This window comes from Urocitellus parryii, chromosome 1 (genome assembly GCF_045843805.1).
Source record: "Urocitellus parryii isolate mUroPar1 chromosome 1, mUroPar1.hap1, whole genome shotgun sequence".
Classification (NCBI taxonomy): domain Eukaryota; kingdom Metazoa; phylum Chordata; class Mammalia; order Rodentia; family Sciuridae; genus Urocitellus; species Urocitellus parryii.
This window is the reverse complement of record NC_135531.1, coordinates 217,304,730-217,514,729: the sequence shown is the minus strand read 5'-3', so window position 1 is coordinate 217,514,729 and position 210,000 is coordinate 217,304,730. Positions and strand designations below refer to the sequence as shown.

Genomic DNA, 210,000 nt, shown 5'->3' with positions numbered 1-210,000 from the left:
CCTCATAATGCATATCACATCAAATAAAGTACACAGAAAGTTATAGCCTTGGTAGTGGGGAAAAATTAGCCCTAGTTCAAGCTTGCTTTGGTCCCACCTACAAAATTCAAAAGCCAGCCTTGTCAAAATCAACCTGTTTCCAAGTAACTTAAAAGATGTCCTGAACAAAGGTCTAAAGCATTTGCAGCAATAAAAATATATCTAGACACAAACAAAGTGAAATCCATTATTCAATCAAAAATGACCTGGCATACAAAGACACAGTGGGGAGAAAAATCAGTCAATAAAAAAAGATCCAGAAAGACAAAATGATACAATTCACATAGGAGATCATTAAAACAGCCATTATAAAAATATGTATTCAAGGGCTGGGGATGTGGCTCAAGCAGTAGCGAGCTCGCCTGGCATGCGTGCGGCCCGGGTTCGATCCTCAGCACCACATACAAACAAAGATGTTGTGCCCGCCGAAAACTAAAAAATAAATATTAAAAAATTCTCTCTATCTATCTATCTCTATCTCTCTCACTCTCTCTTTAAAAAAAAATATGTATTCAAGAAGTTAGAGGAAAGACAATGTAAAGTAGAAGCATTAATGATACCAAATACATAAATAAAATTTCTAGAGATTGAAAATTACAGTTCCTGACCAAAATTTAATTATAATTAACAACAGATTAGACATTGCAGAAGAAAAGTATAGCAAACTTAACAACATAGCATTAGAAACTACTCAATATTAAAAAAGGTAAATACTGGGGGAAAATGAACAGAGATTAGTCTATGGGACAACGTCAAGCAGCTAATACAAATCTTACTGAAGTCACTGAAAGGAAACAGTTGATAAAATATTGGAAGAAATAATGGCCAATATTTTTTTCCAATTTCAATGAAACTAAGGAAATAGTTATTGGCTAGTCATCGACTGAAGACTTTCTCTTGCTTATTCAACACTCTCTGCAATGCTTTCTGGATTTCCCACTTCATGACCATACAAGGAGTCCACACCACTGGCTAAAATATCTCACTTGCTTTACAGTGTTAGCCAGCAGGTACACTTGTCTAGAATCCTAACAACTGAGTTTCTTTCAAAGTGCATTATAACCCCTCAGCATCAGCCACACCAAATCACCCTGCCCTCCAAGGACACTTTGCAGCACCCCATGTTCTTGGTAAAAAAAAAAAAAAAAAAAGAAAAAAGAAAAAGAAAAAATAAATTTAGTTATATACAAATTAAACTCAGGTTTCCTGGAATTATCAGTACTATGTGACAGGCCACTGAACTAACCTTCCTTCCTTTAGGTTGCTCTTCATAGTAGGCTAGTAAGGGAAGGACTGGAGTTAGAATAAACTCCAAATGATCTGCTTAATTGTCCTCCTTTTGGTGACTTTTCTATATATGATAGATGATCTCTATTTAGGAGTGTTGAGGGGTCAAGTCTGAATCGACAGCATTTGATGGAGGGATGGAAGAACAATGGAGAGAGGTCAAGAACTTCATTTGCTAAAAGGAGGACCATAATTTTCTACATTGCAATGGCTATCTCATTGCTTCTTCCTAACAGTAACTTAGTTTTGACCAATTAACCATGATCTTTTTTTTGCCACGTTCTGGGAAACCTGGACCCATGTATAGCCGGAGGGTATCATCTAGGTGGGTCCTGATGCTTTTATTCTTCTTAACAGGTACCAGTTCAGACAAGAATACTGAGCCCAAGTTTGGCCAGAAACTTGAGGGGGAATTTATATGGGATGTAGGGAAGAGGATGTATTTCATTCTCAAAAAATGCAAAGCAGCAATGTCCCTCTTATTCTACTAGCATTGAGCATGATATCTATGCCTGGAAGGGAAAAACTAAGAGAATTTGGAGGAAATGGAACCAAGATTTTTACTTATCTTGCTGAAATAATGCTCTGATTATGAACTTCATTTTTTTATACTAAGAGGCCTTAGTTCTTGGGCCATTGAAGAGGACTTTTCTGATACTTGCAGCAGAAATTTATATTGTGAAAGTGTAAAAACATGTAATAACAAATCCTATCATTATGTACAACTATAAACACTAGTAAAACATTTGTGAAAATAAAGAAATGTTCCTATTTGATTAATCTTTGCAGGCTGTTTATTTCACAAAGAAAGGAAATAAATCCAATATGTAAATGACATAACTAAAGTCGTAAAGCTAATTAACAGAAAAACCAGCACTAGACTAGCATTCCAGTGTGTACTAAGTAATTGTATTCTAAAAATAAAAGTTAGTATTGAAAAAACAAATTTCGATTCATTCACATATCTATGACTAATATATGACTCATCCATGACTAATAATCATTTTTGCCCAAAGAAATTAATATTACCACTACTTCCTGAGTCATTTATTTTAACTTATTTTCTAAGGCTTCTTGAAAATTCACACAATCTTTTTAATATGTGTCTCCATGGATGATATTCAAAATGTTCAGTAACTGAGATGATTAAAAAAAAAAAAAACCTCTGATCCAATCAGAATAGACACTGGCTGTATTGCTAGGATAGGTTCTGGAGACCCTTGTTAGCTAGGCCCTTGCCTATTCAACAGCTAGAATAAGAGAATGTCCTAGATTCCCAAAGAAGAGGTCAGGGAAACATGATTAAGGAGGAAAGTTGCTCAATACATATTTAAAACACACATGCACAAGCGAGAGTGGGCACACGTGCGCGTGAACACACACACACACACACACACACACACACACACACAACTAGTTTTGGGCCACTGCATAATGGTTGGCTCTCAGTGCTGTGCTCCGTATAACATTTTTCTTATCCCCTTCTCCATATAAACTACAAATTCTTTGAGAACAAAGATAATCTAACATTTGTGAGACTTGTTCTGTGTTACCAAAAATACTTAGTGCCTAAGGGTTCAATAATTAATGAATAATCTTTTCCCAAAATGCTAAAATATGATTAAAAAATCCCTTTCTCTAATTTCATTCATTCAGCCTACAAATTTTGAGTGAGTTCTATAATGTCCCAGCCACAGAATGGATGCTTGATCAAGGAAGAAAAGAGTGATGCTACCTCATGAAAACCAGATTTGTTTTTAAAAATATGCAGATATGCCAACTTAAGGTTCAAAAAAGAGAGAGAAAGAGAGAGAGGGGGAGAGAGAGAGAGAGAGAGAGAGAGAGAGAGAGAGAGAGAGAGAGAATGAGAGAGAGAGAGAGATCTGGTATACAGGAGAGCAAAGACCCAGAAACACAAAGAAGTACCTTTGAAAATTGTGCGTTTTTAGGAAATAAGAGGGCTCATAAATAGTGCTTTCTCTCTTCAAGGCCAATAAACTTCACATCAAGGAATTCTAATTTTTCATTCCTAAGAATCCTCGTTGTTCTTGCTTTCATTTGGTTTCCAATATTCACTGCTATTTCTCCAAGGCTAGTTCGTACACCCATTCCCCAATCCCAGGCTCACCCTCAGTCTTCCCAACCCACTTCTCATGGCAACACCACCTTCAAGTCATCTTATTTGACACTGGTAATCACCCTCTTCTTGATATTATTTCTTTCTGCATTTTTAACTATTTTACTGATCCTTTCATTGGCTCTTCTTTCCTTCCTGAGCCCTGAAAAATTTGTTTTGTGGTATTTCAATGAGTCCCTTTATCTATGCTTTCTCGCTTTTGGTGACCCACCCATTACTTTAGCAGCAATTAACTGAGATTGCAATTGGCTCCCAAACCTAGAGCCTATCCATAGCCTCAGTCTTTCTTCTCAGCTTCAGACCTTCAGTGCCCTTTCAACACTGGCTAGTTTACATATCCATTCACCAACTCCAAGCTAACCTACTGTCTGACTGACCCACTTCTGATCATGCCACCACCACCTTCAAGTCATCCTGTTTTGTTGCCTTGAATCATCTTATTCCCTCCTTTGTCACTTACCAACATAGCAAAGTAGAACATAACTGAGATCTGGAGTCAAGGAATCCTATAATAACCAGGTGAGTATGTACATCAAACCAGTAGCCTCAGTTACATCAATAAAGAGACATATCCCAAGTATAGAAATTAAATGACAGCATGGTTATAAAATGCTTGATACATAACAGGTTTTTTTCCCCCTTAAACTCATTCAAAAAATCAATTTGTATTTTTTTCTTTTCTTTTCCCTGTGTGTGTATGTTTATGGTACTGGAGATTAAATAAAGGAGAGTTCTGCCACTGAGATACATTCCATGCCTGTTTGTACATTATGTTTTTATTTTGAGACTGGTTCTCACTCAAAATTCTCCTCTAATTTGTGATCCTTTTCTCTGAGCCTCTCAAGTCACTGAGATTACAGACTTGAGTCATGGCCCCCAGCCTTCCATTGCTATTCTTAAATTCTGTCTATATCCTTAAAATCTTCATTAAGCATTTGTTTTAAATTTTTCTTGTAAGATATTTCAGTTCCATGAACCTTAACAGGTTTTTTTTTGTACTTATCTAGTAGCATTAGCATGATTTTGAAATCATTGCTATTTACCTCACAATCCGTTTTCCAGATTTGCTTTATTCATGTGGTAGCTATTTAAATTGAAGTTTGTGGCTACTCAAATGTTAATATAAACCAACTAACATTACATATTATCATAAGCTAAATTATTCAGTTATCTGGCCACATTTCAAGTACTGCATTAACTACATGAAGCTAGTGGCTACCAGAGTACAGTACTCTCCTTAAGTTAGAGAACATTGCCCTCACCTAGATTTCTAGCTACTACTTTGATGGTAGAAATTCTATCTCTGCATTTTATTCACTTTTGTTTCCTTGGTAATTCCTTGTACATGGTAGGCACTTTAAAAACTACATATTATGAAAATACATACATGAATAAATAACCAAGCATGATTCTTTGAATCTCTGATATTGATTACTATTGATTATGTATTGATAATTGTTTGTTTTGGGTTTAAGCTTCTTCTAAAGAGAACGATAGCATGGTCTCCTCCATATCTTACCCACCAGCCTTTCCAAGGCACATTCAACCTACTCAGACTGACTTTAGAATGGGAAGAAAGGAGTAAATACAACATCAATATGTGTAAAAGTAAATGGAGGACTTTCAGAGGGCAGTGTTTAGAAGCTTGCTCAAATATATGAGGGTAGTCAATTTAAAAACTGAAGATTCTAACAAGTATTTCTATGTTTTATATGCCACCATTTTTGTGTAGAATAAATAGAAGTAAAGACTAAAGATATTGGAATTATACTTCGTATTTTTAAAAAATATATATTGTTCTAAAATTGAAACTGTAAGGATCATGATTTTGTAAGCTTTGTAATCACAAACTAACATGTTATAACATTTTTTCTTGGTTTGCATAGACTTTTTACTATATTAATTTTATTTTACATAATATTACATGTTTATATTCACAGTAAAATTTTATAGTCATAAAATAAATCTGGAATAATATTAGGTAAAAATGCATGACCTTTCACACCATGCTAGATCACAGACCAACCTAAGATCTAAGCTAAAGTCATATAAATATCCACAATATGCAATTGGTTAACATTGACTTTCAGAATTTCCAGAATAGGAATGGACTCCTCTCACAGCAGGCTGACACAGGTGCACTCTCTAAGAGGGGCATGAGGGATATAGCCCCTTGACTCCTTCTGACATTAATGGGCATCCCACAGCCAGATCTCTGTGCTCTGCCTTGAGAATTTATCCAACTGTAAAATTACATTCTACATAGTTTCATGTGAGAAGATGACGCATGTCACTCCTGGAAACCATCACATGTTCCCTATAAATTACATTGCTAAATAGCTTTTGCCATGAATAGTCAGTTTAGGCCTTATTTTATTTTATCATCACCTCAGCTGCCTAAGAATGGCACAGAATGGTATTTTAACTATTCTAATATATACATAATATATAGGTCAAGCAAACAATGAATTACTATTGTCTTAAGATCTTTTTTTCTTGTTGTTAGTAAGAGAATTGACATATTATTCTACCTGATACAAAGTCAATCATAGCAAACACATTGACAGCTTCTTACTGAACAGATTTCTGGGCTGGATATTCTAAATGTTCTATGTAACAACTTAAATGTTTTACATGACTAATTCCTCCTAATCTGGCCTTTAGGTTTAGGATGACGTTGCTCAATGGTAATGTTTTAACAAAATCAGTGTCCAATTAATGAAATATGGATCCAATTAAAGAACAAAATACTTACACACTGTGCTCAGACAGTTCGAGTTGCTGTGAATACCCTCTCTGTTTTAATTAAATCTACTCAGAGTAAATTTCCAGTTTATTGCTACTTTATAAAAGTTTCATTCTATAGTCATTGTGCCAGGAAAACTGAGTTCTTTCCACCAAGCTATTATTGTCAGTAACTGTTGTATGATTCAGTTAGCTTTTCTGATATACATTTCCACAGCTACAAAATAATGTATTATTAAATGCACCATAAGAATTTAATGAGATAATACATGAGAAAAAAAACTTAATGTCTGATCTGATAATGTAGGCATTCATTAAGTTTAATTCATGGATTTGTCAATATATATGAAGAAAATCCATCAAAGTCATCTGACTCCTTCAACTCAGTACCTCTCTTGAACTTCACATTAGCCCTCAATAAATAAGCTTCTGCTGTTTCGTCATTTCTTTTTTTTTTAATTGCTTTGGTTTTATATTCATTATCATTTCAGCACACAACAGGTAGAATTTCAAAGGAAAACAGTAAACACAAAAGCCAAGATATGATATCTTATCAGGTTTTAGAAGAACTGTGACCGTTCATTTAACTGTTATGGTATCTCCATGTCCACAATGAGGGAAATGAAGGGAGGTCTGGCCAAAGGCCAGAACACTGAACTCAGGTAAATGCAAAGCCATATCACTCCCCAAAGCAAGAGTAGCTCCACAAAAGCCAGAGTAGCTTGGATTTGTTTTTAAAGAGTCAAATTTATTTTGGTTTTATTGTAAGAAGTACTTGTTTCTAAATTGACTAGTTGTTGTTTCCTTAAATATTAATGGAAATGCAAAATCTGACTCCATCTCCTATAACACATAATACTGATTATCTGTAAAGGATACTTATCGAGGAAACATCAAGACCTCATGGAATACATACTTTAGCACATACAGATGGCTCAATAAACATGTGATAAAAATGAAGAGGCAAAAAAAAAAACAAGTTACATTTTATTTTTCTTATCACATAGCACACAGCGAAACACGGAACACAAAAGAGGCACCTCATAAACATGTGCTGAATTGAATATTGTGTTAATCAGCTGTCCACCACTGTGACCAAATTTCTGAGGAAAACAACTTAAAAGATTTATTTGGGTTCATGGTTCCATCACTTAGTCAATGACTCCATTGTTTCTGGACCCCTGGTGCAGTGGTACAGCATGTGGAGGGGCAGAGCAGAGCACAGCTCTTTACCTCAAGGTGGCCAGAAAGTAGAGAGAGGAGAGCCAGTGGGCAAGGACAAGATATCCCTTTTCAGCACACTCCAATGACCTACTTCCTCCAACTGGGCCCCACCCCCTACAGTCTCCTTAATCTCCCAATTATGCCAGCAAGTTAATCCACTGATGGAATCAGAACCCTCATGATCCAGTCTTCTTCCTGAAGTCACCACCTCTAAAACACTGCTGCACTGGGGACCAACCTTCAGACACATGAGCCTTTAGTGGACATTTTATGTCCAAACCATAACAAATATAATAGTTTCTTTGAGCAAATCTTATTCCTTGGGTTATTCTTGAACTCTGAGGCTGGATCCTTAAGTCAACTCCATTAATGTAGGACTGAGATCCTACATTCAAGAATTGTCCAGAGCTTTGGGGATAAAAAGTGCTGAGAAAGCCCTATTAATTGACTTATAACAGTTTGCCCTCTTGAAACTGAAGCCCAATTGTAAGCCATAAGGACACAAACTTTGGGTCCTTATCAAGCACCTAACAGAAACTTCCATTTACCTAATCCATATCCTGAGGCACAGGGTTTGGCCAAAATTAATTCTAGGCGATAGGGTGAGTTAAAATCTTGATGGTGAATACTTGAAGAAACATGGCAGTGAGAAGGGAATGAGCTGCCCTGCAAGCCACACCCTGCAGATCTCACCTAGTCATAATACTGCATCTCTGAGAGTGTTAGAGGACCCCTGTGCAGCTGCTCCCAGCAGAATTACCAGCGCTGGGACCCCCACAAGGGACTCCAGGCCTCAATGTTTGAGTAGGACACCCGGCTTTGGAGCAGGACCAAAAGCCCGAAGTTCTAGTCCAGCAAGACTCTGTGAGCGCCTAGCAGAATCACCTGTCAACACATCTGCAGATCGCCATGACTTCTCCATGCTCCCATGCAAGTCACTCAGCTGCTACCTACCCACAATGCAACGCAATTGCTCAGCTCCCCCCACTTCACCAGGATCCCCCACCTCACCAGACACCTTGGCGCTGAAATCAGTCAGCCACCATCTTGACTCAACATTCTCACCTTATTAGCTGGGGGCAGTTCCCAGATCAGATCTCCAGTGGCTGGGTGTACAGGTTTCCAACCTTCCTCACTCCCCAGCAGTGGTTGCCCAACATAGGTGTGCAGGGCGACCAGGAAGCTATGCCAGGGAGTCGGCGGCGGGGGGGGGGGAGTTTCCTCAATTGGGAACTGTTAGGAGAGTGGGAGACAGGGCTGAAGTCTGGAGCCTAACAGAGAGACCAGGAACTGGGAAATCTCCAGGCAAGAGAGAGAGATGGTACCGGGCACTCAAGTCATATGAGCCATCCCAAAAAGAGACCCATGTGGTGCAGTCTTTCTTTAGGGACTGTTGGGTGCCACTCCCCACATCCAGGTGCCAGGACCAGTCTTCCCACCCTGGTTACCCCAACCATCCGGAGGGCAGAAACACCAGTTTACAACATAAGACCCCACCTACTGGATGAGAAAAGAAGCAGGAAAGATACAGATCTCTAAAGCTAGCTACAACCCTGGTTTGTTTGTTTGTTTGTTTGTTTCTCTTCTAATGCTCTATCCTTCGGCCCTCACATCCCCAAGATATGTGAAACCAAGAACTTTGCATGAAATAAGACTTTGAGGACTGAGTCACCTGAATAATGTAATATAGAGGTGTTGTATATGCCCTATTTTTTCTTTTCCTTTTTCTTCTTTTATTTTTCTTTCCCCTTCCAAATTTTAACATCTGTATTTTTTAAAATACATATGTGTGTTTGTTTTTATACTCTACTGTCATCCCACATACTTGCCTAACCTAAATTACTTCCTGTCTATTCTCTTGCTACTAGCCCTCTTCATTAGATTTCTCCTTCACACTTCCTAAGATATATTAACTCTATATCCTCACATCCTACCTCCTCAGCACATCATCCTAAGACCCACCTCCAGGGTATTGTCCACCTTAGAAACTGTAACATTTTTACAAAACTATTGATTATATTTTACATAATAATTGAATCCAACATTTCTGTTCATCAAGATTAATCTGTAAACGCCTTAATAACAACAAATTGTTCATAGGTGGTATATGGTTGATATTGGGATCTGTCAACATTGTCCTTTCCCACAAAGGAGAGATCTTGGAACCCTACAAGTGTACTTCAAACCTAAAGAGTAAAAACAATAACAGTCTAGATCCACAGAGCTGGAAAGGAAGACACATGAGCAACATGAAAAGACAAGGGAAGAAAGTGCCCCAAACAAATGAAGACACCACATCATTAGAATCATTGGCAGCAACAGAAGAAGAAATGACAGAGAAGGAGTTTAAGATATACATGGTTAAAATGTTCTGTGAACTCAAGGAAGATATAAGAGAGCAAATACAGGCAGTGAAAGATCACTTCAACAGGAGCTACATAAACAAATACAGGAAGCAAAAGATCACCTCAACAGGGAGATAGAGGTTCTTAAAAACAAAACAAAACAAACAAAAAAACCCATAAATCCTTGAAATGAAAGAAATAATAAACCAAATTAAAACCTCAAATGAAAACATCACCAACAGAGAAGACCATTTGGAAGTAGGACATCAGTCAATGAAGATAAAATATATTATCTTGAAAATAACATAGACCACACAGTGATAATGATAAGAAATCATGCAGAACATTCAAGAAATATGGGATAGCATAAAAAGACCAAAATTGAGAGTTATTGAGATAGATAAAGTATAGAATTCCAAATCAAAGGAATGAACAATCTATTCAATGAAATAATATCAGAAAACTTTCCAAACATGAAGAATGAATTAGAAATCCAAATTCAAGAAGCCTACAGGATGCTGAATGTACAAAATCACAACAGTTCCACACCAAGGCACATTATAATGAAAATGCCCAACATACAGAACAAGGAGAGAATTTTAAAAACCATGAGAGAAATAGATCAGATTACATATAGCAGAAAACCAATTAGGATAACAGCAGATTTTTCAACATAGACCCTGAAAGTTAGAAGATCCTGGAACAACATATATCAAGCTCTGAAAAAAAATGTGTGCCAACCAAGAATCTTATATCCATCAAAATCAAGCTTTAGATATGAAGATGAAATAAAAACCTTTCATGATAAACAAAAGTTTAAAAGAATTTATAGCTAGAAAACTGACACTATAGAACATCCTTGGAAAAAATATTTCATGAAGAGGAAACAAAAAACAACAATGAAAATCAGCAGAGGGACTTAGTACCCTAAAGGAAAAACTAATCAAAGAAGAAAATCAAGTCAAGTTAAATAACAAAAATAAACAAATATGGCTGGGAATACAAATCATGTCTCAATAGTAACCCTAAATTTTAATGGCTTAAACTCACCAATCAAAAGACATTGGCTAGCAGATTGGATTAAAAAAGTACCCAATAATATGCTGCCTCCAGGAGACTCATATGTTAGGAAAAGACATACACTGACTGAAGGTGAAAGGTTGGGACAAATCATGTCACTCACATGGACTGTGGAAGCAAGCAGGTGTTTTAATCCTCATATCAAATAAAGTAAACTTCAAGCCAAAGTTAATCAGAAGGGGAAAAAAATGGATATTACATACTGCTCAAGGGAGCCATACATCAAAAAGACATAATAATCACAAATATATATATGCCCCAAACAATGGGACAGCTATGTTCATCAAACAAATTCTTCTCAAGTTCAAGAGTCAAACTAATAACAACACAATAATCTTGGGGACTTTAACACACCTCTCTCACCACTGGATTGATCTTTGAAACAAAAGTTGAATAAAGAATCTATAGAACTCAATAATACAATCAATAACTTAGACTTAACTGACATATATAGAATATTTCAACCTGCATCAAGTGGATAGACTTTCTTCTCAGCAGCACATGGATCCTTCTCTAAAATAGACCATATGCTATGTCACAAAGCAACTCTTAGCAAATACAAAAAAAAGTAGAAATACTACCATGTATTTTATCAGATCATAATGGAATGAATTGGAAATCAATGACAAAATAAAAAATAAAAATTACTCCAACACCTGGAGACTAAACAATATGCTACTGAATGAACAATGGGTTGTAGAATACAACAAAGAGAAGATTTAAAAATTCATAAAGGCAAATGAGAACATAGACACAACATATTGAAATATCTGGGACACTAAGAAAGCAGTTCTAAGAGGAAAGTTCATTGCATGGAGTTCATTTCTTAAAAGAAGAAAATGTCAACAAATAAATGACCTCACTTTACATCTCAAAGTACTAGAAAAAGAAGAACAAATCAACAGCAAAAGCAGTAGAAGGCAAGAAATAATTAAAGTTAGAGCTGAAATCAATGAAATCAAAACAAAAGAAATAATTGACAAAACAAAAGTTTGGTTCTTTGAAAGAATAAATAAAATTGACAGACCCTTAGCTATGCTAATGAAGAGAAGGAGAGACTCTAATGAAGAGAAGGAGAGAGAGAACTCAAATTAACAGCAAACATGATAAGAAAGGTAATATCACAACAGACAATACAGAAATTCAGAGGATGATTAGAAATCATTTTGAAAAAATTATACTCGAATAAAATCAAAGATATTGAAGGCATTGACAAATTCCTTAAGTCATACAACTTGCCCAGATTGAATCAGGAAGATATACACAATTTAAATAGATGAATATCAAGTGATGAAATAGAAGATGCCATCAGAAACCTACCAACCAAGAAAAGCCCAGGACCGGATGGTTACACAGCGGAGTTCTACAAGACCTTTAAAGAAGAACTAATACCAATACTCTTCAATTTATTTCAGGAAATAGAAAAAGAGGCAGCACTTCCAAACTCATTCTATGAGGCCAATATCACCCTGATTCCAAAACCAGGCAAAGACATATTAAAGAAAGAAAACTTTAGACCAATATCTCTAATGAACATAGATGCAAAAATTATCAATAAAATTTTGACAGACTGAATACAAAAACACATCAAGTCAGATTCATCCCAGGGATGCAAGGTTGGTTCAACATAAGGTAATCAATAAACATAATTCATCACATCAATAGACTCAAAGATAAGAATTATATGATCATCTCAATAGATGCAGAAAAAGTATTTGACAAAATACAGCATCCCTTCATGTTCAAAACACTAGAAAAACTAGGGATAACGGGAACATATCTCAACATCATAAAGGCTATCTATGCTAAACCCCAGGCCAACATCACTCTAAAGGGAGAAAAATTGAAAGCATTTCCTCTAAAAACTGGAGTAAGACAGGGATGCCCTCTTTCACAATTTCTATTTAACATAGTCCTTAAAACACTGGCCAGAGCAATTAGACAGATGAAAGAAATTAAAGGGATATATATATATATATATACATATATATATATATATACTTAAATTAGCACTATTTGCTGATGATATGATTCTATACCTAGAAGATCCAAAAAGCTCCATGAGAAAACTTCTAGAACTAGTAAATGAATTCAGCAAATTAGCAGGTCATAAAATCAACAACCAAAAATCAAAGGCATTTCTATATATCAGTGACAAATCCTCTGAAAGGGAAATGGGGAAAACTATCCCATTTACAATAGCCTTAAAAAATAAAATAAAATACTTGGGAATCAACTTAATGAAAGAGGTGAAAGTTCTATATAATAAGAACTACAGAACCCTAAAGAAAGAAATCAAAGAAGACTTTAGAAGATGGAAAGATCTACCTTGTTCTTTGATAGGCAGAATTAATATTATCAAAATGACTATACTTCAAAAAGCACTATACAGATTTAATGAAATTTCAATCAAAATCCCAATGGCCTTCCTCATAGAAATAGAAAAAGCAATCATGAAATTCATCTGGAAAAATAAGAGACTCAGAACACCTAAAGCCATCCTTAACAGGAAGAGCAAAGCAGGTAGCATCACTATAGCAGACCTTAAACTATACTACAGAGCAATAGTAACAAAAACAGTATGGTATTGACATCAAAACAGACTGGTAGATCAATGGTACAGAATACAGGACACAGAGACTAACCCACAAAATTACAGTTATCTTATATTAGACAAAGGCACCAAAAACATGCATTGGAGAAAAGATAGCCTCTTCAACAAATGGTGCTGAGAAAACTGGAAATCCACATGCAACAAAATAAAATTAAATTCCTATTGCTCCCCATGCACAAAATTCAACTCAAAATGGATCAAGGACCTAGGAATTAAACCAGAGACTCTCTGTCTAATAGAAGAAAAAATAGGCCCTAATCTTCATCATGTGGAATTAGGCCCCAACTTCCTTAATAAAACTCATATAGCACAAGAATTAAAACCAAGAATCAATAAATGGAATGAACTCAAACTAAAAAATTTCTTCTCAGCAAAAGAAACAATCTGTGAGGTGAATAGAGAGTCTACATCTTGGGAGCAAATTTTTACCCCTCTCACATCAGACAGTGCACTAATCTTTAGGGTATATAAAAAACTCAAAAAGTTAAAGACCAAAAAAACAAATAAATAAATGGGCCCAATCAATAAATGGGCCAAGGACATGAACAGACACTTCTCAGAAGAGGATATTCAATCAATCAACAAATATATTAAAAAATATTTATCATCTCTAGAAATTAGAGAAATGCAAATCAAAACTACTCTAAGATACCATATCTCTCCAGTCAGAATGGCAGCTATTATGAAGACAAACAACAATAAGTGTTGGCAAGGATATGGGGGAAAGGCACACTCATACATTGCTGGAGGGACTGCAAATTAGTGCAACCAATATGGAAAGCAGTATGGAGATTCCTTAGAAAACTTGGAATGGAATCACCATTTGACCCAGCTATCCCTCTCCTCAGTCTATACCCAAAGGACTTAAAAACAGCATGCTACAGGGACACAGCCACATCAATGCTTATAGCAGCACAATTCACAATAGCTAAACTGTGGAACCAACCTAGATGCCCTTCAGTAGATGAATGGATTAAAAAAATGTGGCATATATACACAAATGGAATTTTACTCAGCGATAAAAGAGAATAAAATCGTGGCATTTTCAGGTAAATGGATGCAGTTGGAGAAGATAATGCTAAGTGAAGTTAGCCAATCTCCAAAAAACAAATGGCAAATCTTTTCTCTGATATAAGGTGACTGACTCATAGTGGGGTAGGGAGAGGGAGCATGGAAAGAATTGATGAACTCTAGATAGGGCAGAGGGGTAGAAGGGGAAAGGAGGGACAGGAGGTTAGCAATGATGGAGGAATGTGATGGACATCATTATCCAAAGTACATATAAAAAGATATGAATTGGTATGAACATACTTTATATACAGAGATATGAAAAATTGTATTCTATATGCATAATAAGAATTGTGTTGCACTCTGCTGTCATGTATCTAAAAAATAAAAGCAATTAAAAACAATCTTGATGGTGAGTCAAACTTTTGAAATCTTGATGGTCAGCTTAGATTAAAAAATCCTTAACAATTTGACTTCTCCTTTTCAGTCCAGGCTTACCACCATGTGTAACTTGCAGTTTTTTAAAAGTCAGATTCCTCTCTTGTGCCCCAATATGCAAATCTCTTTAACAACTTCTGTTATTCATGTCTCACAGTTTGATATAATCTCCTTCTACAATCTTCCATTTCAGGAAGACAAGTGCTCATCTTCCATGTCGACTCCCATGATACCCTCCCTTCTTCACAAGGTAGGCCTTTATGCATCTTCCTCTATGTCTACTACTCATACCACTTCAGAACATTCTGTCCAGGGCAAGCCTACTTTCTATTTATTTAAAGTTCTCTGAAGACAAAGAATATATCAGGTATTTCCTTTGCTTTTGCATAACTCCTGTAATACCTGTCAGCATGTCTTGCATTTTGAGGTCACAATGGATACCTGAGAGTTTGAATAGACAAAACAGGATTGAGTGGCAAGATTATTTAATTATGTGGGTACTATGCTAAATGTATGCATTGTAATTAAAAATGCTAAACGCAGGGGGTGGGAGAAGTGCCCAATTTTGAAGAGGATTTTTTTTTCTCTCTCTCTCTCCATATATATAGAGACAGATGGAGATAGATAGATAGATATGTAGATATAGATAGATAGATCTTTGTGTATATCTATAGATATTTATAGATAGATATTTGTGTATACCTATCTGCCTATATATATATATATGATTTGTTTATTGACATCTTTTTTTTAATCACATAATGTAACTTCCACAGGCAGATGTTGTCACTTTTCCCCCATTGTTATATCCATAATGCTAAGAACAATGCCTACTTTACAGTTGGTGCTCAATGTAGATTTGTTGGATGAATTCATAAATGAATGGATTTTGAAAAATGTTGAAAAAAAGGGTTTGCTTTACCTAGTATTCATTTTTTTATCAGAATAAAATTATTCAAAGCACATCTCATCCGAACTCATTAGCTTTTCTGCCTCCCAAGAACTCTCTGGGTGCAAAAGAATAGAAGAAAATTCTAAAAAATAGAACAGAATATGTTTTTTATTCTCAAAAATAATTTTAAGTGGAAAAAAGGAACGTAATTTTAAGGTTGGTTTTCATTTTCCCAATGCTTTCAAAAGTATTTTTTATTAATTTATTTTATTTTACAGAGCTCTGTCAACACAGTTTATAGAGGTAAGTTATGAGCACTGTAGGTCCCCTACAATGCTATTTTCAGTCATTGCTGAGGACTAGTGCCTCTCTAACAAGAGAGAGAAGATATAACAAGCAGGTAAAAGATATAACAACGCTTTTAGCAGTAAACAAAACTATATGCAAAAGACAAGAAAGAAAATGCAGTAACATATCTTTTTTTTCTTTATAATTTTTTAATATTTGTAGATGGACAGCATGCCTTTATCTTATTTGCTTATTTTTATGTGGTGCCGAGGATCAAAACTGGTGCCTTACACATGCAAGGCAAGCGATCTGCCACTGAGCCCAAGCCCTAGCCCCAGCCCAGTAATATATCTTTGAGTGTCAAATCTCTTTAATGAGCAGTTTTGTTATTCAGATGATGTAAAGCAGTTCTCAGGCTCCTAGATACCCATAGCACTGTATTAGAAACAGACCCAATTGTATATGTAAACAGAGAGGGAGAGATTTATTTTAAACACTGGGCTCATGCCATTATGGAAGCCAACAAGATTCAAGACTAGCAGTTGGTAAGCAGGAGTCCCTAGAGAGGTGTGTTGTAGGTCCAGAGCCTGAGGATCAGGAATGCTGATGGCGTAGATCCAGTCTGAAGGATAACAGGCTCAAGACCCAAGAAGTACTACTTTGTACCAGTTCAAGTACAAAGGCAGAAAAGAAAAGAAAAAAAAGTCCCACTTTTAAGGCAGTCACAAAGGACAGATTCCCTTCTTGGTCAAGAGAATCTGAGAATTTTTGTTCTACATAGACTTCTGACAAATTAGATGAGGTCCACTAGCACTACATAACACAATTCTATTTACTCAGACTACTGACTCGGGTGTTAACCTAATCCCCAAACAGCTGAGTATAAAACACAGAGTATTACTTGGCCAAATATCTGGACATCCCATGTTCTAGTTACCATTATTCATAAAATGAACCACACAGCCATCATTATCTTTCACTTTTGGAAAAAGTGACTGATCACATAAAAATGTCCAATCACCATTTGATGAGTCATATAAAGACACCTAATGTATTTTTTTTATTCCACAGACCCCATTAACCAAATATAATATTCAAAAATGAATCATTAGACTACTTAGAAATTTTTCATTACAGCAGCAAGTTTTTCTCCTCTCATCCTCTCTCTCTTTTTTCAATCTGACAAATTAGACTCCTTGCAGAGGAATGGTGCATAAAAAAAGAAAAAGAAAACAAATCAGAGTCTTATTCAGGGATTATGTTATTATTTATAGTCACTTTAAAATTTTATCTATTAATTTCATATCTATATCTTTTTCCATACTTCTCCCCTAGTATAGAATACTCTGAATCATAGGTATATTTGTATTATTTGAGAGAATCTAGAAATGTTACTTTGGGTTATTTTGAAAGCACATCAGCTAAAACTGAAAAAAAAGCAAAAATGTTAATATATTTCATGTGTCAAAATATTTACTATAATGAATTTTACTTTAATTTAAGCCATAGTAGGTTTTCATTTTCTTCTTACAAGCTAACATGAATATCTGAAGAGTCATAAAAATTGATTTTTCCAAAAATAGGTTATTATTTTTATATGCTTTACAGTTAGTTACATGTGTGATGTTTCCTTTTCTTCAAAGAAACAGGATCTTTAAAACAGTGAAATTTAACTCAATATCTTAATCACTTTTCATATTCCATGAATAAAATATGAATATTTCATATTTTAAGCTCCTATCATATTTTTAATTTGTTTTCCTTTTTTTATTAGATACTCTATAAACTCTCTGTCACCATGAACCAACATTTTCACACTCAAAAGAGGTAAAATGTGGGGTTGGTGTTATCCTAACCTCTCATACAGGACCGAAACATTACAGAGGTCATTTCCTCTGGTCTCTCATCTAATGCTTAAAACATCTCCAAATATCTCTAAAACAGAATTAAGTGGACACATTCACACTGATGACATGCTCATCCCCCTGGTAGTACACTCTACCACTGAGTAACTCTGTTCACTAGAAAGTTCTTTCCTATGTGACTGGAAAATTCTTACATTCTCTCTTTTGGTTTTGTGTTTATTATTTTGTTATTGCTTACATTTATTTTCTTTATCCTTTCTCTTTCAAGGAAATAGCTCTATATTTATATGGATTTGAGGAAAGGATATGGCAAAGTAAATTTTAGAAATCTTTATGGCTCTTTTTTTAGAAGTCTAAAGTTTTTTTAAATTTAAGTTAAGGTCTTGGAAAACATGACACTAAATAATATTTTTCAGAATCTGGAGAGAATAAGAGAAAAAAGACAATACTATGGCCCCAAGATGGGAGGCGTCCTGTCTCTACTTTCCACAAACGCCAATTTGTAAGGCAGTCACATTCAATCAGAGATTGGGAGATAAGCCAAGAGTCAGCTTCATTCCTCCTTTCTTTACCCAAAGTTGATGAAGAAGAAACAGAATATAGTTATGCTGATAAGGTACCTGTACATAATGACCTTTGCATCAATGGGTTGTGGGACTGAAAACCAGGTCACTCCACTCTCAATACAAGGGTGAGACTTCAGGATTGAGTAATAACTTGGAGAGGGAGAGGTGTCCTTAGTTAGACTGAATTATTTCCACCAACCCAGGGTAAGAGATTAAATGCCAGAAACCACATTACTACAGATGATAAAGAAAATACAATTTTTGCACACCTGAGTTGTGAGTTGAGTTTCATAACAACTCTAAACTTTGGCAAACACACTGGTGATGGATTTATAATCATCATCAAGGTGAAATTTATGAATATATATATTCCAAACAACTCTCTTGTTCTGGTCTTTAAGGTAGCCAATTAGCTTTTCTTGGGAAGTCACTTCACATTGATAATCAAAACCATAGAGAAATAAATTCACAGTTTTTTTCATTCATATCACCATTTAAAACTAGCTTCTCAGCTAGATTTGTACCATTATCTGGGGCTTGTACACAGTAAATTTATTTTTCTCTTTTTCTGTCTTTTTTTTCCCTTTGGGCTTCATGTACAAAATGTTGTGATGTTCCTACACTAACATTCCTGGCATGTTGTCATCACTCTGCAATGTTGCTCTTTTGGTTTAGTTTATTGTATTAATTTTCCTTTGTCCCTGGATTCCTACTCTCCTGCTTTTATATAGGTACTCCCTCAAATTTACTGGATATAAAATTTTTAATACGTAGGTATCCTGGACACATACAGTTGTTTGTGAATAGGTATACTTGAGATATTTAATGTTTGTATATTTACCAAATGTGGTATCATGCAAATTTGTGAGTGTATTACATTAGACCTATATTTAAGAATTTCTTGATTTGGTGTGAAGTATATTTGCTATCCCACTCTACAGCATCTGAAAATCTGGCAAAACAATATCATGATGTACCAAAACATTTTTTCAAAAGTTATTGTCAACCACTTCATCCACATTATTTGAATTTGAGCATCTTATGACTTACAAGTCCAACTAAATATACCATCACTCACTCCATCTGGTATATGATGCTCTTTGCTTCTAGGCATTTGTAAGATGGTCAGTTTCGTCTATGTGGGGATTGCAGAACATGCATGAAATGGACAGATTTATAGGAAAAGACCTACCTTCCCAAATGATTACTTCAGGTATCACACAAACAAGGAAACCCATTAATGTGAGCATCTTGAACATTTTTTTTTTCCAATGGACACATGGTCTGCATGAGATGGGATCCACGGTGCAAGCACATATGCAGAAATAAAAGGAACTTCCTGGGATTTCCCTGTCTGTACCAAGAAACAGCCTGCTAAGGTGACTCGATAATACTAGTTTAATCAGTGCTTTCTCTTCTTTGTTCTAGGAATCTACATTTGATCAATTCCATTTCTTTGCTTTTTCTTGCACTATAATTGGCCAAAAGATAAATTACTGAACTCAAGGTTTTCCTGATTAACCTGACCACAAGTATATGCTCACATGTACACAAACAAACACCAACACTAACAGTATATCTTTAGTGAGATCTTTTCACTTCTGCTCATCAAATTTTCCAGCATTATTCTATAGACTACATAGATATTTCTACTTCTATCCAAAGGGACAAATCTTACTTAACACTGCACTAGGGGAAAGAAGAGAGATATTTCTTTTGTTGTTATTGTTGTTGAAGGGAAGAGTAAAGGGAGTAGGATTATTTAAGTGAGATAGAACTCCCACTGTGCAGGAGGGAGCCTGAAAGCAGAAAAAACCCATTTTGGAAGAGAGATATTTCAATGACATTTTAGAACCTCATGTCCCCATGGAGAGTTATGGAAACTGCTAACTATATCTTACTTCCAAGAGAAAAAGAGACTTTTTGTGCTGCCCCACATCATCTATATCCTGATTTTGATGGAAAAATATTGCTTATAAAGGTAACATTAGCTTAATGGAAGGTGATGGGTACAAAGATGCTTACATGGACTATGTAAGATGTTTTATAAATGGGTTTCTTTGTTTGCAGAATACATGAAGTAATCTTTTGGGAACATAGAAAAAAAATTGCTCCTGCAGTTAAAAATGCTTATACCCTGCAAGCTCCATTTTTTAACCCTTAGAGTATTTTCTATGAACTGGTCCATTTCTCATATGTTCTAATATTTCCACAGAGACAGAACTGATGGTCTCACAAATGCCTAGAAGCCAATAGCGCCATATATAAGATGGACTGGATGATGGTAATTGAGGTGTCATGACTATGTATTGCTGATTTTAACTGAGCAAAAGTATTTTATACTGTGATTTCAAAGAGCATTTCTCTATAAGTTAGCACATTCCCTGAAGTATGTTTTAGTCTCCTTAGGGATACCTCATCTCAAAATTACTAAAATGGTTATAAATATAATTAGACCTTGAATGAGGAAATATCACTTGTGTTATTCTGTTGCTAGTGTGTATATCCGAGTTTTCATTGTTGACCCTTAACCTAGCTGAAGCCCTTTGAGCTTGACCTGTAAGCCCAGGATCTTGCATATGGCCACTGTCCCAGTTCATGCTCTGCTCTTCCCTTGGGCTTCCTGGCTTCAAACCCCAACTTTGCCCTGTCTTTGCCCTTAAGGTCTTTTGGTATTCCTAGTCTGATTCTGGAAAAAGTCCAGGATTTCCTCGTTCTCTGGAACACTTTGCCTACGACATATTGACATACTCTTTTTTTTTCCAGCTGCTATATAGTCTTTTTTAGAATTCCATGAAGTAATTCCGTTTCTCTCTTCCTATTTAATTTCTGAGAATGAAAAAGTCATTTATCTACTCAATCAAGCAAATATTTATTGAGCAAATTGAATAGCTACAGCACTATTAGTCACATGTGCAGAATATGCCTTAACAGAACATATGGATTTTTCCAAATTAGCTATTTAAAAACTAAAAATTGAATTTAAGTTCATTTAAAAATAGTTTTTATGCACAATTCTAAGAGTAAAAAATCTTTTAGCAACTTCTTTTATCCCTTTTCCACAGTTCATTCCCCAGTAATAAAAATTAATAACGTTAAGAAATGTATATAGACCTTACCTTTCAGTGAGACAGTGTTTTTGTATATGTATTTTTGTTTTTAATTGACACATAGTCATTGTATATATTTTGGTGTATAGGGTGGCATTTCAATACATGTATACAATGTATAATAATCAGTTCGGAGAAATTGGAATAACTATCATGTTAGACCTCTTAGTTGTGGTCATATTGATAAAATTCTCTCTACTAACTATAATTTGCAATTATTATTGTCAAATATAGTTGTCCCACTATGCTACAGAACATTAGTTGTTAATTCTCCTATCCAATTGCATCTGTACCCATTAACCATCTTCTCTATATTTCTCCCTCCTCCATTCCCTTCATAGGCTGTAGTAAGCACATGTTTATTCTCTACTTCTTTGAAATCAACATTTTAGTTTCCACATATGAAAACCTGTGATATTTTTATTTTTGTGCCTGGCTTATTATTTCACTTAATATTATGTACTCCCGTTCCATCCATGCTGCTGCAAATGACAAAATTTATTCTTTCCTATAGAAGAATAAAAATAATATTCCACTGAGTGTACAGACCACATTTGCTTTATCTACACATCCATCAGTGGATACCCAGGTTGACTTGGTATCCTTACTATTGTGAATAGCACCACAATAAAACATGCAAGTGCAATATCTCTTTGACATACTGGTTTCCATTCCTTTGGCTATATATCTAGTAATAAGTTCAATGGATCATATGACAGATGTGTTTCTAGGTTTTCAAGAAACTTCCATGCATGTACCAATTTACCTTCCCACCAAGTTTGTAGGAGAAACCAGTGTTTGTTTTCTACTTCTTAATTTTGTTATTTGTTTTGTTCTTTTTGATAATAATCATGAACACTGATTATAATAATGATATAATAATAATGATATGATAATAATCATATCACTGGGGTGATATGATAATTCATCATGATTTTTAATTTCATTTTCTGATGACTAGTGATACAGAGCATTTTTTCACATTGCTGGCCAATTCATATCCTCCTTCAAAAAAATGTCTTTTCAGGTCATTCACTGATTTTTATTTGGATATTTGGTATTTTGCTGTTGAGTTGTTTGAGCTTTTTGTGTATTTTGGAAATTACTCCCTTGTAGAATGACTAATTTGCAGATGTGTCATTTCATTTTATGTCTCTTCACTTTTCAGTTTCTTATACTGTGGAGCAGCTTTTCAGTTTGACATAATTCCATTTGCCTATCTTCCTTTTTGTTTTCCATTTTTGTAGGGTCATACTAAAAAATCTGTGCCTAGATCAATGTCCTAAAGCATTTTCCCTATATTTTCTTCTGATAGTTTTATAGTTTTTAATGTTATACTTCATTGTAATCCATTGTGAGTTATTTTTGTATGTGATAAGAGATTGGTGTCTGCTTTCTTTCAGAATATGGTTATCAAAATTCCCAGCATCATTTATTGAAGAGACCTTCTTTTCTTCAATGCACATTGTTGCTGCATCAGTTATAACCAATCAATTGGTTGAAAGCATATGGGATTTTTTCAGGTTATTCCATTCTGTTCCATTGGTCCATGCACTGATTTTAGGCCAGTACTATGTTTTGGTTATAATCACTTGGTACTATTTTGAAGTCAAGTTGTATAATAAGGCCTCCTGTTTTATTCTTTTGTTCCAGGATTGCTTTGGCTACTTGGGGTCTTTTGTAGTTCTATACAAACTGTAGGTGTTTCCTCCCCCACCCCCGGCCCCGCCATTGGTATTCTGATAGAAATTATATTGAATTTAGAAATTATATTGAATTTATAGATTGCCTTGTGGAGAATGAAAATTTTCACAACATTAACTCTTCTAATCTATGAACATGGATGAGCATAATGTTTTATTTTTTGGTGACTTCCTTAATTTCTTCTTAGTGTTTTGTAATTTATATTGCAGGCATTATGAACTTAGTTAGTTAAATTTCTCCCTAAATATTTTGTTTCATTTTTGTACTGTAGCTATTATAAATGAGATTACCAATTTTGTTATTGGTTTAAAATACACAAATTTTGTTATTGGTGTATAAAATCTACTAATAATTATGTGGATTTTGTGTCCAGTAAAAGTGTTGAATTCACTTATTAGTTCTTTGGTGGCATCATTAAGTTTATCTATACATAAAATTATGCTGTACTCCTGTTACTCTGCTAATTTTTTTCTATTCTGTACACCCTTTGTTCCTTTCTTCTTCTTTTGTTCATCTTTATGTTTGGCAATTATTTGTATTGATACTGATTGCTTCTCTTCAGTTTCTCTTTTGAATATCCAATCTGTTATTGAGTTTTGTGATTTTGCATGTTTTTATGATGGTGATTATCATCCTTTCCCTTCTAGTATAGGACTCTCTGAAGAATTCTTCTATGACTGGTCTGCTGGCAATGAATTTCCTCAGGTTTTACTTGTCTTGGGAGGTGTTTATTTCTCATTAACTTCTTAAGAATACATTTTTGGGTATAGTATTCTTGGTTGGAATTTTTCTTTTCTTGTAGATTTTGAATATATAATCTGTTTTACTCCTGGACTATAAATTTTCTATTTAGACATCTGTTTTTAGTCTAATGGGGAATCCTTTGTAAGTGACTTGGTGCTTTTCTTTTGCTGATCTTAAAAATCTTTTTCTCTTATACTTTTTAACAGTTTGACTATAATATGCCTCCTAAAGGATTTTTTGGGGGTGGGGGGTTCAATCTATTAGGAATACTACAAACTTCCTAAAAATGAAAATATCTTTCCCAAGCTTTGTAGAGTTTTCAAAATCATTTCAATGAATAGGGTTTTTATACCTTTTTTCTGTACAACTATTTCTAGAACCTAATCCCCCATGTAAATTTTTGCTCACTTAATGGTGCTCAATAAGTTTTGAATTATTTCATTTTTAATTTTTTTCTTTATTCTTTAAAACCTGGTTGTCTTAGTTCATAAGACATCTCTCTCTAAGCTCAGAAATTTTCTTCTGCCTTTTCAGTTATTTTGTTGAGGTTGTGTTTTTTCTCCCAAGATTTTTGATCAGTAAACTTTCTTTTTCTCTCTTTTCAGAATATCTCATTCATATCATGCCTTTTTTTTCTTTTTTTTATTGGTTGTTCACAATATTACAGAGCTCATGACATATCATATTTCATACATTAGATTGAAGTGGGTTATGAACTCCCAATTTTACCCCAAATGCAGATTGCAGAATCACGTCGGTTACACATCCACAATTTTACATAATGCCCAATTAGTAATTGTTGTATTCTGCTACCTTTCCTATCCCCTACTATCCCCCCTCCCCTTCTCTCCCATCTTCTCTCTCTACCCCATCTATTGTAATTCATTTCTCTCCTTGTTAATTTTCCCATTCCCCTCACAACCTCTTATATGTAATATTGTATAGCAATGAGGGTCTCCCTTCATTTCCATGCAATTTCCCTTTTCTCTCCCTTTCCCTCCCATCTCATGTCTCTGTTTAATGTTAATCTTTTCTTCCTGCTCTTCCTCCCTGCTCTGTTCATAGTTGCTCTCATTATATCAAAGAAGACATTTGGTATTTGTTTTTTAGGGATTGACTAGCTTCACTAAGCATAATCTGCTCTAGTGCCATCCATTTCCCTGCAAATTCTATGATTTTGTCATTTTTTATTGCTGCATAGTACTCCATTGTGTATAGATGCCACATTTTTTTTATCCATTCATCTATTGAAGGGCATCTGGGTTGGTTCCACAGTCTAGCTATTGTGAATTGTGCTGCTATGAACATTGATGTGGTAGCATACCTGTAGCATGCTCTTTTAAGGTCTTCAGGGAATAGTCCGAGAAGGGCAATAGCAGGGTCAAATGGTGGTTCCATTCCCAGCTTTCCCAGGAATCTCCAAACTGCTTTCCAAATTGGCCGCACCAATTTGCAGTCCCACCAGCAATGTACAAGAGTACCCTTTTCTCCACATCCTCGCCAGCACTTGTTGTGGTTTGACTTCATAGTGGCTGCCAATCTTACTGGAGTGAGATGGTATCTTAGGGTGGTTTTGATTTGCATTTCTCTGACTGCTAGAGATGGTGAGCATTTTTTCATGTACTTGTTGATTGATTGTATATCCTCCTCTGAGAAGTGTCTGTTCAGGTCCTTGGCCCATTTGTTGATTGGGTTATTTGCTTCTTATTGTCTAATTTTTTGAGTTCTTTGTATATTCTGGATATTAGGGCTCTATCTGAAGTGTGAGGAGTAAAAATTTGTTCCCAGGATGTAGGCTCCCTATTTACCACTCTTATTGTTTCTCTTGCTGAGAAAAAACTTTTTAGTTTAAGTAAGTCCCATTTGTTGATTCTTGTTATTAACTCTTGTGCTATGGGTGTCCTATTAAGGAATTTGGAGCCCGACCCCACAATATGTAAATCATAGCCAACTTTTTCTTCTATCAGGCAAAGAGTCTCTGATTTGATATTAAGCTCCTTGATCCATTTTGAGTTAACTTTTGTGCATGGCGAGAGAAAGGGATTCAGTTTCATTTTGTTGCATATGGATTTCCAGTTTTCCCAACACCATTTGTTGAAGATGCTATCCTTCCTCCATTGCATGCTTTTAGCCCCTTTATCAAATATAAGATAGTTGTAACTTTGTGGATTAGTCTCTGTGTCCTCTATTCTATACCATTGGTCCACCCGCCTGTTTTGGTACCAGTACCATGCTGTTTTGGTCACTATTGCTCTGTAATATAGTTTGAAATCTGGTATCGCTATACCGCCTGATTCACACTTCCTGCTTAGAATTGCTTTTGCTATTCTGGGTCTTTTATTTTTCCATATGAATTTCATGATTGCTTTATCTATTTCTTCAAGAAATGCCTTTGGGATTTTGATTGGCATTGCATTAAACCTATAGAGAACTTTTGGTAATATCGCCATTTTGATAATGTTGGTTCGGCCTATCCATGAACAGGGTATATTTTTCCATCTTCTAAGGTCTTCTTCTACTTCTCTCTTTAGGGTTCTGTAGTTTTCATTGTATAAATCTTTCACCTCTTTTGTTAGGTTGATTCCCAAGTATTTTATTTTTTTTGAGGATATTGTGAATGGAGTGTTTTTCCTCATTTCCGTTTCAGAAGTTTTGTCGCTGATATACAGAAATGCCTTTGATTTGTGCGTGTTGATTTTATATCCTGCCACTTTGCTGAATTCATTTATTAGTTCTAGTAGTTTCTTTGTAGATCCTTTTGGGTCTTCTAGGTATAGAATCATGTCATCTGCAAATAGTGATAATTTAAGTTCTTCTTTTCCTATTGTTATGCCTTTAATTTCCTTAGTCTGTCTAATTGCTCTGGCCAGTGTTTCGAGAACTATATTGAATAGAAGTGGTGATAGAGGGCATCCCTGTCTTTTTCCAGATTTTAGAGGGAATGCCTTTAACTTTTGTCCATTCAGAATGATGCTAGCCTGAGGCTTAGCATAGATAGCTTTTACAATGTCAAGGTAAGTTCCTGTTATCCCTAGTTTTTCTAATGTTTTGAACATAAAGGGGTGCTGTACTTTGTCGAATGCTTTCTCTGCGTCTATCGAGATGATCATATGGTTCTTATCTTTAAGTCTATTGATGTGGTGAATAATATTTATTGATTTACGTATATTGAACCATCCTTGCATCCCAGGGATGAATCCTACTTGATCATGGTGCACAATTTTTTTGATGTGTTTTTGTATTCGATTTGCCAGAATTTTATTGAGGATTTTTGCATCTAGGTTCATTAGAGATATTGGTCTGTAGTTTTCTTTCTTTGAGGTGTCTTTGTCTGGTTTCGGAATCAGGGTGATGTTGGCCTCATAGAATGAATTTGGAAGAGCTCCCTCTTTTTCTATTTCCTGAAATAACTTGAAAAGTATTGGTATTAATTCTTCTTTAAAGGTTTTGTAAAACTCCGCTGTATACCCATCTGGTCCTGGGCTTTTCTTGGTTGGTAGTCTTTTGATGGCTTCTTCAATTTCATCCATTGATATTGGTCTGTTCAAATTGTGTGTATTCTCCTGACTCAGTCTGGGCAAATCATATGACTTAAGAAATTTATCGATGTCTTCACTATCTTCTATTTTATTGGAATATAGGTTTTCAAAATAATTTCTAATTGTCTTCTGTATTTCTGTAGCATCTGTTGTGATATTGCCTTTTTCATCCCGTATGTTAGTAATTTGAGTTTTCGCTCTTCTTCTCTTCGTTAGCATGGCTAAAGGTCTGTCGATCTTATTTATTTTTTCGAAGAACCAACTTTTAGTTTTGTTAATTTTTTCAATAGTTTCTTTTGTTTCAATTTCATTGATTTCCGCTCTGATTTTAATTATTTCTTGCCTTCTGCTACATTTGCTGTTGTTTTGCTCTTCCTTTTCTAGGGCTTTGAGATGAAGTGTGAGCTCATTTATTTGTTGGTTTTTTCTTTTTTTGAGGAATGACCACCAGGCGATGAATTTTCCTCTTAAAACTGCTTTCATTGTGTCCCATAGATTCCGATATGTTGTGTCTGTATTTTCATTTATCTCTAAGAATTTTTTTATTTCCTCCTTTATGTCTTCTGTAACCCATTGATCATTCAGTAACATATTGTTCATTTTCCATGTGATGCAGGATTTTTCCTTCCTTCTTTTATCATTGATTTCCAGTTTCATTCCATTATGATCAGATAAAATGCATGGTATTATCTCCACCCCTTTATATTTACTGAGGGTTGCCCTATGGCATAATATATGGTCTATTTTTGAGAAGGATCCATGTGCTGCTGAGAAAAAAGTATATTCATTTGATGATGGTTGATATATTCTATATATGTCAGTTAAGTCTAGGTTATTGATTGTGGTATTGAGTTCTATAGTTTCTTTATTCAACTTTTGTTTGGAGGATCTGTCCAATGGTGAGAGAGGTGTGTTGAAGTCACCCATAATTATTGTGTTTTCGTCTATTTGATTCCTGAACTTGAGGAGAATTTGTTTTATGAATATCGCAGCGCCATTATTTGGTGCATAAATATTGATAATTGTTATGTCTTGTTGGTGAATGGTTCCTTTTAACAGTATATAGTGTCCTTCTTTATCCCTTTTGATTAACTTAGTCTTGAAGTCGATTTTATTCGATATGATGATGGCCACCCCTGCTTGCTTACGAGGACCGTGTGCGTGGTATATTTTTTCCCATCCTTTCACCTTCAGCCTGTGTATATCTTTTCCAATCAGATGTGTCTCCTGGAGGCAGCATATTGTTGGATTTGTTTTTTTAATCCATGATACCAGCCTATGTCGCTTTATTGGAGAGTTTAAGCCATTAACATTCAGAGTTACTATTGATATATGGTTTGTACTTCCATCCATGTTTGATTATTTATCATTTTTTAAAAAAATTTAGTTTGTTTCTCCATGATTATCTTTCCCCTCACCCTCTGTCTTTACCGAGGCACTTCCCTCTGATGGTTTTGGTTATTGTTTTTCATTTCTTCCTCGTGTAGTGTTTTGCTCAAAATGCTTTGCAATGCTGGTTTTCTGGCTGCAAATTCCTTTAACTTTTGTTTATCATGAAAGATTTTTATTTCGTTGTCATACCTGAAGCTTAATTTTGCTGGATACAGAATTCTTGGTTGGCATCCATTGTCTTTCAGTGTTTGAAATACATTGTTCCATGACCTTCTTGCTTTCAGCGTCTGTGATGAAAAATCTGTTGTTAATCTTATTGGTTTACCCCTGAATGTAATCTGTCTCTTTTCTCTTGTAGCTTTTAATATTTTCTCTTTGTTCTGTATATTGGATATCTTCATAACAATGTGTCTTGGCGTTGGTCTACTGTGATTTTGTGTGCTCGGTGTCCTGAATGCATCTTCAATTTGTATATCTGTTTCCTTTTTTATTTCTGGAAAGTTTTCTGTAATTATTTCATTCAGCAGGTTACTCATTCCCTTGGTTTGAATCTCTGTACCTTCTTCTATCCCGATGACTCGTAAATTTGGTTTTTTTATGTTATCCCATAACTCTTGGATGTTTTTCTCGTGATTTTTTTACCAGCCTTTCTGAGTTGGCTAGACTCTTTTCAAGATGATATATTTTGTCTTCAGTATCTGACGTTCTGGCTTCTACTTGCTCCACTCTGTTAGTGATACTCTCAATTGAGTTTTTAATTTGGTTTATCGTTTCCTTCATTTCTAGAATTATTGTTTGATTATTTTTTATAATCTCTATCTCCTGATAAAGATGCTTAACTTCTTCTTTTATCTGTTTATGTAACTCATTCTCAATGTGTTCTTTTGCTGCTTGAATTTGCTGTCTCGTATCCTCTTTAAGGTTCCATTCCATCTGTCTAAGGTGTTCCTTGAGTTCTTTATATGAACATTTTTCCGATGACTCTAGGTCCTCCTGAATATTTAGGCTGTCCTGCATTGTTTGTACTCCTTTTCTTCCTTGCTTTTTGAAGCTGCTCATGTTACTTCTTGTTCTGTTTGACTGCTGAGTTACTGTTTACTCCTATAAATTTATTTGATGCTTGGGAGGAAAGGTATTAGAAGGGAAGGGAAGAAGTCACTGTAGCCGCAGGATTCAATGAAGTTATCTCCTCCGCCGCAGTCTGATGACGTCAGTTCTCTGCCATGGTGGTATCTCTTGCAAATGGCGACAGTTCGTTTCCCTTTGCCGGGTGACCAATGCAACGGGTGGGTCCTTACTGTCTCTCCCAAGCCCCGTTTGAAACCTGTGGCCACTACCTATGAAGGCTCGGTTGCCATTATCTCCGTAGGATCAGAAGGGCTGACCAGTTGTTTCAGCCGGATGGATTAGTGCTGAGTCGCAGCTGTTTGTCATATCCGGCACTCGGGGTGGATGACAGGGCGACTGGGGACGGGCAGGGCCTCCAAGGCCTGCCAGGTGGAAGAACGGATTCCAATATCTCATATCATGCCTTTATCTTCCTAATTCATAAAGTCTTGTTCTCTTGGATTTCATTGTTTTCTTAAAAGCATGCTTTCACCTTCCCTGTCAGGCAATTTATCAGTTTCCTTTTATTTGGGATCTACCAATAAAGAGTAATTGAGTTCCTTTGGAGGCATCATGTTTGCTTGGATTTCCATCTTCTTGTTTTCCTATGTTGTTTTTATTTCTGCATATGATGAGTCATTTGCCTCTACCAATTCTAAAAGGCTGCTTTCATAGTCAGACTTTCTGCTGGTGACTGCCCTAGGATGTTGGTTGGATATTCTATACTGTCTTTGGTTCCAGTGGGCACCTTAGTGTAGTATTTGTGTAACATCTTCAGCTATAATCAATGTGGACTATGTCTGTGGGTGTCTCAGTGACTAGGTTGTAAGGGTTGTAGGACTGCATCCCTAGCAAGGAGGTAGCCCCATTTGGTGAGGTAGGTTTGCCTGCAGCTCTGGTCACAGTGCACCACAGGGTATACAGCACTTGTCAGTTACCATGGATTGTGTGAGGGCAGGGTCAACCTGGTGGGACCAGGTGGGTGTGACACAGCATGCCTGGTAGTGAGTTAGGGTGCTTGCACTGCATAAGATCTACATGGGGGCCAGACATCGCCAGGTCACTTGTCAGTGTCTGAGGGGCTGCACAAGTGATTTTTTAAGGCCTATGAGGGCTAGTGCTTAGAGAGATCAGCCCAGATGCTTCCTAAGGCCAAGCAAGGGTGAGGGATCTTAAATCTGCTTCCCAAAGCCTGAATGTGGTGAGCTTCTGTGCAATTCTTTACAGAGACTACGGTTTAGCATTTATGAAGTGACATAACTCATACAAAACAAAAAAAAAATAAATTATATCATTTTATTTTAATTAACATGATCTCCTTTCTTCTCACTTGATTCCAAACCTAATCTATAGTACCAAAGCTGTTCTTCCCACTTGACAGAAGTGAGATCAGGAGACAGTTAAATGGAAAAGACTCCAATGCTCAATTCTTTGAGCCATTGAAAACAGATAAGAGCATTTATGTCTATTTACTTCACAGATGCTTATGCATGTGATTTCTCTCATGTAAAGTGCTTTTAGATTGCATAAATACCAACTAGAGAAAGCCACAAAAATATGTATGGACTGGAAGAAATTTATGTGTGACAACAGTAATCATTCTCCCCATGGAGCAACACATGTCAGATCTATGTACCAATAAGTTCTTAAGCCTTCTAAATATGTTTCTGCTTTGTTGAGGTATGAATGAAAAATTAGAAGTTTTATATATTTGAAGTGTACTATCTAATGCTTTGATTAAAAGTATATGCTGTGAAAAAAAAAATCCCCACAACCAAACTACTTAGTATATCATCACCTAATAAAGTAACATTTTTTTTTTTTTTACTGGTGAGAACACTTAAAGTGGAATCTCCTAGTACATTTCAAGTATACAATGCTTTATTACTAGCTATAGTTATCATGCTGTATCTTAGATCTCTAGATCTAACGTAGTCATCTTATAAATGAAAGTTTGGATCCTACGATCAGCATCTTCCCTCGTCTCCCACCCTCCAGCCCCTAGAAAACCACCATTCTACTCTGTTTCTCAAATTGTGGCTTTTTTATTCCAAATATAAGTGATATTGTGCAATATTTTTCTTTGTTTGCTTAGCTTTCACTTAGCATAGTATCTTCTGAGTTCATTCACATTGTTCCAAATGGAAGGATTTTCCTTTTTTAAATTTTTTATTCTAATTAGGATTTTCCTTTTTAAGAGCTGAACAACATTCCATTGAATATCTTACATGCTAATAATATTTATACATAGTATTTATTAATAATACTTACATTTCATTATTGTGATATATATCACAATTTCTTCACCAATTCATCCACTGATCCACTGAGGTACAGATGTTGTTTCTATATGTTGGCTATTGTGAATAATTCTGAAATGAACACAGGAGCAAGCTATCTCATCAATATGCTGATTTCATTTTCTTTGGATTTATACCCAGAAGTGGGATTTCTGGATCATATGGTAGATGTATTTTTTTATATATTTTTTGCCAACATCTTTTACTTTAGCACAACATTGGTTTTTGTTCAAGTGCATTACTTGATAGGAACAAGTTCATTTGCCAATACATGACTGACTGACTCAGATTAAATTTGTCCTTAACTTTTCACACTAACAAGGCTTATTAGAATATTAGATTTCTTTTTTTTCTTATTTTCCTAGCACACTACTTTGAACTCAATGTGTATATCCCTATGAGTAATGTGTGTTGAAATATATCTATATTTATTTGCTTAATAAATATCTATTTACCACTAACAGAGTATCAGGCTCCATCCCAGGTGCTAGAGAAAGCTCATTCAACAAGACAGATAAATATTATAGCATTTCATGGAGCTCACATTTTACTAGGGAGGAGATTAAAAATATAAATACATTAAAGTTCAATGAAGGAGGTAAAGGCAGGAAAGGGGTAAAAATTCACAATTATAAATAACATGATCCAAAAAGACCTTATAAAGGTGGTCACATCTGAGCGATAAGAGACAAGGAAGTGAGTCATACTAGAGTCTGGGGAAAGAATGATTCAAGCAAAGGAAATAGGTGAAGGAAAGGCCACAGGTTGGAATGTGTCTGGTTTGTTGTAAGAACAGCAAGGAGACCCTGTGGTTAGGGTTGTGAGGGAGCTGACTGGGTAGGGATCTCTAGACTCTTGTGAGAACTTTAGATTTACCTCTGAGGGAGATGGGATGGTTCTGAGAACTTTTGAGCAGAAAAGTTGTTACATTTTAATTGATCACTCTGCTCACAATATTGAACATAGATTCAAGAATAGGAAATTATTTCTAAAGTCCTTTCTAACAATATAATTCTGTAATCTGTACCTTTTTTTAAATCTTTTTTTTTTTTTGACCAAGGATTGAACCCAGGATGCTTAACCACTAAGCCACATCCCCCGCCCTTTTTAATATTTTTAATTTTGAGGTGTAATCTGTATTTTAAGTGATATCTCAAGCATCTGTACCTAGTACAACATGAAAAATATATAGAACAGTGATAGTTTCAGCACTCTAGGTGTAACCGGACAGAGTACAAAGAGTTCTTAAGAGATGGAACTTCTCTTGGAACCATCCAGGTTCATGATTGTTTTGCAGAAAGAATTTTAGGACAAGCAAATCAATTAACAAGGCATATTATATATATATAATTATAATTTCCAAAGTCACATCACATTCCTGATATCAGATAATGATGTAGGACAGCAAAGAAATTCATATTCAGATGGAATGTGGGAGGGACTCATCTCAGAGAATACAAGTTACACAACCAAGTTTCAGTTCTGTGGTTATACATATGATTAGGGGAAGGAGGGCATGTGTGGTATACTAAGAAGGTGAGCCATTATTATGTTTTGTTAATTCAAACTTTCTTGGAGATCAAGTCTCACAGTGATCCCACTGTCATGACGCCAAGTCCCATGGGGACCACCATACATTTTGACCAAAATGTTCCTTTTTAGTCAAACAATCTAGCCACTAATCACTTATGGGTGCATTGTATAAGTTCCCAAGGTGAGTGACATTTTTATCAAAAATATGTCTGATCTCTTATGAGCATACAATGAATGTTCTTTTTATATTTGACTAAAGCAGCATGCTCAAGATAATCTGTCATGATTTCAGGGCTCTCCTTTTACTAAGGGTCCATCCCCATGGGCCCATTTTAGTTTATCTTTCTCACACACAACAACAATGGATGACAACCTGTCAAATACAAGTAATTATAAACATTAAAATATATTTTAATTTTTTTAATAATTAATTTAACTAATATACACTTTAATTAATATGTACAACAATATGTACCTACTAGTGACATAATCTTTGCCTCTTCTCTGTTTTGTTTGTTTGATTTTAAATTTTCTACTAAAGTACCTTGGTTTCATACATTGAAACATGACACCTAGAAAAATCAGTTTAGTTTAAATTGAATTGGCTGCTATTTCAAGAGTTGTAGGATCCTTGTGAGATGTACCAATAAGTCATTATTTCCAGGAGTGACACTTACGATGTTATGGCACATCCCACCCTCTTGGTTACAAAAAGAGGATAGTACAAACGGAAAAGGTAAACAGAAGCCTTGCAGTCAGCAGTAAATCAAAGTGAAAAATAAACAAAATACGTGAGAAAGGGAAAATACATCTCTTATCTGTTTTCTAGTTCTTCATGACTTGATATACTCCTCAATAATACAAAATAACAGAAATAATACAAAATAGCACATAAATATTAGTATTCTCTGGTAGAAAATGTTATGAACAGTTAACATGTTGTCAGATGAATACAAAGCACTTTCATGTGAGAAAGTTGTTGAATGAGAAGGAAATTATATGTATCAGAGAACCTACTGGACTTAAAATATTATCCCATGAGTGAACAAAGACTATTTTGTTGTTTAGCTCTTCTCTTAGGCAAGTTCCTCAAAAGTGCACACTGAATGCATCCTCCAATTGACTAATTTTCAGACTAGATGGCAAATGTGTGGGAGAACCAAAAAAAAAGATAAGATGCCTTTTGATTAGATTAGTGAGTGGAGGAGTCTGATTCATCCATAAAATGATAGGAGCTATATTGGTTCTAATGAGGCATCTAAGATTGCATTTCCAGTTGCTTGATTTTAGATGATACTTTTGGAACTTCCATCTAGAAAAATAAATAAAATTCCTTAGCTGAAATGGTCTTCTTTCTGACCTAAAACTTGAAATCAAGAAAATTCTTGAACTAGGATATTCTTCAACTAGGTATTGATTGGGATGTGGCGGGGAGAAGTTTTTGAAAGCAAAAGGTCACAAACAATGTATGACATGCCCAGGGAAATGGGGACAGCTAGGGAGACGTTGTGTGAGATTATAGGGTTTGAAAGGGAACAATGAAACATGGTATTCCATACATGGTCATTTGAGAGATCCACTGATGCACATTATCCAGGCCCAACTCATTTTTCTTCCTTGCACCTTTATATATGTTCTTAGCTCAGTGTGACCTGTTGAAGGTTTCCTAATACCTAAAGGTGTTACTGTACTTTCTGGTCTAATATGCTCTTTTACTTCTCTTCCTTTGCCCTTGAAATAATATCCAGCCCAGTCATTTTTGTCATATTTACTGAGAGTTATCAACAGGATATGAATTTAAGAATATTTTAAATTTATAACATGAAAGATAATTATAATTTCCAAAGTCACATCACATTCCTGATATCAATATTTTGGCAGTGTTAATAAAATGGCAACTGGGGCAACATAAGAATGCCACTTGAGACTGTGATGATTTTCCTTTGTACTATTGACTCTTCAGGACTTTATGTAAATTTTTCAAATATTGTATATCTTACCTCCAAAGATGATTGATATTAATGATATGAAAGTAAAACTCAGTTAAATTTAACATTAATTAAGATTTATTACAGCTGCATTTTCCCACAATAGTTCATACTGTAGTGGCTTGTCTGGCATTTGTCAAGATATTTAGGTCCTGACAGGGGGAATACATGGTATGACGAGTTTTTTCAATTAAGTGAGGAATGTTAGACAGCTATGAAATCCTTCTGTAAAATGGAATTTTTTATTTTACTTTAGCATGTAATATTTCTTATTTTGGTGCTAATGGATATCATATAGAGATTATGTCTACATGTTACCAAATGTTAAAAACAGAATGTGAAAAAAATCTGGGCGTGTTGAAACATCTGGGTTATTTTAGCTTTCACTTTTCTTAGAAATTTTGTCCATAATAAACAATGCTAATATAAATTGTAGTGAATTTGTTCTAAATATTTGTATATTTCAGATAATTTAATAAGTGAGTCAAGTTGTGTCATGGTGATCTAATTGACCAGTGACACTAGACAGGGAAATTGAATGCCCTGTGGGACTCCTTTGTGGTAGATGTGGTCAAGGGAAGGACCTAGGAAAGGAAGGAGAAACTACAAGAGGAAACAAGCTGTTAAAGCATTCTCTTCCCTGTAGTGCAGCAAAACAAATAAACTAACCAAACTCAGGAATGAACACTCACTCAAAAAAAAAAAAACAAAAAACAACTTGCAAATTTCTGAACTTCATTGAGACTCCTTCTCTCACCCATAAATGTTGATAATAATGCCCAATTCATTGTTGTGAGAATTAACTGAGATAATATAAAGCATTTAGCTGAGAGTTTGAAAGTGTAAGGATTTACCAAATGTTACTTTCTGTTTACTTTCTCTTATTCTAAAGAAACAAAGTCCAATTTTTATCAAAGCCTTGACTCTTGTTAAATATCGACTTTCTATTAATGATTAAATCTCAGATGATCTTTTATGTTATGTGTTTGTGTTAACTGAATAGTGATTCAAGATGTCCACATGTCATTAAAGTTGATACTATAATTTAATGTAGGCTCTGTCCACCTAAGGAATGATTTTTTTCCCCAAAAGCCACATAGCTAATTCACTATAAAAAATTCAAAATACTTATTTCCATAGAAACAATGCTTACATAATCTATCATTTACCTGATGCATTATATAAGGAGTAGTGAAGAACCTGACCACTTTCAATGATAGTCTATGAAAAATGCATTCAAAATTCCAAGTTGCGATTTTGGTAATGTATGCCTACCCCAAGTGGTGAAAATAGATTGTTTCTTAGCATTAAACTACTGTGTGATCTTCTGTAGGTTTATATAGTAAACTTTGCTCAAGAAGAGTTATTGTAGCTCCAAAAGCTTGACACCAATAATACTAGTAATAACCCAATCAATAAATGGGCAAATGACCTAAATATATACTTCTCAAAAGAAGAAATACAAATGACCAACAATTACAAGAAAAAAAAATGTTTCATATCTGAAGCCATCAAGGAAATGCAAATCAAAACTACACTGAGATTTCATCTCACTGCAGTTAGAATGGCAATCATAAAGAATATGGGTAGTAATAAATGCTGACAAGGATGTAACGGAAGGGGTGATTCTTACACCTGGTTGGTGGGAATGTGCAACAGTACTGCCACTATGGAAATTAGGATGGAGGTTTCTCAAAAGACTAGGAATGGAAACAACATACCAGTTAGACCACTCGTCAGTATTTATATGACAGAATGAAAGTCAGCATACTATAGGGATACATGTGTATCTATATTCATAGCAGCACAATTAAAAATAGCCAAGTTATAGAATCAACCTAGGTATCTTTCAACAGATGAGTGGATACAGAAAATGTGGCATATATACACAGTTTCATTCAGCCATAAAGAAAAATGAAATCATGTCATTTTTAGTAAAGTGGATGAAAATAAACCAGACTCAGAAAATCAGGGATCATATGTTTTCTCTCATATATGAAAGTTAGAGAGGAAAGGGGGAGGGAATGGGAGAGCCTCTTATAAAAATTGAAGGGAGACCAGTGGATAAAGGGGACAATGAGGAGGGAAAGAAAAGGGGAGTGACGGGGAATCAAACTGATCAAATCTTCTTATATGTTTGTATAAATATGCCACAATGAGTTCCACTATTCTATATAATTATTGATCACCAATTGAAAGATTTTTTAAAAAAAACTTCCTGTCACTTCTGTTGCCATTTTTTTCTCAGTCATCATTAGTATCTTATTTTCAGTCTCATTCCTTTGTTCTTCCTGTGCGCGCGCGCGCACACACACACACACACACACACACGCACACACAGAGTTTTCTCTTTTCCTTAAGAAGAACTATCTCCTCGCTGTTGCTACCACTCCTGACCACACCATTTTAAAATAATTTTTTAATGTCTCCTCTAACCATATCTCCTGTTTGATTCATTTTCTTTTTTATTATGTATATTTTGCTAGTGTGTTACAATAATGCAGAACAGTGGGGTTCATTGTGACACATTCACACATACACAAACATAATTCACTCCATTTCATTCCTCAGTATTACCATTTTCTTTCGCCTCCTCCTTCCCCTTGATCCTCTTTCTCTACTCTGTTGGTCTGTCTTCTATTTATTTTTTTTAATTGGTGCATTATAATTATACATAAAATGGTATTCATTGTGATATATTTATGCATGCACATAGCATAGTTTCTTTGATTTTATTTCCAAGTATTTCCCCCTTCCTTTCCTTCCTCACTACTCATCAATCCCCTTTCTCTGCTGTGAAAACTAGAAAGAACAGAGAGGGAAAATAAGGAGGAGGGGGAGGGTCTGTCTCCTGACCACTCTTCTCCTCCCTGACAACCGCAAAACTTAATGTAAATTCATGACCTTATATTAATCCTCTGCGTTTCTAAAATAAGCACATAATCTTGCTGGTTTTGAGGAGAGAAGGAGGGGTTAATCAGAGTTTATAGCCAGGAAGTTCATGGAAACTTAGTATCGGTGGTTATCTTGTCCTATGTGTTTCACTCATGTTCTCAGCCCATCATATTTCTCTCCTTTCTCTATGTCTCTCTCCTCTCTCTCTCTCTCCCTCCCTCCCTCTGTCTCCCTGTCCTTTTTCTTATTTGTTTTGTTTTGTTTAGGATTTCACTGTGCTGCCCAGTTTCATCTTGAACTCCTGGGCTTCTCAGCCTCAGAATAGCTGGGAATACATTGGCAACTGGTGCACACCACCATACCAGGCTTCATTTCTTGTGTTTTTATTTAGGCTTTGAGGAAAATTAAAGTAGATATGATTTGTATCTAATTTATTTGGGGCAAATCAAATGTTTCAAATACAGGAACATTTTTTAATACCCAATAATATGTTAGTATATAGTTGGTACTTATTAAGTGTCTGTTAAGCACAGGAATGTTATATAAGGTATAATGCTAGGAGAAGTAAACACTGACAGCACAAAAGAAATACAAACAATTACAAAAGAGGAAAAGTAGATGAAGGTGGATGAGAAGTTGTTTCCTTCATTAACTCACAGCCTTTGTGATTCTCAAATACAGTAAGATTGTCACCCCTTCCAGAAAGATTTAATGTAAATTATAATGAGGTTAAATATTATGAAGCATTTATCACTTTTGCAGGGTGTACTATTAAGTGTCATGCATAATTAAAATGATAATTTGGAATGATTCATTTGTAAAACAAATGGATCAAGTCTATAAAGAGATTTAAGACTCTTGATTGTTATTTGGAGCCTTCCTTTCAAATTTGCAACATTTAAACTTATTGAGGTCACTCTTCTAACAAAACAGGTGTCTCACTACAAAATCAGTATCTAAATATTTGTATTATTTATATGTTATATTAATAGAAAATATTGCTATTGGATCTATGCTCATTTGGTTCTGATATTCTATTGAAATCTACTTTCCTGTTTGAAAGGAGTTTCCAGATTAGAATTACAAATGAGGAAAACAAATCATATTGGCCGCTCTGCTTACACCATCTTTGCTTTGACTACAGTGGTTTACATTTTCGACAGTCTCCAGAAACTAATAATCACTTTCTTTTATAAGAAACCAAAACATGTTGTTGAAACATGTAAAATGAGAAAATGGAGCAGGCAATCAATTTTTGAATTGAAAAATTTATGTGTTTAAATTCTGACAAACCTACCACCAAATCTTTCTCTACCATTAAAAATAACTACTCTCTGGTATAAAAAATAAAGCTCATTTCATTGAAGTGTATCAGAGCTCAGTCTAACTCGCTTGAAAGCTGTGTGACTAAAAGTCTGAGGTTTGAAATATTTTAATTTAGCTCCATGTCACAGAACTCCAAATACCTCTTTGATTAGATATTGATGTTTTAAAGGAAATTTATTATGTGTTGTTTATGTACATGAATATTTGGGACACATTCTCCATATTCCATCATGAAAATATTTTACATAATTTTTGAATAATAAATGATGAACTATGATCCTCTTCATGCATAGTAAATGTTAAATGCTGCATTGTTTGCAGACATTAAGCCATAAGTGTTATTTGAGATCTTACAAAATCCTGACCCCTTTAAAAGCCAAACAGCACTAAGGCAGGCTTTCCCTAGCAACTGTATTCATAATGGCAATCTCCAACAGTCAGTCAAACTAAATAAACCATCAAGAATTCCAAGCTAGAAATGAGTTGTTGAGGGCTCCCGTTATCATGTCGGGACTGAGGTCATGGAGGAAACCGGAATGTTATTTTCACTAGTGCTGGCCTGCCAGTTAGTGCTGGAATTAGATTTTAGTGAAGGTGAACTTCACCATTGCTGATACTGGCAGAAATGCACTCAAAATCCTTGTAAGGGCATCAGAAAGGTTTGTGGATTACAGAGAGGTGAATTCACCCCCTCTCCTCTTTCTCTGTTCCTTGTCTTGAGTGTCTATTGTTGATCTAGAAAACCATTGCTGTATACGAAGGTTTATGATCCCCAATTTGTCTGCCAATGCTGGGATTCAAACTGAAACTTCTGAGCACAGAGTGTCATGCTCGAAGGGCATAAGCCGTGGTGCATACTGGTCAAACGTTATAGCAAGGCAATCTTTAAAACAGGATGCTCAAAAAATGATGCTCTTTGCTTTTAGAATGTAGTTGTTTTAATGGGAATCTTTATAAAACATTACTGCCTCATCCCACCTTGGGTCAATAAAGCATCTTAGCAGGTGAAAAGGGCATGCAGTAAAGGTTCTGACCTTCTTCCCAACTACATGATTCCTGCTCCTCAGACCTTTCTCAAAGTGGCTTAGGAGAAGCGGATAGACAAGTGGAGAGTGTAAAGGGGCCATGCATCTAGGATTGTATTGTATTTGCTTTCCTGACAATATAAACTGACTCAGATATTCTGATTTTGTCAGTTGTTTAACAAAATCGAGGCTCAAAGGAAATGATAAAAATCTACACTTGTAAAATGTCTTTTTGTGGCAACAACAATGTGTAATGAAGATTGCTATTAGGCTATGTAACTTTAAATAATGTTTTTTAAAATATGAACAGAATATGTGCCTACAGGATAACGTAGCTCATATAGATACTTTTTTTCTTCTGCCAAGGAAAAGAATACAGAAATATTATTTAAAGTCTCTATAAAGTGCGTAAGAAAGGTTTTGCATTTCACATCTACGAGACCATTTGTGAAGATAAGATTATTTATACAGAAATAAATCCTCACAGTAGATCCTATGTCTTCAGATTACAATGCTCTTTTCTTGTAGCTAGATTAGCTTTCCTAGTGTTTCCATGTAAATAGTTTCAATATATTATCAGGAATACATTACTTATCATGATTTCAGATATTGCAAATGCAGTTGGCAAGGCAGAGAACCTTTATTGGCATATTGATGAAGCAGAGAGAATTAGTACAATTAAGTTACATTAACATGAAATACAAGTTTTTTAAATAATGAACCTGATGAGCGAGGCTTAGTAGGAAAGGATCTTGCCAAGCTGAAATGCCAGGGCAGAGGCAAGAATCTTTGTTATACCTACTGGGTTGGCAAAAATAAGCCAATGTAGACTTGAAGTCTTGACAACTTCCAGTATTTCATATTCTTATTTTAAAACAATCTTTCAGAATTATTTATTACTTTCTATTGAGCTTAGTGGAAATAACCTTTGTCCTGGATTTTGAGCACTAACAGGCATTTTCATATCAGTCTAACATCAACATTTGAAATACACCCAAAACTAAATATTCTCAAGATTAGAAATAGAGCAGCCTATTACATCATTTCCTCAAAAAATTATAGTCTTAGATGCAAAGGGTCTTTTATAACTGATTTTTGAAGGTTATAATTTTTAAAAAAGGAACCCAGAGAAACCACATGTTCTTTGTGGTAAAGGTCATTCTCTCTCTTGCACACACCCTCACTCGCTCTTTCTTGCTCTCTCAGTCTACAGTGGTCAACAGTTCACACAGAAGTTCTGATTCTCACAGTCAATGCATTGGTAGATTGATTGCTTATTTTGTGCATAATGTTGAATGCTGTGAGAGAAGCAGACTACCAATGTCTCTTCCTCTTCACCTCCAAGTAATGGCCAATTGAGTCTGGACATAAGAACTCAATCAAATGGTACCAGATGCAGATTAGCTGAACTGTGTTGTCAAGTGTAGAGATCTGCCTAGTAAAGCTGCACTAAAGGAGAGGCAGAATACCCTTCCTGTCAAGGGCAGAACATCCAACATAGAAAGAAAGATTGACTAGCTTCACTTAGCATAATCTGCTCTAATGCCATCCATTTCCCTCCAAATTCTATGATTTTGTCATTTTTTAATGCAGAGTAATACTCCATTGTGTATAAATGCCACATTTTTTTATCCATTCATCTATTGAAGGCCATCTAGGCTGATTCCACAATCTTGCTATCGTGAATTGTGCTGCTATGAACATCGATGTAGCAGTGTCCCTGTAGCATGCTCTTATTAGGTCTTTAGGGAATAGACCGAGAAGGGGAATAGATGGGTCAAATGGTGGTTCCATTCCCAGCTTTCCAAGAAATCTCCATACTGCTTTCCAAATTGGCTGCACCAATTTGCAGTCCCACCAGCAATGAACAAGAGTGCCCTTTTCCCCGCCATACCAAATGACCCCTTTGATATAAGGGGATTAAACAAGGACAGGGTAGGGACGAAGAGCTTGAGAAGAAGATGTACATTAAACAGGGATGAGAGGTGGGAGGGAAAGGGAGTGAGAAGGGAAATCGCATAGAAATGGAAGGCGATCCTCAGGGTTATACATAAGGACATATAAGAGGAAAGGAGGGGTAAGACAAGATAATACAAATCGAAGAAGTGATTTACAGTAGAAGGGGTAGAGAGAGAAAAGGGGAGGGGAGGGGAGAGGAGGGGAGGGGGGATAGTAGAGAATAGGACAGACAGCAGAATACATCAGACACTAGAAAGGCAATTTGTCAATCAATGGAAGGGTAACTGATGTGATTCAGCAATCTGTATACAGGGTATAATTGGGAGTTCATAACCCACTTGAATCAAATTGTAAAATATGATGTATTAAGAACTATGTAATGTTTTGAACGACCAACAATAAAAAAGAAAGAAAGAAAGAAAGAGAAAGAGCCAAATGGACAACAGAAAAAAAAATATGGTCTGTTTCCAGATTTGGGCACCAGTGTAAGCTGACCCAGTAGAAACTAGTGGGACAGAATTAGAGAAGGTACTCTTCCTTCTGTGGAAGATGGAGAAAGAAGCCAAAGCCTTTTCCCTAACACTTATGAAAGGACATAGTGGGATGTTGATAGGCATTTGCTCCCTTTATGAAAACTCAAGAGCAACTATTATGCTTTTTGTTTCCCCAGAGCTATAAATTGAACCTAGGGCCTTGAACATGCTAGGCAAATACTCTACCACTGAGCTAAATCTTCAACCCAGCATATGCTTTTAACATAAATAAACTCTTTACACATTCAAAAGCTGTATAAACTCTGCATGATTCTGCTCTCTGAATTGCCCAATTTAATATAGAGTTGCATAAGAGGAAAGGCTCCTAATTTAATGTTTTCCAGTGCATGTTCATTGGCAGATTAGTTTTATTTGAGGGGAGTGAAGAGTTTTATAACCAACTAAGAGTAGTAAATATTGAATTATTTTCTTCAATTAAAGACTTCTCAGAGCTTTTAATATGTGAAAGTATATTGTGAACAGTTGAGAGCGATATAGTATATACTATTTATCAAAATTATTTGATCACCTATTAAAGCTGCATTAGAGGAAAAGATATTCTCTACGAATATCAGACAGTATCAGTGTTCTTAAAAGTGTCTTCTAGAAAATATTATCCTAGTGATATTCTGACACTTCTTACCTCCAGAACACCAAGGCCATCGCATCAAGATAAATCTAAGGGAAGGATGGCATATAGAAGCCATAAAAAGCCAAGGCTGTGAGAGGGATGTGTTTGTGCTAGATGCCAAAGCTGTGAATCGGAAGCTCTAGATCTAAGTTGGTCTCGGGTTAGATGATTCAACAAACATAGATTATTAAGAAATTATGAAATCTGGTGCTTTTAGAAGTACACATTGTTTGGCAATTGTCTCCATATAAGATCCACATGATACCCTTGATTCATTTGTATCACTGGGTAGATCCCTTATGGCATTTAAGTTTATAATGCCTCTGTTAGAAATGCTAAAATCTTACCAAGAGTAAAGCTGCATTGCTAGTCTGAAACATGCAGGGCTCTGACATGTACAATACCAGCTGTAACAATGAACTTACCTTATAGGATATCTTTAATGGAAAAGGTGGAAGAGTCTATGTCACTGGATTCATATAACTCAAAAGTATAATAAATCCAGTTTTATTTCCAACTGCTAAGGAAGGGTTGGATTCTCCCAGTCACTAGTATTTTTACATTATCTATGACTGTTCCAGCCCAGCATTTTTATATCTCCACTTTGAAATGCTAGACATCTCTGTGCCACTCATTTACACTTAAGTCAAGCCTGCCTAGAATGATCATAAACTGTATCATTGCATATTATTAGGTTTTGTAAATAGCTTGAGTTTTATTATTTGATACTTTAAATAATTTTGGAAAAAAATCTCTAAAATTTTTCTTTTGTTTTGATGAACAGAATATATTGATCAGAATCTAAGTGTTTTTCAATACCTTAAGATTATTACATTGAAGGAAGACTATTATATTGTACAATCATGCCTAAGTTTTCATACAGCTTGACAACACATTTGGCATTGTCTCTACAATAAATGATTCAGGATGGCAACTTGTTTTCTGTTCTCATATTTTTCCTTTCATCTCTATACTCTTGTTGTCAGATTTTTTTATTTCATTTTATTTTTATTTTTAGACAGGGTCTTTCTAAGTTGCTGATGCTGGTCTTGCATTTGCAAGTCTTGTGCCTCAGCCTCAGTTTATAATCCTCCAGGATTATAAGCATTTACCACCATACCTAGCTATTGTCAAATTTTTTATCGTCATTCTCACCGTACTCAGTATGCCTGACTAAGCTCTGGAAGACTGAAAATTAAGTGGATAGCATTGCTAGAATTATATGTTATATAGGAATTAATAGGCTAGTATTGAACTACTTTCTATAAAGTAAATGCATGCATTTAGTTCTTAAACTTTGAAATTTCATTTTGAACTGACCAGGTGAATTTTTGTTTAATTCTGAATTGCTCACTGTTTTAAGGTGAGAAAATATTTCTCTACTTGTTTATAAATAGGTATAACATCCTATATCCTTCAATTAAATTGTGAACCCTGTGAAAATAGATCATCTGATGGTTAGATAGTAGACACATTAAATGACCAATAAATATCTGTTGATATTATTTCTTTCCTCCTTACCTGTACTTGATAACATTGTCAAATTTTTTCTGACTGTCTGGAATTACTGGAAAAATTTCATATTGGAGTAAGCATTATAATATATTATGGATTGAATTGCATCACCCCAAAACTTTTTTCAGGTCCTAACCTCTAGTACCTCAGAATATGACTTTTTTTGAAATAGGGTCTTTGCAGATGTAATTAGTTACAGTGAGGTCATGCTAGAATACCATTGATGCTTAATCCAATGCGATCATGTCCTTATGAATAGGAGGAAAGATAGACAGGAAGTAGACAGCTTAGTGATTGACAGAAGCAGATAGATGCAGACACCTGCATCTACAAGTTAAATAACACTGAAGAGACTGATAAACACCAGTAGTTAGGAAGAAGCAAGCAAGAATTCTTTCTGTGATTTGAAGCAATCCACTTTGCAGTACTGTTTCACAGCAGGCCTGGAAGGGAATCTAGTATTTTTTTTTCTTTACTTTTCAGGTTTGAGAAGAAATGACAATGAAGTCTGACAAGCTCCCTCTGTTGTCACATGGGAGTAAGCAGGGATCCAGGTAATATTCTCCTTAAGGCAATCGCTCCCTCCAACTGTTATCACGACAGTAATAGGATCTCAACTAATACAGCTGCAGTGAAGTGAAAACTAGTAGTAAACTATGGGGCCACAATGTGGATTAGGATAAACATTGGTGGTTGTAGAGATGGAAAGTTGAAGTTGATACAAAATCCAAAGTTCTCCAAAAACGTATCTTTAAAATTATTCATCAACATATTTAGTGATAGCACTCAATATTATTAAGGAATGATCTTATAAGAACATTATAATAATAGAGGCATTTCATAATGGCATTCCCCTGAAATATTTTCTTTTATATTTGGGAGGAAAGTAAAAAGAAAAGAAGGTAAAAAGGGAGGAAAGAAGGAAGGAAATACCACCAAAAATATCAATGTTTATGTTTTTGTATATCAGTTCAAAAATTTTAATTAAAAAATTACTGTGACAATCATGAATGATAACAGCTACACTTTAGTAATTGCTATGTGCCTTCACTAAACTGAACACTTTAAAAGTTTTATTAAGTTTAATTTATATAAAAGTGCTGTGATATAGGTATGATTTTCCCCCGTTTTACAGATGAAGAAACTGAGTACGAAAGCTATTAGTTGCATTAAGCCCAGTAACACACTGTAAGGAGCTATATTCAAGCCCAAGTCTATCTGACTGTAAGACTTGTGCTCTTACAGACTGTGGCTCCATGTTCACAGTTAACCTATTGCAGGCTCTAGGAATCACGGTCCCATTGCTTTTTAAAAAAGATATAAAGATGTAAAAACAGAAAAATTGTCATATTAGCAGATACTGAGTGTTTTAATCTAGGCACTATGTTGGATCCTATCCAATACTCAGGAAAGTATTTGACTACTCTTTTGATGGCAAAAGTAATAATAGTATAAGACTCTACTTGATGCAGATAGTATTCTCCTCGTTGAAAAAAACATTGAATTTTGCATGTATGTTCAGTGTGTTCCTTGACAACACTTCCATATCTCACTTTTTACTTTTTTTTTAATTAGGCTTGTGGGTTTTCTGTCCAAACTCTAATATGTCCAAAAGTTCAACAGTAGGAGCAATGCTTCACTTGTATATAGAAATTTTATATAGATTTTTAAAACATTTTTTACTAGTATAATTAGAATTATCTAACTTTAAAGATCTGCTTATTATTTTACCCATTTACCATCAGAATCTTCTAATATAAGTGTGGAAGGAATCATAATCACAATTTTATAAATGAGGGAATTAATACTAAGAAATGAATCTGGTTCCTCTTAAGGGAACATCCATCAACAGAAAGTTGAATTAGGGATCCTAAAATAATCAAAGCTCTCCTGAAGGAGAATTTCTTCTACTCCCATTTGCTTTCTAATATCAAACCCTTTCCTTGAAATTTTTCTCTTGCTTCATTTTAGGGTATGTTTAAAGTCCCCTAGTATAAGAAGTAATACTGAGCCATGTTGCTTTACAAAAAGCAATCAAGTCAAAAGTCTTGCACAAAAGAAAAGTCCTGCACATTTCAGAGAAGCTATAAATAAATATATTATAGATTGAACTACAACAACTCAATTATATTTTTTTGGTTAAGACAACATTTTTTTTCTCCTTAGAACTTGGTCAATACAAAAGAAAAAAAAAGAAGATTTTTCTGGGTGTCTCTGCCTGTGAGTTAGAGAAAATACACATGCCTGAGAAAGAGCTGGGAAATGGTTGGGTGGCTCACTCAGGGTTTTTACCCCCTTCACATTTTGCCTGGAATTAATAACTGTGCCTTCTGTCTTCTAATGTGATTGGCTGCAACAGTTCCAGTAATTTAAAATACAAATAGTGCTGAGAAAGCATGGTAAGGATTGGCGTGTTGTAGTTCTGGAAATACTGAACCTTATGAATGATGTAGCGGTAAAAGGAAAGAAATATTGCCAGAAAATATTGATAGTGGATTGAATCTAAATTCACAAGAGAGGGGTTGCCTGGTAGAAACAGGCAGTCCCCTACCCTTTAACACTGCAGTTCTTAACTACTCATTTTCTCTTGGAGGAAAAAAAAGAAGAAGAAGCAAAAAAAAACTTTTTGCTGTTAATTCCTCCCATCCTTTTTCACTTTTTATAAACTAATGCTGGCATGCACAGATATTGAAGCTCTGTAAATCAAAGCAAGAGTTCAGGGACAGATATAATTGGATGGACTCTCCACTCTTCCTCTCACCTGGGCTTCTTACATTAAACCTCAGTTTCTACACCTGTCAACTGGGTAAATGTCAATACTTCCCCCATGCAGAGGTCATGAGGAATAAAGAAATAGTTTATTTCAAAAACCTAATAAAGCAGCTAGTACTCTCAATACCCTTAGTGAATGGTGGTTGGTATTAATTTTTTATTATATTTACTGAGTCTGGGTGCACTTAGGAACCCTATGAACCTAAAACTGTATCTCAAAATACAGCTGAAAATTCCCTTAGTTTTAGCCATGAGATACTGATTAGTAGGGGGCTCTACATATTAGGAAAGCTAGTTCAAAGGCAGGAGAGCCATGTAGAATTAACAGCACTGCAATAATTTCTCTTCTTTTTTATATTTTGCTAGAAAAGAACTTATAAGAAAAGTCAATTATGCAAACCAGGATTTTTTTAATTCATAGAAAAATGAATTCCCTTTATCCCTTTATCCACAGTAAGGAAAACTAAAAGGCATCACAAACAAGACAGGGATTTTGGATACATGAGAACTGACCTCAACAGTTTGTAGAAGAGACATAATGTATGTAATATAAGGTAGATTCATTGTGAGAACTCACAAGGAAGGAAAGAGGAAGAGGAACTACTTTGTAGATGTGCTTTTTAATTTTTCCATGCTTTCTCTATGCTTTATCTTCTCCACTTTGCAGAACCAATTCAAATCTAACCCTGGAGTAGGATGAGAATGAATGATTTGATTTAGGAATTAGAAGGAACCAAGTATCGGAACATCTCCCTTCAAATTTAGTTATTGACATTAATGAAGTTATTAAAATAAGAAGGTAAACCTTAGATACATCTAAAAATACAAAATAAAAATAATGTATGTTGATTACCTTTATCCATTAAGAATAATACCATGTTATTAAATCAACAGCTGTTTCTTTTCTTTTTTCTAGGAAAACTGGAATTCCTAAAAGATTATGATTGCTTTTAAACCAATTAAGCAAACAAAATCCATTCCAATTTTAGATTTCCTGTCTTGGCTATAAACACATTAAATATAAGGCATAAAATGTGCTGCGGTGCAACTCAGAGGTAGAGAGCACTTGCCTACCATGTATGAGGCCCTGGGATTGATTTCCAGAATTGGAGAAAAAAAAAGAGAATAGAGTGTGTGTGTATAATTAGACCATAAATATGTTTAATAAGTTAATAGGGAAAGGAGCGTACTTGGAACAAAGATAACACTGACATTTGTAAAGCAGCACCCCTTACTTCATTCATAGGTTATTCTGCTTAATGAGATTATATGAGTGCTATTAACCAAATTGTCAGCTTTTTATGTTGTTCTTTCAGAGAATTACATTTTATTCATGTTCAGAGGTGTAGCTTTTCAGCATTTTTTAGGTAGAAAGGGTTGGGCACACTAGCCACTTTCTCCTTATTCTACATCTAGGCCCCAGGAATGGAGATAAACCCACCGTAGTCAGAGGACTATGGGAAAAGGAATAGTATGTCAGAGATGAGGGCAGGACTCTTTTGAAAAATCTGAACACACACAAAAAAATTATCTGTATGCCAGAATTCCACAGGTACAGCCTGGGGTCACATTGGTAGCCCTTTCCACATCATGTGCATAGCAAAAAATCAGGATTTCCTTTTGCAACCCCTGAAAGCTGTAGGAGAGGTATTTAAAAAAAAAAAAATCTGAAAACTTAGTATTCTTTTCTCTCCCCCCTTTCCAACCGAATTCTCATTCTCTAGTGTAAACACACACACACACACACACACACACACACACTCACACACACACACACACATACATACACACACTCACACACACACTCACAGAGCAAAGAAGCAATCCAGAAAAAACCCTGATGGTTTAAAGGAAAAACAGGCTATATAGCAAGAAACTCCTACTTCTAAGCTATACCATTATTTTAATGACTGAAAAAGCATGGCTGGTATATAATTTCCTGAGGCTGTAAAGCCAAATACTATTAATAGTTTAATCCTAGGGCCTACTTGACTTGGATACTATTTGTCCACATGAAAGTATCACCAATGACACCTTTGTTGGCCAGTTTCAGCAAAACCACCAAGCCCTTAATGAGCATTTATTATTTATTTGACCTTCAGAGGTCTCAAGGTGCATGAACAGTTATAAAGTCATATGCATAAAACCATCTCTGCAATAAATTAAAATTAAACTAACCATGGCAGCGGTATTCTAGGAGCATAACTTTACTTACTTGGGTAGGCCAGGTGGAAGCAATGAGTTCTGCTCCATGTCCTGAAGGTCAAGAGAATTGGATTCTGTCAAACAAGGAAAGCAGAAAACTGCAGAGTCCAGCAAGAATCACCTTCTAGCCTGTGGCCTGTCAGTAGGAGAATCTAAGCAAGGGGAACCATCTACCCTGTTTGAGAAGTATCAGAATAAAAACTGAGCATATTAATGTGATGCTAAAGGAATTTTCTGTTAAGTGTCTGCTTCCCTGCCTTGTTTACCTGCTCTATAATACAGGACAACCTTCTCCAGGGATATGTGTCTTTGCTCCACAGACAAGACATTTTCAGTGGAGCATGGCAAAGATGATATTTTCATCATTTGAACATCCTGACAGTGAAGAGCATCAAATACGCCTTCCTCCACTTAATAAGGGCTGCTTCTGTAAAGAAAGAAAATGCCTTTTATGACAAAAGAAAAACTATAGGACTTAATTGAACGGGATTCCTGTCATGTATGCAACACTAAGTTAGCGATTTAATACTGAAATCAGAGCCATATTACATATAGTTGAATGGTCAAGTGGTCAATTGCAAGGTTAGCTGCTGCTCTGAAAGCAACCCCAAAGCCTCCTCTTTCAATTCTCAGGAGCAATGCAAGAGCTGAGTCACTCTTTTTTATATTTATTCTTTTTTTTTTTTTGAGTTTATGTTGTTCTCAGGTAAATAGTAACAGGACCAACAGACAAGCCAGAGTAGCTGACTTGCTGAAACTCACAAGAATGCCCATTATGATATCAGAGTCATTTAGGTTCATCATGCCCAACACTTGATATCAAAATAACAGAAACTTCAGAAAATAATAATCGTTCCAGTGTTGTGAACATACTGGCCTTGCTAGTGCTAAGACTAATCCATTACCTTAAAAGAAGACCATAAAAATTCAACTTATTTTAAGCTAATGCTATAGAGCTGTGTATGTGATTTCCTACACAGTATTGCAAACATGTTCGCTGTTTTTAGACTATAAGGTTTGAGGTTGTGCTTTTCTTTCTTAAATGCAACTGTGGCAATGCTATCTAATGTTTATACCTCAATAACTATTAATGTATCCTTAGCAGTGGGGTAGAATAGGTCAATTACATAGGCACAAACTTCTAAGATGAATGAAAAAAAAACATGAAACTTAATCATTCTTACAGTTACTTCTCTTTTCTCTTTCTCTTCTCCAAAGCTCTCTCAACCCTCCACTTGCTTTTTAAAATATTCTCCCAATAATCCCTTCACAATCACATAGTTCTCGAAATAAAATGTGAACGTATCAACCAAAAGCAGTCTGTATGTGGAACCTAGAAGACAGACTTTTTACTGGCTCCTTTGTTTCTCTAGTTTGTCATTTTTTGGATGAAAAATTAAAAATACCATTAATCACAGTCACATAAAGTAATGCAACACAATGCATTAATTCCTGGAATAATCTTTCAGAGTGTCTTGCTTCTCTGATTTAATGGAAGAATCCATAAATTAAGAGCAGATGGACCACCAGGTAAAAAGACACATGATTTAATTTTTAAAAGCAGCAAATTTATTTCTTCTTAGGTTTTTATTAGTGTGTTATTGTTATACATACTAGCAGGATTCGTTTTGTCATAATTGTATACACATGGAATATGATTTGGTCTTCTTTAGTACCCAAAATTTCTTCTTTCCCTTCCCACTAGCCTTCCCATGATCCCTCCCTCCACTGGTTTTCATTTATGTATTTATTTATTTATTTATTTATTTATTTAATTTTTTTTTTATTATTGGTCGTTCAAAACATTACATAGTTCTTAATACATCATATTTCACAGTTTGATTCAGGTGGGTTATGAACTCCCAATTTTACCCCGTATACAGATTGCTGTATCACATCAGTTACCCTTAAACATTACATAGTTCTTAATACATCATATTTCACAGTTTGATTCAGGTGGGTTATGAACTCCCAATTTTACCCCGTATACAGATTGCTGTATCACATCAGTTACCCTTCCATTGATTGACATATTGCCTTTCTCGTGTCTGATGTATTCTGCTGTCTGTCCTATTCTCTACTATCCCCCCTCCCCTCCCCTCCCCTCCCCTCCCCTTTTCTCTCTCTCTACCCCTTCTACTGTAAATCATTTCTTCCCTTTGTATTATCTTGTCTTACCCCTCCTTTCCTCTTATATGTCATTTTGTATAACCCTGAGGATTGCCTTCTATTTCCATGCGATTTCCCTTCTCACTCCCTTTCCCACCCACCTCTCGTCCCTGTTTAATGTACATCTTCTACTCAAGCTCTTTGTCCCTACCCTGTCCTTGTTTACTCCCCTTATATCAAAGGAGTCATTTGGTATTTGTTTTTTAAAGATTGACTGGCTTCACTTAGCATAATCTGCTCTAATGCCATCCATTTCCCTCCAAATTCTATGATTTTGTCATTTTTTACTGCAGAATAATACTCCATTGTGTATAAATGCCACATTTTTTTTATCCACTCATCTATTGAAGGGCCTCTAGGCTGATTCCACAATCTTGATATGGTGAATTGTGTTGCTATGAACATCGATGTAGCAGTGTCCCTGTAGCATGCTCTTTTTAGGTCTTTTGGGAATAGACCGAGAAGGGGAATAGCTGGGTCAAATGGTGGATCCATTCCCAGCTTTCCAAGAAATCTCCATACTGCTTTCCAAATTGGCTGCACCAATTTGCAGTCCCACCAGCAATGAACAAGAGTGCCCTTTTCCCCGCATCCTCTCCAGCACTTATTGTTATCTGACTTCCTAATGGCTGCCAATCTTACTGGAGTGAGATGGTATCTTAGGGTAGTTTTGATTTGCATTTCTCTGACTGCTAGTGATGGTGAGCATTTTTTCATGTACTTATTGATTGATTGTATGTCCTCCTCTGAGAAGTGTCTGTTCAGGTCCTTGGCCCATTTATTGATTGGGTTATTTGTTATCTTATTGTCTAATTTTTTGAGTTCTTTGTATATTCTGGTTATTAGGGCTCTATCTGAAGTGTGCGGAGTAAAGATTTGTTCCCAGGATGTAGGCTCCCTGTTTATCTCTCTTATTGTTTCTTTTGCTGAGAAAAAACTTTTTAGTTTGAGTAAGTCCCATTTGTTGATTCTAGTTGTTAACTCTTGCGCTATGGGTGTCCTATTGAGGAATTTGGAGCCTGATCCCACAGTATGTAGATCATAACCAACTTTTTCTTCTATCAGATGCCGTGTCTCTGATTTAATATCAAGCTCCTTGATCCATTTTGAGTTAACTTTTGTGGATGGTGAGAGATAGGGATTCAGATTCATTTTGATGCAAATGGATTTCCAGTTTTCCCAGCACCATTTGTTGAAGATGCTATCCTTCCGCCATTGCATGCTTTTAGCCCCTTTATCAAATATAAGATAGTTGTAGTTTTGTGGATTGGTTACTGTATCCTCTATTCTGTACCATTGGTCCACCCACCTGTTTTGGTACCAGTACCATGCTGTTTTTGTTACTATTGCTCTGTAGTATAGTTTGAAGTCTGGTATCGCTATACCGCCTGATTCACACTTCCTGCTTAGCATTGTTTTTGCTATTCTGGGTCTTTTATTATTCCATATGAATTTCATGATTCTCTTTTCTATTTCTGCAAGAAATGCTGTTGGGATTTTGATTGGCATTGCATTGAACTTATAGAGAACTTTTGGTAATATTGCCATTTTGATGATGTTAGTTCTGCCTATCCATGAGCAGGGTATATTTTTCCATCTTCTAAGGTCTTCTTCTATATCTTTCTTTAGGGTTCTGTAATTTTCATTGTATAAATCTTTCACCTCTTTTGTTAGGTTGATTCCCAAGTATTTTATTTTTTGGGGGGATATTGTGAATGGAGTAGTTGTCCTCATTTCCCTTTCAGAGGATTTGTCGCTGATATACAGGAATGCCTTTGATTTATGCGTGTTGATCTTATATCCTGCCACTTTGCTGAATTCATTTATTAGCTCTAATAGCTTCTTTGTAGACCCTTTTGGGTCTGCTAGGTATAGAATCATATCATCTGCAAACAGTGATAATTTAAGTTCTTCTTTTCCTATTTTTATGCCTTTAATTTCTTTCGTCTGTCTAATTGCTCTGGCCAGTGTTTCAAGGACTATGTTGAACAGAAGTGGTGAGAGAGGGCATCCCTGTCTTGTACCCGATCTTAGTGGGAATGCCTTCAATTTTTCTCCATTCAGAGTGATGCTGGCCTGTGGCTTATCATAAATGGCTTTTACAATGTTGAGGTATGATCCAGTTATCCCTAATTTTTCTAGAGTTTTGAACATAAAGGGATGCTGTACTTTGTCGAATGCTTTTTCTGCATCTATCGAGATGATCATATGGTTCTTATTTTTAAGTCTATTGATGTGGTGAATAACATTTATTGATTTCCATATATTGAACCAGCCTTGCCTCCCAGGGATGAATCCTACTTGATCATGGTGTATAATTTTTTTGATATGTATTTGAATCCGATTCGCCAGAATTTTGTTGAGGATTTTTGCATCAAGGTTCATTAGAGATATTGGTCTGTAGTTTTCTTTCTTTGAAGTGTCTTTGTCTGGTTTCGGAATCAGGGTGATGTTGGCCTCGTAGAACGAATTTGGAAGTTCTCCCTCTTTTTCTATTTCCTGAAATAGCTTGAAAAGTATTGGTGTTAGTTCCTCTTTAAAGGTTTTGTAAAACTCTGCTGTATACCCATCCGGTCCTGGGCTTTTCTTAGTTGGTAATCTTTTGATGGTTTCTTCTATTTCCTCTATTGTTATTGGTCTGTTTAGGTTGTCTATGTCCTCCTGACTCAATCTGGGCAAATCATAAGACTTAAGGAATTTATCTATGCCTTCACTATCTTCTATTTTATTGGAGTATAAGGATTCAAAATAATTTCTGATTATCATCTGTATTTCTGAAGTGTCTGTTGTGATATTGCCTTTTTCATCCCGTATGCTAGTAATTTGGGTTCTCTCTCTTCTTCTCTTCGTTAGCATGGCTAAGGGTCTGTCAATTTTATTTATTTTTTCAAAAAACCAACTTTTAGTTTTGTCGATTTTTTCAATTGTTTCTTTTGTTTCAATTTAATTAATTTCAGCTCTGATTTTAATTAATTCTTGCCTTCTACTTCTTTTGCTGTTGTTTTGCTCTTCTTTTTCTAGGATTTTGAGATGAAGTATGAGATCATTTATTTGTTGGTTTTTTCTTTTTTTGAGGAATGAACTCCATGCAATGAATTTTCCTCTTAGAACTGCTTTCAATGTGTCCCATAGATTCCGATATGTTGTGTCTGTGTTTTCATTTGACTCTAGGAAGTTTTTAATTTCCTCCTTAATGTCTTCTAGAACCCATTGATCATTAAGCAACCTATTGTTCATTCTCCAGGTGATGCTTGATTTTTCCTTCCTTCTTTTATCATTGATTTTCAGTTTCATTCCATTATGATCAGATAAGATGCATGGTATTATCTCTACCCCTTTATATTGTCTAAGAGTTGCCCTGTGACATAATATATGGTCTATTTTTGAGAAGGTTCCATGTGCTGCTGAGAAAAAAGTGTAATTACTTGATGTTGGGTGGTATAGTCTATATATGTCAATTAAGTCTAGGTTATTAATTATGTTATTGAGTTCTATAGTTTCCTTATTTAACTTTTGTTTGGAAGATCTGTCCAGTGGTGAGAGAGGTGTATTAAAGTCTCCCATGATTATTGTATGGTGGTCTATTAGACTCTTGAACTTGAGGAGCGTTTGCTTGATGAACATAGCAGCACCGTTGTTTGGGGCATATATATTTATGATTGTTATGTCTTGTTGGTGTATGGTTCCCTTGAGCAGTATGAAGTGTCCTTCTTTATCCCTTTTGATTAACTTTGGCTTGAAATCTATTTTATTAGATATGAGTATGGACACTCCTGCTTGTTTCCGCAGTCCATATGAGTGGTATGATTTTTCCCACCCTTTCACCTTCAGTCTATGAATATCTTTTCCTATCAGATGCGTCTCTTGTAGGCAGCATATTGTTGGGTCTTGTTTTGTGATCCATTCTACTAGCCTGTGTCTCTTAATTGGTGAGTTTAAGCCATTAACATTTAAGGTTATTATTGAGATATGATTTGTTCTTCCAGCCATATTTGTTTATTGATGTTACTAAACCTGATTTGTTATCCTCTTTGGCTACTTTCCCCCCTTTACTGTCCTACCTCCCATTGTTGGTTTTCAATGTTATTTTCCATTTCCTCTTCCTGTAATGTTTTGCCAAGGATTTTTTGATGAGATGGTTTTCTAGCTGCGAATTCTTTTAACTTTTGTTTATCATGGAAGGTTTTAATTTCATCTTCTATCCTGAAGCTTAATTTCGCCGGATACATGATTCTTGGTTGGAACCCATTTTCTTTCAGTGTTTGAAATATGTTATTCCAGGATCTTCTAGCTTTCAGAGTCTGTGTTGAGAGATCAGCTGTTATCCTGATTGGTTTACCCCTAAATGTAATCTGCTTTCTTTCTCTTGCAGCTTTTAAAATTCTCTCCTTATTCTGTATGTTGGACATCTTCATTATAATGTGTCTAGGTGTGGATCTCTTATGATTTTGCACCATCGGCGTCCTGTAGGCTTCTAGGATTTGGGATTCTGTCACATTCTTCATGTCTGGGAAGTTTTCTTGTATTATTTCACTGAATAGATTGCTTAATCCTTTGGTTTGGAGCTCTGTGCCTTCCTGTATCCCAATGACTCTTAAGTTTGGTCTTTTGATATTATCTCATAGCTCTTGAATGTTCTGCTCATGGTTTCTTAGTAGACTTGCTGAGCTATCTATGTTCTTTTCAAGTTGAAATACTCTGTCTTCATTGTCTGATGTTCTATCTTCTAAGTGATCCACTCTGCTGGTAGTATTCTCAATTGAGTTTTTAAGTTGGTTTATTGTTTCCTGCATTTCTAGTATTTCTATTTGTTTGTTTTTTATTACCTCTATCTCCCTGTGAAATTGATCTTTTACTTCCTGGATTTGTTTGTCAATGTGATCTTTCATTGTCTGATTTTGCTGTCTCATGTCTTCCTTGAGACTCCAGATCATCTGAAGCATATATATCCTGAACTCTTTATCTGATATTCCATCTGTTGTAGCTATTACCTCTTCTAAAGTTGAGTTGACCTGCATTGCTTGTGATCCTTTCTTTCCTTGTCTTTTCATACTGCACGCGCTTCTTTCTGCTTGGTGCAACTGTTGTGTTTTTGAAATTTACTAGCCTGAAATCACCTCTTCCGTAGCTGAATGAGCTGTGATCAGTAGAACATGGGGATGATTACATCATCTCTCTGAAATGGTGGCTGCTGTCCTCCTCTGTGGTCCGACCAGTGTCTGGAACCAAACTGGACCGCTTCTCTCCTCTGTCTCAAAGCTGAAACTCAGCCCTAAGCGCTGCCAAAGTCCTAGCGCCAAACCACTAGAGGCCGTTCACAGACTCAGGCCTGCGGGGCCCAGTCCAGCCGCCTCCGTGGCTGGCGGGATTGTGTCCCTGCTCCGCGTTGCTCCAGACTGGCTGGAGGGGGGTGGGGTGGTAGGAGTGTGGATCCTAACGCTGAACCACCAGAGGCAGTTCGCAGACTCAGCCCTGCAGGGCCCAGATCAGCCGCCACCGTGACCGTGACCGGCGGGATTGTGTCCCTGCTCCGCGTTGCTCCGATCCGGCTGGAGGAGGGTGGGGTGGTAGGGGTGTGGATCCTAGCGCTGAACCGCCAGAGGCCGTTCACAGACTCAGCCCTGCAGGGCCCAGATCAGCCGCCGCCGTGACCGGCGGGATTGTGTCCCTGATCCGCGTTGCTCCGAACCGGCTGGAGGGGGGTGGGGTGGTAGGAGTGTGGATCCTAGCGCTGAACCGCCTGAGGCCGATCCCAGACTCAGCCCTGCAGGGCCCAGATCAGCCGCTGCCGTGACCGGCGGGATTGTGTCCCTGATCCGCGTTGCCAAGATTCAGTCGCCTGGGACAAACTGACCCCTCACACAGACTTACTAGTTATCGGCAGGTCTCCTTTCAGTGGAATATTGTTAGAAGATCTTCAGCAGGTCCCATGCAAGTGTATTTATGTGTCTCTCTGATCCTGTTACTGCGGAGGTATAGAAAATGCTGCTTGCTCGCCGGCCGCCATGTTGGATCTCTGTATTTATTTTTTAATTGATACTTTCTAGACATAGATACAGATGGAACTCACTGTGGTATATCCACATATATACATAGCATAATTTAGTCAAATTCATTCTGCAGTTCTTCCCTGTTCTGTCTCTCCTCCCTCCACATCAATCCTTTTGTCTACTCCACTGATCACACTTCTATTTTCATGGCATGCTGCCCCTCCATTCCCCACCCCTTTATTTTGTTCTATCTTCTTCGTAAGGGGATTACATTGAATCTGCATAATGAAAATTCAGCAAATCTAAAGTAGTAACAATAACTATAAAAAAAGAGGTTACCCATTTTGACCATGCCAAGTAGCCTTATTAATCTCTGCATTCTAGCCTTCCAACTATAACAACCTCTTCCAGGAGGGCTCCCCTGACCCCCACCACCCCACTACAGTATGCTCAGTGTATCTCCTTTGCAACTTACTCATACACTCTTCATGGAGGCACAAGGAAGAGCTGTACTTTTTTCTGATCACTCATAGCATTGTTATTGCTAGGCTTGCTTTGGCAGTTGAGCTATGTAAACACAGACAAGTTGCTAACCCATAAAATGGGAATAGCAATAGTGCTGGCCTTGCTGGATCAATAAATGAGATAATAGGTACAAAACACTTAGCATTGGGTTTGTACATTGAAAGAACTAGAGAAATTCTACTGGTCATAATCCAAGTCATTGAAGTCATTGTTTTAAATTATTGAAACTAAAAGACTGCATCTGCTACTAATTTGTGCAATTTAGTTATTCAAACCTTCTGAACCTTAGTCTCATTGTAAAGTGAGAGTTGGACTGGATGATACTCCTGCAGAAAATCCCTGATCCTCTCATTGATTATATGAATCTCATTGAAGGCAAGATTTGTGTCATACACTTCTTTCATAATCATCCTAGGTCCTAGTACAGCACATGTACCCAGAAAGTCACATAAGTGAACCAAATTAGTTTATATTTATGTATACATATATGCTATATCTGCATGTCTGTGAGTATGTCCTTATCTGTGGAACATGAAGAACTGTGCAGGGGGAGAATTTTCCTTGAAGTATGGCAAATAGGGACCTTTTAGTCAGGAGTCAATTAAGAGTTGAATCTTCTAGAACTCTAGAACTCTTTTGAATAAATAAACAGGATTTGAGGTAATTGCAATGCTCTGGAACTTTCTGCATTTTTTGGCAAATAAGGAAGTACCCAAACTTATTGGACCTACAGAACCAGGCATCCTATTGACAAGAGCCTGCAGGCTAGTCTGGTTTGGACTTCAAGACACTGGCACCACACTCCTCTGACAAATCCTGGTCTCATTGACCTCTTTAGCTATCTGAGGATTTCAGTCTCAGACTGTGAGTGATTTCTTGTGATTCCTCAGGTCACCAGGACAGTGACCTTTTGGAAAGTTATTCTTACAGATTACAAGTTTCTGACCATTTTATTTTAAATAATATTTTGTATTAATATTAATTGTTCTTTTCTTGTGGAAAAATTTATATGAGAAAGTCTGGGAAGGGCATGGACAGTTATTTATTACTGTACTATTTTTGTTGTTTCTGAGAACATTTGTCTGAGAATGAGCTCTGGGTTGTGTAGACCAGCACCTGCTGTTCCCACCTCAGTGAAGTCATTATTTTCAATGACATCACAACTCATTCTATATCAATGAAATGTGACCAGGTTATGGAAGAAACAGTGAGGTTTAGAAACTCTTCAGAATTGTTGATTATATTTTTATATTTAGCTTTTGAAAAGGATAACAAATGCAATAACTGGTCTATCTGCTACATACACATCCATACTGTATTGTTTCTCTTGTAACATCTCTAGATGTGATTATGTTGTATGTTCAGAAGAAGTTATTTGTAAGTCTCTGTTTATTTTGTATGTGTTTTCTAAAGTTGTATTTTTTTAAAAAAAAGGAGTCCAAGATTTTTGTACATGTGATTAATGATATACTAATAACTAGATGTATGACCAAATGTGAAAGATCAACAAACAACCAATTTTCACTATTTGGTAAAGCCAATTATATATTAATATTGTGGTTCCAATGTTAAATAAAAATATTTGTCTGACAGAACTGCCAAATCAAACAAAATACTAGATATGCAAACATTTATATGCAAAGGTAAGGATTTTCTGCATCACTAAATAAACTAACATAAAGTATTATGATTCAGAAGGCACAACTCCCAATTGACTGTAAGTTGAAAAAAAATCAGATTTTTACTTTTTCTATAGAATAGATGTTAATAATGGCTTCTAATTATTTACAATAGCTTAATTAAGTGCCATATTAAGTCATTATGTTTTCATTCACTTCAACATTCTTTCAAAAGCCTTTTCTAGCATCCTTTCACTTTTACATTCATTCCAAGAGCATTTTTCTGGCATTTACTGAGAACAAAAAGTATCAAGAATTTCCTTGAGAAACAAGATTTGAGGAAAGTCAAAACACACACTTATACAAATGATGACTAGTAAGCATAAATAAGCACATGTAAGAAATTACCAGTATTCCTTACTTGATGACAGTGTGCCAGGCATCATTCGAGGAGAAATACAGGAATTACTAACTTAATCCTCACAACTCTATGAGGGAGATACCAACTGAGAGTGTCCCCAGTTTATAGGAAGTAAGATGTTCAATATTTGTCCAGGGTTAATCCAAATGTTGTGATTCAAACCCAAGTCATGTGACTCCCAAGTCCATACCCTTGAGTACTCCGCAAAGAAAATAGTTTAGCATTGGAAAAACCCTGGGATTTAGGGTCAGAAGATGTTAAATCCATTCTGTGCCACTCAACAAGCTATGAGATCTTAGACAAATCACTTAACTCCTGTGAGCTTCAAGTTCCTTTTTAAATAGAATGGGATAGATGAAGAGGATTTGTACATTCTAAAACACTGCAAACATTAGTTGCTAATAATTTCATTGCAGCACACTGGAAGCATAAGTATACTATGTATTAGATTATACTGATAAAAAGACTTCTTTTAAACATAGTTCATTTTGGAATCATAAGAAATTACCAAACAAGGGTTGATGGAAAAGTTTCAGCAGTTCATTCACTACTTACAGCTAGGGGCTCATTGTCTATATGGAAATACACTACTCAATCTTTATCAAGAAACTATAGTACAATATTACTAAGTTTAGATGCATTACTTATGCTATTCTAATAACAAGCACTGACCCCAACAATGGAAACACATTGAAATAGCAAGAAGTTGTTATTAGAACAGTTTGAAAGATATTGGTAATGGTTATGTCAATATGTAATTCATGTCAAAACTGCTGAATGGAGAGGCATGAGATTTATAGAAAGAAACTTGTTTTTTTACAGTAGATATGTACAGTTCTCTAGCACTTTATAAATAATCACACATAAAAAGCTCATTGCTCAGATTGTGCGAGTGAGTTCAGCATATTTAAACCCCTTTTATTGTTGCTGCTATTATAGTTACACTTTCCTTAGGGGCCTTCCTCTAGTTGTAAAAAGACAACTAATATGTCCAACCAAACAGAAAATAAATATGTGATGTCATTTTCATTTAAACCATCCTCTGCTATACAGTTTTAATGTAATTTACTTTTATGCCCATCATAATAATATTTATACGACATTGATCAGCATTCTTTCTTTTAAGCATATTTAAAATATCCCTAAATTTAAGAAGTCAACATTAACCTGATAATAATATCATTTTATTACCTACTCTAATTAATGCTTTAAAGGGAAACTGTATTGTTCAAATATGAAATTCAACCTATTAACCTAATGAATGTCTTTTTGTAAAAGTGTTGTTAAAATTTTTAAGGAAATATAATGAATTTGAGAAATAATTTCATTCAAACATAATCATCATTTTGAATTCCAGGCTTCAGATTTGTCAGTGGTTGTGTATGCAGTGAAAATTTACAATCAAAAAGAGGTAAACTTAGAATATAGATTTTCCCACACTCTCCTCTGTTTCATCTACGAGCACTTCATAATGCCAAAATGAACCAGTATATTTAAACTGGTATGTGATATAAAAATGAGAGAGCTATTGAAAAGGGAAACAAGGAGCAATAAGATCTCGGGGAAGGGAGGCTTTTCATTTTATTTTTCATTTCTACCCACTCACTCAATGCACACAAAAGTGGCTCATTGACAGCAGAGAAGGAGACAAATCCAGTCTAGTGTGATCACCAAAACACTTTTTGAGAAAGAGCTTAAGAACTGAAGGTCAGATTCTCTCAACTCTAGATTGTAGAGCTTGGGAGAACATGATTGTTTCATGTTTTCTATTACTTAGCACCAATGACCACCTTCATTAAAAAATATACTGAGTAAATTTTATTAGGTTTAAACAAAAAAATTTAAAAATACATTTAGGTTTCTTCCTTTTATTTTTCATATTTGTTTTTTAAATGTATTTGCGTGCAAATCAAAATGAACAACATCAGAAATCTCCAGACACAAAGGCCAAAACCAATATGAAGCAAAGGACTAGACAAATACATGGTCCACCAGCACTGACCTAGATGGAGAACCCTTCTAAATAATTTACACTCATACTTTCACTTCATTATCTACATGGCCCAGATAAGCTGCCTGGAATCCCTAAAATCACCAAAAACATTCCCAGGTCTTCTCTTTTCTTGGGAAGCACAGACATGGTATTATAACTTTCCCTGTTGCTTATCTGCACATGGAGATTTCATGAACATCTAGCCCTTTCCAGTGTAGGAAAATAACAATTTTGTTATAATAGAACTCACTATCACCTCTTGTGAGACACTCAGGGGAAAGAACTTCTGATGTCCAAATTTAACCTTGACATTCTCTACCTCATAACTGCAATCATCAACAGGAAAGTTACCTGGGATCCCAAGAGGTCAAAATGAAATCAAATAAAAGTGCACAAAACATTTTCATAAAGTGTCACATTGCATTTGTACAATAACTCTGTGAGGCACATATGCAAATATCTGTTTAATTGTTGCCATAGCTCACATCATATAAATGAGGAAAACTAAAGTTTAGACAAGTTAAAGGATTTGCTTGTGGTTTATAATGCCCGTGATATTTCTTCTGTGTCTTGCCACCTAAGATATGCCCCTATGTGTTTCTTAGAACAAATGCTCTGTAATTAATATGAAATCCTGGTGGTAATAGAAAGATTGAGAGAGAGAGTAAGAGGTACAAGATCTCCATCCACCCTTCTCAGAGTTTCTTCAGCCTTAGTATGTTAAGAGTATTATCTGTTGCCAGATACAGTCCCTATATGTATCAAGGTTCTCTCCAGGTATGTTTCAAGCCCAGAAGCTATATTGAAAATGTCATACATTTCTAGACACTAACACTCAAAAATGATACACAGCTCAGGTTTCTGGCATTCCTTAAGCCCATCTGCTAGTGTGGCATGGTGCCCATTCACAAGGTAATAAGACAATTTCAGGAACACACAGATGCCAACCATACCAAACTTAGAATGCTAACCTGCAAAATGAAGCAAGCAGCTTTCCTTTTCCACAATGAGCAGATTCTCTTGAGTCAGAATCACCAAATCATACCTTTCATATATTCTATTAAGTGAGATCACATTAGTTGACATAGGGTAGAACACACAGAGGAGACCACTATTACTAATTCACTCTTGACTCATTTCTATTTGTAGGTTACAAAGACGAATTAAGGTAAAATTCTGTAGAATAAAATCCTGGCGTCTTTGCTTAAGCTGAAAGACAGCATCTGCCATGGAGAGAATGAGTGTTGGGTAGAAATTCCTAGGTGCATTTTCCAATATTAGGAAGCTTCATGCCTCTGTTTACTTGTCACCAATCAAATCTGCAGTAGTATGTGGCTTCGGCAAACACAAAGGTTCAATGTTCAGATGGGATTGTGTTTTCTGGAGATGTAGATGTGGTACCTTTAGTGACTCATTTGCTTGAGAATATAATAATGAAATTATGGCTAACACAATTTTCCCTTTGAATCCTAGCAAGCATCGTCTGACTAGAAGAGTTCACATGGTTCTTCCATTGGAGACAAATGATTCAGTCAGTGTTCCTTCACAATCATGCTTTTTATGCCTATTTTTGAGATGGAGAGTTGTTTTAAAAAATAATAATTATAGTAAGAAGAGAGGTTAAAATAAAGGGGAAGAAGGAAAACAGCAAGGAAAGGAAAAGTGAGAAAAAAGAACACAAATGTATTAAGCACTAACCTATGTCATTCATTTTTATGGTCAGTTCTGTACTAATTCTAGAAACAAACTTCATCTTTAATGAAGACATTAATGAAGAAATATGTCTATTGGATTTATATTTGTTTGTAAAAATTATGTATCTTTTTTTGTGCTTTCTCTATAAACCCATATATTCTGGAAAACTATGGGGCTATGTATGTGCTTCTTTTTCAAAAATAAATATACACATAATTACAGTTTTAAAACTACACACACACATCATACTAGAAATCATATACTATATTTCAGTATAATTCTTGTAAATGATATTTAGTAGGTGGCCACTAATATTTTTTTCTATTTTTCAAGTTTTAAAAGAAGGAAGTTAAATATAAAATGATTCATAACATAAGAATATACATAGGTGTAAATGTATTTCAGTATGTCTTTAATAGAGTTGCTTTATTTAATAGAAATGATGGCTCTATTATAAACAAAATTGTTCCATTTCCAAAAATATTATTTATTTATTGTTTTAATATTTGTTCAATATTTATTGAATAAGTAGAATATTCACATGTAAGTTCCCATCCTCAAGGAATAATTACTAAAATTACAAGATTGGTCTCATTTAAAATAATTCTATTTTTAATCATTTATTCAAAACATTTTAATGAATGTCAACTTTATATCAGGAATTGTTTGGGGATCTGATAATGTCATGAAAATAATTTTTGTCTTTAAGAAGTATTTAAAAGTGTGAGATGAGAAAGAGACCAGAAAATATACACATATGTTTAATGATAGTTTGTATAGGGAAGCAGAAAACATGAGAGGAAATTCCTTTGCATTTGTGATTCAGGAAGACATTGGGGGTTTATGAAGCTTAAGCTATAAACACAGGAAGACTACTGAAATTTTGCCAGAATTGTATACGCATATGTGCATGCTGGCATAGATAGAGGTTACTTGCTAAGAGGACTGGCAATCCATCCACACACAGGTAATTTCCATCTCTGCCAGTCATGGTGCATTTTCCAATATTAAGAAAGTATAAAGGCAGATAAAAGAATGTAAACATCAATGCAGAAAATATTCAGAAATTCAATTACAAAATGCTCTGATAAAAGATATATCGCTGCTATTTGTACGTCTCTTCATAGTGCTACAATGCATTTTATAGTTCTGTGCATCATGTTGAGATTCATTAAAAGAGGAACCAAAATAAATTCAGAAAAGATTAAGAGATTAAAAGAACCTATTGTCTCTTACTAGACAAGAAAGATCCCCTAAAAAAGAAAAGGCTTAGCTATGACTAAGATATTGCTATTGCTGAGTGTGAGAATAGAGGATCCATCTATATTCCAAGTACTGCAAGGAGGAGAATTATATTTTTGGAAAGAGGAACAACACGTTATTTGCCATAAGATAATAGACTAATTTCCTCTTTCTCTCTTACTTATATATTCATCTATAAAGACAGTATATCAAGGAAGGGATGAAAGAAGGAAGGAAATCCCAAATCAAAGGATTCAAGCTACTTTTAATTTTCTCTCTAGTACTAAGGATTGAACTCAGGTGTGTTCTATCACTGAACTACATCTCCAGACCTTTTTATATTTGATTTTGAGTAGGGACTCCCCAACTTGCCAAGAGTGCCCTCAAACTTTCAATCCTCCTACCTCAGCCTCCTGAGTAGCTGCAATTACTGGTGTGTGACACTGCAACCAACTTTACCCTACTTTCAGTTTGATAAATGAGATTCACTTGAGGATGGGGATGTTTTAGATCTATGCCCCAGGGAAAAAGTACTCAAATTTGTCTGTTAAAGAATCATCCCTGGGGCTTGTTGAAATCAGAATCCAGAATTCTTCCTACAAGATTTACTTGGTCTGAAATAGGATCCAGCAACTTTCTCAGATGAATCTTCATAGAAGATTTAAAGCACACTTTGAGAAATGTTGCTTACATTAAATCTCTCTTCCAGTTTAAGATTTATTTGCAAAGATTTAGTTCTGAAGTTCTATTTTGTTTTATTGGAGAAAGAGAAATGTCCATTTTTCTAAAGTACGCATTATATATGTACACATATATAATATATTGAATTATATGTATGTACACATATATAATTCTGCTTCAATTTTAACCTCATATTTGAATGAATTCCTCAATACATATCATTATTTTCTGAAAATGATGACTGCTTCTTAAAAGAATGTCAGTACTTGGGGAAAAAGAAGAAATGTAGACAAAAAACGAAATATATATATACATATCTACATATGTACATATTTATGTATATATGGTGATGTGTCTGAGTCACCTTTATGTTTATCATTTTTAATTTAGTCAAAGAAACAAGAGTGAAAATTTAATTATTGAAAAATTTACATATTTTGAATCATGAATATTTCCCAAACCTAAGATAATGGCTTAAAAAGTAGAAAGATATTTGGTCTGACTTAGTGTCCTTCCACCTCTATCAATTTAATCAGTTGTTGACATTAAAAAAAGAGAAAAGAAAACAACTGTCATCAAGACCTGTCAATTTAACTGAACAATAAACAAGGAGAACTCCATGGCACAGTGTTTCAGCTTGGCTTTACAGCATGAGTGAGTAACTTCAAATCTAATTAGGTTGGGAAATTTTACCCTGTACAAGTCTGAAAAATATTGAGCAATTTCCTAGCAGTCCTGACACTGATTCCAGGCATGTAGATACTAGAATGAAGTTTAGCAAGGTACGGGGGCAAAACACCACTAGAAGTGTGAAGGACAAGAGCATGGTGTAATAAAATGTGCAGAGACATGGGAGCAGGATAGAACTGGGTAGAATGCCTAGTACTCATTTACTAGAATTCTAGCTTTCCTGCAAATCATTCATCTTCTTTGAGACTCAGTTTTCTTACCTGAAAATACAATTAATAATACCATCCTAAAACTTACATGAAATAAGTTAAAAAACCTCACTCAATGGGTGACACACAATTTCTAGTCTGTTCATTCATAAAGATGACCTTCAGGCTGTTGGATATACGAGCAATAAAATAATCATCAGAAAATAAAAAATAATAAAATAAAACATAATGTAGCTGCTTGTTGTTATGTTCAGCTCTGCTCTGTAACTGAAATATTACCCAACAATTGGTTCTAAATACTATCCTGGCAAAATATATGGAAAAAATTAATACTTGCCTATTTTTCTGAGAGGATTTGAGATTTCTTTTTTTCTCTAAAGACTTCTTTCAACCTAGCATGCTAATATGGTGGGCTAGCCTGATCCTATTTTGAGATATTAACATCTTTTTTTTTTTTTTGGACATCTCTCACATTATTCTTTTTATCTATTGCTCTTACTACACCATTCAAACTGTATCATCTTCAAAATCTCAAATTTGAATTCCAATCCCAGACAAAAAATAGTCTTATATAAAAGGTAGGGGAAAAAGACATGATTTTGAGAGAAATTCTGTTTTTGCAAATTAAAAATAAGAGGCTTTAAGAATGCACAATGGAGTTTATATATACATATCACTGTTGGAAAGAATATAAGATAAAGTAAAAGTTGCTCTTGAAAATACAGAGAAAGATTAGAAATAGCACCTGGAGTAGAGGAAAGAGAAGAAATGGAAAGAGATAGTGGTAGAAAAGGAATTTGGGGCATAAAACCAGAAGTAAACAGGGTTCAAGTTTAGCCACAGTTGTGGAGACCTCCTTCAACCTCCAATATTTTCTTCTTTTTAATATTTTTTAGGAAAAAATAAATATTACTTATAATTAACAAGCGACATATTGAGACAGCTCTGAGTGGTTCATTAATTTTTATGCAAATTTACACTGTATTGGTTTTATTTTTTAGTTATATATGATGGTAGAATCCATTTTGACATAATTATAAAAGCATGGAATACATAATGTTCTAATTCAGACCCAAGTACGTATCCTTCCCCTTTTTTCTCCCCTCCTCCTGTTCCTTTCTCTCTATTGTTATTTCTGCCATTTACACAGTTATTGTTATTTTTAATTATTTTATTGTTATTTTTAATTATTTTTTATTTTTTTTAATTTTTTTAAAAAAATTTCTCCTTTTTCTTAAAGAAGTTCATGCCATTATGATGCCCCTTGGAATAGGAGCAATGAGTAAAATGCCTACAGGATTAGATGTGAAGACACACTCTCAGAGAGCAGATAACAAGCATGACATGGAAAAATATCCAAAAGATTCTGAAACCCCTAAGAGGGACACAGAAAGGTGAGAGAAATTCAAGACACCAAGAGAAACATGCATAGGTATTGATGGGACACCTTGAAAAGAGGCAACTTGAAACATACAAAGTGATGACTACATGATCACATCAGGGAAAGCTATTGCAGATAGGACCACCAAGACTGAGCACAGGAAATTATATCCCAGGGAAGACAGAATATGGATGTGGAATACCAGCCTCCCCATCCAAAACAAGACCTGGAGTACTCACCAAAAGAAGAGGGAAAGAGGAGATTCAATAAATCTCCAAAACAGCTAAAAAATTGGAAAGACCCAAGATTTCCTTGAATCTTAGCTGGGTCTGTTTTGACTGTATAAGAGTTAGGTCCTGGAGAGCTAAAGTAAGTTTGTTTTAAAATAAAATCTTAGCAAAAGTTCAATTTGTGCTGGCTAGAATTTGTGTCTATATTTCCTTGTCCTTAGGTACAATGTCTGCTTTGATACATAGCCAACACTGATTTTGTAAGATATAATGCATGTTTGATGATAGCAAAGAAAAAAACCTAGGATGTTTTGGGGGAAAATGGAAAAGGAAACAGGGAAGGAAAGTTACTATTGCTATGGCAGCAGAAGCACAAATGGCCCTCATTAGAGTATGACATGAGCATGATTTCAAACTCTTTAAAAGGTATAATTATAATAATCAAAAAAGCATTCTTTCTATTTTTAAAACAATCTTTATAGGTAGATATTTCTGAAATACCTGTAGTATTTAGCTATAGCTAAAGCCATATTTCTCAGATGTTGTAGTTTTCACTGTTTATATTATCCTTTCTTCTCCTGAAAGGAAAATATTGGCAAAATCATTGGAGGTGAAAGGCATCTTGATTTTTTGTGTGGGAAAGGGAAGGAGGGCACAAGAGGGTAGAAGGGAGAGTTAGGAGAGTTAAGAGTTAGGTCTGTGATACAACAGCTGATAAGTTTAAGTTCAACATCATCATGGACAAAAGTTAATTCTTTTATTAAAGTTCCTGGGTTTATTAATTGAACTTGTTTACATGGCCCAATGTTTCAATTCTTTTCTGGTGGGGCAGTTTTATCCCAAAACCTTTCTGTTGCACTTGCTTTTAGATTTCCTCCTATCTCCAAGGAACTGAAAATGGCTAGTAGGACTACCAGGGAGTATCTAAATTTTTCTTAATTAGCTGTTTCTTCATCAAGTAGATGTAACTCTATTCATTCATTCATTCAGTCATTCTTTCAACAAGTATCTATTATGTGTGTACCATATGTCCAACTGAATGTTTTATTATTTTGAACTTTTTTAAACTTGATAACAATCTCTTTATTCATCTTGGTATTATCTAGAGCTAATCAGATTCTCCATGATTTGCTTAGATTTGAAGAATTTAAGCATTTTAATTGATGTTGAGAATAATAGTTTCTACATCTCACAGCCCTGATTGCTTCTGAAATGATGGCCTTTCACCCAAGCTATGAACTATTGGAACTTATGAAAAGCAGATGATCAAAATAAAGATATTAAATTAGATCATGAAGTATCCAGATAGCCTACAAAACATTCTATCTCAAAAATGACAAATGTAATGGGCTATTCTTGCCTACAGGTTATGTAGGCAGTTGTTTCAGTTGTTCAGTACCACAATTCTAAAGCCACTGTTCACAAGAACCACAGTCAAAAGTGGATTACTTGCATTGTGCAGAATGGTCTTCCTACACAGCAATTGTATAAACTCCACCACTACCAGGACCACCTCTGTTCCTTTTTTCCTCAAATACGTTTGTATTGGTTTATCAATGTGTGGCTCCTTTCACAGAATAGGAAATGAATTATGGTTGATCTAAGCCAGTCTTAGGAGTCTTACTCCTCTTGCCACTCCTAGTTTAAGCACAAAAATGTGACCCAATAATGGTAAGAGTAACTCCAAATGCCGCAGTCTGGCTGGGCACAAATCATGAGCCACTGAAGCAGGAACAGACTTTATTTCTGAACTCCACCAACACACTCCACACACGCTTCCCGGGAATCCTCCCAAACGCCATGTGGCTCATCCAAGAACCAGCAGCCAGAAATATCCCTCCTCTGGCACTTCCCCAACCAATCAGAACTCTCCGGGAATCCCCTCGAGAGCTCAACTGGAACTCAACGGGAACTCTGTGAGAACTTGCTGGCCTCACCTCTCAACCACCACGTCTGGAAAAAATGCCATGCATCATCCCAACTCGGCTGTGGCCCTCAACATCTCCCCCCTTCTGTTTAATTAAACAACAAGCAATGTGGCTTAGGGACCGTGCCTGTTAGGCTGTCCAATACTACACATGGTCCTTACCCATCATCGGATGAGCTGACCTCTAGGTGTCAGCCTCCTGTCTTAGGTTGGTACCACTGCAATTGGATCATACCCGTCACTGACTACCGGTCCAGCATACAGCCATACTTGTGGATAGGCCTTTGCACCAGTGCGGGGGTGAGGTTCTTTGCCTCACCTCTGTTGGCCCCCAAATTTTAGACTATCACTAGCAGAAGGGAGGAGGATACAGAAGTGCCACGACACCATCTTGACTTGTTTACAGACCCTAACACCATTGATGGCATCTTGGTTAAGGTTTCCTTAAAAATAAAAACAGATATGTTTAGGATGTACTCTAATTCCACTAGATAAGGTGTTTTTAATGTAATTATAATTTTATAATTGATGGGCTTAACTGTTTCTAGAAAATATATGCACTATTCTCCCTTCTACCCTCTTGTGCCCTCCTTCCCTTTGCCACTTGCCCTCTATCCCCTTCCTATTGCCATCTATCCTAGCTGGTCACCTAATGCTGGGTTCAGAAAATCTGACTATTACAATAACTTAAGACAACGAGCAAAAAACGCACACAAACACACAGAAGTACCTTTTTAAAATCTGTGTTGGCTCTTCGACCTTAAGGGTCCATGGAAAGAGAGAAAGACATTGGACTTCTTTATTCTTATATAGGGGACACACAAGGGGAGGTTCCAAGGAACATTCTATCCCCAAAAGGGCAAAGGGGTAGGATTACAAAGGAACAGGTTAGTGTAACTCAGCCCCAGCTTGTGACGCCTACTCCTGAAGCTACACCTTGTTATCCAAGCTGAGGTAACACACAAGCTACTGTGACATGGCACTACCCTGCCAGACTGAAGGCAATAATTGTTCAGAATCTGGTGCATCAGAACTTAAAGGCTTCTGCATCCAGGACAGCTCCTGACACCTTCCCATCCTGTGATAGTACCTATTCTACATTCAGGGCATCTTTTTATTTTATTTTATTTTTTTAATTTTTTAAAATTTCTACATATGAGAAACAACATGCTATGTTTATCTATTTCTGGTTATTTTTGCTCAGGATGATAATCTCCAGTGGCATAAATTTTCCTGCAAATTTCATTATTTCATTCTTCTTTATAGCTGAGTTAAAACTGCATTGTGTAAATGTATACCAGATTTTTATATCCATTCGTCTGTCAACAGACACCTAGGTTGATTGCATATCTTGACTGTTGTGAATAGTGCCACAACAAACAAACATGTTTGTGGGCCTCATTTCCTTTGGGAACATACCCAGGAGTGGATGACATGGTATTTTGTAGCTATTGTTGTTGTTCTTCTTCTTTTGTAGTTCTATTTTTAGATTTTGAATCACTTCCATACCACTTTCCTACAGTCCCTATCCTAGGTTTACAGCCCTACCAATAGTGTATGAGGCTTCCTTTTTCTTCACATCCTCACCAGCATGTATTATATTTTAATTTTTTTTGATAGTCTTTCTGACTGAGATGAGAAGGAATTGCCATGATGTTTTGATTTGCATTTCCCGAATGGGAAAATTTTTTGAACAATTTTCATATATTTATTAACCATTTGCACTTTTTTTTTAGAGAATTGTCTGTTCATATTATTTTGCTTGCATTATTTGCTCTTTTGTTGTAAACTTTTTTGAGTTCTTTGTGTATTCTGGATATTAATCATATGTCAGATGAATAGCTGGCAAAGATTTTTCTCCACTTTTGTAGCTGTCTTTATATTTTTCTGATGATTTTCCTTTACTGTGCAATAGCTTTTTGATTTGATGTAATCTCACTTGTCAATTCTAGCATTTATTTCCTTAGCTATTGGCATCCTATTGGGAAAATCACTGTGATATTATATTGAAGGGTTTCTGCCTTGATTTTGCTCTAGTAGCTTTGAAGTTTTCTTTCTTACTTTAAGGTCCTTGATCCATTTTGAGTTGAATTTTGTACAGGATGAAAGAAATCAATCTAGTTTCAATTTTCAACATATGAACATCCACTTTTCCCACTGCTATTTGTTGAAAAGATTGTCTTATCTCCAATGTATGTTTTTGGTTCCATTGTCAAAACTCAGATGGCTGTAAATGTAGGGCTTTATCTGTTTCCTCTATTATATTTCATTGGTCTATTTGCATGTTTTAAGGCTTGTACCATGCTGTTTTTGTAACTATGGCTCCACAGTATATTTTAAAATCAGTTATTGTAATGCCTCCAGCATTGCTCTTTTTGCTCAAATTTGCTTTGGCTATTTGGTGTGTCTTGTGCTTCCACATGAATCTGAGGATTTCTTTTCTAGTTCTCTGAAGAATATCATTGATAATTTGAAGAACATTGCATTGAATCTGTAGATCACTTTGGTTGTATGGCCATTTCAATAATATTCTCTCAATCCTTAAACATGAGAGGTCTTTCCATCTCCAAGTGGCTTCTTAAATTTTTTCCTTCAGTGTTTTGTAACTTTTATTTTGGAGGCTTTTCACCTCCTTGGTTTACTTTATAGGGATTTTTCTTTTCTCTTTTCTTTCTTTTTTTTTTTTTTTTTTTTTTTTTTTTAGATTTTTCCGAATGGGACAGTTTCTTTCTCTGTGAGTTTGTTGTTAGTATATTGGAAAGCTTCTGATTTTTGTGTGTTGATCTTGTGTCCTAATACTTTGCTGAACTTCTTTATCCATTCTATGAGTCTGTTTGTGGAGTCTTTAGGGTATTCTAAGCAGAGAAGGATATCACCTACAGAAAAATAATAGTTTAATTTCCTTCTTTTCTGTTTTTATCTCTTTATATATATATTTATTTTTTAATTTTCCCATATTGATCTGGCTAAAAGTTCAAGTACTACATGGAGTAGAAGTAGTGAGATTTTAGATTTTAGAAGATTCCAGTTTTTCCCCATTCAGTATCATATTGGCTATGGGCTTATAATACATAGTCTTTATTAAGTTAAGGTATGATCCTTCAATGCCTAGTTTCTTCAGAGATTTTATCAGGAAAGGAAGTCAAATTTTGTCAAAAGTTCTTTTTCTGTATCTACTAAGATCATCATTCAAGTTTTATCCTTGATTTTATTTATACGCTATATTACATTAAATGATGTGCATATATTAAACTATCCTTGTATCCTTAGAGTGAAAACAATTTGATCATGATGCATAAACCTTTTATTGTGTTGTTGAATTTGATATACAACCATTGAAATACATCATTTCATGCTCTCACGGATTTTTGAGTTTCTGCTCAGAAATTTGCTTTAAACCATTTGGCATATACTGTAATTTAACTCATTTAAAGACAGTTTTTGTTGGTTAATTTTTGTCTGGATGATCTATCTATTGGTGAGAGTGTGGGGGTAAAGTCACACACTATTATTGTCTTTGAGTCTATCACTCCCTTTATTTCTAGTATTCTACCAAACTCTTTGTGTCCAGTATTATGTTTTATAAAGTCAGATGCTCTGACATTTGGTGCATATATAATAGTTATATCTTCTTAGTTAATTGTTCATTTGGTCAATATGTAGTAACTTTCTTTGTCTCTTCTGACCAATTTTGGCTTGAGGTTTGTTTAGATATATGTAAATGTGGCTACTCCTGCTTGCTTTCACATTCCATTTGCTTGGAATGTTGCTTTTCATTCTTCCATTGTCAGTCTGTCTTTCTTTTCCAGTGTGTTTCTTGCAGAGAGAAATTGTTGTGTTGAGTCTTATTTTTTATTTTAATGAGTCAGTTTGAATCTCCAGTCTTAATTGGAGACTTAGACCATTTACATTCTCGGTTATTATTGAAAAACTTGTATTACTGTCTGTCATTTTGTGGTTTTCTGGTTTGTTTTGCATTATCTATGTTTGTTTCTTTCTCCCTGATTCATAATAGTGTTCTGATGTCTTTCTGCATTAGTAATATTTAATCCTTTTCTGATTATCCTTTGCTTATCTACTCTTCTAGAGTAATTTGTTTTTCTCCTAAAATCTTGTGATTGTGTTTATCTTTTTTCCCTTCTGGGTTTAGGATTTCTTTAAGTACTTTTAGTAGTGCTAGTTTAGTGGTCTTCAATTCCTTTACTTTATGCTTTTTTTACAAGGTGTTTATTTATCCTTTAATTCTAAAGAATAATTTCACTGGATATAGTAATTTAGGTTGGCAGTTATTTTCTTTCAGAGCTTAAAATACACCATTTCATGCCCTTCTGTCCTTTAGAATTTCAGCTCAGAAATTTGCTATTATTCTGACAGATTTGATTTTATATGAAACTTGGCTATTCTATCAGTTCTTCATTTTTTTTTTTCTCTTCTCTACTTTTGGCAGTTTAACTATAGTATGTAGTGAAGAAGTTCCTTGCTGGTCATGTTCTAAATGCCTCCTATACCTGCATGTCCCTATCTTTCCCAATATTGGGGCAATTTTCTGCTAATATTTCACTGACTAGATTTTCTATGCCTTCAGTGTATACTTCCATTCCCTTGTCTATTCCTATTATTCATACATTTGGTCTTTTAAAGGTGTCCAATAGATTTTGTATGATCTGTTGATTATTTCTTATTTTTCTTTTTTACTATCTGAATGTACTAGTTGATCCATCCTTTTTTCAAGCTCTGATATTCCTTGTTCAGCTTGATTTATTGTATTAGTGAAGCTTTTGATTGAATTTTTATATGACTTATTGAGGTTTGTATTTTCAGAATTACTCATTGCTTCTTTTACAGAATTTTTTCTTTATTGAATTGCTCTTGCATATTCTAATTATCTTCTCTAATTTGTCTTCATTCAGCTGTTTATTTGTATCCTCTTTCAATTCATTGATCATTTTAAACATAATACTTTTTAATTCTTTGTCCAGCATTTCATCTACTTCAGTATCCTTGGAATCAGTTATTAAACAGTTATGAACTTTTGGAAGAGTAATGTTGCATTGTTGTAATATTTCTTGCGTTTCTATTTTGAGTTGTTTCAACCTGTTAGTACAATTATCTCTTCCACATTTAAGTGAAGATTTAAGGAATGGCTTATTCTTGACCAAGTGTTCTGGGATATCAGATCATTGTGTAGTGTTGAGTTTAATTGTAATGGGCCTGTGTAGTGTAATTTCCCTATTGCTTATTTAGGTGCGGTTAGTGAATTTTGATATAAGGCACACTGTGTCAGTACCTGAGCATTCCACTTTCTTTGTAACTCTCACAAAGCGGGGTCCTTCTGTTGTATCAGGGAGTTATGTTGAGACTGCAATGTGTGTTCAAAAAGGGTATGGCAGCAACCTATGAATCTTATAGGTTCAATGACCATGTTATTTGTGTTGTTTTTCCCTGCTATGTAATAGTGATGAATGTCCAGGAGTAGGTCTTTAGGCCTCCCATGCCATACATACTTGAGGCCATTTTGTCAGCTGGAAGTTTCTGTCTCCCTTATTTTCCAGTTGAAGAATCCAGTGAGGTGTAAGTGGGACTGGGTCATAATGGAGTATAGTACAATTCCTTTTACCTAGGCTGAACATGTAGTTCATTGACAAGCCTTTTATTCAATATGATCTAAGTGTCAGGATATTTCCCAGAACTATAAAGAATGAGAAAAAAATAAAAACAACCACAACAAATAGAAGCAGACCAGATAAAGACATAAAATAAAAATCACTTAAAACAACAATATCCATAACATCATCTAAATTTCAACAAGACTAGCAGGGGCAAAAATAATATAGAACAAACTAAAATGTTAAAAAAATAATCAAAGTAAAATTAGTTAAGACAGGAAAGATAGGGAAAGAAAAGCAAAAGAAAAATTAGAAAATTCCAAAAGATAAAAAATGGAGAAAAAAGAAAAGATGTGAAAATTAAAAGAAAAAAAGTACATATGTGTATATATGTATAAATATATATATATTCATACAGAGGTATACACATGTATTTATACAAAACTATACATATGTGAATCAAAGAGCATTTTTTTCTTTGTTCATATATATATATGAACAAAGAAAAAAAAATATATATAGGGGATTGAACCCAGGGGTGTTCTACCATTGAGTTACATTTCCAGCTTTTTTAATTTGATTTCAAGACAGGGTCTGGCGTTGAACATGTGAAATCACTGCCTCCATCTACTGAGTCATATGGATTAAAGTATGAACCACTATGCCTGGCCTCAAAAAAAAAAATCTTAATAAAAAAATGAAAGTATGGGGTTGGGGATGTAGCTCAGTCATGGAACGCTTGTCTGGCATGCATGAGGCACTGAGCTCGATCCTCAGCACCACACACACAAAAATAAAATAAATTATGTTCATTAAAAAAAAATTGAAAGTATTGTCTTTGTTGAGGTAGTTGACCATGTGGGCAAGAGTGGATGTTTACTACCTATGCTGATCAATAATTCTTTCCACATTTTCTTAGGCTATGCCCCCCTTGAGGAGAGTAAAGTCTGGTGGTTATTTACCCTTTCCTTTTTTGCTGTTTACCACGTGACCTGCAAGAGTTGTATGGGACAGAACCATTTCAGATAGCTTTTAGCTGCCTCGTTCACCAATGTAAGCTAGTACAGAATGCAAAGTTCCCCTAACAGAAATGTACTCTGAAGGGATCAGCTCTCTTTTTCTCCACTACCCTACCCTTTGGCACTCTGGCTCACCTTTGGCTCTAGGGCTCTAATTCTCACTTTTTTTGCTACCCTGAGTCTCTGAGTTTCTCCATGTCTTTGTCCACTTTTGAACTTCAACATTTTCCCAGTCACCTACCTCAACTGGCAGTTGCTCTATAGTTGTTGTTTTTGTTGTTGTTTTTTGTTCAACTCACAGAGAAGGGGTTTGTTTCTAACTCACAAGTGCTGATCATTTCTTTTCTGCTCTCTTGAAACGCCCCCCCCCCCACCCCAGGATACAGTCTTGTTTCATGAGACATGTGAAGCTGTTGCACCCATAATGTGTAACAAATACCACCAAAATGTTGCAGATTGTAGAGCAGAAACCTGAGATAATGAACCTGTTAGTAGTATAGCTACTGGTTGTTTTTTGGTTGTTTTTTTCTTTATTCACAGTCAAAAATATCCTTATTGAAAGTGATGGACTTGGCTTCTCCACTTACCAGTATGGAAAGGGAGGGATAGGAAGATGGACTGCTTGTAAGTATGATGAGGACATGAGAAACAAAACAAGCAAATCCAACCAAGGATACCCCAGAGCGCCTCACCATGGAACTCCACATCAATAATTCTGAATTTACATATGGCATAGGACACATTCAGTGTTTAGCAGTTGTTATACTGGTAGAGAAACAATAGCAAATATACTAACTTCATTTTTAAAAATTAAATGGGTTAGCTGTTATACTTGGGAGACCAAAATATAGTTTCACCCTCTGAAACTTATTTGATTGATATAATAACCCCACTTACTCCAAATGTTCATTTTTTTATGCTTTTGTTTACTATCATACTTACGTGTCTCTTTTCTCTCTCTTTTCACCCAGATAGTTGGAAATCTGATTGTTCTGAGAGCCAGACACATTGGGAAATGAAGAACAGTATTTATGATAGTACTAAACTGCAACCCAGACTTTTCCCATTCGATACAACTCAAAACTTGGAATTTTTGGAAATGAAATAATAACAAAACTGAAAATCACATTGCAAATAGCCAGGAAGATAATATTTAAAGGTGCCTTTGTGTGATTATCTGTATGCTCATGCTAATGAGAAACAATGACTAACAGTGCTGTCTGTTTATGTGTTCAAAGTGATTCAGGTGTAATTTTTCATTTGCATTGCCCCCTAATAGGTGACAATTCAAAACTGGGGATATTTATAATGCTCAAGTCAAACCAACACAGCAACCACCAACCCTTGATAATGGTCAAGCAGGCAAGGGTCACAGGCAAGGGTACTTAATCAGGGTTCTGTATGTCTTCAGTCCTGTGATGATTCTGAAGAATGGTGGAACATCTGTGTATCCGCAAGAAGGGCAGAAGTAAAGCATCCAAAAAAAAAAAAAAAAAAAAAAAAGGTGAATAAGAATTCCTCTTGGTGGGGGGAAGCACCCAGAACATTTAGTGTTCTCAAAAGGGGAATTTTATTTTGCTTCTTTTAAATTAAAAAAAAAAAAAAAGACACACATGGCTTGTGGCCTTAAGGAGAGAAGCACAGGAACAAGGCTGCTTTTGTACTCTATTAAGGTTGAGATTAAAGTCCCTACTGATAAACTGAACATTCTTTAAAAGTGACCAGAAGCAAACAATGTCTGTTTGCTGCTACTTTATTACAAAGACACCACTGAGAATAGCTAAGAATATACTATTTGATCTTTAACAGGTTGACCAAATGATTGCAGTTGGCTCCAGTACATGAGATGCTTTCTGCAAATTATTGTTTCTGGTTAGAAACCTTTATAATATCCCAGAATGAATTATGTATGTATTTCATGTTTTCTTTTCTGTTATCAGCCTTGATGTTCTCATTTCAAGTTTCACCCTAGCCTCCTAATAATGCAATATTGAGGCCATTCAGACACTAATTATGCCTCCGTGGCTTTTTTGAAATGACTAAATCAGCATCAGTTCTATAATTATCATTAGCAAGTTTGTATCAGTGTCTCACATCACTTGAAAAGCTCAACTTAAATGATTTGTGAATGTACTCATCTAATACATTGAACAATCTCTATAGATACAAACAGGTGCTTGCATATTGCTTTATGTAAAATAGAAAATATGAACATGTATATTGTATGAAATATATTTTCAATTCAATATTAAAACATTACTTCCATAGCTTGAAATAGTAAGCTATATAGAGGTACCCAAGATACTTGTGCTTTAAAAGCTCAGTTGGGGTGAGCAGTGTAAGAAAATAGAAAACTATTACTCATACTTAAGGCTAGACCTGATGTCTTCCTCATTTTCAGAATGTTCAAATAGGAATCTGGCAAGGATGATTGACAGGAAGAGGTATCCAAATGCAATTCCTCTGTATTTTCATTGTTTCTGTTCTTGAATTATTGATATTGCCAGTAGTCATTTGCCATGAAAACAAATCAAGGTATATATGGTAAGCACTTACTTGAATGCAATACTTTTATATGTTAAAATATTTACAGTATAACATTCTTATAATGTAACAAAATAGCAAAATAGGAAAAGAACTTCAGTAAAATAAGAGCATAGTATGAATTAAAATCTTAATTCTATGACTAAATGGATAAATGATGTATGGGAAAATAATACAGAGGGGAGAAAAGCAGCCACTGAGAGAAACTATGAAGATTTCTTTGTATCACTTAGAGGGGAAAGACTCACCTTAAACCAGGAAAACCTGATAAGAATTTATGAAATTAGGTCTCTTTAGGAATAATGCAGAATACATCAAAAGCCAAGCTATTGTACTTCCTAGTGACAATTATTCATATATATATATATATATATATATATATATATATATATATATATATATATAATTTCTTATATTTTTTACCACCTATACTAGATCTTGTTTTGTATGAAAAAAAACTTGTGCCAGGCTGTAGTATTTTATGACCTACATTATTACCCTCTGGGTAGTGAAATGATGGTGCCAAACTAATTATTGCTTTGTCTAATTTTAAATCCAGGTCTACGGAGATTAACAGCTTGCACATTAATTCAAAGCACCAACAGCCCACCTAACCTAATGCTGTTTTAAATGAATTAAAAGACCTGCTTAGGAAACTTTAATATACTTTAAATGAAGGAAATGTACATTTATATTTTTATTCAGTATATAAAAAACAAATTTATTTTGCTTATTTTGCTTGTTCAAACATACTACAAAGAAGACCTTTCCTATCTTTGATTATTACTTCTCTTGAAAGTGCAATACCTTCTAAGCTAAAAGCACAGTGTGAGTGGAAATAATTGTAAAGTGCTCATCAAGGAAGGAGGCAGAATAATGAGTCAAAAGACTATGTTCAGGTAGAGGAAAAAAATTCAATTCCAATGCATTGTCCTTTTTTATATCTTTGACATTAAATGAATGCCTTTAAACACACTGACATTTTGTAATATTACAAAATGAACGTGAAGTATTGAGCAATCAATACAAATAGAACATCTATTAAAAAGGCAAGGAAGCATATCCCCAAACCCTACAAGAAAGATTGACAGTTTGAGGGACCAGAAAATGATAGACAATTGCAATAACTTCCCAGCTGGCCTCCCCATTTCCAGTTCTGTTAAATTTATCTTCTTAAAGCCAGGGTTCTGTTAACTCGAATCTTCTTAAAGCCCATCTAAATTTCTTGCTTAAAAATCTTCCCAATCTCCCTGTTATCTACCTATCAAATGCAAACCTTTCTGTCAGAGACTCAATGGAGTTCTTCTGCAACACATTTCCCAATTCTGATTTCCTTATTTCCCATTCTCTACTGGTGTTAAGAAAAGTTTCAGCCAAACTAGACTATCAGCTGTTTCCTGCAGAGATCTTCCCCCAAATTTTCTATCTTCCTTCACTCATATCTATTTTCTTTATGCCTCAACTCATTAGTTTCCTCAGTAGCCATTTATTCAGGATTGCCATTTATTCATTTAGGCACTGGGGGAAAAACAAAATGAAAGAAGGCCTACCTTCAAGAAGCTCAGAATCTGCTGGAGCAGTCAAACCTAAGGATACTTCTGAAATGATGCAAAGGTACAGATAAGATGTAGATTTCAGTGAATGCTTGGGGAAAAATACTTTATACCCCTAGAAAGGCTGGGGTTTGTCCCTAGAGGAAGTAAGTGCTCTAAGTCTCCAGGAAGTTAGCCCACAAAAGAGGAGGGTAAAAATCACTTTAGGCAGAGAGCACAATGACAAGAGAAGCACTGAGGGCATAAAAAACAAACAAACAAACCCCCCCCCAAAACAACAACAAAAAAACAGTATATGCAATGTACAAGCAGTTTGTGCTTTGGAGCATAAGATAGAAACCACAAAGTCCAAAAAGGATGCCCTCTTCTTCCTGAACAAACCTACATCTTCTTCTGGGCAGAAGTATTTGATTAGTGTACTTATAATATTCACTTTGAGCTATATTTATCTAGCCTCATCCTTAAAATGTTAATGTCAATTTTCTTTAACTCTTTTGCAATTTTTGTGCAATACTTTTAACTACAGTAAGTATTCAGGATGTACTTTCTGAATGAAATTGAGAATCATGCAAAATCAGGCTGTGGTGGCAGCAAAGGTAAGAATACTACAACTGTAAATGAATGAAAAAAATACAATCCTCAGGTAATTAGAATAAAATATTTCCGTATAACCAAGAAAGTATCTCAAGTGAACCCATCATAGGATTTTCCACCAGTTCCTCTCCATCATAGGGCTATATCAGTGAGAACTTTTGACAGTATTTGAAAGTTAAGTGTAGTTCTGAAGAATTTGAGTGATTTTTGTGAATGAGGTCAAGGTCTTCATTATCTTTTATTTTGAGGGGGTGCATAACAAGAACTTTTCAGTAGTCTTAGAGTAATTGAAGTACAAATGATTAGGCTTAAAATAAACTGCAGCTTTATGGAATGATTGAAAAATTATTATATCACTGATTTCACCATTTCAAGGTTTACTTTGGATTTGTGGGCAATATGGAAAAAAAAAGTCTAGATTTAATAGACAGCTACTAAGTCCTGGGACACTCTTTGAAACATAGTGATTTTTAAAAAAAAAGTTATTGTTAGTTTAATGTTTTATCAAAATGTTTAGTACTGAATTTAAAGTATCTTGTCATCCTCATCTCTCTAATCTTCCTTCTATCATCTTCTACTTATAGCCATCTTTTCCTTCCCTTTTCTATGGAAAAGCACATATTAAGGAAAAGTCACACATGCAAAGCACATTTCTGTGTCCACCTTAGCTCATAGTACCCTTCGTCCAGTGCAGGCAAGCATATCGCCATTTGCAAAATTCCATTCAATATCATCTTGTTTATTTCTTAGCCTATATTTTTGTTATTGTTGTTTTTATTATGTGGAGAAAAAGAACAAGGGAAAAGTGCAATTCTTCTCCTCTGAATTAGCTTGAGATGAATACCCACAAACACTAAGGCACACATGTATACACACATTCCTGAAGAAAAATAAAACTTATGTTCATTTTTCTTCTGGTTTTCTTAAATATCCCAGGACAAAATATAACATATATTAAAAATTAGTGTTTTTATTAAAACAGTTCATTTTGTTTTAATGTTTCCACATTTAAAAAATTAAAACTAAAGAAATGTGACTGACGCATTGTGAAAAAATTAGTCAAATAGGGGCTTCTCTATATTAACTGTTTCCTTAATAAGCTCATTTAAACTTCTTTATATGCTCCACTTCTAATTTTTATGTTGTCACAAAAAAGTTTCATAGAATATATTATAGAGGTATCCATCAGTTATGGCTAGAGAATTTCTATTGAATAAAAGTTTTAAAGATAAGTGCACATAGAATATGATGATCACTAAAATGCTAATTAATCATGTCATATCAGTGAAGATAGTTTTCTTAATGCAACAAAAAACCCACTGTAAACATTGCAAACAAAGCAATTAAACCTCCATGAAAAAAATATAGTCAAATTTTATTTCCTTTTACTTAAAGTAACCAGGGAAAAGCAACTTTTGCTTATACCTAAAAGAAAAAAAAAATGTCAGAAGTAGGACAATGACAAACCCACTGTGGATCTTATTAGTCATGCAAATCCCATAATGTATATTCTATTATGTAAGTCTCTTTCCCTCAGAGTATATGTAATTTTGAACAATTTTTAAACTCTGTGTAAATACATGCAGTGCTCTTTTGAATAGTTTTCCCTTTCTTTGATTCCACAGTTAATTATATTCATTGGTATGTTGAGCAATGGATTTTATAATATTCAAAATGAATATATAAAGGAATTGAAAAAAGTACTAGTTATTATCTACTAATAAACTTGCTAACCACACTTTTCCCTCTCCTTAAAGAGTAGGGATTATTTTATTTTAGATGTTGCAAACGAATGGTATGTCTGTCATCAAAATACATTATTTTTATACTCAACAGTTACTCTATTATATATATAGTTCAATATTTTGATTTAACAAGGAACTGTAAATTCAGTACTAGTAATCTAGTGCTAAAGGTTGATGAGCTCTGAAGTTTTTAAAAAAGGACAGACCAGTTTTGAATGAATTGCAGACAACATTTGCTGTGTGACCAGAGGACTTCTGGCTGTCATTCCACAAATGGACAATAACTGAAATTAAGAGTTCTTAACGTTTTTTTTTTCTAAAATTGACTGTACTTAATCCTACAGTGACACATAGATATTTTTTTACACTTATTTATCTGTGGTGAACAATTTTCCATAATATCATTTTCATGTTTCCTTGTAAAATATAACTAAAAGGGGTTTCAGTGTTCTCTGTTACATCAAAATAAAGTTCTGTTCTATTTTGAAGGCTAGTTCTATTATTTTGTAAATGTGCAGAAAGGTCAAATTTATTCCAAATAGAATTCTCATTCCTTAGAAATATTTGTTAAGATCTCAATTCACTCTCTTTTTTTGTCTTTATATTCTATCATCTGCCTAGATTTAATCAAAATAATTTTTCTTTCTTATCGCGTTTACTAAATGCCTCCATTCGCATGTAAGAAAAATCACAAAAGGAGAATGAAATTAATTTCAAAGTATATATGTCTGGTATTTTTTTTTAAGAGCTGATTTTTCAGCATCGGGAGAGCTGCTATAAAAGCTACAGCAGAGAAAGCTACAGCAGAGAAACTGGGGGAGATGTAAATAGTTACAAGGAGGATCAGTTCTAAACAAGAACGTTTTGGTTCCAATCTTCAAAGGTAACATTTTCAGCTTGATGGGCTCCTGGTCCAATACATAATTTGCCTCGTTCATTCTTAGCTTAGTTGAAATACAGTGGACTGAATATCCACCAGGCCGAAGTATAAACTCACCATTTATCTATTAAAGTCATATTTAATGAAAATGAAGAGAAATTATTACCCAACTCACTCTCTTTCTCATTACAATTCCTAAAGAACTTTGCCAGGCACATTATCTCGTAGACATCATGATCAAATGTTATTGTTTGCTTTATTATCTCAGTTGGATGGTTGGCTAGTCTAGAATGAAATAGGTTGAAGGCAATACTCTCAGCCTAGAAGTCTGAATGAGGTTCCCATTCAAATGATCCTGATTGTTTGGGGGTGGGGCGGGGTGATTAGTAAACCAACTGAGCTTACACTGCATAGTAAGCGTCTGGATGCAGCACATTTACATCTAACAAGAGACCCCAGAAAACGTGTGTGTGTTTCTTAAACCTTATGTTCGGAACAAAAGACTATCTCAGCAACAGACAATCAGCACTGCATTGCTCCCTGGGATGCGAGCAACACACTCAACTGCACATTTCATTCTTCCTCAGCTCCCAGCACCACAAAGCCCCTACTCCCTTCCCACTCCTGGGTCCCCAGATTGCTCCATAGAGGGGGGTTGGGAAAGCAGAAGCCTAACATCTATGCCTGCGCACCAGCAAGCCGGCACTGGGGTCCCCGGGGCGCTGCTTTCCCCTGCCAGAGCCGCCTGGGGGAGGTAGGGAGGGGAGCCAGGGAGCTTGAGAGGGGACCGCACACCTAGACACTTATGATTTTATTTATTCACAGGAAGGAGGGGGAGGAGAACAGGCTTAATGCAGATTTTCCTCCCGAAGTTGCCTCTTCTTGGCAGATAAAGTCATTTTCTAGCTGGTGCTGGGGGCCCAGGGGAAGGTGAGGGAGAGGTCCTGGCTCTCAGGGCCAGACCTTGTCCTGTTCGTGGAGTCCAGGGGAGGCTGGGGAAGGGTGGACAGGCCGCAGCTGTCCAGAGGGCCAGAGCTGGCAGGGAGGGGCCCCGTAGGGCTGGGAGTAGCGCAGCCGTGTCCCGGGCCCTCCGAGGCTGGCTCGTGAGCGAAAGGGCTGGCCGGTCACGCGTGGGAGAGAAAGGCCCCTTCCCACTAAGGCGTCGCACCCCTGTCCTCAGGCTGGGCTTCCCGAGAGTGAGGGCCGGGAGAGCTCCGAGTCCCAGCGCGCGTAATCATGACCTCGGGGCCCCCTCCGGGCAGCGTGAGCGCGTCGGCGAGGCTGGGCGGCCGCCGCGGCCCCGGCCGTGTAACATGACCCGAGCGGCCGGCCGGCCGGCGCGGCGCGGCCATAGAGCCCTCCCTGCCCATGAATCTCTGGCGCGTCTCTAGCTCGCTCGCCAGCTCGCCTCCCGCCTCCCTTTCTCCCCCTCCAGCTCCGCGGGCTCCGTGCGCCTCTCCCTCTCCCTCCCGGTCCTCCCGCTGCCCGTCTCTCTCCACTGCCCGCCTCTCGCCACTGCCTCCCGTCTTCTCTCCCTCACGGCAGCCTCGGTCTCTTTCTCCCTCTCTCCTTTGAAAACTGATCTTTGGCTCTTAGTGTGAAAGTGATTTGAATTTGGCTCGGCGGCGCTCTGCGCCTGCGCTCAGCCTCTGGCATGCTGGCTCCTTCCAAGCAGCTGTTTTGGGTTTGAAATTCCAACATGGCAGAGGCTGCAGTCCGTCTTCCCTTCAAAAACTTGGAATGATTTCAAATCATAGGCACCTTCACTTAACCCTAGCTTCCATTCATCAGCAAACACATCGGATCGATGCTACGCTAACCTATCGGGTTCTCGCTCCGCGCGTTCAGGTAAGAGGAGCTTCGTAGTTTTCTACCATCTGTTTAAATTTGTTTTTGTTTTTGTTTTATTTTTAAAGAATATAAACAGATCCAAGACCTGTAATAAAAAGAGATCTCCGAGTTGTGCCGTAAACATTAAATTTAATTTGCATTCGTTTCTATTCGGTACGCCAACCTGCTGTCTAATTTCTCTGTACAAAGTAGCCCTGAAACATTATAATGCATATTTTAGCTGCTTAATCATTGTAACAATAGTATGGGATTAAGAGTTCGCGATTGAAAGAATCTCGTTTTTCGCTATATTGGGCTTACTTATTACTATCTTTTTTTACTTCAAAAATAAAATAAAAAGAAAGTGGAGCCATAGGGTGGGGCTAGACTTTCTTCGGGAACTAACTTCTAAGTAAATAAGAAGTGTAAATAAGAATCTTGCACACACACGAAAAGTTGAGGTTAAATTACAATCTCGTGGCTGGGGGAACCAGAAAAATGTCACAAGATCGGTTGCAAAAAAATGTAAGCACATCATTTGGAGGGGGTACAGCGTGGTGGGCGTATTGTTGGCAAGGAATGGGAGAGAAAGATGTATAATTTAATGGTATATACAATCCACTGATCCTATTACCGTCCTCCCCGGAGCTCTTGTTAGTTTCAATGGGAGTGAGTGAAATTGACATGGACTTGCATTCCTGGTCATGTGCTTTTTTTCCTTTCTTTCTTCTCCTGTGATCTGAGATCCCCTTTTTGTTGATGTTGCTTTCCCCCTTAATTATATGCATGTAGGTTAAATGAATACCTGACGAAAGGGCCCACGTTTCAAGGCAGTGACATTTGATAGCTGAGAGGAAAAGTGGCTTTAATGAAAAGCAACCTTTGGAATTCCTGCTTGTGAGAAATCCAATTCAGCTTTTTGTGCTGCCAGCAAGAAATGATCAGTAGCACCAGTGTTTATGGTATGTCAGTTTTGGAATTTACTTCCTTTGCATCTAAATAGGAAAGACAAATTAAATAGCATGATAAAACCATTGAAGACTGCTTGAGAAGCAGATGTTCATGATACCTAATTCTTTTTTATTTAAAAAATGTATATGTTTATTTTAATCTGTCACCATGCTTTTTTGCGTTTGTTATCACTTGTTTATGTATTTTAGTTTTGATTAACATATTACTTGAGTCCACTTTTATTGGGTTTAGCTGTAATCCTGAAGTTGCATGTTACTAGTAATGCACTGCATAACGGCTGAAGTCAAATAGTATGTAAATTAGTTAAACTCAGTGTGGGTTTTTTTTTTTTTTTTTTCCTTTGAGGAGGTGGGTGGCAGAGGGGAGAGGGCGGGAGTGTGGAGAAAGATTGCTAACTAATGAAAGTATATATATGTACACACACAGAACTGGGTGAAATTCTCTTTTTCTTTCTCAACCTATCATTGCAATTTGGCTATCTGCTCTCTTGATGATTGCACTTTGTGGAGTGATCGGTTCCTCTGTGTAGTTTTTTTGGGGTGAGTGAATGAAGGTATATCTTTTACATAAAAACAGACTATATATTTTCACTGCTCAAAGTCCTTATTCCAAGGAACAGTGGTAATTTTTTTCCTTGCCATTTACTTGTCTGCCTGTCAGCGCTTTTTACTTTTAACCTGTGACAGAATTAAATAATCAGGCACTGAAATTGACTTCATTTGAAATTGCTCTTTCCTCTTTCTTTGGGAAAAAAAAAAGTCAGTTAAATGGAGTGAGAGGGGTTTTCAATGGCTCTTGTGGCTGAGCTGTGTGTACACTGTGTGATATTCAATTAAGACTAAGAGGGAACAACAACAACAAAAAGATGTTAAAGTGTTTTGCATAATCAAAGGATATGTCCACTTTAAACTGTTTTTCTTTTTTGTTGTTGTTGCTGTCTGTTACATTTATTCCAACACCATGAATTTCTCCCGCAAAGAGAGAAAGAAGGAGAGAATGTGAAAGAAAGAAATAACAGGGGGGCAAAGCTGCCAGGCATCTGTAGTGTGGCCGTGGTCACTGCTCTCTCATAACACAAATGTGAATACGAGGAAAGGGACTTCAAGACCCGTGCGCGACATGCACTTCTAGTTGGACCCTGGTGACTATAGAGCTAAACACACACCGCTCTACACGACAGAAAGGATTTGATTGAATTTTGCATTTGGAACTTGTTGACTTTGAAGCGATCAATAAGAAGACTGTTTATTTTAGATGCACATAATTTGCCCTAAGAAATGTTTTAAGGAGGAGAGAGCACAGGTTTTTTTCCCCCGGAGCTGTTGGAGCGAATGGGATTGCCAGATGGGCGATTTCCCTCTGTGATGTTAAAGCTGTAATATATATTCAGAGCAGATTGGGCTGCTGCCTGTGATGAGGAGGATATTACATTTATAAATTTTAAATCGGAGCTCGGACAATGTGCTGAGAGCAGAAATTGGATGGTTTGACTGTTCACCGTATTGATACTTAAATGTGATTTCTGGGTAGTAGTAATAATAATCATTGTAATAATATATAAAAAACATGCTGGCATAGCAATCATATAATTCATGACATTTAACTGCAGATGTAAATGTGCAAATTGCTCCCCCCAAGTCTTCTACTTACTATTAAATAATAGTCACATAATTTATTTCTCTGTGTGTTTAAATGTCTGATGTGCAAATGATGTTCATAAGGAGGAGTCTTGTTATCACACACTAGAATTTTTTTTTGGGGGGGTAAGTATATGTATGCACAGAGAGAGAGAGATACACAGGAGACACTTGTGTATATGTAGAAAGTGGTATTTGTGACTCCTATTTTATAATTCTATTACTCGGATTATTTTTAGATTTTGTTTGTCTCCAATGTGTGGCCTAAAGGAAACAGCTATAAACCTAAAAGGCTAGAAAGTGGGCAAGCACTCACATTCTGGCAGCTCTGCTGTTGCAAATTAAAAGTGTGTTGTGGTCAGGAAATGAAAGCTACAATGTCTCTTTTGAACAAGTCGTTTATCAAGAGAAACATCTATCAGGGACTGCCTTGTCACATTGATCCTCTAAAAGTTAGGTCCGAGGTGGAAGCTGCTTTGATGTTTTTGATCCTAAATTTAATACAACAGAAAAAAAAAAAGCAAAGATATTTTGACCAGTATAGATTTCTTTTTAAAAAAATGTTTCCTGGAACCAACAAGATCTATTTATTAGTATTGTACTGTGTGTGAAGTTTTCAAGCCATCACAGTTGAAAGGCTGAAGGGGAAATCCCAGGCTTCATAAACTTGATGATAGTTAGAATATACATTTGTAATACATTCAGCTTTTTTGGTTAATATAGACATTTTGGAAATAGATTGTTTGAAAGAAAAATTATTTTGAAAAATTGTTTGGAAGACTATGAAGAGTGTCAGAGTTTTTCATTCATTTAAATTTTAGAGTTCTCTCTTCACTCCCTCTTCTATTTCTTTATTTCAGTTTACAAACTTCATTTTGTTTGTGACAAATTTGCTTTTATTTGGAAAAGAAACATTTTTCCCATGGAAACTGTGTTCCCAAATATGATTGTATACAGCACTTCTATTGTTTATTAATTGTGCATGTGGATACTTATCAGTATAAGCTACATGGACTACAAATTCTTTGGAATTTCAGCCTGAAAATAGAGGTATCAGATTAAACATGTCATATATTCTTAAATACTGAATACGTTACATCTATTATTTAGAATTCAAAAGGTATTGTTAAGGAAATGACCAAGTTTAAAAAAAAATTGTGAAAGCAGTTAAGAGCAGCCTGCTTATTTTTGGAGGCAAAGATATGAAAGAAGTATTTCTTCTTTGAAATAGTTTTTAGATACTTGTCTTATACTGCTGGTGGCTACTTGTTTTTTCATGTAGGAGTGTTAAATAAGGAGAGGAGAGTGTGGTGGGAGTTTTGAGAAGTGTAATACTTGCTAATTAATCATGTCTGAAATGAAAGAATCATAGCAGGGTAATAAAATCTCATTGTTGTTTTCCTGGAAGAGGGTTAAGACTTCTGTTTGGAAGCTGTGCATGTGAGTTGACTTGCTTTGCTTTTCTCCTGAAAAGATAGTTTATAGGGTCTCCTTGCAATTATTTCAAGAAATCTCTCTCTTTTTTTTTTTGAAAAATTTTTTTTCTACTGACTGTATCAAATCTGTAAGATTCTTAAAACTATATGTGATATCTTCTAAGTGTAAAGAGGATTTTTTTTCTTTATATTTAAGATTCCTGCATCTGAGTTTCCAGTGCTATTTTTTTTTCCATAGATAGAAAATCTTTTTGGTTGTTTTCATTCATGTTAAGAACTTTGGAAATCATTTTGTAGGCAGGTACTTCTGATACAAGACAGCAGAAATTTCATTAATTACTTTTAGATAATACAAGTGTATGACCAAAGGGGAGAAAAGAATTAGTATTTTCAAGAACCATAGAGACAAGCTGTATTATTACTTGCCATTTCTAAAATAGTTTAAAATATAAGCCAGCTGAAAAGATAAATGAATAATTTATTAGAGGTGAATTTTCTTTTTTCCCCTAAGCTTCAGTTTGCCACTTTTTAGAATTTAATTCCTTGCTTAAGTTTTGCATAGAGCCAGATCCAAAAAGTTTGAGTCTCTACAATATTTTTCAGAATTCTCATCTCAGGTGTAGACCGGCTGTGCCAAGGCTTCCCTTTTTGTCTGTGTGAGTGTTTAGAAGCCTAGAATGTTTGCCTAATTCAGTAATCAGTTTTAATGGACCAAATCAGCAAAATTATTACTGCATTTGAAACAATTGCAGGCATTTATGTTTCAAACTTTCTAATTTCTTCTAAGAACCTTGGTTTAATAGAAATGTTTGCTGTTTTACCTTTGATCAATATATTCTTGAGTACAAATTTCATATGCTATATTTATAAAGTACTACATTTATTGTTGTCAAGCTAGTAAATTTAATTACCAGGAATTTAAATTGATTTATAAATTTTTGATTGGGGGAAATTGTTCTGCAGACATTTGCGGAAATATTGACTACGTTACTGATGGGCAAGACTTGATTAATCAGCATATCTGCTTTTCTTTGAATCCTTGATAAATTAGAATAAGTAAATCATACAGAAAATGATGCAATTTCCTCCCTCAATTTAAAAAACTTAATATAATTTTCTCTTTCTTTTGAGATAAACAAAAGCTAATGTTTTACTAATCAATTGAACTTGGAAATTATTTTTTGGAACCACTTAAAAGCAAGTTCAAATAATATTAACCTATACACACAGAACGATGATACCTAAGTTGTCCTTTTTGTTTGTTTTATTTTCTTTTTTAATGGAATTTTTTTTTTAAGACTGCAAGCATATGTTCAGTTTAGCACCCAATATTGTTCCTGGTTTTATCTTGTTACTTTTTCTTTTTTCTGATCATTTTTTTTATTATTAACTTTTCCATTTAATTCCTGGTAGAAAACTCAAGCATAACTGCTTTGATATGGTTATTGATTACTGATTCTTTTGATTTTTTTGGTGTTATCATTTAAAAGGCAATTATATTTGAGAGATGCTTACTTAAAAAAAGCAGGTAATAGAAATAAGGAATGGGCAAAAATATGGTTAAAATATGTTGTATTGGTAAGTTTGAAACAACTCAAAAGCAGGTGAGTGTACTGTTTCCTTACTCCAACACCACAGGTGCCTGTTTAGCTCTGCCTTAGGACAGCACATCCTCTTGCAGCACCTGTTGACAAGACCAGTCTTTGCTGAGGCTGAGGAGGCAAAAAAGATAGGTGATCAGTAATCATCAAAACACAAAATATCATATGGCACTGTCTGTTAATGGTATTTACATATTTTATGCAACAAATCTGCTTGTTGTCTTGTTATTTGAATATTGACACTTCGTTTAACATTGCATATGGTGGGCTGTTGTTTCAGGGTAAATCAGAAGCAGGAAATCTAGAGGAGAATTTAAATTCAGATGTATTTATGATAAATATATGTATAAATGGATATGTTTGCTCATATTTTAGCTACTGTGACTTTCACAAACCATTTGTAGTATCAATTCTTTCAATCATTTTTAAAACTGATACATCTTGAAAGTAGAATGCATGATTTATTATATGAAGGCCCAAGGTTAAACTTTGTTTACCCCATAACTCAGCTTAGGTATTTGTATTTTTTTGTTGGGAAAACTTTTTTAGGAAGATTGGAAAATTTGCTTCTTGTTAGAATTTTGTTCTCATTTTCATCAAATGAATAGCTTTTATTAAAAGTCATTAGTGGTATATGATTTACTAATACGTAATTATGATTTACTAATACGTAATTTAAAATAAAGTTTTTTATTTTTTTGCCACAGAATACAAAATCTATTTTTTCAAGATTTTTTGTTTTTGTTGATGCATAATACAGTTGTACACAGAAGTGGGCTTTTTGTTACATATTTACAATATTAACATAATTTGGTCAATTTCCCTAATACAAAATTTAAAATACCTAAAAAGTATTTTCCTCTCCTTAGAATGTTATTGTTGAAAATACTTTACTTCTTTCTAATGAATTTTGATTTCTGCTGATAATTTATATTCTTCTATTCTACTTGTGGATATATTACTGGGAGAACAGAAACTACACTTTACTCCACCCATCTTTGTTTTTCCCCACTCAACTGTTTGCCTTATGTTAATTGGTTGCTTTTTAAATAACTGACAATTATATGTCATACACATGCATGTAAATGCATCTGAGAATGAGTGACCTCTACTTTCATGCATTGGTTTGGGAGAAAATGTTATTCATGGAAATGATAACATCCAAAATAAAATTTAAAAAATAATGCAGTGTGAAGTCATGAGTTTCTATATAATGTAATATACTATTTTTTTGTGTGTGTGTGATTACTTTGACTTGTTTTTCTTCCCATCAATCAATACTGTCACCCTCAACTAGAACCAGCTACATAATTTCTGGGACCTAATGTAAAATTAAAACGTGAGGTACCTTGTTCAAAAGTTATTAAAAATTTCAAGACAGCTACGGCAGAGCATTCAACCAGATGAAGGGTCCTTCTGTGAGTGGAGCCTGTATACCTGAATGGAGCCAGACCTGTATTCACCACCTGCCAACTTTTCTCTTGGGCCATCTCTGGGGAAGGCACTGGGCTTCCTACCTGAAGACTTACTATTCATTCCACAGTTATTCCAGGTGTCTTCACTTAAAGAGATACTAATGGGAGTTGTGTAAGAGAATTGATGGAAAAAAAATGGATCTTTGGGTATCTCTCCCCGCCCCCCTTTTTTTTCCATGAGCTGGTACTTGAATTATTTGTTTTTATCCTAGGCTGCCCTTTGCCTCATCTATTTCTGATATATCCCATGAATTTTTAAGTAAATATTCTTAAAAGGAACTTTGTTTTTAATTGTTTGCAGACAGGTAGATACTTAAGTACTTATTCCCCAAGCTAAGAGTAATCATAGTAGAATTATTTCAGTGGAATTTGTAATAAGAGCCTGGGAGGTTCTATTGCCAGGTACCACATCTACCTCCTCCCAAGGACAGAAGCACAGGTGAAATAAGTATTTTTAATATAGAATCTTAAATTATCTAAATATATAGAAAATTCTAACCATTTGCAAAACTAAAAGCACAATTCATTGAGTGACAGGAAAGAAGGGCAAACACAAAAATAATTACCTTGTTATGATAGTATCAGTATTGATATTTTGACATTAGAAAGTGGCATTGTAGCTATATAAACATGTGGTGACAGCTGTGTTAAAGATGAAAAGTAACTCTTTCATGCAGTGATACAAACTTTGCAGCATATGATATTCAAGTTGTGAACTCAGTTTCTCAACTTAATTGTAATAACCTCCTTCTCCCTGAGCTATGTTGACCAGGTATGAATTCTACTTCCCTTTGATTTGCATAATCTGTGCAATTTTGGGTACAAAACACCCTGTAGTTTCCCAAGGTACCTCTCAAGCAGATCAAGATTTATATTGCGATACCTAAAGCTGAATTTTGAAGTCAAGCAGCTTTTTCAAATCCAAACTGAGATATGCTGGAATGTCCAGAAAGTCTGGATCTGAGTGCACTTGAAGTTGCACCATTTATTTTCAAAAGAGAGTTCTTACATCAGATGACTCTGCCAGGAAAGGAAATATCAAAGAGCTGGAGAAAAGTATTCTTTTATGTATTCCAAGACTGGGGTGGAGGTGGGGGCTTTAAAGATATTTTTGAGGAATAAAAAAAAATTGAACTTATTTTGAATGCCTTGTCAGACTTTGTGGTAAGAAATACTATATATGACACCTTCTCAGAAGAGAAACCTTTTCTTTATCCTGTGTAATAACAAGGCATTGCTCTCTAAATTGATTTGCACTTTAATGAAACAAAGTTGGAAAATAACTATTGTAACACTCCCATTTAATTAAAAATTCACCCCAGAATTTAGGATTTTTTTTTTTTTTGCATTAAAGCCACTGTGAACTTAGAAATATTTTAATAGGTAGTCCCATTCCAAATTTTAAAATGTTCTGTTTACAAATTCTCTAGGACAATTTCAATTGATGTTTTTTTTTTTCCTACCTTAATCCTATTCTCTAGTATATTCTCATATTCAATGTTCAACTTGAAAAATAATAAGCCTGGAATCTGGGTAAATATGTGGCAATGTGGTCCATTATTATGGCAAAAATAGCTGTTTTATTTCTCCTGTATTTGCTTCTCTTTTTCTATTTCAAATTGTAGCTAAGACTAAATACTTTCTCTTAGATCATATACCTCAATGATGCTAAATTGTAAATCTTAATTAGGTATGATTCACTGATTTTAATCTTACAAGATAATTATTCTGAGTAGGATAAAAAGGTTCCCATAATATTGAAGGCATTTTCATTATAATCCCCATTTTAAGATCAAACAAATACTATTAAATAAACAGAGTGCTATTAGTCTTTTATGTTTAATAGTTAATACTCTGAATTTAAGTGTATGGATGAAGAAAGGAGGGTATTGATAGACCAGTCTTACTGTTTGCAAACTTTAAATCCTTTTGATAAATTTCACTGCTAGGAATTACATGGATATAAGGACATTTTAAAAATAAAAGTTACAGTTTTGATTATCTAAACGGAATATGTTCTTGTGCATGTGCATAGATACATTTCTTTGTGAAGGTATTGATGTCAGGGACGCTTTTGGTATTTCTTTATGAGTAATTAGGTTAACAGGGTTAGTTAGAAAATGTATCCATTCCTGGAAAATGAAAAATTACATTCAAGCAGAGGTAAAAGAGTAAAACATATTCATGACTTTAAGTACTTAAAAAGATATTTTATGACTCATTTTTACAGAATAATACCCAGTATGTAACTTGTTAAAAATAATAGCCATTTTTTTTTTACTTTTTAAAACACATCTGTATTGAAACTGACTTTCTGTCCTTGACTCACAAATCTGGAGCCAATTTTAGGCCCAAGATACAAAATATGTGGGTCATATCCCCCCTACCCCTACCATAGTATCCTTGGCCAGTGGTGTTAGTGCAGAGTTCTCTTTTGAAGAAGAGGTCTGCGTTACTCAAAAGATTAAGAAGCATTAGAGGGGGGATGCTGATATGGAATTGTAAATGACTGAATCCTAGTCTGACATGAGGGGAATATCACCAGCTTTTAAAATTTCATACACCTATATGGACATTGCTAATTTTGTTTTTTCTTGGGGGAGTGGAATTCTAAGTGTAATATGAATACAAAGAGTATTTATTCCCTAACTTGGAAAATATGTTTTGGGTATAACAACCAAAACTCATTATTGGTATAAATTTAATCATGTATGTTAAAACAGTCGAGTCATAGGTACATCTAGTCTGAGCTTGTGTCTCTTTAGAAAAAAATTGTATAATAAGCTGAATCTCTTTTGTGTTTTTTTTTAAATAAGTGTAAAATGTTTATCAATAATATTTAAACAATTTAAGTATTAGGAAAAATCTAATATAGAAAGTTCTTTATTATTTTTGTCTTTAATAAATCCCTCAATGAACATATTCAGTATAACAGTGCTTGTTTTGTTTTGCGCTTTCTCTCTCGTTTTATTCAGATTTAGCATCAAAGTAAAAAGACCTCACAGGGAAACCCAAGGAGCACAGTACAATGTATGCTTTAGCTTTGTTTATAATTATTTTTATAATTATGGGTAAAAATCTGCAATTTTGCCACAATCTAATATTTCCTTGAAATTTATCCTGCCAAAATGCCCCATCACTAAACTGTCATCTGGGAGGTGTTGCAGATGTATAATTGTAATGCATTTGTGTACCTCAATACATATTTTTAAAAATATTATCTGTATTTTCTAATAGCCAACTCTGCAGGAATACTTGCTTAGGGGTAGGAGTAAAAAGTTTTTCTGCCTCTTTTTTTTTTTTTTTTTCTATTTGTGTACTCAACAAGAACCCTGCTGTCTCAGTCACTCTCCCACTACTGGATTGGGATTCTAATCTTACCACCTACCTGTGTACTGTTTTGAGTGACTGGGACTTTTTTTTTTTTTTTTTTTTTTTTTTGTACTTATCTGCAAGGCTGGTTATTACTTGATCATCTGGATAATCAAATTTCCCTTGAGCCATCAGTATATGATATTTAGACCACGAGAAGGTAGTTTGAATCAATTAAGAGGATGTTAGAGTGTGTAGTGGAGGAGGGGAAAGGCAAGTAGCATTTGTTGTCTTGGGCAAACTACCCTTTCTCATGAAAGGCAACTTGTAAGAATGGGGGAAACAGTTAAAAGGAAAGAAAATTAGGGAAAGTTGTTGAGGCAAGGCTAAGGACTTTTTTTCATGGGACTGTTGCTAAAAATGATATTAGCAATTTTACAAATCAAATCCTAAAATAATTTTGTGCAAAACTGATCACTTATTAGGAATTAGTGACTAGTACACATGAAATAGGATGCAGTATTATAATCTGAACAAATTATGATATCCTTTTTAAAAATGGCAGATTCCAAATCACATTTTGAATAATGGAACTTATGATCATCTACATGAAAGAACTATTTATTCCCTGCTTTACTCCCCATAATTTAAATAGGTATAAAAACACATATGCCTTTAAAGATTATTCATATTATTCTGAGAATCTTTTTTTCTTCCCCCAATATCCTCAGTTTGCTTAGACCAATAGAAGAAAGTCTACTAAGGACTGAGATGAACCCTTTTTAGGGCTTCTTTTGGAAAGAAATGTAGTTATTTCTATTTGGGGTTCAGATTATTGAAATAGATACAGGTATTATTTGATTTTATCCAAGCAAAATTTATTGTTGATTTTTTAAATTCTACCTTAAAAAAGAAAAAAGAAAAAAAAAATCCAAACAAATGAAGTAAAATTCTTTTCCTTTAGCCCTACCCTAGACCAGTTAAATGGAGTTTGGAGGAATGGCCTGCTTCTTCTCTGTTTTCCAGGTGATTCTAAAGTAAAGTTAGGATTGAGAATCACTTCTCTGAACCATGAAGTTTCATGAGCTCCAGAACTTTTCTGTGTTTAAAAAACATTTCTTTCTGGTTTGAAGTCATTAAAATGGGATATTCAGTCTGAATTGAGCATCCTGATGACATATACTAGAGATAGTTCAACAGCTTCTCTAGATTCCTCCTACAGTGGACAGCTAAGAGGGCCTCAGAAAGTTACAAGAAGGAGGAAAAGTGTCAACAGAAGCCCCAAGGCTATGGTATTCTTACCCTGTCAAGTCACTCAGCCTTTTTGAACCACAGTTCTCTTTTTCTGAAAGAGGAGTTGATTCAATGACTAGTAAAATTTCTTGCAGTTCTATATAACTAATTCTTGCTTTGTCATGGCCTAGTGAATTTGAGTAACTTGGAACCTTGCTAGTGGCCTATGACTGATGAAAAAAGTTTCTGTTTCTCTTAAAGAAGCTCAAGAAATTGTTCTGGAGACAATGAAAGAAGATCAAGGACTTCGTTAAGTCCTTCAAAGGGGATGGCAACTATTCATCAACTATGCTTACTAATTGGTTGCAAACAACAGTGTCAATAATTCTAATATCTGGAAAGTTGATGAATATTAATTAGATGATACTTTTTCTTCAGTGAGAGATTTAAATGAAAGACTGATAATCAGATTAATTTAGGCATCGGAATTATGGACCTTAAATACTATCTATCTATCTATCTATATTTCTCTCTCTATATATATACATAGATAGTATTTATATATATATTTATATATGTATATATATTTATATATAAATTAGGGTGAAAATTGGACCTCCACCAAAGTGATTTTCTCTTTCCCTCTTTTCTCTACTTTACTTGGTCTTTTTACTCCTGGAATACCCTTCTTCATCTGGTGAAATCCTACCACTACTTTGGTATCCAGGCCAACAGTTGGATCATCTGTAAAAGCCTCCATGAGTAACAATGATCAGGGTCAATTCTCACATCTACTTAATATTATCTGAATATTTTAAAAATATCTTTTTTTGATCATTATTTTTCTTTTATACTTAATCATGTTTCTCTTTTAGGAAATTGTAAATTCCTTGAGAACAGACACATCAAATCATTCTTAATTTAGATCTCCTGAACCTGTGTATATTGTATAAAGTCTATAACAGGTGTTCAATGAATATTTGGTAAATGGAATTGATAAAAGCTATGGAGACTGTCACTTTGTTAAATTTACTTTAAAAAATCAAAAGACGCCTCTGAAAATATTTAAAGAACAAAGCTATTAAAATTGTGTATTTCATTTTAAAAATTGAAATCCCTAAATTATTATGTAATTACTAAAGACACATTATAACTCAGAAAAATAGTTTTGTAATTGTATACCTGAAAATAAGCCTATAGTCATTCTAATTTTATGTCTCTGGATAGGAGGGCACTTAAGTTATTTTATTAAAGCAACTTTATGATGTTGTTTTTAAATCCCACAAAACACAAATTTCGAACCTGCTTTGATTAAGGGCTGTAACAAATAGCATCAAATCACTGTTATGAACATATTTAATTTTTTTCTCATGTATTTCTTCTCAAAAAACAATTTGTGAGTATAGAACAATGAGACTTACTGATCAACTTCATGCTAACATTGGGTTGATTGACATTTGCTTATTCAGCCTTTGGTTGAGCATGGGAAATCAGTAGCAACTTGGGTATTTCTTTCTATTTTGCCTTTTCTCTGATAAATAGGGAGTAAATTTGTGCCTTAAAGATACTAAAAGCAGATTTTGTGGGAACCTGATGGTACTTATGGTGATAAGGTGTGAGATGCAAACTAGTTGATATACAATTGATTTGATAACTTTCTGTGACTCTGCAGTTTGTGAATGTCTTTGCTTAACATTTTAATTGGCACTTTTTTGTTCTCTTTAGCATCTGACACTATTAATTTATTTTGTACTAAATACTGGGCAGTTAACAATTTATCTGAGATTACACCCAATGACCTCTGTCTTCTTGTGGTTCAATTGCTTTACCAGTTGGGTTTGTGGGCTTGGAGAAGGATCAGTTTCTTTCTCAAATCTGTCACTTAATGTTACAACAAATAATGTTATGAATATTTTCTAAGGGAAACTCCATTTGACATAAAGTTGGAATTATAATTAGTCAACACTATTTTATAAGGTTTCTATTTCATATTTGTGTTTCTAAAGCAAGAAAATGCACCAGAGAAAAGCACTTGTTCATACATCTTCATCAAAGAACCCAGAAACAAAACAACCCCCCCCAAAAAAAATACAAAAACTTTATTGTCATTCTTTGAAAAACACCATTTTACTAGGGAAACCCATAAACTCATAACCTTTATTGAAAGCTCACTAGTCTCCTTCTAATTTGGGGTCTTCAGAGTGAAAAGTTTTAGATGCTATCTTACCACTTCATGTTGAAATGCAAGTTAATCTTGTATAGTCTGTGTGGAAGAAAGCATCTGTAGTGCTGACTGCTGAATCTGGCTTATGACAAAAATATGTCATTAAGTGAGTTACAGTGGGACACCTTTTGCTTAGTTAATTACATTCAAGACACTGCCATCTCAAGCAAAGAGCTTAGACAGTGATGAGTACATTATAGGTAGAATAATAAAGACTACAAAACAATATGTTTAAAGTAGCAAAAGAAGTTTTGCAGTGTGACTACAACAAAGACCCATGTGTTTGGTTTCTTTGTTAAATCAGTTCCTCTGGTTTTCTGGCAACCATTCCATGAAAAACTAGTAAGTTAAAATTGCTAAAATACAAATTCAAATCCATCAGATTGAGAGTCAAGACCAGGAATGCTAAAGCCTTCTTCTAATGGTTGCTTGCCAACAACCATACTAAATCTAGGGAATATTTAAAAAGATAAAGACTTAATATTGTACTTGATTTATAATCAGTAACTTGTGGGTTTTTAAATGAAGTGGATAAAATTATCCATGAAGTATTTTCTTTGTACCTAAAATGCCTTTTGTTTTTCACATCGGAATATTGGAGGATGCCTCTGAGAGGGTAGTGATATAAATTGTTACCATCAAATATGGTTAAAAGTCAGTGGTCAATGGTTTATTTTGTTGCAGGTTTTTTTTTTTTTTTTTTTTTTTACTCCTCATATGCATAGTTGACAGCTGTTAGTATTTGAATTAGGAGTAGAAAAGATAATTCTTGAAGAATATAAACTTTATATTTGTTATATTGTCTTAAAATCTAAAATCAAAATTTTTTTCAGGTGAATACAACTGTGTGTGTGTGTGTGTGTGTGTGTGTGTGTGTGTGTGTTGAAACGTGATGACACTGAGAACACCTTTATTCTGAATTGGCCAGTTGGTAGTTCCATACAGATATCATCTAAGTGAACCAATTTAAATCCCTCTCCAGATCCTTATCTAAGTGGCACAAGTCTGTCTGGCAGGTAACACCTATTTGTCCCTTGAGGATTAGATTTGGTTGACATTCAGTCAAAGTACTAGTAAACAAGATTTATGTGAAATTAATTAAACTGGAATTGAAACGGGAATTACAATTCACCCGAAAGTGGATTGGATATATTTGTCATAAGTGCATGAACACAATGCTTTCTGTTGGATACTTTTGTTTAGAATAAAAACTAATCACAAATAAACCACTTAAAATTTACTTTCCTAATATAACTGTTTTCTTTGAGTGAATGACCACACCTCTGTTAGTACTCAGTCTTTGTCCAGGGTATAGTTTAGTCATGTATGTATCCTTGAAGAAATGTAACATCTTTCACAAGATTTTGTACAAGTGAAATCAGATACCAGTTTTTATTGCAGGACCAAGCCTACAAATGTTTCTCTTTAAAGCCATTTTTAATAGAAACAGTAAAGTATAAATCATTTAAGCAATTACCTGGACATTGTGGAAATGGGGCTTGGCTTGTTCTCTAGCCCCAGATGTTTCCAGATTCCAGTAATAACACAGTCCAGATATTTACAGCTTAATTTTCTGTGCATGTGCACTTGTCCACAAATGGCTACTATTTCCCATTTTCTATTGGACAACTGGGCTACTTATAGGTAGAGAAAGTGATTTCATTATGGGTAATGACAAACATTAATGGTTATAATAAGTTCCTTTTAGAAACTTTGATCACTTTAAAAATAAAGAGATTAAATTTTAGAGGATTTTACACTATAGAATAAAATAAATTATTCAAATGGCCTTTTCCTTTATGTACGGGGATGGACATAACCTCTACCCATTCCTCAAAATTATATTTAATCTTAATATACTCTCTGATAAAAGTCATTTTTTTTTAAATGAATCTCCTGGCACTGGTTGGGTTATCATGTAGGCTGCTAGTTTTCTTTGCATCACTACCCCAGAGTTTTTCTTCTTTTTACTAGAGACTAAACAAATGGAAAACAATGATTGGTAACCATCTGCTGTGCAGAAATTTCACATATAGCAGTTAACTCTATTTTATAAAACAAGACCAAATGAGTGAATTATACTGTTGCCAGTAAATAGTAACAAGCACTAGAGCGTTCCTTTGGACAAGTAGGAACATAGGGAGCCAGCATTTCATTATAGGAAGTCAGTTAGTTGGGTTGGTACAGATATCTGTGTATGCATACACACAGTGCATGTGTTAAGAACCTGAATATTTCCTCCCTTCCTTCTCCTGTGTCTGAATTTTCAATGCTCCCCCCAACACAAATGCCAATAGAGTAAATCAAGAGTACTGTAGATATAAATAAATCAATTTAATTACATCGTTCTAAATCTATTTACTTAAAAATTGAAGTTAAAATCCATAAAACTATGCAGAATAAAGATTCATAAAACTATGTAGGCTTCAGATCAGAATCATGGTTTTCTTAGCTGAGCATGTTTTAATGATTAGCAGCTAACCAATGTAGCTTTAAATCATTGTCTTGTCTTATCCTCTGCTTAAAAAAAAAAAAAAATACCTTAACTGGAAATCAGATTGACTAAATGTTGAAAAGATATTGACAGGAAATGATTACTCATGATGCTGTTGAAGTATGCATACTGTATTGAGGGAAGAGTTATTATGGAAGAGACAAAAGTAAGGAGTTAGAAAGAATTTATTCAAATAGACCAAGTAATACCTAATTTTATAGTGAGCAGCATAAAATATAATCAGCCTCTTTCTATATAATGTATATATATACATATATATATGTATTTAATAGAGCAGTATATGTACACTCAAAATGAATGTATTCTCTCTTTAACTTTCACTTCTTTGATACTAGGATTTTGCCATACAGCAAGAAAAGTTGTTTAAAATGGGCAGTATATTGAGTTCAAAGGACCCATACAGTTCATAAATTCTCTGGTGTCTACTGGATTTTTCATCAGGGAGACTTCCAATAAAAATGATCTATTTTAGAAATAATATTGTTTAGTAGGTTGAAATGTGGTGTAATAAAATTAGACCTTCAGTCTTCTAAAGTTACTACTTAGACGGCACCCTTGGGATGGTAAAATGGCTGTATAAGCAGATGAATCAGACAGTTCCACTGATGGGTACATTTGTCAGTCTCTGTTACAGATATAATATATTCTTATATCTGTAATCCTGACACTGTTACATCCAAATGAAATCAACATGAGGTTGTCATCTTTAAGCAAATATGTTAAGTGTTGTCTTTTGTGCTTTGGATTTGAAAGAAAGGGGCCCAGGGGAGGCAGCATCATGCAAATGGAACAAATCCCATTTCTTCTGAGCTGTGCTGTTTTTCCCCTCCATGGCAGCTGGCTGTGTTATCTTTGTGTGTTTCTCTGAGTGCTGACAATTCTTTCAGTGATCTAAGTTAGGGCACATTAGAAAGTGGAAGCAGCTGTCTGTCGCTATACTGAGAGACGTGTTTGCTCTACTGCAAAGATGAAGGACCATGAATCCTTGACACACTCTCCCCTCCTCCCCCCTGTACTTTCCAACATGATCAACATTCAGACGCACAGATTGTCTGCTTGGACAGTTTTTTGTTCTGACTGACAGCATCTGGCATAGACAAATTTAAAAATACATAGCATGCCATGCTTGGAATTGGAACATCCCTTCTTTATTAATCTTCTCATTTAAACCATTCATTTACATTTCAAGAAAGGTTACAGCTTGATATGGTTGAAACGTTGATTTTTAAATGAATAACCTTCTAATGAAATGTCTTGAATGAGTACCAAGCAGCTAGTCTTCATTAAAAATTACACCCGATTAACACGGCCTTGAAAGCCTGAGAGGAAAGGGATTTCTTATTGTTTTAATCCACAATGCAATCCGGTGTTTACCTTTCTGGCACAAAGCGAACAGAAATGATGCCCATACTGGAAACACTTCTGATATTGAACACAACTATGATATCACCCTTAAGCCGACAAAACACTTGGCCTTGTTTAATCAGCTTTCTTTCCCTCTGAAAACCCCCGGAGATGTTGAAAAAATTATAAGCATCACCCAAATATGCCTCTCTCAAATCCTCTCTTTCTCCATGCCCCACCCCTCCCCCATCCCAAAATACTATGTCTCTGTGTCCAACTCAGGAAAAAAAGAAGCTTATAGGTTTTCAGATGGAAGTGTAGACACAACACTTTAAGATGAAACACTCTCCCTGGCTCCAGGATGGTGGTTGCATACATATTTGTTTGCATTACTTTAGTACTAAAACATCACAGTGCAAAAATTTCTATCTCATTCACCCCTGCACACATTCACATTTCTTATCCATTCTAAATTCTACAGCCAGCTTCAGCAACATGCTTGTCTAGCATTTATGTAAAAATAATAGGAATGTTGGCCCTCCCAGTCAGTCTGTAGACTTTGAGTCCTGGGCTGGGGTGAGTAGGAGAGGAGAATCCTTTTACCATATGTTTCAGACTTTCCCACTGTAGATTTCAGTATAATATAACCCCTCAACTCCAAGTGTGGAGTTCTAAGGGTATATGAAGGGAGGGGTGGGGCAGAATTATAATTCTTTTTTAAAAATAACTATTCTAGTGCTGGGTGGTAAACAGGTAAAATAAATGTGCTGGATAACTTGGGAAAATAAGCTTCAGAGAGCAGTTCAATTAACAGTTGTAAGCAGAAAAGGTGATGCATTTTCTCAGTATGAATAAGAGGTCACTTGCTTTAGGATAAATTTTGACGAATTGCAGAAAAAATAGATGCTGAAATCAAAATGAAAACAGATTGCAGTTTTATATCAAAGGCACTTTTACCTTCTTCAGTGTAAGGGAAAATGACACATTTCCCCCGTGGATTGTATATATTACTTTTTAAATTGTGCTAATTTTAAAACTTTGAACATATTTCATTTAAAGAAAATAAGTCTTGGAAATTAACATAATCTTTGAATCTGGAGTCAGATCTCCACCTGCTCTTCCCTCAGATCCTGGCTCTGTAAATGTAAGGTAGATAATGTTTGGATGCTGTTTTTCTTTTTCTTTTTTTTTTTTCCCCTTTCCTCCCCAAGAAATTAGTGGCCAGAAATCGAAACTGAGCAGATCTAGTTCTAGTGTTTGATTTCTAGTAAATCTTATATAGTGAGCATTTTAAATATAAATTACTTCATTTGTCATTTTCCATTGTGATTTTTTTTTTTAATGACCACTTTTTAAAGGTAGTGTCAATGTGCATCTGTAAGCCAACTGGGAATGGGTTGCAATACAAAATTCCCTCGTGTAAAAAGCCAGGTTTAGCAGTAATGCTTTTAATCTGGACTTGTAGAGGATTCAGGAGCATCCATAGATCTGCTCCAGTAATTACCATACCCCAAGTGGCACTGGAAGAGACATTTGCCTAAAAACTTGATGTCTTCATTACGCTGTTTACATTTTAATTAGAAACATGAAAATTACTGATTCATACAGACAGCTATAGTTTAAGTGGTTTCATTCGCCATCCAATAAATCATAAAAAAATCCCCACAGTTGGCATAAATAGTTTACTAGGAATCATTCATGGGAATAATGTGTTGGCACTATAAGCTGCTTAAAATATGTTTTTATTTTACCAGAGGTAGAATTTGCATATAAATTAGAGAATGGCATTTTAAGTTGACAGTCATTTATGCAGAATACCACCCACATGCAAATACATATATGGGTGTATGTGCAGACTTTCTTTGACTTTATAGGTTTTTGCGGTATCGTGTGTATAGATATATACCCAACCTAGCCTATCAGTTTTAAAAATGCATGTCCTCTTTTTAAGGCCTTTCAGAAATGCTGTGGTTGTTCTAAATATGCATGACCACAAACACATCTTTTATCTGTTGGGCAACATTCACTTGCAAGAAGGAAAAATGTTTATTTCTGGTGTGCATATGTCTTGGAAAGAACTAGTTGTTTCTTTTGCTCATTTATTCCCTCTTTCCTATCTCTTCTATTCTTCTCAACTTTTGCATGTCCTGTCAGTGCTGCTGCCCTACAACCGCTCCCACTCAGGGCTGAAGCAGGGTGGCTGTCAGAGTCCATCCCTGAGTCAGCAGCACATCCATTGCCTGCATCTTGCGACAGTCAGTCATCCAGTTTTCCCCTCCCCAGGGGACAGGCGTCCTCCTCATCAGCGAGGAGGAATGACCCCTCTGTCTGGCTTGCTTAAAATCCCGAATCTCCCCACATTGGTGTGTGAGTTCAAATCCCCCCTCCTAGAGGCAGGGCTGGGACTCCAGCTAATGACTCTGAGATGCAGAGGGTCAGCGCACTGGTGAGCTGGAACACTGAGGCATTGTGCGAGCCGAGTTGTACATTTTTCCCATAACTGCAGACTCCTCTCCGTCCCCTCCCCTCCCCTCCCCAGTCCTTTATTGTAGATCAATATTATGCAGAAATGAACCAGGAATAACCACAGACATTAAAAGGCATTTACCTTTTTGTTATCTTTGTTAGAAAGTTATTGGCCATGGCCAGAGGAGGCTCTGTTATTATTTTTTATTTGTTTATTGTTTTTTGGATGAATGGTAGCACCCAGTGACTGAGCACTTCCATCACTGTAAAACTCATACTTTAGGTCCACATTTATTTTGCATTTTAGGCCTATGGATAGGCTACATGTTAAAGTGAATTTTAGAAAATATTATGTAGGACCATCTATCCATAAGTGTTTCAACTTGAAATGCTGTAGCAGTCATTATTTTCAACTTTTGAGTGTGAACAGGTTACACTGAAACTTGTGCCGCCTGGATGGTGTGATTTTTGCAGATAAATGGTTGTAAGATTAATTCTGAGAAGCTGCTTTAGATGATAAATTTTGTGCCTCATTTCCACATCTTTGGGTTTGCCTTTTTAAATATCTAGAGAATTGCCAAAGTTTGAATGTACTAATCAGTATTTTGTATTATCTCCACTATTTTAAATTTTAATAGAAAGTCACCAGGATTGCTTTCATGGTGATGGAGGTAATCAGACCAGGACTTTGAACTTTTTGTAGTTCTATGCATTTACTAGGCAGACTTCCTGCTCATATCCATTAGTGTAATAGTGAATTCATGGGCATATGCTTACTGGTTTGCTTTGCATTGCCTATTTTGGGGGATCATGTGGGGGGCAGGCAGGACACTTATTAGATCTCTCTACCTCCTAGATGTGATTAGACACAATAGTCGACATCTGTAAGGACAGAAACATGCTGCTTACTTGTACACACGGCAAAATTCTAATAGTCCTGTGCTGTCTGGTAAATCCTGTCTGCTTTATGCAGTGTGGCCCGAAACAGTTGTGTGGTAAGGGAATGCTGGCTGCTGGCCAGCCATTGACTATGAAATCCTGGGTACCTGAGAGCTTATCAGTTCTTTTGCTTTGTAAAAGAAAAAAGTGATGAAAATGTTGGTAAACTGCCATGAAGGTTTAAGGCTGCTGGAACAAGGAGCCGTGTAATCAGATTGGAAAATGGAGCTTGAGATTCTCTGCATGGAGAGCAGCCCTCTGTGGACCCCGTGAGCCGCTGTGCAAGTGCCCGAGCTGACCACTTTGTTAGCAAATCAGCTTGTTTGCTGCAGCAGCAGGGTGGAAGAGACCAGAGCTTGTGATGGTATGTAACGGAGGGAGAGCTCTCTCGCATGGCACAATCTAATCAGCTTGCAATTAGCTCAGGCTCTACAGTCACCTTCTTAATTTTCTTTTTCCCCCTTCTTTGTGTTAATACCGTGCACTTTAAACAATTAAATAAGGGAAGTAATCCTTCAAGCAAATCAAAGCCATCCTTTAATTTTATCACCCTGCTGAAAAAGTATCAGGTGGTCCACTGGTCTTCATCAGATGCTGAAAATTCTTCAGCTCACTGTAGCATAGAGGGGCTTTAACAAACTGAGGTTGAGGATACTCTTTCAAATGTCTTAGCAAGGGGAGGGGGAATGGAACACCATTTAAGCTAGAATTGAAGTTAAAATTGATGTGAGGGGGGATAAGAAATCCCTTTTCGTTTATATACAGTTGTAAATACCTTTTGGTTTATATACAGTGATGCATCTATTTTATATTTTTAATAACCAGAGGCAGGCTGCGTGTGTGTGTGTGTGTGTGTGTGTGTGTGAGTGTGTGTGTGTGTGTGTGAGTGTGTGTGTGTGTGTGTGTATAGAGATTATGTGTATATATCACATTCCATATCCTTTATGCTGCTGTTTATTTAGGCATTTCTATGCAGCACCTTTCTGAAGGCTCTAATGACATGGCCACTTGTACTGATAATTCTACTACTTCACCTTTACTGAACTTGATTCACTAAGGTTTAAAAGAACAAGGATATCATTGCTGATCATGGGTGTTACTTGTTAATCCTTTAAAATAAAATTCAGATCCTTTGTGGGAGAGGTGAGAAGAGCAAACCATAGATTTGCAAAATCAGTGCAATAGTTTTACATTATACTTAATTCAAGGACAGTGACTTCTCTAATACTACTTAAAGAAGACACTTATTTACTGAAACTAAATAAATCTTTTAAGAGATATTGTTAAGCAACCTTCTATCAGTTTTTCCTCTTTCAGAAAGCTTTTGCTAAAACATTATCCATGTGCATGTATCTCTGACCAGTTATATATATATTTTTTATTAAGTGTCTGTCATGAGGTGGAAATCGGCATTATTTCACCAATGTTTACTTTAGAAAGCAGTACAGAGATCATTATTAGAATTTGCTTTTAATGATTATTAAAGAAATAATTAGAGCACTTTAAGCATTTTTTTCTCCATAATAGCCAATTCCTTTCTAGAGGTTGTTTGTGTTAATAAAAATAAACATAGGTATAATGTTATTGATATTTTATTGCATAAATATCATACTTGAATTTTCTCCCTTGCAGAATTTTTCTGCCTTAGAGAATACTACTAATAAACTGTCTTCTTTCTTTTTTATCTTAAAAAAAATCTTGCAATGTATAACCAATGTTTGGTATCAGCAATTTTTTTACTTAATGAACAGTTCAGAAAGTTTAACTGTCCAAGTATTAATGCTGTAAGAGGATAACATGACTTCTTGTTTTCCTGTATGTGTGTGATTATGTGCCTTACATTTATGTTTAGAGGCATGAATTCAGTTGGATGGAGAATGAGAGTAATTAATATAAAGTACATTTAAAATTAGGTAAGCTTTTAAGTAAGCCTTAGGGTTTTGCTGGTGATTCTGTAATACATCCTTTTTTTGTGTGTTTTGAACTTTTTGTTTTTAATTAAAAAATAAATTAAAAGGAAACATACATCACCTACACACATCCTATGCTGCAAAGATTCACTTTATATTCTTCTAGAGGACAAACTCCATTACATATGCACTTACTGTACGTTGGATTGTAAATCTTACAATTTAATGGTAATTCAGTGAGCAGTTATTGCTTCAGTGGCCTTTTTTCTTTCTTTTTTGTCCCATATCACTTGTGAAATAGGGTTACCCTTTACAAGTGTCACATCCATAGATTCATCTTTTGTACTTTGTAGTTGTTCCTGGTGCATCATTCTTAAGTCAAAAAAAAAAAAAAAAAAGAAAGAAAAAAAGGCAAAGCAATGGAAGACCATGTGGCGAATGGTGGGTGGGAGTATGTGTTTATATGCATACTGGGGAGTGGGGGCTGAAGAATAAGAGCTTTCTTGGTAATGCCAGACAGACAGATAAACAGGGACAGAAAGACTTACAGAACTCTAGCAACTAAACAACCAAGAGCGTTAGCATCAGTCTAATAGAGTAATATCTTTTTCTTAATATGCGTTTTCTCTGAGCTCATTCTCAATCCTACATTCAGTTTTCCATAACAGATTCTATTCTGTGCTTGAATTCTTCGAAGTAGAATTGGTATCTGATTGGTACAAGTCTCTTCACCTTGCTTACACTGTTAATATTCTTATCCTTTTTGGACAGTGAAATACTTTTTTTTATAGAAACAATATACACATTCATAAAGAAATTATAAAGGGATTCTCCTTCTGAAGATAATGAGTTCTCTTCAGGAACTGCAGGTTACATGGCTCACAAATGAGCTCTAAGTGGGGGGATTTAAAGTCCTGCTACAGCATTTAATTTCTTGAGGAAAGGAGTTCAGTTCAAGGTTAGCCTGTTATTGTGGCACTGGCAACTACTTCTCGCGTCCCCGTTCTTCTGCCAGCAGTACTGCACAAAAGGCAGTCATTTTTATTTAATACATAGGGAGGTATTAATCACTGCAGTATTTTCTTGCAAAAATTTATCTTATCATATTCATTGTTTCACTACCCATGACAATAATAGGTGTTTAATTACTCAATAAGGACCGTTTATAGATTCCATTTTTCCTGTATGCTGGACAAATGGTATTGATTTTGTACTTTGATGCAACATGAAACTGTATTAAACACGATTAGAATTCCAAGGCTGGTAAAATGTACATTCGTTATGGTAACAGGACTTGCTTTGAGAAGCGGCAAGCTTCTTCTAATCCAGGCAATGCCTTTGGAGTAAAATGGTGATATGATTTTACTACAGATCTGTGGTTAAAGATGAATGCTTTTTTCCCTCATGGTGTGTGTGTGTGTGTGTGTGTGTGTGTGTATCCAAATGCATGTATGCAGATTTTAGTTTTAGTGAAGCATTAAAGAGTTTATATGGAAAGATAATAAACGGATGGTTCTTTGGAGCCAGAAAAGCCATTGCATACAGGTGAATGCGGAGTTGGTGTCATCTTATAATTGTGTCTCTTTGGTTAATGCTATAGGTCTTTATTTTACCAATATATAACTTGTTACCTGAATGAGGGTGGGAACCATTTCAAGATGAAATAGCACCTGCATCTCTTGCTGAATTCTGGTTTACCTTCTTTTAAAGTAATGAAGAAGACTTCCAAATACCTATTGTGTTATAATTTAAACAGTGGGTTTTGTTTAAATGGACACTAAATAAAACACTTTCATTTAGCTGACATTATTATGTCCCAGTTGGGCAGCAAAAAATCTTGCACAGAGCAAAAGTCTATCTTGTCTTCCAGCAGGGCAGTCTGCCTGCGTTTTGTTTCACCTTGATTTTGCAAACACATTTCCACCTGCATTTAGCACATCCCAAACCATAATTGGAGAGGACTCTCTTGCTGGTCAGTGCATTAATTGCCTATGATCTTCAGCTCTTTACAGATTTATTTCCTTTGGAGGAAGGTCATCTAGCCTTGCCAAAATAAAAAGCAAAATAAACCAAGGACAGACAAGCAGTTGCTTAATCTTTATAATTTCACTAAAGGCTAGCTTGTATCCTTGCTAAATCTTACTTTGTGTTTCTTTGCAAGGATCATAGACCTCTAGGTTCAATTTATAGTTTTGGAGAGTTTTATGGATGACTACCCTTGTCCCTAAAAAAGGAAGGTGGCTCATTGACAAGATTGCTTTCTCCATCATGTATTCTTAATAATAATAATCCTATTGGAACATTAATTGATCACTACTTTGGCTTATAATTTTTAATATTTGTGTGGAAGATACAAAACTTCAGGAGAGATTTTATAAAGACCTGCCATTTGCTTCATGGCACAGATATACCCAGTCGACTGTTTATTGGTTTTAATTGGAAATTTCTTATTCAGTGAATATTTGTCTTATGGGCTGTTGTATATAGCATATGTAAACCTTAACAAAGAAATCAGAAAATAAAGACAAATAACAGTTTACATCTAGCTAGTATATTTCTTTTTCTCCTAGAGCTTTCAAGAGCATGAGAGAAAAATAAATTGATTGACCTGCCCATTTTAAAACACCATTCTATTTTTTTCCTCATAGATACGAGAAGAAAAGCTAAGTTTGATTCCGGAAATATGTTTTATATATTTATTTTGCTTTTCAGGGATCAGGCAAATACTGGCAAAAAGGGGCTTCTCGGGTAATGCAGTCTGAGGTCTTCCAAGTCCTGTGCAGATAGATCCTTGATCACACAACAGATTGCATCTTGGGTCTACCAGCTGGGTGAGGAATGCTGTAGTTTGTAAGGTAGGATTATACTTCAAGAAAAAATATTGTAGAAATTTCCAAAGCTTTGGCTTTTCTCCAGCATTCTGAAACTAAGATTTGCATGATTCTCTGGCCTGAGCCCTAGGTCCTTGATGATTCCTTTGTGCTCTCTCCAAATGAACTATTTTGTACTTTCTATTCAAGCTTAAACAAATCATTTATTTATTCAGTAATGTGAGTGTAGGTTTAATTAAGTGAAAGATGATTGCATGAAATTAGCCAGTTGTAAAGTGCATTACATTAAAAAAAAATGGTACAGAAGCCTGTTTTATTGCTGAGTATTAACTTTTTAGAAAGGTTTTTCCCCTAAAGAGAAGTGTCTTGGTCACTGGGGGAGTGTCTGGATGAGGATATTGACTGCACAGCTCCTTACTGCAAGGTGGTGGACTTCTCTGGTGCAGATAGAATGGTGGCTTTCTGGGTGAGCCATCCAATCCCCAGTCTGGCATCAGATTCCATGAGAAATTTATAATCTAGCATTCATTTGAAGAGAATCCATTGCTAGATTCACCTCGGATTCTTCAAGGGAATGCAGTTAGAGAACTTTACTTTGGTTATCTTGCCTCACAGAAACTTACAGTATTTACATGAATAATAAATATAGTCTACATGTAGCTATTGCTTTCTGAGCATTAATAGTGTATATAACTTCTGAATCCCATTACCTTCTTTACTGTGCAGTAGCATGGTGTTTTGTGGACACATTCATAGACTCTAGTATGTTAATCCATCTGCTCAGGTTTTTTCTTTTTCTTTTCTTTTCTTTTTTCTTTTCTTTTTCTGCCCTTACAGGCTTTGCCTTACCTTCCTGCAAACCTCTGCACTGCTCACTCCTTGCCCTGTCCGCCCAGCAGTATCCTACTAACCTCTCTTTTAGCTGTTTGAATAAAAAAAATCGATATGACTATTAAAGCCATTTGGAACTTTTTAAAAAAGAGAAATAATATTTTAATTACCACTGACATGCCAGTTTGAAGCACATATCCTCCTTTATGACAGTTCAGTTTAGAAACTACATTGCTTCATTTCAGTAACTTTATTACCATTTGGCTCAGAGATTGCTATTTCGCCTTGGCCACAGATTTCATCAGTTGCCCGGTTCACCTTTGTCCACACTATACTTGTGAAATGACCTCCTCCGTTAGTGCTTGTCAATAGTAAATTGCTATATTCTGTGCCTAGAAACACACCAAAGGACGACAACACTTTATTGAATGACTGAATTTGTACTTAATTTTTTTTAAATTAAAACTTAATTGGGATAGTCTTAATTATCATTTAATACCAGTTAATTAAGGCACTAGTTAGGGTCAGCTATTACAGTATTCTTATTGCTAATATAACATGGGACATGCATAGTATTCAGGTGTCTATGTAACAAGTGTGTCTTCTTTGGCATTTTTCCCCCTAATTTTCCATCTAACTATTCAATCAAAATAACTGTGAAGTGATGAAGGCTCAGATATACTGATGAGATCAGATTAGTTTTTTTTTTTTTTCCCAGAATTTCTAATGAATGACTAAATCCCTCTTCAGAGAAAGCACTTTTTAGAGAGGGGAAAAGTTGCAATTTGTGACATAAAGAGAAATAGAACTCAAAATCAAAATGTGACTTTAAAAAAAAATCACAAAAGAAATCTTAAATATAAAATTTTCTTTGAAAAGTTATGAAAATAATGTATCTGGTAATGTTTAGTTTTTCAGTATATGTGATTATAAGAAGACTAGATATATCTCTGCAAAACATGAACTTTTTAACTATAAATATATGCCTTTATTCGTTATAACATTCATAAGAAAAGAAAAAAAATGTCCACTGCTCACCTCTTTTCACACATAGTTTAGCTCTTTTATCTTCTTAACAAAGCTGTTGCCATAAATAGGACACTGCTAAGTTACTTGAAAATTAATGTAAAATAAAAGGCCAATATTCTTGGAAATCTCATTTTAATGAAATTTAGAGTGATGACAAAATACTGCTATTTCCCAAATGTTGTTTCATATGCGCTTAGTTTTGGATGAATCATTTCACAAAGATTATTTTACTTCAGTAAATACTCTTAAATTCCAAATTCCATCTTGTCTGGATTTTTAATCTTTGTTTTTGCTTTGTCTTACACTCTGAAATAACCTGATATCAGTTTACCTATTGAGGAATAAAGTGAGGCTTAAATTGTGAAAGGAGATTACCTTTGACAGATAAAAATGGGAAGCTTGTTTGTTGCTTATTTTCATAATATTCTAAGTGTCCTGAAATAAAAGATGATTGATTGAAATTTTACTTGTAAATAGAAATTAAGAATAATTATATAATAATTGCAACATTTCACTGATGTTAGGCAATGAAGACAGAAAAGAAATGTTAAGCTTTCTCTTTCCAGATGTAGCTGATGCTATGGCATTCAGGAATATGAAAGTTTCCTTGGTTTGTTTATACCTTTGGGAATATTTTCTATAATTTTTTGTTTGTTTTAGATGAAATTACTGCTCTAGGGTAAAAGAAACCCTAATAAAATGCTGTGCTGGAAAATAAAATTTTGCCAGAATTTCAGCCAAGAAACATTTCCTCTGTGAAGCTCAGTAACTGAGATTCCAAATGTTATTCTCCCTCAAAAGCAGACGTGTAGTCTGCGTGTGGCTCAGAACATAATTGTATCGAATCAAAAGCATACAGAATCTTAAGTACAGTCTGTTAGGATGATATGCAGAAAGTCATAATATGAGTTTTGTGTTTTGAACAGTGTGCTTTAGCTTCACCTCATAAAAAGGAAAAATCCTGAAATAAATATAGATGTATACAGATACCGGTTTGAATCATTATGTTTGGATTTATTTTGCTATATGTCACTTAAAATTAAGATTAAACAAAACAACTACATTTAATATACAATGTTTTGAGCAAGTTATTTGTGCTTATTAGTGGTGTCACTGTTTAAATAATGCTATTAAGCCCCCAACATTACATTACTTAGTTGGTTCCGCCTTGTTGAATGTGTGGAGCAAAGGTTCAAAGCTTTTCTTCTCATGTCCATAACAGGTACCAACTATTATTTTAAGAAGAACCCATTTAGAAATAATAATGGATGGAAATTACCAACACAGAAAATTAGCTGAATTGTGGATTCAAGTTAAACATTAGAACTGTGAAGTGTAAAGTTTGTGTAGCATTTAACAAGCTTTAGTAGAGTACTTAAAGTAACTTATGTGTAATAGGCAGTACTAGCAGAGCTCCACAGAGCCCCAGAGAAAGATGAAAATGTAATTGGGGATGCTTCAGACTGAATGAGATGTTAAGATTATGTTCCATGAAGACTAAAATAAGGTTTTGTGGGGTTTTTTTGCGACCATGTAAATTCTCCAGACGAAGAAAAATGAAAATATATGGAAAATTCTAGTAGCTTAAATGTACACACATTCACAAATATGATTAAAAGAGATTCTATCTTTTACTTTTTCTGTAGCAGTTGGCATATCTTAGCTTGTTTTTATGTTAAACCAGCTATGTTAAAAAACCAAATATGTGTCGTGCCCCATCTTGTCACTATGTTAATAGAAAAAAAAGTTTGATGAGATAAAGGGGAGAAAAAAGAAAAAACTATAATTAAAGATTCCGAGTTCTGTTTGAGAGTTAGTGGGAGAAAACTTATATTTTATCTGTTAGGATTGACCAAAAGATAAAAGAAAGGAAGGAGGGAATGAAGGAAGGAAGGAAGGGAGGAAGGAAGGGAGAAAATACAACACAAAAAATAATTTATATAGTGCATCTTTCTTTACATTATTTTTTACAAGTGTTCCATGTTATCAGCTTACATATTTCTTATATATGGTGAATGGTAACTGAAATTTTAAGATTTGAATCTGCCTTTATGTGGTAGTTAAGGAGGCAGAAACATAGCCTCTCTGGGTCTCAGTGTTTTTCATCTTAAAATGGATGACCTACATCTAATTTCTCTTCAAACACACTATGAGGCACTAAGTTCCATTCTATGAAGTTCTGTTTGAAAATTTTTAGGAACGTGGAAACTGATCATGCCACTCAATTTCTCTGGTGGATGTCAGCTGTGCAACCAGAGTGTTGAGCAGTATGTTATTTCCTAGTCTCTAGGAGAGTGGATCCCACACCTGGGGCTGCAGACTTCTAAGGAATATTGAAGTTCTTGAAAAAGTTTCTCAACATTATATGTACACCAAACATGTATTTGTCACATATATAATCTACAGGTTTTTGTATGTGTGGTGTCTCATGGTTAGGATAAAAAAAATACATCCATTTAGAAGTGTCCCAAAGATGTCACAAATTTACCATTATTCTTAATCATCATTTTATCCATCAGTGGATGCTGATAGCCAAATCAATGTCTTGAATCTATGATGGTTTTGTTGTTTTTAAATAGTATTGAGAAGGGTGCAAATCTGTTGTATTCACTGGAAGTACATTAATTATACATAATTTGAATAATTAAACATTGGCTTGGAAGATGTACCATTTAAATTTTTCCAGTATTTTAAAAATATTTTATTGCATGTAAACACCCAGTTGAGTTTACATGGCTACATTTCCTGTTACCGTATTTGAAATATTTCTTTAGTTACTCTTAGTAATTGACTGATTAATTCCTTCTATTGGGGAATAATTACTATTTTTTGAACATTTATAAGGCACTGTGTATGTGTCTGTGTGACAGTGTATGTATATGTATGTCTGTGAATAATTATTCCCATCTTGTAAATTAACATATTAAGGTAAAAATGCTGTTTCTTGCCCTTATGGCCATTAGCATAACTGGGAGTCAAAACTGGACTACATAGTAACACCAAAGTCCGAGCAGGGCCTGTAGGAGAAATTAATTTCAGACTTAGCTTCACAGCATATAAAGGTCCATATATAGAAAGTCTTGAGAATTATAGTGCATGTTCTGAAAATGACATGTCATCATCATTCCAGAATTGCCTCATTATGCCTCAGTTTACCCCATTTTAAGATAGAGAAACATTTTATCATTAAATTTTACTTTTCTTGCCAGGATAATGTGTGAATTAGTTAATGCTTATAAAGAAATGATTTGATGAGTGGAAAGCTCTATCTAAATGCTAAGTATTATTTATTATTCATGTAAGCATATTACTGTACCCTTCAATCACCTTTTTTTGGATGTTTCAAATGGGCAATTACTGTCGCTTTGTGTAGAGCTTTTAAAATTTTTAATTTAAATTAAAAGTTAATCTAATTTAGGGAAAACTCTGCCAGCTGGAAAGGAACACGGATTTTTTTTTTTCCCCTTCGCTCACCAAACAAAACAGCAATTCAGAATAGACTCTCTTTTAATATAGTAATGTGGATAGGCTTTCCTGGGCTAGCGGTATTAGGAAGGAGGGCTAATTAGTAATGGCTGCTTTGTAATGCTGGTAATCTATGTGTTAGGATTAGTGCTGATAATAGATCTGATTAGGGGGAATTAGCTGATATTTAGAAGGATGGAGATTCTTTTGTGTATGAAATCTCCATTTTGGGGGTACAACATATAGCAGGAGTGGCTGAATCTTTGAAATTATGTTAGCATGGCTTTCCCATAATACAGTGCTCATATGTGAGTGAGTCAGGAAGCAATGAGGGTCATTTGAGCTCAAGAAGACCTTTACTTCTTAAGGCCTCACTAAGGAGCCTACAGATAGTGAAAACCAGAGTTCAAAGATCAGAAATGTCAAGTATGCTTTAGAGAGGGAAGACATATTTACCTGAGCTCTTCAGTTAACATCTAGCAATCTATGATGGGAAAATCCAACCATAGCTCTCTCCTTCCCATGCCTGTTGACACAAAAGTAACTTATCTTTATTTGAAGAGGGAAAGTGGAAAATATATCATTTAAAAAACCACTGTGGTCTTAATTCCTCCTCTTACAAATCTGCATATTCAACCTTCCGTTTAAAATAAACCATATTAAATATTCCCTAGCACTATTAAATTTTAAGGAAGTATGCTTAGAAATCACATTCAGTTGCACAGTTTCAGTTGCTCAGCAGTATCATTAAATCCTCTGGAGTGATTCCAGTCCCATAAAAATTAGGGACCCCTTTACATTGTTTCTATATTCAAATGGAAATCTTTTTGCAAGTTAGTAATTAAAGTATTTAACCTCTCTCTCCCTCCATTTATTAGAAAACTCTTTTTTCTTTATTTTTTCAATTACGAAAAACTGCTAAAGCCAATCAAGCATTTATTTTGATAAACCGATTGTAACAGTCTCAGCTAAATTCTGCAAATACAAAAAAAAAGAAAAGAAAAGAAAAGAAAAAAAAGCTAAATAATCACCCTGAGCAGATTTTGCAAAGACCTTGCTCAACCTGTTCGGGGATAATTATGCCGAGCTTTTAGTATGGGGCAAAGGAAAACATAAAATTAAGGCATGAAAGAAAGTTCTACCTATTTTGAGAAAATACTGGGATAATTGGTACTCTTTTTATTACCACTTTATTATAGAAAGATATTGTCTTGCTAGGAAATATAGGTTTTCAGGAATTACATAGTATTTATGTGAAGATGAGAGAATTTCTGTATTAGATGGATTGATTTAACATGTAATAAAAATAGCAAATACTAAATACTGAATAGCTAAATAGTCAAATTAGAGTTCATTGTTTAAATGATGTTTTTCCCCCTCTTAATCGTATAATGTGTATAATTTCTTTGTTTCTGACAAGTACATTATAGGGAACTTTTTTGTTCTTCAGGGTTTCTCCTTACCCCCTTTTCAGAGTAACCTTTGGTTTGGAGCTACAACCATAAACTTTCTTTGAGAAATGAAAACAACAGGAATAGTACCATCACATGCAGGGTGTTAGGAGGAGAAGGCAGTAGACAGATTCACAATGTTATAAATGATGGTGATATGAAATGTGACCCTGATAATGGTTATATGGTGCTTTGGAAATTTACCTCTTTTATAGACTTTGCCCTTTTCTGTGTGCGATGACACTGAAGAGTGTGCCTGAGCAAAAAGATCTGTTTCTCTTTTTACATTATCAGGGGTCTGTCCAGGTTTAGTGGGACCTGAAGCTTACACCATGTGGGGACCCTGTTTTAAGAACAACTGTACAAAGTTAAAATAGAAAACTAGGTACAGGTGTTCCATGGAGCCAATGCTTATATTTCTGAGGATCCCTGAAGTATCCGCCTCATTAAGCTTCATTAGATTTGCCTCTGGTGACTCCATACATGATCATTGAAAATGAACATCTGAAGGCTTCCTTTGATGAGGTTTATTAGATTTTGACTAGTAAATATGCATAGTTAGAAGGACAAGATTGGTTCTACTTTTAGATATTTTGATAAATACTACTTTCCTAGCACTAATACTCTGTATCACAGGGATTGTGGGCAAGGTTACAAAATTTAAATGACTTAGTTTCAACAATTAAAAATTGTATACCCCTATTTATAAATAGTGCTTGCACTTGACAGGGTTAAACTCTTGGATCAAATGCTGATTTGTGTGAAACTCATATTTGTAAGTGTCATATTAAATAAATCACTAAGGAGAGGCCAGAGTTGAACAGAATTTTTGGAAATCTTAATAAAAATGGGGATATAAGTAACATCAATTAATGTCCTCATTTTTATTAAGATTTATTAAGCAAGGAAATATTTTCAGTGAGAACTTAAAAGGGCTTTCACTTCCTTAGGGTCATAGAAGCAAATGGGCACCCACATTCTGCTTCTTCTTTTTTTTTTTTTTAAAGAATTTTTTTTTAATATTTATTTTTTAGTTTTCAGAGGACACAACATCTTTGTTGGTATGTGGTGCTGAGGATCGAACCTGGGCCGCACGCATGCCAGGCGAGCGCGCTACCGCTTGAGCCACATCCCCAGCCCCACATTCTGCTTCTTATTCTGCTCGGAATCCAGGAAGCTAAAGCTCTAATATCTATAGTGACTTCTTTTGTAGCACTTTTAGTCCCTAAGGATTCATTGGTGAGCCCCACTGACTTATTAGTATCATCATACTTTTAAGTATCTGGCTGCATCAGACTTTCACATTTGATAGTCACTCTCTATTGGTTCTTTTCTGTGTCTAGATCATGCTATGAACCAGCAGATACTTATTGACATTTACAATAACATTTTACTTTGGATAGCTGCTTGCATTTTGTAGAATACTTTTGTGTCCATCACCTCCCTTGCTTCTCACAATCCACAGAGGTAAACTGAGTTAATGTTGTAATTCACATTTTACCCAATCAAAACTGAGGTTAGGAGGCATGATCCAGGCCATATATTGAAGTGGCAATAGGATTTGCATTCTGAGGTATTGACATGGAGATGTCTTTTTAAATCATACCCCCAAACTTGCAATTTATTAGGAGAGATAAGACATATAATAAATAAGTAAATAAACAAATGCATATGCATACACACATATGTATATTTAACATGTATAACATGCATACACACACACACATATATATATGTATATATATATGTGTGTGTGTGTATATATATATATATATACACACACACACACACACACACACACACACACACACACCTGTATTTAATGAAGTGCCCAGTGGACAGTTGGGTATCTACTGAGAATTTCATAAATATGAATTAGTTATGCTTAGTCTATAACTGCTGAGCATCTAGAGAGTGCAGGACACTATAAGAGCACTGTATAAAGTGATGACCATGACTGGGCGTTGTTCTGAGCCTGTTTGAGTGAGAAGACACAGCTATCAGAGGGAAAGCCATCAGCTGTTTTAGACACCCTACTTCTCTCTGATTTACAAAATGTGATCCTGTACTCAGCTGCATTTCTTATTCTCAAATGGAACGTCTTCACATGCCACGCTGTTCCATTTCCCTCTTCCAATTGCCTCCATTGCTCATAACCTTGACTGAACTCTTTCCTTTCTGCTTTCTCTATAAATCTGCTAGTCACCACTCCCACAATATAACCTATTTATGACATTGCTGCAGCCCACTCTCTGAGTTCTGGATTTCATCTTCTCTCATCTAGGCTGATGTGTTCTGAAACTAGAGCTTCCAGACTCTGCTGCGTTCTCACAGTGGTGACTGCCACAAACTCTGCTTCTTGTTATCCTATTAGACCATATTTCAGAGTTCTGCCCCAGTGTTCCTCTTCCTCCTTTTTCCAAGTGAAACTATTCAAAGACCTCATTATTCATATGCTTCCAAACCTGTACCTTTAACAGTATTCCCATTGATTGGAATCACCTTCCTTTTTGTGTGAGTTAGACAGGAAAGTCTGACTACCTGATGTCAGAGTGGTGAAGTTCTTTCTTCAGTTTATTCTGTTTCAAAAGAACAAAAAGGGTTCCTCCAACCTTGTAATTAGAAGCAATGTTAGCAGCTCACTATGTGCATGTCTGCTATAAAATGAGAATATGAGAAATGATTACTTTCCTATATTATAGAATCTATTTCAAACTCTTCTTTTTTTACATGGAAGATATTTATTATATATATATATATATATATATATATATATATATATATATCTTAGAAAGTGAATAGCTGTTAAAAATAACAAGTTATATAGTTGGATAGCACATGGAAAAATTATAATTTTTTAAATTAATTTTTTAAATTTATATATGATAGCAGAATGCATTACAGAAAACTTATAAATTTTAACCTACCATCCCGCTAATTCAAATTGTGAAAAAAGCATCATACTCCTTTTAAAGATAACAGAGATTTTATTTACTCAAACTGAGGTTTTTAAATGACAATATTTATTGTTTTTATTTTACCATTTAATTTACCATTTAGTATTTGGAAAAATTCTTTTTTCTTTGTGAGGGCATTAGAAAACCAAAACTCCATTGCTGGATGGTAGAGTGATAGATCTATGAACTACTTTGTAAAGCCACTTGGCAATATGAAGAGGCACATACATAACACTTTGAAATTCCCCCCGTTCTCTGTTTATCCCATGAAAATTCAAATATATATGATCAAGAAAACCATAAATATTCATTGCATATCTATTTTTAACATTCAAAATAGTTAACAAAAATCAAATATTTATTAAGATGTAAATTAATAGTTGTATGTTTAATGAAATCCCATGTCAAAATTTAGCAAAAACAGATATTCAAGCATACTTAGGAATGGATCTCAAAACGAAAAAAAGGGGATATTATGAAACATGTTCCAACATAATACAAATAAAACAATAACATTTTCCTTTATTTTGAAGATACAAATAACACTGTATCTTGAATATCTATATACATGTATATCTATATTTAAAAATACAAAAATATTCACAGGGAAGGTAAGCATCAGTTTTAGCCAAAAGTTATCACCCATAGTATCTCTTCTTATTAAATCTTCTTCATATTTATCTTGCCATATCAATTTTTTCTCAATTTTCTTTTTCTTATTTTAATAAGCTAGATATGACAGCAGAATTCATTTTGATTCATTGTACACAATTGCAGCACAACTTTACATTTTTACAGTTGTAAATGATGTAGCATCACACATATGTATAGTCATACATGTACCTAGGGTAATGATGTCCATCTCATTCTACCACTTTCCTACTCCCATGCCCTCTCCCTACCCCCACACCACCCTGCCCCATCAAAGTTTCTCCATTTTTCCCATTCGCCCCCCCCCCCCATTATGAATCAGCATCCATCTATCAGAGAGAATATTTGGCCTTTGGATTTTTGGAATTGGCTAATTTAGCATGATCTTCTCCATCTCCATCCATTTACTTGCAAATGCCTTGATTTTATTCTCTTTTAATGCTGAGTAATGTTCCGTTTTGTATATATAGTTTCTTTATCCATTTATCTAAGGGCATCTAGGTCGGATCCACAGCTGAGCTATTGTGAATTGAGCTGCTATAAACATTGATGTGGCTGTGTATGCTGATTTTAAGTTCTTTGGGTATATACTGAGGAGTGGGATAGCTGGGTCAAATGGTGGTTCCATTCCAAGTTTTCTAAGGAATCTCCATACTGCTTTCCAGATTGGTTGCACCAATTTGCAGTCCCACCAGCAATGAATGAGTGTGCCTTTTCTCCCACATCCTTGCCAACATTTACTGTTGTCTATATTCTTGATAACTGCTATTCTGATTGGTATGAGATGAAATTTTAGAGTAGTTCTGATTTGCATTTCTCGAATTTCAAGAAATGTTGGACATTTTTTCATATACTTTTTGATATATTTTCATATATTTTCTTCTGAGGTGAGTCTGTTTAATTTGTAGGTCCAAATCTTTATCATGTTGGATTAGGCCCCAACTTCCTTAACAAGACTCTAAAGCACAAGAAATAAAATCAAGAATTAATAAATGGGATGGACTCAAATTAAAAAGCTTTTTCTCAGCTAAAGAAACAATCCATGAAGTGAAAAGAGAGCCTACATTTTGGGAGCAAAGTTTTGCAAATGCACATCAGATAGAGCATTAATCTTCAGGATATATTTCAAACTCTTATGGTCTGATTTAAAGATCAGAAGCCAGGCCTTTTCCCCCACATCCTTGCTAACATTTACTGTCCCCTTGGTAGTGGGATGGTTCTTCAGCTCCTATTTCCTCTGTGTCTCCTCACCTCCCCAGAATTTCATATTGTCAAAGAATAACACATAAAAGTAGCAGGTTCTTAAATGTAGATGAAATCACCTGACAGGCTGGAAAATGCAATATAAATAAACCAAAAATTTTTAAAAAGATTTTTACAAGTAACAATTTAATTTAAAATTTTTAAAATATGCTTCACACAGTCTTCATAGATATATGAAATATAATTCTAAACTACCTTCTTATGGTCCCTTAGCATGGATGGCTGACAGCTTCCCCCAGATAAAATTTTGGAACAGATTATCAGATATTGGGGGGGTTCATTTTACATACCATATAGTTATGCAATTATTGTTTTTTGAAAGATAAATATGACAAATATATGGATTTCTGAAGTATAAATTTTCATACAAATCTATAATTTTAAAAATATTAAACTTCTTTAGAGAAGCATTCTATAATGAGTTGAGAGCTCAAAATTACTTGCAGTTAAAAGTCATGAGGATAAACCATAACTGAGCATGGTTTCCATACTGTTTCCTGAATATCAGGTGTCTCTACAACACTAAGTTATATGATTTACCTTAGAAAGATCTATGTACAGCTGTTTGCCAATAGTCATTCTATTCTAAAATTTATCACAGATTCTATTAATGTGACTTTCTTAAACTCATGTAAAGCTTTAATTGAATCTTTAGTTTCTTCTTGAATAAGATCTTTCTCAAACTCCTGTTCTCAGGAAAGATGTATCATTAGAAAGTAATAGTGGAGTTTTGCTTGATTATTTTAAACATTTTTTGAAAGCTATTCTAAATGTAAAACATAGGTAAAATAAGAAAGGGCGTTTATGTGAACTTTTAATTACTCCAAAACACTTGGAATGCCCAACCTTTGAAAAGGTAATCAGTAATCTAAAATTTTACTATTTTATTTGACTTGTCGGTTTTTGATGTTGAGATCATATACTAATAAAGAAGAGTTAGATAACCATGTGGTTCTGGATGCGTAAATTGTTGACATGCCATGTTTTTAAAAAATTGGTATAAAAATGGCATTTTGGGTTCTATGGTTTTTAAAAGTTACTATGTTTTTAAAAATGCATCTTTATTCCATAAAATTGAAAATATCTGACAAAATCAACTCTTCGTGGTCTTGTTCTGTCCTAACAACTAGAGACCTCTTGATTTGTGCATTGTGAAATTTGTGTTCACAAAGTTCCTTCATTTAAAAAGTTCCTACCACCTCCCTATTGTCAGATTCCCGGTAGATATGCTTTCCCTCATTTATTCCCCTAGGGTTCTTTGTGGCAAGTTTAGGTACATTCCTTTCTTGAGGCAAGGGGAGGGTTCTCCCCTCCCCAGGGTGCCGGTAAAACTCTCCATTACTTTCTCAGCAGATAAGCCTCAGGAGAGAGGTGGGTTTTTTGTTGTTGTTGTTGTTGTTTTTTCTTCCTATTTAGAGCCCAGTTTTCTTCCCGTGTATTTTGTTTCTTCTCAGATAAAACAAGAAAACTTTTATTTTCAGGCCTCCTTCTTAAAAAGCATCCTTCCTGCTGAAAGGAACTTAAAACATCTCAAATGATTTATACAGCTAGGTACTGGCAGGCCCCAGTGTGAAAATTCAACATCTGCAAAAGTTTGTCTGCAAGCCATTGAAAGGTATAATGCAGGACCCCACAAAGGGGATATTTTCATTGTTTAGGTCCCCTGTCCACTCTACAGAGTTCTGTTTGTTTGCTTATCTGAATTGTAGTATTAAGAGACTTTACCATCTATTATGAATTATGCGTATTCAGTTTCCAATTAGCAAGGAGCCAGTACTGAATGTGGAGTCATCTATGCCCATGCTGCCTGCTCTGGTGGGAGGGGGAATTGCTGCTCCCTCTGTGCTTGGTGAGGGGATCCTGGAAATAAGACTTGCATTGTTCAGCTTCAAGACTTCCTTGTCCTCTGGAAGACTGGTGTTAGGACCCAGGGAGTGGCTCCAGGGAGAGGGCTTTGGGTGAAAGGGGTGGAGGAAGGGGAAGGTAATGAACACAGGCTGTCTAGGTCTTCTGTCTTTCTTCTTTCCTAGTTTGCCCTCTTGCAATTACAGGATGGGCTGTTGGAGGGCCTCTCAGGGAAGATGGGGAGAGGGTGAGATATCATTACTCCTAACCCAAAGGTCTGTAAATTGGGTAAATGAAGAGTTCCCTTTCATAAAACTAGAAAATGAGCCTCCAGGAGGTTAAATAAGCTGCTTACAATTTCACAGCTAGGAAGGGGAGAGGCAGAATTCCAAAGCATGTCTTTCTCATTCCAGAGCTCCTGCTAATGCCTGGTGTTACACAATGGGCAGGAACAGAGGGCCCTTTTCCACCTACCTTTCTCTTTCTTTAGCTCTTCTAAAGGTGGTAAGGAAGAGGACATGCCAATAAAGATGAAGAGATTGGAAAGAGGAATAAGGAAAAATACCAATATTTATTAAACACATATGATTGCTCATTTAACCTGCTTTGTATATGCTGTTTTTATAAAGCTTATTTCAACACCAAAAGTACAACACTTTGTGTCATCTCTGTTTAATAAAGGGGGAAATTAGGGACAGGGAAAGTCCTTTGCCCAGGATCCCATGACCAACTGTGTTGTGGAACTGTGATCTGAAGCCAGAGCTGTGAGATTCCACAGCCTGTGCACTGGCTCCTCTTGCCCTTTTATCATCTCTCTTGGTTCCCCATCTCTGCCAACCTAGCCTGGGAGAAGTTCAGGCCCTGGGGAGGAGGGAGGAAGTGTGGTACTTAAGAGGCATGTTGGCTGTTTCTGTTTTAGGAAGGAGGCAACACCTGCTTCCCTGCATGATGTGTTTCATCCTTTTCTGTCCTGCTAAAACCTAGACAGCCTGCCCTTCTTCTGAGCAGACCACTGTGGACTTACCCTGCAGAAGCCCTTCCAGTCGCTCCAGTGGCTGGAGGTTCTTAGATGAGAAATATTTGTAAGTGGTGGTGATGGTGTGCTGCCCTGTTGTTAGTAACACTAATTTTTTGATATGCAAACATAAACAGACATGGAACAAATCTGCAATGAATGGAACCTAGATAAAGAATGGATTAGTGTAATTAGGAAGATATGATTGTCAAGTAATGGGTCTGGCTTTCCTCCCTAGCTTGTGAAATCTAGCATGTTACTTAATAAGCATATTTTATAGGGTGAGGCAAACAGACTTACGAAGACAGAATCCAGTGACATGGGCATTAGATATGAACAAACAAACTAATGAGATATTAAATGGTTTCATATCTGAGTGTCACAGTTTAAGACTTTTAGGATATTTAAATACATAAACACCCTTTGCTAATTCTAATTTGAATGAATCCAAACTCTTACAATATTATTTGTCTGATGTTCATTTAACATAAAAGCTATCCTTTGTCAGTCTCAAAATGAATCATTCCTGGTTTGTGTGATGCTCTTTTTAAAGGGAAAATGTCCCTGCTTATGGATCTTGGACAGACACATAAATAATCATGGCACAAATGTGCTTAATGCTGGGACTAAGAAAGCATAGGGCTTAAACAGGAAAGAAAGGTTGGATACAGGTTCCATGATTTTACCTTGCAATATTGGACAGTTCTCTTAATCCTCTGTATCTGGTTCCATGTCTCCAAAATGGGATAATAATGTTCTCTAACAGGGTTATTACAAGGGTTATGTGACACAGTGTGTATGAATGTTCCTGATATTCTCTGGGGCACTTTAGAGATCCCGGTTTAATTGTTGAAGCTTCACAAAGTGTGTTGGGAGAAGAGGTGATTAGCTACCTGCATGCTTTGAGCAATGTTTTTCCAAGACAGTGACATTAAAGTTGGAACTTAAGTATTAAGATATTGTGAAATAGAAATAATTGTAGAATAACAGAGCTAAATAAAAAGCTGTTTCCTTGTTTTCTACTCTATTTTAAGGGTACCAGGAAATACTCTGAGGTTCAGAAACACCTCACCAGATTTCATACTAGTTTTGTTGAACTATTGGATTGTGATATAACACCTAACAGTTCTTATTAAGAACTGTCTCTTGCTAAGGAAAATACTGTTATTATTGACTGTCTTCTTTTTGGAACACAGTGTCTTTATTTGATTTCTTCATTCAAGCAACATTTATTAAGAATCTAAGATGTGCTAAGTATTATGCTGGGTGGGGAAAGGTCTCTGACTTTGAGGAACTTGTAGTCACTGAATGTACAACATGTGAACAAGTAAATGACTGGATGAACTGGTAAGTGCTTTACTTATGTGGACCGTAGTTTATACTTATTGTCCTGAATTAATTACTGATAGTCTTCTTTCATCTTCAGATATGTTCTTGTTTAGACAGTTAATTTTATGGTCACATGAGATAAATATGTGCATATATAGGAGATGTGCTCCTTGAAGGAGATGACAAACTTTAAGGAATCAAGCCTGATTTTGTTTGAAAAGGTGATATTTACCCTGAGAGGCTTGCTGCTGAGAGAAGGTAGGTACATGGAGAAAAGAAGGGCATTTTTCATCAGAAATGTAGAGGACCTAAGTAGTCAGGGACAATGTTAAGCCAAAAATGTCTTGTTGTTGAAATCTTGTAGAGTGGGGGTTGATAATTTGAGGTGAAGAAGGATATAGTTTGGACATTCTTGAAACTGACAGTTTATGTCAAAAGAGAAAGGGAGACCAAACTCAATGGAAGAGAGGGTAGATGAGGGCTTGAGAGCTCAAAGGAGGTGGTAGCAATGATGTCTGGTGCCCAGGGGTAAGGGTTAGTCTGCTAAATGGAAAGGATAGGAGGGGGTGTACATAGAGTAGTTGCAGGGTAGAATTGGGGGAGATTCTAATCTAACATTTCTTCATTTGGTGAAATAGTAGAAAGATCAGGCACAGCGGCTAAGGGTCTGACTCAAGCTTTTGCTCTTAATATAGTTAATGATTGTGTGTAATCTTGACCTAATAGATTTACTTTACTAAGGGGAAACTGGATTGATAAACTCTCTGTTTTCATCCATTTCTAAGATATTACAGTTCGTTGTTTTATCAAAATGTTGTGAAATTACAGTTCCTTCATCTTCTTTCCCATCTCTCATAACTCCATGCTGCTTCATCCTGCAAAAGAGGATTCCATGACAAGTAAATTTGGGTCACAGTTAATCAGGTTTCTTTACATAAGAACTCTCAGAGTCTCTAGAATGCTAGTGTGTATTAATGAATCTTGAAGAGGAAGTTATAGTATATGATGTTCCCCAGACAGATTTAACTACATACTTTAGTGTTCCATAGAATATGCCATAGGCAGCATTTAGGATTGCAAAACGAACATTTTGAATGGATACTTTCTGTAGTGAACCTGGATGTTTATTTGGAAAATGATCTATTTCCTTCCAAAATTAGGAAACAAATCACCACCAATCCTGGTATACAGAATATTGATAGGAATAAAGCATGTAGCTCTATCTAAGCATGAGATGGTAGCAAGAAGCTCTTCCTCTGAACAAGCTGAAGAGAAAGTTTTTTTTTTTTGTTTTTTTTTAATAAAACTCATGAAAGAAAGGCCAATAAGATAAGTACTGTGTTACCTGGATGATTTTTATTTTTTATTTATTTATTTATTTATTTATTTTTAAAGAGAGAGTGAGAGAGGAGAGAGAGGAGAGAGAGAGAGAGAGAGAGAGAGAGAGAGAGAGAGAGAGAGAGAGAGAGAGAGAATTTTTAATATTTATTTTTTAGTTCTCGGCGGACACAACATCTTTGTTGGTATGTGGTGCTGAGGATCGAACCCGGGCCGCACGCATACCAGTCGAGCGAGCTACTGTTTGAGCCACATCCCCAGCCCACCTGGATGATTTTTAGAGTTGCAAAACAACTAAAAAAAGTAAACACAGAAGAATGAGACTTAATTTTGCTAATGTGATATTTAGATCATTCTGGTTGATGGTATCATTGAACACTTCCATTTCTTATCACTTCAGATATATTCTAATATGATATTTGGTATATTGTTTTAAAAAGAAAAAAAAATACCTGTTTTGCAGTAATAGGTTTCTCCCCAGAGGTGTGGGAAGCTTTATTTTCAGTAGTATTTCGTAACATAGCACAACATAGTTCTTTTCCAGTCTTCTTTTCTAACCTGAATTATTATTTCACATTATCTTTTTCTATCTGTATGTTGGTGTAGTTGACATAATCTCTCTAATTTTGATTCCTAGATTGTGATCATTGTAAGAAGAGTTCATCCCCCCCAAACTAATATTTTATAGGTAGTTTTTAAAAATCAGTTTTGTGAATTGAGCATATACTTTCAATGGATACAATTTATTGTTCTATTCACTCTTTTTTTTTTCTTAACTGAATAGCTACTGTAAGCACTGTGCTAGGTGCAGAAGAAGGAGAAAATATACAGTCTCTTTCACATTTTCATCCTTTTTGAGCTTGTAGTTCTTCCTCAGAATTCAACCAACCCCAATTTGCTCTCCTGGTCCTTTCAGCTGAACACACACACAGACACACACACACACACACACACACACACACACACCCCTGACATGCTTGACAAGATCAAGGGCCTGTGCCAGTTGTGGAATCATCGCTTGGAGGCTGAGACAAAAGTCAGTTGGATTTGCTTTCACTTGGAAACTAGAGGTGTGGTTTCAGGTGGTTCATGACCAGTTCACACAGCTCTGGTTCACTGTGCCCTGTTGCTTTGAGTTGCCTTCAGTTTCCTTAGTTGAAAATGGGTCATGGGAGGATGCTGAAGCTGCTTAAAGGAAGTGGGGAGGGGGGTGGCTCCTGTCTTCAGAATTAGAATTCTCTCAGGGACTGCACACTGTTTCCAGGTTCAGCAGAATGTTTCACACACATGTGACTGCCTTTACTTTTTCTTCACAGATTCTTAAATTGTGTTTGCCTTCTTGTCTCCCTCACTCTCTCCAGCACAAAGGTCGTAGGTTTCATTTGATTACATTTTGGTTCTCTGTTAAACTAGGCTAGGTCACCTTGCTCCACATAGCTATTTAGATTTGCTCATTTGTTTTTTTTTTTTTTTTCTTTTTAACATGTCTGCTCTTGAAAGTTAATGCTTTCTCCTTTTATTTCCACAGACTAGATGTCAGAGGACATAACATTAATAGAAGTCTGTCTCCCCTATTACCTTTTCAGGAACAGACTTTCAAACCCCTTTAGGAATCATCATCTGTAGTAAGAAGAGACCTATAGTAGATGGACAAAATATCTTAAGCCATTTTTTTCTAATTCTTTCATTGCTTTGAATTCAGAGTGTCTCATTTAAATAAAGATACATTATTAACCTCCTTCCATGCATAAAAATAGATTGTATTTTAAACATGAGATGCTTCTAGTTCCTTAGAAGAAAATACATTTGCTATCATATTACCACATATTATTGAGCTCAAACATTTCTAACCCCTTTATATGGCTATAAATAATTTTACCTTATGAAAAGCACCAATATTTCCTACTGGTACTTCTAGTTAATTTCCTGGATGCTTCTAAGAAGGTTCAGTCCTGTACCTGTTCCTTACTGAATTGTATTCTCGTGTAAACACCTTTCATCTGAACTGACAGTGTAAAATCCCTTTTGTTTGAACAAGGTTAGGACAACAAAAAAATCATTTGTTTCCTTAGCATGAATTTTATTTTTTATAGTTTTAATTAATACTGCAAAATAAAACATTTATTTATCTGATTTTGTAAACAAAAAATGGTATTATTTCTTCAGTAAAGGATGGTTTGATAATAATAGTTGGAAAAATAAATGTTTCTGTATTTTGAAAAGATGGTAAAAGTATACATAGGACCTTTTATTTTGTGAAACATTCATATTTACTATGACAATATTGTTAGAAGAATAATTCTTTTTCTTTAGATACAAAAAAAATTTAAGATACACTTTATTGAGCATTTGAAATTCTTAAAGATGAGCTCACTTCTAAGTCTTTGCTCACTTCTTGGAGTGAATCATTGGAAACAAACATGAAAGCATTTTAATTTGTCTTCTCCTTGAACAGAACATTTTGTTCTCTATTCTAATTGCACATTCCTCTGGCCCTGGTTGTAGTGCATATTTCCCTCTACTCTTATTCCACAATTCCCACTCTGTTTTTGTTTGTTTTTAATTCCCAGAAGGGTTAATTTTGTCCTTCATTCTTAAAAAGAGGGAGTTGATTTTCATTGACGTATTTTAGTGCAGGTAAAATGAAATATGTGGTAACCAAATTAAAACCAGTTGAACTAACCACATACCCACTTATTAACAGCTGCCACTCTCTGGCTTACTCATGTTAGTTACTTACTCTTGGATTAATAGTATGCTGCGGTATATTCTAGTCAACTAAACTCAGTTTGTAAAATAATTCACATCAAGTAGAAGAGTAAGAAAACAGCCACACTTTTTATAAATCAGGGATGACAAACTCAGATGTCACCGGCCACCAGATTGGTCAGAAATGAGAGAAGGGCAGGGAGCAATGTCGTTCTTTCTCTGTTGCTGTTAAGCATTAGAATAATTATTTACTTGTGAAAATATAGGCTCAGTGTTGCCAGAATTTTCTTCTTTCTTTTCCCTTTCTCTTGTGTTCCCATTCCTTTCCTTATATACCAGATACCCTGTTTTTATGTAGATCACATCAATTTTTAAGTTAGGCAACCAGTGAAAGATTTTACAAACACTGTACAATCTGCATTTTGTACACAGCCTGTCAGCTTTTGACCTGTAGAAACCCCATCAATTTGAAAGATAAATTTAGTGTTACATTAAAAACAACATGCAGAGTATTCTTAATTCTGTGGTCAGTGGCCAATGGTCCATTTCCTTTGGGAAAAAAAAATTTTTTTTGAGTCCCATGGTTCTCACTCTAAGCAAAAGACTGAAAGGAATATGTTGGTTTATTTACCTATAAGCATGTTGAAAAATGTTGAGTTAGAGGTCAGTTTATAATAATGCTTAGTGAAACCTTTGGTGTTAGTCTGGTATATAGTTTTTAAAAATCATGGCTTAGGAGAGGGCATAGGGGTAGGAAAGGTGGTGGAATAAGATGGACATCATTTACCTTAAATACATGTATGAAAACACAATGGTATGACTCTACTCTGTGTACAACCAGAGACATAAAAAGCTGTGCTCTATATTTGTACTATGAATTGAAATTCATTCTGCTGTCATGTAACAAATTAGAATAAATAAATAATTTAAAAAAAAACATGGCTTGTGATAAAGCCTATTATATTAGGTAAGAAGCCAGAAAAATAATATTTTTTGTCACCTATCTCAATGGCTTTAACATTGTAAAATTATGGGGTTTTTTGTTTTTTTTGTGTGTACATTTGTCTTTACAAGACTAACTATATTTGTTCTTTTTTTAAGATAATAGAATCAAATATGTACAAAATAGCTTTTTATTTATTCAAAACCCTTGAACGATCTTTAATTTTTACTTCTCTAGATTAAATAATTCAGAATTCTTTAATATTTCCATAGGTCCTATTTTATTTGCTTTTCATTTTTTTCTATACCTTCTTTTAGAAATGGTATTGTTAATAATCATACCCAATACCAGTAAATCACCTAACTGCTTTACTACATTTTATATATCGCAGGTATTTATCCAGATTATTAAGGCTTTTTGAAAATGGTTCCATCTGAAGCTAGGGTTAATTTTGGGTTCTCTTCTAGCTGCACTTTTTTTTTTTTAAACATTCCTGCCTGCTGCTTCATTGTATATTTTCTCCTTGAATATATAACTGTATCCCTATACTTATTTATTTTAAAATTTATATCCAAGAGGTAACCCTTTGTTTTGAATCCAAGCTATGTCCACTCCTAAGTTAGCCATGACAGCTTTCCCTTGTGTGATGTCATTTTTGAAATTAAGTATCATGTGCTCTTTCTTTATTGAAGGCAGTTAGCTGGAGTGTTTAAGAAATACTGGCCTTATCCTCGGGGACACTGCAGTAGGCTTCTTTGACATTGAATCATTGGTTACTGTTCTTTCATAGGCCCAATTTGGCCATCTGATTTATGTGCTATGTATCTTAACAATTGAGGGTTACTGACATCTTGGAGAAAAAAGTACATGTATTTTAATGTTGGGCTCATCCAAATTGAGGACTTCTTTAGCTTTCAAATTGAAATTATTTGTTATTTTGGACTTGCTTCATGATATGGAGTACAAATGTTCTAGTTACACTTGTGGTTTTAGAAAGTATTTCCTGCTCATTTAGAGTCTCAAATGCAAAATATAACCCTCTAGCATATTATGTGGGTTTGTGACACTCCCGTGGGGACCTTGGGCTCATAAACCAGCGAATGGATTATATAATGCTGCATAAATGCTGTATTTTTCATCTGACAGACATAATCTTGATCCTATATTTTTATGTTACCTAACTGCTTCAGAATACCACTTTTGAAGCAACCCATCAAAATGGAAATTGCTTCTAAAACATGGAGCAATAAATATTGGTCAAGGCTCTGTGTAATTCAGTGACTCAATGCATGAACACTAGTCAATTGAAAGTGTCTGTTGTTTTAAAAAGAAGTTGATAATCTCCATTTTATGGTATTGTTTGATATCTATGCTAGTTAGCCATATAGTTACATTTTAAAAATTAAAATTGCTGGGCTGGGGATGTAGCTCAAGCTGTAGCGCGCTCACCTGGCATGCGTGCGGCCCGGGTTTGATCCTCAGCACCACATACAAACAAAGTTGTTGTGTCCGCCAAAAACTGAAAAATAAATATTCAAGAATTCTCTCTCTCTCTCTCTCTCTCTTAAAAAAAAATTGCGTTTTTTCTAAGGTATGCCTGACTGTGAAGCAAATGAACAGGCATAGACATGATATTTACAACTTACATGATATGGAAATTTAAACCATATGGATCAAGACACATATGTGGTACCTATGAAACCAGTCACAGAAGGATGAACATCACTTTAAAACTTTTGATATAAGCTCTGCCTCTGTCTCCACCCTGTTATATTTGAAACACTTGATGCCAGAGCTGAGATTCTTCTCCAGTCTCTCATAGTTTCATTGTTATCTTAATATCTCTCTCCATCTCTCTCTTTCTTCTTTCTTTTTTTTTTTTTTTTTTTTTGTACTGGGAACTGGATGCAGGACCTCACATCTACTAAGCACATGCTCTGTCACTGAGTATACTCCTGGCCTTGTGTGAAATATTTGTTGGTAGTCGGTCTTGGTCTGCTTGCTTTCTCTGTTTCTCCTCACAGATAATTGTTAGACTATTTTTGTTCTTTTCTGGAAACAAGAATGGAAATTTCCTGTCCTGTGTTTTGAATTGAAGATGATTCTAGAGCTTTCAGTTCTGCCAGCTCTTCTTCCTATCACCACATTTACCTTGTCCTACCTTCCATTCGAATAAGCAGATTTTTTTAAATGTTTTTGTGGATATGCTATGCACCCAATTCTCTTTTCTGTGTTGTTCATGTATTCCAATCCTCTTTATTCTCTAAGACCAATATCAAGGGTCATCTTATGATCTTATGTATCACTGTGTTAGGCTGCTAGACTCTCATGTCTAATGCTTTTCTCCTGTTTATCTGTAACATTCAATATATCCCTCAATTTGATTATGTGAAGACAATTTGATTTGTTCACTGTTAACAACCTTATACTGGGTTCTGTTCCTGAATTCCCTTAGGCTGAGCACACAGTAGGTCTCTCAATACTCCACTAGTGATTGAGCTCCTGGATCTTTTACATGGAGTTTCTTTTGTAAGTGTGCCTGGCCATAAAAACGTTAGATTTAGAATATGTCACTTTTGTGAGATATTTGCCATATGCTTTTCTTCTCATTTAAGTATAGTTATATGCTCAAATACTTTCTGACAAATCTTAATAATGGAGACTAGATAATAAGGTAAAATAAATCCTTAAAGATGGTGATACATTTACTTTGTACTAGGTACCTTATGCAGGTTTTACAAAGAGGATAGTGCCTGGCTTTCTAAAACTCTTGCATATAACTGCTATTATACCTATTGTGGATGATGCGTTTCCATGTCTTCTGGTTAGTCGTGTAGATCTTCCTGACCCAGGGCCTGTGAGGACTCCTACTTGACTTAACTCTATGTGATACTATTATTCATTTTTAATTTCTGCTTTGAAAAAGGGATAAGAATATACTTTTGAATTTTAAGTTTGCACTATTGGGCACAGTAAGAAGCATCTTATTCCATAGGTAGACAGATAGGCACTTATGAAATGGTAAGTGGAATAAAATGCATAACAATTCATTTTGTGACTAAAATCTGTTTTTGACTCTCTTTCTCAAAGAGTAATGCTTTGATGTGAAGCCACTTGACCAGTCTCTGTTACCTCATTTTGGAGTGAAGTCTAGCACTCTGAAAGGGGAAAGATAAATTATTCTTTGGGGAGCAATGCAGTTTACTAAGCTGTGTATAAGGCTGGGGGTCGGATGACCTGACTCTGTTCAAATTGTCAAAGGCAAGTGTCAATCGACAGTGTGTTCTGCTCTCTAAACCAGCACTCAAAGCCTGTGGTTGAGTTTGCAGTGAGTTTCTACATAACTGCTGTGGAGAAAGGTGTTTTTTTTTTTTTTTTTTTTTTTTTTAGCTAAGTCTGGTACTGGTTTAAAATGTTTAGATGCTACTCCTTCAGTATTACATCTAAAGAATCTAGGGTGGGCTTGGAGGACAGAGGCAAAGTTAGGGAATGCCTGGCAGTTTTATAGCTTTAGAGACCATTCTGTTTCTTTTCTTCTGTAACCTTTCCAAATCATGATTTAAACCTTGTCTTATCATTGTGGCAAGACGATTACACTCAACAGAAAGAGAGCTAGCTGGAAGCATGTATCAGAGTGTGTGTGTGTGTGTGTGTGTGTGTGTGTGTGTCTGTGTGTCTGTGTGTCAGAGAGAGAGAGAGAGAGAGAAAGATGTCTATACATCTTTATATGAAATGTGGCTATTAAACAGGGATGATTTTAAATTAAAACAAATGTTCTAAACTTTATTTAAACTTCTGCCTCTCCAAGCATACTTGGCCTCCTGCTTAGGAGATATTTTCTCTCCTGTGTCACTTTCTTTTGGTTATCTTTGGTTTTGGTAACATTTAGTAACAAATATTGTATATATAAATCACAAACACACATACACACACATACACGCACACTCATGAAAATGGCTAAATATTATTAGGACCCAAGCCTTGTAAATGAGGTACTATAAGGCTTGATTAAATAAGATTGGTAATATTTTAATAATATTAAAAACAAGTTGTAAATATAAAATAAACCTGGATCTCTAGCGTAGGTTATACTAGAAGTATATGTGTCGCGTGAGAGTGTGTGGAAAGCCGTATTGCTCACATTTCTCATCGCTTCACAGTCCCACCTCTGCTTTACATGGCAATGAAACTTCAGGTATGTTGTTGTATTGCTCATCAGAGTGCCACTTTTAGAAGATTGTACTTGAAGGGTTTTTAAATAGCACTAGAAAGCCTCTGCCATGCCACAGAAAAGCTTTTCCCTACGCTAAGTGTTCATTTAATCAACATTATGGCAATTACAGCTCTACTAGAAGTCCTTCACCCTCTGTTTTGTGGCAGGAACTTTGTCTAGGATAAAACTGTCATGAGTAGAGGTAATTTGAACCCCACCCCCCCTTTTTTTTTATTTATGTCAGCATAAGAAGGAAAGGGAGGGTGGGTTTCATCTTTTTCTAATTGAAGCAATCTGTTTTAAATTTCAAAGGTAACGTAGAATTCTCATCGATTAAAAGTGTGATTCTGTTTCTCTGTCATTGCTTTTGTACTACTTTAATAATCTCCCTGGTGGTATTGATTGAGACATTGTTATGAAGCTTAATGCTGAATTGAAGAAATCCAGACTCGATGGCTCTCTCAAATAGTTTTGTGTCCACGGAAGATTTTACATGTGCTTCCCCCCCACCCCCCGCCCATAAAGCTGCTTTTTTTAAGAAGGGGTATTAGTGTCCTCATGTTCTCATGGTATCTTCACTTAGTGGTTTCTGTCATCTGTCTTCGATTCAGTTCTGCAAACCCACTGCTGGGAAAGGGAACTTCTCTTCCAGTAGTCCTGATGGGAAACAGATCGTCTGCCACATGCCCTGGTGTGTTCTTGCAGTTGTCCCTCCAAATAGCATTGTATTTTATGTCTTAGGAAAAATTCCTCGAGAGCTCACATATACAAGTGATTCTTTCACTTGCTTCAGGTAATCTTACAGTTAGATTGTTATTTTTGAGCTGGAAGAAGACAAGTTCAGCCTTTCCATGGAAGAGCTGTAAAGGCTGTGAAAGCTAATACAATCTTGATCTGAAACCCACCAGGACCATAGCCCTGTCTTTCAACTGCATGCAGATTGAGGTGCGAGCCACTGTTGAAGCTGTGATCTTAGTCTTGGAGTGCCATGCCATGGAGGGACACTGCCAACATGTACTTTACCTAGAAGATGCTTTCAAAGAAAGATGATTTCAAAAAGTTTGCTATGAAAGAGTATTAAAGAAACTAGAAAAAATAGGCCTGGAAGTAGGAAGAAAGACCTCAGGGAAGAAGACATGAATCAGTTTTTGGTTTTGTTTCAACTTTGAGGAGGTTTCTGCCATTTAGATTGTTTCTGTACTCTTCACAAGAGAATGGAATGAGGAGTATAAACTAATTTGGAAAATATTTATAAGTGAGTTAAAAGTCTAATATACTGGACTAAAACAGAGTATAGCATCTCTATACTAAGTAAATGAAGTTGTGGGTATACTGGGGATAGGAAATATGACTCTTATAGTCTCACATGGACCTGATCTTCAAAAAGGTTACAGTTCAATAATGAACATAGGCATTTTCATAACTCTAATGAAAAGTAGAAAACAAATTTTAATTTAATTTTACTGATAAAACCCTGTAGGACATGGGGGGGGGGGGAGATGACTTTGAGTAGATAACATCTACCTGTCCCTTTTAAAGCCTAAATTAGGATCCTGTACCTGATAACTAGATTTTTTGCTCCAAAGATAATATACATGATCATACTGGGGTGGGGTATGGGTGAGAGGGAGGGCAGGGTAGGAGGAAATCTGACATCCACTGGGTTAAATTCTACCACTGAAACATGGGCTTCAACTTATGGTTCTCCATTTCCTCATCTAGGAAAAGAAAAATCAGAATCTCAACCATGATTAAATAACAAAAGTACTGTTAGGATCCATCTAGATAATGTTTGTAGAAGGGTTTTAAAAACTCAAAAAGGCTATGCAAATATTTGGGATTGTCGTGACTAAAAATTTCATCTAGCTTACTTTTGCTAAGTTTAGGAAGAGTGAATGCTGATCTTCTTTTGACTTTAAACAATGCTCTCATAGAGACTGGGTAGTATTTCAAGATAGAAATGCATGAATAATAATGCTGTTTACATGTCTCTGAATTTTGAGTGTGTGTGTGAAAGATAATATTTGGATAAATATCATTATGGTCCTGTGATGACAATTTATTTAAAGGAAAACTCTTGAAGAAATAGAATTTGTAGATATGTGTGTGTATTTATATATACACACACATATAAAATGTGTATATGTATTTATATATGTGTGTTTATGTATTTATATATATATATACACACATATATAAATTCACATACACATTTCCTGTTTGTGGAGATTCATCATTAATTTTTGGCATTGGAAAAATACAGATACTGATGTCTTTCAAAAATCCCACAGAGATTTTGACAGAATAATACACAAATATATTACATATAACTGCATTTATAGATTGTTATTTAATATTAAGGAAAGAAGCTGAAAAATACACTTTAATAAAAAAAATTAGACCATAATAACAGCAGAAGATAGTTCGTTAAAACATATTCTTCAGGCCTGCCATAACTCTCTGCCCTTCTAATTCAGTTGTTCTCAACCTTGGCTGTACATTAGAATTACCTGGGGAGCTTTACAATCCCAATGCTCAGGATACACCCCTAACCAATTAATTCAGAACCTCCGGGGGGTAAGAACCAGTTATCAGTATTTTTTAAAGCTCCCAAGGCAATTCCAACATGCACCTAGTTTGAGATCTACTTCCCCATATCTATCTGTAGTACCATATTGGATTTATAAACTGGAATGCTATTTTTGACTCCTTCTTTGTCTCCTTCCTCTCTATTTAATCTTACCAAGTTCTACAGATGCTTCCGTAGCTGTATTGGTTTGACCCTTACTATCCCAAGTAATGCTAGCCTAACCCAGGCCTTTATAGCTTAATATCTAGTTTTCTTCTTTCAGTTCCCCCTAAAAGATATTACCAGACTCTTTGAAACAACGGTTTTCAAACAACTATTTTGTCATTTCACTTAAGAACCTTCACTGTTGTGGCATCCTAGAATTCAGGGATCCTTTATAATCAAACTATTTTTTAAAAATAAAATGCTACTCTGATTGCTTGTATTTCCTATCACAACACTTTACAACTGGAGGGGAAATGAGGAATCAGGAAGATGAATTGTTTTTAAAAACCATTTTCCTGTAATTCTGAGCTTCTGCAGAGGGGGCTTTGGGATGTGGACTAGGGAGGGATCAGGAAAGACATTGAACAAGAAGCATATTCTGGCCGTCTTCTCCCCTAGCCCCATCCTCTTTGGATTGTGCTTACATTTTGTTAGAACAGAAAAGAGTCGTACTGCTGCAAGGAAAAAGAAGAAACTTTGAAAACCACTGGTGGCTAATCCTCTCATTTCACAAGGGAGGAAACTAAGCCTCTGAGAGGTTAAGTGACTCATCCAAAGTCATATAGCTAAAATGTGCCCTTTGTTCTTGCTAGCATGATCTCTTCACTCTCACTGAAAAATAAGAAGAAATGTCAGGCTAGCACTTGACACAGGGCCTTATACATACATACAGGTGTTCAGCAAATATTTGTTGAATGAACACTTGAATGAATGTTATTTCTTACTTTTTTGTTTCTGTTTGCATTTTACTATAACAAGAATATTTTTGTTTAACCACAACAACAAAAACACCTCTTTTCCATAACTAGATTATATGCCTATTCCTTTAGGTGCAGAACCCTTGTCTATACATCTGTCTTTTTTTGATTTAAACAAAATTTAATAAATACTTGTGTTGGATCACTGGATTGCCCTGCAGCTATAGCCTAGTTTTTATGCCCCTGCTAATAGTAATTAAAACATACCAGAATCAAATCTTCCAGAATATGAAGTTTGAATTTTGATTTAGTATAAGAAGTGCTCTTTTGTTAGAGAATTTAAAAAATGGAGTTTTTATCCACCAAATTCCTTTCCCATTAAATTAAACTCACATTCTTTTCATTGTGACCTCTTTAAAAAAAAAAAAAAGCAAAAGATTGCAACAGGAAAAGAAAGTAGATTAAATAATTTTGTGTCTGCCAGGATTTTTTTTTTTTTTTTTCCTGAGATCTGTGAGTATTTGCCGTCTCGGTCACTTAGCGTACTAGCCCCTAAAGCAAGGCCAAACTGAAGCTTCATGGGAAAAACACTTGGGAAATGTCCAATCCAGTGTGAGCCAACTCACATTTGCCTTCCTTGTTTAAAACCACATTTCCTGGCTGGACCAGGAAAAAAAAAAATGTTTCTGGATTGGCTTTAGGCCCTTTTGTTCACAGCAGTCATTCTAGCATTCTCCACAGAGTTCTTCATACGCAAGGAGGAAAAGTGATTTGGTTGTTTTCCCTGGAAAGGTATTCAATTACATGCTGTGCCCTTAGAAATATACACTTTGATGAAGTTCCCAGTCCAGACCCGTCTTCTGCCTTCATGTTCTGCCTGTGTACAACCAGAACCTTGAAAATATATCTGCCCTTCATCCTTCTTCAAATTTGTGCCAGGCTTAGTGTCATTGTATAGTCCTTTAACTTGTAGGTGTTTCTCTTTTAAGAAGTCACAATTTTTAAAAGTTAATTATATATACATATTGTGAAAAGTAAAAGGTTGTCGTATCACTGGGAGCCTGTTTCCTCCACTGTAAAGTGAAGAACTTGAACCTCATAACCCCCAAGGACCTTCTCAGTCTTTATGCTAGTAATCTATGACAAGCAGTTCAAGCATTTAGAAATCTTTTTTAAAAAAATACTTTTAGATTTAGATGGGCAGAATACGTTTATTTATTTGTTTATTTTCATGTGGTGCTGGGGATCGAACCCAGTGCCTCAAACATGGGAGGCAAGCACTCTGCCACTGAGCCATAACCCCAGCCTGCATTTAGAAATCTTGCTATCATTTGCTGCAACCAGAATTGTTATCATTCATTCACTTCCATTCGTGTACTTATTAATTCAACAACTGTCTTTGATTCCCTTAGAGAAACAATACAACACTGAAGAAAACAAACTTATACTTGTATGTAACTTCTAAAACTTAACTGATGCATGAACATGGGCAAGTTACTTAACTTCTCTGGACCTCAGTTTTATAAACTGTACAGTGACCTTAAGAATTGTACTATTAATTAAGGTCATTTTTGACGAAAATATAATTATTATAAATACCTTTGCATAATGCCTGACACATGTTATTTATTTAAATAGTTTGACTCTCATATCCTGTTTTCTGCCTGATAAGGAAGCAAGGACTAATAAAACCTGTTTCTTGCTATTAGGAGGCTCCAAGTCAAGTGGGAAGAAAATATTGGAAGGTATAACTTTAGTATTTAACAAATACCATAATAGAGTTGCTTACAATGGGCTATGGGAGCACAAGAAAAAGGTCATCAAATTCTGGAACTTGGGAAAGCACAGAATGGTGATGGTTTATCTGAATTTTGAAGGATAAGTTGGTAGTTGCCAAGTTATAGGTTGTAAGGTGACAAGAAGAAAGAACAGTGTCTACAGGAAGATGGAAACATGAAGAGAGCCCTGTGATCTAAGGAGACAGTCATTTCACATGGTTGCAGTCTGAAGGGTAGACAATATTAGGCTTGTGGTGGTGCCAGCCTGCTCCCTTGTCTCTTCTCCCAGAATTTACCTGTTGCTATAGGAAATTAAGACCTCCCTAGAATGGAAGTCCAGGAGTAGTTGATAGGAGTCCAAAGATAGTGAGGAATTTAGTAAATCTTGTACCTGGTGGATGGTGCCATTACCACAAGTAGAAGATGTATACCTCAATGACAAGAACTTTAAAGGAGGATGGCTTCCATCAGAGGGAAGAGAAATGGACTTGAAGGGCTGGGTAGAGGGACAAAAGCAGTTAGATTGTATGTTAAAGAAGATCCTTGAACCTTAAATTTGGAGATACACCAGGGTGTTTACTTGGTACCCTCAGTCTGTCCCGTTGCTTTTATGGATGCAGTCTGTCTTGTGTTTCAAAGGTCAGACCACTTTGGAAAAATGATCTTGGAATTTTAGAAACTAATTCCCTTTGAGTAAGCATGCTTCAAATGGAATAAAGGGGAGCAGAGGGTAAGGAATCATTCCACACATTCCTCTAGCTTTGGGATGCCTAGAATCTGCAATCCACTCTTTTGCTGACAAACTTTGTGATTTTGGTAATTATTGAGCCTCAGACTTCTTAGGTGTCTGATAAAGGCCATGTTCTAGACAGAGTAACTGATTTCATTTCTTCAGTTGCACTACCCAAATTTCTAAAATGTAAAGTCATTTAATTATAAAAAGCAAGTTGGAATGTTCAGTAAATGTAGAAATTGAGATAAGACAGTTTGAAGAGTATCTCTGTAGGACAAGTTTGTGTAGGTAGGTAGGCAGTGGGAAAATGACAAGTATCTCTCATCTCTATGGTGTCAGAGGTAAACTGGATGTGAAATTGAGGCTATTATGGAGTTGATCCTCACTCACTGAGGAGTGGCTAGAACCTGGAGATAGTTAGCTGTCATTTGCTGGTATGCTCACTAATTTTTTGGTAAAATATCTCTTTGATCTTAAACTTCATTTTTTTCTTATTTCTTTGGTATTAGTAACTCATTCATAAATTTGCTCAACTACAGCGATTCTAATTAAGAGTAATAAGAAAAGTGTGAGAACTTCTATAGTCTGGAGGAGCTTAAGAAAACGTGACAACTTAAAACACTGTGGTGTTCTGGGTGGGATTATGGGACAGAAAAAGAGCATTGGGTAAAAACTAAGGAAATATGAATAAAATATGAATTTAGTTTCTAATGATGTATCAAAAAAATGGTTCACTTTTTGTGACCAATGTATCAAACTAAGCTAATGTAAGACCTGAAGAATATGGTAAGCCCTATCATATCTTTGCAACATTTTTCTAAATCTAAAACTATTCTAAAGAAGTCAGCCAGTCTCTTCCCTGCTTCTCCTACCCACTAACGAACATCATTGCTTTAAAAATATCTAAATAAGTTGATCTGGCTTAATGAAGGGCACAGTATTTGGGGAGGTTTTCTGAATATTATTGCTAATTTCATGAAAGGCTTCCCCCAAGTAATGTCGCCAAGTAAAAGACAAAAAGGAAACAATTTTATAAAGAGAGAGGATGTATTGAAGAAAGAATAATTTTTAAGTAAAAAATTGACTTAACTTGAATATGAATACGAAAATAGCTGGATAAAAGTAAATGCAGATGTGGAAAATGGTATTTTAAAAGAAAAGGATTATCTCTACTATGCAATGCAGTAGCCACTAGTCACATGTGACCATTTAAGTTTTGAAGTTTTACTTAAAAATATTATAAAGATTCTGTACTTTGTTGACATTCAAAGGGCTTACTAGACACATATAGCTAGATAGTGGCTAGAGCATATTGGACATAGCAAATAGAGAAGAGTTATGTCATCACAGAATTCTTTGGACAGCCCCAAATTCCATGTTTATTGAAGTATCAGTGAGGCTAAGTTATTTGAAGTAAAATCTTTTATATTTGGATTAAAATATTTTGTTCAGTTATTAGCATGTCATATGTGGGAATCCATAGAAATCCAAACAAAACTTAGAAACATGAGAATTTTCTATTTTGCATCTTTTATTTCTAATTCAAGGCAGGGAATAAGCCATAACCTCTTTCAGATAGATAAGACTGTGGCAGAGCTATACCCATTCTGCAAACTTGATGGTTCACATCCTTCTTGAGACAGATTGTTTTGGCTTAAAGTGTAGCTGAAAGAGTCAACAAGGATGTCATTGCTTTCAATTAAGGTTAGCACATAAGTAAAGTGGGTAACTCTGTAAGAATTTGAAACCCATCTCTCTCCACTTCCATTAAAATATATTCTTATTTGGTTGTGTATGTGCTATGAAACACTGTCTTTATAAATATTTTCTTCTACAGCCATTTTTATTATAAATTATTTCTTATATTATAAATTAATGAATTTCCATTTCTGCATATCATATAACTGATATCATATAGCACCTATTTTGGATAGTTCAGCCTAAGGTCTCTTTAAAGGGTGACTTCAAGTATTGGTCAAATATATTTCAAGCTAGCAAATGAGTTTGGCTATCCGTATAAACAAAACTGGGAATTTGTTTTTTTTAAAGCAAGTTTAATTTGGAGCTGGTATTTTCCAGCTTTAAAATATAAACAAACAATTTTCAAATTCCCTGATAGTTGATACAAAGTAAAATAATATACTTGGGCATTTCATTTTAACCTGAGATGTTTTATAAGGGAGTGAGGGATGGCGTGGGTTAGCACGAAGCTGTTTCAGAGACTGGGAGGCAGAAACTTGTGCCTATATGTACATTCCTAGAATTCATAGTATTTTAAATTATATATCTTCATTTTAATGACAAAATGAAAAAGAAGTTTATACGAATGAATAACATTAATGAAACTTTATCTGGGCTTTAAGTCTATAACCTGTGATAGTTTTAAATATTTTTCCCTTTGAAAATGATTTATAGGTTGCTCAAGTTTAAGAAACTTTAAATAGTGACTTCAAGCAAAATAATAAGGCATTCATATGTCTTCTCTCCCTCTGATTTATCAACATATATAGAATTAAGTCTCCTTTTATCTTCCAGACTTGTACCAAGTATTGGAATAATTGTAAATAAATTGACAACTACATTTCGAATAGATTTTATGACAAATATTAAAGGTACTGTAAGTGATCACATAGGCCATGCCCAGCAATACCACTTCATTTACTAACAAATCCCTCTACCCACCCAGCTTTCCCAGATATCTGCTTTGCAGGAGCAAATCCTGCTGTCCCTGAGACATTGTGGTGAAAGGAAATCTTGGGTGAATATTTTAAAATACTAAAATATATCAAAGTTCCAAGCCTCTGGAAGTGAAGGTGGATCCCAGGGATTTTGGGGTCAAGATTCAAGGAAACAGCATGGAGGTGATGTAAAGGTGAATGTCTCCTGTCCATTTTATGTTCTTGCACATTGAAGTGGAGTTTTTCCTTACAATTAAGAAAAGAGACTGACAGAAATTAGCAGAAATTATAAGACATAAAAGCACAAGATCTTGTCAAGTAGATCAAGAAAAGCAAGACTAAAAACACAGGTGCTGAACCTGCTAATATGTAAATAACTGGATCAATGAGCTCTGAGGTAGAGTCTGGGTCAGTGGTTCTCAAAAATTTGCAAACATCAGAATCTCACAGAAGGCCTGTTAAAATATGGGTTTCTTGACCCCTCATCCCTGCCTCAGGATTTCCGGTTAAAGTAGGTCTTGGGTAGGGCTCTAGAACTTGTATTTCTAAAGTTTCCCTGTGATGTTGCTTTCCAGGGTCTACACTTTGAGAACTTGTCTGTAGTTAGAATTTCTAATTGGTTAAGTAGCTAGGTCCACAGCTCCTTCCTGTGTGTGACATCAAAAGTTCCAGAATGTTACTTTTCCTACTCTGAGAACTCTGTATGTCAGATCTTGCAAAACCTGAATAAACACAAACATGATCTCTTGATTCAAACACAGTGGTTGGAAGCAAGGACAAGGGAGAAGTGAGAAGAGAAAATTGGGATTTATTTATGTCCTGTTATATCTATTTCTATTAATATTAGCCCAGGTGTTTTGAAACTGCAAAAGATTATGTTAACCCAAATGTAGTATGAAAAAAAATGCATTAGCTTGACTTTATATAATTTCATCTTATTTAATCTTCAATATTTAAACTTAAGACATTTAGATAAAGTCTTAAAGGTGAACATGTATTACAGTTGTTCCTAAGGGATCATATTCAGAAGCTACTACAGATCCACCAGGATTAGTGGATTCTAACCAAAGATTCAAATTATCCATCTCTCTTCCAAGAGCTGACTCTATACCACTCAGTCATTTCAACACCCAGTGCCTCACTTTTTCTGTGAAAAGAGAATTCATTGAACTCTTTGTGTGTGTGTGTGTGTAATGCTGTAAAGAGTATATGTAGCTCTTTAGAAGAAAAAAATCTCAAAAATTCACAAAACTGCATGATCATTTTCAAAGAATCAATTTCCTATAGATTTCTTCACTCCTATTTTAAGACATACTTATATTTTAAAAATTAAGGGTTATTCAGCTTATAGTACTGTTCAAAAATTTGGCATAGCCCTCAAATCTCAAGTTTCATAAAATTAAATAATTGCTTATATTAATCAAAGTTTAGGTTAAATTGGCCACTTTAATTTCATTCTGCATTCTTGAAGACAGTTAATATAACTGGTAGTTCAAGACTGAAAACAATTCAAGACCAGAATTGTTCTTGTTATTCCCTATATATAAGTATCTCCTATGTTTCAGAAGATAATGATGCAGAGAATTTTATTCATACTCTATTAGTATATTAAATGTTTACAGTGTAGTAGACAATGTTGATCACATTCAATGTATTATTACATTTACTTATTCAGCATTTTATAAGATAGATACTTAACAGGTGAGGAAACTGAAATTCAGATATGGTTAAACAAATTTTCATGATTACTTCCTGGAAAACTGCTGAGACTACAAACTTGGGCTCCAAACTAGGTGTATTTGGGTTCAAACTTTGAGCTCTTAACTACTGTGCTGGTTGCCATTACATTATGCAGGGACATGAAAATATAGTGAACAACAGAACAGACACTATCCCTGCGCCAAAGACAATGTAGCTTCATTTGCCCTTTTGGAGGGTAGGTTGTGGCACAGTTTGGCTTTGCTTCTACTAGATCTTGCATAAATGCTAGGCAGTTGAATGAAGGTTTTAATGAAACTAGTACATGTAATCAGCAGAGTAATATTTCTGTGTCTTTTCTCCTTGGGAAGTGCTCAGTAACCTTGGCAGTTCACTGAACTTGAGCTCATGCATGGAAATCTTGGAGAAAGTCACAATCTAGGATAAAAATGAAGACAGAAAAAAAATGGGCTGTGTTTATATTCATGGCTTAAAATTTTCCTTGTCCAGAAGACAATCAGCTGTCAGAGTCAACTTACCACAGGAAACTGTAGAAATGAAGTCTGTTTCTATAGCTTTTTTCCCTCAGGGACCCAGTGTCTCACAACAACTTCTTTCCCATTTGAAGAAATCCTTAAGTGAATCTCACTTTCCAAGGCGGATGTTTGTTTACACTTTGCAGATCCAGTTCTGTGACTCCATATTTAGGGAAAGTTACTTCTAAAGCTGCCCCCCCCCCCGGCATCTTTTCCTTTTATCTTGAATAATCTTTCTCTATCATAAACTGCTTAATTCCTGTCCCCACACACATATTTATATTTTCTGATCAGAAATTCTAACCAGATGTATATTGGCATTAAAAACACATTAATAACACAAAATGTAATTTGTGGTGTCCTGTTGCACTTTGTATATCTCTTTCTCCTTAGAAAAGATACAGAAATGGCAATTCAAAGAAATTAAAATAAAATAATCTCATATTCAGAGACATTAGCAAAGTGAGAAAAAGTAAATCAACTTATAAAAAATTGCAGTTTCCCAAATATGTAGTTAGTGCACAGAAAGTACTAAACTCAAGACTCTGTACCCAAGAAAAAAACATGTATAATTATTTGACTCTGTGATCAAAGGAAGAGTTTAAAATTCTAAACATGGTCATTGCTGAGTTTTGCCATTAAGGTTGTTTTCTTGTACTGACTGAAAGCAACATGGAAACTAAACATTGACTATGGTTCATGGTTTTTTGCAGATAATTTTTCCTTGAATTTCCATTAGATCATATATGCATGCCTCCTCTTTAATCTTTAAATATTTATGTTTCTCTTATTGTTATGGGGGCACTGTACTAAATTCCTTTAGGAGCTTACAGTCTAATTGGAGGAGGCATGCAATGTAGAGTTGAATGTGGGATTCAGGCATTAAAGCCTTTCTCACATGTTCTTTTTCTCAAATTTTTAAAATTGGATTTCTTAACTGATACATAAATATTGGATATATTAGTGTGGTACCATGTAATGTTTTCATGTTATAAATAGGAGATTTTTTTTTAAAGAGAGAGAGAGAGAGAGAGAATTTTTAATATTTATTTTTTAGTTATCGGCGGACACAACATCTTTGTTTGTATGTGGTATTGAGGATCGAACCCGGGCCGCACGCATGCCAGGCTAGCGCGCTACCGCTTGAGCCACATGCCCAGCCCTAAATAGGAGATTCTTAATGGAAGCACATCATTCTAGACACCTGTGCCCCAGTCTTATTCTTAATATCATGTTTTTCTGAAGGTTATCAAACTGAAAGATATGCAAATTTTTCATAATAAATCTCAGTAAGCAAATCAAGTATTCTCCTAACAAAAGAAGCCTTGTAGAATTTTTTTAACTTGCTACATTAGAACATTGAAATCAGTTATCTCATTGTAAAATTATTTTCTAATTCTACATTATTTTTGAAGAATGAGAAAAAAACGAAGAGAGGGAGATGGCTCTGACCTGGGAATGAACACAATAGATCTTGAGGAACTTCAAAGTAGAAACATGATCTCAGCAACAGGGATGATTTGGCATCCCTTTGTTAGCTATTTATGACACATGTGTAAGACTTTGACACTAATTTAGAAACTGGCATTTCTAGAGTCTTGCCATATTGCCAGGATATTTCTGTCTCAATAATATATTGATTATATTATTGTAATGAGTTGGCCGGTGACTCACAGAGTTACAAAGAAATTATACTAAATTTATCTGAGAGAAGTAATGGTGAAAACTTCAGAATTATTATATGCATGTTTCATAATCTTGTCATGTTAACACTTACCTATTTGGTGAATTGATATCAACTGATGCTTTTTAATGGGAATCAGAAGCAGTGACTAATTCCTTGATGTTACATAAAATTTAATACACTTATGGCTGCTCAAAACATAGGGGAAAATCTTTACAATTGCCCAAACCTACTAGAAAACTTAGGTAAATGGAATTTTGATTTTGGCTACTATTCTAAAAACAGTTATTGCTGCTCAGTATTTGAAACTACATGGCAAATATTGACAGTTACCTTTCAGTTACTAATATGTTACTTTTCACAGACAAGTGTAAAGTAGCTATGAAAACGGCTGTAAATATACATTTTTTTTTTAACCATAGGGAAGTTTGTCATGGGTATAACAATATAGAACTCTGAGTTCAGAGTAATAAGCATTTAGTGTATCTCCTACACTAAATGTTGTTTGGGATTATTTTCAGTCATAAGTACCTCTCCTGTAAGGTCTTGTGGCTGTCTATAGCATGTAGCACATCTGATAATAATACCCTATGTCTTATTGGAAGCTTCAATATAAATGATCTCCTCACTTCCTTATATAGTTAGTATACAATGGAGGTTGATTCCATTTTATCTATGCTTTCTTTTTCCTACTGTCTCCTATTCATAACCCTCCCCACCCCAACTGTTATACACAGGATATCTGCCAGTTGCCAGGGTGTAGAAAAATGGATGATGACAGCAAACAGAGTTTATACACCACACCTTCAGCACTGTTCACAGAGAGCCCGTGTGTTGCATCCTAGATGATCACAAGCTGGTACAGATATCTTGTAAAATATTGTTTGCCAAGTCATGCCAGCTGGATGGATAATGTGAATCATCATATTATATGGTAGCTCCTATTCCAGGCTGATTTTGATGTTATGGTTGGTTAAGTATTATTGATGAACTGATCATGTTCCTAAAATAAACTTATTGCATTCTTTAAAAAGGACTCTCCAAAAATAGACAGAGCTACAGATGACTGCCTTGTCACAACGGCTAAAGTGTCTCTTTGCTGAATTGTTTTACTGTATTGTGCACACACGAGAAGCAGCACTTGAGATCATATAATAATGTCTTTTGAGGAAGGTATTATGTAGCTGAAAATACTTCCTTCATAGAAAATAAGTATACATTGAGAATAAATAGAAAGCTGGGCTTTTAAAAGTTAATCAATATGTTAAGGAAAAATTAGAAAAATGAAATGTAAAACAATTAAAATTTGAACATGAGGTAATTTAAATAAAATGAACAGGCCTGGACTCAATCCTATGTTTGTGTAGCACTACATATTACTTATTGGATAATACCATTACACTGTATACTTATCAGAAACTCCACATGGATAGTTTTATTTTGCACTACTTAAGCAGTTGATGATTTGTTGTGGGAGTCTTGTTTGTTATTTTGTTTTTCTTCTAAATAATTAAGAGCTATTTTGAAAACCCAGCTTACTCTATTATTCCAACCCAAAGTTGCCAGTCATATCATGTGCTGCAGTATTAACACTGCCTCACTTTAATATTTGACATAATGCCTTGTGGCAGCTAAAATTTAAAAAGGATCACATTTATTTTAATATCATTATAAAATTATTGTGGTGCACCCAAGCAGATCACTCTAGCTTTGCTAAGGCTGAGCTTTGCTGTCCATCAGAATTACCTTTCTGCACATCTTTTTCTGCACAATACAAGAACATAAATCTTGTGATAGTAATTTCAGGTTTTTATTTAGACATTCCATTGGAGTACAAAATATTTAAACATCTTCTCCTTCCTGTAAAAATGAATGTCAGTACTTCTACACTTCTACAGAAATAGGTTATGAGTGGACATTTACACTTACTTCAATTAAAACATAAATGTCCATATTAGAAGGGTAGCCATTTTTTTTTTATCACAGAAATATTCAACAATTAGAATAGACTAAAGCCATTTTCTTCACAAGGGAAGACAGAGGAAAATATCTTGATGTGTATTAGTTTAGTTTGGGAAGTTTATTCAGCAGCTTAAGACTTGCAAAGACATTGTCATCTCTTTGGAAGAAAGCCACAATAACAATTCGTGATACAGAATTTGTAAAAGGAAACAGTTGTATTCAGCATTGCTATGACTGACAGTTTGATTATGGAACATGCCATTTCATTTTACCTTCAATCTACAGATTTTAAAGTGGATTTTTCTTTCTAATCCTTAAATATATTACAATAATTAGACCTCCATTCAGACAATAATAAGTATGAAGCCAAATGTATACATTTCTTATTTGTATGTAAGAATATAGGTATCCTTCTTTATCCTTATAAGGATTAAAATATTTGTTATATATCTTGGTTTCTAAAAGCTGAAATGAATGTTTAATTGTTATAAGGTTTATAGATTTATAAGAAATGCCCCCCTATATTTTGAGTGTTTTTTGACAAGCCACTTTTTCAATGTAGAAAAATATTAATAAAAGTAATGATTAACTGATACTCAAAACAGGATGAGTGGGTCTCGGGGTGTAGAGCCTGGTCAGGTGTGTGCTTAATACATGTGAGGACCTGGGTTCCATCCCAGCCCTCAAAACAAACCAGCAAAAGAACAAATAGGGTGAGTGTCTTTCCTGATCTTTTAAGTATTAATAATAGGATCTTTTCTTGTTATGTTATCTGTGTTGCTAAGGTCTTCTTCCTAGAATATGTCCCAAATCTCTTCTAAGTTTTCTCTGCTTTAGCCAGAGATATAGAAGAACATATTTTTGTTACTGTGTAACTTCTTTTCCTGATTTCTTATGCAGAGCTGGGAATCAATTCAATTCAGACTTTCTTATCTCAGCTTTCAGAGTGGCCATCCAGCCTAGTAGGACAGTCCTCTCAATGTCCTCTACTGAGTCTTCTTCTATTTGAACTCTGTGTGTTCGTGTCTCCCAGAGTTTTATCCTTCTTTACTAATCTACATGCTTTCCCTGGGTGCTTTCATCCAGCTCCATGGAAATGTCATTTGGGTGCCCATGGCCTTCTAGTCTTTCTGTATCATTATAAGGCCATCCCAGCCAACAGATGCATCTCTATATTTTGCCAACTTGACCATCTTCTAACTGACGGGTAGGCATCTTCAAATCAAAGGGGCCAAATGGGGAAATTGATGTTTGTCCCCTCAAGTTTTTGTCTCCATTACCATCTATGGAGCTGTCTTTGATTATACTTTCTCCTCAGTGTGAGCTGGGCTCATTCTTCAGAGCTGTAACTGTCCTCTGGCAAGTTATGTGGGAAAGTCCTCCATATTCCTGGTTCAGATGAAACCCCCTGATCATTTGAACTAATGTAGACACCAAGTCATTCTCTATTGTCTCATTCCAGGCTGATTCTCTGAATAGCTATTATCCTTTATCAGATATTTTTTCTTGTTGGTTCCTTGTGGAGGTATTTTTCCTTTTTGTTTTCATCTTTTTCCTTGAACTCTGGGAGACACTGAATGAATAGTGGATATTGAGGAAGTGGTGGTTTGCTCGTTCGTTGTTCATTCACTCGAACTCATAAATAGACGTGGAGGACCTGCTTCTTCCAGGATCAATGCTAGGGATGCAGAGATGATTAAGATTCTGTTCCTGCCCTCAGGGTTCCATAGTCTAGTAAGGGAGGCATGCAAGTAAACAATAACAGCACATTGACAAATGCAATAATGGAAGTCCATCCAAAGTATAGAATCTACTTAGGGTAGATTCTGAGGAGCCTTAAGGGGAATGTGGAGTTGCAGGTGTGATTTACTTGGGTTTTAAAGGATGGGTGGAATTTTCCAAGTAAACATTGGGAAAGGAATAGGGACTTCCAGGCTGAGGCACTGGCATATGTGAAGGCACAGTGGAATGCAGTACCCAGGGAATTCTGGTGCAGGAGCATAGACTGTGAGTAGAACATGGGAGCATCCATCTGGAAAGACAGGGAATAGGTAGAAATGGGGCTGGTTTTCCCCAGCTAGGAAATTTAGACTTTTTTCTATGGGTAAACTGATAAATGTTGACAGATTTGAAGCAGGTGGAAGATATATTTGTATTTTAAGGGAAAAATGTTTAGAATAGAATAAAGAAGGGATTTAAAGGCAGGAAGAGCAGTTTGGAAGGAATAGGTGAAGTCATGGATGAAGGTCTGAATGATGCAAACGTGCTGGGAAGGAAACAGTAGAGAGAGAGACCTGGGAAGTGGGTAGGAGGTGAAATCAGTTCTACCATACAAAGTGGTTCAGGGTAGGATGGTTGGGAAAAGTTGATGCTGGGTTTCTGTTTCTGGATACCAGGTCTCTGGAGTGACACTAAGATGCAGAAAAATAGGTTCATTTACAAATTATGTATGTATTGAGTGAATATATCTATCACTTATCTGTCTGTCTGTCTATCCATTATGTGAGACTCAGGCTTTTTGTTGTTTTTAAAAAATGAATGTGATTTTAGACTTCTTCAGTTAAAAATTTATAGGAATCCACTGAAGTATAGAGTATGCCAGAATTTATGCTCAAATTCCAAAGTCTAGTCCTGATTTTCCACTGACTGACTGCAATTGTGGCACTGCTCTGAGATCCAGTGTCCTCATTTCTATCATTTCTATCATACTGATACCAGAGTTGCCTTCTTTATTTCCAGAGAAAGTTACCTTGATACTTTTAACCTTTCCTAATGGATCTTGTATTCTAGGTCACAGGTCATTATATATGTACTCAAAGAATAATAGAATTCTGAGTCTTGGAAAGAGATCATTTAGACCAATTCCCTACCTCCTTCATCCTCAGTGCCAGTTGAAGAAACAGAGGTCCAGAGAATTTGGTGTGTTGAAGATGATGTAGTAAATTAATGTAGAAATAAATATTGGAACGTGTAACTCCCAGCTTCTAACACACAGTGTTGACTAACCTCCTAAAATAATAGCCCATATTGTTTCCAGTTCTGACTGTCTTGTGTTTCTGGGCAATTGAAGAAGATAGCTCCTCTGTTGATTTGTCCCCTCTGTGCATAACTCTTTTGGAAATGGGGGTAGGCTTGAATGAGGGGAAAGAGAAAAGAACAGTGCTTCTCTACTTCTGGTTCTATAGGGAATTTAGTGTGAGTTAGTACAGCAGTTGGTGACAGTTTAGTTACTTGGGGTTTGCTTGGGAGACATCCTGTCCCTTACTCCTTCCTGCATTCATATTCTTTCTATTAAACTCAGCTTTCAAAACCAGAACCAGACAGAGTAATGTGTGATTGTAAAGGAAGAGGGTCAACTTCAGTTCTGACATATATTTGCACATCCTGGGGTTTTAAACAAACAAAATGAGTGTTCATTGCTGATTCATGTTTTGCTTTTCGTTCCTAGATCCTTTTGGACTATAGTCACGTGATGTGCACCATGGTGGCTTTCATCATATAATGCATTCTGGGTTCTCCTTAAATCCTAAAGCACTTTATAAAAATAAAACCATAGGTCTCATTTTTCTGATGAAGAGAACAAGGCATAGAGAGGTTTTACAAAGTGATACAACAAATAAAGGAGGAAAAAGAATCCAGGATCGTTTTTTTCCTCTCTCCATTAAATGATACTCTCTCTTATGCTTTTCTGTTGTCAAAAGCCCTCTCTACATTCTGTATTGTTGGGTCATCATCTCCTATAGTTTGCACAATACGGTGTATTATGGATTGCTCACAAAGCAGCAGATATGAATTCTTTATAATGGATTTATTCTTTTCAATTTTTTGTCATCTTTGGGCTTAATAGAAATAGTTCAGCATGTTATATTGTGTGATCTGTTCCTAAATAGATAAAAGATTTCTGTGTTTTGAAGGAAACACTTATATTGGTTAATTTGCTGCCTTGCCTGCACGAATGTTAGTCCGTAGGAGGAAAACAACAGTTTCCTGACAAAATTTCCCTTAATTCTGCTAGAAACTCTTATTTTAACAGGAAAATAAAGAGAAGTAATCCATAAACAATTAAAGAGTGGTGTCTTCAAGAATGTTTACCAGTCCTCAGAACATCTAAGATTGTAAGACACAAAGGTTTCTTTTCTTACTTGAAGAAAGGCTCTTAATTCCCTTCCCAGCTCTTAAGACACAACAGTCTGGATGGAGTGAACATGCAAATGTGAGAGCAGACATTTGCTTCTGGATGTACAGTTCCCTGCCTGCCCTTTGGAGAGCCACTGGTCTAACTACAATAGAAAGAAAGTGTGCACTTTCCTTTAAGAAATTAAACGCCACTGTCTACAAATGTGCAAAAGACTGTGAAATTGAAAGTGTATCCCTGGAGTGGGTAAAAAAATAATAAGTGGCAACTCACCAACAGACTTGGCAAATAATCAATTATCTTCTGAATTACGATATAAAACTACAGTTCATTTTGCCAGCTCACTGGGGGAATAGTTCCCACACAAGGGGCACTTGTTTGAGCAGTTGTTTTTCATTTACTTCCAGGTTACCTTCAAGAAAATATCAACTGGACATCATGCTGGTGTGTTGCAGTCTTAGTGTTCACATAATTAGATTGCAGAACTAACTACAAAGTAGCAAACTCAATCAAAAAGAAGTGTGTTGCCTGTTGCATCTTTGTGGTTGTAGTGTTGACTCACACAGCTTAAATTTTAATCCTGGGTTAGTATTCAAACTTTCCTAAAGATTAAAGATAGGTTTGGTAGATTTTTGCCTGGACAGAACTATTTTATGAACCCAAGTTGAATCTGTTTGACTTACACATAGGTTTAGAGCTGGTTTAGACATAGGAAAACATGAGAAGGAATGATATTTCCTACAGACTGGCCATATAAATAAAATCTGTAGAAGTTTAGATTGTTTTCAGAGAGCACCTATGGTTAATCATTTAGAGTGTGGGGTGGGGGATGCTGATGACTGGCTGGCTGAAGTTTTGTGTCTACATTATTAAGTGAATTCTAAAATGTACATTCTGGAATTTAATAAACAGTAAACATTTCTGGTAACATTCCAGAAATGTAGGCCTATGGAAATGTACAAAAGTATTGAGCATCTGTATAACTGGAAAAATGTGTCCTGGATGAAGCAGTTTGACATCCAACTGAAAGAGAAACTGTAGAGGAAGGAAATTGAAGAAAGATCTTCAATTCTCACTGCTCTTGTTTACTTTTTAAAGGGGAGGACTTCCATCTTTAAATCATACCCAAGTCAAAGCTCACTTAATGCAGCACACTGGGGATAGAGTCCTTTACTTTTAAAGACCCACAGCCCTCCTTCATGTAATCAGTCCTGATTATACCCAGCTTGTCCCAATCAGACACAACTGCACACACACTTGTGTACAGTTATGCCTATTTTATAGATGAGAAGCTAGATACTCATTACCCAAGGACAGGAAACTAATGGATAACAGTACTGGGCTCACCAAGTCAGGTTTCCTCATGGAAGAAGCTTGGTTACAACTCAAAAGTCACTTTGCCCACAGGGAAATATTTCTCTGTCTCTTCCTTTTCTCCCCATCAACTAATACTTTAATTTCAAAATCTTGCTGACTTATTTATCAACAATGTACATACTCTTCATCTCTTCTCTAGCCATTTTAAAAAAATTAAAGTAGTTAATATATACCAAGAAGAATGGGAAGAGGAAACCATTACAACACAATTAAGGAGTATGCAATGAAAATAATTCTATTTGTGTTTTGGTCAGCTTTTTTTGTTGCTGTGACTAAAAGGACCCAACTAGAACAACTGTAGAGGAGGAAAAGTTTATTTGGGGGCTCACGGTTTTAGAGATCTCAATCCATAGACAGCAGACACCAATCCTTGGGGTTGAAGGTGAGGCAGAACATCATGGTGGAGGGAAACAGGTCACATGATGATCAAGAAGCAGAGAATGAGAGACTCGGCTCAGATACCAATATATACCCCAAAGCATGCCCTCCATGCCCCACCTTCTCCAGCTACACCCCCCACCTTCAATTACCACTCAATAAGTCCCATCAGGTGATTAACCCACTGATTGGTTTCAGGTGTTCACAACCCAATCATTTCCCCTCAGAACCCTCTTGCATTGTCCCACTTTTGGGGGACACCTCACATTCAAACCATAACAGTATCCTTCCCACCTCAGAGACAACCATTTTACCATTTAGTTTTTTTTCTGAAATTGAAGAGCCCTTATACACACAAACATACACTTCTATTTCTACTCCACTTTCCTGGCTTATATAAGTGGTGCCACAGCATAAAAAACAGGTTTTCTTATTGCTCTTTTCACTCTTGGGCTTTTATCAAAAAATCTCAGGTTTGACTAGTTCACTAGAGTGAAAATATTTGTTGTGTTGTAATATGGAAGGCTGCACAAAATGTTAGATTGACTTGGCTCTTTCTCAACCTGTAAAAGTTACAGTGTTCTTCCTTTGTATCTTATTGGTATTATTAATTGATATGTTGTCAGCATTTCCATAAATACATCTCACTGAAATGTGTGCTGTGATAGTTTAGCACATTTTTTCACCTATTAGATCAGTTATCCATGAGAGTGTGAAACCACTTTTACAAGGTGCCTCAGTTCTCCTGTGCCTAGATGACATCATTCATGCTGCTTGGAATACTGTTAGGAACATTTGGAGTAATGCAGCACTATAGAAACATTTATACTACCCAATGGCCTTGAGAGAGGCCTATGACAGGTCACTTTTTCTCTTAATCCTTTTAAAAAATGTTTAAAAACATGTATTTTCTTTTAATTCTTTTTTAAAAATATGTATTACATATCTGATACCCTTTAGTGGTAATTTTCTTGCTCATTAGTATATCACAATTGCATTTATGAGTTTTAAAGCTTATTTTTCATCTGAGTGTTTTGATAACATGAATGGAATTTGAGTTTGAGTACTTTCCATGGTTGTTAGATATAATAGTTGTTTCAATGAAAATCTTTGCAAATTTAGGGGAAGGCAAAGAGTTTCATCTGATTTGTGCTGCTCAACAAATAATAATTTAATTGAAGCCATTTTACATCCATCTCTTCAAAACATCCATCAGAACATTTTTAGGCCACTTGAAATACTCTTCTGGTGGTAACTCAAGAAATGAGTTTTCACTAGATCTGGCTTCAGGTTTCATTCAATAGCTGTGTGCATTCTTAGACTCAAGGACTCTCTGTCCCGAATTTCCTGATCATATCATATGATTCATAAGAGTATCTGGTTCAACAGTTTGATTCTGCACATGGAAATATATAGTTGCTATTGTATTTAAAGAATGCTTTTTTGTGTCTCTTTTTTTATTAATACATATTAGTTATGTAGAATAGCAGTTTCATTGTGGTATAGTCATACATGCATATAACTTTATTTAGCCAATTCATCCCCAATACCTTCCCTTACCCTCTCCTCCCTCCCCAGCTCCTTATCTCTACCCTAAAAATCTTCCTTCTATTTTCATGATGTACCTCATAATTTAGGTTGGCAATTGAGATTCATATATTAATTCACCTCAGATTATTGAACAAATGATAGCTATGAGAGTAGAACAGTGTACATTCCAAATGCCTCCCATAGATTCTTCCCAAAACATCTCTGCTTGTTTTGCTCTTTCTGATTTTCAGCATCTTTTTTCCCAGTTTATTTTCAAACTGTTAACTTGTGTTTTTGAGCAGACTTTCTGAACTTATTCTTCATTCCATTTCTGTAATATTTTTACATGATTATATAGAATTTTCTGAGTATTTAGTTGAAAGAGAAGGAATTTGTGAGCTTATTCTTCATTCCTTTTCTATAATGTTTTATATGATTATATAGAATTTTCTGAGTATTCAGTTGGAAGAGAAGACATTTGTAAACTTACAGGGATGGATACCAGGAAGGATTTCTTTGCTATTATAAGAGCTGTAGCTGTTTTGATGCCTTCCTAGCAGTGAAATCCTGTTATTGGATGAATGTTTAAGAACATGCAGCATAATGTAATTTATATGGAAAAGAATTGGTGTTCCTATGAGGAGTTGTTCTACTCTCTCCACATGTATGATATCTGAGATCAAGTGAGAGAAAAAGTGGGGGAGGAGTTTTCTCAGAAGATCTGTTAATAACTTCAGTATATCCATATGCCCTGGAGGCCAGACCCCTTGTATCACCACAGACTGGGTCCTAGCACTGGATCCCCCTGTCGGTGGTGAACACTCCACAAATGGTTCTCTGAGATGACAAAGTAATTCCTCTACCTTCTAAGGAGTAATACACTTGTCACTAGCAATTCCTACTTAAGACTACCCCAGTAATGTCTGTTCTCCAGAGGACAGCTTATTCCTTAAGAGAGAGAATACTGAGATTTTTAATTTTTAAAGAATTATTCCTGATGCCAATGATTTTGAGTCCTTTCTTCCCTCTTTCCTTTAATCAGTTCCTACAGTTCCTTGCCTCTTCAGGAGCCACTAGAATAGGCATACAGTATTGTTACCTTACTCCCATTGTGTACCTTTATATTAAACTTGGGAAAGTAAGCTCTAGCTACAGTTTGCATTTCAGTCTTAAGCTTCCAAATAAAAAGGACCACATATAGCTAAAATTTTCAGAACATCAAATTGAGTACATTCTATACTATATAATTTATTACACATTTGTGAAATCTTTTTATTGAAGTATGAATAATCCTCCTTATATTCAATACCATGACCTACTAACATCCTCAATAAGACTGTGCTTCCATCTTATCACCATAGTCTGGCTAAGTGAAAGAACTCTTCTGGGTACAAATAGGCTTCTATTAATTATATGACTCCTCCTTTTCATCTTATATAACTATAGCAGAATTCCCTTTGAATTTTCAGCTACATGCAGGCAACATTGGAAGAACCTACCCAAACACATACATGCGCATGCACACACACACACACACACACACACACACACACACACTTCTGTTTGACATTGTGATCCTTGACAAACCCAACAGTATATAGGGATATTCTTCTTCCAACACATTCTATACATCTTATGCCAATTTTTTCCATTGGCATTTATGATTGTGTGTGTGTGTTCAGTTGGCCATTAGAGAACCTACTGTATTATTCCTTCTAATTACAGGTATTGGGAGTGAAGAGGTGTCTGACAATAGAGTTCTGTAGAATGGCTAAAAATTGGTGGGAATTAAGAGAAAGTGGACTTGATATAAAATTAGCATTTGTTTCAGTTTCTTTATGGGAAGTATTATTTTTTTAGAATTTTCTCTTCATCATCATAAGGAGTGAGATACTCCTTAGCAGTCATTGTGTGTGTGTGTGTGTGTGTGTGTGTGTGTGTGTGTATGTTTTCTCCTGGAGTGGAGTGCAGTAAAGTCAGCTTCCTTGGGTGAACAAAAGAAAAATAGAGGTTTCTAACCGTTTGCTTTCAGTCTATTGGACTTTTAAAGATGGCCTTCTATTTTCCATTTACAGCATACATCTGCTTATCCATATACCTTCAGATCCATAAAGAGTGGATATTTAAAAGTATCTGTAGTAGCCAACAGCTGGAGTCATGCCAGGAATCTTTACATTTTAAATTCTTCCTGGGCTCCAAAGGTAGATGAGCCCAACTTTCCTTTGGACTCAGCAGGGAAGTTTTACTATGAAAAAGCACTGCTATTTTAAAAGGCAGCTCATGATAATCTAACTCCAGAAAGCATTTCCCCCCTCTGAAATAGCACAGATGCCTGCATCCTTATTGATGAAACAGAGGGAAATAATGCCTGTTAGAAGCAATTGCAATCATTTGTTAGCTTAGCTTCTGACTCCCCAGTAGATTTCTAACCCAGGCACTCTTGCTATATCTAGTGTCACAAGTTTCCTGATTGGGGAAGTGGAAGAATCTCATCTTTTCAGGCACGGAACCCAACAGAAGTGTGTCTTCAAGAGCCTCTCTGGGAGTGCCTCAATGGCTAGCTACCACCAAGAGCTGTATTAGTTCTAGAACCTAGATGCTCGAGCATAACTGTAGCTTTTAAAGTTTTATGCCTCAATGGGGTACTTTCCTGTTTTCTCACTGTTTCATTATAATCAAAAGTTTCATTTCTAGGCTAGCTCTGATTTAGGTGAAATGTCACAGTGCTTGCCTTAAAGCTTCTGGCTATTTGGAACTCTTGCAGTTGAATAAACCATATAAGGTGATCACTCATAAGCTTCAAGGACAAATTTATGCACCTTCAAAATTCTTTCCAGATACTTCTAAGGGAAAGAGTCAGCAACCATGGGTTAATTAATATCACTTAATTAATCTTAAAGATTTATTTATTTTGGACATGAACAGACTTGGGAAATATATTTAATTGTTCGTACTAGTTATGTGTGTGGTTATTTGCAAACGGAAACTTTCTTATTTGTAATCTGAGTTACTTGATTCAAAATAATATTCTTAACCTTGATTTAATATTTATGGTTAAAGAGGTATCATAACAGGTTCTGAAGAAGCAATGAAAGACTTGCTAGCTCAGGCCACTTATACTGTAAGTACCTCCAGGGAATTAACAGGACCTCAAATGTTTATTTTGCCTCGAGTGTTTAGGAAGAACCTATTTTTTCAAATGTAAGTCTATCTGTGTGTGTGTGCACACGCGTGTGTGCATGTGTAGTATACTAGATGTTTCATTATACTATACAGTCTATAAAAATGGATTTATCACTCATGAATTATGAAAATGTGATTATGTTTTCAGTGAGGATCATATGATTATTGGTAAAACCTGGTAGTACAACTTGATGTTGGAGGGTAGGAACATGGTGGGAGAGTGTAGTATATATGAAGTTTCCAAACTTTGTATATGGCTAGGGTTCAGTGGCAGAGTATTTGCCTTATATGCAGAAGGCCCAAGGTCCAATCCTCAGTACGGGGGTTGGAGGTAAGCCCTATCTTCAAACTGTGTATATAATATTTCTAGTATCACCTGAACAACTGAAGACCTGTCACAGCCTGTAATATTGCTATCATCTTTTTACCATTGTGATCTTGCTTAAAGTCCTCGAAGTTATGAAATTTTTCTCTGATTCTCTGGCACCTGGTAAAGATAGGTGCTGTCTTGTGAAATGAATGACAATGAGCCATTTGGGCTATCAACCACATCCAAAATCATATGTCAAATGTTGTCAAGTGTTAGGTACTTTCACTTGAAAGGTCATGGATCAAGACACTGTATTTCCTAGCCTGGAAAACATCTGTTAAACAGAATAAAAAGTCTCTTCAATATGCACATGTTTTTAACACAGAATATGTTTTACCACAAAGTCTTAATGATAACAGAGATTGTAAGCTTTTATTAAAAGACCCTGGTTCAGCTACTCATCCCACGGTGGAAAGCATTCTACAATTTTTTCAGTCTCCTACTGGTACTCTCCTTCTTTGTGAGTTAATAAAATATCCCCACTATACTCTCTCTCTCTCCCTTCCTTCCTTCCTTCCTTCCTTCCTTCCTTCCTTCCTTCCTTCCTTCCTTCCTTCCTTCCTGTCTTCCTATATTTTAAAAGTAGAATGACTAACTGTGAGACCCTGTGAAAAATAACTAGAGCCTAACTCATAATGGACATTAATTTCCTTGCCTGTCCACCTTTCTTTACACAGCCATCCTAATCCATTTCGTGTTGATCACGTTGGTGCATAGAAGTTAAATACAATACAGTTACATCCTGGCAGTACTAACATTGAAAGAGGGTCCGAGTCCCAACTACCCTAAACACAGAGTTATCTACAGCCTGGCATTGATGCTTTTGAGAATGAATGAAAATCTGTTTAGTATGTCAACATCTTCATCAATAACATCTCATTTCTTAGTTTAGTTGGTGCTGCCAAGTACTGTATTGAAATTAGAACCAGATCACTTGAGGTTCTTGTCTTTGAATAATTGAAAATAACAGGCACTTTTGGTCATCCTAATATGCATCCTTTCAAATACAAAATAAATAATATTACTCAATATTCAGGATTCAGTATTGCAATCTCTATGATAGTTCTAGAAACTGAACAAAATAAATTCTAAGAAGGGGAAACAAAAACAACAGCTATTTTAATATTTCTCTAAATCCTCAAGAGTATTCATAGGTTAAGATTCTCACCTACTCAAAATGAGAGCTCTTAGACACTATCATTTTCTGATTCTTCTTATATTCACATTAGCACTTTACTGTAGTTTAAGAAGACACGTATGTAAACTTAAGTACATATTGGAGTTTATTCAGATGATAGTAGACATAGACCTTTAAAAAGTGTGTATAAAATACACCTAAATAAAAGAAAAAAATCCCATTAAGTAAAATTCTGTTGCACATTTTTTTTTTTTTTGTATTGACTTCTGTCTTATCCATGAAGGCTCATTGATGAGGGGGTGGAGTTGCCCTGGATAGATTAAGATCACATAAATATTTTAAAACCACATACTTAAAATAGGTAACTTTCTGATATAAAACATTAGAAACAGTATTGTAAAATATTAATACTAATGCCTTAAGGTAATCAATAAATCACAAAATAAATGTAAGCCATAATTTGGTTCTGGAAAAAAACTGATGTTATTGTCACACAATTTTATTCTTAACAGAAGAAAATCACATGAAACTTTAAACAAATATTGCCTTCAATTTCATATGTAAAATACAGTTTTTTTCTTTATTTCTCTACAATCTTTTCATTATCTGGTAGTAAGTATATATTTTAAGAAGATATAGTACATTGAGCTTGAGAATTAGACTGAGTATGTAGGGTACTATCTAGTCCTACTTACATTCTTTTTCTAGTACCTAGCACAGGGCCTAAAATGTGATAGAAATAACATTTATTAAGCGCTTAAATGACAGTTATTGTTCTAAGCACACTTACATGTATTAACTTATTTAATCTCCAAAACAATCCTACAGGGTAGGGACTACTTTACAGATGAGAAAACTGAGTGAGGTCCAGAGAGGTGAATTATATCACCAGAGGTCCTATGATGGGTAAGTAGTAGGGTTAAAATTCAGACTGGTCTACTGATTACTACTATTCTATACTGCATGCTTTGGAATAAAAGAATGGGAGTGAGAAAACATAAAAATCTATCATTTTCTACTAGTGGTTACCACCTCAAAGTTTCCAGAAGACAGTATAATGAAATTGGGTGTTTATTTATTACAGCTAAGTTGATGTGTGCATGTTTGAGAGAACATGTAGGAGAATGTGCCATTTGAATGAATTTAGGAATTCTTTGAGATCATTTATGTAACCATCCAATATTTCTTAAGTTTATTATGAACTAGGTATTGTTTTTCTAAGAACCTCCCTTTAAACTTACAGATATATATATATATATATATATATATATATATATATATATATACACACACACACATATAACATATATATGTGTATATATATTAAAAAGCAAATTGCAGAAGTGGGCCAAAGGAAGAATTGATCAAAATATTTAGATCTAAGGCAGAATCAGTTAATGTTCCTTTGCTCTATACAAATTGGTCAATTCCTACATACACTAAGTATGTATTTTGTTAGTTCGTTTTGTCTAACATGTGTTTGTATGATTTTTTTTAACTGTAAACAGAAATGATAATTAGAATTGAAGTTTTTCTTAGTGACAATTACTCAGCAAATGTGGAAGATTTTAATAAATTATAGATTATGAAGTTCAAAGTATGTTTATGAGACCCAAGAGATGAGAGGGGGAATAATTCATATTCTTTTTTTTTTTAAGAGAGAGTGAGAGAGAGAATTTTAATATTTATTATTATTTTTTTTTAGTTCTCGGTGGACACAACATCTTTGTTTGTATGTAGTGCTGAGGATCGAACCTGGGCCACACGCATACCAGGCGAGCGCGCTACCGCTTGAGCCACATCCCCAGCCCATATATTCTTTTCTTTTTAAACAAGCACAGTTACGCAAACTTCTTTAGCAGAATGTATACTAATTAATCTATGTAAGAATTGTTTTAAAATATTTATCTTGTATTTATAGGTGGACACATTGTCTTTTTTTTTATATGGTGTTGAGGATCAAACACAATGCCTCACGCATGGTAGGCGAGTGCTCTACCTCTGAACCACAACCCCAGCTCATATGCAAGAATTTTGATTATATAAATGTTTAAACTGAGACTTTATATGACTGCCTAAATTTGGGCCAGTATTTTTGCACATAACTTTAAAGTAGTCAAATTATCTAATTTTCTGATAAAATATATTAAAATGATAGAGAAAAATTCTATCCTTAAGTGAAGTACAAATTCTAGCTTTATTCTTAACATTTTTAATTGGGGGAGGGGAGAGAGAAAGAGTGTGTCTGTGTGTGTATTAATATATTTCTGTCACCTTCTCTTTTGTGGAATTCTCTGAATTGCTTGACACTAAGTGATCTAAATTTTTAAATATAGGCAGAAAAGCTGTTATTTTTTATTTAGCTTTTACTGTGTAATGGAATTTGTGACAAGATTATTTGCTACAATGTTATTTTGTGTCTTGATTAGTGTTCTTTGTAAAGGACCCCAAGCTATGTGTACAAAAGGCATTATATGAGCTGTGAACGGAGGGGCAAATGACCTTCATTCAAACATATCCAAGTAGTCATTACCAAAGTTTTAAGCAATTTGAACTGCCTAACTAGAGGTATGACAACAGTAATTTTGGATGTCCATAAAGGATAGCTGCATACATTTTGATCAAGGGATACCCTAAGTTCTCTTTGAAAGAAGCAATTATTAGTAGATTAAGTTTTGCTTGAATTAAGTCCTTTAAAATAGGCATTTTGGAAACTTCTTGGGCAACCTTAACCTGCTAAATGTCTTGACATAACAACAACATAGGCCAGTGTTGCATATCATAAATATTTGCCTACAATGTAATGATTTGCTATCAAATGTCTCTTTCTACAAAACAGAATGACTTGAGCTTAGAGGTGCTTCCAATATTGTAGCTGTTTTGAGTCATACAGTGGCCACTAGCAGGGTATCAACAATATAAACTTTTTTAGCAAAGGTTAGCTCTCATGTTGTAATGTCTTACAGGTCTTATTGTACATAGGACAAAAAAGATCGACAAAATATTTAAGGTACCTTTATCAGACAATTTCTCAACTCTATCACACATCCTTATCCATGATGCATTTCCCAAATTGCTGATTTTTTAAAGTATCGAACAGTAGAAAGTTTTATTTTCAAACTAAGGCAAACTCAAACCCCCAAACTACAAAATAGATAAAAGCAATGGAAAGATAGTTTTCAGTCTTTAGTATTTGTTAGAAAGTGTTTAATTGCAGTATCTGTACAGCATCTTTTATTGGGTTGGTACAGAGCCCTAGCTCCCCACTGAGCCAAATTTGAAAATCACCAGGCTGTCCTCTGGACTTAGAGCTCTATAGAACACAAACTGTTTCTTTCATTCCTATAACAAAATCTCAAAATCACAGGCAATTCAGAAGCTGTACCAACAACTTGCCTATCCAGAATTATGCTAGTTACCCCAAATATCAAATTTAGTGTTAAAAGGCACATACACTAAAGTACTTTATTCATAAGAGAGTTCTACAATCTCTTACTTAATAGCATCTTCTTGTTTTTACAGATTATATTAACTTGGTTGTCCAGGTTTCTATGCCTACTAAGGAAATGACACACCCTAACAACAAAGAGAAATAGATAATATATAAAATTCGGAAAGGAGGATTAAAAATGCATTCGGTATACAACATATATGACATATATATGTCAAACGTATAGTATTTAGGTACATTTAAAGTAAAAAAAAAGTAAGCTTTCATGTCTCTGAGTGCATCATCACATTAAAGCACATAGCAATGTCAATATAGAGAACAGTAATAATGATTAGTCATTAAACAGATTAAGCAATGTTGTAATGTTGTATATTGTCTATTTTAATTTTTAATATTTATTTTTTTGTGATACTGGGATTGAATCTAAGGCTTCACACATTCTAGGCACACACTCTACCACTGAGTTTTATCCCCAGGCTCATATATTCTATTTTCAATAATATGGGTGTGTTTAAGAAAAGTTTTTATCAAAAATAATCAAGTGTTAGGCCTCTCCTTGTGTCAGTCTTCTTCCTTTCTTCCCTTTCACAGCTTGCCTGGCCTGCATACATCTAGGCAGGAAAATCAAATCTGTCTTCAAATTCTGGCTCTTCCACTTTCTAGCTGTGTGACTGTGGGCCATAATGTTACTCAAACTGTCTTTGTCAGTGTAGCATTGAAGTTTAATGAGATAAGCGACGGGCAAATTAGTACTTAATAAATGTTTTTCTTTCATGCTCAACAGGGATAAGCTTCAGTTACTTACACTTTATCATCTTCTCAATTTCCTTGTATAAACTCACCATTCATGCCATTTTACCCTTGGCTTCAATTTTGGTAATCTATCGCTGTTTAACAAAACAGCACGAAACAGTAGCTTGAAACAATAACAGTTTTATTTATGTATTTGTTTTTCCATGATTATGTACATGGATGAGGTGAAGATGAACAGTTCTTCAAGGAAATAGCCGACAGGGCCACAGTCACTCCAGGACTATGGCTAGAATGTCCAGTATGCTTTTTCAAATGTTTGGTACCTTGGCAGGTCTGCCAGGAGGTTATTCTCAGCTTGGTCCCTGTACTGCTGAGCCTCCCTATGCATTCACCCCAGGGTTTTTTTCTCTCCAGGAGGCTCCTAACCTGGACTTTGCAGCAGCAGAGTAGCAGAATTCTTAGGCTACAAATCAGGCCCAAAGAGTGCAAGGAAGGAGAAGCTGTTAGGGCTTCTTAAAGTTTACCACAGGAACTGCTCAGTATGCCTTCAGCTGCATTCTTTTGGGGAAAGGGAATTGCAGGCTTTCACTCAAGTAACTGTGGGAAGGGACTAGTAAGAGTCTGGCATGAGGGCTCATTGGAGACCATTTTGGAAACTAGATACCACAGTACTGGTTGGTTTTCTAATTCTTTGCCTCTGTCCTGTCCCCATGTCTATAGTAGTGTTGCACTGTAACAGCATAGGACAGGTTTCTTTATAATTTTGTTTTAGTTTGGATACAAAGAACTCTTGGCAGTGTTTAGATATCAGTCTATGAAATGATTACCTTCAGTCTAGCTTCAAAACATGTTTTGTTCCACCATTGATGAATAGAATGGTCCATAAATAATTAACTTGAATTGAATACTTTTTTTATATATAAATTTTGCTTTAAAAAAAGTCTACAAATCTGTTGTTATGACCATGCCACCTCAGACATTAATTAAGCTTGGTATAAACTGGGGCATAGTTCTTTTAAAATGAAATTCACCTTCTCAGATACTTTTCATAAAGAGAGTTGTAGACCAAAAGTGACTGGATTTTAAAAAAAGGGGGGTGGAATATTTTGCAGTTAAGACAAAAGTGTTTAGGGTATAGGAGTATTGAAGATTCATTAGATATTGGTTTGGTTTTCTAAATTAAGTGAGTTTTGTCCACATTATTGACGTAGTTAATTTTTGACATACCAAAGAAAGTGCATATTGTCAATGACCCTTCAATAAACTATTATTATAAAACGTCATCCTTCTAAGTCAGCATTCTGAGTCAAGTACCTCTAAAAATCTTTCTAGGAAAATACACAATGCTCTAAATTATATATATAATATCATGGAGTATTTAGAAACAACCAAATGCTTCCATGAATCCCAAATTAAGAATCCATGATTTAAAAATCATTAAATCCCTCTGGAGAGGCTGAGGCAGAAGGATGACAAGTTCAAAGCCAGCATCAGCAACTTAGCAAGGCCCTATGCATCTTAGTGAGGCCCTGTCTCAAAGAATAAAAATGGCTGGGGATGTTGCTCAGTGGTTAAATGCCCCATGTGTTCAATCTCTAATACCAAAATTAAATAAATAAATAAATAAAATAAAAGTCATTAAATCCCTGATGGCAAGAAAAAGATGTTTCTCTTGATATGTTCTTTCCCAGAGCAGGACTTAGCTCATGGTTTAAAAAGAAAAGTGACTGTTTCAAACATTTAGACAATTGGTATTGCTCTGATGCTATTAAGGTTTCACCCATTCCATGGGGCAGGGGTCGGGGGTGGGGCTGGTCAAAAACAAAAGAACAAAACAAAAACCAAAAATAAAAATAAATAGTCATACTTTAAATCTCTTCCACCAATGATGATTTTGGAGCAATCCTTAAGGTTTATGGAAGGAGCGAAAGGATTTGGATTTGGTTTTGAGGTGCATCTTTGATCAAGTACTGATCTTTGACCTTGGGCCAATCATGTATGACCTCATTGCCTCTGTCTCTTCTGCCTGTGTATGTTTTTTGTCTATGGGTCTCTCTCTGCCACTGTTTTTGTCACTTACTAAGCTCTTTATCACACTCTTTTGGCTCCTGTGTTCTCTCAGGCTTTCTCTCTCTTAGTGTCTAGGTGTTCTCTGTATGCCTCTCATTTTGTCTAACTTTTTACATATCTATATCTATCTATCTATATCTATCTATATCTATATATATATATATACATAAATCTGACACAAAATATCTCTATGCCCCTAAGAGAATTCAAATGCTTTTTTAAGTAGTTTATAAATCTTGCAGTACAAATGATTATGAATAGTTTGTATTTTATAACATTTGCTATTGAACAATAATCAGGGTTATGGTGGAAAATCACAGAACTGGGAGTCAGGGGCCAGTTCAAGTCCCAATCTTTCACTAACTTGCTGTGGGATGTGAGGAAGGTAGTAAGCCATTTGGAGTCTATTTCCTCATAAATGACAGTCAAGGGTTACTCTAGGTAAGCTCTGGGGCCCATTTCCAGTTCTGTTTTTCATTCTATCTGTATTTCTAATTTAGTGAACAGGTGAGAGGTGAGGTTTTCCCCTTCTTTTCTCATCTTATGATCCAGTTCTGGAGTGCTTTGATGATAGTAGATTATGTATGCCTAGTTAATGGCACAGGTGAAACCTTCCTGCCTCTACAGCTGGTCTCACAGGACTGTTACCTGAGAGAACTAGACACTCCACATTGTTTATTTTTCAAAGCCATGAAAATAACAGCTTTTAAAAGCATTTGCAGATTACATTCCTCTAGGGCAAACTTACCTCTTGTTTGTACCTAGATTTAATTTTGGAAGGAGGACTTCTCTGACTAATCTATTTGGTATATTGAATTCACCCAAAACAGAGGGAACCTTTGTTCCAGCACTTCGGGAAATTGGCTTATGCCATTTTGTAACCTTCGGTGCTTTCATGTTGTTAAGTTGGAAAGCTTTCTGTGGTCTTATTGCTAGGTGGGTGTTGTCTGGGATGCCTGTCTCTATACCAAAAGGGACCCGGGCTCTGGTAATTGTGGCAGTGTTTACTTCTTCCCATCAGTGTATCTGCTCTTTTCTGAAGTAATCACTATAATTACACTTCTTCAATGAGTTTCGTTCTGTTGTGTCACCAGGCCTATCTGCTAAACATCACTGTGTTTTTCTTATCTGAGTGCTCTCAAATGGAGAAAGTGAGACATGTTAGCAAGCCACCTTCAATCAAATTAATGTGAGATCAATGTGTTGTCAACAGAGATGGTGATGCCCCCTATTTATCCCGTTTGGGTAGAATAGTGTGTAAACTAAGTGTTTATGATAAATTGGGGACTAATATTAATAAAATAATTTTGGCTGAAAGACATACACACTAACCTCTAAATAACAATAATAAGGTTTCTTATTACTCTCACTTCATTGTCATTTCATTGAAATATGATATTGCTGTATTTTTTAATGAAATGAGATAAAGTCTGAATATCTATCATTGTAAAATATTGGTTATACTTAGAGCTATAGGGCACCTACAGCTTAAAGAGTAAAATGTTAGTTTTGTGTTCTAATATCTTTTAACCTACTCCCTCGGCATAGTTTCAATGAAATCCATAAACTCCTTATATGGTTGTGTCTCTGTTATGAGTTTAATGACATGGCAACAATGGCTTGCTTGTGACTTACTTTAAAGTACACAACAGTGTAAGTTTGTTTTGGTTAAGAAAATAGGGATGCAGTAAACTAAGATTTTTTTTAGATAGTACTGTATTAAGTCACTGCTACACCACATTTGGGTGTGTTTTTAGTTTGTCTTTTGCGGATTCGTTAATTCAACTTTTAGTGCTCATGATTTAGCAGTACAGTAAAATTTCAATAACTAGAAAAGGAAGCTTTCCATTCATTCATCAAAAGCCACATATTCCAAAGTACATATTTATTTTTATATTCTTACAAGCAGAAGAGATGAAAAATAATACTTGCCATCCTAAATTTACAATGAAATTTGCTACATGACAGATAGCAATTTAAATGGGAAGATACAGTCTATGTTCTGCTTTACTAACAAGACCACTACAGTGGTATAGGCATATAATGTAAGTGTCATATTCTCATAGGCAGATGTGAGCTAGCAGTTGGGAGGGTCATCTGACATGTACAAGGAACTTTGACCTCTGATTTACAGAGTTGGAGAATGACCAGCATAGAGTTCCTTGAGTGAGTGTTGAACATCAGGTCCTGTTCCTTGTGCTTTGGCAGGAATGTGTAATTATACCTCAGAGCTTTTGTTTCATGAAAACAGTGCTCTAATGTGAGCAGGTTTTCCTGGAGTAGGCCTTAATCCTTTGTGGTAAGATACTTAATAAATCTTTCTGTAATGAAGTTTTCTTCTCAGAAAAGTTCTTACCTTTAGGTTGACCTCTACATTAGGTCTGTGACCCATCTTGACATATTTTTGTGTATTATATATAATGGAGCCTTACCACACTCTTACGTATTGCTATCTAGTTTTGTCCCACCAACATTTGTTAAAAAAACAAAACAAAACAAAAAAAACTATTTTTGGTCCATTGACTGATTTCATTCCCTTGTAGAAAATCCGTTGATTATTGACGAGCTTAAATTTCTGGATTTTCAGTTCTATTCCATTGTTCTATTCCTTATGCCAATAATACTGTCTTGGTTACCACTGCTTGGTAGTCGGTTTTGAAAGTGAGAAGTGTGAGTCTTATTTTGTTCTTCTTTAAAAACCATTGGACTCTTCTGGGTTCCTTGCAATTCCATATAAATTTTAAAACTAGTGCATCAATTTTTGCAGAGAAGTAAGCTGGGATTCTCACAGGGATTGCTCTCAACCCATACATCATTTTGAAAATAATTGGCTTCTTAATAATAAATCTTCCCATACATGAGCATGAGGTATTTTTTTCATTAGACATTTAATTTATTTCAACAATTTGTGTGATTCTTTTATCAGAGTGAGTGATTCTTTTTTTTTGGGGGGGGGAGCAGGAGTTAACAGGTATTGAACTCAGGGGCACTCAACCCCTGAGGCACATCCCCAGCCCTGTTTTGTATTTTATTTAGAGACAGGTCTCACTGAGTTGCTTAGTGCCTCACCATTGCTGAGGCTGGCTTTGAACTCAATCCTCCTGACTTAGCATCCAAAGCTTTTGGGATTACAGGCTTGCACCACCAAGCATGATCAGTGTGTGATTTTTATTTAAAAAGTTATTCCTAAGTGTTTTATTATTTTTGATGTTATAATAAATAGACAATTTTTTTAAAAAAATTCTTTTTATGATTTTGCTCCATATACAATTAATGAGGGCCTACCATAGGCCAGGATTTTGTGTTCTAATGCTGATACAAACATGAACTGTATTCAGCACCTGCTGTTGAGAACTTAGGGTTTGGGGATAACTCTAACCAAGTCTACTTTGCATTATTAGATGTTCCTTCCTTCAAGTACCAACAGTGACTTATAGATTCTAGATGATTCTAGATGAGGCATACATGGTACTCTTCCCCTTACCATTTCTCTTGATACCTAGAGCAAGTTTCTTACCATAACATTTCAGAAATAGGAAATGCCTTAGGCATAACATTTCAGAAATAGGAAATGCCTTAGGGAAGGTTAAGGTAAGTTTATGTATACACAACACAGATCATCCAAGTGCTGAGTGAACTGAACTAATTATTAGCAGAATGCATACTAATTTCTCAGACTTCTTTACTCCTATGTTTAGCATTATTTTCACCGTTCTATCATTTTCAGGTACTTCTGAAAACTTTGGGAAGTGGTCGTTGCATTTATTGAATCACTAGGGTACAAGCAGTTTGCATCAACCTAAGCTAACAGTGTATGAAACTGTACCATAATGGCTGGAGAGTAAATGTATTTTCCAAAAATAAACTCTCACTGGGCATTTTACATGCTGGGGATTCATGACTCGGCCATTCCCAAGTGACCTAAGTTTGAGGCCAGAACATTCTATGGTAATAGTACAAGAATTATTTCACCTAAAATGAGAACCAGATGAATCTATCAGGTTGTCTTTGCATATGATTATGCTATAAATAGACTAATAATGCAGTTTGACAATGCTCTTTATTACTGAAATACACCAATAATGCATAAACATGAACTCTGTTGGAAATCTTCAGAGATTTAGTGGTGCAAAGAACATAGGTTCCATAAAGACAAAGTCTCAGAGTTCTTTACTAGATTTTAAGGGAAAAATGAAGGTTACATTCCTCTCTACTTATTACCCAAACTAGCCCAATTATAATTCTAAGGAGAATATTTTTGTACCCACTGAATCTGGCTTATTTGGCTGGTTTTTATGGGTACCATCCATAGGATTTGCTACCATTGCAACTCCATTTTCTTCTTCATCATTAGATTTCCAACTCCTTTGCTTCTGGAAGGTTATCTTTGAAATTATTTCAGTGGGTGGATTTTTTATTTGTGGGGTGTGTGTGTGTGGTGTGTGTGTGTATGTGTGCGCACGCATGAGCATGCACTGGGGATTGAACCTGGGGCCTTGGGCATGATAGGCAAGCACTTTGCCACTGAGCTACATCCCCAGGCTAGAAAAGATAGAAGTCAGCCAAAGTAATGGAAAGTTCTCTGAGCTGGTACAGAGGGACTGCATTCTAAGGTTGACTCTACTGCTCCTGATCTATGAAAACTCAGGGGCTGAGGCCCCTCAGTTGTAAAATAATGGGGCTGACTTAGTGGCCTCCAAAGTCCTTTCAGGTTCTATTATTTGGTATTTGAAATTGGAGCTTTTGCTGTTTAATTTTTCAATAGATTTCTTTTTTTTTTTTTTAATATTTATTTTTTAGTTCTCGGTGGACACAACATCTTTGTTGGTATGTGGTGCTGAGGATCGAACCCGGGCCCCACGCATGCCAGGCGATCGCGCTACCGCTTGAGCCACATCCCCAGCCCTCAATAGATTTCTAAGATTCTCCTTTAGGATTCCAAGACTCTGAAATAATTCAAATACAAAAACCAGTATGACTAGGATACTTTGTTTTCTTTTTTTTTTATTGGTTGTTCAAAACATTACAAAGCTCATGACATATCATCTTCCATACATTTGATTCAAGTGGGTTATGAACTCCCATTTTTTACCCCAAATACAAGTTGCAGAATATAACTTTAAACTGCACAGTTCTAGCTTTTCAACATCAACTTTGAGGCAAACCGGAGAGTTCTTTATTAACATGTGTTATTTGAGTAGCTACTGTCAACTTTTATTGACATGCACCACACCTTGTTAGCATCGCTGGTGAATGCTCAGTTTCGGGAGCCCTCTGCTTGGCAGGTTTAGTGTTAAGAGTCGGTGTCATCCTGATCAACTTCTTCTGACAGAATCAACATGGATCTCTCAGTGCTGTCCCTCCCTGGCTAGCTGTGGGTTTCCAGCCCACTGAGTACTTGATGCCAAGCAGTCTGTTAAGGGACAGGAAGAGACTCATTTGGCTTCCCTGGTATTTATCACTAGTTAGGAGACTTGAGAATCAAAGGGTCAGGACTCACAGGTACCAGTTCTATTCTAAATATTTGATCAAGTGCGCCCTGAGGGATTTTCTTTAGTTTTTTTTTTTTGTCTTTAGGAAATGAAGACTCTTCGATTCTGCCCTGGCATATGTATTAGGTCTTTATTTTGTATACCTAAATGGGTTTCAAAGACCTAGCATTACAGTCAAAATGATTGGACTTTTTTTTTTTTCAAGTCAATAGGTCTTGATTTAATAAAAAATTCCACAGCTGAAGAAAGAATCTCTTCACATTAAAAACAAAACCAAACAAAAAACTTTTTTCCAGAGAAATGAATCAAACTACTTTTTAAGTGCAGATTCTCAAATGTGCAGTTGTTATAAGTGATTATTTGTTTTCTCAACTGAAATGCATAAAATGAATTAAAATTTAAGTGTAGAAATTCATGTGTAAACACATGTAACTACATGGTAGGGAGAGATGTTGGCCAGGTAAGAGTGTGTTGGTGAAAAAAAATGATGAAATGAATAACCAAAGGAGCTATTCATGAAAATAATTAGTAATCCACTGTGTCTTCCAATTCTTCCAGTCGTATTATATAGCCATGAAAACATTCCCTAGCTCAATGTACAAAAAAATTCTCTAGTTCAATACTTTTTGTATCTGTTAACTTGATTAAACACAATTCTTTCCATGAATATAAAAACAGTTTACTATTTTATCATAATGTGCCAATTATTGGGGAGGTAGAATTTTTTTTATAAAATCTTTTCATTTAAAAAGTGAATGTGAAGTGATATATTTCTTGTGGGAAGCACTTCCTGTGCACCTGTACAAGTATGTGTGCATACCTTTGACTTTTTAGGAAATAGTTTTCAAAAATAATGATTGTATCTCCAAGGGTTAGCACCTAGATAACAACAATAATTCTGAAGGAAACACTTAAAATACTCTTGTGTATCTCTAATTTTGCTCATTAAAAACTTAAAATATTAGCATGTTAGGTCAATGGCAATAAAATACTTAGGAAAAATAGAAAATGAATCCCTAATGGACTGTGTTTTCCCTGAGGGATTTAGAAAACTTTTATTAGTTAAAATATAATTGATGTTATATTTGGAAAAAATGCGTTTTATATCTTTTTGTTGTTGCTGGTATAACTGTTTTCTATTTGCTTTCACAGCATCTGTGCCCTTTCCCCCTCTGAAAAGAATAATAGAATTTTCAGTGTTCTCTTGAAAATATATATCAAAATAGATTATGCTAAAGAAAATGAATCTGAGGAGTTATTCGCATGGTTTGAGTGAAATGTTGGCCTTAAAGCCTTTTAGGAAGTGATAACTATGGCACCTGACTGAATTTGTTTCCCCTCTAAAGATGTGAAGGAACATGTGAGTCTGCTGTGTTTCACCTATACTATGTACAGAAGATGCATTGGCTTTAAAGTAATCTGCCCAACAAAGCCTATAATTGTAGATTGCAACACATGTATCATGGTAATAGTCTCACTTGAAATTTTTTAACTCTTCTCAGGAGCTTGTCATGGTAATATTGAAAGGATAAAAAAAAGAAAAAGAAAAAAGATAACCAAATGATAAATGTGTTCTTAAGTTTGAAAAATTTTAAGTATAGAAAGAATTGATAACACAGCCAATGATTAAAAAATAATGCAATTTCATATTTTAGGGCTATAGGCACTTCCTAGTTAGTCCTTATAATAATAATTTTTCTCATGTAGAAAGCACTGAAAAATAAAAAAAAAATCATCCTCCATCTTAAATCTGATTATTTCTTTTTGTGTCATAAATGCTATTTTGCTATTCTTAGTAACAAGCAAACAATATTAATTTTAAATGAGGATCTATAAAAATGCTCTATGGTTATTTGGATCTATAAAAAAATCAGTTATGCTTACTGGAGGGATCTAATGTTGTTTAATGTACCTTTCTCCTTACAATTAAATTAGATGTTATTTTTTTAGGGGAGAAAACTCATAAAAAAACAGCCTTGGAGATGTAATATGCTCTAACATATTTAAATAATTAGACTTCTGTCTCATTGAAATGTATGTGCTCTGGGTTTGATAGTGATAAAAGCACGAATATTAGTATGATTAGGAAATTACATCATGTCACAGCATAATTGATTGATTGATAGCTGAATGAAAACTAACCATAAAGCATGTGAAAATAAATGTGTGTTCTGCCATTACTCAGGCAGAATTTTTGCGTCTACCCAGTTGCAGGATTAGTAACTAAAATGTTCATCTTCCAAACAAAATAGAATTGATATTTCTTATTTTTGCTTGTGTCTGTGCATGCTTTCATTATAAAACTGGCAGGGGAAAGAATAAGAGGATTTGAAGTGCTTAGTGCTCAATTCAGTATTTAATTGTTCTTTAAGACTTGTCAGATGGACACCACATTCCTAATTGACTCTGAGAGCAATTAGTGTTTTGGAATTTACCTTTCTTAGCTTCAAGTTTTAAATGTAAAGCCCCACTAACATAAGAGTTAATACTCTCTTACTTGCCTCTAGAGAATTGAATTCCCAAACATTTAAATTATCATTAATATTTAAAAAGCATTTTGTCTCTCTCCTCTTTTTTTTTTTTTTTCCTGCTTGTGTTTTTACTTTTTCATTCTCTGTCTTGATCTTTTAAAGATTCCTGCTCATAAGAGTCTTCAGCAACACACACTAGCATAGAAGGGCTGGAGAAGCAAGACCACTGCAGGATTCCGTTTCAAAGCTGAACCAATATTCACCATTGACATATCCATTCATCTGTGCAGGGTCATTGGAAATCCTCTCTCTCTAGTTTTTCCTTCCCTTCAGGGAGCAATGCTTAAAAGAGCAAACCCCTGGTGTGAAGAGATAGGAGAATTCTCAGCACGGCCAATGGTGCCAGGAATCGAATTAAAGTTGTCCATTTGCAGATGACTGTCTATTGGAGCTCCCAGCACACAGAAGCAGTGTGCTTTCTGTTGTTACTTTGTTTACTTGAAATTCTGTTAGTGACACTTCAATTTATTTTTTTATGGCAACAGTTATATCATGCCAAAAATATGCCAGGAGGGTAGAAACACTAAGATACATGTTGGTCCTTAGAGTTATAGCATCTGTAGATTCACAAGACTTGCTCAAGACAAAGTGAAAATTTTAAAGCTTTATGTGCAAGAAAGGATTATACTTCATATTCTAATAGCAAAAAAAAGTATAAAATAACTACTGAATTCACTCCTCTTTTGAGGAGTTTCAAACTTGTCATCTATTCTGCAATTGTTGACATTTCCTGATCTATTTTGGCATAAATCACATTTGATATGACTGAACCTACAATTTTGTCTATCTTCATATGCATTATCTCTTCTGAGTGAGAGGCATTAGGAAAACATGAGTTGCCATTAAATGTTAGATGCCAGAAGTCATCATTGAAGATGTTTCCTCTGGTTTGATTTCCTTGCTATTATAGGAGATATTACTGTGGATTAATTTATAAGGCAAAGTTAAAAACTGTTACAATTAGGTTTCTGAGAAAAAAAAAATCTTAATACCTCAGGATGAACATAACCTGTTTAAGACATGAAAGTTGAGAATGCATGGATTCTTCCCAAGTTCCAGATAATAAATGCATGATCGAAAAATTGTCAGTTTTAGGTTAGTAATTGCTACTGGTTGATTATGTTTCTTCCTAATGTTTCTGTTTTATTTTCAAATGATGAATAGTGCCTGGCACAAAGTAGCCTTTTGATAAATGTTTATTGAGAGAATGAATAAATGATGTTCAATGTTGGACTTTTGCTTATATTCGAACACCATATTTTGTCTTAGTTTTCTAGTATATTGTTTTATTTATATATAAATTTATAAAGATATATAAAACAATATGTACATATATATATAAATATTTACACACTCATATATATACATATAATATTTATGTATGTACACATATGTGCTTTATTTGGCAAACTCTATTTAATGTTGAAGTTTATTTTTTTTTCTGAAATCAAGTCTTAAATACATCCCTAGAATTGTATTTGGAATAATATAGAGAATATATTTATCATCAATTGCTAGACCCATTCATTCACATGCCTACTGAAGGCAATTCATTGTGAAGTGTTTTGTTCATACCACCTTCATTATAATATCACCCTTGGAAAGCAGGCATATGTAGTTTTAAAAGAGAGAGAGTGTTGTAGCAAACAGTTTAATCTAACTAAGTGACCTTACACTAAAAAGAAAATGTACAATAACAGTCAAGCTTGAAAAAGGGCAAGCTGTATTCTAAAACCACCCAGAACTGATCCTGACATATCAGCAATGAAGAGAATGTTTCATCATTATAAGAGCGTGCTGCACAACTGATTTTAGAAATACTACTACTCTCTTTAGATTTATTGGAAAACATTCATAGCATGATGCTTTTCTTAAAAAATGATAAAAAATATCTCCTTATCCATCTATGTATCTATTTTTGTAGATATCTTTTTTTTTGTTATGCTAAAGAGCAGTCCCCACTGATGCAATTAAGCTGGTCCTTCTCTTTAGTGATCTAGACCTTTTTAAGAAATGTCATATCTGGTTATCCTCAATATAAAATAGCCCTCAAAGTTACCATGGTGCAATCTTACATCTTAAATATCAGTCTGTGCCCTCTAACCATTACATATCAAATATTATTTAGACCAGTCATAGTACAAACTCTGTTAACAGATTTTTACAAATAGAATACAATCTATGTGATTTAAGCTATATTAAATTTAAAAATTATATTTTAATATTTGTTTTTGATAATTTGGTTACCAAAGTTTTTAGGCAAATTATTTAAATATGAAGATTAATTATTTTATATGTCTGATTCTGTGGCACCTGTAATGTATTCTAATAAAGTCTTGTTCTATTTGTTATTTTATGAGGGCTTCATTAATGAATGTTCTTTGTGTGTTTGACATGAAGCATACATGTAGTAGTTACTAATATGAAGTATCTATTATTCTGATCTTATTTTTTAAAAAAGTCACAGGTACTATTTAAATAATGACCTGTGTTTTCATGAAAATTTAATAGGGTGGATTGTAACTACTTTGGCACTTTTGCTTATTTTTTTCTTCCTTTCCTGTTTATTGAGCACACATTCTGCACATAATACAGTCCACATTACAAGGAACATAAGATGAAGAAGACAGCCTAATGAAAGAGGGTGACACATGAACAACTTTGGAAAATCAAAGTGACTCCACAGTTGGTTCAATGATTCTTACAAGAAATTTGCTTTACCCACCTGTTAAGTTCTCTATATATTCTATGCGTAACCGATAATCAGACATCATTTTAATCACTGAAACACTAGGCAATCATTTATTTGTGAAAGTATTGTTGGAAAAATATGCACTATAGCATTATGACCTTTTGTTCCCCTAAGGTTATAAAATTTTAATAGTCACATGCACACTCAATAACAAAGAGCAAAGATAACTAACATCAGAGACTTCACAGACAAGTGAGAGAGCCAAATAGTTGCAGTTTGGCCAAGTTCAGTTGAACCAGGAAAGAAAGGATTGAGTTGGGGTGTATGTGTGGGGGGAAGGGGGATATGACAAGCAGAGAAAGCAGCATGTACAGAGTTAGAAGGTAGGAGAAAGTCTAGGATACTCTGATAAAGCCCATTGGAAAGTGTATAAAATATGCTTTCAACAGTATAAGAAATAGAAATACATGGAAAAAAGACTCCTAGCAAATATTAATAAGTATTCAAAGGATAACAAAGATTTTATATGAAAAATGACTTTAATGGATGTCATAGCTACATGATGATAGATAATGACCACTTGTTATTTATGTTTCTGAAGTTTCCATATTTTAAAATAATAAGCTGATATTTTTTAACTGGGAAAACTAGTTTTTTCTATTTTTTTTAAGTAAGCCAATAATACCTACACATAAACCTCTACATACTTTAATTTCTTTTTAATCCTAAAGGAAAAACACAGGATATCTGAGAATTCTTGCTAGAAGGAGATGAGGGTAACCTAAAGCATTAGCAGCAGGGTGAAAAGGAGGGATTCAATTTTAGCATTTAAGAGACAAGTTGAGGAGACTTTCTCTTTGTATGTAGGATAGAATGCCTGGGCAAGCAGGGTCCTCAGTGAGTTCTCTGTGCACCATCTGATGGGCACTTAGGTGGTTCTGGAACTCCAGAGATCCAGGCTAAAGGTTCAGGCAGGAGTCAAGAACAAGAACAGAAGAGTACCTGAGGTCTCCTGGAGCAAGTACATGTGGAGCCAAAAGAACATTTTAGATTTGAGTCCTCATTTAAAAATTCCTGTCTCCAATGGTCAGTATGATACATACTAAACCCAATTCTATTCAGTCTTGGACTATGTCAGTGTTAGAAAGCCCGTTGGAAAGAAACCTAGAAAACCATGAGTCAACAATATCCTGGAAGCCTGTTGATGGAGGCATTCATAAGAACATGAGCTATAAGGGGAGCAGCTAAAATCATGGCCACTGTGGCCAGAATACCAGGTTTCACGTCCTGGCTTCTACTGATGTTAGCTATGTGACTTTGGCTAATTACTCAATCTTTCACTACCTTAGTTTCTTTACTTGGAAAGTGCGGATAATAATAGGATGGTAAGAAACAAAATATAAGTTTTAAAGCATCTGGAACTGTGTGTAGCCCATAGAAAGTACAATAAAAATGTAAATAACTATGAATGTTATCCATATCTCTAGTTGTTAGAAAAATTCATTTTAATAAAATAACACATTAAGTTATTGGAAGAGCTACAAAACAATTCAAATCTTCTAATTATAAATTAGTAGAGAAGGATCAGAGGATGTTTCACATTATGATTCTGAAATCTACCTACCTATAACTCTTTCTAATTATCTCTCTTTAGTTCTATCTCCTGGAACACCAAAAGAATTCATGGTATGGACAGCTCCTAGAAAGTTAAAATATGTTAGTTATTTTCCTTACATCATTTCATTTAATCCTCCAAGCAATCTTTTAAAGTGGTTGTTATTATCCCCATTTCAAAGGTGAAAATATTTAGACTTAGAATAGTTAATTTGCCTAACATCCCATGACTAGTAACTGGAAGTCTAGAGATTCAAGTCTAGAACAATCAAATGTATGCCCCAATTCAAATCCACCATGGTCAGTGAAGATTAAAGGTCCTTTTTTTAATAATGATTTTTCAAAAGTAGGTCTTGATAAGAGGAGTCAATAATGTACTCTGAACATTATAAAAAAGAATCTGGGTAAATATCTAATATACTATATATTTCTATTTTGTTCTTCCAACAAGTGTATTATACTTATAGCAAAGTCTGTGTTAAAGTCCCCCTGCCCCCTTTGAAACTTTTGATTTGGTTTTTTTGGGTGTGGAACTAGGAATTAAACCCAGGGCATCACCATTATTAGACAAGTGCTCAAGTGCTCAACTGAGCCACATCCCGTGTTGTTTGTCAAACTGTACTTTTTTAACCTTCTATAATACATCTTCCAATTGGTAGAGTCTTGCCTGAAATATTTTATAGTTGTAAATTAGTGAGAATTTAGAAAATACAGAGAAGGCTAGAATTACACTCCTTGGTTATGCTTTTTATTCTAAGTGGGTACCTAGAAGGCATATTTTAAGTGTTTAATAAAAATAAACCAAGCCCTAGCTGAGTGAACTAAGATGAGCTGCCGATGATGAAGGTAGGAGGATTAGTGTTTATGTGGGGGAAATGTCTTGCTCAGTGTTAGTTTAAAAGGCAGGTCCAAAACCAATCTTTAGAAAATATAATTTTAGTAAAAAAGAAGTAGAGTAACAAAACTATTAAAATAGGAATGGTCAATTTAAATTCTGGTTTGAATTTTGCCACTCATGAGCTGTGTAATGGCACTCTATAACAATGTATGCATTACTTCAAGTTGGCATTTTTTAGCAGTCATATAGGGCTGGCTCTTGAGGAATCTTAGATTTAGAGAAGGGTCTTCTGATCAAGATTGTTGTGATATTAAATAGGGAACAAAGACCTGTTTCCTCCAACCACACCCTACCTCCCTCTAGTTACCACCCAGTTAGTCCATTCAAGTGGATTAATCCAGTTATTAGGTTATATTTTTCTTGGCCTAAACATTTCACCTCTGAACATTCTTGCATTGTCTCACATATGAGCCAAATCATAATACCCCTTCTTCTAGTAAAATCTTAAGTAAAATTGAGAATGAGGTCTGAAATTAGGCCAGCTTCTCCAGGGTTGTCTTTTTTGTTTTATGTCCATAATAGTTTGCATGTGGTGCTTTTCTCATGGTGATGATGAATTTGCCTTGATCTCTCCACATTTTCTTTTACTTTGACCTTTCTTGTAACCAGGGGTTGTACTTGTCTGGAATTAGGGATACAGCCAGTAGACCATGGAATGACACAGGAAAGATGGGTCCCCTGATTAGCTCATAGAGAGATTGATGTGATAACTGATTCCTACTACTACTATCTTTGGGAAGATAAAAGTGAATCCAGGAGATAAATATACTCCTGTGTCCCTTAGCAACTTCCTACCCATCTCAAAGAAGTGCCTCTCTTTTTCCTTAAGATTTGTCTGAAACTTGTGCATTCTTGAGGACTTTGTTTAATCAATTCCCAGCCATTCTCCACCCATGAAATGTTTCTTCTTTAATTTATCCCTTTCCACTATTTATTTCCCCATAGCCTGGAGCAGGCAGTGACAAAATAACTAGATTTTAAATATTTTCAGCTTTGTAGGCCATGTGGTCTCTGAAACAACTATTCAACTCTGCCTGTTAGTTAGAAAGCCACCACCGATAGTACATCAGCAAGTGGGTGTGACTGGGTTCCACTGAGACTTTATTTACAAAGGATGGCACACTGGATTTGGCCTGCTAGGTTTGGCAGTTTGCTGACCCTTGATTGAGGGTAAGAATTAGGTTGTCCACGTATCCATTAGAAGAACAAAAAGCCCAAACAAATTTTTGCTTCATTTTTCTTTACCCCTTAAATTGCTGCATATCTTTCTCAAGATATTTAGGAAGAAAATTCTTCCAAATTTGCCATTTTGCCTCTTTCCAAGCCATTTCTTCCATCTGGAGCTCTGACTCCACCACCCCAATGATCTTTCCCACTGATCACCTGAGCTTCTTAATTGCCTACTTCCTCTCCTAATCCTACTTGACTTCCCTGATGTATGTGCTGTGATTAAACACTTTGCCTTTGAAAACTCTTTCTCACTCATGTTTTACAATAACAAATTTTCTTGCTTTTTATTTCCTGTTTGTACTCTGTAAATACCTTCCCAGTCTCCACTGACTACTTCTTAAATGTTGGTTTAACTCAAGAGTTCCATTTTCATCTAATTCCATGCCCTTTCTCTCTGTTGCCTCTTCCATAACCAAAGTGTTGATGAATTTCCACATGCCCAAGACTCCCAAACCTCCTGGTAGAGCTTGTAGTCCTCTTCCATATTTCCAATAGTAGTCAACCCATTGGTTGTACAAGCTAAAAATCTTGCAGTGATTCTCAAGAGGGAAATAGAGTGTAGCAATTTTGAGTCACATGATCTAGGTTGCAATTCTGCTTCTAGGGTAGAATTATGAAAGTCACTTATATGCATGGAATTTATTGCACCATATATAAAAGAGAATAACAGTCCCTCACTGGGCTTTTGGAAGATTAGATATAACCTCACCACAATTTCTTATTAGTTGTTTGATATTTAATCATTTTAAAATTAATTTTTTTTTTTTGCTTCACTTCAGCTTGAACCCAAGGCCTCACACATGCTAGGCAGTGGCTTTCCCATTGTGCTATATCCCCAGTCTTCACAATTCTTTCTATCTCTACAGTGATGTCCTAACAATGTACTCTTTCCTTTCCTTCATTCCTTCAACTCTTATTAGTTAGTCTATATATTAGGTCCCATTTCTAAAAACTTTCTCAGATTTTCCCCTTCCTTTTGCTGAAGTTCAAACTCTGCATCTAGTCTAGTTACTCTCTGTTTTGGTCCTGTACACTTTTATTATTGTTATATTGCTAAAGAATAGATCAGAGCAGCACTTAATGTTGGAGAAGGATGCATTCCAGACACTTGGGTCCCTTTGGAATTTGATGTCAAGTTTCTTATGCACTTCTACCCCACCACAAGAATAGACATATTCTTCCCTCCTCTTTCAACTATATCAAGCTACCATTTCCAAAAAGTGCTAGGCCCACTTGGTTTTATCTGTGATTTGACACACTTCTATCTCAGGAAGGAAACTATGTTCTTATTTTTGATGAAATCTGGTCAGCTTTCAACTATTGGCTCCTCCATGTAGTCACCCTTCCTACTAGATTTAGAACTGTATCTTTTCTTCACAAAATATCCTGGAACCAACCTAGATGCCCTTTAATAGATGAATGGATAAAGATATATATATATATATATATATATATATATATATATATATATATACCACACATATATATATACCACACATATATATATACACATATACATACACACACACAATGGAATATTACTCAGCATTTAAAGAGAATAAAATAATAGCATTTGCAGGTAAGTGGATGGAGTTGGAGAATATCATGTTAAGTGAAATAAGCCAATCCCCCAAAACCAAAGGCCAAATGTTCTCTCTGATAAGTGGATGCTGATCCATATGGGGGGTGGGGGGTGGGGAGGAGATGGAGGAACTTTTGCAAAGGGGAGGGTGGGGTGGGGAGGGAGCATGAGGGCAAGAAAGATGATTATTACCCTACTTACATGTATGACTGCACATATGGTACGACACAACATTGTGTACAACCAGAGAAATGAAGTCGTGCTACAGTAGTGTACAATGAGTCAAAATGCACTCTGCTGTTATATATATATATATATATATATATATATATATATATATATAATTAAAATAAATTAGTTAATTAATTAATTTAAAATTAGTTAGTTAATTAATTTAAAAAAATGGAACACATAAAAAAAATCCTCTGAAGACAGACTGTAAGCTTCATCAGGACAGGGACCTGTGTTTCCTAGCCCTTGGGGCCAGAATTCTCTTCTAGTAACAGGCTCTCAAATGTCATAGAGAATGAGTGTCGTTATTATCATATTTTACACAATTAGCCAACTGATCCCATTTGCTTTTTCTAGTGACATAGAAACTATCAAGATTCATGGGTTCAAGAGTAACTTTTTTAAGGATTTTAGTTTTGAGACACTCAATATTTTCTCATAATTATCAATTACTTAAAATAGGAGGAAAAGAAGGAAGGAAAGGAGAGCCCAACAGGGAGGAGAATAGTAAGCCTAAAATAATTTCAGACAGTAAGTAAAAGAATCTAAATTCTCAGGTATCATGTTTTTGTCTACACGCTTGCTTGTTTGTTTCATGAAAATACATGGAAACTTTGCTTTAAGCTTTCTTTAGCAGAGGAATTTGGCATGAGATAAAATTCAGTCAGGCACAAAGAATAAGACTGATACTAGGTATCATGGGTCCCTGAAAAATTGAATCCCTAATTCATTTTGAAAACTATTTGCAAGATATGTATGTGACTTCTCTGCATATTTTGATTGCGATCTAGAAGGTATGGTCAAAATTGGAATTACAAAATCCACCTTGTCCAAAGTTCTTACCTGATTAGCACCACTTCCTGTTACAATTTTTATTTTATTATGCCTAGTTGATCCATAACTTAATTTACATGCCAGTGTTAAGTTTATATGTTGCTTGCTGTCTACACTAGTCTTATTTATGTGTGTATCCATTCTCTCTAGCTTGTGTTCCTAAAGTTAGAAATGTAGGCCAACACAATTTCTGCCAACCTAACCAGTGTGAGGTCTTGATGAAAGATTTGTTAACTAGGTGCTCAATTCCTAATTGAAATTCATAACTAAAACCATAGCTTCATCAGTATGGAATGTTATTTTTAGAACTCACCAAAAGAATGGTTCTTGTTCATCATCATTATTATTATCATTACCATTATTAGACATCTCAGAGCCTCTTAATTTTTGGAATAAAAGCAAATGTACAAAAATATACATTCTTTTTATAAAACATTCATAAACGGTATGAGTTATAAAAAGTTATGCAAGGGTATGAGAAGGGCCTCCGCAGGCACTTTAGAGTGCCCTTTCTTAGTTTTTATCTGTTTATTTTTTAAATCTAGTAGTGAGTCATTTAAAGATAAAAATACAGGTTTTCTAATAGTTTTATGCGCTGGTTTATGCTTTTGTTGTTCGGGGTACGAATTCAGTTAAGACTTAAAGAAACAGGAAGATATTTTGATCTGAAGGCTGTATGAATTCACAAGGGAATGAGTTTGGTTTCTGCTCTGCTTTGTAATGCAAAGAAGTGCATTCCACAAAATCAGATGAAACAAGTCATTAATTTGACAGTCTCAGTTCTCATAGTCCTATTGATTCAGAAAGCTGAAAACAGTTATGGAGGCTTATTGGTTCCAATTAGGAGTTGTGAAGCTCGCGAGATTAGAAGAAATTGAGATTTCACTGGGAGAGGAATCATTCAGTAACAGAATCCTTCTTAACAATTTGTCACAAATGGGTATAAACTGTTGGTCTCCTTTTATTTTTTATTCTTTTTCACTTATAGATTATTGTGTTCTTCAAGTTAGAAATGACGACCAAGGCAATTTCTGCCAACTTTCTATTAACCAGGGTAGGATCCTAATGAAATACCTATTAACTAGGTGCTCAATTCCTAATTGAAATTCATAATTAAAACCATAGCTTTGTCATTATGGAAAGCTATTTTTAGAACTCACCAAAAGAGTGATTCTTATACACTATTTTTATTATTGTTATCATTACATTATTTGACATCTTGGACCTCTTAACTTCAAAAGCACATGTAAAAAGCTTGCATTCTTTTTAATAAAACATTCATAAATGATATGAGTCATCATCATTTGTGTTTCACAATGTCCAGAATCTCATTTTAAAGTGATTGTATCATCTTTCGGATTGCTTTTAGAAAAAAATATATTTTATCTTATCACATGAGAGGTTTTATTTAATGAATACAAGCTGAAAAGGTTTCCATAAGTCTTTTGAGTTGTTCTCAAAAAAATTTCCAGTTCCTTCTATATAATTAATATATATGTATATACCTCAAAATATACTCTACTGATGGAATGAGCATTGTAGATTCTATAGATATATACTTATTTTTAGCACAAGCAGCATCTTGCATGGAAATACTCCTATCCTTACAGGTATATGACAGTTTTTATTTTCCCCTTCCTTATCAATAAGAAGCCCAGCTAACCCATGACTGCCCTTAGTGCATATAAATAATATATATCTATAATAATACCCTTTAATGGAAAGAACTTAGAAAATAGTTATAAAATAGAAAAAAATCAAGGAGAAAGTGGTGTTCATATGTTTGAGGATAATATTTAATAAAACAATATAATGTTTATGTATATATATAAATATATATAATATATATAGTATGTTATTTATTATGAAAGGTCAATATTTCTTCAAATAGTCCTTTCAGAATTTTTATTTTTTTTGTATGTTAAACATAGTGATATTTTTTCCTAATGAACACAATATATGTGTGTGTATATATATATATGTATATATATCTGAGATAACTTTTCTTGATTTGTCATAATAAAATGACAGGAAGGTTTTTTTACGATGTGTGGGAATGCCAATGAGAAAAGATTTGATGACTAATATCAGTCATAAAATCCTTGGTTACCATTTGTTAAAAAAATATACCTAGCTGAAAATCCTTTTGACCAGTTTGGCACTAATCTAAAATTTGCTGAACAGTGAACAAAATCCTACTCTAATAAAAGATGGCTTCAATTCCAAGTATATTTAAAATAGAAAAAATAAAATTATTATAATAAATCCAACATCACAGCAACCAATTCAGAGAGCTTAATTATGACACTACTAAATGTGAAAATCTATTCAGTGCTAGGAACACTTTTCACATTACATTCACGCTAAAGATTGGCTGTTAAGAGCTCATTACTGGTATTTTTCTAAAGAGTGGTTTATTAAACACAGTTACCTAATAAGCATCTTTGGTGGTGAAAATTGCTGAAAACAGTAATGAGTCTGATTAGACTTCATTTCAATTACGACAGCTTGTCTAGGGGAAAAAAAAGCATATATATAGATATAGATCTCTCTCTGTCTCTTTCTCTCTCTCCACGCACACGTGCACACACACACACACACGCACACACACAATCTCCTTGCTGCTGCTTTGGAAGCTATAAGACACCACAGAGTTCAAAAAGGAAAAAAAAAATCACCTCTATATTTCCTTTCCACCACTCTCTAATGAAGAGAGAATTGTCCAAGTCATCATCCAATTTACACACTGGGAAACTGGATGGACAAAGTGGAGGCACAATCATGTTTGCTTAAAAACAGCAAAGGATGCCTTGACTAATATGTCTAAATAAGGTCACCTTTAGTTTCTCTGGTTTCATTGTGGTTGTCTTCATAGCAGTATAAAGCTATAAAGGAGGGAGAAACTTAAAAATGATTCATTCCTATTTGGTTTGTGGAGGTTGTTCTCCAGATTAATAGGCTCAACCTTTCAATTATGTTTTCTACATGGACTTCTGCCTAAAATCATAACAATACAGGAAGCTGTTGGATTATGCATGCTAATTATCAGACCAATATTTTAATGCATGTATTAGGGAGAGGAAAAATAAAAGCAACAAAGCTTTACAAATGTGCACTAATATTTCACAAAGTGCAAAGGATTGTTCAGTAGACACACAACTTGATTTTATTTTTTAAAAAGAGAATTACTTAGCTGTATTTTGCAGAAAACCTCCTATTAAATCATGCCTGGACTATTACTACTAAAACTGGGCAGGGTGGGCCTGTTAATGTAAAAAAGCCTTTAAGTGATTAAGCTGTCATTGTTGTCATTTGGGTACTCTAGTAACACTTTAATGCTTCTGGGAGCTATGGCCAGAGATGCAATCCGCTATTTTATTGTATATTTTTAATAGATTCTTTTAAAGGTATAATATCATTCGACATTGAACTGGATAAAATAATTTCTAAAGCAAAATATGAAAACAATGGTTAGATATAAAAGCACTAAATAAAAATAGGGCACACTAAAACATCCTCGGCCGAAAAATCTGCACACGTTAGCTAAGTGATCTTATATGGCCCAGAGATGAAAAGTAAAATATAAATAAAATTGCCATATGCTTGTGTGTATACTGATGCTGTTAAAAAGACCTATTAAAAAGAAGTGTTTTTACAGATACATCAGTTTAATGAGTAGGAATGTACTTCTAGACCTATGATTCAGCATGAATTCTATGAATTATCTATAATGATTTTAAAAACTATTGTATTTACTATTAACAAAAAATAGTTAACAATGGAATACTTTCCTATGTAACTCAATTATAGTTTTAAAGTAATGATTTGCTTTTTATGTAAATTCAGACCTTCCCCAAAATGAATATTCAGCTAAGGAAATAAGTGTTCACGGTGTGTTTTGAGATCATAAATAAGATTTTAAGTTTTATAAATGTCGAGCTTTTTGATGTATTTGAACTGGTTTAAAAAAAAAACACAAAAATCAAATACATAGCCAAATAAAAATGTAAGCAGTGATGAATTTTGATTAAAAATATGATGTACATATTACACATTAGTTAAATAAGAATTTGGTTTTGGTGTGCTGGGGTACAAGTCAGTGATAGAGTATGTTCTTAGAGTGTATAAGGACTTGTGTTTAGTCCCCAACACACCAGAGTATGTACTTAGAGTGTATAAGGACTTGTGTTTAAGTCTCTAATACTCCTCACACCACCACAGGTGAATTAGAATGTATTTTTTTTGTAGTCAGATATTATTAATAATTAGGCTTGTATGACACAGACATTAAGGAGGATGATAGCAGTTTTCAAAATAACTTTTTCTTCTCTCATTCCTTTTCCTCATTTTCTGTATGTCCTTTCCAAACTACGATTACATATGCAAAATTACAGACACCTATGTTTGATTTTTACATAGCCTACTTGTGTTATCTGTATAGTTCTGTATACATTTTGGATTTCCTGTTACTTTGGGAATTTGAGTGCAATTAATGAGATAAGACAATTTGAAAAAGTAGCAGAAAGATTTCACTAAACAACTAAAACTAGCAAATGTAAAATTAAGCTTGTTTCAACGTATCATCTCATTTCCAACTATGACTGAAACACTGTATTATCCATCACCCAGGAGGTATTAAAATAGTTTATAATCATCAACAAGAATATAAAATTTTAGAATTGATTACACCATAGAGAAGTAACATCATTCCAGCTTTTAACTCTACTGAAGACAATATTGAAAGCAACATTATTTTTAACGCTCTATTAGAGACAAAGTAAGCCACACATGTTTGCTCACAGCAGAAGAGAATTAAACTGGGATTATTTGGAGAATTATAAGCAAAAGAAGGAGATCTATATGTCATGTGATTAATACACATAAGACTGGATCGACCATTTTATTCAATTTAGCCAGAGCTTACACTTTAAAAAAATATACAACATCATTATCCATCTAACAGTAGATGGAATTGTGTTGTTAATTACTGTCATAAAGAACACAATCAAGATGGGATAGGAAGAAACAATTTATTTCCTTGTGTTCTGTCCTGTTAGCACATTCCCATGGACAGTGGTGTTGGGTACCTCCTCCAGGACTGGAAATGCCACTTTTTTTGAAGATGCTGGTCTCCTCTGCTTCTGTCTTGTTATGCAGCATTCTTTGTTTTTACAAATGAAAAAGCCAACAGCACTGACAATCAGACCGTCATTCACATTGCACTTTAACAAGGTTCTGTTTATCTGGAAATTCAGGGCATCCCAATTATAGGTGGAGTCTAGATTTATTTCCCCAGACCCTACTTGGAACAGGGTGGGGAAAATACAAAGGTGATAATACTGCTGTCCCTGCTGAGAGCACTTCACTTTTCATCCTGGGCCATGCTGGTTGTATTCTAAAGCAGTTTATCTTCATATGTCCTCTTCTGTGGAAGAAACAACACTAAACCTACCAAAACTCATTTCATATGTAGCTTTTTCCACTGCCTTCAGATCAAAGTTATTTTCTTCAGGCTGGACTAAATTATACACAGGTCCCAGGAGTGAAGGACACTGAATTAATGCACTATGTCACCCAACCCTGACTATAGAGTTTTTTTTTTTTTAATCCAAGACACTATTTTGCTATTGCATTAAAAATTAATGCATGAATTGCCAAAAAGAAAAAAAATTATAAATAGCCTAAACAAAATTTGTCTGCGTTTTGCACACTTTAGATTCACCTAAAGCAAAGAGTTTTTAAGGAGAATGGTGGAAGGATTGTATTATGTAATATGTAAATAATGCACTTCCTCCCTTTCTAATTATATGAGAGTTCTCAGTCTTAAACAAGCATTTTTAGGTAAACTATCTTTCTAGAATTAAGTTCCAGAGAAACAGAAAAGAGGATGAATGCAAATTCCATTTACACAAGGTCATGGGGTTTGGGAGATTCTGAATTTGTTTATTGACCCTTGTCAGCTTGGTGTGTTGGGCTAAAATGAATAGAGTTAAATTTAAATATAACTAAATTGAGCCTTACATTTAGATACTTGAAATAGAATATACACATGCAAGTAAGTATTTACAAATAGGTTTGTACATCGTGGTTAGTGTAACATTTTAGGATTTTTGACTGAGAAAATCAGGCAGCCATATCATAATACAAGGTATCAGGTTGCCTTAGTTTGTGTTAATTAAAAGTGTAAACATACATTATGTGGAAAATAGTATCTTTTGAATCACCTGTAATAATCTCAGCCTTTTAGGATGATTGTAATTGTTATCTTTGAAAAGTCCCTTTTTAACAATATTATCCAAAGTACATGTATGAAGACACAAATTGGAATGAATATACTTTGTATACAGCCAGAGATAGGACAAATTGTGCTCTATATGTGTAATAAGAATTGGAAGGCATTCCACTGTCATATACAAATTTAGAGAATTAATAAAAAAAATTAAGCATAAGGATTCAGAACACTTGGGAAATGTACAATACTTTTGGCATTAGAATTTCTTTCTCTGGGTCCATCATATAGGCAAGATGCCAGGATTCTAGCATGGGGTTCTCTGGTTGTGTTAACCCCATTTATCCCTGCATGCTACACAGCTCACCTGTTATTTACACACTTAAGAGAGTTGATTCTGCAGAACAGGGAAATGCTCTGTTGTGACACAGAGCATACATATTCATTAGCCCTGGCAGTCCCTATGGACTTATGCGGTGTCCTGATGATCTTTGTATGACAAAAAGAACTGGGGGAAGGGCTGATAGTCTTAATGGATTGAAAAACATACATGGGAAGATGAAGAGACACATGAGAAATGAAAGGCTGCAAATAACAAATCTAAAGGTTAACTATAAAGCACTACTTAAACTGATGATAAATTGTCAAAAATTCACAGAAGTAGCAAAAACAATACATGTGTCTTCACATGGGAAAATAACCACTTATCTCAGACTCTTTCCCTTGCAATAGTTGATGACACCTGACACTAAGATTAGGAATATGAATCATTTGTATATTTGGATTGTTTGTGTATGCAGTGATATCTTCTTGTGAATTATTTACCAGATGATTCACAGTTTTGGTCACTGTTTTTAGTTTTAGATTATTAATAAAATTGCTTTTTTTTTTTGCCCAGAAACTTTAAGTTTCCCTCCTCCCCCACACACAAATCATGTCAATCATATTTTTAAACTCTGAGGATTTCTCTGTGTGAGTATATGTTCATTTGTATAGTTTAAGTATTGGAAATTTTAGAGTCCCACAGGAAAAACATGTACTTATTTTGAATTATGATCATGATTTCCTGAGTTGTTTTGAATGATAAGGTGTAGAGCTTGATCATATACTGAATATAATTTCTGTGGTCTGAAAGTGATATTTCTGTCATCAATGTAATTTGTTTTGCATAAGTATTTTGCTTTCATTCTCATAAATATAAGCCACCTTCTTATATGTCTTGCATATATTAAAAATAATGACCAGTTAGATCCACTCATACCAAGTTTCATCTTCAGTATGAAAATATTGGCAAAATAGTTTTATTTATTTGATTATATTTTCATGAGTGAATATTTAATGCATTTCAAGTTATAAGTCACCTCCAAGTTAAATTCAAAGTCAGGGCATATCCCCTCCCAGTCCAAGTCATGGTGCCTGCAACACTGAACACAGGCTCTCACTAGGCTGATAACAAAAAGGATGATATCAGCCACTTGCCCAGGACCATTCATCTAACAACTTTCTGTACAAAAAAAGAAGCACACCTTTAGAGTAAACTAAACAGCCTACCCCAAAATTGTAAAACTAATGCAACCGAGTAACAGGAGATGCTTTACTACTAGAGTAAACTTTGGTTTGTGGTATCAGAATCTATAGCATATTCAAAGGAGCATATAAAGAATGGTGGAGATGGCTATATGGAAGACAACAGGAACTATATCTGATAAATGTGCAAAAAGGAAAACTGAAACAATTATCTTGAACAAGTTTTTTAAGGATAACATTATCCATCATTCCACACTACTGTACTAATGACTGTGAATTCAGGAGAAAATTAGCACTAATTTTTAAGAGGGAAAGGGACGCTTTCTTATGAAAAATAGTACTTGAAAAATTTTTCTTCTAAAATGATCACATGTTTTAAAAAGTTTTTTAGAGCACTACATTTTCTTGCTGGTTTTCAAGAAAATGTACATAAGTGAGGAAACTCATGCTTGAAGCTTCAGAGTGAAGTCATAAATTCATATGGCTGTGTGACCTGTTCGATATAAAAATATGTGATGTAATAGGAAATGGAACACCATGATGTGGAGGAAAGGTTATATTGTGTCCAAAAAGGAAGTAAGTAGTCAGATTTAGCCAGCTGTTGCCAGGCAAGAATGAGATATTCTAAGATCTTTAGCTTGTCTTAAAAATAAGAAATATATAAATTATATAATTAGAATATCTTATTTTGGGACTGGAAGTTTATGAACATTCTTAATTAGTTCTAAACCTCTAAGTGCTTTGTTTCTTAGTTTTTTCTCTTCAGTGTTGAGCCACTGATAAAATAAAAAATATGAAATAAGATACCATGAAAAAATTTTGAATTTCTGACATCTTTTTGATCAAGGAAATATCTTTTTATGTTCTGCTGAATATGAAATAATTTCATACTCATTTGCATTCAACATTTACACTGGAAGATTTCCTCTTCAGTAGCTGTCCTGAAGTTGAAGAAAAACTGATCTGTAAAATTCTGGGAGTGACTTCGCCTGTTTTCTCTCTAGCCAATGTTCTTTTATGTTTAGTGCACTTCTAGTTTTTTAAAAATAAATAATAATAATCGTGCAGCAGCTCATCCTTGGAAACTATTTTCACAAAATGCTATTATTTTAGATAATCCTAGCACCTCATAGCAATCTAGGAGGATAGACCATCCAAGTTCCACAGTGGAGGAAAAGGAGTACATTGTGCCTGAGCAGCTTGACCAAGATTAGAACAAGTAATTGACACGCAGTGTCAGTGGTCTGATCTCCAATCTGGAATCAGTGGTCTGATCTCCAATCTGGAAATTTTCACTCTTCAAACAAAATTTTAAAGCTTGTTTCTTTAGTCTCTTTCTATCTCAACCATCTAGTAATAGCTCCAAGTAAAATTCTGGGATACACAAGCTTGTTAATAGCCCCCCCATAGGACGCTATAGTAAGGAAAATTCAGAACTGAAAGTGACACCATCTAGAGTGGGCTAAGATCATTTTTTAAGTTCTGTTAATCCACAAAATCAAGAATGTAATTTTAGAGAATGTAGAATGTGAAATTTTAAAGAAGACAGAAAGCTGAAAGGTTTTTATCACCTTGTAAAACAAACTAGATTCCCTTGAATCACATAGAACCCCAAAGCTTGCATATAGTAAACCCTGAGTTTGATGTCTAAGTAAATTTGAGACTCCCTCTATCGCATGAAGATTAGAAAATAATTCTAGTTTTGGTATACTCATGATGGAACCAAATTAGGTGGATTAAAGAGAATATGTATTTTGTGCTTCTCTCCCACATTCCCCCCCCCATTTATTATTTTTAATCTACTGTTATAATTTTAGATTAGGAATTATCAGGAAATAGGCTGAGGAAATTTCCAGATCAAATGCATTAGTACATCTAATACTGGGTACTGCTTTGTTGGCCTCTCAGCTGACAAGGATGACTAGACATGCGAACAGGGCTGCTGAGTCTGCTCAAACACTTCATCTAGTCCTCACTCCCTTGAAGAATAACAATTAGATATTGCACAGGGCAGGTTTTCAGTACCAGAAGGTTTGGAGTCCCTTTCTCACTGCATAAACCTATATTTTTAGCAAATGAATTTGCTATTCTCTACTTAAAATTCTGAATTCTCTGTTTGTTCCTAAGAGATGATGAATTTGTTGCATTACTAGGCTGAAGGGACTGTGAACTGGTATAATTACTTTGCTATATTTACTCTAGTTTTAATTGTTTTCTAGAGAGAACTTGCTAAACACTATTAAATATTTTAAATGTTAAAAAGCAGTGATGAAAAGTTGAGAGGTACAGTAGCTCAATGGACTGGAATAGACAAGCTAAGGTGGTGCAGCTCTCCCAGAGCAGGGAAGCCCGCCTTGCCTGCAGGTGTTTGCCTCAGGTCTCTGCCCTTAGGAAGTCTGAGAAAATGTACAAATGAGTGCTGAGTCCCTAGCAGCCAGAATTACCCTATGGGAACGTAGTTGAAGAGGGCTGCTATAGACCTGCCAAACTGTTGAATAGCATATGCTTATTAAGGGTGGGAGCAGTATCACGAGTGTGTACCTCAATTAATATTTACAGGAATATTGCTAACAGTAGATCCTAGAAGACCTAGCATTTTATTTCTAATTTCCACCCATCCTGAAATTTGTGTTCATACCTCTCAATTTTCTATGTAACTCTTTCTTTGTAACTTTGAGACTATGGCAGAACTTCAAGGGATATCACAGTGGCTGTTTCAGAATGCAACAACAAAATAAAAGAAGTAACAGGGCAGTAGCAGTTTAGTAATTGAACCTAAGCTCTGAAATGTTTAATGATAAGAATGGTAAATGTTATCAAAACCACCAAGTTATATAGGAAGTATAGACTTCCTGATTTATATGTGCGTGCATGTATATATATATATATATATATTCATCCTATAACAATAAAATAACAAAACAGAGGTTTTATTGTAGCACCTGCCATCTCTATTCAACACTTATGACAAAATATCTTAAAAGCAAGTTTCTATTAAATTATTTTTAAAAGGAACACAGTGCATTGTGAATTTTGCCAGCTGTGTTAAGAATTTTCTCCTCCTTTCAAAAATAAAATTTGATGTTTTGGAACAATTTTTACTCACCTCTAAAACCTATTTTTCTTAGTTTCCTGTTTTCTGATGTTTTACTGTACCTGTTTAAGTTCTTTCCCAAAAATAGTGGGAATTATTATTCTGGAGTCAAATATCTAATAATGCAAAAAGAATGTGTTTTCTGAGGTTTTTCTTTTCCTCTTCTGAGAAGTCATATAGAAAGCTGTTTTTAAGTCTCTCTCCTTTGGGGGTGCCAAATTAAGGACTGCCTCTCATTCACAGACAGGAGTAGCACAATCAAATGGGGAGTGATTGTTTTGTTCAAAGAACATGCGGTTCTGCATTTCCTTCATTTCACATCAAAATTATCATAGCCAATAAACAGAACAGCAACTACAAAACAAGTTTGCTATTACTTCTAAATTAGTGTTAAAATTCAAGAAACTGGTAAAATGGCTCTTTTTGCCTCTAAGGCCAGGACAATATGCTGAACAATGATTTCTTAAGATCCCACTAATATTAAGAACTAGTTAATGGTTAACTATGATTATGTTTTCAAATAGCAGTGATGATTTGAAAGCACTGGATAAAACCTCATGTTTCAGGGTACGTGAATAATTTTGTTTCCTTAAGTTTAATCAAAACTCAATCTTGTCTTTTGCAGCCCTGCTAAGGTTATTGTTATTTAGTATGCATCAATAAATAAACTTCCAATTATCTTGGTAAGCACATCCAAAAATAGCTTGAGATTTCAAAGGCAATGGTGTATCTAGTAATTGTTCCAAATAAATAATTTTGATAGATAGGATCTTTTCTTAATTTCAGATGAAACAGAAATCTTATGAAATTTAATTAGTTTTGCTAGAGTTAAACTATGCAGAAATACCCAGTGAAAATGGACATTCTGTTTTATTAAATGCATATGCTCATCTTTTATACCAGTTGTAACTTGTTAAGAGCATTTTAAAATTTTTTTTTGTAAATGATTAATTTACAGGAAACGTTATTTAAGTTGAAAAAGGTGAAGGATTTTACATTCTGCTTTAAATATATTATATGTATATATTTATGTGTGTATATATGCATATGCATGACAACTCTAAGCCAGTTTAATTTTTGTTCAAAGATATTTTTCTCTATCATGTTTGATCAGTATGTTAACTAATGCCAACAGTATTTAGCTCAGCTAAATGAAAGGAAGACCCGCTCTTTAACTTTTGAGTGTGTACTTGCGTGTGTGTGTGTGTGTGTGTGTGTGTGTGTGTGTGTTTTGTAGTAAATTCCATTGCCTGTGACTTTTAAATTATTTTCTGAGACCTTGCTGCAAGCTGTTTATTCATGTCTCTCTTGTATAAAGCTCCTAAAATGCCGAGTCATAGGATATGTAAGTTGTTATTTTCTCCACTCATTATTTTGATAATATTTAAAGAAAAAAATCCTAATGGAAATTCCCTAGAAATAACTTACAGGACTAATGAATTTATAGGTCTTTTAGACAGTTCTACATTACAGTCACATTAATATTCTCTGCTTTTTATAAGGCTTGAAGTAAATCCCATGACACTAGAAGAATTTAGATACTGATTACTCGCGATTGGTTCCTGGTGATTTGCTCTTAATAATTTCCAGTTGAATTTAATGAAAGTATGATTCCTGAAATGCTGCTTCATTAAAATTGCATCTTTTTCTCTTTAAGTGTGGTTTCAGTCATTTCACCCATTTTGTGGTGTGTTTTCCTCCCCGTTAAAAAGCAATGATTGAGAAAGCCAAGACAATTAAGCATATCACTTTAGTTCTTCCTAGAACTCACTGTCACAGCCTCTCTGAGCGAACTGATGTGAGTTGCACTTCATCAGGATTTACAGTACTATTTTACCTTTGGAAGAGATTATTTTAAAATGTGCAAAATTTTAAAACAAAAATATACAAAGATTGGGGTAGCTGAGGGAAAGTGAAGGAAAAATCTGTTGCATATACAAGAGAAATAAGGTCTTTCATTATTTTTACTAGATATATACGCATACACATATATAAAGGTTGATTAAGTTATACTGTGCAGCATTCAGACTTAATTTAACTGAGTTGGTGATTTGCAAATGAATATCTACATGGATCCTTTTTTAAAATCCAAATGCAAATGAGTACAACTGCAGTAAAATATATTTGCAAATGAATCCTGTTGCTTTATTCATTTATTGTGTAATTACTGCAATCCTTCCCACCTTGTTTTCAGTATTTCTTAATCATTAAGTCGGAAGCATGACAGCAGTGCCAGCCCTGGCATGATTCTCTTTGACTAAAACCTTGTAAATTAACACAATTAGCACAGCATCATCCTGCTAATTAACTTCCAGTGTCTGGTGCAGTGGTTTTGCAAACAAGGAAGAGGGAGTCAGAAGGGAATCAACATGCCATTCTGTTACCAAACGGTGTGCTGTGTTCAGTTTAGCTCAGTAAGTCAAAGCTGGCCATGTCAGAAGCCAGAGCCAGGCAATGAAGAGCTAAAGGAGTTGAAGGAGGAGAACAGAAGGTGGTAGAAGCTGTCAAAATAGACTGGTAATTCAGAAGGGAGCTGATGCCACAGATGCTTCATTTAGACCAGGCCTCCTTCTTATCAAGGAATCTCTGCCAGAGGGCACAAGACTGTTTGCAAAATTCACTTTGGGTAATACAAAGGAGATTAAGGGGGCCTAATATAGCTGTACCAGAACAGGAAATGTTCCAACCAAGCAGAAATTAGAATGGGATGATAGGATGATAGGAAATAGGAGAACAGGGTTCCAGTTTTCTTCTGCAAATAACTACCGATGAGGCCTTGAAGGATGCTTTGGGAATCTCTTTGGACCATGTTTTTCCGATCTGTGAAATAAGTTCATTTTCAAGACCTTTTTAAAAGTTTAAATTCAAATGATTCCCTGATTCTAACTGCTTAGTATGTTCTCTTATTATGGGGAAAATACTTATTTTACAGTGTGTTCAATAGTCACTTTCCTTCAGTTAGTAATCTAGCAGATGACAGAGTTACCTATATGAGCCCATTATGTAGTATTTTTTTTCAGTTTCTGCCACACACAGCTTCCTATAGAAATGTAAAGAGTTAGAAACAGAATCTCTCCAGTCTTACCTTCCTTTCACTTTAGTTCCCCCCTCATATGCATATATATATATGATCATACATATCATATGTATATATGATGTTCTGCCCTCCCCTCTTGGTAAAATGGAGGCTATAAAGGGAGGAGGATTATAAGAAGGGAGAATGCTAGAAGACAGACAGACAAGTGATGCTTGTTTTTTTTTCCAGAGACTCAACAACAGAACTGAGAGGCAGAAAGGAGCCAGTTGTAATTCATACCGAGTTGTAGGCTTTGTGCGATGAAAGCGATGGAGCGCTGCCTGGGAGATTGCTTTGCTGCACTCCACGAAGCAGATTTGAAACTGTCGTGGACCACTTTAGATGAGAGTTGGATTATGGAATGACCTGCTATGTCTGTGTCATATTGTTCTGCGCAGGGAGCATTATACTGTGCTAACTAGGTGTTCAGTACCAAATAAGAGAGGTATCCTAGATGTGATCTGTCAGCTGTGTCTCATTTTTATATTGTTAAAATATAAAACAGAAACTGTGATGTGAAGAGACAGAATAGCTAGATATTGTACATGTTAATACTATCATATGCCAGATATTTAAAATCCATGAATATTTTATTGGAAGAACCCATGATTGAATTCTCATCTGCAGAAATGTGTGTGTACATATATATGTTTGTGTATGTATGTGTAATATACAGTAAATTGATGGGCTTGACAGAAATAGATTTGCTTATTACTTAAAAATGAAAAGCATTGGGTCTTCTACAGAGTTTTCTTTTAAATGCAGTTTACTTTCATAGAGGGCTAAAATTCAGTTCACTTTAAAGAGTTTATATTATAGAGATCTGATTGGAAATGTAGCTCAGTGGTAGAGTGCTTGCCTAGCATGCACGATGCCCTGGGTTCAGTCCTCAGTCCCACAAAAGCATAATACAGAGATCATAATGGGTACTGTAAGCTGTGGAGATTCTTTATAATGTAGATATCATTAATGGAAGATAATAAGTGGAAAAAGCATTTGGGGGGAAAGCTTTAAGACATATGATGAATAGCTAAGTGAATTAATTGTTTCCACCACCCTCCCCCAAATCCTTAGGCTTGAAGATGCAGTGGACGCCAGAGCATGCCCAGTGGCCAGAACAGCACTTTGACATCACCTCAACCACTCGGTCTCCTGCCCACAAAGTTGAAGCCTACAGAGGTCATTTGCAGCGCACCTATCAGTATGCTTGGGCGAATGATGACATATCTGCTCTGACTGCATCCAACCTATTAAAAAAATATGCAGAGAAGTATTCTGGCATTTTGGAAGGTCCTGTGGACCGACCTGTTCTCAGCAACTATTCAGATGCACCATCGGGACTAGTGAATGGTCGGAAAAATGAAAGTGAACCCTGGCAGCCTTCCTTGAATTCTGAGGCCGTGTATCCCATGAACTGTGTTCCGGATGTTATTACTGCCAGCAAAGCTGGAGTTAGTTCAGCCCTCCCTCCAGCAGATGTCTCTGCAAGTATAGGGAGCTCTCCTGGGGTGGCCAGCAACCTGACAGAACCTAGTTACTCAAGTAGTACCTGTGGAAGCCACACCGTACCTAGTCTTCATGCAGGGCTCCCATCTCAGGAATATGCCCCAGGATACAACGGATCATATTTGCATTCTACTTACAGTAGCCAGCCAGCACCTGCACTTCCTTCACCTCATCCATCTCCTTTGCATAGCTCTGGGCTCCTACAGCCACCACCGCCACCTCCTCCACCACCAGCCCTGGTCCCAGGCTACAATGGGACTTCTAACCTCTCCAGTTACAGCTATCCCTCTGCTAGCTATCCTCCTCAGACTGCTGTGGGGTCTGGGTACAGCCCTGGGGGTGCACCCCCTCCTCCTTCAGCATACCTGCCTTCAGGAATCCCTGCCCCCACTCCCCTGCCCCCCACCACTGTTCCTGGTTACACCTACCAGGGTCATGGTTTGACACCTATTGCACCCTCGGCTCTGACAAATAGTTCGGCAAGTTCTCTCAAAAGGAAAGCTTTCTACATGGCAGGGCAAGGAGATATGGACTCCAGTTATGGAAATTACAGCTATGGCCAACAGAGATCTACACAGAGTCCTATGTACCGAATGCCCGACAACGGCATTTCAAACACAAATCGGGGGAATGGCTTTGACAGAAGTGCTGAAACATCATCCTTAGCATTTAAGCCAACGAAGCAGCTAATGTCCTCTGAACAGCAAAGGAAATTCAGCAGCCAGTCCAGTAGGGCTCTGACCCCTCCTTCCTACAGTACTGCTAAAAATTCATTGGGATCAAGATCCAGTGAATCCTTTGGGAAGTACACATCGCCCGTAATGAGTGAGCATGGGGACGAGCACAGGCAGCTCCTCTCTCACCCAATGCAAGGCCCTGGACTCCGTGCAGCTACCTCATCCAACCACTCTGTGGACGAGCAACTGAAGAACACCGACACGCACCTCATTGACCTGGTAACCAACGAGATTATCACCCAAGGACCTCCAGTGGACTGGAGTGACATCGCTGGTCTCGACCTGGTGAAGGCTGTCATTAAAGAGGAGGTTTTGTGGCCAGTGTTGAGGTCAGATGCATTCAGTGGACTGACGGCCTTACCCCGGAGCATCCTTTTATTTGGACCTCGGGGAACAGGCAAAACATTACTGGGCAGATGCATAGCTGGTCAGCTGGGGGCCACGTTTTTCAAAATTGCCGGTTCTGGACTAGTCGCCAAGTGGTTAGGAGAAGCAGAGAAAATTATCCATGCCTCTTTTCTCGTGGCCAGGTGTCGCCAGCCCTCAGTGATTTTTGTTAGTGACATTGACATGCTCCTTTCCTCTCAAGTGAGTGAGGAACACAGTCCAGTGAGTCGGATGAGAACGGAATTTCTGATGCAGCTGGACACTGTACTAACTTCGGCTGAGGACCAAATCGTAGTAATTTGTGCCACCAGTAAACCCGAAGAAATAGATGAATCTCTTCGTAGGTACTTCATGAAACGACTTTTAATCCCACTTCCTGACAGCACAGCGAGGCACCAGATAATAGTACAACTGCTCTCACAGCACAATTACTGTCTCAATGACAAGGAGTTTGCACTGCTCGTCCAGCGCACAGAAGGCTTTTCCGGACTAGACGTGGCTCATTTGTGTCAGGAAGCAGCGGTGGGCCCCCTCCACGCCATGCCAGCCACGGACCTTTCAGCCATTATGCCCAGCCAGTTGAGGCCCATTACATATCAAGACTTTGAAAATGCTTTCTGCAAGATTCAGCCTAGCATATCTCAAAAAGAGCTTGATATGTACGTTGAATGGAACAAAATGTTTGGTTGCAGTCAGTGATAACGTCTTTTTTAAAAAAAAATGCAATGAATGTTGGCACACACACATAAAACCTGCTACATAGGGAATAGAGCCCCTTTCCAGTAGTGTTTAAATTGCAAAGGGTACTGGGGAAGACGACAATTAAGTTGCATCTTTATAGAGTCAGGGTAGATTTGGAGGAAAAGTGGATCAAATGAGAGCTTCTGATTTGAAAGCCCCAGATGACAGAAAGCGTTCGTGGATGCTCAGTTCGGTTCAAGCTAGACAACACTCACCAAGGAGCAAGGTGCAAGTGTGTTGATTTCAGAAGGACATGAACCTCGTGTGTTGATTCCATTCTGCTGTTCTCGAGATTTAGTTGCTGTCAAGTGCCTGGAGTGGTGCTTTATTTTTTGTTTGCCTCACAATTACATTGGTGGCATGTGCTAATATAAAGAGCTTTAACTTCAAACATTATTGGACTAAAGAGATGAACGGTTGTGTTACAAACAGAAAACCAGATTTTTGCCATTTTAAGAGCAACAGTATTCCTCAATCCTGTCTGTTCTGCAGTATTAAGCTAAGAACAGGTAAAACAGGGTAACGGTAATCTGGACCTTAATTTCTGCAGTTCATTTCTTTTAATGTTCTTGTCTGCAAAAACTCAGGAAAGTGATTGTGATTTGTACAGTACCTCAAAGGAATGTGTTGAAAGCACTATGTACTGCTGAGAGTAATAGGATAGGCTTCAATGTTACTTTATATTAAAATGTATGTTTACCTCAACAATTGGAAAATAGCAAGGAAAATTACTTTGAATGTATCCAGAAAAATACTGAAGTGTGATACAACTGAATACTTATGATTTAAAGTAGAAATGGAAGGATTTTTTAAAAGTTCTTTTACTAATTATGGGGAATTAACCAGAGCAGAATAATTCTTTATGTCAATAACTGCAAGAGTTCTTAGTACATTGCTCCTTGATAATTAAGTGAAATGTTCTTAAAAGGTACACTGGTTAATGGAAAGCTACTTATTCAGTTTGTGTTAGTGTCTCGAACAGTCAGCCACAGACCTATTTAGGACCCTGAAAGTCACAGTACCTGAAAAGGAGGACTGCCTTTTACTGCCTAGCTGGTAGTGGGGGTGGTGGTGGTGGTAGTTTGCAAGTTCTCCTTAAACTGCTGGGAATGGTGTCGTCGTTCTCTTCACTAATCTAGTTTATAGGCTTGCCGTGCTGTTTGATAGAATGCAGAGGATAGCAACCCGAACCCACAAATAAGGAAAAATTTAAAAACAACCAATATGTATCCGCAAAGAGCCTCTCCATCCCTTCCCCTTTTTGACTTCACTCTTGTCAGTGCAATTCTGCTTCTCATTTTGAAATCCAGGCTCTCGTGCTCCTGCGTTCATTTCTACCTCAGTTTTGTTATGTTTCTCTTGGAAAGCAAAGTAGGAAATTGAAAGTGGACACACACACCACAGTACAGCTTGCCAAACATGTTGCTTTGTTTCCTTCCATCTCTCCGCATACACCAAGTTTCCCAAAACATTAGTCTTTATGCTTACTTCTGCCTCAGTCCACCACCCGCCTCTCCTAGCATATGTGGCATTTTTCCTATTTCCCCATTCCTCTTCTGCTTCCTACCAACTTGTTCTTTGTATCCTTTAATGCTTTATGTGCAACTTTTCATTGAGAGCCGGCTGATGGTCACCAATGCCTCTGAACAGTCACACTGCAGGCTGTAGCTTACCAAAGCCACTGCCCATGCATAAGCAGAACAGCCTAGCATTTTGAATGTATTTTCCTGTCTTTTTATTTTTATTTTTATTTTATTTTTTTTTAGTTTAGAAATGCAGTAACAAAACTGTTGCAAAGCACTGGCATTTTATGTATTCAATAAGTGATGTACATTTTAATAAATAAATAAATAATAAATAATAAATAAATAAATGCATTGAGAAGCCCCGAGAAAGGTCTTTCTGTTAATTTTTTTTCTTTTCAATTTTTTTTCTTTTTTTTTTTTTTACTGAGCTCATCCACAATGTTAAATTCCCTGAAACATTTAACATAGAAAAACTAGTAAGGGACTTTATGACATTTCTTAAATTTTATGATACTTGATGATTATCCCACCCTCCACTTTTTTTTTTTTTAATCTTTCATGTTGGTAAAAATCGAGCAAATGAACCAGAATTTAATTCACTATGATATTCTATCAGTTGAAACTGTGCTTAAACATAGATAGTTCATATTAAAAAGCAGTGCCTTTCATTAAGGATACAAAAAATAATACTTAAACATATCCTCTGCTTTTCACAAGTGGATAAAAAGCTGTGATCTCGGTCTACTGCGTATATCCCTTGTTGTAAGGAAATTCTGGTGTCCACATTAACTTGTAGGTTCACATTGATCTCACTGACAAGTTTCCTTTTGCACAGTGCTGACCTATTTTTTTTTTTTTTTTTGTCTTTGAGACGTTACATCTCATTTCCGCCAACATGTGTGTTCACTTGAAAGCATCTGGCAAGTTTTGACAAACCCAGTCTTATTTAGACAACTTTGGAAAAATTCTATACTGACCCACATTTTTTTTGTGACTAGTGAGACTTAATGCCAAATATATGACTGCACTATTGTGTTTCAGACTCATTTATAATAAGACTGAAAATAAAGTTATACATTATTGGCTTTTAGCTTTAAATGACTTAAAGTTAATTCGAGATAAGAGTGGTCAAAAGTCCATGAGTTTAGCAGAAGCTTAAGTTGAGTGTGATGTTCATTTAGCCTCATCAGTTCTGGGATTTGCTCTCTTAGGAAATTGGACAGGACGAAGAAATGAAGATCTTTTGGAGAAGCCAAGGCTGACCTTTGAGTAGAAGTGCTTGCCTGTGATTCTTTGATTCTACATGTAAGCCCTTCTGTAGATTAGCTTAATAATGAGCTCTTTTCTGACCATCTGTTTGGGGCGTTTGGGATGGAGTGGGTTCCACATCCTCAGAGATGACTGTGTACCTTGGAGATAGTACCTTGAAGCTGAGTAACCAGCTTTATACTCTTGGCCTCTTACTGACTGTGAAGAATATGGAGAAGGCTTCTAGTAAAGGTAAGGTAATGAACCAGTCCAAACCTCTTGCTGTCTGACAGGGGATTCAACCACTCTACCTAATAGCTCCTAGTTTCCTTCTTTACAACTGCAGTGACATTTCCAAAAGAGACAAAAAGGAAGTGAAGGAAGCTACTCCAGTGGAAGGATCAATAGAAATTCAAGAGGTAGTTCATAATGACCTTGTGTGTGACACAAGTGGAAATACTCTACACGTCTGGCATGCTTCTCTCCAAAATATTTAGAACATTAGTGACAATATGGAAAACTTTGCTGACTGAGCTGATCAATGGAATGTGAAGGCAGTATACTTTAAAGCTATTTACTTTCACACAGAATGTTTATCTATTAGTCAGTTTGTATTCCACTCAAATGCAGATAGACGGGTATAATGTTTTCTTGTGCATTTGAAACCTATCAAGGAGAAAATAAACCATTCCACTAAAATACATAGGCCAAACACCATCTGGGCAAGTGATAAAAGCTATCCAGAGGCTATGCTATGTAAAATAGCAAGGTCAATTTACATGGGTTGCATAGTACTTGGCTATGCAATTTTCAAAGGAATACATCCAAAAAAATTCCAAATTAATTCCTGCAATAGGTTGTTGTAAATTGAAATATATTTGTGGGTTGGAGAGTGTGTTTTAGAGGCATTTAGTATGTCTTTCTCTGAGAACATATTCTACTCCAAGCATAAAGATACTTCTGTAATCCAACTCTGTTTCTTAGCAAGAATTGGGTGTCATAATCATTGAATCTGTATTTTGCAAAGTGAAAGGGACACAGTTTGTTGAACTATTGAGGCCACTAAAGTAAAGTTCTAATATATATATATATATATATATATATAAATATAAATATAATTAGCGTGTGTGTTTGTGTGTGTGTGTGTGTGTGTGCTGTTTTCACCACCACCTATTTGAACTTTAAAAACAAACATCTACTTTACATTATTCAGAAGCAACTGGTTACTTCCTTTCTTCATATATGCAGAGATAGACAGGACCGCTTTATAATTCAAAGCATTTTAATGTGATTCTTTTTCTTATGAAAAGTAAAGCCTTCAGTTGTTAAATCATCTGCCGATTTTTCTATGAAGCACATTAGCAAACATGGAGCTATTAGTATTTCAGAATTCACAACCAGCTGTACTTGTGACTAACCAACACATGAACTGAAGCTCACACTCTGCTAAGACCTTTGGTTGACATTCGATTTTGAACCTGCCAGATGCATTTGTGTGAACCAGGGATACTGCATCTTTAATGAACAAGTCTCTCCTCTTTCCCCTGTTTTTAAATACAACACAAGCAGTGTAGCACTAGGCACTGCAATTGTCAA

At 35.3% G+C, this 210,000-nt stretch overlaps 1 protein-coding gene across 2 annotated transcripts; it reads left to right on the top strand.

Annotated features, from left to right (window-relative positions):
• The first annotated feature begins 87,219 nt into the window (after nt 1-87,219).
• Fign (fidgetin, microtubule severing factor) lies at nt 87,220-207,354 on the top strand. Of its 2 annotated transcripts, XM_077798565.1 has the most exons (3): nt 87,220-87,367; nt 88,142-88,311; nt 203,334-207,354. In XM_077798565.1, exons 2-3 carry the CDS (start codon nt 88,287-88,289, stop codon nt 205,586-205,588), a joined length of 2,280 nt encoding a protein of 759 aa, XP_077654691.1. In that variant the 5' UTR covers nt 87,220-87,367; nt 88,142-88,286; the 3' UTR covers nt 205,589-207,354. The 2 variants fall into 2 exon arrangements, with proteins under 2 accessions (XP_077654691.1, XP_026248918.2); XM_026393133.2 differs by lacking the exon at nt 88,142-88,311.
• Nucleotides 207,355-210,000: the final 2,646 nt, after the last annotated feature.

Excerpts from the sequence above, each read along its gene's own strand:
- Fign (XM_077798565.1), top strand. The coding sequence starts at position 88,287 with ATGATCAGTAGCACCAGTGTTTATG. Across the intron at positions 88,312-203,333 it reads CAGTAGCACCAGTGTTTATG|GCTTGAAGATGCAGTGGACG; the intron begins GTATGTCAGTTT and ends CCAAATCCTTAG.